At 61.9% G+C, this 242,307-nt stretch overlaps 15 protein-coding genes across 26 annotated transcripts; 6 read left to right on the top strand and 9 right to left on the bottom strand.

Moving 5' to 3' along the window:
• Nucleotides 1-16,189: 16,189 nt before the first annotated feature.
• Nucleotides 16,190-27,131, bottom strand: SCARF2 (scavenger receptor class F member 2). 2 transcript variants are annotated; one of them, XM_052654964.1, is made up of 11 exons: nucleotides 26,980-27,131; nucleotides 22,225-22,283; nucleotides 22,015-22,116; nucleotides 21,321-21,840; nucleotides 21,001-21,219; nucleotides 20,737-20,865; nucleotides 20,069-20,172; nucleotides 19,878-19,995; nucleotides 19,565-19,692; nucleotides 18,451-18,603; nucleotides 16,190-17,694 (listed from the first exon to the last, which is right to left on the bottom strand). In XM_052654964.1, exons 1-11 carry the CDS (start codon nucleotides 27,129-27,131, stop codon nucleotides 16,856-16,858), a joined length of 2,523 nt encoding a protein of 840 aa, XP_052510924.1. In that variant the 3' UTR covers nucleotides 16,190-16,855. The 2 variants fall into 2 exon arrangements, with proteins under 2 accessions (XP_052510924.1, XP_052510925.1); XM_052654965.1 differs by having other exon boundaries at nucleotides 19,565-19,677.
• A 2,909-nt stretch (nucleotides 27,132-30,040) lies between these two features.
• Nucleotides 30,041-46,908, bottom strand: KLHL22 (kelch like family member 22). 3 transcript variants are annotated; one of them, XM_052654973.1, is made up of 7 exons: nucleotides 46,887-46,908; nucleotides 44,017-44,282; nucleotides 38,856-39,021; nucleotides 37,904-38,622; nucleotides 36,137-36,329; nucleotides 32,656-32,889; nucleotides 30,041-30,805 (listed from the first exon to the last, which is right to left on the bottom strand). In XM_052654973.1, the coding sequence occupies exons 2-7, from the start codon at nucleotides 44,241-44,243 to the stop codon at nucleotides 30,440-30,442; spliced, it is 1,905 nt and encodes a 634-aa protein (XP_052510933.1). In that variant the 5' UTR covers nucleotides 44,244-44,282; nucleotides 46,887-46,908; the 3' UTR covers nucleotides 30,041-30,439. The 3 variants fall into 3 exon arrangements, with proteins under 3 accessions (XP_052510933.1, XP_052510934.1, XP_052510932.1); XM_052654974.1 differs by lacking the exon at nucleotides 46,887-46,908 and adding an exon at nucleotides 45,993-46,014; XM_052654972.1 differs by lacking the exon at nucleotides 46,887-46,908 and having other exon boundaries at nucleotides 44,017-44,294.
• Nucleotides 46,909-61,375: 14,467 nt separating this feature from the next.
• On the top strand, nucleotides 61,376-103,208 carry MED15 (mediator complex subunit 15). Of its 3 annotated transcripts, XM_052654969.1 has the most exons (17): nucleotides 61,376-61,494; nucleotides 75,793-75,880; nucleotides 86,264-86,315; nucleotides 87,559-87,588; nucleotides 88,687-88,878; nucleotides 93,890-94,098; nucleotides 94,801-95,082; nucleotides 96,275-96,382; nucleotides 99,451-99,587; nucleotides 99,662-99,789; nucleotides 99,864-99,998; nucleotides 100,076-100,139; nucleotides 100,852-100,918; nucleotides 101,233-101,393; nucleotides 101,473-101,639; nucleotides 101,953-102,051; nucleotides 102,469-103,208. In XM_052654969.1, the coding sequence occupies exons 1-17, from the start codon at nucleotides 61,427-61,429 to the stop codon at nucleotides 102,603-102,605; spliced, it is 2,124 nt and encodes a 707-aa protein (XP_052510929.1). In that variant the 5' UTR covers nucleotides 61,376-61,426; the 3' UTR covers nucleotides 102,606-103,208. The 3 variants fall into 3 exon arrangements, with proteins under 3 accessions (XP_052510929.1, XP_052510931.1, XP_052510930.1); XM_052654971.1 differs by lacking the exon at nucleotides 88,687-88,878; XM_052654970.1 differs by lacking the exon at nucleotides 96,275-96,382.
• Nucleotides 103,209-103,900: 692 nt separating this feature from the next.
• On the bottom strand, nucleotides 103,901-108,049 carry CCDC74B (coiled-coil domain containing 74B). The gene is made up of 8 exons (XM_052655004.1): nucleotides 107,761-108,049; nucleotides 107,242-107,286; nucleotides 106,468-106,527; nucleotides 105,500-105,659; nucleotides 104,662-104,851; nucleotides 104,337-104,416; nucleotides 104,190-104,261; nucleotides 103,901-104,098 (listed from the first exon to the last, which is right to left on the bottom strand). The coding sequence occupies exons 1-8, from the start codon at nucleotides 108,014-108,016 to the stop codon at nucleotides 103,960-103,962; spliced, it is 1,002 nt and encodes a 333-aa protein (XP_052510964.1). The 5' UTR covers nucleotides 108,017-108,049; the 3' UTR covers nucleotides 103,901-103,959.
• A 5,028-nt stretch (nucleotides 108,050-113,077) lies between these two features.
• On the bottom strand, nucleotides 113,078-129,230 carry SMPD4 (sphingomyelin phosphodiesterase 4). 5 transcript variants are annotated; one of them, XM_052654963.1, is made up of 20 exons: nucleotides 129,165-129,230; nucleotides 126,286-126,369; nucleotides 125,563-125,649; nucleotides 124,923-125,065; nucleotides 124,757-124,832; nucleotides 124,190-124,298; nucleotides 124,044-124,096; nucleotides 123,634-123,782; nucleotides 122,379-122,511; nucleotides 120,538-120,609; nucleotides 118,962-119,048; nucleotides 117,548-117,693; nucleotides 117,195-117,285; nucleotides 116,897-116,997; nucleotides 116,521-116,684; nucleotides 116,195-116,400; nucleotides 115,801-116,034; nucleotides 115,571-115,702; nucleotides 115,299-115,427; nucleotides 113,078-113,200 (listed from the first exon to the last, which is right to left on the bottom strand). In XM_052654963.1, the coding sequence occupies exons 1-20, from the start codon at nucleotides 129,228-129,230 to the stop codon at nucleotides 113,195-113,197; spliced, it is 2,268 nt and encodes a 755-aa protein (XP_052510923.1). In that variant the 3' UTR covers nucleotides 113,078-113,194. The 5 variants fall into 5 exon arrangements, with proteins under 5 accessions (XP_052510923.1, XP_052510919.1, XP_052510920.1 ...); XM_052654959.1 differs by lacking the exon at nucleotides 113,078-113,200 and adding an exon at nucleotides 114,042-115,029; XM_052654960.1 differs by lacking the exon at nucleotides 113,078-113,200 and adding an exon at nucleotides 114,042-115,029 and having other exon boundaries at nucleotides 116,207-116,400.
• A 406-nt stretch (nucleotides 129,231-129,636) lies between these two features.
• LOC128062508 (mitotic-spindle organizing protein 2) lies at nucleotides 129,637-133,559 on the top strand. Its single transcript, XM_052655001.1, has 3 exons — nucleotides 129,637-129,820; nucleotides 129,906-130,054; nucleotides 133,345-133,559. Exons 1-3 carry the CDS (start codon nucleotides 129,663-129,665, stop codon nucleotides 133,500-133,502), a joined length of 465 nt encoding a protein of 154 aa, XP_052510961.1. The 5' UTR covers nucleotides 129,637-129,662; the 3' UTR covers nucleotides 133,503-133,559.
• Nucleotides 133,560-134,105: 546 nt separating this feature from the next.
• LOC128062492 (tubulin alpha-3 chain) lies at nucleotides 134,106-137,876 on the bottom strand. The gene is made up of 4 exons (XM_052654985.1): nucleotides 137,621-137,876; nucleotides 136,995-137,143; nucleotides 136,223-136,903; nucleotides 134,106-134,402 (listed from the first exon to the last, which is right to left on the bottom strand). The coding sequence occupies exons 1-4, from the start codon at nucleotides 137,874-137,876 to the stop codon at nucleotides 134,106-134,108; spliced, it is 1,383 nt and encodes a 460-aa protein (XP_052510945.1).
• Nucleotides 137,877-156,307: 18,431 nt separating this feature from the next.
• Nucleotides 156,308-158,983, top strand: SLC7A4 (solute carrier family 7 member 4). Its single transcript, XM_052654976.1, has 4 exons — nucleotides 156,308-157,289; nucleotides 157,788-158,422; nucleotides 158,616-158,724; nucleotides 158,819-158,983. The coding sequence occupies exons 1-4, from the start codon at nucleotides 156,308-156,310 to the stop codon at nucleotides 158,980-158,982; spliced, it is 1,890 nt and encodes a 629-aa protein (XP_052510936.1). The 3' UTR covers nucleotide 158,983.
• Nucleotides 158,984-159,866: 883 nt separating this feature from the next.
• On the bottom strand, nucleotides 159,867-169,671 carry P2RX6 (purinergic receptor P2X 6). Of its 2 annotated transcripts, none has more exons than XM_052654986.1 (12): nucleotides 169,517-169,671; nucleotides 168,739-168,889; nucleotides 166,502-166,573; nucleotides 164,134-164,209; nucleotides 163,881-163,974; nucleotides 163,727-163,807; nucleotides 163,501-163,642; nucleotides 163,309-163,418; nucleotides 161,536-161,629; nucleotides 161,345-161,410; nucleotides 161,139-161,216; nucleotides 159,867-161,059 (listed from the first exon to the last, which is right to left on the bottom strand). In XM_052654986.1, exons 1-12 carry the CDS (start codon nucleotides 169,648-169,650, stop codon nucleotides 160,976-160,978), a joined length of 1,182 nt encoding a protein of 393 aa, XP_052510946.1. In that variant the 5' UTR covers nucleotides 169,651-169,671; the 3' UTR covers nucleotides 159,867-160,975. The 2 variants fall into 2 exon arrangements, with proteins under 2 accessions (XP_052510946.1, XP_052510947.1); XM_052654987.1 differs by having other exon boundaries at nucleotides 163,309-163,334.
• An 833-nt stretch (nucleotides 169,672-170,504) lies between these two features.
• LRRC74B (leucine rich repeat containing 74B) lies at nucleotides 170,505-181,914 on the top strand. Its single transcript, XM_052654990.1, has 9 exons — nucleotides 170,505-170,643; nucleotides 171,155-171,300; nucleotides 171,681-171,813; nucleotides 172,572-172,778; nucleotides 175,801-175,910; nucleotides 176,962-177,077; nucleotides 178,167-178,245; nucleotides 180,924-181,019; nucleotides 181,777-181,914. Exons 1-9 carry the CDS (start codon nucleotides 170,505-170,507, stop codon nucleotides 181,912-181,914), a joined length of 1,164 nt encoding a protein of 387 aa, XP_052510950.1.
• A 3,239-nt stretch (nucleotides 181,915-185,153) lies between these two features.
• On the top strand, nucleotides 185,154-188,805 carry LOC128062504 (tubulin alpha-3 chain-like). Its single transcript, XM_052654998.1, has 4 exons — nucleotides 185,154-185,289; nucleotides 185,767-185,915; nucleotides 186,007-186,687; nucleotides 188,509-188,805. The coding sequence occupies exons 1-4, from the start codon at nucleotides 185,169-185,171 to the stop codon at nucleotides 188,803-188,805; spliced, it is 1,248 nt and encodes a 415-aa protein (XP_052510958.1). The 5' UTR covers nucleotides 185,154-185,168.
• Nucleotides 188,806-189,281: 476 nt separating this feature from the next.
• Nucleotides 189,282-191,297, top strand: THAP7 (THAP domain containing 7). The gene is made up of 4 exons (XM_052654992.1): nucleotides 189,282-189,548; nucleotides 189,809-189,964; nucleotides 190,359-190,496; nucleotides 190,679-191,297. Exons 1-4 carry the CDS (start codon nucleotides 189,469-189,471, stop codon nucleotides 191,229-191,231), a joined length of 927 nt encoding a protein of 308 aa, XP_052510952.1. The 5' UTR covers nucleotides 189,282-189,468; the 3' UTR covers nucleotides 191,232-191,297.
• Nucleotides 191,298-191,939: 642 nt separating this feature from the next.
• On the bottom strand, nucleotides 191,940-204,277 carry LZTR1 (leucine zipper like transcription regulator 1). 2 transcript variants are annotated; one of them, XM_052654967.1, is made up of 21 exons: nucleotides 204,039-204,277; nucleotides 203,619-203,681; nucleotides 201,220-201,276; nucleotides 199,577-199,656; nucleotides 199,157-199,265; nucleotides 198,419-198,502; nucleotides 197,801-197,858; nucleotides 197,348-197,487; nucleotides 196,798-196,999; nucleotides 196,288-196,443; nucleotides 195,768-195,878; nucleotides 195,574-195,666; nucleotides 195,405-195,485; nucleotides 195,153-195,318; nucleotides 194,856-195,025; nucleotides 194,603-194,759; nucleotides 193,926-194,052; nucleotides 193,704-193,853; nucleotides 193,136-193,241; nucleotides 192,957-193,037; nucleotides 191,940-192,737 (listed from the first exon to the last, which is right to left on the bottom strand). In XM_052654967.1, the coding sequence occupies exons 1-21, from the start codon at nucleotides 204,236-204,238 to the stop codon at nucleotides 192,621-192,623; spliced, it is 2,508 nt and encodes an 835-aa protein (XP_052510927.1). In that variant the 5' UTR covers nucleotides 204,239-204,277; the 3' UTR covers nucleotides 191,940-192,620. The 2 variants fall into 2 exon arrangements, with proteins under 2 accessions (XP_052510927.1, XP_052510928.1); XM_052654968.1 differs by lacking the exon at nucleotides 204,039-204,277 and adding an exon at nucleotides 203,345-203,545 and having other exon boundaries at nucleotides 203,619-203,671.
• A 1,108-nt stretch (nucleotides 204,278-205,385) lies between these two features.
• Nucleotides 205,386-215,724, bottom strand: AIFM3 (apoptosis inducing factor mitochondria associated 3). Its single transcript, XM_052654980.1, has 20 exons — nucleotides 215,694-215,724; nucleotides 212,248-212,461; nucleotides 212,021-212,127; nucleotides 211,776-211,885; nucleotides 211,641-211,685; nucleotides 211,332-211,428; nucleotides 211,141-211,253; nucleotides 210,797-210,883; nucleotides 210,359-210,450; nucleotides 210,141-210,271; nucleotides 209,946-210,061; nucleotides 209,772-209,843; nucleotides 209,618-209,681; nucleotides 209,128-209,204; nucleotides 208,913-209,030; nucleotides 207,331-207,429; nucleotides 206,968-207,043; nucleotides 206,379-206,483; nucleotides 205,721-205,741; nucleotides 205,386-205,535 (listed from the first exon to the last, which is right to left on the bottom strand). Exons 1-20 carry the CDS (start codon nucleotides 215,722-215,724, stop codon nucleotides 205,496-205,498), a joined length of 1,815 nt encoding a protein of 604 aa, XP_052510940.1. The 3' UTR covers nucleotides 205,386-205,495.
• Nucleotides 215,725-222,498: 6,774 nt separating this feature from the next.
• On the bottom strand, nucleotides 222,499-240,729 carry CRKL (CRK like proto-oncogene, adaptor protein). Its single transcript, XM_052654995.1, has 3 exons — nucleotides 240,376-240,729; nucleotides 231,705-232,167; nucleotides 222,499-224,901 (listed from the first exon to the last, which is right to left on the bottom strand). Exons 1-3 carry the CDS (start codon nucleotides 240,684-240,686, stop codon nucleotides 224,767-224,769), a joined length of 909 nt encoding a protein of 302 aa, XP_052510955.1. The 5' UTR covers nucleotides 240,687-240,729; the 3' UTR covers nucleotides 222,499-224,766.
• Nucleotides 240,730-242,307: the final 1,578 nt, after the last annotated feature.

Genomic DNA, 242,307 nt, shown 5'->3' with positions numbered 1-242,307 from the left:
TGTAGAGTCTTCTCTTGTGTTGTTGGAAGAGGGTGTTTGCTATGACCAGTGCGTTCTCTTGGCAAAACTCTATTAGTCTTTGCCCTGCTTCATTCCGCATTCTAAGGCCAAATTTGCCTGTTACTCCGGGTGTTTCTTGACTTCCTACTTTTGCATTCCAGTCCCCTAGAATGAAAAGGACATCTTTTTTGGGTGTTAGTTCTACAAGGTCTTGTAGGTCTTCACAGAACTGTTCAACTTCAGCTTCTTCAGTGTTACTGGTTGAGGCATAGACGTGGATTACTGTGATATTGAATGGTTTGCCTTGGAGACGAACAGAGATCATTCTGTCGTTTTTGAGATTGCATCCAAGTACTGCGTTTCGGACTCTTTTGTTGACCATGATGGCTACTCCGTTTCTTCTGAGGGATTCCTGCCCGCAGTAGTAGATATAATGGTCATCTGAGTTAAATTCATCCAATCCAGTCCATTTTAGTTCTCTGATTCCTAGAATGTCGACGTTCACTCTTGCCATCTCTTGTTTGACCACTTCCAATTTGCCTTGATTCATGGACCTGACATTCCAGGTTCCTATGCAATATTACTCTTTACAGCATTGGACCTTGCTTCTATCACCAGTCACATCCACAGCTGGGTATTGTTTTTGCTTTGGCTCCATCCCTTCATTCTTTCTGGAGTTATCTCTCCACTGATCTCCAGTAGCATATTGGGCACCTACTGACCTGGGGAGTTCCTCTTTCAGTATCCTATCATTTTGCCTTTTCACACTGTTCATGGGGTTCTCAAGGCAAGAATACTAAAGTGGCTTGCCATTCCCTTCTCCAGTGGACCACATTCTGTCAGACCTCTCCACCATGACCCGCCTGTAAGATGGTAAGTGTTGCAAGAGGGCATCAGAGGGCAGACACACTGAAACCATACTCACAGAAAACTAGTCAATCTTATCACACTAGGACCACAGCCTTGTCTAACTCAATGAAACCAAGCCATGCCTGCAGTTACCCCTTTGTATATTTCACACCGAGCACATTTGCTGGGTCATTCCAGAAAGTCTCTAACGCGTTATTGGTTTATCCTGTTTTCTAGGTAAAGTCATTACTTGGAAATAAAAAGCTTGCCTATCCTTTTTAAAAAACCCACACTGGCCAGCACTTCAGGGCAACACGGAGCTGGTAGCAGTGGTCACCTGTGGCAGACTCTGTGGACTCAGGATGTGTCCCCCTCAACACTTCAGCCTCTAAAATGGGTGCAGCTGCGGCAGCCACGTGGCCCGGGTCTGACGACCACGTCTGCTGGAGGTTTGGGGAAAGTGCTGGCTTTCTTGATAGGAGACACTGTCCCTTCCTCTCCCCGGAACTCAGGTGCAATGCTTGGAGGCGTGGCACCCAGTTTGCAACCGAGAGACAATTGAGGACAAAAGCCACACATCGTGGAGACAAATGAGAGAATCCTGGGCCTTGGACGGAGTTTGAGCAGCTATTTTCACCGCCGACATTCAACTTGCTGAGTTCTTACTATGAGCTTTTAGCTGTTTTTCTCAGATCGGTCCTTCCCCACAGCTGTATTCCTCACCAGTACAGCATCTGGGTCTGTAACCAAACCAGGTGTGGTCTTGCCCCATGCACAGCAAACCAGAATCCTGAGACGCCCAGTCTTGTAGCCAAGCAAGGAGAGCTAGTCCCAGACGCGCCTTTCCCCCAGCTCAGCTCAAATGAGACACAGCGGACTCCAAGGTCCTAGAAAACAAGGTGGGCAAATCCCTCAAAGTCCACCTCCTGGGGGACAAGCATGTTCTGAAAGGCCCTGAGGGGCTTCCCAGGCGGCCCAGTGGCCAGCACTCCACGCTCCCGGCGCAGTGGCACGGGGTCAATCTCTGGTCAAGGAACTAAGGGCCCCCATTCCGTGAGGCCTGACCAAGAAGAATTTCTTTTCTCAAGCAAAAAAGAAACGAGAAGAGAAACGATTCTGTTCAGTGATGGCAGGGGAATGGCTCAGCCCCCCACCCCACCCCCTCTTCTCTGTTTCTCGAGCACGACACGTGATGGCTGCTCTATCTGCTTCCTCTGATAGGGGCATAGACTCAACAGGGGCTGAGAAACGGCTCGCTCAGCACTCACCTGAGGATTTCAGGTTAACATGTTGATCCCAATAAACGTACCACCCACAGCCAGCTGCTAAGGCATTCATAGGCCCCAGACCGTAGACAAAGTGTGCCACAGGGCACATGGTGAAAGCCAGACATATGGTTAAATTTTTTTTAAAAAATTATTTTTTTTAAATTAATTTTTACTGAACTTTAGTTAGACTCTTATACATAGGGGCTGGTCTTAATATCTTCTACTTGCGGCCGAAGATGGAGAAGCTCCGTGGAGTCAGCAAAAGCAAGACCCGGAGCTGACTGTGGCTCAGATCATCAGCTCCCTATTGCAATGTTCAGGCTCAACTTGAAGAAAGCAGGTTAAACCACTAGACCATTCAGGTCCGACCTAAATCAGACCCCTCGTGATTATACGGTGGAGTGGCAAATAGATTCAAGGGCCTAGGTCTGATAGACAGAGTGCCTGAAGAACTACGGACGGAGATTCGTGACATTGTTCAGGAGATGGTGACCAAAACCATGCCCAAGAGAAAGAAATCCAAGAAGGCGAAGTGGCTGAGGAGGCCTTGCAAACAGCTGAGAAAAGAAGACAGGCAAAGGCGAAAAGGGAAGACATACTCATGTGAGTGCAGAGTTCCAGAGAGCAGCAAGGAGAGATAAGAGAGCCTTCCTCAGCGATCAGTGCAAAGCAATAGAGGCAAGCAACAGAGTGGGGAAGACTGGAGATCTCTTCAAGAAAACTGGAGATGCCAAGGGAGCATTTCATGCAACGATAGGAACAGAAAGGACAGAAATGGTCTGGACCCGACAGAAGCAGAAGATATTAAGAAGAGGTGGCAGGAATACACAGAAGAACTGTACAGAAAAGCCCTGAATGACCCGGATAATCACGATGGTGTGGTCACTCACCTAGAGCCAGACATCCTGGAATGTGAAGTCAAGCGGGCCTTAGAAAGCATCACTACGAACAAAGCTAGTGGAGGTGATGGAATTCCAGTGGAGCTGTTTCAAATCCTGAAAGATGATGCTGTGAAAGTGCTGCACTCAATATGCCAGCAAATTTGGAAAACTCAGCAGTGGCCACAGGACTGGAAAAGGTAAGTTTTCATTCCAATCCCAAAGAAAGGCAATGCCAAAGAATGTTCAAATTACCATATAATTGCAATCATTTCCCATGTTAGCAAGATTATGCTGAAAATCCTTCAAGCCAGGCTTCAGTAGTAACTGAACCAAGAACTTTCAGATGGACAAGTTGGATTTAGAAAAGGCAGAGAAACCAGAGATCAAATTGCCAACATCTGCTGGATCACAGAAAAAGCAAGAGAGTTCCAGAAAAACATCTACATCTGCTCCACCAACATCGCTAAAGCCTTTGACTGTGTGGATCACAACAAACTGTGGAATACTCTTACAGAGATGGGAACACCAGACCACCTGACCTTCCTCCTGAGAAATCTGTATGCAGGCCAAGCAGCAGCAGTTCCAGCTGGACATGGAACAACAGACTGGTTCAAAATTGGGAAAACGGTATGAAAGGCTGTATACCGTGACCCTGCTTATTTAACTTACATGCAGAGTGCATCATGCGAAAAGTGTGCCGGGTGAAGCCCACGGTGGAGTCAAAACTGCCAGGAAAATTGTCGATAGTCTCAGATGATAGAGGCTGATGGCACGTTTTGCAGATGATAACTCTATTGGAAGAAAGCCAAGAGGAACTGAAGAGCCTCTTGATGAAGGTGAAAGAGGAGAGTGAAAACGCTGGCTTAAAACTCAACATTCAGAAACCGAAGATCATGGTATCTGGTCCCATCACTTCATGGCTAACAGATGGGGAAAAAGTGGGAACAGTGACTGATTTTATTTTCCTGGGCTCCGAAATCAATGCGGACAGTGACTGCAGCCATGAAATTAAAAGACACTTGGAAGAAAAGTTATGAGAAGCTTGACAGAATAAGAAAAAGCAGAGACGTCAACTTGCCAACAAAGGTCTGTTCAGTCAAAGCTGTGGTTTCCCATTCGTCATGTATGGATGTAAGAGCTAGATCCCATAGAGCCTTAACGGTGCTTTTAACTGAGGTGCTGGAGAAGATTCTTGAGAGTCCCTTGGACAGCAAGGAGATCAAACCAGTCCATCTGAAAGGAAATCAGTCCTGAATATTCATTGGAAGGACTGATGCTGAAGCTCCAGTACTTTGGCCACCTGATGCGAAGAACTGACTCATAGGATGCTTTCCCTGATGCTGGGAAAGATTGAAGGCAGGAGAAGCAGGGGATGTCAGAGGATGAGATGGCTGAATGACATCACCGACTCAGTGGACATGGGTTTGAGAAAACTCAGGGAGATAGTGAAGGACAAGGAAGCCTGGCGTGCTGCAGTCCATGGGGTCGCAAAGAGTCAGACAGGACTTAGTGACTGAATAACCCAAAGAAATCTTCAGATTTAGTTTGATCCCCATCAAATTTCCCATGAAAATTTCACGGAACAAGGATAACCGAAACTCCATATGAAACCATCTAAAACCAAGGATTGCCTAAGCAAGTCTCAGGGGGAAAAAAAACCAAAGCGGGGTCCATAACCCTTGAAAATCTCGGATAGCAGTATAAAGCCGATCCAAGCAGCGCGGCAGCCACACAAAGACAGACCTGCCCATCAGCAGAGCAGAGAGCCCAGATAAACCCACACATCCACGAGCAACTAACTTTCAGCAAAGGAGGCCAGAATATAGGACAGGAAAATGACTGTCCATTCAGCAAGTGATGCTGGGAAAGTTGGCAGCTGCGTGGAAATCAAACACACCCTTACACCAGGCAGAAAAATGAGCTCAAATAACTTAAAGACTTAACCGTAGCTATGACGCTATTAAACTCCTAGAAGAGAGCATGGGCAAAACATTCTCGGACATAAATCATAGCAATGTTCTCTTAGGTCAGGGTCTCCCAAGGCGACAGAGATAATTACAAAAGTAAAAATAAATAAACGGGACCTAATCAAACACACAAGCTTTTGCACAGCGAAGGAAATCATAAACAAGATGAAAAGAAAACATGCGGACTGGGAGAAAATAGTTGCAAACGATGTGACTGACAAGGGCTTAATCTCCAAAAGATATAAGTGGCTCATACAACTCAGGAACAACAACAGAAAACCAGACAACCCGATCGAAAAATGGGCAGAAGGCCTAAATAGACGTTTCTTCAAAGAAGACCTACAGATGGCCAACAGGCAGATGAACTATCAGAGAAATGCAAATCAAAACTGCGATGAAGCGTCGCCTCCCGCCAGTCAGAATGGCCATCGTTAAATAGTCCACAAATAACAAGTGCTGCGGAGCATGTAGAGAAAAGGGAACCCTCCTACATGGTTGGCGGGAAGCACATTGGTGCAGCCACCGTGGAAAATAGTATGGAGGGTCCTCAAAAAAAAAGAGTTGCCATATGATCTAGCAATCCCAACCTGGCATATACCCAGACAAAACCCTAACTCAAAAATACACACGCACCCCGAAAGACACATGCAGCACTGTTTACAACAGAAAGACACAGACGCAGCCGAAATGTTCCTCAGCAGAGGGCTGGGCAGGGAGGGCATGGCGCGCTCACCCGGCGGGATGTGCTGAGGCGCGCGAGACTGAAGGTCGTCAGTCGTGTCCAGCTCCCTGTGGCCCCCGTGGACTACACCGTCTGTGGGACTCTCCAGGCCCGAGTACTGCAGGGGGTAGCCGTTCCCTTCTCCAGGGGATCTTCCCAACCCAGGGATCTGACCCAGGTCTCCCGCATTTCAGGCGGATTGTTTACCAGCTGAGCCACAAGGAAAGCCCATGAGAAAGAATGAAATAATAGGGATTCTCCAGCGGCCCAGTGGTTAGGGCTTGACAGTCCCACAGCTCGGGGCCTGGGCTTCATCCTTGGTCAGGGAACTAAGCTCCTGCATGCCATGTGGCAAACCCAAAGGACAGAAAAAAAAAAAAGAAAGAACGGTATTTGCAGGAACATATGTGCAACTCACCTAGAGCCAGACATCCTGGAATGTGAAGTCGAGTGGGCCTTAGAAAGCATCCCTACAAACAAAGCTAGTGGAGGCGATGGAATTCCAATTGAGCTGCATCAAATCCTGGAAGATGATGCTGTGAAAGTACTGCACTCAATATGCCAGCAAGTTTGGAAAACTCAGCAGTGGCCACAGGACTGGAAAAGGTCAGTTTTTCATTCCAATCCCAAAGAAAGGCAATGCCAAAGAATGCTCAAACTACCACACAATTGCACTCATCTCACACACTAGTAAAGTAATGCTCAAAATTCTCCAAACCAGGCTTCAGCAACACGTGAACCGTGACCTTCCGGATGTTCAAGCTGGATTTAGAAAAGGCACAGGAACCATAGATCAAATTGCCAACATCCGCTGGATCACAGAAAAAGCAAGAGAACTGCAGAAAAACATCTATTTCTGCTTTATTGACTATGCCAAAGCCTTTGACTGTGTGGATCACAATAAACTGTGGAAAATTCTGAGAGACAGGAATACCAGACCACCTGACCTGCCTCTTGAGAAATCTGTATGCAGGCTCAGTGGCTGTGGCGGCCGGGCTTAGTTGTCCCGAGGCTGGTGGAGTCTTCCCACTCATGTCCCCTGCATTGGCAGGCACACTCTTGACCGCTGGACCACCAGGGAAGGCCAGCTGGTGTGGCCTAACTGTTGGATCCGGTTCTCCCCATTTGAAAGCAGACAATACTTGGGATTCAACCCTCATGTTATGCAAAAAAAAAAAGACCTCCTTCAGATCCAATACAGTAGCAAGTAGAGTGCCTGACTCAGGGATTGTTCATTGTTGCTGTTTCAGCGGCTAAGTCGTGTCTGAGTCTGCGACCCCATGGACGAAAGCCCGCCAGGCTCCCATAGGATTTCCCAGGCAGGAATACTGGAGTGGGTTGCCGTGCCCTCCTCAAGGGGATCTTTCCGACCCAGGGATCGAACCTGTATCATTGAGGCAGGTTCTTTACTGCTGAGCCACTAGGGAAGTCCAAATTCACCCAGAAGCGTCTTCCAAACCCCAATCCCCCAAACCAAGCCATCTCTTTGCTGCAAACAAAACTAAGCAAGCAAGGTCTCAGCACCCGCCGAGCAAGCCTGGGGCAGTCCCGGAGCAAAGGCGCCAGGCTGGCGCCCAGACTCGGCCACAGCCTCTCGGTACTGGCCTCGGACGAGCCTCAGCAGAAGGCCCATCTGGACTCACCTCTCCGCCGGCCGCTTTAGTTCCCTGGAAGCTGAGCTGCCGAGTTTTGCCTCAGCGAGGAGAACCAGCCACAGAGCTGCCTCCCCGAAGGCCGGGCCAGGGCGCCTGCAGGGCGAAGGCCGGGGCCAGGGCGCCTGCAGGGCGAAGGCCGGGGTCAGGGCGCCTGCAGGGTGAAGGCCGGGGTCAGGGCGCCTGCAGGGCGAAGGCCGGGGTCAGGGCGCCTGCAGGGCGAAGGCCAGGCCAGGGCGCCTGCAGGGCGAAGGCCGGGGTCAGGGCGCCTGCAGGGCGAAGGGGCGGCACAGTCTCGGCGTGGGGCACGGCGTGGGGCACGTGGGGCCGGCTGGGACGGGCAGGAGCAGCTGGAGGGCAGGGCGGGGGATCCCGGCTGGGCTCAACCAACTCAGCTCAAACTAGACGTGGCTGACTCCAGACACCTATAAAACAATCGGGCAAACTCCTTGTTCAGGAGTGGCACCTGGAGGACCCACACGTCTTAAGCCCACGTGGCTCTGCGTTGGCCGGTGGGACGAACTTGGCTGATTACCCGTGGGCTCAGGTCTCCATCCCGACTTGAGTGTGACAGCTGATACTTCAGCATCGGGCAAAATGCCGACCGTTGGCCAAGACCAACTTTCAGCCTGCTAATGAACTATCTCTGGGCGTCCCTGGTGGCTCGGTGGTAAAGAATTCACCTGCCACTGCAGAAGATGCCAATGCAGGGATCGCAGGTTCGATCCCGGATCCAGGAAGACCCACATGCTGTGGAGCAACTAAGCGCAGGCGCCGTAAGTGCCGAGCCTGCGCCCAGAGCCTGAGCTTCTCAGCAAGAGACGCCACCGTAGCAACAGGCAGTTGAAGAAGGGCCGGCGCAGCAGCCCACCACCGCCGGGAATAAGAAAGACACTTCTGAAAACGCACGAGAACCCACAACTGTCTCGATAGAATTTAAAAGATTAATAGGTCAATAAACGACCTGTATGAGCCTAGTTTGCTAAGTCTCTGGAAAATTGCTGCTGAGGGCCGAACTGAGCAAACCCCTCTGCAGCCCCAGAAATGGCTGCGGGTTTGTTTCCTCGTGGAGATGCAGCTGGACTGTGAATAGGTTTTCAGTCACCCCATCGTCTTTGTGTTTCTGGGATAAACCCCGTTCGGCAGCGGTGCACTAACGTTTAGGGTGTGTGGACTGGGGGTGCCGCCAGCCGGGCTGCCCAGCAGTGAGCCCCAGACGTCACTCTGGCTTTGCGGGGAAACAACCGCTGAGACGGGGCCTTGGTCCAGAGTCGGAGGGGCCTGAGCTCAGCTTCGCCTGCAGGGCCAGCCTCCTGCTCACTCAAAAACAGAACAAGAAATGAAGAATGAAGTGGGGTGGGGGCCGGGACGGAGCCCATGAGGCCCCCTAATATTTGCATCGGATTTCTAGGTGATGAGTCCCGTTCTGAATTATTAAAGTGACAGACACATTACTTCTGTAATTGGCACAAAAAGCAATTTCCACCTTGAATGATAAACCGCAGGGGCCGTAGGTTTTCCCATGGCGCTGCTCGGGAGTGACACTCTCCTTCCTTCGTATCCAGAGCCAGGAGTGACGGACAGTGGGTGGGGAGGGCAGCGGCCAGGGCGCCGTGTCGCGAGGTGGCTGTGGCCGACAGGTGTGTCCCCTCACTCCAGCGCCACGGCGCGGAAAGTGGCCTGCCCTCACTCAGTGGCTGCTTTGGGGCGGGATGGCAACTATGAGATAGCTGGCAGGGTCCAAGCGCTCTCCACTGTGCTGAGCTCCTGGCGTTGGGCGGCAGGGGTGGGCCAGTCAACCTTTGTTTATGAAAACGTGCCTCCAGCCAGATTTGGGCCCTGGGCTGCTGCTGGCCAATTCCTCCTGCGGATCGTAGAGAGGGAAAGGTATGGCGGGTGAATAGGATGGGGACCAGGCCCATGGCTCTCGGCAGACATGGAGGCTCTAGGTGACCAGGAATTACTGGGAAACAACTACGACCTGGTTCCCTCAGCCCAAAGCACCAAAGCCTCCCACCAAGGAAAGCCCCCAGGTCAGAATGTCCCTGGCTGCCCCCACCTGGTGTGGGCACATTGCGACCTGGGCTTCCCCAGTGCTCAGAGCTTGGAAGGAAAGAGGTCACCAGATTCTTCCAGGGTCTGGCTCCCTCTCCTCTGAGATTGCCCACTATCAAGACGGGTGCTCTGATTGGAATAAAATAAAGCTTTGCTCCTTAGTTCTGGCCTAAGACCCTGCAGAGTTCCTGAGCCATGCAAATTGTTACTATGGCCCCAAATTCATTCAAACAGGGACTTGAAGGCAGAGGTCCGCTACACCAGATGTGAAGAGAAGGGGTGATGATCCCCCCTCTTTCTCTAGTGAACAGTCCTCTGTGGCCTAGTTTTCAACTGAGAAAGGATGAATGGCATCTTGTGGTGAACTGCTGTGACCTGAGCCAGCGTCAGGCAAGGCCTGTCCCAACAGCCGTAGTGGCCCCAGCAGGCAGTGATCCACTGGCCAGAATTCTGTTGTTACTGTTGCCCTAATATATTCCACAGAGGCCTCATTCCTGCAGCCACCAGCCTCCACCCACAGTCACACTTGTTTCATACAGTAATTATAATAAAATACAAAAAGCTGTGACATCACTTTGCCGACAAAGCTCTGTATAGTCAAAGCTATGGTTTTGCTAGGAGTCATGTACGGATGTGAGAGTTGGACCACAAACGCTGACCGCTGAAGAATTGATGCTTTTGAACTGTGCTGTTGGAGAAGACTCTTGAGTCCCTTAGACTGCAAGGAGATCAGTCAATCCTAAAGAAAAATCAACTCTGAATATTCATTGGAAGGACTAATGCTGAAACTGAAGATCCAATATTTTGGCCATCTGATGCAAAGAGCCAACTCATTGGAAAAGACCCTGATGCTGGGAAAGATTGAGGGCAGGAGGAGAAGGGGACGAAAGGGGATGAAATGGTTGGATGGCATCACTGACTCGATGGACATGAGTTTGAGCAAGTACCGGGAGTTGGTAATGGACAGGGAGGCCTAGCGTGCTGCAGCCCATGGGATCACAAAGAGTCAGACACAACTGAGCGACTCAAACAGCAACAGATAACACCAATTTTACCGAGGTGTTTTTTTTTTTTCTTCTTCTATTTTTTTCTACATGGCTCGCAGGATCTTAGTTCCCTCACCAGGGATCAGGGTGGAATCTGCCTCCCCTGCATTGGCAGGCAGATTCTTAACCACTGGACCAACAGGGTTTTTTTAAGCTACAAAAATTCCGCAATTGGTTGCAAGGGGCAGCGCACTCCCTGCCTATGCCGGCGATACCTGGAGGGCAGAGTGGGTGGACGCCCAGGGCACGCGGCGGGCTGCCGCCTCCGCCTGTGCGGGTGGACACGGTCCCCATGAGCTCTCGGGGGATTTAACCAAAGCCGCGACTGTGCAGGCCCCGCCCCCGGTCCGGTCGGCCTCGGGCCCCGCCCCGCCCGCCTCGGGCCCCGCCCCCGCCTCGGGCCCCGCCCCCGCCTCGGGCCCCGCCCCGCCCGCCTCGGGCCCCGCCCCGCCCGCCTCGGGCCCCGCCCCCGCCTCGGGCCCCGCCCCCGCCTCGGGCCCCGCCCCCGCCTCGGGCCCCGCCCCGCCCGCCTCGGGCCCCGCCCCCGCCTCGGGCCCCGCCCCCGCCTCGGGCCCCGCCCCCGCCTCGGGCCCCGCCCCCGCCTCGGGCCCCGCCCCCGCCTCGGGCCCCGCCCGCTAGATGGCGCCACCGCCTCGCGGGCGCGCGTCCCGGCGCGGACCCCGCACTCGCGCGCGCGCCCACGGATCCGCGGGCCGCAGGGCGCCTCCTCCGAGACCCCCTACCCGGTCCCTGCCCCCAGCACCCCGTCCCCGGGAAGGCGCGTCAGACGAGGAGACGCCGCGCCCTCCTCCGGGAGGTGCGCGAGGGACACGCGAGCGAACGCGCGGGCAGGGGCGCAGCGAGCGCCCGGGGCCCGGAGCCGGTCTAGCTCGGCGACCTTCCGGCAAAGGCGCGACCGTGGGGGCAGAAAATGAGCGGTGGTCTCGCGGGGAGACAGGGAGGGCTGAAGAGCGGGAGAAGGAAGGGGTTTAGGGCAGAGAGACTGCTCCGGACCGCGTTACAGCGGTGGGCACGAGTCATCGCGCATTTGCCCATAGCGTGTACATCAGTGACCCCGCTGGGAACCATGGGCTCTGCGGGGTGCTGGCCCGTCACTGCAGGCCCACCAATTGTGACAAATGTCCCGCGTGGAGGGAAGATTTTGATAATCAGGGTCACGGGGGAGGAGGTATATGGGAACTCTCTGTCCCTTCTACTTAATTTTGCTGTGAACCTAAAACTGCTCTAAAAAAAAAAAAAAAAACCTATTTTTTTTAGAAAAGTAATTCAAGGTGAGGAGGACAAAAACTCTGAAAAATGGGTCAAGGGAATATGAAGTGGGTCCTGGCTTAATGAAAGCTGTAGGATGAAGGCCCAGCTTTGTCTTTCTGTTAAACCAGGTTCTACAAAGTAGCTTTGACTTTGCAACACACGCAGCGGGACTCTGGGGTCTAAGCCAGCGGGGGCACTCTGCCGCCCACTGCACCCCCACAGTCATTACCCAACCCAGTCGTGTGTTTCCAAGGCGCCCAGACCACCAGCTACGTCAGGCCCAGTATTCAGCCCGGTGTCACAGCTCACCCGGTGAGGCCCTGACCTCCTGACGTCTTTTTTTTGAAGTGGTAAAAGACACATAGCATCAACTTTACCACCTTAGCCCTTTTCAAGTGCATAGCTCAGAAATACTAAGTACACTGACATGGTTGTGTAGCCGTCACCACCAGCCATCCTGGTAACCCTTTTCATCTTGTAAAACTGAAACTCCGTCCCCACTAAACACTAACTGCCCACCCCCTCCCCCAGCCCTTGGCCCCCACTTTCTGTCCCTCTGCGAATCTATTGTAAACACTTCACGTAAGCGGAAGTATATAGTATGTGCTCTTCTGTGATGAGCTGATTTCATTTTCATTTAGCGTAATGCCTTCAGAGCTCACCCTTGTATTATGTGTCAGAGTTTCTTCCCTTTTTAAGGATGAGCAATATCCCATTGCATGAATGGACCTCCCTTTGCTAACCATTCATCTGTCGACGGACACGTGGGTCATTTCAGCATCTTCGCTAATGTGAAACTAACCTCTTGACTGACCCAGGTGACTCGGCCCTGTAGCTGGACTCATCCGCCAATGTCCTCACTCACCACGACTGTCCCCATGAGGACCCAGGGTACCTGCCCCACTGGACCCATCAATGTCTCTTCCACCCAGACTCCCTCTCGCGTGCTCACGCGCCCTCCTGCTTGTCCTCTGAGGGGGCCTCAACCTCTGCAGACAACCCTCACCTGTCTCTCAGACCTCCGCTCTCCTAACGCCACCCCTCAGCTTCACTGCCCTCTTGGGGGGGCCCTGCATTCCGTGAGCCTCCCCAAAGGGACCGATCGCTGGGTGTGTCAGGGGCGCCCCTGCCCTTGTCATAGCCTCTCTGTGGCCTTAAGGAAACCTTGGCATCCACATGGCTTTTTCCATCTGTGGCCACCTCACACTATCTGCCCTGCAGCTACTAGCTCAATCGATTTAAGCTCAAAACAGACACACAGACAAACAGACAAAATGGTCAGACCAGGAAACCAAAAGAAGCAGACGCCGGAAATCGAGTCCTCCAAAAAGGCCAGACTCTTTCTATGCTCCCAGCAGACTAGGCCCTGGCGCACAGGCCCCGGGGGCTCCCTGGGGCTAGCGTTAGCTCCCAGGTGCTACCCGGAGGAGTGGCCAGGACCCAAAGACAAGGGTTGGGCCTGCAGGACCTCACAGGGAGATGTACCAGACAGTCAGCGGGTAGTTTCATTCCCGCGATGGCGGCAGGAGGAACTTGGCTAACAAGGAACGTCGACCAGGAGAGGCGGCAGCAGCTGGGGTTTTCTAGAGCCGGACGATCGAGGGAGTCACAGGAGCGGACGAGGGGGTCTGGCACACGCCAGGATCCTCTCAGGATCGGGCTCTGGGCTCGCAGTGGGGTGCGACCTCCAACACAGATAAATTCAGCAGTATTGTCCCATGACCGCCTCCTGGTGTGTAGTGGCCGGAGCGCTCTGGGCACTCCTGTGAGCCTGCGGGGTGCATGTGCGTGTGTGTGCGTGCGTGTGTGTGCATGCGTATGCGTGTGTGTGCGTGCGTGCACGTGCGTGTGCGTGTGTTGAAGGATCTGTGTCTCTCCCAACACCTCTCGAGCTGGGGCTGTTGTGTGCCACATGCCGGTGCCGTCTCCATGTCCCGCACCTGGTGGCTTCGCTCGGTCTCTCTGCTGGTCTGGCTGTAGGTGCAGGTGTGTCAGTGCCTGTGTCTGTGCGCGTGTGTGCATGCGTGTGTGCACGCATGTTTGCTCGGTCTCTTTGCTGGTCTGGCTGTAGGTGCAGGTGTGTCAGTGCCTGTGTCTGTGTGTGCGTGCATGTGTGCACACGTGTGTACACGCGTGTTCGCTTGGTCTCTCTGCTGGTCTGGCTGTAGGTGCAGGTGTGTCAGTGCCTGTGTCTGTGCCTGTGTGTGTGTGCACGCGTGTTCGCTTGGTCTCTCTGCTGGTCTGGCTGTAGGTGCAGGTGTGTCAGTGCCTGTCTGTGCGCATGTGTGCATGTGTATGCACGTGTGTGCACGCGTGTGTGCACGCGTGTTCGCTCAGTCTCTCTGCTGGTCTGGCTGTAGGTGCAGGTGTGTTTCAGTGTCTGTGTGTGTGCGTGCGTGTGTGCATGCGTGTGTACACGCGTGTTTGCTCGGTCTCTTTGCTGGTCTGGCTGTAGGTGCAGGTGCACTTCAGTGCGTGTGTCTGTGCGTGCGCATCTGCGCGCGCGTGTGCACGTGTGCGCGCGTGTAGCTCGGCCTGTATGTGGCGTGTGCTCCGGCTCAGGCCTGCTCCAGTCCCACATTCCTCCCGCTCCTTTGTGCTCTGTGCTACAGAAAATATTTGCGTTTCCACGACTCATAATTTTTCCTCCTCAATCGCTACCAGATGTGGGTCCTGTGGTCCCCGTCCCCATGGCAACGGAGGTTCCAGCAGCCGCGGTTCCCTTTTGTGGCGCCTGCACTGGGAGCTGGCGCTGCTGCAGGCCCACGAGGCGGGGGGGAGTGGCTGTCGGGCGGGGGGTTCCCAGCAGCTCCCTCCCCAGGCTGCTACCTAGACGGTCCAAGGGGCTTCCTGGCCCGGGTGCCCCAGGCCACAGCATCTGCCCGCAGGGTGCCCAGTGGCAGGGCTGCTGCAGGAAGCTCTGGAGGCACCCCTGTTCCGTGAGGCGCCGACACAGAGGGGCTCCTGAAGTTCAGGGTCTCCAATGCCCAGAGGCTCTGGGGCAGGCCTGGTGGACGTGAGATGTGGGGCCCGAGCCCTCTGGTCGCCCCACACCGTGCTGATCCAGGCCAGGGAGTGTTTTGCTTGCTGGAGCAGGGGTTGGGGGTCGGGGAACAACAGGGTGGGCACGGTGAGTGGGGGTGCCCAGCCACTGTCACCCGGCCCACCGCCCTGCCCTCCACCACCCTCCTCCAGAGTGCCCTGCCCTCGCTGGCCTCTGCCCCTCCTGGCCGATGTTAAGGCTGTGTTCTCCGCCCGGCAGCCAGCATGGCCTGGTGCCGGAAGGAAGGGCTGAGGCTGTGGCTGGGCGCGGGGCCATGGCTGGGAGGGTGCCCGGCTGGCTCGAGGGAAGCCGCGTGCCCGGGGACTGGGAGCCTGCCTTCCACGTGCGGCCCGACCAGGCCAGAGACGGGGACCATGGGCACGGGAGCCGCACCAGCGTCTCCGCTCAGCTGGCTTGGCCCCTGCACGGGTCAGCGACGTGGACCTCCAGGCGGCGTCCAGCCAGAGCACCAGAGGCTCGCCGGGTGAGACGCCTGAGCCGCCAGAGCTGGGCACACTCAGGCCGCTCCAGGGTCCGCAGGACGGCTGTGGGGAGGTGATGGGAGTGTCTTGGCTGAGTCTCCTGATGGAAAGAGCTGGCAGCGGGGGGTAAAGAAGAGGCCCGCCAGGCAGAGGTGGGCGATGGAGGATCCCAGGTGGGCAGGGCCAGCGCACACCTAGAGAGGTGAGGTTCTGGAGCTCAGGAAGGTTACTTTCGAGGCCCTCCTGAGGGCCACAAGCCCTGAAGACATGGAACATGGGACCGCAGAAAGAAGGCCCGGCCAGAGGGGACCAGCTGGGGCCGGGCAGTGGGGGGATGCTTGCAGGCCCAGCCGGGGCTCGGGGGTCAGGCGTGCTCCCCCCTCCCCCCAGCTCCCACAGCTGGCAAGGCCTGCGCCTGAGCATTTCCGGCTGAGGACAGGGAGCCCATTGAGACAGACAGCGGGGCTCTGTGCACTGCCAGACGTGGCCCAGCTGGAGGCTGTGCCCCTGGCCTGCTGCCCCCTGGCCCCAGCCTCTGACCTGCCCCAGACACACCAAAGAGCTCAGGGCACCAAGCGCACAGCACTGGGCCAGTGGGGCAGGCGCAGGGCAGGGGTAGCCACACACCCGCTCCTTCCTCGTAACCACCCTATCTGTTCCTGCCCGCCTGCCCGGCACCACCAGCACGGGGGTGGGCCGAGTGGGTGCCCAGCACATTGGATAAAAAGACAAAGGCTGAGCAGATGGACAGGATGCATTTCTCACGTGGTCCTGGGGGACCAAACCTGGGCTCCCAGATGCCACTTGGGTCATGGGGTGCCAGGTCTCTTGGGGTGACGTCCTTGTCAGGGCCCAGCAGAGAGGAAGCAGGCAGACCATGGTGGCGGGGGGGAGGCACTTTATTCAGAAAGCTTTGGCCGAGCCCCTGCCAAGAGGAGCCCATCCTGGGGCCCCCGGGGGGGGGGGGTGGGAGCAGCCCTGCCGGGGGCCTATAAATACATCTCCTCAGGCCACTGGAGTCGCCCCTCGGATTCCCAGGCATGTGGGGTGCTGGGAGGCCATCAAAACCAGCTCGACAGCGGAGGGGGCTGGGAAGGACTGGTGGGGGACAGCCAAGCCCCCTGAGGAGCAGAGACCAGCCCTCCTCCCCAGGCTCCTGTCAACCAGAGGCCCTGGGGCTCAGCCAGTGGAAGGAGCTTCCAGCCAGAGGCACCAGGCCTTGACCAGAGAGGCATCCAGGGTGGAAGTGCTTCTGGCCCCAGCCAGTGAGAAGGCGGCCCAGCCAAGGCACTCTGGGCCAGTGGGAGGTGTTCTCCAGACAGAGCCCTCCTGCCCCTGGCCTGGGAGAGCCCGGCGGGCAGACGGGAGCCCTCCCCAGGGAGGCCGTGGGAAGGGAGGGGTCAGCGAAGCGCCTGTCAGGCCTCAGCCACCGGATGGGGCTTCCTGCCGCAGTGACCATGGTCCCGTCCAGGAGGGCCGCGGGGCCTGAATCAGCGAGACGCAGCCTCCCGCCCGGCGGCTCCAGACTGGGGCCCCCGCGGGAGACGCGGGGGCGCGGGGCACGGGGTGCCAAGCAGCGCTGCTAAGCGGGGAAGTTGCAGGCCCACGGGGCGCCCGTACTACAGCGTGGGTGCGCCCACCCGGCCCGGCTCGCCCGCCAGCTCCCGGCTCTTCTTGCGGGGCGGCTTCTGGATGGGGGTTTTCTTTCGAGGGGTGTCGGATCCGGACACGCCGGCTGCCGCCTTTTCGGGCCCCAGGGCCTCAGGCGCGGGGGACGCACGGGCGGGAGAAGAGGGAGGCGCGGAGCGCTTGGCCTTTTGCGGAGGCGCCGGCTTCTCTCGGGGGCCCTGCATGCCCGGGGGCCCCTCGGCACGGCCCAGGCTGCGAGTCTTGTCGCGCAGCTCGGCGGCCAGCATGGAGGCGGCCTCCGGCGCGCTGCGCGGGGGCCCGCCAGCGTCCGTGGGCTCTGGGAGGCCCGGGCCGCGGCCCCGAGCCCGAGCCCGAGGCGGGGAGGGTGCCGCGAGGCCCGGCCCCTCCTCTGCCAGCCCGGGGGGCCGCGCCGACGTGTCGCTGGGCGTCCGTTTCCTCTTGCTGGGGCTGGGAGCGGCCTCGGGGCCCGCGGGTGGAGGCGAGGGCGCGGGGGCGGCGGCGGCGGCGGCCCCAGCACCCTGCTTGCCATGGACCCAGGACACCTTGGGTTTGGTGGCGGGGTCGGGTGGCGGCGGCTTCCGGCGCTCGGGCGATGGCGAAAGCGACAGGCCTCGGGCCTCGTCTCGGACCCGGGCCGGCCGGGCCTCGCGCCGGGCCACGCGCGCATACAGCGCCCCTCCGGGCCCGTCGCCGCTCGACGCGGACCGCTCGCTGTCGGAGGACGCGGGGAGGGGCGCCGCCTCCTCCGCGGGCGTGGTCACCGGCGCCGCGGCGGGGGCCTCCGAATCCCGGCTCTCGGCGGCCGCCTCTGGCCAGGGAAGAGCGCGCCGGTCACCGCCCGCGGGAAAAGCTCGACCCTCCAGCCTCCAGGCGCAAGCCACCGCCAGCGCCCCCTCCGGTCCTCTGCCCGCCCCACTGGCGCTCAGGCGTCCTGGCATCCAGACGGGACTGGCATGCTCCCCGCCCTGACCGCAGACTTGGAGCCCCTGGGCAGGACGAGGGGCTCCTTCCTCGGCCACAGCTCCACCTTGGCCCCGAACCGCTTCCGCACCCCATTCCCGGCCTCGGGGCCACCATTGCCACATTTGACCCTCGATTCCTTATCCTTCCTTAAGAGCAATGCCTTCCAAGGCTCAGGGTCACCTGGCCACCTGCCCAGAGTCATTCACGGGGACGGTAGCAGGAGGAGAGGGGCCAGAAGCCCAGAAAGTGAGGCTGCTTCCTGACGTTTGTGAGCCAAGGCTTCCCCTCAAAGTGTGCCTCCAGACCCCGAAGACTCCCTTTCCTGTCTCCTCTTGCCAGCTCCTCCCCCAGCCCAGAAACATCTCTCTGCCTGGTCTCCCCAGATGTGAACCCAACTGTGGCTACCTCCCCAGACCCCCAGCCAAGTCTGGGGCTGGGCAGCACAGAAGCCTGACCTGCAGCCTCAGCTGTGTGTCCCCCACCCCTAGCTAACAGCATCACCAGCCCTTCCTCCCTGTTCCTCCGAGCCGAGATCTTTTCAGCGAGAACCCTTCGCTGGGTCAGAGCGAGAGGGGTCCTCACCCCAAGGAGGCGAACTCACCCTCGTGGGGTACGCAGTACACGGGGCCTTCATCCGTGGTATCAAAGGAGGAGAAGGAGGCCCGGGAGGACCATGATGGTGAGGGCTGCTCCAGCCCCGAGGGCGGCTCCAGGAAGCTGCAGCTGAGTGTGTGCTCCAGGTCGTGGCGGGCCACTGGGGAGGGGCGAGGCACAGCTGCCAGGGGCCCTGCCTTGCCCGAGCCAGGGCCCTCGCCAGCCCTCCCGCCGCAGTGAGGGAGGGACCCGACCAGCCATACCCCAAGACCCTGCGTAGGACAGGCAACTCAACAGGCCTCTCCCAGCAGCCAGGGAGCTGACCGAGGTCAAGCCGAAAGTCGTGAAAAGAGGGAGCACCTGGCTGGGAGACGCCATCAGACCCTCCAGGCCATGCTTCAGACCCTGCCCTGCGGCAGTTTCTGAGAGCAAATGCGCAGTGGAGAGGCCGCCCTTTGGCTCAGTCCACCTCAGCAGGCTGCCACCCCCAGGCACAGCCTCCACAGATGCAGACCCCACCAACAGAGAATCCCAGAGGCTGGCCAGCCTGTCCCCCTCGCACAAACAGGAGGTGGGCTCCAGCCCCTACACCTGTGTCCGTAGACCCCACCATACCTCCCAGGAGCCTTCATCACCTCGTCCCCTTCATCTTTGGAAACAAGTGGGAAAGACACAGAGAGCTTCCACCCCGGTGTGAATCAGTGCAGACAGAGAAGAGAAAACGGCATGCCCTGCAACCCGGCAGCTGACCCGTCCTGACAGCGGTGGGGGCCCAGGGGTCAGCCTGCCCTCTTTCCAGGGAAGACCCTGGCACTTCCAGAAGTCTGGGCCAGGGGCGGGGGCTTCGGCATTCCCACGCACAGGTCCCGCGTCCACCTGCGGCTCCGCACCAGGACAGACGGTGCGTTCACTCCCGCAGACTGCGGGGCGACGGGACGTCCAGGCCATCCCTGCCTTCCTCCCGGGCTCCCCCGTATCCGCGAGCCCTCTTTCCTCGCCCTGGGCGCACCTCCCCTCGCCCCTCTCATGGACAATCAAGGCCCCGCCGTTCCTATACTGACCCGGTCACGCCCACTTCCCGGCAGCCGCCTGCGTCGGGGGTGTTCCCCGGTCATCCTTACCTACGACCTTGGGCAGCTTCTGCCTGCGGAGCGGGATCCGGGGTAGCTTCATGCTGATACGACTGAAGCGTCCGCACAGGCGCTGCGGCGCCTTCCTCCCCAGCGAGAGCTCCCTGCGGGGGCGGGGCCTGAGCGAAGGGGGCGGGACCGTGCCTTGGCCGGAGGGGCGGGGCAAGCCAGCGGGTGCCCACCCACGGGGCGGGGCCTGAGTGAAGGGGCGGGGCCACCCGGGGCGGGGCCGGGGCTAGGTCTGTACCTAGCCGCAGACCGCGCACGACGCGCGCGGGGCTAAGGCCCGGCCGCGAAGCCTCACCCGCGCGCTGGGTCCTTGCCGCGGCAGGCGCAGCAGCAGCCGAGCAGCGAGAGCAGCAGGCCGAGGAGCAGGGCGAGCAGCGCCCCCGCGCCCATCACGCCCTTGCGCTGGTTGGTCTCTGTGGGGAGCGCCCGATCAGAGCGGGGGCCAGCGACCCCCGCGCCCCCGCTCGGTGGCCCCTACCCACTCACCCAGGCGGCAGGCACCGGTGACCGGGTCGCACGAGTCCTCGTGGCAGCTGCAGGCCTGGGCGCAGTCCACGCCGTGGAGCCCGGGCGGGCAGGTCAGGTTACAGCTAAGGCAGCGGGAGGTCAGGGAGGCGGGCGGGGTCTGGGGGCGCCGCCGAGCTACCCCACGAGACGCCTCCCGCGCTCGACCCCGCGGCCGGCCAGCCCCGCGTTCCCTGGCTCCACTCTCTAGGGACTGCGGCCACCCCCACCTCCAGCACGTCCTGGGCGATCAGTGTTTTGGAAATGCATAGGTGCACTCCAGCGCCGGGGAGTCTGAGGGCCCGGCGAGATCACTGTCCGCGGTGCCCACTTCGGGGGCTGACTCTTGTGTACAGGGAAGAGAGGCTGCCGGACCAGATCCGTGGGTGAACGTGGAGGTCCCTGCTCACTTCATATCATCAGCTCAGGGGAGCCCACTGAACACAGGCTGACCTGGCCGCCAGATCCGGCTCGAACGCCGGCTCCACACCAGGGCAGGAAACTGCCCCCCAAGAGCCCCTGGTTGCTCCCTAGCTGGCTGAGGGCCAAGCCTGGGTCCCGCCTGGTCGCCAATACAGCAGAACCTGAGGTCTGGCTGGAGCCCTGTGCCGGATACTGACTCCTCAGACCTCTCGTCCCCGGGCACTCACTGGGGCCCATGGACGCCCGGGCTGCAGAGGCATCGTCCGGACTGGAAGTCGCAGTGGCCGCTCCCGCAGTCGGCGCACACGAACGCGCAGTCCTCGCCGTACGTGCCATTGCTGCACTTGGTCTCACACCTCGGAACGCGGGGGAGGGGGCGTCAGAGGAAGCAGGGCCAACGACCCTGAAGCGCACAGAGCCCAACGCGGAGGGCGGTCGGGGAAGGGAGGGCGGCGGGGGCTGCGTGTCCGGGGCGCACGCGCTTCGCTCACCGGTCGCCGATCCAGCCCGCGTTGCAGCGCGCGCACTTGCCGGTCACGTGGTTGCAGGCGTGCCCGTCGCGACACGGCGGGCATCGGCGGCCGCAGCCCTCGCCGTAGAAGCCGGCGGCGCACGGCTGGTCGCACTTGGTGCCGTTCCAGCCGGGCTCGCACGTCAGGCAGCGGCCCTCGGCCACGGTGCACGGCTGCTGGCCCTTGCACTGGCCGCATCTGGGGAAGGGGCGGGAGGCTAGGCGGGGCCCGACCGCCGCACTCCCGCCCCCTCCGCTGCCTGTCCCTCCCTCCCTTCCCTGGGCGGGGGCCGCGCTTACCGGCGGCGGCAGCCCAGGCCGTAGAAGCCGGCGGGGCACGGCTCCCGGCAGTACTTGCCCCTGTAGCCGGGCTCGCACGCGCACGTGCCGTCCACCGGGTGGCAGCGGCCGCGGAAGCACTGGCAGTAGCGCTCGCAGCGCGCGCCGAACGTGCGCTCCCGGCACTGGCAGCGGCCGCTCTGCTGCTCGCACGGCGACGAGCTGCAGGCGCACTGGTTGTTGCAGCTGCGGCCCCACCAGCCCGCGCGGCACAGGCACGCGCCCGTCTGCGGGTCGCAGCGCGACGTGGCGCTGCAGTAGCACGCGCTGGCGCACTGCGGGCCCCACCAGCCGGGCTCGCAGCGACACACGCCGCTCCGCGGGTGGCACGCGCCGTGCTGGCACTGGCACGCATGCTCGCAGCGTGCGCCCCAGCGCCGCGCGTGACACGTACACTGGCCCGTCACGTCCTCGCACTGCCCGTGCGGGTGGCAGACGCAGAGCTCCTTGCAGTCGGGACCCCAGAACTGGCGCGGGCACTCTGCAGGGGCGGAGACGGGGGCAGGCCCGGGCGCTGGCGAGAGAGCCTGCGGGCTTCCCGCCGGCGCCCCGCCCCCGAGCCAGGCCCCGCCCACCCACCGCCCCGCCTCCCGCCCAGGCCCCGCCCCTCTGGGACCCTGCCCCCAGCGCCCCGCGCCCGCCCGGATCCGCTCACTGGTGTCGCAGTTGGCCCCGAAATAGCCGTGGCGGCAGCGGCACTCGCCGGGTCGCACGCACACCTCGTTCTCCGAGCACGTGGAGTTGCCTTCGCACACAGCTGCGGACGAGACCGGCCGAGGTGTCCCCAGTCCAGCCGCCGCACTTGTCTCCTCTCTGTGCACTCCCGCCCCAGCCCCCGGCCCCGATCCCAGGGTGACCCACTCACCGATCCCACACTCGTCCCCCTGCTGTCTCCAGCCGGCGCAGCACGTGAGCTCCTGGGAGCTGCAGGCAGAGACTGGCGCCTGAGTCTGAGCCCCTCGCGCTGGGACCCCCACCCCCACCCCCAGCAATCCCCACCTTGCCCCAGGGAGGTGGTTATCGGAAGCGCTGCAGTAGGTGCGGGGGACTCGAGTAAGTCACAAATTTCAGCCATCCAGACCAAACCCTGGGAGGCGGCAGAGAGCAGACCCCCTCCAAGAGCTCCCCAGCTCCCTCTACTTGCTCTCCTGATCTGTGCCCTCTTCCCCTATCTGCTGGGCCTGAAAAGAGACCCCAGGCGTCCGAGGAGGGGCAGTGGTGAGGTGGGGGTGGGGCAAAAGTCTCTGGGCCTCCAGGACCTGCTCCAGGCCAAGGCACCCCGGGGTGGGGTGGAGTCTGGCCCGATGGGTGTCATGGGTTCAGACCCAGACAGTGCCGGGACTGGCTGGGTCAGGCAGCACATCAGGGTGCCCTGTTGGGGCTAAGACAGGCAGCCTCTGAGCGAGGTGGGCTCGGCGAGGGGTCTGCTCGGGCAGGGGACACCCAGGGAGTCTGTCCAGGTGAGGAGAGTGCAAGCGAGGGCTGCAGAGCACCAGGGCGAGACTCGGGCTAGAGGAAGGCCACACTGGAACGTCCTCTCTGTGCAATTTCATGAAACCTCAATTTTATTTGGCTTTTCCAAGGTACAGTCGGAGATAAGAACTTCCTAAGTGTCCCATGTTGGGGTGGTGCAGCCTCCTGAGCCCTGGCCTGATGGGGTGGGCAGACACAGAGGTTCGGTGGCCCTGCCCAAGTGAAGCCATGGCCCCTGGCGAGGGTCATGAGGGCTGAGGTGGGGTGTGCCCACGCTGCGGGCAAAGGAGGTCGAGAAGGAACAGACACTCACACTGCAGGTCTGTGGGGTCTCAGATCCTAAAGGCACACGGCCTCCGTCCAACCTCAGAGCAAAGGAGAGGGTCTCTCGGGGAGGATGGGAACCCATAACTGGCAGGTGTTGGTGGAGGAGGTGGGAGGGGCTTGATGGCCCTGGTGGGTGGGGTTCAGGGAAAGGAAAGGCTGAGCTGCCCCTTAGCAGCCCCTCAGAAGATGCCCTCCATGTTCCCAGCTTGAGATGATCACTAAACCCCAGGTGGCACCCAGGACCCCAAGGGAGTCCCCTCTCCCAGAAAGGGCTGGATTCTCCTTTGGGCCAAAGATATGGGACCTGGGGAACAAGACCCATAAAGCCCCAAACTTCAAGGAATGGTCCAGCTTATTTTCCACAAATAAAACTGGAAACCAGAGACAGGAACATTCAACAGGCCTGGCTTTTCCTGACCCCCAGTGTCCCCACCCACCCAGCCCGGCACTGCCCTGAGGCTGCAAGGAGCACATCTGCGGGGAGACCCATCACCCCCTGCCTCTGCCTCTTCTGCCGGCTCTCTGGATGGAGAGCCTCTGGAACTGGTCCTTCTGCAGGCGACCCCACCAGAATGGCCTGCTGGGACGGCCTGGGAATACTGCCCGCTTTCCGTCCCGGATGGCCTGGCTTCCTCGCTCTGTGACCAGCTTGGGAGCTTGGCCTTAGGGCCACAGGAAGGTGCATTGGATGTCTGGGTCTGCCACTTGCTGTGTGGGCACAGAACTTAACCTCTCTGGGCGCCAGCCACTATATCTGTACAATGGGTACCCATAGGCTTAGCAGGAAGATTAAGAGAGTGAGACGTCTCCAGCTTTTGGCACCAAAAAAAAAAAAAAAAAAAGTCACCCAGGAAATTTCCTAATGACTCAGCCGGTAAAGAATTTGCCTGCCGTGAAGGAGACCCCGGCTCAATTCCTGGGTTGGAAGATCCCCTGAAGGAGGGCATAGCAACCCACTCTAGTATTCTTGCCCGGAGAATCCCAGGGACAGAGGAGCCTGGCGGGCTGCAGTCCATGGGGTCGCCAAGAGTCGGACACGACTGAGCAACTGAGCAGAGCTCAAGAACTCACCCAAGGCTGCTGTGCGCACTTCAGCCCATGCTGAATAGGCCCCAGAAAGCTCCCCCAGCGTGGCTGGCACCCAGGCCCCACCCAACAGAGCGAAGAACCCCACCCGCGGGCGGGCCACAGCCCGTGTAGAGGGCAAGCCTGTGGGGCCTCTCCTCCTAGACGGGAGGCGGGAAAGGCTGGGACGGGCTGGCAGCCTGGCTGTCTCAGATCTAATGAAAGTGAGAGGTCAAGAGAGGGGGCCGGGGACAGGGCAGCTCCGACACTCGGGCGGGACCCTGGGTGTCAGTCCAGGCCCCGCAGCAAGCAGGCGGTGCCCCGCCACGGAGCGCGGTCCCTGCAGCTGCAGCTGTGCTGATTTAGACCTTGATCTTGAACCTGCCCAAGCGCACTGCCCACTCACTGGGCCAGTGTCTGTCCTGCCCTCTGCCCCCACACCCCCCAGGACACCACAGTGGCCCTGCTCTCCTCCTGTCCCACCATGGGCACCCCCTCCTCTGTGCCCCCTGCTCTGCCCACGCTGGCTCCCTCACGAGGCTCCCCGAGTCCCAGCGAGACACTGGCAATGCCCTGGAGGCCTCCTCCGTGTGAGCCCCCACCCCAAGGTGACTCTATCTCAGGGTAAGGCCTGTCTTTCCAGGCTGAAAGGCTGGGACCCCGCGCCCTCCCAGAGACGATGCACAGAGAAAACCCCGGCTCGACCTTCCAAAGTGGACCCAGGAGGGACAGGCCACTTGTCCCCTGCCCCCTCAGCCCCGCCTCATCCTGCCTGCTTCTCTCCCACCTTCTGCTCTCCTGCCCCAGGGTTTCCAGGGCCTCAGTCTTCTCAGGAGTGGGCAAGAGCTCGGGTGGTCTCTCCTCCACCATCCCCGTCCCAGCCACCCGGGCCCCTTCCGCGGTTCCAACAGGCCCTCAGCACGCAGGGCCTGCCCTCCCCAGGCCCCTCTCACTCATCACCTCCGGTTGGGTCTCCCGGCTGAATACCTCCTCCCTAGCCCTTGCCAGATGGCAGATGACTTGTGGTAAGTCTCCCACCCTACACGCACACACACGCACACACATGCGCGCTCACACACACACACACACACACACACACACACACACACGGGACAGCTGTGCCCTGGCACTGCCGGGTCCGCACACACAGAGCCTCTGGGGTTTTACTGACAGAGATGGTCCCCTCCGTGGTCCTCCTGCCTGCAGGCGGAGGCAACAGCTAGTGGAGCTTTGAAAGGATGGTCCAGACCCTGGGGAGGGAGGCGGGGCCCCCAGTGGCGGTGGTTCCCATTAACCAGCTCCACAGAGGACCAGGGTCATCCCCCCTCCCTCCCCTCCACGAGTCGGGTGCCACCCCTGACCCCATTTGTCAGGAGCAGGGCCTAGCCTGAAGAGCTTAAGCGATGTGCCCGAGGCCACTCGGATGCGGAGGCCTGGGGATCTGAAACCCAGCCCAGGCTCCCGGCAACTGGAACGGGCCGCCCGATGGGGAGGTCCGGGGCGGGGGAGCGCGGCCGGCCGGCCGGCCCTCGCATCCCCCGGTAGGGACCCCCACGGGGAAGGAGAGCTGAGGCAAGGCACAGGCCGGCGGCGATCGCGCCCTCCCCCCCTCCAGGCAGCCCCGCCCGCCGCCGCCGCCACATTCCTGGGGCCGGGGAGGCCCGGGAGGCCCGGGAGGCGGCGGCGGCGTCGATGTGAAGCAGATGGCGGGCCAGGCCGGCCCCCGCCCCAGAGGCGGGGCTGGCAGCGGGGAGGGGTCTGCGCGCCTCGGGATGCGAGCTCGGAAACCCCGCGCGGCCCCTCGCAGCCCCTTGTCTGCGGCGACCGCCCTGCCCCCGGACGCAGCCTCCCTGGGCCCTGCGGCCCCGGGCGCCCCGACTGCCGGGGGCCCGTGGCCGCCTCTCCAGACGCCCGCCCGGCGCCTCCCGCCCGCGCCAGAGCACCCGCACACGCCGGCTCTCCGCCCCGCGCGGAGACGCCCTTGACCTCGCAGTGGCCGCTGACAGGCCAACCGGGCCCTCCGACCCCGGCGCACCCCCGGCTTCTGGCCCGCGCTCTTGGTCCTCCGTGCGCGGTCCTGGGCCCCGGTTCCCCGCCCCCTACAAGTCCTGTCCTCGCCCGGCCCACACGGGCTTCCCTAGCCGGCTCCTGGGGCACCCGCATCCCACCCGGGAGGGTCCGCATCCTCCCGAGGCCGGCGCCCGCCCTTGTCCTGTCCCGGCTCCCGGCCCACTCGGAGCGCAGGCTCCTCGACGCCCTGCTCCGTGACCACCCTCTTCCCACCCACGTCCGCTCTTGCTAAAACGCCAGTCTGTGCTTCCCACTCGCCTGGAGACCTCCCCGGCTCCCCCCGCGCAGGGAGGCGGCCGCCGCGGGCCTCTCGGCCTCCCTCCCTCCCGGCTCCGGCCACACTCGCCTGCCCGGGCCCTGGCACATGCCCCGCCACGGGCTCGGAATGCGCCTCCCGTCTTCTTACGGCCCTCCCAACCCGGCCCAAGGGTCTGAAATCTCGGGCCCCGTGTGTCTGCCCTCCCGGCGCCCGATGCCCTCCGCTCTCCTCTCGCCCGAGGTATCCTCGGACGCACCGTCGTGGCCCGGCGCCCGGGCTCGGGCTCGGCCTGGAGCGGAGCCGGCGTCGGGGAGGGCCGCCCGAGGGGCCCGCGCGTTCGGCGCAGGGCGGTCCCCGGCGCCCCCTCCCCTGTCCCGGCCCCGGGCGTCCCCTCCGGCCCCCTCCCCCAGCCCGGCCGGCTCCTACCCGGGTGCGCGGCACACGTTGCGGCCGCGCGGGCTCAGCTCCTGGGGCGCCGCGGGGCCGGGCAGCAGCCAGAGCAGCAGCAGCAGCAGCGACGGCCCCCCGGCTCCCCGGCGCCGCGCCGGCCCGGCCCCCCGGGGCCCTGCGCCCTCCATGCGGCGCGGGGCAGGCGCGGGGCGGGCGCGGGCGCGGGTGCGGCCGCTGCGAGAGCGGCCGGAAGCGGAGTGCACAGCCGGGCGGGGGGCGGCAGGAGGGGCGCCGGGCCGGGCAGGAAATTCCACATCGGCTCCCTGATCCCGGGCCAGCCGCGGCCGGCCAGGCGGCAGCGCCCGCCCCGCGCGCCAGACCCCACCCTCCGGCCGTGCCGCCGCCCCTCCGCGCGGCCCCCGCCCCCAGGCGGCCGCGCGCAAACTTGGGGCGAACTTGGAAGGGGCCCGCGGGCGGAATCCCCGCCCGCCGCGCCTTTCGCTCCCTCCCCAGACACCCACCCGAGAAGCGGCCCCTGCGCGCTCCCGACGAGGCCCGGCCCCGGGGCGGCGGGAGGCGGGTGGGCGCCAGGCGCGGCGCACCAAAGCTCCCTGGCCAGCGGCGCCTCGGGACCTCAGGTCAAGGCCGCAAGCCGGCCCCTGCTCCCGCGGCGAGGCCCTCCCGCGCCTGGCGGTGCGGTCAGCGCCTTCCGAACCGGGCGCAGTCAAAGCCTGCAGAGACGGCGGCGCCCGATGCTTGAGGCCTTGGGTAGGCTGGGTATGGACCAGAGGCCTGGGCGAAGGGGCCCTGTAGGGACAGACGGGAGCGCTGCCCGCAGTAGAACGGCCCCGCGCCGGCTCTGAGAGATCCTGGAGGTGAAGGCAGGCGGCAGAGGCTGCGGGGGCAGCGGTGGGGGCAGCCAGGGACGCAACCCCTGCCTACAAGCCCTTGTCGAGGTGAGAAGGTGCGCTAGCAGCCTGGGAGAGGGATTCTGCTTGAGAGGCCGTTGGTCCCAGAGGGTTTCCAGAAGGTGGAGCCACTCCCGGAGGCCCAAGGCTCCTAAATCCAGAGTGGGGCAGGGGCGGCAGAGAGAGGGGGTGCGTGGGGCCTGGGGACCTGGAGGAACAGGGCAGCAGAGGGGTCAGACCCAGCTCCCGGCCCGAGGAGCAGGGAGGGCAGGCAGGCCTGGGGAGGGGACGGCAGCGGGGCGGCCAGCTCCCAGCAGAGCTGAGCTGGGCCTCTGGGGACCTCAGAGCCGGAGGCAGGGCCAGGGTGGGGGGCGGGCTACGTGCGGGCTCCCCGAGGAGGGCTCCTGCCTGTCATGGGAGGGTCCATCAAGGAGGAGGGGGCCTGATCAGAGGCCCCGACAGGCCCAAGGCTGTGGGCACTGCTGGGCTGCCAACAGACTGGGTGCGAGGGAGCCCCCGGGGTTTGGGGCCCCCTCCGCCAGCCGCGCTGGTGCAGGATGGGGGCGGCCTCAGGCAGGGTGGCGGGGAAGTCGAACTCCTGCGGTCACGAAGCAAACACTTCTCTGGGGCAAGTCAACAGGCCAACCACTTCCGGGCAGCCCTGCAGGGCACGGCCAGATCTCCCAGGGCCCCGGCCCCTCCCACGGAACCCCCATTGGCTGCCCTCTAGGGTGGCCAGCAGAGGTCCGTGCGGCTGCTCTGTCCGCCCTGCTCCTGGCTCTAGAGGCGTCGCCCAGCTGGACTGGGTTCACGGACAGGAACCTCAGACTCCATCACCTCCCCGCCCCCCTCCAGCCCCAGAGCTCCTTTGGGCCCCAGCTCTGTGACAGGCACCTCAGGACTGTCTGAATGCAACTCTCTGCCCGGCCCTGGCCGTGTGCCACCTGTGTCTGCTGCCCGCAGGACAGGGCCATCCCCAGCCTTGTCTCAGGCCTACCTCGTGCCTGATGGCTAGTTTCCCGGCCCCACTCACGCCCCCGCCGGGAGCCTGGGTACAGGCGGAGTGGGGGGCCGTCTGTCTGCCTGGCCTGTGCCAGGTGGATACCAAAATGAGGGCGTGCCCACACGACTGGCCAGCACAGAGGCCAGTAGTGGAGGCCCAGAGCCTGGGCCTGGCGGGGGTGGCTCCCGGAGGAGGCCAACTTTGAAGGGAGAGAGTGGCCTGGAGGCTCGAGTGCAGCCGGAGAGCCTGCCCAGCTGGCAAGGGCTGCCTGGGCTCAGGGAGGAGGGGGCGGGCTGCTGGCTGTGGGCCAGTGCTGCACCGCTCCACGGCAGGGCAGGGCCCGGTACGGCCGGGTCTCAGGAACCCTTCCAGGCCTCAAGGCTACCCCGCCCCATGCCCTGGGGGCCTCACAGACCCCTCTCCATCCCCTGCAGACCAGAGGCCTCTCGCAGCCAGGCCTTGGTGCCCGGCTGGGGCGACAGCTGCGGCAGGCCCGGACACTCTGGGGCAGGACGGGCGTCTTGGCCCTTCTTCACAGAAACCTCCGAGGTCTGCAGGGTGGTGGCAGGCACAGAAACAGGGGCCCACTCCGAGCTCATGGCCCTGCACCTCACCCTTGGGAGTCGGAGGACGCCCCTGGACAAGTGGCCGTCCTGTCCCACGGGGAAGGACCACCAGGGTCAAGGCCGGGCCCGATGCCTGGCCTGAAGTGTTAAGCGCGTGGTGTCATGTGGGGTGAGGCGTGGGGACAAAGGCAAAGACCCAGAGCGGTGGGGGTCTGCAGGAGTGGTTAAGAGGACCCCACAGGAGCGGACAGTGTTCTGGTGCAGGTTGGGCAGTGCGGAAAATGGCGTTGGAACCCTCGCCCGCGGGTCCCACCCACTCAGGAGGGTCCTTGAAGCTCACCTGGAGGAAATGCAGAGGCCCCTCTGCAGGACGCACTCAGATTGATACAGGAGACAGGCGCCCCCCGAGGCTCTCACGCCCTCCCTCCCCAGGTGCTGAGCTTCCCTTGGCGCCAAGACGGGTACCGGAACCTTGGTTCACAGGAGAGGTCCACAGTGGGAGAGGTGCTCCAGCCGGGGTCAGCAGATAGGGACATGTCTTGGTGACACCCTCCAGCCGGGGGTGGGCTCCCCCCCAGAAGCCACTCAGCCCAGGCCAAAGGAGAGCAACGCGCCTCGCGGAAGGTGCTTTATTTCATTTATCAACAACACGGGGGCGGGAAGGCCCAGCTGCAAGACCCTGTTATCACAACCAGCCTCGGGCCCCTGGCTGGCTCTCTGCTCCCACTTCCGTCTCAGGAGCTGCTGGGCTGGCGATGGGCTCAGCCCGGCTCCCCCGCGGGGGCCCGTCCCCAACCCCCTTGGGAGAAGGCGCCCTCTCAGCCCAACAGTGACTAAGGCAGAGTGGTGCCGGCGCCCAGCCACGCCTGCCGAGGAGGAGAGGCCTGGGGGCTGTCTGGAGACCGGGCCCTTCCCAGAGGGTTCCTGCCACAGGTCTGCGAGCCCCCAAAACACCTGCCTACCTGCCGACGGGCAGGGTGGGGGACGCCTCGGATCTCCCACTCCCCCGCCCCGGGACCCTAGTCCTCGCTGGAGTTGTCGAACTCCTCCCAGTCAGACACACTCATCACCTCGGAGGCGAAGTCCGGGTCGGCCTGGCTGCGGTCAGGGGTCCCCCGGGGCGGCTCGAGCAGCAGGGACCGCGGCAGGGTGAGCACACAGGCGGCCAGGCCCGAGATGGAGTTGTCCAGCTGCGGCCCCTCCTCCCAGCTGTCCTTGCCCGCGTCGTAGATGTGCACGTAGCCCGTGCGGCTGCCTCGGTTGTGTGAGCGGCCGCCCAGCACATAGATCCTGCTGTCGAGCACAGCGATGCCCGGTTCCCCGTGCCCGGCCGGGAGCGGGCAGACGGACGACCACTGCCCGGATCTGCAGCTGTAGCAGGCAACCTGCAGGGCAAGGTGCGGGCTCTCAGGGGCTGGGGGCCCCCAGGGAGGGCTCTGACCGGCTGCCGCCCCGCGCCACCTCCCCAGCCCCTCAGCCGGCCGGTGGCCCCAGGCCCGCGGCTGTCTCCCCTTTGGCCTGGGGGTGCTGGCTCACTCCCCTCCACCGCTGAAGTCGAAACTCAGAAGCCAAGCGCACGGAGCACCGGGCAAGATGCAGATAAAATGGAGACAGGCTTGCCGAGTCGTGATGACTGTCAACATTCCTGGGAAGTACCCAGCGGCCCAGTGGTGAGGACTCACACTTTCCCTGCTGGGGCCCCAGGTTCAATCCCTGGTCAGGGAACTAAGACCCCACAAGACATGTAGTGTGGCCAAAAAAGAGAAAAAAAATCATCTTGCCTTCAAAGCTACCCCAAATAGTAAACGTGGGAACCGGGGGAAATGTTCAACCTACTAGCAATCCAAGAATTGCGAAACAGAACCTCAGGGACAAATCGTCAGCTGTTAACGAGCGGGCACTGGGGAAGAAAAGGCACCGGCCAGGCGCCCATCTGACCAGTCAGGGCGGCAACGTGCACAGCTGCACAGAGCCACATGGACGCCACCCCTGCCTCTCCCGCTGCGAGGAGGCCTGGCCGCCAGGGCCGGCCTCTGCAGGCGGTAAGCGCAGGGACGTGGACACAGGCGGACAGGCGACCCTGGATCTTCGGGGACCCCTAATTGCACAGCCCTTGGAAGCAGCAGGGGATGTGTGAAGACCCAAGATGGGAGCGGAGCTGCCGGCTCGGAAGAGGAAGGGGCCCGAGCGGCCGGCCCAGAGGCTTCCAGAAGCCAATAAGGGCTTCAGCTCACAGCGGCGAGGAGCAGGACCCGGCCCCACCGCGGGGGCTGAGCTCTGCTGACACCCCAGGTGAAAGGACGCCGACCCTCCCTGGGCTCCGCCGAGGACACACCCCTGGACTGTCCAGTGAGAGCCACAGGCTGTCAGCACAGGCTCCTGCGGGTTTAAGCGCCGCACCTGTGGCGGTCTGTCCCAGCTGCAACAGGAACTGAAACGCTGGAGCCTAGTGGCTCTGAGCGCTGGGGGCCCCATCTGGGAACACCCAGCCAGGTGGGCTGAGGGCCAGGGAACCTGCATTCCTGGTGAGTTCTCTCCTGATGTGGGTACTGCTGGCCCAGGAGCCACATTTCAAGGACCGTGGCTCTCGCCTCAGGAGATGACCCAAGATACCCAAAGAGCGCCACGGAGCAAACGCTGCTTCAAATGTTACCTGAAACGGCCACAACTTGACCAGCCCCAACGTCAGCGGTCTGATGAACTCTGCACAGCCACTGGGTGGCATGGGGCGGCCCTCAAACGAGAGGACACACCCACGGAGCCGGGGCAGGTGGGCGGGCGTTCAGGAGGGCTAACACTCCAGGCTGGGGGCCAGATTTCAGGAATTCTTGTCCCCTTTCTCCATTTTCCCAGAGTTCTGCAATGTGGTTATACTAACTTTATAATTATAGCTTTTATGAATAGTGGAGACAGGTGACACACTTCTCTGTGACACCCTAGTGGTGGACACGTGCCATTTGTCTCAACCCCGACTGTGCACCCCCAGGAGTGACCCCAGGCCAGCCGAGTTATCAGCTGTAAGGACGCCACCCTGAGGTGGGGGTGCCAAGTGCGGGGAGGTGGTGGGCGCGGGGGCGACGGGAAGCCTCGCTGCTCTGTTCGGCTTGGCTGCGAAGCTGAAGCCGCCCTAGGAAACGCAGCCTAGTAACCAGGAACGCGTCCCGTGTCCCCCCCGCAGCCTGCCTGCTGCGTGGCCGGCTCCTCACTGACACCCGCGGGAGGCGGCCCCGCTCACCTGGTGCACGTCTCTGCGGTAGCCCGCGTCGTTGTTGCTGCCCCCGATCACGTACAGCTTGTCCAGCAGCGTGGCCATGCCGTGCCAGGCCCGCCGCACCGGGCCGTCGGCCAGCGCGTGCCAGGTGTCGCTGCCCGGCTCGTAGCAGTGGGTCTCCTTCAGGTAGTCCTCCCCGCGGCGGCCGCAGGTGACGTACATCTTCCCGTCCAGCGCGGCGCCCGCGTGGGCGTAGACCTGCGGCCGGAGCACCGGAGCACCGGCGTGTGCGCGCGCGCCAGGCGGCCAGGGGCCGCGCGCGACCCCCGGCTCCTCCTAACCCCGCATCCTCCCTGGACGCCCCGTCCCGCCCCCCACCTTCCCCACGGAAGACGATTCCAGGGCCCAGAGGCGATGCTGCGCTTCCCCGAGGGGAGCCGCAACCCCTCTTTCCGCACCGCCCCCCCAAGCAGACATGTGCACAGGACCCAGAGGAAACCATCACAGCCCCATCTTCACAGAGGCCTCCTGACCCCCATGCCCGCCAACCCTCCAGGCCTGTTATCAGCTCCTTTTTCTGCTCCGATATGATCCTGCGATTTTAAATGTGAATCACACTGGTTAAATTTCAAGTATGGAACCGGTCTTTGTAATCGACTCTATTTGGTCATGAATTTCTTTTGGAGGGAGAGGGGAATTTGCTAATATGTAGTTACGAACATTCACATGTAATTGTAGGTATGACACACGTGCTCTATTTTGGGGGGAGAGGCTGCTGTCTTGTATGGTTTTTGTATCAATGTAATAATAACTTCCTAAGGTGAAATGAGAAGTATTCTCCCTCTTCCACTTTCTGGAAAAAAAGAATCGGTATTTTCTTTAAAAGTTCGGTAAATTCTCCAGTTAAACTATCTGGGCCTGGACGTCATTTCCATAACAGGTACAGGGCCATTCAAATCATCTGCTTAGTTTTCTGGGTGTCCTAGCACGGTGTTTCGGAGGAACTGGTGTGCTGACAGGGAGGTGTAATGCAGCCCCCTCCCGCCACCGTTCTTGACACTTTTAGCTAAGCTGTTTCCGCTCCCTTCCTCAGGCTTCCTAGACGTCTGTCCCTGCCATTGATCCTATGCAGACCCGGCCGTCTCACTGATTCTCCTCTAACAGTCCTCCTTCCGCTCTGTTGACTTCTGCTCTGGTGCCCATTCCTTCGCCTCCTCTGCTTGCTTTGGGCTCACTCTGCTCTCACTTTTCTAGATTCTTGAGGGATGAGCTCAGATCACTCAGTTGAGACTTTTTCCTTCCCTAATGAACGCTTTCAGTGCCACGAATGCCCCTCTCAGCACAGCTTCAGCGGGCACGCCACAAAACTTGACAAGCTATCTTTTCATTCTCACTCGGATCAAGGCCCCAGGTCCCTTGCTGGGCTGTCATCCTATCTCAACCTTTTGAGTTTTCCAAGTTTTACACACACATCCAGAGTTCCAGGTAGTGCTGAGCAGGAGGAAGTGGGAAGGACCCTGAGACAGGTGGGAGAGTGGGCCCGCCCTGCGGGAATCCTGAAGGCCCCTGTAGGGGCTGTACGCCCACGTCTGCAGACCCGGGGACTCCCTGGCCTAGCAATGCCCCCAAGCCGATCAGAGCTAACCCCCAGCCAGCACGGCCCTGCACTCACACATCTCCATCTCCGGTTTGACCTCCCAAAGCCTGGCTGCCAACCGGCTGTGCCCGGCAGCTCGCGTCTGTCATGTCCTTCCCACAACCCACGCCTGGACCACCCACGGGCCGGAGCCTGCTCCCTCTCTACACATGCACGCCCCTTGCTCCGCCGCCTCCTCCCAGCCTGGAAGGTTCTGTTTCTCCCAATGGCTGCCATCTTTCCTGGACATGGTCTCACTGACACCTCCCCGCCCCCACGAACAGTCCAGCGAGGCCCTCCTCGAGCACCGAGCACCACCGCTGGGCTCGGCCCCAAGTCCCTTTCCGGATCTGTGCAGTGACCGAGATCGCTCTCTGCCGCTAGGCTCAGCCACTGCCAGCACTGGATCCCCGGGGCTGCTGAAAGAGCAGACCAAAGCGAGGAGCCTGGCCGCCGGGGAGAAGCGCCGGCTGAAGGCCGAGGCTGCCCCTCCGTGGCCAGGCTGAGAAGCGCAGCCTCCCGTCCAGACAAAGAGCCCCTGGAGCCCCTCCCCCCTCCCCTCCGCGGGGGGTGGGGTCCGCCAGCGTCCGCGGCGTCTCAAGGACCCCGGTCTCTCCCCAGCACAATGCGCCCCCTTCTCCTGAACAGGCAGGGAATGCTCTCCAGAAGGGCTTCCTCCCCAAAGTGGCCGAGGAGCGGAGTGCTGGGGAAGGGGGGGGGCGCAGTAAAGAGGGGATGGGAGGGAGAAAGGGGGAGGGAAGGGGAAGGAGGGAGGGGAGGGGAGGGACAGGGTCAGGGAGGGACAGGGTCGGGGAGGGGGGACAGGGTCAGGGAGGGGAGGGGGGGACAGGGTCAGGGAGGGACAGGGTCGGGGAGGGGAGGGGGGACAGGGTCAGGGAGGGGAGGGGGGGACAGGGTCAGGGAGGGGAGGGGGGGACACAGTCAGGGAGGGACAGGGTCGGGGAGGGACAGGGTCGGGGAGGGGAGGGGGGACAGGGTCAGGGAGGGGAGGGGGGGACAGGGTCAGGGAGGGGAGGGGGGGACAGGCTCAGGGAGGGACAGGGTCGGGGAGGGGAGGGGAGGAGAAGGACAGGGTCAGGGAGGGGAGGGACAGGGTCAGGGAGGGGAGGGACAGGGTCGGGGAGGGGAGGGACAGGGTCAGGGAGGGGAGGGGAAGGGAGGGGGGGGAGCAGGAAGGGGCAGGGAGGCAGGAGACCCATCTGCCCAAGGCCTCGGGCAGGACACAGCCATCCTTGCTCTGCTCTGCCCAGTGCCGAGAGGTGCTCACAGATGCTGTGACCCCGGGTGCAGCACAGACCGGCAAGGACCCCTCTTGCCCTGAGGTCCTGTGTCTGGTTTGGGGGCCAGGGTCTCAGCACCCCAAGTCCTTAAGCTCAGAGAGCCACCCCCTTCAAGCATCACCTCTGCAAGATGAACAGGTTAACATGTTTAAGCTGTACTGTGCGGGACACAGGATTTACAGAAACAGACAGGAAAAACGGCACTTCTGAAACGTTTCTGGCTTCGTGAAGGGCCTGCCCTCTGGGGGTCTGAGGCTGTGGGGTCCTGCCTCTCCCGTCCCTCCCGTTCCCCTCTGGACATGGCCCGGGTCACCTCAGTGGAGCCAGGGGGCAGGCAAGGGGAAGGCTTCCGTCCACACTGAACTGCAGGGTTACAGCAGCTGCCAGGGTCCAAGGTGAGGAGACCCAGAAGGGGGTGGAACTCGGGAAGGGGCCTCTCCCAATGCAGCTGGGAGCCCCCCACTCAAGCTCAGGGCACAGCTCATGGAGGCAAGAGGGCTCTGGTCCTGGGCCTGGCCCGGCCTCCACTGTGTGAACCTGGGAGGGGTCCCTCGGGGGGCTTCCTTACCTCCCTCTTGAGCGGCGCCACGTAGGCCCAGGAATTGGTGGCGGGGTCGTAGCGCTCCACAGCGGTCAGATCGTTGTGGTAGTCGCGGCCCGCCACCGCGTAAATGTAGCCGCCCACAACGCACACGCACAGGTCCGCGTGCTCCTGCTGCAGCGGCTGGATCTGGAACCAGCGGTTGTGCCTCGGGTCGTACCTCGTGAGACAGGGGACAGTGCGTCAGCAGGCCCCTCCCCCAGCACGCCCCCACAGCCCGGAGGGCAGGGCCAGGAGCCTCCTGGTGTGACTCACAGCAGCTTCCAGACCCTCCGCTGACCACCCCGCGCTGCCCGATGGCTGTTCCTACATAGCACCTCCATCTCACAGTCTCACTCCCAGGTCCCCACGGCTCTGTGCTCACGGAGGCCCCCAATTATGGTCTCTCGACTGAACGCCTGGGCACAACAGCCTCCAGCCAGACATCCCATTTTTAGCCTTTGCCCCAAACACAAGTGAAATGCACTCGGCAGTTGCCTCTTCTCGCCGCGGCCCCTCCCTGCCAGCCAGGAGGACCACACAGAGCCGGGCGTGAGTGGATCTGGGCCTCAGCCTTGTTCGCTCGGCTCCGCGCCCGGTGGGGTGATGCTGCCTACCACGAGGGACCGAGGGGTCGACACGCGTGATGAGCCCCTTAAAGCGCTGTGGCCCACGTCTGTGGTCCTGCGCCCGGGGAGCCTGGCTCGGAGCAGATCGCACTCGGTCTGCTCAGGAGAGACCAGGCTGAGTGAGGCTGTCAGTGGTGGAGCCGGTCACTCACTGGGTGGACATCACGGCCCTCGGTGCTGGCACCCAGGGCCTCCTTCCACTGCAAGCCAGGAAACAGGCCAAAGAGGGCAGAGCCCGTCAGCCTGTTCCCGGGGAGGAGGGCGGGGCCGAGGCGGGGAGGGCGGGGCCGAGGCGGGGAGGAGGGCGGGGCCGAGGTTATGCAGGCGTGGTTTCCTCCTTTCTGAACCGAGTGCCCACTTCCCATCTAACCACAGAGAGCGCCAAGCTCTGGATCTCCCCTGCGTCTTGGGGCAGCGAGAGCAGGGGAGGCGGAGGGCTACTGTCGCTGTCCCCTCCTGGCCCAGGGTCCGTCTGCAGGCTGTGGCCGGCCAGACCCGCCCCTGAGCAAGGTTGGCACCAGCTCACAGCTGCCTGAGGCAGCCAGCAACCTGTGTCTGCTGTGCGCCTGTCCGCTTGTGCGGGGGGAAGTTTCCCAGAGGCCCCAGATGCGGAGACCAGCCTGGAAGCCTCCAGGAGCAGAGGCTGGGGGGCCTGCCCCACTTCCGCTGCTCTGGCCCAAAGGAACAGGCTCGGAAGACCCCAGACTCACAGACAGAAAGCACGGCCTGCTCCGTACCTCGTGCCCGGTACACGGCTGACAGCAGAGCTGGGGATGCAGGGATTTGGCCTGAGGTGAGGTGGGGCTTGTGGGCCTGCCCCGCCCCCGGGGTGAGGACTGCGTGCTGGGGGAGCAGGGTGACAGGCAGCCACCTTCCAAGGAGGCTGTGCAGCTAGGAGAGCGGAGCTAACGGCACAGGAGAGGGAAGCTGGGCCGGGCTGCGAGGGCAGAGGGTGCCAGGGTGGCCATGCCCCCAGGCCTGGACCCCCGCTTCCTGCCGCAGCACTCCCTGCAGCCCTGCACCCGCCAGAGGGCGGGGGGCTCCTCGGGGGGCGTGGGTCTCCCAGGAGAGGAGACGAGAGTGGGAGGGGCCAACGCCGCGGGCAGCCCCCAGCCGGGGCCCCTACCTCCAGCAGCGGGACTCCGCGCGGAAGCCCTGCACGTTGTTGTCCCCTCCGATCAGGTACACGAAGTTGTTGAGCACCGCGATGCCCTGGTTGGACATGCGGGGCGCCAGGGACGCAGTGAAGTGCTTCCACTCCCCCAGCAGCGGGTTCAGGTACTTGGCCTGGTCGCTGAGGACGGTGGACGGCGTGGAGTGGATGCCCCCGAAGCCCACCACGCACTGGAAGTCGGAGCGCAGCTCGGTCTGCGGGCCCTGCAGGCTGGGCTGCAGGCTCTCGTTCCGGTGGTACATGAGGGCTTCGGCCACGGTGTCCCTCAGCGGGCTGGGCTCCAGCTTGTCGTGCAGCCGCTGCAGGACCTCGGCCTCCATGAGGGGGAAGCGCACGGTCTCCAGGAGCTTGGGCGGCTCGTGCAGCGGGAGCCGGTCGGCCTGCACCTGCTCCAGTGGGTAGTGGTAGAGCAGGGCGCCCTCGTACACCTCCGTCTCGCAGGACACCTCCAGGCGGTTGCTGCTCAGGAGGGCGTAGACCTTCTCCAGGGGCAGCTGGCGGTACTTGTCAGTCCGCGAGAAGGCCACGAAGTTCTTGAGGATGTAGGCGTCCAGCTGCTCGGTCAGGCGGCTCAGGTCAAAGAGCTCAGCCAGCCGGTAGACGTCGAGGATGTTGTCCTCGTCCACCCAGGGCGTGAGGAAGTCGCAGCAGAAGTGAATGATCTCCGGGATCTGTGGGCAGAGCGGGCCGTCGAGCCCAGGCCGGTGTCCCTGGGGCACCTCGGAGGGCCAGCATGCGGGGGCAAGCCACCGGCAGCCACCGGCAACACCAACAAACAGGAGCCGGTGGGCCGCGCACTTGGAAGCGTCACACCCGGCAAGGCAGAAGCCCCGCGAGTTAAACCCAAGACGGAGCTGGGCAGCGGGGGTGAAGGGAGGGCTGCCCCCTCGGGCCGGAGCCTCACCTGGAGCTGGCAGGCAGCGACCAGCGTCTCCTGGACGTTGCTCAGGCTGAGCTCCAGCTCGGCCGTGTAGATGAAGTGCAGGATCTGGCGCATCGCGCTGTAGGACACGCCGTGGATCAGGACCTCCTCCTGCTCCATCTCCTTCAGGCCCCCAGCGAACATGCCCCTGCACAGGGAGGACAGGGCACGGCCGGTGACGCCCGCGGGGCCGCCAGAGGGGCGGGCCAAGGCCGGCTCGCACCCTGAGCCATCCCGCGGAGGCGCCCACAGCTCCTGACCAAGCTTGGGACTGTTCTAGAAACTCCATCTCACACGGCCCAGGCCCTGCACGTGCGCCCCCGGGCGCGGGGCCAGCGGGCTTTCTGCTGCGTCCGCCCGTGTGATTCCCGGGGCTCAGCGGGAGAGGATGAATGGGAGGCAAACAGTAAACGTCTCCGCTCAGCATCCCTGCCCCTGCAACCACTCAGCACCGGGAACCCGTCACGGGGCCGGCCCCACAGTGAAGCGAGTGGCAAGACCCCCGAGCATGGAGCCACAGCTGGAGGACAGACAGAAGGCAGGGCACTGCCGGGTGTGGAGTCGCCGTCAAGGACTGAGACGGGGCGTCTGACGGAGGAGCAGCCAGCCCGAGGGGCCCCTGCCCGAGGAGGCCATGGAGGCGGCGGGCGCCCAGGCCCAGGGCCAGGATGACCTTGCAGGCCGGCCGCCAGGGGGCAGGGAGCCTGGGCCACATGCTGCTAGGCAGGGTCGGGCCTGGATGGACACCAGGCAAAGGAGGTGCCGTCGGGGAACTGATCCCAGGTTTGACCGAGGGACCTCAGATTCCAGGCTCCATGGGGCAGGGTGGAGAGGCTGCAGTGGGGGCAGGACGCCCCGGCAGGCCTGGGGATTGGAAGGGAGACCCGATCTGGGGCTGTCCAAGGGTAGCCAGGACCCAGGGGCGAGGGGTCAGCGGGAGCCCGCCCCAGGCCCTACAGAGCAGGCACCTCTTAACATCCCGGCTGCGGGGTCAGTCAGGGGCTAGAGGCGGCGGCGGTGGTCAGGGAAGCCTTGGGGCTGAAACGGGTCAGCAGCACGCTGCCAGAGTGGCCGTGTTCCATTTCGACACACACACGCACACACGCACACTCACAAGACTGACAGGACGTGAAAGGGTGGAAGGCTCCGCCCGCCCTCAGCTCCGGCCCCCAGCTGCCCTCCCAGGGAGGCACCATCCCGAGGCAGGGGCCATGCCTGGATCCACACCCAGCTCTGCCTTCACAGGGCACCTTGCAAACGGCCTGGATTACCAGCACCCACAGGGCTGCCCCTGGGCAAAGGTGCCAAAGGACGCAGCCATGCACACTGGGGTCCCCCAGGGTTCCTTCTCGTCTCCCGTCGTTTCGCCCGATGGACGGTTCTGCCCCAGGAGCTGGTGGGAATGCCGGGATCAGTTCCGGGAAAGCCACTGCTGGGTCAAAGGGTCCACACACTCCCACCTGGATGCCTCCGCCACAGCCTGTCATGAAGCCCCACCTGGGGGCGGGGGGCCTGCCCTGGACACCCCTGGAAGCAGAGGGCGAGGACGCTGGCTCCAGCCGCCGGGGGGCGAGGGAGAAACCTGGCAGCGGACAGACCGGATGGGCAGAGGCTTGGGTCGCGGGTTCAGCAGCTGCTTTCACTTTCTCTTCCAAAGAGTGCAGGTGCTTTGCCCACTTCCTTTTAGACTCTTATTTCGTCAACTTACAGAAGCTGGAGCCTCTGTGCATCTCTGGTGTGAATGTAAATTAGTGCAGCTGCTGTGGAAGACAGTTTGGGGTTCCTCAAGACACGACACACAGAACTGCAGAATGTTCCAGCAATTCCGCGTCTGAGTACGTACTCCACAGAACTGAAAGCAGGGTCTCCAAGAGACATCTGCGCCCCACACTCACAGCAGCTTTCCTCACAAGAGCCAAGAGAGGGGAACAACCAGTGTCCGTCGACAAGGTGGGCAAGCTGCAGCGCAAGAAACGGGAGAGCGTTACTCGCCTCGCGAAGGACGGCCTGGCGCCCGCCGCGGCCCGGGTGAGCCTCGGGGACACGCCGCTCGGCCAAAGCAGCCGGTCCTCGAAGGACAGACATCGCCTGCTTCCACTCATACGAGGTCCCGGAGCAGTCACGGAGACAGAAGCACAAGGTGGCCGTACAAGGCGGCTGCCCGGGCCGGGAGGGGGGCCACGGGAACTGTTTCTCGGCTTCAGGCTCCGCTTCACAGCTTGGAACGGTTCCGGAGGCTGCACCACAGAGTGCATGTAAGGACTCTGACCTGCATGCTGAAATGGTCACAATGGCCAAGCTGTACGTTTTCTAGAAATCACAATAAAAAAAAGAGGAACGTGTGCACCGAGTGTCCAGCAGGCGGGGGATGACCACGTGAGTCCAGCAGGCGGGGATGACCACACGAGTGGAGGACACAGCACGCCTGCAGCTCCCGCGGACGCAAGGAGGCCCAAGGAGCCCAGCCTCAGGGAGACCAGCCTCAATATTCACTGCAAGGGCTGACGCTGAAGCTCCCATACTTTGGCCACCTGATGCGAAGAAGTGACTCATCAGAAAAGACCCTGATGCTGGGAAAGGCTGAAGGCAGGAGGAGAGGGGACGACAGGGAATAATATGGCATCACTGACTCGATGCACCTGAGTTTGAGCAAGCTCCGGGAGTTGGTGATGGACAGGAGGCCTGGCGTGCTGCTGTCCACAGGGTCACCAAGAGTCGGACACGCCTGACAACAGGCAGCACAGACCACAAAGAGGGCACTGGCAGGCCCCAACCAGACAGCGCCGGGCATCCCTGGCTGCCTTGGCCCTTGGCCCTGAGGAGATGGGCGTGTCTCCAGCCCGGACACCTCCTCCACACCCTTGAGACCAGGTGTGTCTCGGAATCCAAAAGTTTCAGCTGGAGAAAACACTTATCTGCCACACGTATGATGTCACAACCCTCCATGGGAGTCTAAAATCAACACCTCGAATCCAAACACCTCAGTGTTTCCCAACCAGAAGTATGATAAAAGTAAAGAAGTCTCATCTCAGTTCAGGACAGGCTGCATGGTTTAATGAATTTGTGCCAAACTTTACATTTAAAAACAAAAAAGCTGGTAAAGCAGAAGAATCCAACTCTCCCCTTCCTCTCAGAGACCAGCTGTCCAGACAGACTAGACAGCTGTCCACCAACAAAGCAGCTCTGGGGACCTCCGGAGGGCAGGGCCAAGGTTCAGCAACACACTGGAACCCAACAAAGCAAAACGGAGCAGCTCCGAGTTATCAGAGGTTCGGGGTTGAGAAGTATGAAACAGGCTTTGCAAGAGACACCCTGTGGAGGCTGAAGGCTGGGTGAGCGCGGGGGGTGGGGAGGGGCACAGCCATGCTCGCCACGCTTTCCTACCCGGACAGCGACTCAGCGGCGGGGATGGGCGCTGGACACGACTCCGTGCCCCTCGCCTGTCTGGAGAGGCCCACACGCCGGCTCAGGCTGGTAAGCGCCTTGTATCAGAAGAGAGGCTCCCTAACAGGGAGCAGCTGTCCCTCTGCAAGCAAGGCCCAGGGACGGGGGTCTGCTGCCCCATGAGCCCGGGCCTCACGGAAGGTTTCACACTCTGATTCATGAATAACTCAGCTTCCTCTGTTGGCTGACCCACAGAGCAGACCAGGGGGCTGTCAGCCCGAGCTGCACGTTGCCGAGAGCCTGGCAGACACCCCACAGGACATCCCCTGCGGGGCCCAGCTACGGGCCCACAGCTTCCAAAGGCCTTCGCTTCACTCTCGCTCGCGTCAGAGACCTTCCCAAGTCTCACTGCGTCATTTCAACCCGAGTCAATAAGCGAAATGAATAATAAAGAAAAAAACCTGCATAAGCTTGGGAATCATCATTTCACACGTGTTTATCAGAGATAAGTGTGGGCTCTCCCTGGTCCCAGGGGGAGAGGGTGTCAGCCTGCACAGTGACCAGGCCGGAGAAGAGAACGCCTCCCAGGAGAAGCCTGCCCAGGGCCAGCTGCCAAGGGCTGAGAACGGCTCCTGGAGGACGCGGGAGACACAGGAGGCCTCCCGCAGGTAGGAGAGGTGGCACCCGCCCCCGGCCCGCAGAAGAGGGCCGTGACTGGGACAGACAGCCGACGTGGGGAGAGAAGCTCCACGTGGAGGGCTTTCGAGGGTGCGGCCAGGAGGCCCTGAGCCGGGGGGACCCCAGTGCCGGACCTTCTGGGCTCTGAGGCCTCCCTGAGGGGGCTCCTGGCCACCCTGCCCCGCCCGCTGCCCAGGATTTCAAAGCTTGTGAAGAGTAAACGCCCATGAACCGAAGGGTCGCTGCCGTCCCTGGACACACCCAGCCACCACTGGGTCGCCCTCTCCATACCCTCCTTCCGGAGAACAGGCTGCGCTTACACCATGAAGAAACATTTTGCTCATTAGCTTCTAAAATCAAAAGACGAGAACTACAGCCGAGCCTTGAAGAGAAAAGGACCCAATGGAATGGAAAGGGTCTCCGGCCCAGAGCCCTGTCCACCGTGTCGGCAGGGGGGCCGCCCCTCGCCGGGCCAAGTCGGAGCAGAGGCATCCGATCTGCCCAACGTGCCCGGGGCTAGGCAAGCCTCACGCAGGAGACTTAGAAACTCGGGGGGTCACAGCACCCACAGGGAGGGTCGGGGGCCGAGGCCCGCGGGATGAGTTGGCGTGAGCGGGAGGCGGCCGGCCCGGTGAGCGTGTGAACGGGGCTGTGTGGACGACACGCGTGCAGTGCTGACCGCCCACGACGGTCCTCACGGGAGTCCCCAGAGGAGCCGGGGCGCGAGTGGGCTTCCTGACGGTGTCACAAGAACTCTGCATGGGGCTGAGATGAAGGCATAAAGCCTCGTAAGGTCTTGAAGAACGGCGGTGGTGAGAGAGGCAGAAAGGGCAAATGTGGCCCAGTGGAAACAGGCGTCCAGCTCTTTGCAATGCTCTTCTTCTCAACACTTCCACAGGCCTGAACGTTCTTTAAAATGAAATGGCGGGGAGCCAGAGTAAAGTAGAGAGAGAATCTGTGCCACACCAAGATACTGTAACTTACTGCTGGAAAAGTCATCCTGGAAAATACAGCATCGTACGCAGAGCCAAGGATACCACCTTTAAAACAAAACAAGAACAGAGAACACGCGCCTACTGACCGGAAGTAGTCGCAGGAGGCAGCCAGCAGGATGCGGTGGGCCTCGAGCTGCTTCCCCTCCACCACCAGGACCACATCGAAGAGGATGCCGCTGTCCCGCAGGGCCAGCAGCCCCCGGAGCAGCGCCTGGGAGTGCTGGGCGCTCCGGTAGGTGTTGCTGACGCAGTGTGGGTGGGAGGGCTGCGTGGGCAACTTGCAGAGCCGGGCGAGCTCCTGCTCTTCCGCCATTCTGACCACCGCTCCGGACCTCAGCTCCGCGGCTGTCAGCTGGCAAGACATGGGCGAGCGGTGAGCCCGGGGGGCCACGCAGGGCTGGCTGCACTGCTCTGGGGCCTCCCTCGCGCTCACCCGTGCTTTCCCCGGAGGTTCAAGCCTCTAGTCCCCTCTTCCCTCCCACCACAGTCCAGACGTGGGGCCTCCTTCCTCCCGACCTGTGTTCCTTCACAATTAAGACCCTCCTTCCCATTTCATCTCCTTTAGCGTCGCTGTGAGACAGAAGGTTCTAGAGATGGACGAACCCATGGGAACCCAGCCGGTAGACCCCCTGTGTGGTGAACCTCAGAGTGAGGCCCCTCAGCCAAGGAAAGTGAAAGTGAAGTTGCTCAGTCGTGTCCGACTCTTTTGCGGCCCCATGGACTGTAGACCACCAGGCTTCTCTGTCCATGGAAACTTCCAGGCAAGAATCCTGGAGTGGGTTGCCATTTCCTTCTCCAGGAGATCTTCCCGACCCAGGGATTGAACCCAGGTCTCCTGCATTGTAGGCAGACGCTTTACCGTCTGAGCCACCAGGAAGTCCCTCAGCCAAGGAAAGGGGACTAAAGACAGCCAGTCCCTCGGGGCATTCTAAAATCCCTAGAGGAGAAACAAGGACCAGCGCAGACCAGTTCTCAAGGGCTCTTCCTCTCTCCTATTGCGAAAGAACACTGGGTTCCCAACACAGGAACGGATGCAAAAGAAAAAAAAAAAAAAAGACACCAGGGGCCTCCTAGATCCCGTGATTAGAATTCCATGCTTCCACCGCAAGGAGGGTGGGACAGATCCCTGGTTGGGAAACTAAGATCCTGAAAGCTGAGCCAACCAGAAGTGACTAGGGACAGCTTGCTGCTTCAGTCAAGGGGCAGCCAGTCTGCCCTGCACCAAGCTGGGGGGCCAAGCTGTGCACCCTCCAGGCCACAGGACCGCCAGGCAGCGGGCCACGCGCCACAGGCCACGAACATCAGCCTTCCCCGCCCCACGCTCCTCCACGGTCCCCTCCCCTAATGTGCTGCTTTTCAAGCCCCTACTGGACCTCTGAAAGGGAAAATGAGAGATTCTACTATAAACAAAAAAAGCGTGTGATGAAATTTAAATTTCCTTCCCACTTACATCCCCAACCAGATCGTCTCTCAGAGGAGAGTATTCTACTTCCCCTCACCCTTCCAGGCAGCGTCGATGCATTTGCAGGCAAGGCTGTAAAACTAAATTCCCCCCTTTAAGTAGATGTTACACCTTTGCCTTGTATCCCTCCCACAGTCCATTGTGCAGTTAATCCTATTTTATTTAACCAATCCTTTTCAGAGAGACGTTTGGGTTTCCTCCAATTGTTTGCTGTTGCTAACAGCTTTGCACTGAAAATCAGAGACGTGCCGTGTATGCGGCAGCTAAATGAGGAACATTTACTGGATACCGAGCTGCTGGGTTATCTTGATTTGACTGTGCAGTGGACCTTTCAATAGATACTGCCAAAATGCCTTCCATAGAGGGTGTACCAATTCATTCTCCCACCAGCAAAGAGAGAGAACCAGATTCCAACCAGTGTGTAGGACACCAATAGCGTTTCTTTTTAATCTTTGCTGACTTAACAGATTAAAAAAACAGCATTTCACAGGGAACTTGGTTTTGGTAACTGACGAAACTTCAGAAACTGAGGACGGGAATGCTGCACACCCATTGGGACTGCCTGCCCATGCCTGTTTTTCTGAAATACAGTTCGTTTACCTTGGGAGCTCACTTTCTGGCACCTTCAGCGAGCCCTTCCTTAGGCTCTGTATACCCCTCAACCTGTAACGATCCCAGTCATCACAAGCAAGACCCTGCGTGCAGTCATGTGCGGTTCAGAGCTACTGAGGGAGGAGAAAGGAGGCTTCACGCCCCAAGCAGGTACAAACTCAAGGACGCTAAATGCACTTCCGTAAACTCGCGGATGACACGGTCGGAACATCTCTGAAGAAATGTCCGACGACACCCTTTACTGAGGGCGCACCCCAGTCCTCTGCGGGGCCCAGTCAGCGTCTGCACGAGGCAAGGTCTGCAACAAAGGGAAAGGGGCTCCTAGTCCCGGGAGGGGGGGACGCGCGGCGTGGACGGGTGAAGCGCTCCGGGGCGTCGCGGCCGCGGGGCAGGGAGGCGCCCGGGAAGCAGGCGCTGGGCCCGCGGGGGGCAGAGGGGCGGCCGGCCCTCCCGGCCGAGGCGTCGCGCTGACAGCATGGCCTCCAGGGCTGTCCGGTTCGGGCCGCGCCGCGCGTGCGGGCCGAGGCGGGCGGGCCGGGGTCCAAGGTCGCGTCGGAGGGGACGGCGTCCGATCGGCCGCCTGTTGCAGGGCAGCCAGCGAAGCGCCGGGAGGCGGCCCCGAAAGACGCGCGGGGGGCGCCAGGCCCGCCCGGGGCCCGCTCGCCGGCGCCCCCGGGGCCCGCCGCGCCCGGGGGGTCCCGCCCGCCGCCCCCGCCACGTCAGGCTGCGGCTCGCCTCGGGCCGCCGCCCCCCTCCGCCTCAGTGCGCTCCGGGCCGGCGCCCGCGCCTGCCCGCGACAGCGCCCGCGCGTCCGCTCCGGGCCCGGGGTCCGAACCCGGCCCCGCGCCCCGAGACGCCCGCCGGCCCGCGACCGCCGCTCACCTGGCGCCGCCGCAAGCCGAGGCCGCACTCGCGGGGGCGGGGCGCGCGGGGCGGGGCCTCGGGGCGTCACGTGGGCACGCCGCGCAGGCGCCGTGGGGACGCGGGGCGGGCCGGGGCGGGGCGGGGGCGGGGCCGGGGCCGGGGCGGGGCGGGGCCGCAGGCGCGTCGCGGGGCCCGGACGGAGGCGGAGGGCCCGGGCTGCCGAGTGTCTGCGCGGTTCTCCGTTCCCTACCCCCTCGCCCGGCGCGGCAGACCCAGCGAAGAATGAGGACGTGAAGGAATGCGTTCTGGCAAGGGGTGGCGCCCTGTAAATCCGTTTCCTCCTTCTTCCCCTCTGTCCCTCCCTCGAGGTCCCCTGAGTCGCGCGCCGCCTGCTGGATGCTGGCGGGGACATAATCACCGCCAGTGTGAACAGGTGTTTTCCTGTTTACCGAGATTCTAGAGTCAGTCTAGGAAGTCAAGAATTACCTGGCGTAACAGGCAAACTTGGCCTTGGAGTGCAGCCTGAAGCAGGGCAAACGCGAACAGCTTTGCCAAGACAACGCCCTGGTCACAGCAAACCCCCTCTTCCAGCAACACAAGAGAAAACCCTACACATGGACATCACCAGATGGTCAACACCGAAATCAGATGGATTATATTCTTTGCAGCCAAAGATGGAGAAGCTCTATACAGTCAGCAAAAACAAGACTGGGAGCTGACTGTGGCTCAGATCAGGAACTTCTTATTGCCAAATTCAGACTTAAATGGAAGAAAGTAGGGAAAACCGCTAGACCATTCAGGTATGACCTAAATCAAATCCCTTATGATTATACAGTGGAAGTGACAAATGGATACAAGGGAATAGATCTGACAGAGTGCCTGATGAACTATGGATGGAGGTTCGTGACATTGTACAGGAGACGGATCAAGACCATCCCCAAGAAAAAGAAGTGCAAAACCCCAAAATGGTTGTCTGAAGAAGCCTTACAAATAGCTATGAAAAGCAGAGACGTGAAAAGCGAAAGAGAAAAGAAGTATATAGTCAATGCAGAGTTTCAAAGACTAGCAGGGAGAAATGAGAAGGCCTTCCTCAGTGATCAATGCAAAGAAATAGAGGAAAACAGCAGAATGGGAAAGACTAGAGATCTCTTCAAGAAAATTAGAGATACCAAGGGAACATTTCATGCAGAGATGGGCTCAATAAAGGACAGAAATGGCAGGGACCTAACAGAAGCAGAAGATACTAAGAAGAGGTGGCAAGAATACACAGAAAAACTATACAAAAAAGATCTTCACGACCCAGATAATCACTATAATGTGATCATTCACTTAGAGCCAGACATCCTGGAATGTGAAGTCAAGGGGGCCTTAGAAAGCATCACTGTGAACAAAGCTAGTGGAGGTGATGGAATTCCAGTTGAGCTGTTTCAAATCCTGAAAGATGATGCTGTGAAAGTGCTGCACTCAATATGCCAGCAAGTTTGGAAAACTCAGCAGTGGCCACAGGACTGGAAAAGGTCAGTTTTCATTCCAATCCCAAAGAAGGGGAATGCCCAAGAACGCTCAAACTACCACACAATTGCACTCATCTCACACGCTAGCAAATTAATGCTCAAAATTCTTCAAGCCAGACTTCAACAGTACGAGAACCGTGAATTTCCAGATGTTCAAGCTAAATTTAGAGAAGGCAGAGAAACCAGGGATCAAATTGCCAACATCCGTTGGATCATTAAAAAAGCAAGAGACTTCCAGAAAAACATCTACTTCTGCTTTATTGACTATGCCAAACCCTTTGACTGTGTGCATCACAATAAACTGTGGAAAATCCTGAAAGAGATGGGAATACCAGACTACCTGACCTGCCTCTCGAGAAACCTGTATTCAGGTCAGGAAGCAACAGTTAGAACTGGACATGGAACAACAGACTGGTTCTAAATAGGAAAAGGAGTACGTCAAGGCTGTATATTTTCACCCTGCTTATTTAACTTATATGCAGAGTACATCATGAGAAATGCTGGGCTGGATGAACCCCAAGCTGGAATCAAGATTGCTGGGAGAAATATCAATAACCTCAGATATGCAGATGACACCACCCTTATGGCAGAAAGTGAAGAGGAACTTAAGAACTTCTTGATGAAAGTGAAAGAGGAGAGTGAAAAAGTTGGCTTAAAACTCAACACTCAGAAAACGAAGATCATGGCATCTGGTCCCATCACTTCATGGCAAACAGATGGGGAAACAGTGGAAACAGTGGCTGATTTTATTTTGGGGGGGCTCCAAAATCACTGCAGATGGTGATTGCAGCCATGGAATTAAAAGACGCTTACTCCTTGGAAGGAAAGTTATGACCAACCTAGACAGCATATTAAAAAGCAGAGACATTACTTTGCCAACAAAGGTCCATCTAGTCAAAGCTATGGTTTTTCCAGTAGTCATGTATGGATATGAGAGTTGGGAGTATAAAGAAAGCTGATCGCCAAAGAATTGATGCTTTTGAACTGTCGTGTTGGAGAAGAGTCTTGAGAGTCTCTTGGACTGCAAGGAGATCAAACCAGTCCATCTTAAGGGAAATCAGTCCTGAATATTCATTGGAAGGACTGATGCTGAAGCTGAAGCTCCAATACTTTGGCCACCCGATGCGAAGAAGTGACTCATTGGAAAAGACCCTAATGCTGGGAAAGATTGAAGGCGGGAAGAGAAGGGGGACGACAGAGGATAAGATGGTTGGATGGCATCACCGACTCAATGGACATGAGTTTGAGCAAGCTCTGGGATTTGGTGATGGACAGGGAGGCCTGGCGTGTTGCAGTCCATGCGGCTGCAAAGAGTTGGACACGACTGAGCGACTGAAGTGAACTGAGAGTAAATCTGCTTGCCAGCCTGCAGCTGGGTCCCTGCACTTCAACCAGAGGCTCCTGTGTTCATTTTTCTCCTCCGCCCCGCAGAGGACCCCATCCTGCGAGGCTCAAGCGCGAAGGCCGTGTCTGGAGGATGGAGAGCTCTGAGGGGAGGACAGAGCTGGGATAGCTCAAACTTGAAAAGATCGGGGCCAGGGCGGGGGGGGGGCGGGCAACTGTGGATGAAGGAGAAAGTAAGTGGAGATACACTGTCCTGGCCGCGCATCCCGCTGCGTGAGGCACCTAATGAGACGAGTAGACAGCGCCCGCCCAGGAGCCGACGTTCTCAGTGGGAGAGGCCATCCAGGAGGACTTCTGGGAGGTGGTGGCCACACAGCTGTGCACCAGATGAGGACTTCGGGGGGAGCAGAGACAGCATTCCAGTTTGAAGACTGTGTCTGCAGAGCCAGTCTAGCGAGCGGTCAGCCAGCCGCCAGGAATTTCTAAGCATGAAAGGAAACTTGGAGACCAGACCCAACCCTCCAGCCTGGGTCAGCCTGGGCAGGCAGATGCCAGCTCATGTTGCAGAGACTGGCCTGGAGGGGCAGAAGGGAAGCAGTGGCCCTCAGGGGGGAAAGAAGCAAGTTCGAAGAGCAGTGTTGGCCGGAGACCTGGGGAGGAGGCAGGTTCCCCAGTACCTGTAGAGGGGAGTGATGCGTGAGGAAGGGTCAGCCCAAGTCATGGTGGGGGACAGCCGAGCTCCCCTCATCACAAAGAGACCAGAGCAGGAGTGGGTTTAGGGAAAGACAAGGCCCTCCAGGGACCCAGGACGGTGAGGAGGCCGCAGATGTCCAGCTGAGGGCCTATCTGGGGGAGTCATGCGCTTCTGGAGGTGATACCCTGAGCCAGGACAGGGATGGGGAAGGGAAGGTGAGCCGAGTGCAGAGCACACTGGTTTTCCAAGGGCACCCAGAGGGGCAGGGAAGGGGTGACCGCAGAGGTCCAATGGGGCTGGGAGAGAGAGTCCTCTCCTGAGGGTGGCAGCAGCCAGCCTGCAGTGACCAAGCTGTGAAAGGAGGGGACGGGCCTCTGATGCTTCTTCAGATGAAGAGGGAGACTGGAGGAGGACACCTCCCGGGCGGGAGAGAGGAGCCGGCAGGCGGGGAGGACAGGAGGCCCGGAGCAAGACGGGGGCGCTGGCCGGGGACTGTGGGGAGCTGGAGGGACCCTTATCTCAAAATACAGCCGGCTCAAGTCAGTGGTCCCCGCCACGGGAACATCTGCAACAGAGGAGGGGCAGGGCGGGAGAGGCCTCAGGGAGGGACGGGCAAGATAACCTGGTGTCCTCCCAGGGACGTGTCAGCTTCCGAGCAAAGCCTCTGTTCCCCGAGGGTCCAAGCTCTGGCTGCTCCGCCGTGGCTGTGCTTCTGCACGGAGAACAGGGCTGGCGCTTAGGAGAGTAAGAACGAGAGGAGGGAGGTGAAGCAGAGAGAGGTCCGAAGCAGAGACACCAGGCAGCAGGCTGGAGTGGAGAACGGGAGGTCTGATGTCTCCGCCCCGCGGGAAGGGCCTTAAAGGAGAGCAGCACCCGTGTCTGTCTGCAGAGCAGTTTGATCACAGCCATCCTAAGCAAGCAAAAATCAGTCGAGACTGGCGAAGATATTGGCAGCAAGTGGCAAAGAGTCTGTGAAAAAATTCATCCAGGGAATCCCCTGGAGGCCCAGAGGTTAGGATGTGGTGATTTCACTGCTCAGGGAATTAAGAGCCCCACAAGCTGCATGACGCAGCCAAAAATGAAATTTCTTAAGTACAAAACAATAACAAATGATATTGAGTCCATTAAATAAGTGGAAATGAATGTGAGCAGTTAACACTCAAAAGAGGGCAAAAACCAGAGAATTCCCTGGAGGTCCAGTGGTTCCGAAGCCTGGCTTCCAATGCAGAGGGCACCGTCTTCATCCCTGACTATTAACAAGACCCCACATGCCGCAGGGCAACGAAGTCCTGGCGCCCTGCAGTCAGGGAAGCCCGTGCTCCGAGGGGGACCAGCCCATGTGCCACAACGAAGACCGGACCAAATAAATAAATAGAGACTTTTAAATATGTACGTCAGTGAGAGTAAACAACAAACCCGCGAGTGACGCCGTACATCAGTGAACGCGTTTGTCACGTCACTGACGATAATCGTTCAGAATGCGTCAGGGGGTTCCTCTCCCAGTGATGTCTGCCGGCCGGGGTCTCGCTCGCTGCACAGGCTTTTCTCCAGGTGCGTGAGCCGGGGCCGCCGTCCGGCGCTGCGGGGCCTTCTCCCTGCGCCGGCTGCTGTCCTCTAGGGGACACAGGCTTTAGCAGTGGTGGCACATGGGCGCAGCTGCCCCCCTGCACGTGGGATCTTCCCGGACCAAGGATCGCCTACGTTGCAGGTGGACCGTTAACCACTCCAGGGGCTTTTTTTTTTAATAAGAACTTTTAGAAGTTAATAATTAGAAAGTGAACCAACCTGAAAAATGATAAAGGATCTTTACCGGAAGCTCACAGAAGAGGAAGTCCCAGCCGGTATGAACAAAGGAAGTGAGTTCAATGACAGTAATACTCAGGAAATGCAAATGTCACACCTCACTTTCCCACGCTGGTAAAGAAAATACTATTCTGACACCTGTCTGTTCAGGAAGACTACTGCCGTCCTCGGGGGGTCTCTCAGTGGGGGAGGGCTCCGGTTCACCTCTGAGTACAGCAAAGACAGCTAGGGCCAGAATGAGGGGCTGCTGGATGCAAGATTACTAATGTGAGATGTGAAGGGTAGGGGCATTCTTGCTGCCCTGGCCTAACGGGATTATCCAGGGTGGGGAATGAGGCACTTGATCAAGTATCAAGGCTGGGTGTACCCCCAGAACCGATCAGGCAAGGAGCTTTGTCTAGGCTGGGCTAGGCAGTCAGGAACAGGACAGGGGCCAAATGTGCCAGTTAGAGAGGTTTACAAACACGCCTGCAGGCACTTCCCTGGAGGCCCAGTGACCAACCGTCCACTTCCCCGGGCAGGTGATGCCGCTGAGTGGAGAACTGAGCTCTCACGTGCACCAGCGCCCCACAGCTAGGACCCGAGGCAGCCAGATAAATAGATTTTAATTCGTTTCAAAAAAAAAGAAAGCCTGGAAGATCTTCGACTCTCCTCCCACCAAGGGCTGAATCCCAATTTTTCTTCTTGTCCTTGTACGTGGCCTGGGCTTCATGGCTGGGTCTAAGGGACAGAATGAGACACAGGGACGCGTGTGGCTGTAAAAGGCCTCACGCCTTGCGTCTGCCTCTGTCTGCGCTCCGCAAGCTCTCGCCCCCGACCCCATCGTAAAGACACTCAGGCAGCCCTGCAGGGGGGCCTGCGTGGACCCCAGACCTCTGTCAAAACCGGCCCCCACTTGCCTGCCAGGAGCCAGCTGTCTGGCAATCAGACCCTCCAGCCCAGCCAGGCCTTCTGAGCACGGTGATCCTCGGCGTCCCACAGCTGTCTGGAACCTCGCGAGACGCGGAGCCAGGGGCTTCCCTCTGGTCTAGTGGCTAAGACTCTGAGCTCCCAGCTCAGGGAGCCTAGGTTCGATCCCTGGCCAGAGGACTAGATCTTGCATGCCGCAACCAAGACCCAGCACAGCCACATGTAAGAAACGAGAGAGGGAGAAAGAAACAAGAAAAGAGAAAGACGGAGCCAGAACCCAGCGCGACTGCTCCTGAATTCCTGGCCCGTAGGAGAAGGCAACGGCACCCCACTCCAGTGCTCCTGCCTGGAAAATCCCACGGGCGGAGGAGCCGGGGGGGCTGCCGCCTATGGGATCACACGGAGTCGGACACGACTGAAGTGACTTAGCAGCAGCAGCAGCAGGAAGGATGGAAGACAATGGGTGTTCATCGTTGTCATTTTCAGCTATTTGGCTGTGGCGTAATTTGTTACATAGCGGTACATAACTGATACCTAGAACTATTGGTATTGGCTATCAACATTTAAATAAATGCACAGTGGCTCTCTGCAAAGCAGCAATGCCAGTTCTGGGTATCCGAGGAATACCCCAGATGAAAGCAAGACAGTGTATGGAGGGTATTCACTGCGGCAGGCATATCTTCAGTTGTGAAAAAGGAGAACCAAAGCGGAAGTGAGACAGGAGGGAAGGGAGCAGGGAAAAACCATGACAAGATGATACAGCCTTCAAGGATGTGACATGAACTGGTTAGACCCTAGCAGGCCCAAGCGGCAAAAGATTTGACTTCCAGTGGACCTTGGGTCTCACTGTACGCCTATTACAATCCATTAGCTAACTGACACAGCCGCTGAGGCCAGGACAGTTCCCAGGTCAATCATAAAAGGCCAGAAGGTAAACAGTAGTCTAACTCCTGGAAATCCCTACCCTCTCACCAAGGAGGCCTCGTGTGCCACAGTCCATGGGGTGGCGAAGAATCGGACACAACTGAGCTGCACTGAGCTGAACCCCTTCCCCAGACGAGCTGAAATGACGCTCCCACTCAGCCACCGAAATCGGGCGGTGGAGTTCCGTCGCTAGACTGTGTCCAACTCTTTGCCACTCAGCACGCCAGGCTTCCCCGTCCTTCGTCATTTCCTGGAGCTTGCTCAAACTCAAGTCCATTGAGTGGGTGACGCCATCCAACCATCTCGTCCTCTGTCGTCCCCTTCCGTTCCCGCCTTCAGTCCTTCCCAGCATCAGGGTCTTTTCCAGTGACTCAGCAATTTGCATCAGGTGGCCAAAGTATTGGAGCTTCAGCTTCAGCATCAGTCCTTCCAAGACTGTTCAGGGTTGATTTCCTTTAAGATGGACTGGTTGGATCTCCTTGCTGTCCAAGGGGCTCTCAAGAGTCCTCTCCAACGCCGCGGTTCAAAAGCATCAGTTCTTCTGGGCTCAGCCTTCTTTATGGTCCAACTCTCACATTCACACATGACCGCAGGAAACACCACAGCCTTGACTGGACGGACCAGCAAAGAGACGTCTCTGCTTTTCAATATGCTACTTACGTGTGTCACCCAAACTGTGAAAACGAAACACCCTGCAACCCAGGGCCGCCTCACTTTCTGAGAGAGACGCGTCCTGTCCGTGGAGCCTGTTTGTACGTAAACTGGCTTTCTCCCTCCTGCGGCTCACTCCTGGATTCTTGGCTGCGTGAGGCCGAGGCTCCTCACTTGGCAGCTGGTCCCAGGGACCCACCTGACTTCTGGGACATGACCATCCACTCACACTCCCTTCTCTGGCAACACGTGTCCATAAATAAACCGGTTAGGTACCTGACCTGAAGCAGGTAATTTAGAGGCTGTGATGTAGCAATGACTCTTTTTTTTTTTCCTTAAACCAAGTGACCAAGGATACAGCCCAGGCCCCAGCAGCGAAGGCACCAAGTCCCAACCAACGGGCCGCCAGGGAATTCCCAACAATAACGTCTCAGCTTCACCAAATAGCCAAGTATCCCATTTCCCAAGTGTTCTCTACATGTGCTTCCTCGCTGAAGGTTGAAATTTATTGGCATCAAGGTTCAGACAAGGTCGTGGCATTGCAGACGGGTGGGGTGCCTCTGGCTGGTCTTCCCAGGTGGTGCTGGTGGGAAAGAATCCTCCTCCTACTGCAGAAGAGCTGTGGGTGGGGAAGCCCCCTGCAGAAGGACCTGGCAGCCCGCTCCAGTGCTCTTGCCTGGAGAATCCCATGGACGGAGGAGCCTGGGGGCTACAGTCCACGGGGTCACAAAGAGCCGGATACGCCTGAAGCGACTTAGGATGGGGCACCTCTAAAGTGTATCTTTGTTTTTCTTTGGGTTCCCCTTCACTTGTGTTTTTCTTCTTCTTCTTCTTTCTCTTGTTTTTAGATAAGAAGTAGATTTATTCGGATTCAGAGAGACGCACACTCCACAGAGTGCAGTCTGAGGGAGAGTGTGGCAGCCTGCATTTTTCTTCCTGTTGAGGAACCTGGATCCTTTGTTTTGCAGCCTCACCCTACCTGGATTTGCAATTCGTGATGTGACAATCGCCGCTGGGTACGCGAAGTGCTACCTGCTTGGGGGAAAAGGTTAAAAAAAAAAACCTGTAAAGATTTTGTGATATACTCTGGGCATTGTCTAGACCACACTTTTCTGGGCTATCAGATTTCCTTGCCCTTGAACTAGTTTACAACTCTGTACATTACAGATAATCACAGTGCAGAATAATTCTTGTCCCTAGACAGTGCAAATTCTGCCAGGTGGGGGGGAATCTGTCACTCGCCAGGGGAGAGGTCAGTCTTGTCTATATTTGCAATTCATTTTGAAACGGAGCAGGAGCCTGTGGTCCTTGCTCCACCCCCCCCCCCCCCCAACCACACTCCATGTCCTACACCAGCCTTTTGTCTGTAGAGAACCTTAGTCAAAGAATAAGTTTAATCAGATAAATAAGAAATGCAGAAACAAAGGAGAACGGTCGGAAGAGACCAAATGATAATAACGTGGTCATTAAGCAGAGTCAGGGACCTCTAGCTCTGTCTCAAGGACTGTAGATAATATTCTGAGCCACATCCTGTGAGCTGTTAGATACTAAAACCCCAGGTGGAAGAAGCTAACTCCCTGATGACCAGACTGTACCCATGGCCCAAGCTGCCACAGTTCCGAGAAGTGTCTCAAAGAAACGGGAACAAACTGAGCCTGGAACTGAAGATTAACCGGACTTAAAACAATCAAGATGATGCCGGCCAGACCACCCGGTGTCCAGTTTGGAGATGACTGTCAGAGCTGACTCTGCTGCTTCCCGCCTGTGGTCCCGCATGAACCCCCTACACTCGTGTCTATAGAAGCTCTTGCCCCACTGGTTCGCCAGGGGGTGGGATTGGGGCTGGGGAGTCTGCCTTTGGACAGATGTCTCCTCCCTCCCCTGCCAGTTGCCAGCATTTAAAGTAAAGCAGTTTCCTCTCCATCAGCATGGCCTGCTTATTGGCTTTTGAGCAGTGAGCAGCTGGACCCACACACACCCCCACTAACAATTCCAATAGTCCTGAATATTAAAAAGCTGCTAAGAAGTTACAGTGTTAGACTTTATTTTGGGGGGCTCCAAAATCACTGCAGATGGTGACTGCAGCCACGAAATTAAAAGACGCTTACTCCTTGGAAGAAAAGTTATGACCAACCTAGATAGCATATTGAAAAGCAGAGACGTTACTTTGCTGACTAAGGTCCGTCTGGTCAAGGCTATGGATTTTCCTGTGGTCATGTATGGATGTGAGAGTTGGACTGTGAAGAAGGCTGAGCGCCGAAGAATTGATGCTTTTGAACTGTGGTGCTGGAGAAGACTCTTGAGAGTCCCTTGGACTGCAAGGAGATCCAACCAGTCCATTCTGAAGGAGATCAACCTGGGATTTCTTTGGAAGGAATGATGCTAAAGCTGAAACTCCAGTACTTTGGCCACCTCATGCGAAGAGTTGACTCATTGGAAAAGACTCTGATGCTGAGAGGAATTGGGGGCAGGAGGAGAAGGGGACGACCGAGGATGAGATGGCTGGATGGCATCACGGACTCGATGGACGCGAGTCTGAGTGAACTCCGGGAGCTGGTGATGGAGAGCCTGAGCTACTCCATCTTGAAAAAGAATCCCATTTTTGCAAAGGTGCCGGGCAAACAGACTTAGACTTTGGATATTGCCTAAACTTGCCCCGCCATGCACGAGCCAATCAGCCCTTAGGATGAACCTCCTGACTTTAAGTTCAAGGATTTGTGATTTACCTTGGAAGTGATGATTTACCTTTGTGAAATAGTGATTCACCGTGTAAGTGAAAAAAAACCAATCAGAGATCCACACACGACCCTATAGAAGAGGGGACCAATCAGTCGTCCTTCAGCCTGAACACCCCTTTTTGTTACCCTTTCATCTGAATATTCCCTATATAAGCAGTGTAACCCCAAACTTGGGGCTCCCTCCCTATAGCCGCTGTGTCGGTGCCGGTGGGAGCCCCAGCTCGAGCTTGACAATAAAAACTCTCTTGCTTTTGCATCGGATACTGGCTCCCTGCTGGTCACTGGGAGATTCCGCGACTTGGGCATAACAGTGATGGACAGGGAGGCCTGTCGTGCAGCGATTCATGGGGTCGCAAAGTGTCGGACACGACTGAGCGACTGAACTGAACTGAACTGAAGAAGTTACCAGCTTTCTCATCAATGAGTTAATGAGAGCTATGATTTTACCTTTTCAAAAAAATGTTTTAAATTAATGTAAAAAATGAAAAAAATTAATTACTGTGTTTTTGGCTGGATCTTCACTGCTGAGCGCAGGCTTTCTCCAGCTGCGGCACATGGCCTCCAGATCGCGTGGGCTCAGTAGTTGTGGCGCCTGGGTTTAATTGCCCTGTGGCATAGGGGGGATCTTAGTTCCCTGACCAGGGATCGAACCCACGTCGCCCGCATTGAAACTGGATCCTTAGCCACTGGACCACCGGGGAAGCCCCTGAAACCACCTTCTTTTCACCGAGATCACACACCTGCACTCAGGATGTAGTGAAGCCCAAGTTACTTATGTGTCATCACAGAAAGAATTCAGTGAAAGACAAAGTGATAGGTGAGAAGCGGCTTTATTCAGAGAGAAACAGTCCATGGAAAGCGTGCCGGCCATCTCAGAAGGCGAGTCTCCTGCACTGGTGGGTGGACTCTACCACTGAGCCAGCAAGGAAGCCAAGAAAAAAAGCGACTGTACTCCAATAAAAAATAAAGTTTCTAGTGTGTTGCTTTTAGAAGCAACAACTGCCCGCCACCTCCACACTCATAAATGATTGCAGGCTCGAAGACAAACACAGAAAAGGGGTTACATTTGGCAAGTGCTGGCGTGGAAGTGAGACAGGAGAGAAGGGCGCAGGGCACAAGCTTTAAAAGAACAGCATAGCCCTTGAGGACAGGACAAAAACGCGTTAGAATTGCCAACGTCCACGAAGGTGGAAGATTTGACTTCCAGCGGACCTGGAGCCTCATTACACATCCATTGTAATATAATAGTATCTGAATGCGTGCTCACAGGTGCTGTGATTGTTCTGAGGCTGACAGTTCAGTTCAGTTAAGTCGCTCAGTCATGTCCGACTCTTTGTGATCCTATGAACTGCAGCACACCAGGCTTCCCTGTCCATCACCAACTCCTGGAAGTTCCTCGAACTCATGTCCATTGAGTCTGTGATGCCATTCAACCATCCCATCCTCTGTCGTCCCCTTCTCCTCCTCCTCCTGAGGCTGACATCTAAGCCCAAAAAGTGGGTGGTGGCCTGGTTCCTGGAAATCCCCACCCAATCTCCAAAATAGTTGGAATAACCCTCCCATTCATTAGTCTATGAAATTACCCAGCCCTTAAGAACTAACCACCACGTATTTTGGGACTGCTCCCGCCCTTCGAGAGAAACTGTATTTTGTCTATGGAAAGTGTTTCTTTCTAAATAAATCCACTTCTTACCTGTCACTTTGCCTCTCGCTGAATCCCTCCTGCCCAGAGACGTGAAGAACCTTAGCTTCATTAAGTCCTGAGACCCGGTGTGCCATTCCAATTAAAAGACAGTGGGTTTGAGTCTCAGTCTGGATTTTGGCCGGGTCCAGCCCCCTATCCGAGGTGTGCGGTTTCAGGAGGGGCAGGTCAGCACCTTCCAGGATTGAGCACCAGAGTGAGGAGGGGGACCAGAGGGGGTCCCCGTGCAAAGCTGGAAGGGGAGGGCCAGAGCCCCCAGGAGGGTGTGCAAGGCTTTCTAGCGGGAAGCTTCCAGCTCCTGCCTGCCGCAGGGCCCAGCATGGTCTCCACCAAATGTGTGGCTGTGATAGGGTCCAGCTATGGCAAGGTGGTCTCGGGAACCAGCAGAGTAGAGGTCTGGCCCAGCACCTCGGTGGCTTGGGAAAGGATCCTGCCTCCAGTCAGCTTCAGCTTCCTTTGCCATTCCTCCCCTAGAGTCCATTCAGGACCTGCCTTCCTGCGTCTCCCCTCTCTCCCTGAGGCCAGGAGGTCTGTGGCCATCTCTGCCTCTCTTTGCCTAGTCACCATCCAGACTCTAACCAAGTTGTCATCACCTCTGGACCCCAGATAAAGGGATGAGTGAAAATAGAAGTCTGGAGCAAACGCCAAAGGGGATAGCACTTAAGTTTATCTTGATGATGAATTCTTGACAATGTTCTGAGCCTCTTTGTCACAAGGAGCGACAGTAAGGACAGGAAAAAAAATCACTGAACTGGAGACACACACATACATAAGTGAACATGAAGTCGCTCAGTCGTGTCCGACTCTTTGTGACCCCGTGGACTGTAACCCGCCAGGCTCCTCTGTCCATGGGATTCTCCAGGCAAGAGTACTGGAGTGGGTTGCCGTTTCCTTCTCCACAATATACATAACCAATATTTAATTCATGAATCACTTCGTTTATTGAACACAATTAGCACACAACAAGGGTTAGTTGAGGCACAGTTTAAAAGAGTGAGCTATATGATGAGTGTATTAGATCTCAGTTTTACTAAATGTGCAGGAGGGACAGAGACAGGGCAATGAACCATTCCAGTCAGCCTGAGGGCGGCCAAGACATGGGCTTTGGGAGCTAAAACTGGGAAGTCCTAGGCAAACCAGCACAAGCTGATCACCACGGGGACGGAATTTTTTTGTGGACCTGGACACTTGTGGGATCCTAGTTCCCCACCAGCAGTCAAACCTGCGCCCTGTCAAGTGAAAGCTTACAGTCCCAACAGCTGGCCTGGCAGGGAATTCCCAGGACATACTTTTTTAAAATTATTTTTGAAAGAATGAGAGCAAAAAAGTTTGAAGATGTGACCATCTGTCCATCACTGCAAGCAATGAAACCTGAAGACCAGAGGGGCCCCTCTGTGGAAACTGCTCACTGCCTCCTCTCGCAGTCCCGTCCCCTAGTCCTGCCTGGGGCTCAGGGACACAGAGTGGGCATAGCCCGTCCTGGGCCCGGCGCTTGGTAGGCATCGGCAGGTGTCAGTTCACGTTTTCCATGAGGCCCCTCTCGGTGACTGTACATTCATTCAATAGCCTTTGTGGACCACTTGGGCTCAGGACTTTTGTCACCTGCCGTCCCTCCCCACGGACACAGACAAAGCCCCATAGGATCAATCTGGCAGAGATTTCCTCCTCCTAAGTGTATCCTCAGGCTTCACCCCCGGGGGCCATTCCCGCCTGCTCCAGCTCCCCCTGCCTCCGCCACTCGGCACGTTCGTGTGCCTTTCCTGAGCGTCTGGACTATGCTCTCCACGGACAGGGCTGTTGGGCCAGACGGGAAAGCCTGTGCTGAAAAATGAGCAGTGTGGTTTGGGTTCCTCACATTCCCAAGCCCCAGAAAACAGAGCCAATGGTGGGAAATGAAATTCCAAAAGTCTCACGGAGAGAACCCGCGCGTGGTCCGTCTTGGGATGCGGCCGCAGGAAGGGCCGAGCAGGTGCTGAAGCCTTTGATAAACAGTGTCTCCAAGGCATCCGCTCAGATAGCGTGCGGCTTCGCGCCGCCTCCGCGAGCGGCGCGGATGCCCTGGGCTCACCGGCCCTGCACGCAGCAGGGCCACGCGCCAGGCAGGCGCGCCGCGGGGCGCCCGGGACTCCACTTCCCACAAGCGCGCGCGCCCGTGTCCCACAATCCCCGCTCCTCTTCCGGCGCGGCCGCGGCGCCGCCGACGGCTTCCGGGCTGGGCCTGGCTCCGCGGCCCAGGCGGCGGCGGCGCGGGGCGCGGGCGGTGGCCGCGGGGCGCCGGCATGGACGTCTCGGGGCAGGAGACCGACTGGCGGAGCGCCGCCTTCCGGCAGAAGCTGGTCAGCCAAATGTGAGCAGGGCCGGGGCGGCGCGCGACCCCCGCCTTCCCCGCAGCCCCCTCCTCGGCTCTCCGCGCGGCGGCGGCGGCGCGGCCCGGGGCGCGGCCCTCGCCGCCCAGCCCCCGCCGCCTCTGGGCCGCGGCTTCGCCTCCCCGGGCCGAGCTCTTGCCGCGGGCGAGCCCCGGCTTCTGAGTCATCGTCCTGCGCCTTCGCGCTCGTCCTCCGTGTGCTCCGGAGGCGGCGGCCTTTCCCCGCTCTGCGCCCCACCGCGGACGGAGGAGCCCGGGGCCTCCCGTGGCGGCGTCCGCAGCGCTGGGCGCCGCGCGGTTCCTCCTCGGAGACGCGCCTGCGGGCGGGCGGGAGGGCCGGCGGGGTCGGGAGTCTCGGGGGCGCCCCTCCCCGCCGCGGGCTTCGCCGGAGGGTGACGGGAAGAGGCGGTCGGGAAGCGCCCTTCGGTCGGGAGTGGGCGCGAAGAGCTGGGGTTGTTAGCCGCCTCCCCGGCCTCGGCTGCTGACCGCTCGAGGCTAGGGGCTGCCTGGCGCTCGGGGACTCGGCGCGCCGAGCTCGCGCTTCTCCGCGCTGGCCGCTTGCGGCTTTACTGCCTTCTGCTAGGGCTTGCGGGGCCGGCGGGGGTCAGCCCCTGCCGCGGGGGGCCGCGCCGCCGCCTCGGGGCGCAGTTACGGCGCCGGCTTTCTCCTACCGGAATTGACAGTTCGCTTGAGCAGGCCAGAAGCAGCCTTGGGGAGTAGGCGACGCAGAAATCGAGCCCCAGAAAGACGAGTAGGAGTGGGAAGGGCCGTCACCGCCAGCTGAGGCTTGGAGAGGGTGAGCCCCCACCGCGCAGCGGGGTGGCCCTCGTGCTAGGCTGAGTCGTGGGATTTCAGGAGACGGTCATGCAGCGAGGGCGAGCGGGGGCGGCCAGTTAGTGGTGGAAGTGCAGCGCTGGGGAGGTGAGCCTCTGTTTGGCATGGGGCTTGCCTGGACGTGCTGAGATGCCAGAGTTGGGAAGATCCCTCGATTTCCCCACCCTCCCACCCCAGGCGGATCAAGAACAGAGGAGAGAGGCCAGGAAGGCCATTGCGAGAGTTTTGAGCTCTTGGGGGTCTGGGGACCTGTCGTTTTTCATGCCTGAAATCCTCCTTGCTAGAGCCCTGTCTTTCTCATCGCTCCATAAAATCGCTGAGGAGTGACCTGGTCAGGCAAGCGCTTATAAAGGCCTGCATGAGACAGTGCTGGAAACTGGAAGAGGAAGACGATCCCAGGGAAAGAGGAGAGCGAGTGCAGTGGATGGTGCTTGCTGACTAACTGGATGGAGGGGGTGGGGTGCAACCGTGTGGAAGGAAGGAAGTGGGGGAAGGCAGGGAAGCCGGCAGTCCGGGGCAGGCAGTGGGGACAGGAGAGCTCAGCGGGGCCCTGCAGTGGAATTGGCTGGGACGCTTCTGCCCTTGTTGCAGACTCAGTGCAGTCTTGAGGCTTGGTCCACTTCTGGGCTCCTGTAAGAGAGGCCCCCAGGTCACAGATTTCTCTTGGAGGAAGCCTGGAGTTTAAAGACGGAAGGAATGGATTGTCCCCGAAGGAAGTGGGGCAGGTAGGGAGTGTCTGAGGGCTGGGGGCGCTAAGGAGGGCAGACTTAGTACTTCTTGATCCAGCCTTCTGCTTCCAGAGCACCTGGGTCTTTTTTTTTTTTTTTGCCAGATTGGTGCTTAGATATTACTTTTCTGTTGCTGCCTACGATTCATTTGGTTTAAAACAACTGAGGTGTATTATTACCCAGCAGTTTCTGTAGCTCAGAGGCCTCAGTGGGCTCAGCTGAGTCTTCTCCCCAGGGTCTCCCAGGGTTGAAATCAAGATGTTGGCAGGTGCTTTTCCTCCTGGAGGCTCTGGGGTGGAATTTGCTTTCAGGCTAGTTCAGGTTGTTGACAGTTCAGCTCCACACAGCTGGAGGCCTGAGGCGAAATCGGTCCTCAGCGGCTGTTAGCCTTGCCAGGGTCAGTCTGTCTTTGTTCCCTGGGGCTGGCTCCATTCCCTCCCACACCCACATGCCCAGCTCCAGCAAGGGTGGGCTCTTCTGCCTCATCCAGAAAAAAATAATTCTCTGCTAGTGGCTCAGAGTAGATTGAGCTCGCCAGGATAATCCGGGATGTTGTCCCCACTTTGAAGTCAATGCCTTGATTAGATCTGGAGAGGCCCTTCTGCCTCTCCTGTGGGTGTGTTCAGGGCTAGGGCCTGGGCACAGTGGGGAGCCCAGGATGAGCAGTTTCGGGAGCTGTCTGCCTCACTCATGTGGGCGTTCTCAGTTCTCAGAGCTTCTGTTTTCTCTCCAGGTTTCACTTTGAAAGCTGTGATTCTCAGTGCCTTGATTTACGGTGTTCACAGAGTTACAAAAGAAAGGTCAGGACACCTGGCAAGCTGTCACTCCTGACTTTCCCCAGTGTTCATGCTGGTGCTTAAAGCTGGCTGTCTTGGGAAATGGTTTGTTGTGTTTTTTTTTTTGGTCCCTGCCACAGAGCATGCAGGATCTTAGTTCCCCAACCAGGGACTGAGCCTGTGCTCCCTGCAGTGGGAACCCGGAGTCTTAGCACCTGGACCTCCAGGGTGGCCCCTTGGGAAATGTTTTGAGCCGAAGTAATCTATAGTTGAATGAGGAAAACCAAGTGGAGAACTGGGCTGTCGCAAAGGGAGGGGAGCATCTCAGAGCGGCGGCCTGCCCTCACCCAGCTCCGAGTCGCTCTGGAGAGAACGCGCTTGGAGCACGGGCTGAAGCAGCTCCCGACTCCACTGTGGGAGGCGGTGTTAGCGGGGCTTGTCCGGAGGCCCTGCAGGGACGCCGGGGCAGCCTCTCCTTAGCCTCCTGACTCCCGACTTCTGCCTCCCCTCGCTCCCCACTGCCCTGCTGACAACTCCTCAGTGACTGTCCTCAGCGTCCGGACAGGGCTCCGGATGGCCCGGCCTGGCCTCGCCACCTCTCTTGAACCCCCGCCCTTGTCCAGCCTCTCTGGTCTTTCAGCTTCTTGCACGTTCCAAATTCTTTCTTTGTTCTTTCCCTTTAAACAGTGTATCAGGGAGAATTTAAAGAATTCCACAAAGGGTAGACTGCCCCCCGCCTGCCCCGCCCCTGTATTCCTGACTAGCTCCTTCTCTTTATTGATAGGTCTGCTTCAGTATCAAACTCTGCAGGTCCTGCCCGCCCTGCCTAGAGTGGGTCACCCCCTGTAATAAATACACCTCTGGCCTTTGAGTTTCCCGGAGGACTCTAATCCTGTGAAACTGGCACCTGGCGTGTGAAACACTTGCTGAGGCGCGCAGGAGCAGGCGGCGTCCTGGGGGCTGTGTGGGCCTCTGTCTCAGCCGCTGGCCGGGCGACCGGCTCCAGCACGCACGCTGAAGCTTGGGAGCCCGTGCTTTGTCCACGTGTTAGCTGAGTGACCTCGGGCACATCACCTTTCTGGCCATCCCCTCTTGAAGGCAGGAGTCCAGTCGGTCTCACAGGGCTGGCAGGAGGGGAGCGGAGGGCTGGGGGCTCGCAGTGATGTCTCGCCTGCTGCCCCCACCCGGGCCCTGGCAGGAGGCGGGGCCAGGGAAGGTGGTGAGGAGCCCCACGCCGCTCACAGCAGCCTCTGGGGAGCGTCGCTGTGAAACCCCCGGTGGCTCAGATGCGCTCTTTGTGGAACACCTGCTTTCCCAGCAGGACCGCAAGAGCAGCCCCCTGAGGCCCCCCCCAGCTGCCCTCTGTGGGCCTTAGGCCCGCCTCCTGGGGTCGCCGGGTGAGTGCTGCGCTCGCGAGTCCGGTCTGTCGGCTTCTGGAGAACAAGCATGTGTGAGCAGCGAGCAGCACTGTGAACTCGAGAGGGGCTGCCTCGAGCTTTGTATTGGTGGCTCCGCCCTTGAGTACAGCAGGTTGTGCCTTCAGGTGTGGAGTGAACGACCGTCCGCTGGGCTGGCAGATCCCAAGGGGTGGGAGACGGGGCTGGGGGAGGGCAGCCCTGGTCAGGGCTGCAGTGGGGGGCCAGGGAGGGAGTGCGGAGGGGAGTCGCGGGTGGGGGGCAGCAACAGGTCAGCCCCCTCTTCTGCCACAGCCCCCAAGGGACGTGGGAGATCCAGGTCTGCAACCTGGGAGGTGCGGAGGTTTCAGCCCAGACCGGAAGGAGCATGCCAAGCGCTGTTACCCAGAGGCAAACGAAACAGGCACAGAAGCCGCGGAGAGCACCAGACCGCACTCGCAAGGGTCTGGAGAGGCCTTCAGAGGGAGGGGAGCCTCCTGGAGCTTGCGCGCCTGCAGCCTGCCTGTGGCCCCTCCCTCGGGCAGAAACCGCTGAGTCTTGGCCGATGCTTTTCCTGGCTTGGCCCGCAGGCCGCAGCAGCCCCGGGCCTCCGTGGTGTGACTCTGGCCTTGTTCTCCAGCGTGGAGGCTGCTGAGACCGTCACTTTCTTCCTCGCCAGGTGCCGTCCACATGGCTGGGCTGGTGTCTGGGCTCAGCCCACGAGAACGTCTGCGCCCCGAGGCCAGGGGCCCTGTCTGGTCACCATAAGTCCCAGTGAGACAGCCAGAAAGTGACTGGGGGGATGCTGACTTCAGGGTCCTGAGCTTGGCTCTGCTCCCCTAGACCGGGAGTGAGAGTGGCCTGAGGGCACGGGAGCCCTCCATCACCCAGGATTTCCTCAACGGCAGCTGAAACGTGGGGGCGTGCTCTTGCTCTGTGCCCTGCTGCGGGAGCTGGCCTGTTGGCTCAGCCACCGCCTCGAGGCACACTGCCTTTCCGTCCGAAAGGGTGGCCACGCCTCTGGGGACACTGAGGGTGGAGGTTAGCCCAAGCCAGATGCGCCGAGCGCGCTTCGGTGGGGCCACTGCCAGGGGCCTTCCTGTTGGCAGCTTTAGCCACTCCCCTTGGGCCACTGGGTCCCGCAGGGTGGCTGACAGCACCGCCAGCCCCGCTGACCTCTGGCCTCACGGGCTGCAGCTCTCACGCCGCTTCCTGGCTGGAAATCGTCTCGCTGTTGGTGCCATTCCTGACTCGGTGGCCGTGGCTGGTCCAGGACCCTGAGTGGGCATTCTAGGGTGGGGAGGACCGTGACCACTTCGTGAAGGGCAAGGGGTACTTGCCCCAGAAGAGTATCCCTGAGGGCAGTGATGTCGGTTATGAACCTAAAGGTCAGTTTTTAAAGGAATTCTGATGGCTTTTTAAAAATTCAAAATGGGTCATAGAACCGAGTAGTGTAAAGACCCCGCCACACCTGTGTGTTGAGCACTCGGCTTCAAGTTGTCAGCTCTCGCCTCAAGGACTCCACCCTCTGTCCCCAGTCACTCTGACACCCAGAATGTTTGGGTGGCAGCTGGTGGACTCAGCTCTGTGCTGGGATTCCTCCTCCAGAGTCTGTGCCGGCTGGCCCAGACCCTCAGAGGCGCCCAGCTCTGGGCCTGGCTGGCCTGCCTCCTGCTTGCTTCCCTGGCTCAGCACCAGGCCCCGAGCCCCGAGCCCTCCCAGCACACGCGGTCGGCCGCCGCCCCACCCCGGCGCTCTGGCCACCTCGTCCACTTTGCACCTGGATTGTTGGAGTGCTTGCCGCCCCCTGGTCTGGGCCCTCCAGACAGGAAAGTCACGAGCGTTCTCGAGTCACGGTTGCTTCCTGCCTCTCCAGGGATGACCGTGGGTCACCCTGATGGGTGCTCGTCTCAGAGTCTGAGAAAGGCACAGCACCACGCATGCGGGATGCAGGCAAGCTGGCGTCCCCACGAGCCGTGGATGTCGGGTGCAGGCTGCGCTTGAGTCGTTAGCTTTGGCTGGTTGTCTGGGTGATGTTAGTTTCTCTCTGATCTGTAGTGCACGTGGGTACTGTGTAGTTTAATAGTCACCGTGTACTTGTGTGCAATCAGAAATCTTTGGAAGGAGAGGTAGACCCCGTGTGCAGGGCGGAGGAGGAGGGCCGCGGTCTCCTCCAGCGGCTGTGAGCTGGCGAGTCGCCCTGTGCCCCGAGTCAGGGTGGGCAGCCTCCTCCGCCTGGCCCGGTGCCGGCACGGCCGCCTTCAGGCGGTTCTGCCCTCCCCACCCCTGCTGAGAGGCTTCTGCTTTCCATCTGAAGCTGCCTGTCCGGGTTCCCTGCCCGCCTCTGCCCCCATGCAGTGGGAGGGCTCCCGCCAGACCCCGCTGCCCCCTGCCTCCGGCTGCAGTCGTTTCTCCTCTTCCCTGTCGGGGGTCTGGCATCATCCCCACTCCTGACCCCTGATGGTTCCGCCCACCGTGGTCCTGCTTCCTCCTGAGTTTGTTGGATTCTGGGATGCATCCTGGCGTGAACGGAACAGGTGAACTCTTTTTCGCGGTTTTGCGACTCATGGTTGCTTACTTTGCTTCGCCAGCAGTGTTAGAAGTTTGTGGGGAGGAGGACCTGGTCACATCTCTGCGTCGTGCGCACCCATAGGTGCCTCATCTCAGGTGAGGGACGTCGGGCGGCTGCAGGGAGGGGTGTGGAGAGCAGCGTGGAGCCGTGCAGACGAGGGAGTCCAGGCTGTTCTGGATGGTTCTGCTCAGCAGATAAGCAAAGGAGCACCTGGTCCCGGAGACGGGGGAGGGGAGTTAGCAGCCCAGGTGTGATTACCTCGAAACCACAATCCAGAGGGCAGGGGGCACGCCCTCCACTTTCATAAGAAGCTCTGCCCGTGAGGACGCCCAGTGGTCTCGTTTGGCCCTGTCACTGCCGAGGGTGCGGTTCCACCCCTGGTGCGGGGGTCCCTCAAGCTGTGGGGTGTGGCCAAAGGCAAACAAAAGGAGGCGTGCCTTGTAACCCAGGCGGGGCCTGAATGAGTTGTGTATCCAGGTGCAGTGACCTGCTTGGCACAGTGAGTGCTTGGAGAAGACTCTTGAACTTGTCGTTTTTGAGGCTGTTTGTGACGACAGAGCGCTCGGGCGCGTCCTCTCTCCGCTCGCCAGTCCTCCCCGGGCTCTGCTCTGACTTGGTGGTGAGCAGCGGGTGCTCCTGACCTGGGGACCAGGGTAAGGACCAGGGCGGGGTGTGACCCGGTGGCCTCTGCTCAGCCCCTCGGCATCCAGGCCGGGCGGGGCAGGCAGAGGCAGAAGGTGCTGCCCGGGCGCGTGCTCTCCGAAGCCTGCCCCGGCTTTGGGGCTGGGGCAGTGCCCGCCTCGTCCCCGCTGACCCCGTCCTCTCCCTCTTTCCAGCGTCCCTTCCGTCCTCCTCAGAGGTGCGGTGTGAGGGAGTGATCTGGCCGCCGGGTGTGGAGAGAAGGCCCTGTGGGCCACCGGGGGGGCCCTTCACAGCCATCGGGTGCTGAGGGTCACCCCAGGGAGCACTTGGGGACCCCTGTCCAGGGCTGAGGTCAGTTTGGGCGCTAAAGCTGAGGGTGGGGCTGGGGCCCAGGGCCCTCCCCAGACTCCCATCGTGTGTCTCTGTGTTGAAGTAAAGCCCACCTGCCGCCCAGGCTGCGTCCTGAACGGACGGCACCCTGTGCTTCAGCCGGTGCAGAGCTGGCCCTGCTTTCCTGACTTCCTGGCCGCGGAGACATCTGCTCGCGCACGAGCCGTCCTCCGGATCCCACGCTGTTCACCCCGGGGTCTGGGCTCTGCTGAGTGCCACGCGCGGTACTCGTCCTCGTGGGCGGCGGCTCTTTCCGCCATTGCCCCGCGGCAGGGCGCCGTCCCCGGAGCTTTCCCGCGGTGCGCCTGACAGCCCCGGCGGCGTGGCCCCGTCCCCGGGGCTGCCGCGCTGGCTCTCGGGACTCTGCCTCAGGTCGGGCCTTCACGTGCTCAGCGCCAGCTGGGGGTTTCCGAGGAGCGGAGGGAGACGTGGGGGAGCGGGAAGCCCGTCCCCAGCGCTCCGGTCGGCGGGGGCTGGTGGGCACAGCCCTCCACTCTGTTCAGGTGACATTGCAGACGCTTTCAGAGCAGCAGGGCGCTTTCCATGCACTCCCTGCCCAGAGGTGGCTGCTGCTGACGTTTTGTTCCCGTTCCTTCAGCCCTGTTTCTTTGGGCACTTGACTTGATGTGTGTGCATTTTATTTATTTGTGTGTGTGTGTGTGTGCATTTTAAATAAGCCGGCACACACACAGACCCATGGTCTTGAAGTGGAATGATACTCTGAGTTCAGTTTGAGTGGTGGCCTTCTCATGACCACAGTCCATGCCCTGGGGGACTCTGGCTGGGACTTGTGTGTCCGTGGTTCCAGGTCTCACGAGGCTAGACACAGTGGTTCCAGATCAGAAAAGGAGTACGTCAAGGCTGTGTGTCGTCACCCTGCTTAGTTAACTTCTATGCAGAGCACGTCATGCAAAGTGCTGAACCGGATGAAGCACAAGCTGGAATCAAGATTGCTGGGAGAAATGTCAGTAACCTCAGATATGCAGATGACACCACCCTTACGGTAGAAAGTGAAGAGGAACTTAAGCACCTCTTGATGAAAGTGAAAGAGGAGAGTGGAAAGGCTTGTTTAAAACTCAACATTCAAAAAACTAAGATCATGGCGTCCGGTCCCATCACTTAATGGCAAATAGATGGGGAAACAATGGAAACATTGACAGACTATTTTCTTGGGCTCCAAAATCACTGCAGATGATGACTGCAGCCATGAAATTAAAATATGCTTTCTTCTTGGAAGAAAAGCTGTGACCAACCTAGACAGCATATTAAAAAGCAGAGACATTGCTGACAAAGGTCCATCTAGTGAAGGCTGTGGTCATGTATGGATGTGAGAGTTGGACCATAAAGAAAGCTGAACGCTGAAGAATTGATGCTTTTGAACTGTGGTGTTGAAGAAGATTCTTGAGAGTCCCTTGGACTGCAAGGAGATCTGACCAGTTCATCCTAAGGAAATGAGTCCTGAATATTCACTGGAAGGATTGATGCTGAAACTCCAGTACTTTGGCCACCTGATGGGAAGAACTGACTCATTGGAAAAGACCCTGATGCTGGGAAAGATTGAAGGCGGGAGGAGAAGGGGACGACAGAGGATGAGATGGCTGGAGGGCATCACCGACTCTGTGAACATGAGTTTGAGTGAACTCCGGGAGTTGGTGATGGACAGGGAGGCCTGGTGTGCTGCCGTCCATGGGGTCGCAGAGAGTTGGCAATGGCTGAGCCACTGAACTGAGCTGGGACTCGGCGAGCCTCTGGTCTGTCTGGGTGGGGAGGGACTGGACCGACTTCTGTTTACTAGAGCAGGTTTTCTGAGGCTTAGTGCTTGCCCCGTCCCAGAGGCCCAGGCTCTCTAGGCCACATAGTGCTCCCTGTGTGGGGGCCCCACTGCAGCACACTCGTGAACGGGAGCCTTCCTCATCTCCACGGTGTCTTCCTGTGTGCTGGAAACGCCCATTTGTCTGTCTGGATGAAGTAGAAAAGACACTTTATTACTTTGCCAGGCAGAGGGGCACAGTGTGCCCCTGCTGTAAAAACTCTGTGTCCCCGCCTCCCCCCGGGAGCATTTGCTGAGGGTTAGAACTGGCTGTAAGGGCGGGCTCTCCGACAGGATGAGGGTGTGAGCAGGCTTGCACCAGACGAGATGGCCCTTCTGCTTCCCATCTTGTTCAAAGTCCCATTAGGACTTCTCCAACCCCTCACAGAAGTGGGGATCGTGGGAGTGCGGCCCCCCCACTACCCGGAGAGCTCACATCCCGGGACCAGCGTTTCCCCTCCCTCCCCCGTCCCCCCTCCCCTGGGCCATCTTCAGTAACATCCGATACCGTGAGTCTCACCGCCCGAATCAAGTGCGGATCTCGCGGCTTTGCTCCTCCCGAACACTTCACAAGGCCTGTGAGATAAGCACTTTCGTAAGCTCTTGGCTTGACACAGACCATCCTCACCGGGTGGTTGCCCCGGGGTGGCTGGGACGCGCTCAGGGCTGGAACCTGGGGAGCCACCGTGGTCCCAGGCCTGGAGCCCCGGGGTCAGTGCCGGGATGAGTCAGACGTGCAGAGTGGAGAGGCTGACGAAGCTCGTGTGGCTCCTCTAGCCCAAATAAGACACACCCTCCCGAGAGCAGCGGCAGCTTCTCCAGGTCTCCTCCTTTCCCTGAGCCTCATCCGCCGTTGAGGAGTCTTTCCAGCGGAAACTGGAGGGCTCCGTCAGACCAACAGGGACGTGAGGAGAAAAGACGGAGTGGAGGTCTGGGATGTGGCTTGAGACAGGCTCCCGGCTGCTGTGAGGGCGGGCAGGCGTCCTCCTCTCAGGCCGGAGCATCTGCTTGCGGCTGGTGACTCAGCCAGCTGCGTCCCATCGTTTCCGGCCCTCAGCGCAGCCCCCTGGGTGCCGGGCCGCTGCGAGTGGTCTCTGCCGCAGGGGGTGCTGTGCGCCGGCCCTCTGTGGTCGGCCCCTCTGGGCCCACTGGCCGAGGGCTGCGGCCTCAGTGGCCTGGGTGCCACGGGGCCGCCTGTGCTCGCCCGCCTGGCTCTGGCGGCCTGGGGGCGGGGCCCTCTCAGGGCTGGTGTCTCAGGGCCCTGCTGTCGGGTTTGCTCCCTGGAGGCTCCCTCCTCTTTCTCTCAGTGTCTCGGTCCAGCAGCCTCCAGGAGGGGCTCCGGGGAGGCGCGTCCGTCCTGGTGCTCACGGCCTCCTCGGTGGAGGGGCTCCCCGGGGACTGAGCCGCCCGTCCCGCTGCTGCTTGGCCCCAGGCTGGGAGCCTCTCCTCTCCCCAGCTCAGGGCGGCGCTTCAAGGAGCGCCCCCCACTCGCTCCCCCCCCAACGGGGCTGTGCTCATCCCCAGGGCTCCGCAGCCTCGGCGCTCCTCCTGTCTCCATCTCCTGCCTCCTGGCTCTGCCCTGCGGGAGACGGCTTCAGGTTCACCCCTGACCTTTCCCTGCTAACATCTAATAAACTTTCATTTGTAAGAACTTCTTTTTTTGGCAGTCTGACTTTTCTGGTTTTACAGTGTCCTGTTCTTGCTAAATGGGTGCGGTGGCTTGTCTGTTGCACTTGGGCAATAAAGGTAGTTTCCTGACGGTTGCTGCCTCCTGCTGAGCGTCTCCAGGGGCTCTTGATCTGCCACGTTAGGTGTGTGGGAGCCCGTGGCCAGCTGCTCACTCTGACAGGGCTCCGTGATGGCAAGTGGAGATTATACCTGCGGTTCAGTCCCTCTTTCCAACCTGGGTTTTCAGCTCTTACTTAATTTTACTTTGATTCAGGTGAGGTTACGATAGGGAATGTGTTTGTTTGGATTATGACTTCAGTTAGCGCCTCACCCTTCACATGGCTCTGTTCTTCGGCAGGTGGGCTCCTCTCCCGAGAGCCACAGTGCACACTGGGACCTGTGTACATATATATTTACTTATTTTTCATTCTGGCTGACCCCTTACCATCCTCCTCTCAAAAAAAGTTCACGGTCTTTAAAGAATTCGCTGCGTAAGAGAGTATAATACTTGAAGGGACAAACCAAAGAAAGTTTAGGTCTTCTCCGACTCGACAGTGTGGACGCTGTGGACGTGCGAGCCGGACGCAGCTTGCCCCCTCGCGGGGCCGGCGTGGTGACTCCCTCCTCTGCAGGCAGGCTCCCGGGCTTCCTTGGTGCCCGGCGGCGTTTAAGGAGGGTGGGACAGTTCTCTCCTGTGCTGGCCCGAGCCGTGCTTCGCCGGTCAGCTCCCCGGGCTGTGCTGCAGGTGTGGGGAGCTCGCCTCGGGCCCTGGCACCCCTCCTTGGACCTCAGGGCAGGGCTTGAACTTCTCCTCTCTCTGATGGGTGGCGGATAAAGATGTGGGACGAACCTCTTTTCCGTTGAGGCAGTCTGCGTGCAGGTCGGAATAGAGTCTCCAGATGTAGAGCATTTCAGGAGGTGGTGAGTTTATTAAGAACAAAGAGCAGAAATAACGTGGGCACCGTGAGTGCAGTGGGCCGAAAACTCCCGACAGGAGTTGTCCTCTCAAGGGAGAGTCGACAGTTTTCCTGAGTTAATGCCAATTTTTTTAGCCTCAAGACAAAGAAAGTGCCTCCTGGAAGGCTGGTGTGAAGTGATCAGTTGGGGAGCCACAGGGTGTTCCCTGGAGTGGGCCTCTTTGCCTACTGGGGAGTCAGGAGGCTTGCTAGTGATGATAGGGAGGAGGGGGCTTTTGGCGATGGTGATGAAGGGGCTCAGTCAGCTTTGGAGTGACCTGGGTTCCGGGCTCCCCTTCCGTGGCCTTGGCGTAAGGCCTCGCCCCTGGGGTCTTGGGGGCAGGCCTCAGCGTCTCCCACCTGGCGAGCCCTTCCCGCTCTGTGCTGTGTGCGCTGGTGCTGTGCTTCAGAGGGCCTTGCCCCTTCCGCTGCGGGCCTGGCACGCGCCCTGCCGTCCTCCGCGCTGCTGCGATTCGGGTCTTACGCTGGGTGCAGGGTCAGCCGCCAGCTGCAGGCTTCTGTCCCGCAGTGGCTGAGAAAGAAGCCTGCACACGCGGGCAGCACCTGGCCAGGTGGCCTGAGAGTGGGGCAGGGCTGCAGAAACCTCCACCCCCGGGAGGCCCGTTGGCTGATGGTGTCGTGGTGCCCAGATCGGGCATGTTTCCTTCGGTGGCATGAAAGCCTTTGGGTGGGCGGAGGGCATCCGGTCCCCCTGAGGCCAGGAGCTTCGGCACGGGCCCGAGAGGGAGGGGCGGGGTACTGGGAACGTGGTCCGTCACACCTGGGGCGGCCGCCTTGAGGAGGGGGGTGTCAGGAGAGACGGGAGCGTGGGCGGGAGTTTCCAGCGAGACTGTTCCCCGACCGGCTCCCTTCACACCCTGTGCTTCCTGTGTCTGTGTGCCTGACAGGCTCCTCCTGTGACCTCAGCGTGACCCCGTGAGGTGGCACCGTCCCATCCACCCTCTGCAGGAGGGGTGCACGGGCTCCTGGAGGTGGCGCCCTGCACGGGGTCCCCGGTGGGGGTCTGGGTGGCCAGGGCCCGTGGCCTGAGCGCACGTCCGGCTCACGTGCAGGCACAGCCGCCCAGTGGCACGCCGCGTCGGGACGAGGTCTGGACGCTGCCTGAGCGGAGCTCCCCACTGTGCAGGCCTGGAGGCGGCGGCCACCACAGAGCGGCCCGGGTGTGGTGAGCCGCGGGGTGAGGATGAGCCGAGAAGGGGAGGCCCCCAGGTGTCTTCTGGGCTCCGGCTGGGGGACGCGGGGGCCCGGGTGGTGGGTCAGGTCTGGACCAGAGACCAGTGGAGCTCTGCCTGGGCAGAGGGGCGGGCCCCCGTCCCCCTGAGGATGGGTCTGCTCAGTCGCCTCTGTCTGAGGTGCTTGGGGTCTCAGAGCCCACTTCGTGTGGAGCCCCTGCTGTGCGCTGCCCCGGCCTGCCCGGCGCCTCTTTCTGAGCCTGGCTGCATGTGTGCTGGTGTGTGGGTCCCCTCCGCTCTGGCTGCCTCTCCAGCAGGAGCCTGTTGCTGCCTCTGGGCCCGGCGCAGGTGCAGGCTCGGGGAAGGAGGCAGGAGGTGGGAACTCTGACCTCACGTGGGGAATGAGTTACCTGGCACCGGGGTGGCTCCGTGGCATCTACTTTTCTTCACACGTTAGTGCAGATCTGTCTGTCTTAGCATGTAGCGTCCTTCCTGGGATTTCTTTTGGGATGACAGGTGTGGTCCTGCAGCCCCCTGCACACTCGTGGTGCCCGGGGTGTGGGTGTGTTTGGAACTGTCAGAAGCCCACGGTACCTGCTGGACCAGGCTTGTTGGATTCTCCTGTGGGGGTGCGGGGTTCTTTATCAGCGAGCCCAGCTCTGGGGAGAAAGGCGGGGAGACCCATCCTGCAGGGAAGAGGGTGGCCTGCGAGCAGGGGCCCGGCTGGGGGCCCCTCCTTCCTGACAGGTGCGCACTTGGCCTTACCTGTGTGGGGCTTCAGGGTGTGTCCTGCCACCCAGAGAGGCTCCAGCACAGCTGTGCGCACGGCTGTCGCCCTGCAGGCCGTCGTGTAATGGAGACCTGGCTCCGAATGGGTCTCTTGCTGTGTGTGTGTTGGCATCTGTGAGGTCAGCATCTGCCTTGAGCTGGAGGTTGATGAGGTCGGGCTCATCTCCTTGGTCCCCCTGGGAGGACCTGCATGTGGGAACTTTGCCTTGGGGGGGCTAAGGTGACTAAGTGCCGGAGTTGTGAAGGCAAGAATTGGAGGCAGCCGCCACTCTGCCGTCGACTGTGCTGCTGGTGAGCAGCCCTCGCCTGGCCCCACTGCCGGCCCGAGCCAGGTGGCTGCTTTCTTGCCAGGGTGACCGCCGTTCAGGGCCCGGCCGCCTTTCCTTGCTGTACTGAGGGCCCCTCCCTCCGTGGCTGCCCTGGGCCTCGGCCAGGCTGGCGGGCAGGCCGCCCGTGGGCCCCGGACAGCTGCTGCGAGGCCGCTGGCCAGGGAGCCTGTGCCAACGTCTCTCCCCCTTTGTATTCCAGCGAAGATGCTATGAGGAAGGCTGGAGTGGCCCACAGCAAGTCCAGCAAGGACATGGAGAGCCATGTGTTCCTGAAGGCCAAGACCCGGGTAAGCCTGGGGCGGTGCGGGGGGCAGGCGCCAGGCCGCGGGGGCGGGGCGGCCGCCCGCTGCTGGGTGCTGCTCTGCGTCTGTGGGACAGCTGTGGGAGGGCAGCGTGTGGGCACCCAGGCCGGCCTGTTGGCACCCTGTCCCGTGAGTCCTGTAGGGTGCTGTTGGGCCTTGGCGGCTCCTGTGGACAGTGCCCCGAGGCAGAAACCCTGTGTCCTCAGGCCCAGGCCTCCCCAGGGGTCGGGCCCTGGCAGGTGGGCCCAGAAGGGCTCCCGCCCCTTTCTACGAGATGCAGGTGATGGCTCGCGGAGGGTGGGGCCCTGGCGAGGACAGGCTGGGGGCGGCGGATCGAGTGTTTGGGGCGGGCCCTCTGTGAGTTCTCGCAGGAACTGGGGCCGCCTGGGCGCCCCGTGACCTCTCCTGTCATTGTGAACGCTCCCCAGGGGCAGAGCTGCTGGTGGCAGTGAAGCGGGGCAGACACACGGAAGGCGGCTTGTCTGGGCCACCTGGCTCCGCCGAGCGCCAGGCGCCCAAGCGCGGGGCTGCAGCTCTGGGGCCCTCTGTGTCGAGAGCGCAAAGCAGTACTCACGGTCGGGTTCTGGTGTGGGGGAGCCGGCTGTCGAGACGCACAGAGCTCCGTCGGGGAAGCTTGAGCCTGTCTGAGTGTTTAGATGAGGCAAATACTTTCTGAACCGGGAAGGTAGAGCTGGCTGGCCTGGGCTTGTAGACCAGCGCACACGTCAGTGAGCACGTGTGGGTGGAGGCTGAGCCGCCCGTGCACACAGAGGATGGTGAGCGTTTCTTCTTTTATAAAGCCTGTCGAGCTCTGACTCACACACCGTACGGTTCACCCAGTAGAGTCTGCGATTCGGTTGTCTTTAGGGCCTTCACAGAGTTGTGCAGCCATCCCCATGATGTGTTTCAGAGGATTTTCTTCTCTTTCTTTTCCTGTTTTTGATGGCACTGCTTGGCTTGTGGGATGGCAGTTCCCTGGCCAGGGACTGAACCCAGGCCCTGGCAGGGAGAGCCCGGAACCCTGACCGTGGGCCCGCAGAGGTCTCCCCAGAGCCTTTCCCCAGGAAGCTCTGCGCCCATTAGCCTCGCTCGCCGTCCTCCCCTGCCCTAGGCAGCACCTGCGTGCTGTCTGCTGCTGCCGGTGCGCCCGTCCTGTCCTTTTCTCAGAAGTGCAGTCGCAAGATACGTGTTTCCGTGACTGGCATCTTACAAAAGCATTTCCGGCGTTTATCCATGAGCCATGCTGTGGCGTGTATTTCGCCCCTCCCTATTGGCGGGTAATATTCCATTGCGTAGGTGTAGCACGTTTTATTTATCCATCCATCTAGTCAAGGCTATGGTTTCTCCAGTAGTCACGTATGGATGTGAGAATTGGACCGTAAAGAAGGCTGAGCACCAAAGAGTTGATGCTTTTAAACTGTGGTTTTGGGGAAGGCTCTTGAGAGTCCCTTGGACTGCAAGGAGATCCAACCAGTCAGTTGTAAAGGAAGTCAGTCCTGAATATTCATTGGAAGGACTGATGCTGAAGCTCCAATACTCTGGCCACCTGATGCGAAGAGCTGACTGATCAGGAAAGACCTTGATGCTGGGAAAGATTGAAGGTGGGAGGAGAAGGGGACGGCAGGAGGAGATGGTTGGATGGCATCACCGACTCAGTGGACGTGAGTTTGAGCTCCGGGAGACGACGAAGGACAGGGGAGCCTGGCGTGCTGCCGTCCCTGGGGTCGCACAGGGCGGGACACGGCTGAGCAGCGGTGAGCCCGTCAGTCGGGGCGCATCTGCTCCCGCTTCTGGCTGTTGCAGCGATGCTGCTCCGAACGTCTGTGTGCCGGCTTGCCTGGGCACGCATGGTTTCATTTCTCTTTGGTGTCTGCCTGGGTAAGAAGTTGCTGGATCAGATGGCAGTTCTGTTTAACCTTTTGAGGAGTCGCCAGATTGCTTTCGAAGCAGCTGCGCCATTTTCCGTTCTCACGGGGGGGGGCATTTTGTTCCAGCTGCTCCGTGCCTCAGCAGTGCTTGTCACTGGTTTACTGAGGCCTTCGTGGTCGTGCGAAGTGGTGCCTCATGTGGTTTCTAAAGCTGATTCATCCGTGGCCGCCCTGGGTCTCCATTGCCGTTGCAGCCTTTCCTGAGGCGCGGCGCGTCGGGGGCGCCCTCTGGTTGTCGTGCGCAGGCCCCTCGTGGCCGCGGCCTCTGGGTGTGGAGCGTGGGCGTGCGTGCGTGGGCGTCGGTGCCTGTGGCTCACGGTGCTGGAGCTCAGGCCCAGCAGCTGCGGGGGCAGGCTCCGTTGCCCTGGGACACCCGGGATCTCAGATCAGGGATGGAACCCGCGTTGCCTGCCCTGACAGGCCCATTCCTAACCACTGAGCCGCCAGGCAGCCCCTCGCTGTGGCTCTGACGTGCATCCCCAGCTGGCTTACTATGTTTATCGGTCATTTGTATGTTTTCCTTAGAGAAATGTTTGTTCAGACCCTTTGTCCGTTTTGAAATTGAGTCATTAGTGTTTCTGTTGAAGAGCTCTTTTCCAGGTTTAGAGACGAGTCTCACATTGAGTGTGTGATTTGCTGGTGTTTGGGGGATGAGATGAGCTGGGAGCCTTGGGCGCTTACTGGATGGTTTCCTCTGGAAACGCTCCCCGTGTTGTCTAGTACTGTTGGTTGCTGCTGTGTGAGGAGCTGCCCCGGAGAGCCGTGGCCTAGAGCGGTGATGGTGTCCTGACTCTGGGTTGGGCGGGGGGTGGAGTAAACACCCCTTGCAAGGCCCGGGAAGCAGGCACAGCGCTGGGGTGGCCCAGCCACACAGCTCCCAGGGGACTTGCCCGGGAGGTTCCCCCCCGCCCCGGGGCCTGCGGTCAGAGCCTGCCAACTTTCCTTCACTTCCTCCCATCTCGCAAAGCAAATCCAAACATCAGTTTAATTCTTAACACCTGAATTCCAGCAGGTGGTTCTGCTCTCTGTCTCAGAGAAACTGAGGGAAGCAGAAACCACGGTGCCTGGGGGTGTGTGATCACAGCTGGCGCACTCTGAAGACTCGGCGGAGGGGGCCAGAGAGCCAACCTCTGTGCCGCGTGTGTGAAGAGGCTCGCCACAGCTGTGTGCCTTGCTGGTGCTTGCTCACCATTTGGTTGGCTGGTCACTTATTTTTGTTCGTTTGAAGTTCAGTAACTTTATTGGACCCTCAACAGTTCTCATCCGCGGTAACCGCAGATTTTTGAAAGTGGTGACAGGCACATAGGGAGCCCGCCTGTCGAACTTGTTCGGTGGGTCTCCGCCGTGTTTTCTGGACAGCTGCACGCGGATCCGTGTGGGGCGCTCTGCAGCCCCTTGGCCCACAGCTCTGTTGGGGCTGGTGCTGATGCACACGTCAGGGGGGCCCCCCTTCACGGTGAATTTCCCGGTTTCTTGGCGTGCCCAAGGGGCACGCTTCTTGAAACCCACTCCATAGGTGCGCTTGTGAAAGTTGATGGTACTCTGTCTGGTCACCGCCTCGGTGATGGGGGACCACCCTGCTCTGTGGGAGCTTTTAGACGAGGCCTGTATGTTACGCGCGGCCCGGCTCCTGTGCGTGGTGTGCAGTCCTGTGCACGGGTAGCGCGTGTCTCTGGTTTGAAGCATGAGCTCCCGTGGCGGGGGCCAAGGTGAAACCCAGGCACCAGGGAGGCCAAGAGCATTGGACTTGGGAGGCAGCCTGGAGGCTTGTCAGAGGCAGGCCAGGGGTGCACAGACAGCCCGCTGGTGGGGACGCAGGGTGCGGCCTGGGAGAGGGGTGGCGCGCGCACAGCTGAGCAGGAGGCCCCGCCTTCTCCAGCCCTGCCTATGGACCTACAAGCCCGCGGTCGGCCTTTGACTGAACCTGAAGACACGTTCTGCTGTGCTTGTTTGATCAGGAACAGTTATCGGACGAGAAGAGCACAGCTGTGCACACTGAAGACTGCAGACGGCCTGACAAGGTCAGCATTCTCGCAGCAGCTGCGGACGCCTGCCGGAAGGGCCTGGGCGTGGCCGGGGTGGCAGGGCCAGAGCCGCCTCCCGCCCCCCGCCGTCGGGGGTGCCGCCCGGGCCTCCCGCTGCGCTACGCTGCGTCGGCAGGCTTCTTTGGTGCTCTCCGCGGTTTTCGGTGGCTCTGTTCCCATGCTGAGAGGGTGCTTTAGGAACGCTCCGTGCAGTCCCTGGGACCGTCTCCACTTCAGCCGTGAAGAACTGGGGCATGGGCCAAGCGGCATGGGGCACCAGCTTGCTGGCTTTCTTGGTTCGATCTTAGTATTCAGTTTAGACTGGGCAAGGAGCCCACTGTCGTTTGTCACGCTGATCGGTCTTTGTGTGTCTGGAACAGTTTGCGCTGTCTAAAGGTGAGATGCGAAGCTGTGTGGATGGCGACAGGGCGCTTGGCAGAGCTCCGGCCTGCCCTGCGGCTGACGCAGCTTCCCGCACAGGAGGGGGCTCGCAGGCAGACTCTGTGGAAGCTGACAGACTGCTCCCGTGGGAGCTCCAGGGCCTGTCCCCGCCGAGTCTTGGAAGAGAGCAGCTGCGTTACCACGCACGGAACACTGAAGTGGAACCCAGCCGCATACCATACACGGTGTGGTATGAGACAGTAACTCAGAATGGAGGAAAGGTCTAAGAGTTAAGCTGCAGGACCCCTAGAATAAACCTTCGTGACCTCAGATTAGGCAGTGGTTTCTTATGCGACACCAAAAGCACGAGCAGCAAGGCCTTCATCAGAACTGAAACGATTAAGTGGACACGTGTGTGTGTGTGCGCGCGCGCGCCTGAGCCCCTCTGAAACCACCACAGCATTGCTAATTGTCTGTACTCCAGTGCAAGATAAAAAAGTTTAAAGTTAAAAAAACTTAAAAGCTCTTGTGTATCAAAGGACATCAGGAAGAGGGTGAAGAGGCCTCTGAAGTCGGGGAGGCACTTGGGAACCGTGGACCCGGTGAGGGACTGGAGCCCACAGTGTAGAAAGAAGCACAGCTCCATGACAGAAGAGGCCAGGCCCCCAGCTCAGACTCAGGCAAGCAGCGTGAACAGGCGTCCCCCCGAGCAGACACTCGGATGGCTGAGCAGCACGTGAGATGCGCAGCGTCAGCAGTCATCGGGGAGAAGCGGATCCAGACCGCCGCGAAGTGCGGCTTCACGTCCACGATGGCGGCGATAAAGACAGTCGAACACGGCTCATTCACCTGAGGAGTGCTGGCGAGAAACTGGAAGTATCAGGCGTCGCTGGAAGGAGGGTCCAGTGGAGCGGCCGCTGTGGGAACGCTGGCGATTCCCTAGAAGTTAAGCAGGTGCCCTGTGTGCACAGAGCGTGTGCGCAGATACCAGTGGCATCACTCACTGCAGCCAGAAAATGGGGGCCCCACGCGCGCGCCACCCGGCTGTGGGGAGCCAGAATGCGGGCTGGCCACAGGATGGGCCGTGCGGCGGGATGAAGCACGGATGGCTGGCCCAACGCGGCTGGACCTGGAAAGCATCGGGCTGAGTGCAGGGACAAGGTCGCCAGAGGGCACGCGCTGTGCGAGGCGTCTGCGTAGCGTGCCCGGAGTGGGCCGGTCTAGAGAGACAGGGTGTTTGCTTCCTGTGGCTGCTGCGCAGGTTCCCACAGACCCGGGGAACTCCAGGCTCGTGACTTCGGCCTCAGGGCCCAAGGCTTTCCCCTGGCAGCCATGTTTGCAGCCGGGAGTTTATCGGTTTGACCTGTTTGCTGCTTGTACACTTTGGGAGCCTGATGCCCGTTTAAAATGTTACCCTGTCTCTCTCTTTTGGCCCAGGCTGACAATGGCTCTGCCGTGTGGCACAAACCCTGTGGGCCTTGTGTGTGTGACAGAGTCCCCGTCAGATCGGGGGTCCCCACAGACCTTTCACCCCTGTACTTTCATCCCCCGTCCTGGCGTCTGTGAGGTGACCCAGAGAATTCCTCACGTGCCTCGTTTCCTCGGCCCTGGCAGTCTGTCCAGCCACACCCTCAGCCTTCTCTCCAGAGCTCACATTCCTACAGTGAATCTCCTGGTTTTCATGTTGGTTTTTTGGTGACTCGGACAGCCTGGGAATTTTCCAGACAAGGCCCAGGTTCCTCTCCGCGCTGCGTTTCTTCCCTGGGCTTCCTTCTTCCTCTCGCATCTTCCTGCAGGCTGGCCGGCGGCCCCCCCCCCCCCCCCCCCGCCCCGCTCTGCTCATCACCCCGCGGCCCGCGGCCCATGCAGCTGGACGTTTGCCCAGGGCCACAGGGCTTCTCCCTGCTCTCGTTTCCGGTCACGCATTCTGCTTTCCCCGGAGCCCTCCCCAGAAGTACCTGGAACGTCTGCCTCTCTCCCAGCGTCCTGTTCCTGATGACATCTGTCTTGAAGACGACGTGAGCGTCCTCAGCAGCTCCTTCAGTTCCTCTGCGTCCTCAGTGACAGACTGCTCAGCACCATGTTCCCACCAACGACCTTCCCGAGGCCTGGCTCGGTCCTGCCTGTCCCGTATTTCCTGTGACCTGGGTGTTGGGTCAGGGGAGCGCAGTGTGCAGGGGTTGTGTTAGCAGGAGTGCGTGGGAGGTGGTGCCTCGTTGTTGTTTGTGGCGTATGTACGGTATTTCTGGGTGTCTTGGTGTTCCCACAAGGCCACAGTTGGTCAGGAGTTGGGACAGGGACAGCCTGGCTTTTTTATGAAGTATCCCGTCCACTTACCAGCTAATGATTCCATCATTTAACTGGGTGCCGCAAACTGGTAATTGTCCTGAATTCTGGCTTTTCTTCTACATTTATTAGGTGGAATTTTCTTGCCAAGAAAGGCTTTCTTTTGTCCACCAGGGCTTCTTGGTTGCCTGAACTGCAGTCTTTGGGGACCCTCAGGAACCCCTCTTTGTGGAACGGTGGCCGGGGCGGTGCAGTTCAGCCGCTCCTCTGCTGTGGTTATGTCGGGGCCCCACTGCCGCCCGCAGGCACGCTCCCGCTCCTGGGGCCTTGTTGCAGCCCCGGCCTTTGGCGGCTTGCTTGCCTCTTAGCTCAGGGTCAGCTCTTGCTCTGAGGAGCCCGCGTTCCTGCGGAGGGCGGAACGGCCCTGGCGGCTTGCAGTGTGGGCCTGAGGCTGCTCAGTGCTTCTGCGCCTGTTGGAGTCCTAAGGAGGCCTGTGGTTTTGAAATGACAGCGATCTCAAAACCCCATCATTTCACATTGATGTTTCCAACTACAGCGTTTTACTTTCATTTTAAGCATGTATCTGTTCTCCGAGGTGAATCTCTGGCCTTCTGATGTCGTCGGCATAATTGCTTCTTTAAAGGACTAGCAGGATGAACAGACCAGTGTCACCGCGAGTGCTGGCCGCAAAAGACGGAATGCGGGATGACCTTTAGGGACTCCTCACAGCTGTGTGGGCCCTTAAACATGTACCCCTTTCTCTGAGGACGTTTTTGCGTTTTGTGTTTCAAGATGGTCCGTCCGAAAACGCTTTTCCCTGCAATTCAACACCGTCTTGCGTCGACTCATACGCGGGGCCGATTCTGCGTTTTTAAGAATCGTGCTCGTTCTTTTGTTGGGCTTTCTCTTCGGTTTGGTGGAAGATTTGTATAGTCCAGCGTGAAAGCTGCGTGACAAGGCAGCAGGCCCCCTTCCCGGCCCACGTCCTGGCCTCTCTGGGGTCTCATTGTCAGTCTGCAGCCTTTCCTGTGCAGATGGGAAGCGGAGACGTGTTCAGACTCCCCGAGTCCCATCCGGAAGGTCTGGCAGTAGAGCCTCTGGTGTGTAGCCTGGGCCGCTTCAGCTGCAGCCTCAGTGTCCCGCTCCTGCCTCCACTTGGTGAGGGGAGGCGTCCTCCGCCCTGGCCGAGATGTGGACGGGCTGGACCCAGCGTGGGAGCCGCGGGAAGCCTGGCCGCGCGTCCCTGTCCTCTCTGCCCTGTGTCCCCGCCCCCCAGGTGTGAGGGGGCGCGGGTGCGTCTGTGGAGCGAGGGCTGCGCCGTGCCCGGCCACACCCAGAGCCAGGGTGGGGGGTGCGCGCCTTCTCGCCTTTTCGAGGCTGCCCTGGGAAGGGTGCCTTGGAGCAGGAGTGGGCCCGTAACCCACGCATCTGCTTGGGGGCCCGGAACTCGCCTGCCTAGGGAGGCCCGTCTGGACGGGAAGTCAGGCAGCCACCCTGGGGGCTGGAGGGGCGGACCGTCGGCCCACGAGGGCTTGGCCCACAGGAGCACCCTGTGCCGGCCGCCCCCTGCCCCCTTCTCCCATCAGGCGGCCGCTCCCCTCTCTGTTCCCTGAGGTCCCCAGAGCCTCTGCAGCCCCGGCCGTGGGCAGCCCCAGTGGGTGCGGACCGCGGCGCCCTCTGCCCACCTGGCTCCAAGCACTCCTGCTTCTGTGCCAGGGGCTTTGGGGACACACGCCTGGGCTTCCTACCCCGTGTCTTGTGTCAGAGGAACAGTGTCTGGCGCTTTGTTTTTGCCTGAAGCGTAGCTGGTCCACACTGTTCTTGTCTCTGCAGCAGGGTGGCTTAGCTGTGCACATGCATGTTCTTTCCTGTCGCAGGAGGTCCAGTGCAGCTGTCTGCGCTGTGTGCCTTGTCCATCCTGTAATCGCTTCCCCTGCTGGGCCCGGTCCCCCAGCCCACCCCTTCCCTGTCACCACCCCCGCGGCCACTGCAAGCCTGCCCTGGCACGTCTGCGAGGCTGTCTCTGCTTCACAGGTCGGGCGTTTGGCATATTTTGGATTCTGGACATGAACGATGGCACGTGGGATTCGTTTTCCTCTGGCTTGGCTCCGCGGGGTCGCCTCCGGGCCCCTCCGTGGTTGGCTGGCGCGGCTCCTTCCTCTTTGTGGCTGGCAGTCTGCCCCGCGTGCCGGTGGACACTCAGCCGCTTCCCCGCCCGGGCTGTGCGCGTGCTGCTGGGCGCGTGTCTGTCTGAGTCGCACCGTGGGCTCCGGGGTCGTGGGCCTGTTTTCAGTTTGTTTGAGGAGCCTGCATGCCGGTCTCCATGGTAGCTGCGCCGGTTTACATTCCCATCAGGGTAAGAGGGTTCCCTTTTCTCCACACCCTCTCCAGCATTTGTTCTTTGTGGATTTTTTAATAAACTGGTTGCTTTGTAACCGGCGTCCTCTTGATTTGGAAGTAGAAAAAGCTCAGCAGATCCTTTTGAGGTTTCTCTGACCCAGAAGTTGGCCTTACAGAGTCAGCTCTTGACCTGGCCGGCTCCCCATCCCCATCTCCTCGCCTCGGCCACCTCGTTTCTGAGCTTCCTTCAGCCCCCACTTTCCTTGCTCCCCACTTGCCACCCTGCTGCCCTTCAGGGGCCGGCCTGCTCAGGTAATTTGGGGGCTTCTTTCCTCCCAGAAATTGAGGGGAGTCAGGAGGGGGCGTGTTGAGCACCCCTTCCTCACATCCCCACTCCTTGCTGCCTGCCCTGCGGCCTCCTGGGCCTTTCCCCCGTTGCCCTCTGACTCCCCGGCTGAGGACGCGCTAGCGGCGGTTTGAGGTGGATGAGGGCTCGCAGGCTTAGGAAGTGAGCTCTGTGTCACGCTCTCGGAGGCTCCCTCGCTGCATCGCCTGGGAGCCGTCCCTGTGCCCCGCAGGCGGGTCCTGGTGAGGGCCGGCTGCGGCCCGGTGACTTAGGGGGGCTTGAGAGAGCGGGCGGGCCGAAGCTCTGCCCTCTCTCTGCCTCGCGGGGTGGTCCAGCTTCTCTGAAAGAAGAGTTTCATCACAAACATCCCTTCATTGCCCCCAGGACAAGCTCACAGTAGTGATTTCCCGGGAACGCCCGGCAGTGAGTGTCCTTGGTTACAAAGAGGACAATCCGTGGAAGGCAGGCCCTGCTGGGCGGGTCCAGCAGCACCGGGAACCGGGAGGGCCGTGGGCGGGGGCCTTCACCTGCCTCCCTGAGTGGCGCTGTGCCCTCTTGCCCTCTCCCCGACCTCGCAGTGAGTTCACCAGGGGTGGGGGTGGCCAGCCAGATTTGCATGGAAATACCACCTCAGTAGCGCAACAGCAGCAGGCCGTGGGAAAAGCGGAAGTGCTCCTCCAAACAGAGCCGAGACTGAAGCGGCCCGGGCCTGCTTCCGAGGTGCCCTGTGACGCTGGGCAGGCCCCGCTGTGGAAGGGGGGGCTGTCTGAGGCGCCCCCCACCCTTGCAGGGTTTACAGCGGGCTGGAGGAGCAGCGGCTTCCGCTGTCTGGGCACCTTCCTGGCTTCTCTCTCTGTCTGCCTTTCTCTGGCCTGTGGGAGCCAAGCTCTGCCGGCCTTTCCCGAGGGATGGATTCCAGAAGAGGCCGAGCTGGACCGACGGACAGACAGCGCAGTCGCCTTCTCTGCCCCCGGGAGGATCTCAGAGGGGCTGGGGCGGGAAGGGGCGTTGCTCCGCCTCACTTCTGCTCTGAGCTTCAACTGTTTCCTGTTCTTACTTTCAGGACGAATACCTTTCTCTGGTGGCCAGGCTCATTATTCATTTTCGAGACATCCGTAAGTAAAACGTCACATCTCTGGATGGTGCGGTCACCGCGGGAGGGCTGTTTGGACAATGCCAACTTTCTGGGAGCTTCTTCACGGCTTCAGGCTTGGTCCCGTGTTTCCCAGCCTCCCAGAGCTTCAGCCTGGACCCTGCTGGTGTGGCCAAAGGGAGGTGTTAGTGTGCGGGGGTCTGTGCTGGACAGGTCCCGCTGCCTGTCTGCTTGACCTCCCCTCTTCAAGGACGGCCGCTTTGCTCTCTAGGCGGTTCCTAAACGTGCAGAGTCCACCCTGGAACGCACACTTCCTTCCCTGATATCTGGGTTTTTTTCTTTGACCCACGGAGACTGGACCTAACCGTGTTCCAGTGTTCCTGACATGTTCTAACCGTCAGGCTGGACGTTCCTGGGGCCAGCTTCCTCAGCACATCCCGCGTCCTGCCCTGGTGAGGCCTGGCCTGCCTCCCGGCTCCCCTCGGGACCACTCCGGGCTTCCAGCCACAGCGCCTCCTGCCGGCCCGCGGTGTGCGCCCGCAGGAGGCGGCACCTCCCACACAGCCCGGTGGGGCGGCTGCGGCTCCACCGTCCCTCACCTCAGGCGCAGGGAGACGCCGGGGCCCCGGAGTCCCTGCAGGACTTCTTAGACTGGCCTCCCTCTCTCTGCCATGTTTGGGGCGGCCCCGTGGTGCTGGGAACAAGAGGAGCCACCACCAGGAGGCTGGGGCCTGAGCTGCCTGTCCTGGCAGGGGCTCAGCCTGACAGGCCGCAGGGCCCCTTGGGAGCTGGCCCTGGTACTTCCCTTGTCAGGGGTGCCCACGGCGGCCTCACCCCGGGAGAGGGTGGAACTGCTGTGGCCGCTCCCCGCCAGCACCAGGGAGGGCTGGGTCCAGCTTCTAAGCTGTCCTGGACAGACTCAGTTTCCTCATCCAGAAAACGTGGATGCCGCCCCGGAGCGGGCTGGAAGCAGGGCTCTCAGCCCCCGGCCACCCTCAGCCTCCCATGTGTCAGCACTGCCGAGGGTGGGACACACGCGTACACGTGTTTACACGCACAGATGCTGAAGCCCTCGAGTGTGTTTCGTCTAGTTTCTAGGCAGAGTCGGGTCAGGGTTAGTAAATGACCTCTGGGCAACTGCTTCCTGCGCTGACTTAGCATGGAAGTAGGTGATTATAACATATTAAACAGTTATACATTAAACATTATAAACAGTTTTAACTGTTTACTTTGGTTTCTCTTCTTTCTTCTTCTTTTTAACATAGATAACAAGAAGTCTCAAGCATCTGTCAGTGGTAAGAGTTTCTCCTTTCTGAAGTTCTTCCCCACCTCGGAGTGGGCGGCAGGGCCAGGGTGCTGGGAGCTGTGGGCGGGGTCACTCTGCTGGGAGGAGCAGGTTCCCAGAGGGACGCCACTCCCACCCCCAACCCCGACGCCAGGCCGCCCCGTCCCATTCCTCCCGGCAGACTCGCTGGCGGTGGAGGCTTGTCTAGAATGGTGAGCTCCCTGGGAGACCACCAGAACGCATAGCGGTGCCCTCAGTGTAGTCGTCCGTGGTAGCATTTCGTAGAGAGTAGCTGTGAATGCACCGTAAGTCACAGAGTTTCTTGGCAAGTTGAGTTATCATTAATTTTATTTTTTAATTGCAAGGTTTTATCACACAGGAGCCCTGTTGATTTAGCCCAGGTGTCGCTGAGCAAGCCACCAGTGAAGGGGTTTAGGTGACCCCAGCGCCCAAGCAGGAGTAGCCGGGGGGGCTGCTAGCCTTCCTGGGCTGCTCGTGCTGGGGGGGCAGGGCGGGGTCAGCACGCCCGGCCGGAGGGCGTCTAGGTTCCGGTGTTGGACTCAGCGCCCTGGGGCGCTGGGTTCTGTGGCAGGGTGCTGGCCGGGCTGCTCCGCCTGTGGGTGGCCGTGGGCCTGCTGTGACAGAGCCTCAGCTCCTCCCCGGGCCCTGGCTGCTGCCCAGCATCGCAGGCCTTCCCACACTGGTTCTCGGGGCTCTTTCCTGAGAGCTGCTCCTCTGTGGGGTCCTGCCCAGACTTAGCAGAGGTGGGCTTCTGGTGCGCACGGGACTTGTCACCTCTCTTGGGGGAGACCGGCCCCCAGGCTCTGCTGACTGGAGAAGGGCCCTCAACACTGTTTTCTCTGGGTGTGCCGCTGTGTCTCACCCCTGGAAGGGGCCTCCATCCAAGAGGGGTGGAGCCCCCACGGGCTGGCTCGCCCCAGCCCCAGGCCTGCTATGGGCTGGGCTTCTGCCTGGAGGGGCCCCAGCCTCTCCGCGTTTGGGGCACTGAGGGCATCAAGCCTGAGGTGGGAGGAAGCGTGGACTCAGTAAGGCTTCCTGGCCCAGGTCAGGGGGCACCACCCTGAGACACACACCCTGTGCCCTGCAGACCCCATGAACGCGCTGCAGAGCTTGACGGGCGGGCCCGCTGCGGGAGCCGCCGGCCTCGGCCTGCCTACTCGGGGCCCGGGCCAGGCCCTGGGCGGGATGGGCGGCCTGGGCGCCATGGGCCAGCCGCCTCCGGGCACCTCGGGGATGGCCCCCCACAGCATGGCCGTCGTGTCCACGGCCGCTCCGCAGAGTGAGTACATGGGTGGGGCAGGGGACGCGCAGCCTCTGCCTCCAGAGGGTGGGGCCGTGGGGGGCAGCCTGGGGCCCCAGCCCCGGGGCCGTACTCTGCCTCGGGGCTCCTCCGCCCCAGCCCCTCCAGGGGCAGCAGTCGGCTCCAGGACTGGCCTGGCCCCAGGCCTCGGAGGGCAGGGAGAGGGGCTGCACTGCGCTCCTGGGCCCCTGGAAGGTGCCGAGGAGCCGAGCCCCGCGTGCCCCTCCCCCAGCTCCCCACCGTAACATCCTAGTTGAGTCACCAGAGCCGCCACGGTGCCGTGCACGCAGGCCGTGTGCACGTGTGTGGCTCGGGGAGGTCTTGTCACGTGTGGAACGGAGTCAGCACGCGGAGCCTCCCCGCTAGCGCCCGTCCTGGCTTCGCCCTCCAGCCCTGAGCCAGGCAGTGTTCTCGGCCTCAGTGATCTCTGCAAGTGTTGTGTCAGTGGGGCCGTGCGATATTTATGGTTTTGAGACTGGCTTTTTCACTTGGCATGATGCCCTCAGAGCCTCCAGGTCGTGCCTGCCATCCTTCCCTGCTCACTGCTGAGGAACATTCTGGGGCCGCGGTCCTTTCATTCACTCAACCTTGGAGGACAGGCAGGTTGTTTCTGTTTGGGCTGTTAGGCTAAAGCCAGTGTGAGTGCTCACGGACAGGGTGTGGTGTGCCCATGTGTCCAGCCTCGTGGCCCTCACGGGACCCCGTGAGCAGGGCCGCTGTGGCCCCAGCACGGGTTCTCTGCCCGTGTCCTCGGTCCGGTCCCCTCGCTTGTCTGAGGCCGGCCGCACCGTCACGCCCCCGGCCACCCCCGCTCCCAGAGCGTCGTTTTTCCTCCTTACTGAGTCCTGCCTTGTGACACCTGGCTCCCTGCTTGGCTTTTCACCTTGAGCTCCGTGTCCCCGCTCAGCACAGGCGCACAGAGCGGCTTTCAGAAGGCTGCTCCGCCTCCTTTTCGTGTGATACTCTGGTACACGATTGAATTTCTCTTCATCACAAACTTAGGTTTTGTAATAAAGTACAGGTCTGAACTGGACGAGCTTAGTGTGAGTCGCAGCCTCACTCCCGAGACCCTTGGCCCAGCGGGGAGGTGCTGGTGCCAGCCTGCACCCTCCCTGGCCCGACCTTGGCCACATCCCGCTGTCAGCCCCGGAGGGGCCTGCGCTCCTGTGCGGCACGGAGGGCGTTGCTGTGGCCCCTGCCCTCATGACTCACTGCTGCCCCCAGAGAACCCCCTGTGACCTCTGGGGCCTGGTCTGCCTGAGGTAGGTGTGTGCCCAAGGGCGCTTGCAACCCTTTTTCACACCTCCGAACGCTGCCATGGAATTCAGGCTGCTCAGGCCCTAGTGCCACGTCCCAGAGGATAGGCCCTGGGTCCAAGGTTTGACCAGGGCACCCAAAGGCAGTCGAGAGCCCACTAGGCACCTCCAGGTGGCCTGGGTTAGTCACAGGAAGCACACTGCTGACTCTGGGTGAGGCTGGACTTTTAAACTCGGCATATTTTTGTTCCTTGAAGAGTTTTATGTTGTGTGTTTGAGACCAACTTTAAAAATCCGCCCTGTGTCTGGCTTTTGGGAAGATGGGTGCCTAGGGGCCCTGGCCCCAGATGGCTGGGTCCTGGGTGGCCTGTGTTTGGGCTGTGGGGTCCGTCCATGCAGGAAGGGTGTGGCGCCCTTGGCATCCCCAGCTGCGCCGGAGACAGGGCTGGACTGGAGGGGAGTCTCCAGGGCAGGCCTGTGGGGATTGCAGATCCAGGTCAGGCAGTGTGCGTGGTCAGCAGGCTTGGAGGGAAGCAGGCTCACCTCCCGGAGGAGCAGAGACAGGATCCACCTGTGGAGACCTTCAGGGCCTCAGCTTTGTTGGGTGTCACCGCGGGTGCGGGAGGAGGTGGGGTCTGGAGGGAACGAGCGCTGTGACACTGTGTCGGGACTGGCCGAGCAGAGGTGACCGGTAACCGCAGAGAGCCTGTAGGCGTGAGAGGAAAGCTACTAGGAGAGGAAAGTGGGTGAATAAGCAGGTCAGTTACAGCTGGAGAAGGAGCTTGTGGACTGGAAGCTGCCTTTGAAGGCGTTACCCAGCATGGAGCCTAGCGGAGAGGTCGTGGGAGCAGGAGGCTGAGAGGCGGAGGCTGAAGTCAGAAGTGCGGCTGGCATCACAGGGCGGCCCAGGGCAGAGGGGGTGAGGGGTGGCGGCCGGGGGGCCCAGGGCTCCACGCAGGTTCCACAGGCACCACACCCCAGCCAGCCCGTGTGCCGCAGGACACCAGAGCCCAGAAGGCGATCTCAACAGCCGTCTGTCAAGGCGGGGAGCATTCGGCAGACTCAGGCATGGAGTCAAAAGCCGCTTGTGATGTTAGCGCCCCAGGTGCAGAGCCGCCAGCAGAGCCGAGGAGGCCCTCCCTGAAAGGGAGGTGAGCACGACATGCTCTCTTTGCTCACCACCTTCTCTGACCTCTCAGACCATCCTTCCCAAGATACCAGGTCTAAACAGGCAGAGCAGCATTTTCCATACAAGGGCATCCACGGGCGTCAGGCCACGCCAGGGACTCTCAGCAGCTTTGCACCCTGGGGGCTGTCTGGCGGTGTGGGACGGTCGGGCTGTTGCAGCTCGTGCGGGCGGGCTCCTGGCCTCCGGCGGGCAGAGACCAGACATGGTGCTGGGTGTCTTCCGTGTCCGGGCGGCCCCTGGCACAGCGTGCTCTGGCCCGTGTCAGGAGGGGCACGGCTGGGAATCCTTTCTGTAAACAGATTATCTCCGTGCCACAGTCCTCGGAGCTGCCCTCCACAGGCCCCCGGTCTGTGATAGGTCGTTCCGTCCGGAGTCCAGTGTGGGGCGCCTCTTGCAGCCGAGGAGATAGATAGAGAGCAGCAATGGAGCCAGGGTCCCTGTGGGGCTCCCGAGGCTGCGCCCCAGGCGCTTTCTGTCCCGCCTCTTCCTGCAGGTGAGCGTGAGACAGACAGGTGCCAGGCCAGGCCGTGTCAGCAAGAGGGGGTAGCGTGGACCCAGGTCTGTCGTGTGCATAGAAAACCTACTTTAAAAAATATTTAGAGAGGAGTCTAAGGTCCTCATATTTAGGGAAGAGGTTTAAATATGGATAAACTTTATACTTTTTAAAGTTAGCCACGTATAATAATTGTAAGAGTCGTTGGTAAAACAATAGAAACAGTCTGTCAATCCCACATCGATAGGAGAGACTGGGATGGCGTGGACACTGCAGACAAAAACCCAGACAGCATGTAGAAATCGGCCCAAGCGTCCAACAAAGTAGAATTCAGGAGAGGAAGAGAAAACGTCAGTTATATGCCAGTGAAGCTGAAAGACTTAGAAGGGGAAAGACAGATACAGATAAGCTGAAAACTATAGGTAATCGCTGTGAATGTGAAGAGAGGCTTTCCTGCTGAGGCTGGATGGAAACGAGAGGGGAGGGTGCAGCTCCTTAATCCCGACGGGAGACCCCTGAGACAGCACCCTGCAGAAGACTTCAGACGAGGAGGCGGTGGGCCAGCCTCCTCCCAGAAAGTCAAGCAGACAGAAGTGATGCACTGGGAGAACCGAAGGATGTGGTGGGAAGCGTGCTCAGGAAGCGGTCTGCACACCGACGCTTTCAGCTGAAGGACAGAGCCGTGCCTGCTCTGTGCTTTATCCAGCGTTCACAGTGGCCGTGTCAGTAGAGACGGGGTCAGCTTGGCAGCTGCTGAGGGCTGGCACGAGGGCCTGTGGTGTTGGAGCTGCGCCAGGTCGTGACCACGGGGGTGGCTGAACGTCACCCGGTGAGAAAATGGTGTAGAGCTTAAACTGGACGCTCAGACGGGCGCACACCTCCCTGCGTTAGGATGTTGTAGCTTCACAAAGGGCCACCGTTGCGGGAAATCGGACAAAGGGCAGTGTCTGTGCTGCTCTCCGTCTCTGCTGAAGTGCCTAGAGCTCACGTTGGGCTTCCCGGGTCGCTTGGCGGTAAAGAACCTGCCTGTCAAGCAGGAGACGCAGGTTCCGTCCCCTGCAGCAGTAAGTGGCGACCCACTCCAGTATTCTTGCCTGGGGAATCCCACAGACAGAGGCGCCTGGAGGGCTATGGTCCACGGGGTCACAAGAGTCAGCTGGGACTTGGGAGTTCACGCACCCTTTTTTGCACACTGGGAGTGCAGAGTTCAGGAGTAGATGCGTGGCGTTGAATTGGAACATTTTCGTCACCTGAAAAGACAGCATCACTGAAGATCTTGTGAGTGATTATTTCTTCTTACTTTTTTGGCTGTGCCACACATAGCGGCGGATCTTAGTTCCCCAATCAGAGATCAAACCCACGTCCCTTGCAGGGGAAGTGCCAAGTCTTAACCACTGGACCACCAGGGATGTCTCTGACTGGTGGTTTTTATCAGCGTTATTTCTAACCACCATGAAGTGGACACAACCCAGATGTCCATCAGCTGATGGACAGGTAACACAAAATGTGGGGAATCTGTATGGTGGAGTACTGTGCGGCCCCAGAGAGGAAGGGAATCCGGATCTGAGGCACAGCGTGGGTGAGCCTCACGAATGCAGCGCTGAGGGAAAGGAGCCGGTCACCAAAGGCCCCAGCTGTGTCCAGAGCCGGGGGCTCCATGGAGGCAGGACGCAGACAGGTGGTGCCGTACTGGGCCTCCGGGTTGGCGTGTTCCTTCCTGCCCCTTCATTACGGCAGAGTTTGTCCCGTTCCTAAAGGGTGAATCCAGTTACTACAGAGTAGATTGGGCTCCTGTGGAGTGGGTCAGGTTTCTGTCGAGTGGATCACAGTTACTGTGGGGTGGATCGGGTCCCTGTGGGGTGGACCACAGGTACTGTGGGGTGGATCGGGTCCCTGTGGGGTGGATCGGGTCCCTGTGGAGTGGACCACAGTTACTGTAGAGTGGATGTTGGTGGTAAGTCCTGTCATTGGCACCCCATTCCTCCCATGCTGGCGGGGATGGCACCTCCCCCAGCTGCACCCGGGACAAGCACCCCACCCGTCTGTCTCCAGCCCAGCTGCAGCTCCAGCAGGTGGCGCTGCAGCAGCAGCAGCAGTTCCAGGCCCAGCAGCAGGTGGCGCTGCAGCAGCAGCAGCAGCAGCAGCAGTTCCAGGCCCAGCAGAGCGCCATGCAGCAGCAGTTCCAGGCAGCGGTGCAGCAGCAGCAGCAGCTCCAGCAGCAGCAGCACCTGATCAAGCTGCACCAGCAGAGCCAGCAACAGGTGCCAGCCTCATGCCCCGAGCCGGGGCGGGGGCAGCCGGGGCGGGGCGGGGGCTGCCGGATGCAGGCGGCCACAGCGAGGCGGCCCTCAACGGGAAGGCTGGCCAGGGCCGCCCGTCCTCCGAGCACGCGCAGGCCTCCTGTCCTCCCTGTCCCTGAGAGCTCTGGTGTCTGGACACCGTACTAATCGTCCCACACGGGTGGCCGTGTCACAGGAGAAGCTCTCCTCTCACACAGGGTCTTAGTCACTGTCCTGACGGGTTAAGCATCTCCTACTCCAGCCTGTTGTGGGTTAGGGGAGGGAAGCCCCAAAGGACCCACTCTTGGCCGCCTGCTCCCGGCCTGGGCTTGCGCCTCCTTTCCCACGCTCCTTCTCCCGGGCTGACAGGGCGTCTTCAGGCCCACCTCTTCTCCTCATCCTGAAGCTGGTCCTGTGCCCACTTTGGGGGCCACACAGGCACCCCTGGAAGGGGCTCCTGAGGTCTGTGGTCAGCCGAGCGTTGCCCAGCTTCTCTGGGGCTATACCTACACCTGACCCCTTACCACGCTCTCCGGACCCTTCCCTGGACCCTGCCTTTGTCCCCTCAGGCTTCGGATGGGCCAGCATCCGTGGCCAGGGCCCTGTGACGCTGGGCGTCCCTCTGCCCCCGGGAGCGCCGCTGGGCCAGGCCACGAGCTGACAGGCCTGCTTATTCTGCCCCAGCTGCAGCAGCAGCAGCTACAGCGCATGGCACAGCTGCAGCTGCAGCAGCAGCAGCAGCAGCAGCAGCAGGCTCTCCAGGCCCAGCCGCCCATCCAGCAGCCGCCGCTGCAGCAGCCGCCACCCCCGCCCTCGCAGGCCCTGCCTCAGCAGCTGCAGCCCCCGCAGCACCACCAGGCCCCGCCGCAGCCCCCGCCGCAGGCACAGCCTCAGCCTCAGCCTTTGGTGTCACAGGCTCCGGCCCTCCCCGGGCAGATGCTGTACACCCAGCCGCAGCTGAAACTGGTGAGTAGCCGGCGCCACGCGGCCGGGGCCCTTCTCCTGGCGTCCCCAGGGCTGTGGGTGGCAGGCCCTCTTCCCGCACCAGGACGCACCCTGGCACCCCCACCCCGGCCCCCACATGCCGCTCAGCAAAGGAGCGTGTGTCCCACCAGCCGCCGCACCCCGTGGCAGTGCCCTTCCTTCCAGGAGGCACCTTGTCTTCTAAGCAGCCTGGCTGATTTGGTGGAGGACAAGGGCATCACGAGGCTGTGGGTGAGAAGGTGGATGGCAGGCCCTGCATTCTCAGTGTGGTAGAGGGCATGCCACCTGCCCGGCCCACAGACCACTCGGAGTTCTGTTCTGAGCAGAGATCGTGACCATGTTTTTGAGGAAGGCATACAATATTATCTTGTCATGTGACGTGAAGTCGCTCAGTCGTCTCCGACTCTTTGCGACCCCATGGACTGTAGCCCACCAGGCTCCTCTGTCCATGGAGGTTTCCAGGCAGTGGTACTGGAGTGGATTGCCATTTCCTTCTCCAGCGGATCTTCCCGACCCAGGGATGGAACCCGGGTCTCCCGCGCTGTAGACAGGCGCTTTACCGTCCGAGCCCCCAGGGGAGTCCTTGTCTGGTCGCGCATCTGCACAGAAGCAGACCCATGTCTGTGAACGGGGGCATCACGTGGAAGGCAGCTTTGTGCCCAGCTGGGGGCGTCAGCTGCGTCAAGAGCCATTTTAACGTGTCTTGCGGCTCGCTTATTGCTTTTCGTCCTTTGCTCTTTGCCCTTCACTGGGTGAGGTCGGGCAGAGCTGCACTGGAACCACGTGGTGGGTGTCGAGACCCCAAGGTGCAGGCTGCAGCTCTGGGGGTCCTGAGCAGGCTCCCGTCAGCAGGAGCCCGCTGGCCTAGGTTCCCTCGAGGAGTCGGGGCTGCGGGCAGGGCTCTCGCGGGCCGTCAGCGCCCTGGGCTCACCGTGGCAGCTGGTGGTGGCTGTGTGGTGGTCCATCGGGGCAGACTTCTCACTGGAGTCGGAGGTAGGGCTCAGCTCTGCCGACTCAGAGCCAGGCTGGCGTGGAAACTGCCGATGAGCCACGGGTAAGGGTCGGCTGGTAGCAGACGTCAGCCAGGGAAGTGGCGGGAGCGCCTCCTCGGCTGGCCGCGAGGGTGCCCCACCCCTGGCCTGGCGGCTGCAGGTCGCTGCTCCTCCCTCTGCAGGTCCGGGCCCCGATGGTGGTGCAGCAGCCGCACGTGCAGCCCCAGGTCCCGCCGCAGACGGCAGTGCCCACGGCCCAGGCCTCGCAGGCAGTGGGTCCCGGAGTCCAGGTGAGGGCCCCGCGCCGAGGCTCTGGGGGCACCGCCAGTGCTCGCCACCCGTGGACGGCAAGCTTCTGGCTGGATCGGGCCAGTCCCGGGGTCCCCGGGGCAGCTCTGCCCGGCGTGTCTGGGTTTGAGCTGCACAGGGCACGTGCCACGCCCACTCCGCGCCGCCCCAGGTCTTCCCTCTTGCCTCCTTCCCCAGTGCATGATGGGGCCGGGGGTGGTGGGCGGCGTGCTCTCTTCCTGCCTCAGCTCTGAGCACGGAGCCGGGAGCCGTTGCTCCAGAGACCAGGAGGAGCCCGAGGATGGGGTGTCTGGCTCTGGCAGTCAGCCCTGACTTCCGGGACTCACCCCTGGGTGCCCACCCCCCGCACATCAATGTCGATGGATGGAAGGGCCTCCCGGCCTTGCCCAGTAGCAGCCAGTCTCTTTGTCTGGGGTGGGAGGCCAGGCCTTCTCCACAGGCCCCCTCGCCCCCCAGCCTGTGTCCAGTCCTGGCCTTGGTTCTTCCTGTCTCTGCCCACAGCGGCTCAGGAAGGCGTTGACTCAGCAGGTGTGCCGTGGTGAGACCCGTGGGCCCACGGGCTTCCACCCCCCTGTGGCTGTGTCAGCCGAGCACCGTGTCTGGGCGGGGATGCCGCGTGTCCCTTAGAGTCAAGCCTGGCCCTGTGGGTCGACTGAGGGGGAGCGTGCGGATGGGGTTCCCGCAGCCTTGGGAGGGCCTCTGTGGCCCCACGCCCCCTCCTCGGCTCACCCACACGTGGTCTCGTGAAGCAGGCCACCCGCATCACCTCTGCAGCCAGGGCAGGAATGTGGCCCTTGTGCCCGCGTCGGCCACCTTCTTGGCCACCACTCTATGCCGGCCTCGTCCGCAGGCCTCCTGGGGCTCTCTGCTCTGTTTCCGTTCCCAGCGGTCACGCTGCCTTTGCTTCTGCTGGAGTTTGGGGCAGCCTGCGTGGCGCTTGGTCGCGTCGAGGGTGGTGTGGATTTGTGACCTCTGTCCCAGCAGAGTGCAGAGCTGACAGCAGGGCTGAGGCGGGGACGCGGGGTGCAGCGGGGTCGCCCCTCCTCCCGCAGGGTTTGGAGTTCCGAGGACCGGCCTTCGGGACGGGGGGCGTGCCCATGGCCTGCGTGCGCTGGAGGCCAGCCTGGGTGGCCACGCCCCAGACGCCCCAGGCTCCCAGGTCTGCCCACGGGGTGGGGCGCTCGCGGGTCCCGGGACCTGGTGGGCTGGCCTCAGTGCACGCTCGAGTCTAGCAGCAGTGGGCGTGAGAAGACCCCTGGGGGAATGTCTGCTTCCTCAGCCCTTTGCAGCCTCTGTGGCTGCGGACAGGTCTGACCCAACACTAGGAAGTCAGCGTGGGTGGGGGAGTTGGGGCCGAGGGGGCAGACAGGAAGCGTGGGTGGAGAGCCCGGTTGGCGGCTTTTCTTTCCTCACGTTTCAGCAAGTCAGGCTCTCCTGGACTCAGTCCCCAGGGCCGCGTTGCCGGTCGAGCACCTGTCCTCTGGAGCGGGTCCTGCCGGCCTCAGTCCCCGTCTGGTCTGGAGGGTTTTGCTGTTAGCAGTGGTGGGTGGCGCTTCTCGGAGTGACTCCGGGGCACTTGGGCCTCGGTCCCGACTGGAGCCTGGGACCCGGGTGTCTGAGGACGACTGGGCACCCATCTGGACACCTGGCTCCGGCGGTAACTCCAGCGAGGAGAGTGTCTCGGGGGCGGACTAGGACACAGGCGCGAGCCCCGCCCCTCCGCCAGCCCCGCCCCCTCCGCCAGCCCCGCCCCTCCGCCAGCTCCGCCTGCGAGGCGGGTGTTTGGATTCCCAGGCATCAGTCGGCCTGGGCGGGCTTCGTTTCGTTTCATCCTAACGGTTTTGAGCATAGGCAGGCCCAGCTCTCCAGGGACCAGCCTAGGGCCTCAGACCCCAGACTGAGGGCTCTCATCAGGGCAAGCCAGGCCAGCCTTGATGCCTCCAGGGGTGCAGTTGACGAGGGGGGCGCTGTCAGCTCGTGCTGGGACACGGCGGGCAGCGGGAGGCTGCAGTCGTCCAGGGAAGGGTGGGCAGAGCCGGAGGGGCCTGGGCCAAGCCGTGCTGGGGGAGCGGGCGGAGAGGGTGGCCTCGGGCAGCCTGGTGGGATCCAGGCTCCTGTGAGCGTTCCTCCGTCTTCCCTGACTCAAGTGAAAACAGCCACCAGGCAGAGTGGCCCTCAGCCGGCATTTGCGGCACCGGGTGCAGAGTGCAGGCCAGGGCTGCAGAGTGCGGCGGGCGGGCTGGGGGGCAGCTGGGAACTGCCTCCAGGGAGACGCTTGGCACACAGGAGGTGGCCGCAGTGTGCCGGACACCCCGAGCGAAGCCAGCAGGGCCTGCGGAGGCGTCCCGTGCGGTAACGGGCCAGGCTTTGTGCACTCTCTGCAGGCTCTGCGCGAGGCAGCTCTGGGGGCCTATTCCAGGGCCTGGTGGGCCGCCGTCTGCCCGGCCAGGACTAGCACCTCTCGTGTCTGGGTAGAAAGCGGTTTCCACACGCTCGCATTCCTAGTTCTGGGCGTGTGACCGCCTCTCTCGGTGTTCACAGACAGACGTGGCGGCGTCCTAGTGGGAGAGTGGGGCGGGAACCCGCCGCGTTCACTCGACGAGGGCTGCAGGGACCGGGTGACCCTGGGCGCTCCGAGTGCTCCCCTCGCTACAGAGGTTGCTCGGCTGCCACACCGCAGCTCTGGCCTGGGCGCTGGCGAGGGAGACGCAGGGCAACCGCATGGCACAGCCTCCGCTATGCCCTGCTGCCCGGCTTGTCCTTGGGGCCCAAGGGGTCACGGAGGCTTTGAAAGGTCAGGCCACTCGTCACTGTGCGTGGTCCTCGCTGGCCTCCCCTGCCTGCAGGCTCCCACACGCACAAGGCAGGGGCCTGGCACGTCGTGTCCCCCACTCGAAAGTCTCTACTAGCCCAGGGCCAGCAGTCCAGCCCTGCCGCCAGCGTGCGGGCGGCGTGTGTGGAGGGGCGCACCGTGTGGGTGTTTGAGAGGCGGCGGCAGAGGGGCTGCCGGGGTACGCGGGGCGGCTCAGCAGGCGCGCCCTCCCCGCAGGTCAGCCAGAGCGGCCTCACCGTGCTGTCGTCACCGTCGCCGGGCCAGCAGGTGCACACCCCGCAGTCGATGCCGCCTCCCCCGCAGCCGTCCCCGCAGCCCGGCCCGCCCAGCTCGCAGCCCAACTCCAACGTCAGGTAGGCCCGGCCGGGGCCCACCCCTGCCTCTGGCCCCGGCCCCGCCCCCGGCTCACCCGCCTCCTCTCTGCCAGCTCCGGCCCCGCCCCGTCCCCCAGCAGCTTCCTGCCCAGCCCCTCGCCACAGCCTTCCCAGAGCCCAGTGACGGCGCGCACCCCGCAGAACTTCAGCGTCCCCTCCCCAGGACCGCTGAACACCCCCGGTAAGTGGGGCGAGGGTCGGGCACAGCCACGCCCCCCAGGGGCGGGGCCGCGCTCACCAGGCCGCGTCCTGCAGTGAACCCCAGCTCCGTCATGAGCCCCGCCGGCTCCAGTCAGGCCGAGGAGCAGCAGTACCTGGACAAGCTGAAGCAGCTGTCCAAGTACATAGAGCCTCTGCGCCGCATGATCAACAAGATCGACAAGAATGAAGGTGGGCCCGCGGGCCAGCAGGATGGGCGGGGCGGGGCAGGGACCTCGGCCCCGTCTGAGGGTCCGCTTCTTCCCCAGACAGGAAGAAGGACCTGAGTAAGATGAAGAGCCTGCTGGACATCCTGACAGACCCCTCCAAGCGGTGAGCCTTGGTGCCCAGCCTGTGGGGACAGGGCTGCTCCCATGCTCACAGGGGGTCCCACCCAGTGGCCCTCACGGCCTTCTTGCTGGCCTGGCCCCCGACGTGCGGGTAGCCTTGGGCTGGAGACGGTCCCAGTGCCCATGTGTGCAGAAGGGGCGCTGAGCTCACAGGCGCTGGCCGTGGGAGGGACCGGACTCTCTGAGAGGGGCTCGAAGGCAGGGCCACGCCCTCACGTCCCTTGCTTCTCCCACGGGCCACGGAGCTGTTGAGGCCAGAACTCGGCCGGCACCCCCTTGCAGGTGGTCTGGTCTGAGGACCCTGCTCTCTCCTGGGGCCTTTGGCTCAGGCCAGGCCCCCTTCTGGAATGTTCTCCCTGTTCGGCTCACCTGGGCAGAACGCTGGGCACTGAGGGGTCCTGTGAGAGATGGACAGCCCTCCGGCCTCTCAGCCGTCATCGGGTGGGCGCAGGGGCCTGGCCTGCATCCCCCCTTGGCCTGCCACGGCGTGCCATGTCCTGGGCGCAGGGCCGCCCTGCCTCAGACTCAGCCTGGGAGCAGCGCGGGGGCTGGCGGGCTCCTGGGAGTGGTGCCGGGGCCCAGGCCCCAGTCCGCTCCATCCAGAGGAGGCCAGACTGTCCGTGGCTGGGCAGAGACCTGGGAGCACTCGGCTCCCTGCCCCCACCCGGAGGGCCAGCCCTGTCTTCCTCCCTCAGGTGCCCTCTGAAGACGCTGCAGAAGTGTGAGATCGCCCTGGAAAAGCTCAAGAACGACATGGCGGTGGTGAGTGCACTGCTCTGCCTGCGCTGTCCCTGGGGCCGTGGGCATCCCTGCTGGTCAGGGCTCCCCACAGCCTGACCGCAAGCCGGAGCCTGCAGTCCGAGGGGGCGGGGGCCGTGCCCAGTGCCGTGGGTGAGGTGAGGACGCCGGGGAGCCTGTGGCTGCGGCCTCGTAGTGCACGGCTCTCGAGGCCCACGGGCCTGGCCTGGCTGCCCCGCCTGTGGTCTGGAGCTTGTGGGGAAGCCAGGAAGGCCGGCTGGGCGAGGACGAGGGCCAGGGCCCGCGAGTGGGCTGCTGACCCCGCCGTCCTGCCGCAGCCCACGCCCCCGCCGCCCCCAGTGCCCCCCACCAAGCAGCAGTATCTGTGCCAGCCGCTGCTGGACGCCGTCCTGGCCAACATCCGCTCGCCCGTCTTCAACCACTCCTTGTACCGCACGTTCGTGCCGGCTATGACTGCCATCCACGGCCCGCCCGTCACGTGCGTACCCGCGGGGCTTGGCGGGCGGCGGGCCAGACCGCGGCCTGGCCGGGGGGGTCAACACAGCTGCCTCCTGCAGGGCCCCGGTGGTGTCCACCCGGAAGCGGAAGTTTGAAGAGGATGAGCGCCAGAGTATCCCCAACGTGCTCCAGGGGGAGGTGGCGCGGCTGGACCCCAAGTTCCTGGTGAACCTAGACCCTTCGCACTGCAGCAACAATGGCGCCGTCCACCTGATATGCAAGCTGGGTGAGTGCTGGGCCGGGGCTGGCGGGACCGCCTGCTCGCCCAGCCCAGCCCTCCTGGAATCTGCCCGCTGTCCTCCTCGGCCCACACGCGAGAGCATGCGCACTTGCCTGGGGGCCGGCCCTGAGCCTGCACGTGCTCGTACCCCTCCCAGGCACGGAAGCCCCCCCACCCCCCGTCCAGCTACAGGTCCACGCCTGAGGCCCGGAGGGACGGGGAGCGCGGGAGCCGGTGCCTGGGCCCCGCACTGGCCTCTGCAGGGCCTCCAGGCCCGGTGGGCACTGCCGAGTCATAGGTGGCGCCTTGTGTTTCGCAGATGACAGGGACCTCCCCAGCGTGCCACCGCTGGAGCTCAGCGTGCCCGCCGACTACCCCGCCCAGAGCCCACTGTGGATCAACCGGCAGTGGCAGTACGGTGGGTGATGGGGGGCAGGCACCCGACGTTCCTCTGCAAGCCCCTGCCCTCCTGAGGCCCTCCTGCCCTCTTCCTCAGTGGACAGAGCAGGTGGCCGCGCAGGCCCACAGGGAGGGGAGGCTCCCTGCCCACCACACCCCTGCAGTCCTGAGCAGCCGGCTCAGGGCTGAGGCTGGCCCAGCAGCCCCTGTGGGCCTCTGTGAGGCTCCTGGGGACCCATCTAGGGGACAGGCCCTAAGAACACTCCATTGGTGCCGACGTTCCTCCCCAGGCTCAGGGGTGGCCTGTGGAGAAGCAGGCGCTGAGGGCACTCCCCAGCCCAGCTGTCCACTGGAGTATGGGAGCTGGCACCCAGGCCCCAGGCTGGGGAGGGCAGTGGCGGTCCTGGCAGAGGCTCACGGCCGCCCTTCTCTGCAGACGCCAACCCCTTCCTGCAGTCGGTGCACCGGTGCATGACCTCGCGGCTGCTGCAGCTCCCTGACAAGCACTCGGTCACGGCCCTGCTCAACACCTGGGCCCAGAGCATCCACCAGGCCTGCCTCTCAGCCGCTTAGCCACACGCCGCTGCACGCCCCGCTTCCGCCCTCCTCGGGCCACGGGGCAGCTGGCAGCCTCCTCGGCCCCGTGTCGGACGTTCCTCGATGCTGGCTTCCTTAGCCCGGACCTCGGTTAGCTCTTCTGCTTTCCCTCCGCCTCGGGACCAGCTACACGCTTCCACACGTGGAGAGGCCCCGGCCACACCCCGGCCCTGCGCACGCGGGCTGCTGTCCCCTGCAGGGCCCGTGTCTACTTGGCACTGTGGGGTCCTGCGTGAGCCTCGTTTGTGTGCTGGAAAGCCTTCTGCCGTTTCCCGGGGGGCGTGCAGGACATAGGAGACCCTGAAGACACACGCACAGCTCTCTGGCCGCAGTCCGGGGTCGGGCGCGCCGCGGGGTGCCCCAGGGTCGGGCGCTCGCTGCAGGGCCCCGCCACCCTCCTCCCGCCAGGCCTGGCGCCCGCTCGGGTCAGGATGCTGTCCTCAGAGCCGGCGTTCTGAGAGACTGAGGCTCCTGCTGGGGCGCTGGCCAGCTGGCCCCCTGCTGGTGAGAGGGTCCCCCTTTTTGTACGTGCATCCCCGTGTCTTCTGTGGTTCTTATAATAAATTTATTATTCCTGTGTCTGTCATGGGTCTGTCACTGTGTCCCCCTGCCTCCCTGCCGTGAGTCCGGGGCCCTCTGTCCAGTGAGGGGCGCTGTTGGGGCGGAGCGAGGTACCCCACTGTGGAGGGGGACGCCTAGACTCCGTGGGGCTGGGAGGACTGTCCTGCCAGACAGGGGTCCAAGCTGAAGCTGTCACTCTGGCAGATGAGGGTGTCCTGCGGCCATCGCCAGGCGGGCCAGCATCCCGGGGAGGACCTTGCCCTGCGGCCATGGCCCCGGCCCTCGGTGGAGGAAGGTGGGCCAGGCAGGGCCACTCACCAGCTGTGTGTGCTGGTGGACGCAGGACGGTGTCGCGCGGGTGCCTGGCAAGCAGCCCCCTGCGCTCGGGGAGGAGCGTGCGGGCCGTGCCTCCGCTTCTTTTCTTCCAGGGCAGCCGCCGGGTCCGGCAGGCAGGGTGACTCCTGGCAGGCCCCGCCCGCCACCAGGCGCAGAGCCACCTGCCGCCAGGTGCAGAGCCGGGGTGACGGACGAGGCTCGCGACTGGGAGAAACGAGCTTTATTTCCAGTCTTCAACAGGCTCATGTTTATTCCATAACACGTGCGTGAGAACGCAGGATAGCAAAATACTGAGGGAGAAAATAAACAGTTCCCAGCCCCGAGACCACGTGCGGTGTCCGCCGTGGGCCTGGTCGATTGGAAGCTGGCTTGGCTTACGCGCGCTGGGGGTCCGTGGGGCACAGTCCCGCAGGGTGGTGGCTGGGCCCGGCGCTCAGAGCACCGAGCGGTGCAGCCGCCGGCCTTGCACCGCCTGCAGCCGCCGCTGCCGCTCTGCGAAACTGGTTTTGAGGCTCTGCTTCAGTGCTGGCAGGATGGCATGCTCTGCCATGGGCGCCCGGCTCAGGATCAGGCTGGGGGCAACGGAGGTCACTGCAGGCACCCTCCCCACCCCGCAGCCCCCGGGTGCAGAGGCTGTCCGCCTCCCATCCCGGCAGGACTTACCATTTCTTAGAGATGCCCTTGGTGGTGACCTTGGGGAGCTGCGTGGCCCCCAAGTGCAGGGCCTCCTGGTCTCTGGAGAAGGGAGTTGGGCGTGAGCCCCAGATGAGTGGGCCCAACCATGCCCCTGCAGCCTCCCGGCGCACCTACCTGGGCGAGCTGGGCCCAGCCTCCTCTGCGCCGGCCCTGGGCCTCTGGCTCCCTTCCAGGAGCGACTTGAGGTGCTGCAGCTGAAGGTAGGGAGGAGAGGCGCCCTGGGTGGGGCGGTGGGGCCCTGGGGCGCCCGTCCCCCTCCCCTTCTCCCCCCTCCCCTTCCCCGTCTCCCCCCTCCCCCTCCCCATCTCCCCCCTCCCCCTCCCCGTCTCCCCCCTCCCCCTCCCCCTCCCCTTCTCCCCCCTCCCCCTCCCTGTCTCCCCCCTCCCCCTTCACCCCCTTCTCCCCACCTTCTCCCCCTCCCCTTCTCCCCCCTCCCCACCTCCTGTGCCTGCAGGAGGTTGGCGTTCCACAGCTGCCGGATGACGACCTCACACTGCTGCAGCGTGGCGGGCTTGCGCAGGTGCAGGGGCAGGCCCGCCGAGGGGGGTGCCCCTGGCACCTGCATGCCCTTGTGCTGGCTGCCCACCGCCCAGGGGGGCACTGCGTTAGCGCTATCTGCTTCTTCGTCCCTGAAACAGTCATGAGAGCTGCCGGGGCGGAGGCAGGGCCGGGGCAGCCTGCCGTGGGCGGTCTCACCAGCTCTCAGGGCAGCACTTGCTCCAGAGTGCGGAGGGGGCGTCTCCACAGCCTGGCTCCCTTCTGTGCCCGGCAGCAGGCCCACCCCTTCCTCCCCTCGCAGCACACACTGAGGGGTGGGTGTGGTCGAGCTGCCCGGGGTCCAGCGCGGGGTGCCCACAGGCTGCAGAGAAGCAGGGGCGGGCCCGCTGGCCCAGCAGACAGCAGGCGAGTCCCAGGGAGGCCCTGCCCTGGTGTGCCGACCCTGTGCCCTCCAGAGTCCAGCACGGTTCCTAGGGGAGCCCCAACCAGACTCGGGGTTTTCTGGGTGAAAAGCAAGCTACTGTGGAGGCCTGGACGCTTTGCTTCTGTGTTTGAAAGCATCCTTTAGGGGTTGCTGCCAGCCCCTCTTGCAGATTCAGGCCAGTTCAGGGGGCCTGCTGGATCCCGGGGAGGGGAAAAGGCAGTGCCCACCAGGTGGGTCAGCCCAGCCTTCAGGAGCCTGCTTCCCGCTGGAGACCGTTTGAAAAGGCTACGCCGTGAGCGGGTTCCAGGCTGCGAGCCTGCCGAGCACACCGTCCCGCGGGCGCAGGGAGCCTTACTTGACAGGCCCCTGCACCCCAAGGGCCTTGTCCACCATGCCGCCGTGAAGCAGGGAGGCGACCGAGGTCTCCTCCAGGTCTGGCTGCGGGGGGCCTTCAGCTTTCCAGTCTGGCTTTTTAGAGGACCCGGGCTGGGGCTTTGCCTTGCCCTGAGAGCCGGCTGCAGGTCAAACCCAGACAGGGCCTTGTCACCAGGCGTCAGTGGGCCACGTGCGCCCGCGGGGCCCCACCTGTCCCTCGTAAAGGGCACAGGGGAGCAGCCTCCTTCTGGGCGGGGTGCTGGGAGGCACAGAGGCAGGGTGGGGCAAAGCCCGTGGGGGTCTGAATGTCCTGAAGGGGCCACAGTGCTGAAGGCTGGCTGCCCCAGCAGCTGAAGCAGGGAGAGAGCCCCACACGCCCTGCAGAGTGGTCCTGTGGGCCTCGGCAGAGCTCAGGGCCAGGGGGGCGGGGTTGGCCGGCAGCCATTCCCTGACTCTGAACCCCATTTTGGGCAAAATGAAAGTGAAGGCAAGATCTGGGCCCAGCCTGCACGAAGCCTGGAGTGTCAGAGGCACCGTCGGGCAGGGCAGCTCTCGAGGCTCTCACTTGGCTCTGCGTTGGGGCCCCCACCTGCGTCCTGCCTGCTTTGAGGGCTGAGCTGAGCAGGCGGAGGACCCCGGGGCTCCTGGGTCACACGTTCTGCCGCCTTGCACCCCACACCGATGGTCTTCCCTCCAGCCAGCCCGCTGACCTGTCCCCTGGCCCCAGCTCCCTCCTGGGCCTTCAGCTCACAGGCCCCTGGGGACCCTCCTGGGTCCCTTCAGCGTCTCCTTGACCCCCAAGTCCATGGGGCCTGGCTGAGGCGCCCCCTGAGGACCACCGCGGGCGGTCAGCGTGCTGCTCAGCACCCCACGCCTGCATCAGGCCCGCAGCACCCGAGGGGCCCTGCTCTACCCCGACCCCAAGCACAGAGGCGCCGGCGCACTCACCCGACACTGTTGTGTTCGAGACGGACTTGTTGGACTGAAGGCTGCAGCTCGACGTGCTGCCTGTGGGGTGCGGGGGGTCAGTGCACGGTGGCAGGGCCACGCTCCCGTCCCACCCGTTCCTGTGGCCCCTCCACACACGAGCAAGGCTGCCCCAGACCCTGCCAGTCCCGGAGGGAGCCGTGGAAGGGGGCTGCGGCTGGAACCGGGGTCCTGAGTGGGAGCACGGCCTCTCCCCAGGTCCCCTCGGGGCCCCAGCACTGTGTGCCCACATCAGCGCCTGGCGGCTGTGGGGCCCCGCCAGAGAAGGGTCCCTGCCACCCCCCCCCCCGCATGCCTCCCAGGAAGAGCGCCCTGGGGGCCTTGGAGGCTGGCACCGCTCACCACTCAGACCGCCTCCCAGTGGAGGCCTGGCCTCAGCAGGAGGAGGGGAGGGGAGCCCTGGGCAAGGCTGCGGGACAGGCAGGGGCAGATGAGGCCGTGGGCGGTTGCCGTGGAGACAGTGGGGCGGCCGAGGCCTCAGGGACCGGAGCTGGGGCTGTGCTGGGCCGGCCTGTGTTTCGGGCCAAACGTCTGGGGCCGCAGTGCACGAGGACGAGCCTCCGGGAGAGTGAGGCTGGGGTCCGTGGGGACGCGAGGGCGCTTCTGTCCACGGCCCCTGCTGCGCTCTGGTGCGGTTGCCCAGGCTGCAGCTGGGAGCCGTCTCTCTGGGCTAATCCGGGGGCTGCTCTTGAGGGCAGTCACTTTGCACGAGGCACCTGTGGGCCTCAGCCTTACCTTTCTTCTGTGGCTTTTGGTTCATGATGAGCTTGTAGTGGAGATCTGAAAGCAAGCATGGGCTCTGCTCGGGGCCACTCTGAGAGACACGGCTTGGCTGCCCGCAGCCCAGGCCTCCCTGCTGTGGCCCTGAGGAGCCCTGCCGTGTGGACCCGGACACGGCACCCTCGGGTGGACTCGGGGTGCCCCTGGCTGCTGCCTGAGCCAGAGCCCCTCCCTGCATCCGTGACGTCGGCGGGGCGCCCTCTGCCGGGTGGGCCCAGGCTCCGGGCGGGGGACAGAGCGAGTCAGGATGACCCAGGGGGCCAGGGACCCATCTGGGTGGGCTCGGCTTGGGAAAATCCATCGCCCTGCCTGCGCGGACCCGGGGCGGGGGGTGGGGGGCGGTGTTTCACTTCGACAAAAGGTTTTCAAAGCGGGCGGCCGGGTTTCCGTTGCGGGCGGAGTGGCGGGCTCGGGGCCCGGGTGGCGGAGCCCCGCGAGGCCGCCTCCCGAGGCCCGGCCCGCCGCCCGCCTCACCCTTGTTCTCGCGCTTCAGGCGCTCGATCTCCTCGTGGAGCTTGACCAGCGTCTCCGCGTGCTGCCGCTGCAGGAACTGCAGGCTCTTCTCCAAGTCCAGCACCCGCTTCTGAGCCTCGTTGGGCCCGAGCGACGCGCCGAGCTGCCGGGGCTGGGGGACCGCCGGCGGGCGCGGGCGCGGGCGCGACGCGCCCCGGGAGCCCGCGGTGCCCGAGCTGCGCGGCCGCGGCCCCGCCGCCACCCCCGCCGCGCTCATGTCGCCGCCGCCGCCGCACGCCCACTCGGTGGCCCGGCTGCCGCGACCTGGCGCGGCGTCGCCATGGGAACGGGCGAGCCCGCTGGGCGCGCGCGCGGCGGGGCGGGCCCTGCCTGGGGGCGGGGCTTCGGCGGGGCGGGCTGGGGGCGGGGCCTGGGGCGACCCTTGACTTCGTGCGGGTGTCCCGGCCCCGCCCCAGCGGGGCAGCTCGCTTGGTCACAGGCCGCCCCTCATTTCAGAAAGTGAAGAGGAACTAAAGAGCCTCTTGATGAAGGTGAAAGAGGAGATTGAAAAAGTTGGCTTAATATTCAAAAGGCTAGAATCACGGCATCCAGTCCCGTCAAGATGAGGAAGAAGTGGAAACGGGGACAGATTTTATTTTCTGGGGCTCCAAAATCACTGCGGACTGTGACTCCAGCCATGAAATTAAAGGACTGCTGCTCCTGGAATCAAAGCTATGATAAAATCAAAGCTAGATAGCACGTGAAACAGCAGAGACATTATTCTGCTGACAATGGTGCATAGGGTCAAAGCTATGGTTTTTCCCGTAGTCAGGTATGGATATAGAGTTGGACCATGAAGAAAGCTGAGCACCAATGAATAGATGCTTTTGAACAGTGGTGCTAAAAAAGATTCTTGAGGGTCCCTTGGACTTCAAGGAGATCCAACCAGTCAATCCTAAAGGAAATCAACCTTGAATCTTCACTGGAAGTGCTGAAGCTGAAGCTGCAATACTCTGGCCACCTGATTCAAAGAGCCAGCTCATTGGCAAAGCCCCTGATGCTGGGAAAGATTGAAGGCAGGAGGAGAAGGGGGCCACGGAGAATGAGATGGTTGGATGGCATCACCGACTGGATAGACATGAGTTTGAGCGAGCTCTGGGAGTTGGTGATGGACAGGGAGGCCTGGCGTGCTGCAGTCCGTGGGGCCGCAACAAGTCGGACACAACTGAGCGCCTGAACAGCAACATTCCTCTGACAAACCGCAGAGGCCCATCCTCCATTACAGGTCTTAGTTTAGTTATGTTCACTGGCTGTGTTTCAATAGTTCGTGTTCTAAATAGCTGACATGGTTACAGATGATACTTTAGATGACACGATTTTGTCTCAAAACTCAAAAGGTAGAATTTCCACTTCCAGTCATCGCAGACCCCTGTGCTTTATGAAGTGTGAACAAAACACGAAACAGCTGTCTGCAGGCACCAGAGGAGAACAAAAAGCAAACAGAATTTGCAAGAAGGCAGTGCTTGAAGAGCCATTTTCTCCTGAGGGCTCCTGATCAGCGAGACCGGAGCGGAACGCCGCCGGCTTCCTGGCTGGAGAGGGTGATGGGTGAAAACTGAGGGGTGCTGGAAAGTTCGGAGCTATGAACTCCCTTCAAGTGTGTGGCTGGCCTGAAATGCAGAAGGTCCCAGAGCAGGACAGAGCCAGAGGCCAAAATGGCCAACTCCAGGGGAGACCACGTTTGGAAACTAACAGAGATGCTTTCAGAGAAGACAGAGAAGTTTTTCATTTAAGCTCCCAATGAGTCACAGCTTGGGAATAAAGGCCGTACTTTAGAAATAAGAGATTTGCACGAAGAGCAAGGACAAAGTCAAGCTTCATCTGCCCCTATAAAATGTAAAGCCCAGCCTCCACAGGTCCTCTTCCGGTAACTCAGCCGCCCAGAGAACCAAAGTCAGAACCCAGAGCCTCACTGCCAAGCGACCTGTGACGTCAGAACTGCAATAGTGAAGCCCAGACGCTGTGGGGTCAAGCGGAAGAATTCAGATTCCGCCGACAGAAACAGGTCACAAGTAACTCTAGACAAGAGTTTCCAGCAGAGCGATGGGGGCTTACTTGGCCAGTCGTGTCCGACTCTTTGGGGCCCAGTGGCTGTAGCCCACCAGGCTCCTCTGTCCATGGGATTTTCCAGGCAAGAATACTGGAGCGGGTTGCCATTTCTCTCTCCAGGAGATCCTCCCCACCCAGAGATCGAACCTGGGTCTGCTGTATTGCAGGCAGATTCTTTACTGACTGACCCACCAGGGAAACCCGACAGAAAAATGCTGTATAATACCTGTGTAAAGTCTGCAGAAAAAGACAGTTGTGGTGATTGAAACCATGGAGAAGTTTAAAAACAGTTGGGGGAAATATATACACATGTATTCTGGTTTTCTGGCCCTCATGAAGAGCTGAACACACTGAAAATCACCAACTGTTCTTAGACCCATCAGAGCCCTGAGGTCTCAGGGCAACACACTGCCCTGTTTTGGGGACAGATGGGTACAGAGAGCCACAGCCTAACCGCAGCAGCGGCCTGTACAAGAGTCAGTGCCAGGCGGGGGGCGGGCGGGACAGTCTAAAGTGCAATTGATGAATTGCTGACCTGGCTCGGTGTGAACAAGGCTGAGAGTTAAAAAATGGGAGGAGACGCCTCCTATCTTAAGGGGCTCCCAGCGCTCCTATTGGGCTCTCACAGGGAAAAGTGGGTACAGGTGGGCCAAGGGCACTCGGTCAGGCTTGCAGGCAGCTGCCCATCAGCCAGACAGAAGTACGTTCTCCTGGGTAGAAACGACTCAAACGACACAGACGCCCCCAAGTCCACCCCGCCCCTGTCCCAAGGTGTGGACGCCGCCCAAGCCGCCTCTGTGCTTACGTACTTCCACTGACACGCCTGTGGGTTGGGCTTATTTGTCTGCTATGACTTTCAGCTGTTTTCCTGTAACGGGGTCGTGGCAGACATCCTGCTTTGCAACTTGGTTTCTGTTTTCTCCGCGGGTCTTGGTGCTCAGGGAGCCGTCAGTTCCTTGCTTTGTTGTTCTGTAAACTCTGGCTGGCTGTGCTGGGGCTCAGGTGCGTCACTGGGAGTGCACAGTCTTGGCTCTGGACCACCGTCACATCCCTTTGGTGTTTTTTTTTTTTTTTTGCTACACAGCGGTCTCTGGGCTCTTCCTGCGTCCGCTCTCCTGGGCCATCCTAACCCTCCTGGGCAAAGTCAAGGACAAGCTGGCTGTGCCGGCGACCGTGCGGGCCAGGGCTGTGCAGCGCGGGAGGCGGCTCCTGCCGCTGCACCCGCTGCAGCCCTGCGAGGCCAGCTTCGGTTAAGAGGGAGGGAACGTGCTTGCTCGGGGCCGGCCAGGAAGACAGACTTGGCTTCTGTTCATCATCCTGGCGACTCTTGTGGGGAATAAGTCAACCGGGAAACGACCACTGTCTTTTCTAAGGGCAGTGACACGGAGGCCGCTTTCTTACTGTCCCCTCCTCCCCAGTCACGCGCGCCTAGAGGGCCTCTGTTGATCTCGCTTTGCCCTTCGTCAGGGCCAGTGGCCCCGCAGTTCCCGATCCTGGAACAGGGAGCGCGCTGCGCACGGCCGGCAATACTGCCAGCGATCTGAGGGGAGACGCGTGTGGTGAAGACGTTCAGGCCCCTGAAGTTGTCTCTTGCCACTTGTCCTTTTGTTGTCATACCTGAAAAACCAGTGAGCTCGCTTTTCAATATTTGCTCCTGTGTTTTCTTCTAACGGTCCTAGTTTTAGCTTTTTCTTTAAAAATAAGTAATTAGGCTGCACCAGGTGTTACTTGCGTCATGCGGGAACCGCGTTGACTGCAGTGTTCGGCTTGTGTAATCTGAGTCCCCCGACCAGGGATCGAACCCACGTCCCCAGCGTTATAAGGCGGATTCTTAAAGGGCCATCAGGGAGGTGCCTTTAGCTGAGTTCTTCTACGTCAGTCTGGGATCTGAGCCTTGGTCAGGTCCCTTCACTCGTTCAACATTAGATTACAGGACCCCGTCCTGGCCCTTTCCTCGTCATGGACAGGCTAATGTATCCGATAGCTCACATTTTGGTCCCTGGATATGTATATAACAGGTATAGCAAGGTATCTGTCAAACGAATGTACTTGTTGGGCAGCTCACTTGCTCAACACTGGAGAGAAAAAAGTACAACACTCGTCCACAGAGAGCAAACGTCCTCATTGGACGGATGGTCAGTCATGAGTATTTATTTATTTATTCAGCATCTCCAAGTGCCCAGCACCACACAGATGACAAGAAGTGCGTCTTTGCTTTTATCTGTGGACAGTGGTTAGTCCAGAGGGGGCCCTCAGTCTAGCCCGGGAGGCAGAGGCGGGGAGGATGGACTGGGGCCAGGGGCATGGGGCTCCCCGGGCGGGAGGGAGGGGGTGCAGACCCTCAGAGGCCTGCCGGCGGGCCGAGCAGCACCCCGGGCTCCCGGAGAGGAGGGTGGCGGTGGGGCCGGCCGGGCAGGGGGCTCTTGCTGATCAGGCTGCCCTGAGTGTGGGTCTCTCTTTGGAGGCTTCAGACGCACAGACTCTGAGCTTCCTGGGAACATTCTGTAGGACACGGAAGCTTGAAACAGACAGGAAGGCTTCTGGGAAACAGTTCAGGAAGGACAGTGAGTCCAGCATTGGCTGCGGGGCTGGGAGGCCGGGGGCTCTGAGAGGCGACTGGTGTGGCTAACTTGGGCAGCATTTGGGTGGCTGAAAGGTCGAAGTCAGGGCGTTGGGGCTTGAGGGGGTGGGCAGCTGGCATAAACCACCTGAGGCTCTGGGTGGGGCTGAGATGTGCAAAACCCCCACCTCCAGCTTGCCCCCCCACCCCCCCGGGCTCCAGGCCAGCAGCCCCTCCTCAGGGGTCTCCCCTCGCTGTGCCCGCCCCCTGCCCCCCTCTGCAGCTCAGGTGCGGGTGCGAAACCCCGGGCCCATCAGCTAGATCCGTGGCGCCTGTGAGCGGCCTCCCCCACCGGCTCGCTCCACTTGTTTCTACAGAAACCTGCCTGTCCTCCCGAGCGGCTCAGAGCCACGAAGTAGGACGCGTGCTCAGGTTGTTGCTCCGGGAGCTTGGTGGCACCAGCTGCGGTGCCCGCGGGCTGGAAGCCACCTGGGCAGGCGTTGGCAGCGAGTAAGGCTGTTATTTACAGGGTGCCATGCAAGGGAGGGGAGCCTCAGGCCCACTGCAGCATGGCCGCAGAGTTAAGTGTCCTTTCCAGCGATCTCTCCGTCTGCGCTGGTCTTCACTGTGTCTGTGGGCTCTTCTCCAGTAGTCGGGAGCAGGCTTCTCGTGCTGTGGAGCTCAGGCTCAGCAGTCGTGGCGCACGGGTTTAGCTGCTCCGCGGCAGGTGGGCTCTTCCCAGATCAGGGATGGAACCCGTGACTCCTGAAGCGGCAGGCGGGTTCTTCAGCACTGCGCCGCCAGGGAAGCCCAAGTGAGTGGCCTTTGAAGGGGAAGTGGAGGGCCGGTGCCCCCGGGTCTGGGGCTGTAGCCGGCTGCCCTGGAAAACGACTCAGGACGCCTGTCAGGAAGCTGCGGCTCCAGGCACCCGGCAGCCACTCCTCTCTGGTGAGGTGGCCGTGGCGGAGCAGGAGCAGGGCCGGGCAGCGTCAGGGGCTCAACTGCAAACTCACCCCGGCATTCGGTTCCCACCTGGGCCTCTTCAGAACCGGGGCCCCTGCCCACCTTCCCACACCTCCCCGCCTGGGACGGCAGCCTTTCTCCCCTGGGACCTGTCTCCTGGGCTCCGCTCCTTTCCGTCCCGTCTCCACTCTGTAGCCAGAGCCCCCACACCACCTCAGGGTCCGTGTGACGGCGGGGTCCCCAACACCCCATCCGCTGGGCCCCCTGGGCAAAGCTGCCAAGCACTGTGTGGGCCCTGGCTGCCCTCCACACCCCACGCTCCAGGCCTGAGCATCGGTGGCACCCAGCCCCTCAACCTCAGCGTCCGCTTTTACTTCTGAATCCTGCTCCGTGAAGACCCCCCGGGTCCTGGCACAGCTGCGGGTACCACAGTGGGTGGCTGCTCCACAGTTAATGGTGTGTGGGCAAAGGGGGGCGTGGTGGCGAGCAGAGCCCCGGAGATGGGGATCCCCACCCTTGCAGGGGTGTGGTCAGGAGCCAGTGCTGTGGACATGGGACCCCAGACATCATCTCAGAGGTTGGTCGCAGAGCTGGTGTCCACGGGAACCGGTGGAAACTGGAGCCCCCTGTGCCCACAGAAGCTGACCGACGGCACCACAGGATTCAAGACCAAGAACAGGTTTATTCAGGTCCAGGGTCAGTTATAAGTTTGGCTTTTGGTCACAGGCCCCAAAAGCCACTGTTCTGAGTTTACATTAAAACACAAAGCCCAACATTTACAGTTTGAAAACTTAAAAAGACAGACACCAAAGCCTTTTAAAAATCTGGGTTGGCAAGTGCCTCCGGTGTGTCATCTGCGGGACAAAGGGCACGGAGGCCATGAGGGTCTGTGAACGTGCAGCCTCGTGCACTTGGAATGTTTCAAGGTCACCAAACCCTGTCCAAGCACCTGCTCTGAGGAGGACACAAATGGTGCTTCTGACCGCCTCTGGCTGTGCCCCAGGGCGGGCAGCCCGCCGTCTGCAGGGACAAGGCCTGCACATGGGGCAGCCCCGGCCGGTGGCCGTCTGCGTGCCTCTCCTCAGATGCAGGTGTGCAGCCCGGACTTGGCAGCAAAACTAGCTTAAAATCATGGACCAGAGAACCCCCATCTGATAAGATTCCCATTTGGGGCCTGATTCTTCTTGGGAGCCAGAGGCTGGTCTCCTGTTCTGGGGTCTCACTGTCCCCCCCTCCAGGGCCATGAGGGCAGAGACTGCAGACCCCCCGGGGAGGCCTGACTCCTGAGCTTCACACAGTGAAGAGAAAGGCACCTCCCTGCGGGGCCTCCGGCTGAGGCAGGGAGCCCACTGCTCCACCCTCCCCCTCAGGGAGGCCCGGGCCCTGCCCAGCAGGCTCTCGTTCTGCCTGCCAGGCGGCGGGAAACCAGCTGAAGACGCGCGGAGGTGACGGGCGTGGGGCGCGGGGCGCGGGGCGGCCCGGGGGCGGCGGGCAGCCGCTCTCAGAGCTGGTGCAGCTTGCCACGCTCGGTCAGCAGCGTCATCGCCACGGCGTACAGGATGTAGCCCAGCACGAGGAGCAGGGCGCAGAGCAGAGGCCCCACGCAGAACAGTGAGGCCACCGAGAAGGCCAGCAGCAGCGACAGCAGCGTCCGGTAGCTGCCCAGGAAGCGCAGGCTGAGCCGCGGGCCCCGCGTGCGGCTGGCAGCGTGGCCCCGCCCCACCGGGCTCAGCAGGCGCCGGCCTGACAGCCCCGGCTCCAAGAGATGGTAGCGGCAAAAGCTGCCCAGGAAGTCAGCCCGCGAGCACAGCGCCGCCATCTGGCCTGCGAACTGGAGCGGACGCAGGCTCAGTGGGCGAGGGGCGGGCTGGCGGGGCCCTCCCCACTCACCCTGCGGCTGGGGGCTGGCGGGGCCCTCCCCACTCACCCTGCGGTTGATGGCGGACGACAGCTGGAAGAGCGCGCGGACCAGGCTGGCGATCTCGTAGCTCCGGATGGGCTGCAGCTCCCAGTCACCCTGGTACTCGACGTCGAAGCGCCGCAGCCCGCTGACGATCTGGGGACGCAGGGCGCTGAGCGCCGGGCCACCCCGCCCCTAGGACCCGCCCCCGCCCCGCCCCTACCCGGTAGCGACCCCGCCCGTGGTACCCGCCCACTCCTGGTAGCAGCCCCGCCCCGCCCCGCCCCGCCCCCCAGCACCTGGTAGCGGCCCAGGGGCGTGAGGATGAGCCCGTCCTCGCCCACGATGCAGTCCGGGAGCTGCTTCTTCCCGTTCTCGTCCTGCGTCGTCCCCAGGGCAAGCGTCAGCTGGGCGAGCTGGGCCTCGCTAAGCTGCGGGGCGGGACGGACAGAGGGTCTCGTTCAAGGCCCGGGGAGCCATCCCCACCCAGACTCATCGCCCCGAGGGCGGGGGCGGGCGGCCGGTGTACCCGGAAGGCTTGGCACAGGTACTCCAGCGCCTTCTCCAGGTACTCGTCCGTCTTGCGGACGCTGTCCTGCCCCATCTCGTCCAGGTCGTTGCCCGCGTAGGAGCCGTTGCTGTCCGCGGGATAGAAGCCCAGCCAGGACAGGAAGGGGCGGCCGGCCGCGCCCTCCCCGCTCTGGTCTGAGAGGGACTTGGCCGTCTGCTTGGCCTGTGTGATGAGCTGCGCCAGACGCAGGACCTGCGGGCGGGCGGGCGGGGGTCAGCGTGTTCAGCTGCCTCCTGGCGCCCGCACGGTGTTTCCGGCTGAGGCGCACCTTCCAACAGACGCTGAGGCTGTCACCCGCATAAACTAGGCGCCCCCAGCCAGACGGGGAGCGGCGTGGCCGCGGACCACTCACCAGTGCCCGCACCTCGGGTCCGAACATCGGCGTGTACTTGCAGTCCTGGCCCTCCAGGCTGTACACGTGGCTCTTCACCTTGAAGGAGGCGTCGGTGACGGCCGGCGGCCACGACGAAAGGAAGCTGCCGGTGAAGGAGGGCGCTGCGAAGAGCCGGTGCTGCCGCTGCGGGACGCCGAGCTCGGGCTCCAAGAACAGCTGCTCACCTGGAAGGCAGGACGCCAGCCTGGCTGTGGCCCCAGGCGCGGGCGGATCCCCGGGGTCCCCAGGGCCGCCAGCAGTGGGCGCGGCCCAGCGCTCCCGGTGCCCTCTGGGTGGGGCCTCACCCCGTTGGATCATCTCGGCCAGGTTGGGCTGCGCGAAGACCTTGGCCACGCGGAACACCATGAGCGCGTTCTTGGGGCTGACGAGGTCTGTGCGCAGCGCGCGGTTCAGGAAGCCCAGGAAGAGCTTGGTGTAGACAAGCAGGTTCTCCTGCACGAAGGGCGCCCTGTGGTGGGGTGAGTCAGGACTCCTCCGGGCTCTGTCTCTCGCGCCTCGAGCGGGGTGATGGCAGGGGGTAGTGCAGAGGGCTGAAGGCGGGGTCCTCATGAAGAGGCCCTTCTCTGGGCGCAGGCGTGGGGCAGGGCTGAGGGGCTCTGCCTCAGTGCGTGTGGCGGGGGATGACGGGGACCGCCCCCAGAGCACCCGGGGCGGGCTCACCATCTCTCCGACACGCCGCGGGCCTGGCAGCCGCTGCCCGGGGCCTGCCTCTCGGGCGCATATCTCCAGGGCTGCAGGTAGCTCAGCCACATCTCCAGCACCTGGCGAGACAGAGGGGCTGGCACTGGGGGAGGGGGGGGAGGGAGGGGGGACGGGGGCCTGGCGCTGGGGGAGGGGGCCCTCCCCGCAGAGGTGAGGCCGGGGGCCCACCCCCGCGGGCGGGTGGGTTCAGGTCAGGGCTGGCGGAGCGCGCCCTCCCTCGGCACGCGCGGGGCGCAGGCGGCGCGGCGGCACTCACGGCTCTGAAGGATGCGTCCAGGGGCCAGTGGCCAAAGCAGTGCTGCAGGAACAGGTACAGCTTCTGCTGGACGAGCCTCGGGACGGCGGCCCTGCGGGCACGGGGGTGTCACCCAGAGCCCAGGCTGCCTGGCGGGCCCGCAGCAAGGCCTCCTGTGTGCAGCCCCCTCCTCAGAGGACACCCCAGGGGCACAGCACCCGGGCCTGGCCCACACGCCGCCGCGCCGCCTGCCCCTGCTGGCCTGAGCGCCAGCCTTGGCTCTGCCCTGCTGCCATGGGGGGGAGCGAGACGGGTCTCCCTGCTGCCCCTTCCTTGCCAGGAGGGGTCCAGGGACCGCCCCCGCCCACACACACCTCTTGAACTCCTCCAGGGGGCTGGCAGCGTGGGAGTGAGCGGAAGGAGAGGCCTGCTCAGGCCGCAGGCTGTTGGAGAAGGCATGCAGGTGCTTCAGCAGCAGCCGCACGACCAGCACGTGCTCCTCCGTGGGCATGAAGGCCTCCTGGGGGCCGGGCAGGGCGTCAGCTGACCCAGCAGGGTGTGCCGCTGACGCCCAGGGGGCTCCCTGCACTTGGGAGCTCTAGCGCAGCCTGTGAGCTGGGCTTCGGTCCACAAGTGCGGGCGGGCCTGAGACCACTGTGGGCTGCTCCCCTGCCCACCCCCAGCCAGGGGCTTGCCCAGGATGAGCAGCGCCGAGAGGGCACAGAAGGCCGGGCCCAGGGCACGGTCCCACAGGCCGCCCCAGCACAGACTCGGCCACGCAGGCCCTGGCGACCCCCAGGGCGGTACCCCTTCTGCCTGGGCTGCCTCTGGGCCTCTACGTGCTAGGCCTGCAGCACACCGGAGGGAAAGGGATACCGAAACGGGACTGAAAAGAACAGGGCCCCCCGGGCCTGCCCCCCCACGCATCTCGACCCCCAGCATTTCTGGGCCCGCTCCCGCCCTCGGCCGGCACCCGCACCACAGCCCGCGGGTTGCCTCCTCACTGCCGCGTCAGGCAAACCGCCTTCTTCAGTGCCTCCTGGCCTGAGGCAGTGCCCACGGGAGCCTGTGGCTGTTGCCCACGCCCTCTGCTTTCAAGACACCCATGGGCCGGCCTCCTGTTGCAGATGACCCGGCTGCTACCTAGGAAGGCCCTCCCCTGTCCATGGCGGCCCTTCTGGAACCTTCTCTCCCTCCTCTGTGCGGCAGCCAGGCGGGAATCGAGCATGACGTCTCATCCGTGCTCAAATTTAAGTTCAGGGCTGCAAGGCCCCACCAAGGGCAATGCTCCCTGACCGTGAGCGAGGCCCAAACTCCCTGGAGATCACATCGGGGAGCAGCGAACCTCGGGAGCCCACTGGCCTCACACTCCCATCCCGCTGCCTGCACTCCGTCCCTGGCACTCCTGCCTGAGCAGACCGCAGCCTCCACAGTCGCCACCCACGAGCCCAGAGGCGTCCTGTCCTCGGTCAGCCCCGGCACCAGGCCTGTGCTCCAAAGGCCGCACGGCTTTCCCCACAAACCGGGGCCGAGCACGCAGCACCACGACCCCTGCGGGCTGGACACCTGGGGTGGCCTGGAGCTTTGGCCAGGCAGCGCCGGTGACCGCAGCACAGCCAGCGGGTCCTGGGTGTCACTCTCGGCCACCTGGCTGCACCCCAAATCCCAGCGGGAGGGCCTGGCTCTGCTGGGAAGGGGCCTCTGCGTCACCACAGGGTGGGGGGGGGCGGGTGGGGGGCTGGGGGGGTGGGGGGGGGGGCGGGCGGGCAGAACGCGCGCGGCCAGTACTTGGTGGGCGTGGAGAGCCTGGAGGCTGGGGTGGGCGGGGCTGTGGAGGGCGCTGCAGATGCTGAGCCGGTAGTGCAGGACCTCCAGCTGGGCACGGAGAAGCCGGCGGCGGGGAGGGAGAGAGAGAGACAGACAGTGAGAAGGAGCCCCGTAGCCACAACAGACAACAGCAAGAGCACGTCAGGGAGAGCCTGCACCACGCACCAGGCCCCGCGGCCCCGGGCCGGGCACCAGGCCCCACTCGGCCCCGGCGGCAGAGGCAGGCCCCAGGGTCCCTGGGGCTCCGCGGTCCACCCACCCCCCGCGCCGCGGCAGCTTGTATGTCTGTGGCCTGGACACGCCGCTGTCACCAGGGCCCACAGGGCCAGGCCCAAAACGTGAAGGTGAGAAGCCAGTTGTAGACAGGGGCCCCTCCGCCCAGAAGAGAAGAGTCAGCAGTTTACGGGACTTCCTGGGCTGTTCCAAAGAGGCTCATCAGCACAGAACGGGGTCAACTCCCGGTCAATTCCCAGGTGTCGTGACACCGATGGGAGCCCCAGCCTGGAAGCTGTCTGCACGGGCTGGTTCCCAGAGGGGCTCCAGGCAGCACACCGCCCACCAGGCCCATCCTGGACTCCCACCTGGAGACCAGCCCCGAACTCGCCAGGCCCGCAGACACACAGCCTCCCATCAGTCCTGCGGCCGTGGCCACACACACCCAGAGATCTGGATCCGAGCGAGGGGCAGTGAGGCTGGCCCACTGCCCCGGACCCTTGCCTAGCCCCCGCGGCAGCCAGAGCCGCCCGGCACACGGCCTGCCCGCGGGGGCCTGCCCCTTGGGTCCCATGCTTCACCCAGCGGACATGCCAGACGCCGGGAGACGACCCGGCTGCGCTCTCAGCAAGGAGCTGGGGAGCCTGGGGACCCCGCGGGCCCACAGCCTGCAGGAGCTCCAGAACAGCGACCCCAGGGCCTCTGCGGCTGGCTTTCCACACAGCCTGCCTCCTCCCGTGTTATTTTCCTGCCCCAACAGATGGCAAAGGGCAGAAAGTTTCTGGGCAACTGGCCGGGCCTTCCCACTGCCCCCAGCCCCAGTGCCCGGGTGGAGGGCTAGGCCCCCAGCTGACAGGCGGCCTGGAGCCACGGCTGAAGACTGATGTGGGAGGCTCCCGGGCTCCTGGGCCAGGTGCGCAGCACCCGGCAGAAGCAGGCGGGGCGGGCGGTGGATGGGAGGCCCAGGGTGGAGCCTGACCCACTCGGCCCTCCTGCTCCTGGGGCACCCTGTAGAGCAAACCCCCGGGGACGGCAGAGGCCGCAGGGCTGGGGGGCCGAGGACTGTGGCCTGCAGCAAGGGCAGGGCCTGTGGAGCGCCCTGAGGCCCGCCTGCCGCAGCAGAGCCCCCCCCCGTCCCTGACCCGCCTGGGGGCCGCAGGCCTCCGCACACACAGGCGGCCCGGCAAGGGAGGGGGCTGTCCCGGGAGAGCGGGATGCAAGCCCGGCACTCCGCACAAGCCGCCTGCCGCCCAGCGCCTGGGGAGGCGAGCCCACAGCCCGCCCGAAACCGGAGCGCAGCACGAGCAGGAGCAGCAGCAGAGACCTTGGCGTGAGGGGCCTGCATCTTCTGGTACATCTCCAGAGAGTAATGATGGAGCCACATCTCCACAAGCACCTGCAAGAGAGCACGGGCGGGTCAGCAGGCGCCCGGCGAGGGCTCCAGACCACTCGGCAAGGGAACGAACAAGCTTTCCACCAAGGCTGCCGGGAGAGCAGGACCCCACTGCACACGGCGCAGTCAGACCCTCACTCAACCCGTAAACGAGAAACAACGCACAGTGGATCAAAGACCCGAAATGGGGCGGAACCGCAGCGCTCCACGTCCCACAGCGCTGGGCTCGACGCTGACTTCCTACGTGTGACTCCAGCAGCTCAGGCAGCAGAGGTGGGAACTGGGCTGCACGGACACTGAAAGCTCTCCTGGGACTTCCTTGGGGCCCCGCGGTTAAGAATCCGCCTGCCAGCGCGAGGGACACAGGCCCAGTCCCTGGTCCGGGAGGATCCCACGTACTGTGGGGCACCTGAGCCACACGTGCCGAGCCCGCGCGCCGAGAGCCGGCTCCCCCGCGGCCCCCACAGCCGGGCAGCGGCCCCGCGGCCAGCAACGAGGGCCCAGCACGGCCAGTGAAGGAAACTTCAGTAAGCACTAATTAAAACCTATCTTCTGTGCATCAAAAGATACGACACGCAGACTAAAACAGCAGTTCACAGAACGGGGAAAAGGCTGGCCAGCCGTGTCTCAGGAAGGTTAACACTCTGCTTATACAGAAACCGCGGGGAAGCCAATAACAACAAAAACGCCACCTCAAAACCTGGCAAAGGCCTCGAGCAGACAGCCCTCCCAGGCTCACACATGGCCAACAAGGGCGAGAAAGGCCCGACAGGCCGGTCACCACCACTAGGACACGGCAGTCAGGACCCAGAGTGCCCGAGTGTCCCGAGGACGCGCGGCAAGTGGGGCCCGCGTGCCCCGCCGGGGGCGAGGACAGACGGCCCCGCCTCCGTGGAGAGCAGCGCGGCAGGCCTCAACAGCCCCGCAAAGGGCCAGGCTCAGGACAGCCACAGCAGCCAAGAGTGGGGGCAGCCCACGTGTCCGTCAGAGGGACAGACACGCGGCACGCGTGCAGCAGGACCGCGCTGGCTTCAGAGGGAGGGGCGCTCTCAGCCACTACGCAGACGAGCCTGCGGCACCTGCTAAGGGAACCGAGGCCAGCGAGCCAGAGGCGCTGCTGACGCCCAAGAGGCACCGGCGGGGGGCCCATCACGGAGCCAAGCGGGACGTGGGTGCGGGGCTGGCGGCGCGCGGAGGGACTGCTGTCTGATGACAGATGCTGGGTCTCATGGGTGGAAGGTTCTGGAAACTCGTTACGACACAGTAAACACCCTAACGCTCTGTGACTGTTGCCTTAAAACATTTCAGACTTACGCTCTATGTTACCTGTTTCACCATGTTCCAAAAAACCCCAGAACCCCATTGCGGCCACACTCCAGGTTCTGAACAAGCCGGCTGTGGTGACGCCCGCAGGCTCTCTGGGGCCGGCTCAGGGCACAGGCGTGGGGCTGTGTGACACCCACACAGGGGCCCTGCAGGGAGGGGCGGGCCTGCTGACCAGGGGCAGGCCCCGTGCCTCAGCGCCCGAGACACGCGGGGGGCCAGAGGCGGGGGGCCCAGCCACGGGAACGGAGGCCGGAGAGCCCCCGTGTCACCAGGAGAGGAGGCTGAAGCTCCACGGACGGAGCAGGGAAAACTGCCAGCGCCACAGGCGACAGTGGGCAGACGCCGTCCCGGCGGCAACGCTCCCCGCCAGGCGCAGCCTCCTGGCTCTGCCTGCGGGGTGGGCGGCGCCCGGCACCGGACCGGCTCCTGCAGACGGCTGTGCTCACCTGGAGCAGCGTCTCTGACCGCCAGATCTCGTGGGAGGCGGGGTCCGCGTTCACCGACGTCTGGTGGGAGACGTGCCGCTTCAGGAGGCTGGTGTGGTGCAAGCCGTAGGACGCGAAGGGCATGGCCGGCGTCCTGGGGACAGGCAGACAGAAAGCACATCTGGGGACAGGGGACGGGCCACCCGGGGGCAGGGGTAGGCCCAGCTGAGCTGCTGTGCATGAATACAGGGGAGGAGGCTGCCTTCAGGGCCGCAGCGAGGAGCGAGGCGGGAAGACGGGAGGAGCGTCAGCTGGCGCTGCCCACCCACAACGGGCCCGGCCGAGGACCGCAAGGGGCGCAGACGCCACCCACGAGGTCCCCCAGGTCCGTTACTTGAGACCCAGGCACTTATTCACCTTCCCCGGAGGAGGGCCGCGTCATCCCTCAGCCCGGCCAGCGTCTGACCGCAGGGGACACCCTGTCAGGGTCGGGACCCCCTGGACAACGGGGAGACAGCCACGAGCGGGAGGCAGGGGGCTGGTGAAGCCCGAGGGGGCTGTGGAGCCGGGCTGGAGGGCCCTGCTCTGCAGAAAGGCCGAGGAGACCACGGCTTTCAGAAAACACTCAAGAGTTAAGGCGTGACAGCCACGTGTCTTGTAACTTGTTCAAATAGCTCAGGAAAACACACACAGATTCACAGAATAAAACTTGGAAACCAGGCAGGTCGAGGGCCTATGAAAGTACACGTAGCAACTTGTAAAGCCCGGAATTACACCTTAGACGGAGCAAGCCAAATCCGGCCCAGCTGAAGCCTGTCTGGGGCTGTGAATGCCCCCCCAGCCCCCGCTCCACACTCCCCACCCGTCCTGTCCTGTCCTCGGGGCCCCTGCTGCTTGAGCGCGGGGTGACTCAGCACGTGCCAGCGGATGGGGGGGTGCGGGGGGGCTCCACAGGCGCGCCCCCCCGTTCTTCACAGCCAGGACCATCGGCCGTCCCCAGGTCCGAGTCCCTCGCCAGCTGCTCACCGCCTGGCCTGGGCTCGTGTGCCCCATGGGGAGAGGGCAGCCAAAGGCGGAACACAGCCTGGGCCCATTCCCAAGGCCAAAGAACCTGCCGCTTCAGAGAAGCCCGGGCCAGGGCGGCTGGGCCGTGGAGCCTCAGGCCGCAAGAACGTGGACAAGGCTGAGCACTGGGCACGCAGGGCAACACCACCATCCCAAGGGCAACGCACCGCCAGGAGGAAGGGGCACCTCGGGCACGGGCCGGAAGCCTCACCTGGGAGCCGGCGAGGGGCTGGGCCCCCCCGGGCTGGAGAGTGGGGGCAGCACGCTGCCTTCCGTGGGCAGGAACCACGCCAGGTACCTATCCACCAGGATGAAGTAGGCGCAGTCGGAGGTGCGGACGTGGAGGGCCCCGGGGGGCGGCTGCAAGCAGAGCCCCATGATCGCGGCCGCGGACTCCACCCCCGGCAGCTGCCCCTGCCTGGAAGGCACCCTTGCGGGAAGCCCCCTGGACCAGCACTCGGGGCGCCCACCTGCCCCAGCCCGTCACCCTCGCTCGGGGAGGGCAGCCTGAAGGGCAAAGGCTGCGGGCACAGGGCGGACGGAAGGTGGCCAGCTCAGCCTGCCTGGACAGGAGCCCTGGGCGCCCCCGCCCCGCCCCCAGGCGGCTTCAGCCCTCCTCACCTTCTGAGCGATTAGGCTCCAAGCAAAAAAGAACATGTAGTACTCGAAGGGGTCTGTGGGCTGCGTCAGGGGGCAAACGGCAGGGCGGCACCCCCCCGCCCGTGCCGGCTCCCCCCACCCCGCCTCCCACGGCTGACAAAGGATACTGAGCGCCAGGTACAGGCCGAGGCCCCCGGTGGGGGGCAGCTGTACCTTGTTGTGGTACAGGGGGCTGTCGGGAAGCACACGCTCCTGGATGGACGCCTTCACAGGCCCCTGCAGACACAGGGGCGGCCTGGGGAGGCTGCGGTGGAGCCCAGCCCTGACCCTGCCTGGGGAACCTCGCTGTCCCCTGCCCGTCGCGCGCTCCCCCCACGTCCCCACCAGGCCCGCTGCAGCAGGGCGCATCTTGGCCCAGCCAGGCACACGATGGATCCCATCTGTTGTGCTTCTGAGCCCCGTGAGCAAGCCCGCCTTTAACTCGCCCACAGAACTGCAGACTCAGTAAACAAAGCCTGTAGGCACAGGCCCTGGCACTCAGCTGGAGGCCACTGGGCCTTCCCACCGCGAGGTTCAGATCACCTCTGGGAAAACAGTAACTGGCAAAGTTCCAACGTGTGGTGCCTCCTGGGCCAGACCACGCCAGGGTGCTCTGGCCACCGTCCCACCCTGCGGGCCCGTCTGCTGCCGGCACCGTGACCACGAGCCCACCTCCACCACCGCGGCTTACTTACGGGCAGGTAGGAGACAGGAAAATCAAACTTATAGTCTTCGGCCTGAAGCTTATACACCAGTTTCATCATTGGGCCTCTGAACGCAAACGACAGAAGCTGGCAAGTGAACGGCGAGCCAGACGGGACTCCCAGAGCACTCTGGCCCCGCGTGGGCAAGGCGACCTACCCAGGGTCCAGGAACTCCACGGCCACACTGTGCTCCACGGGGCTCGCGCGGCCCTGCAGCCAGCGCAGGCCCCACCCGGGCAGGACGCCGTCCAGGCTGCCGAAGATGCTCTCAACCAGCCACGGGAAGACGCCCTGCAGCTCCTGCAGCGGCGGGCGCTCAGAGCAGACCCTCCAGGCGGCCCCGCCCGCCTCCCCGCCGGGCCTGTACCCAGGGCCTGCTCCCTGGCCCTGTACCCAGGGCCTGCTCCCTGGCCCTGTACCCAGGGCCTGCTCCCCGGCCCGGGGCAGCCATGGCGATGTGGCCGCTGCGTGTCTGGCTCTAGCCAGCACGGCACACCTCTGTGCTGGATGCGGCTCGGGCAGGCGCGGGGAGGGACGCCAGGCTTCCATCTGCCCCGCACTGGCAGCGCCGCCCATGGGACAACCATGACCGCCTCCAGACACGGCCAAAGGCGCCTGTGGGCCCGCAGCTGAGAAACCCCAACCTACGTGCCCTCGTGCTTACACATCACAGACCTGAGTTACACCTGGGGTCAGGCCTCCGCAGGGAGCGCTCAGAGGTGCGAGGGGGGCTTGCGGACCCTCCTCTGGGAGCATGTGGGACACGTCCCCATAAAACACAGACAGCGGAGCCTTACCTTTGCTGGAAAGTCCTCGATGACTTTAACCAAGTCTTGGCAGCGCTGCGCAAAGGGCTTGTTTATAGAGTCAGCTTTCAGGCTGGCCTAGGAGACGGATCCAACCAGAACACGGTGAGCACCCTGCTGGGAGTCAGCCCGGAAATCCAAGTGACAGGCAGGAGTCGGACACAGAAGACGCGCGCCATCCCGACCGGAGAAAAGACGGTCAGCGGGAAAGGCCAGGCTTCACCCGGGCAACGCAAGGCCCCGGCCGTCTCCACACAAGGGTGGGGTCCACAGCATGTTGGTCAGCGGCGAGACCCCGCTGTGCAGGCTGGGGCTGGATCTGCTGGCTTTCGAGCAGCACCAGGAAGACCCTGCTCCCAGGTCAACATCCACAGGAAAGCCGAGGCCTGGCACCCCAGCAGAGCAGGGGACTTCCGACTGTCACCAACAGCAGTAAGCGTATCAGAACACCTCGCCTTCATGTAAGGATTTACGAGACGTGAAGATGCAGGCGTCCATTCTTCACCCTTGCCCGCCCCAGCCAGGAACACCGGGGAACAGACATTTCTACGACCCCCTCTTGGAAATGCGAAAACTGGGGCTCAGTGGCTGCATAAACCAGCACACACCAGAAGAGGGCAGACTCGCCCCAAAAAGCAGGCGCTGCTGAGTTCTCCAGCCCCTCTGCTACAGAACCCCTGTCCTGTGGGCCCTCGGCGGGCAGCGGACACTTACCAACAGGAAGCTGGGCTGCTGCAGGTGGGGGAACGCCATGGCAGCCTGCCTCGCAGGGTCCGGAGCGGCCGTCTTAGGGGACCACTGCAGGGACAGAGACAGAACCTCAACGACGAGGTTATCGCAGCACTTCACAGAGCTCAAGCAAGGCCCAGTCCAGTGGCCAGCTCCAGAGCCAGGACCGTGGGGCGAGCCTGTGGTAAAGCAGGGCACCGGCCACGTGCCAGGCCTGGTTCTGGCGGCTCAGCATCCGTTCCTCATTTACTCCTCGGGCCAGGCAGGCAGGATTCTAAGGCCAGCCCTGCCAGAGTCCCGTCTCCGGTTGTTCAAATGCTCTTTGAAAGGGGTTTTACAGACAGGTTAAAGTCTCAAGTGTGAGAGCTGTAAGATTCAGAGTAGTCCTGGCTACCAGGCAGCAAGAAAATGGGGACCTTGGTTCCACCCTACAAAGAGCCGGACCCGCCGGCAACCTGCGTAACCCTGGAAGCAGGTTCTTCCTGCGCCTCCAGATGAGAGCAGAGCCGGCCAGCACCTTGAGGTCAGTCTTGAGACGCCCTCCGCTGAGCCAGCTGGGCTGTGTCCTCAAACACAGCCATGAGGTGCCAGCAGGTGCAGTTTTAAGCTGCGAAGCCTGCCAAGCAAGGACAGAAGGCACATCCTCACGGCGACCTGTGGGGCAAGGCGGACGCTGAGGGAAATGGAGGCACAGCCGGGACGGAGACCCACACGCCTCCTCAGGGCTCTCTAGAGAAGGGCGGGCGCACCTGCTCTATCCTACCTGCACCCTCTGCGAAGGGAGCGGGGAGGGGACGAGCACGCTTCGCCAGCAGAGCCTCTGACGCCACTAGAAACTCAGGGGCAGCTCTCCAGACTCCCCCTCCCTGTGCCTGCGGGGCAGAACCCAGAAACACGCTGACCCAGCAGAGCCGGAGGCTCCGCGCCCTCGACGGCACTCCGGGCACAGCTCTGCCCACGGCCGAGCAACAATGCTGAGGGGGCAGCTGGCGGGCAGACCTCTACGTGCATGGAGAAGCCGGGCGGGCATCTCTGCCACTGGGCATTACAAACACCTCCCCGAGACCAAGCGTGCTGGACCCCGCCCCTGGCACATGGCCCCCAGCCCTGTCTGTAGGAAAGCTGAAGTCTGCCCGGCACCCCTGTGTCACAGAACACCCGGCACAAGCAGCTGATGGTTGGGACAGTCTGATGCGCACTCCTGAGTTGTTTACAGACGCTCCAACTGCCAGCAGAAGGGAAGAGCCAGCTGTGCGATGACGGCACTGCAGCCATGACGAAAGGCGCTCCGTCCACAGGCAGCAGTTCTGAGAACCGGCCTCGAGACAACGGGTCAGACGCTGCTGTTCATGATAACCTACGTCTCTGTGGGCATCGAAATAACTGTAGCTTGCTCTGCCCGTATATGTCAACAGGCACAAACTGTCAGCAAGAAGATGCTCCAGACCCACGCCTGCATCTCCCACCCAAGGAACACACTGTCCTAGGTCCACAGAAGCAGTTTCGGAAGACAGGCTTTTGCCCCGAGTCCCGCAGAAACGGAGTGCTGCCCGGGGGATCTGTAAGCAGGCCCTTCGCCCTTTCCTGTATGCCCATTTCTGCCCTGCTCAGACCTTGTAGAAATGAGGTGATCTGGTGGCATGCAACCTAACTCCTGACTCAGGGTCTACTGAATGCCCACAAAACCCTGCCTAACTTGTTGACTCTTTTCCTAGACTAAAAAAGAGTAAAAATGAAAAAGAATGACCAGCTCTCTGCCCCCAGGTTCCCTCCTGGCAATCCTGCAGATTAGCAGGCAAGACAACAGCTGAAAAACGACCAGGAGGAGACCGCCAGCCTGCACGAGATGGAAAGTGACGCAGAGCCTGACGTCCTGCCAAAACGATTCTGAGATTCTTTCCCCTTATCCCTTTAAAAACTCACTGCGGAGCATAATCTTCAGAGTCGGCTCTGGAACACCAGTCTGCCTTCTCTAGCTTTCTGATTAAAACAACCTTTCTTTTCTCTTGACACTTGCCTTTGGAGTATCCGCTATCGAGCTGTGAGTAGCCAAATTTCGGTCCAGCAACACGGAGTCTGCTCAACTCCTAATTAAACTAAACATCGGCTTCAGTTTTAAGGATGACTTTAAACGCTCAATCCTGAACCAAGCGGTCCAGAGAACAGCGTGCACTATTCAGAAAAGATCAAAGCGGCATAAACCCTGCACTGCGGGCCCGGGGCAGAGCGTCAGAGACGATGAGGTGAAAGCTGCTCCTTCCTTGGAGAAAGCGGGCAGCGGCAGCGGCTGAGTGAGCCCGAGGCGCCCAACCGCGGAATTTCGGGGAGAGGGCAGCGTCCCGATTCTCCTGCCGCGCCGCCTGCTCTGGGACCCAGCCTCCGCTTCACCCCGCCACCTCCACACCCGCTGCCGTCAGGAGCGCCTTCCGACCCGGCTTCGAGGTCCCTCCTGGAGCCGCAGCCTCGGCGGCGCCCATCTCGTCGGGGCCTTCCTCCGGCCGCGCAGCGAGCAAGACGCCCTGCCGTCTGCGGCTCGCCACCTCCCGGCGACCCTCGGAAGCCGAGGCTCCGCACGGCCAGCACACCCGGGGCGGGGAAGGGCGTCGGGCCGAGACCCACCCCCGCCCCCCACAGCGTTCGCCGGGGAGCCCCAGGCTGTCGGTCCCCCACCGGGCGCAGGAACGTTAACCGGGCGCCCGCCTGGGCGAGGCCCGTGAGGCGCGCGGGAAGGCGGCGGGAGGGCGCGGCGCTCGACGCCCTGGTCCGATGCCCCGGGCTCGCCTGGGAACGGAGCCGACTTCTGTGGAGGTTTGAGGCGGCTGCCGGGACGCTGGTCCCGACCGCGCGCGACTCCCACCACTCACCCGAGGAACCCGCAGCTTCAGGGACGGAGGCCGCCATTCGGCGACTAGGCGCCGAAATGTCGTCATCAAGCTGCGCGCGTCGCGTCCCCGGGCGGGCGCGGTGAAAAGCGCGTGCGCAAAGCCAAGCCCCACCCCCGCCCCGCGGGTTTACGGGAGGCCCGCCTCCGAACGCGCGCGCGCAGCGGGACCTGGCGGCGAGGACCGCGCGTGCGCAAGAGGAGCGGCCTCGCGTTACGGTTAGGGCCTGGAGGCGCGCCCCCTGGCGGGGGCCCGGCGCGGGACAGCCGCGCGCCGGGCCTGGCGGGCATTTACTGGGCGAGCGCGGGGCTCTGCGTGCGGGCTTCCCGCTGAGCGCGCGCGGGAGCCCAGTCGCTAAGGCGCGGGTGCTCCGCACGTCCGCCGCCGCTCGGGCCCGAGCACCGGACGGCGGGGCCGCTGCGGCGGGCCGGTAGGGGGCGCGGCGGGGGCCGGGCGGCGCGCACCTCCGCGGTTCCTCAGATGGCGGCCGCGGGCGCGGGGCCGGGGGCGCCCCCGGGGCTGGAGGCGGCCCTGCAGAAGCTGGCGCTGCGGCGGAAGAAGGTGCTGAGCGCCGAGGAGATGGAGCTGTTCGAGCTGGCGCAGGCTGCGGGCGGCGCCATGGACCCCGACGTGTTCAAGTGAGCGCCGGGGGGAGCCGGGGGTCCCCCAGGGCGGCCGGCCGGGGCGAGGAGGGCTCACTGCCGCCGCGTGTGTTCTCGCCAGGATCCTGCTGGACCTGCTGAAGCTGAACGTGGCGCCCCTCGCCGTCTTTCAGATGCTCAAGTCCATGTGCGCCGGGCAGAGGGCGGCGAGCGACTCCCAGGACCCCGCGGCCGCGCCCCTGCCAACGCCCAGCGTGCCTGAGACCCGAGGTCAGAGCCGGGCCGGGGCGACGGGTGGGCAGCTCCTGGCACTGGGCGCGTTTGGTCCCGAGTGGCCAGGCCTTTCTGTTCGTGGGCACATCCGATGGCTGGCCCCTTGGGCTCCAATCCCCAGCTTGGACTTTGCTGTCTACCGCCCTGGAGCGTGCCCGTCCACATGGGGAGGGCGCAGGGTGGGAGACCCAAAGCCGGGCAGACCTCGTTGGGACTCTGCGATCCGTTTCTCCCCATCTCTGCACTCAGGTCTTTTCCCCACGAAGCTGGGAACAGGCGGCTTCGGTTCCTTCCTCCCTGGGGCTGTAAGCCTGTACTTCAGTCCTCAGGGAGCAGGGCGGGCAGAGGCTTTCCCGAGCTCGCTGGTTGGCCCCCCAACCCGGCCCAGGTCCTGCTCAGAGTCTGGACAGTGAAGCTTCCCTCTGTGGGCAGCTCCTGGCTGGCAGGGTGCAGAGAGCCTGGGGCGCTGCTCAGTCTGGAGGTCGTGGCTGGGATGAGCAGAGGCTGGTGACCAGGGTGGCACAGTGGAGCTCTAATCCACTTGGCGTGTCCCTTCTCCATATTCCAGACACACTTAAGATGCAGCTGAATCTCCGGGCCGGCTCCTTGGCCACAAACATTCTGAGAAGGGGCTTTCGGGGCAGAGGGCAGCTGGGCCCCTAGTTGGGAGCTCCAGGGCCCTGGGCGCCCACGTCCCTGTCCTGAGAGGCCCCCTCCTGGGCGCTGCGCTGCGGTGCAGGCCTCCCCACTGATGCTCCCTGTCTGCTCTCTCTGTCTCTCTCTGACCTCCAGAGGCCTCCTTTCTCTCTGCCTGGAGCTGTAGCCCCCCTGCAAGGCCCTCCTTTTCCTGCGCCCCGCAGCCTGCGGCCTCTCCGGTTCTGCTCCACGGCCCAGCTGCCGCGCACTCGCCTCTCTCTCCAGGGCCCCCCGGTTCCCTCCGGTTCTCTTGCTGCCTGTTCTCTCCTTTTGCAGGTTGCGTTTATTGGTTTATTTCTGGGGGTTGGTACTGTTTCCATGGAAACCGCCATGGCCTCCAGAAAGAGCAGCCCTGGGCTGCAAGGGTGCGTGCGGTACTGTCAGCCCCCAGAATGGCCGTGGAGCATCAGCCCCCGGGGTCCCCCTTGCCTGGTTCCTGAGCTGGGGATGTGGCCGCTCCGGCCCTCGCTCACTGCCAAGAGCACCGCGGGGCGGACGCACTCCTCTCCAGCTGCACCCGGCCGTGTGCCCAGCGGGTCCAGGCACGTCCGCGCGGGGACCATCCCCAGAGGTGTGGGCCAAGGGTTACGGGGCACGTGTGCAGCCCGCATTGCGCACCGGGCGTTCAATGGCTGGTCTGCAGCACCGGTCAAGCTCCTGTTGGGTGCTCCCCACGCCCCCACCACCCGCCAGTCCTGGCCACCAGACCCCGCCAGCCTGCTCAGCAGGCTGCCGTGGTCCCCCCACCTCCTCCCACAGCCTGGCCCATCCCACAGCCTGGCCTCGGCAGCTGGCCGACTCCACAAGGGGCACTCTCACCACCCAGGAGAAAGCTCTGGGCTTTTCTGTTTCTAGTCCCACTCAGCGCTGTGGCAGAGCCCGCAGCAGGGGTTAGGGGCTCCCCAGCTTCAGGGGCCCCCAAGTCACGACTGGCAATGGGCCGCTGTTTGGGGGGTTCACTTCGTTAGGAGAGTAAGCTGGCAGTGATCCGTTCAGTAAGGATGACTTGGTTCACTAGCATCACGGACTCCACGGACATAAGCTTCAGCAAACCCCAAGACGGTGAAGGACGGAGGCCTGGCGGTGTCCACGGGTCGCGACTTAGTGACTGAGCAGCGCCGATGACCACCGTCTGTCTCGACTCTTAAGAGGGCCCCACGGGAACTGGGCTTTCCCCTTGGCTCAGCCTCAATCCTCATTTAAGTCCGTTCCATCTGACCCAACGGCCACATCAGAGGAAGCTGAGCAGGCGTGATGAGCTCTGAGCTCCCAAACGTGCCTTGCTGGGTCCAGCGGGCTCGAGGCCTGAGTGGGTCTCCCCATGAGCCCCAGGGCTGTGCGGCTCCTTCAGGTGCTGAGAACCACCCTGAGCTGGATGAAGGGCCTGCTTCCGTCCTGCAGTGGTTTTCCTGATGCCTCTGATGGCTTAAGGGTGGCATCGGTTTCTTATTTCCAGGTTCATCATCCTCGCCAGATTTAAAGGTTAACCTTCCTTTACTGTCTCCTCACCCTTGAGTGTCTGGGGCCCTGGTCCTCCTCAGTGGGGGTCAGGAAGCGCACGTGTGCAGGCCCCGGAAGCAGACCTGCAGAGTGACGCCCGTGGCGGTGGCCTTCCTGCCACTGAGGGAGCTGCCCCTGCGCCACGCTTCTTTGGCACCCAGGCCCCAGGGTGAAGCCGCAGGCTCGAAGACCTGACTCGGCCTGGCCCAGCCTAGGTGGGGAGCATGGCCTCCCAACTGGGTGGCCCTGTGGGTGGGGGCGGTGCACTCACGGGAACAGAAGGCTGGCGTCTGTACTGGGCAGAAGGGCGGGCACAGCCCTCTTGGCTCATGTTGGTGGCTCCTGGGCAGAGCTGCCCCGCGTCACCCCACCACACACTCCAGTCTGCTCCCACTCAGTGCTGGGTGACCGTGGCTGCACCTTATTCAAATCGAGTTCACACGGGGAGACCAGCTGTCAGGCTTCCAAGCTGGGGCCACTGCAAACGCCCCCCAACACTGTGCCAGGTGGCTCAGACCTCCTGCTGTTTGACGGAGAACTTGCCAGAGACTCTGGGCAGGGCAGCCCTGTCTCTGCAGGCGTGCCGGTGGCAGGATCAGAGCTGGTGCCGTCCACGGCGCAGGCCCCTACTCCCCACTGCAGGCTGCGGGGCTAGGAACCAGCATGGAGCCCGGAGTCCCACCCCTGCACCAGCCGCGGCCAGGGGAGAACCCGGGCTGAGACGTGTCAGCGGGGCGAGCCGGGCCAGGCATGCCGGCCCCCAAGGTCCTCCCGTCTCGCCGATGCCACTGCTGGAACCAGCTCAGCCCAGCCACGGCTGCAGACCATGCCGGCCGATGGCCAGGGGAGTGGTCGGAGCCGTGCTCTGCAGCTGAGCGTGGCTGCCCCATGGAGCCTCAGGGAGTCCCGTCTCGGGACCGGCGGTCCTGGATGTCTGTGGGACAGAGGGGAGAGGGAGCCGACCCAGAGGAAGCGCTCCCAGGACCGGGTCCAGAAGTCGGCCTGGCGTGCTTCCCGCGCTAGCCGCCGCGCATGCCTGCACTGTCCTGGGCCCTGCCTGGCTGCTGACCCCTGCGCTCTGCGTCCCTCAGGGAGAAACAAAGGCGGCGGAGCCCTCGGCGGAGGCCCGGCGCTGGCAGAACGCGGCGGCCGGGACGGACCCAGCCAGAGGATGCCCCGCCAGCCCAGCGCCTCCAGGCTGCCCAAGGGGGGCGGGCCGGGGAGGAGCCCCCCGAGGAGCGGCAGCTGAGAGCCCCCCCAGCCGGCGCCTCCCGCTCCTGCGGCTAATAAACCTCTGAGACACCAAGGACCAGCTCCAGCAGTGTTCTGTCAGCCACGTTCCGCTCGAGCCTTTCGGCTTCGCTCTGGGCGCTGTCTTCGCTGCCCGCCTCCTGGGCCTCTGAGCCAGCGGGAGCCGTGCGTCTTGCCGGGCCTCTTGCACCTTCACCGAGGCCCTCCCCGGCAAACAGGTGCACCAGTGGTCTGAGCACAGAAGGACGGTGAGCGGCGGCTGTTAACCCCCCGAGGGTCACACACACCAGAGAAGCAGGTAAGACCCTGCCTCCCGGGGTCCTGAGCGGCCACATCACCCACAGGTCCAGACTGTGGGCCCTCTGCAGACCCGAGGTTTCTGCACTCCAACCCCAGGGCCTTATGCCTTAGGCCGCCTGTTCCAACAGAGAAGCCTGGGGAAATGGCAAATTCAACGGGAAAACCAGCGGGGGGTCCTCCACACTCCTGCAGACAGATGAGCTTGTCCCAAGCACAGGTTTAACTGAGAAACTTTAATAGGGAAACATCTGCGAAGGGGCAGTAGGCGGACCGGGTGCGGGGCTGCGGCCCTGCCCCCGCCTCAGTACTCCTCCCCTTCCTCGGCCTCCGCCTCCACCGAGTCCACGCCCACCTCCTCGTAATCCTTCTCCAGCGCCGCCAGGTCTTCCCGGGCCTCCGAGAACTCGCCCTCCTCCATGCCCTCCCCCACGTACCAGTGCACGAAGGCGCGCTTGGCGTACATGAGGTCGAACTTGTGGTCCAGGCGGGCCCAGGCCTCGGCGATGGCCGTCGTGTTGCTCAGCATGCACACGGCCCGCTGCACCTTGGCCAGGTCTCCCCCCGGGACCACCGTGGGGGGCTGGTAGTTGATGCCCACCTGCCGGAGAAGGAGAACATGCTCAACTTGGGAGTGAGGCCTCGGAAATGGTAGCTTGTTTCTAAAAATGGGGGCCATGGACCCACTTCAGATAATGCCCTGTAGGAACGGGTACTCTAGTTTTGGGCAGTATCTGCCAGTTTAATAGCCCACGTTTTCACTTTTAGAAGAGGACTTTAGCCTTTCAGCCTTCTGCATGACTAAAATATCTGGCCACATACACACTTTTATAATGTGAAAACCTAATACAAACGTGGGAAAAGATTCCAGGAAAATGGTGCACCCCTGACAGACGGTCGTTAACACATGACGCCACACCCAGACTGACAAGTGAGGATTCAACACCATCAGGGGTGAGCTGTCTTCCGTGGGGACAGCAGTGTGACCTCCTGTACCTCCCCACAGACTGGCCTCCCCTCTGGCTCACAGACCGGCCAGGAGGGGAAGCCTGGGCACAGTGCCAGGCACCCCACACAGCACTGCCCAGCTGACAATGGCTTGGGTGGCAGCCTTGCCTTCCAAAGGTCAAAGTAAGGGCACTGAAAGGAAACTTCCTCAAACCAAGAACGGAAGAAAAAAGACGTCCCCGGTGGTCCAGCCGTCCAGATGCCGCCGTTTACGGCAGGGGGCCAGGGGCTGGTATCTGGCCCAGGGACTAAGATCCCCCATGCCCTGTGGCATGGCAAAAAAAAAAGCTTTCAACCCCAACCTATCACCTAACCTTGGAGGCCTGCAAACATCTATGGGAGGTTTAATTTCGTGGGTATTTCCAGATTGGTGAAACCTGTTAACGTACACACTTTATCCCTGGGAGTCACTTTACATGTGTGAGTCGTCAACCCTCAGCTGGGCCGTGTCAAGGGGTCTTGAAGTGGGGCTGAGGCCAGGTGGGTGCAACAACGTGGGTGTGGTCAGAGGCAAGCTCTGATATTTAAAATGGGAAAACGCTGCTATTTATCCTCATTTTCAACCTGCAAAGACCCTGGAGATGACAACTCCCAGACACTGAAGGGACCCATCAGGGCTCAGACGCAGGATCCAGACTCTATCTAGTGCAGATCACTTGTGAAAAAGGACTCAACGAGGAAGAGGCCGCAGGGTTAACAAGCCCAGGCGTGGCCAGGCACTTAGCCTGGTGATCGCGGCTCTAAAGTGGGACACTCTGGGACTTGGCTTCAAATTCAGGACGCTCTCCTCTGGGCAGACGTTTCACTGTGACACCAGACACAGTCGGAGGAGCCGCTTAATTATTAGTGTGGTTTTGTGTGGAGGCGGCACCCCAGGTCTGGCTTGGAGGAGCAGCAGTGAGCCACCCTTGGCCCCACAGAAAGTGCTGCCTAATGAACAGAAGGCCCTCTCTGCAGCACGCGAATGCTGCCTAAGCTTCAGTGACCACTGGCGACTGAAGTGACGGGGAATCGGAACCCACTGTCTCTATCACAGAATGAAGCCACACGCTCTGACAAGGTTCTTGGGCGAGCAGCGGGGAAACGTGAGGACAGGCAGGCCTGCAGTCAGAGGTCTCTGAAAGCTCCCTCCTTCCGTCGCTGCCCCTGAGGCCCTTAGGTTCTAGAGGCTGTCTCAGCCTCTGTCTCTGAAGTGTAAGATATTAGGAACGTTGGCCCACGAGCCCACGGTTCTAAGAAGTAAAGGTACGTGGAGCACTGACCGAGATCAAGGCATCTGACACACTGATTACTAACCTTGCTGTCCCTGCAGCCCAGCTGCCCCGGAACAGGGGACCCTCCGCGGCAGGTTAGCACCCCGCCCCGGGGCCGGCCACGGGCACAAAGCCGCGCACACGCTCCCGCCCAGCCTACCTTGAACCCGGTCGGGCACCAGTCCACGAACTGGATGGTGCGCTTGGTCTTGATGGTGGCGATGGCCGCGTTGACGTCTTTGGGGACCACGTCCCCCCGGTACAGCATGCAACAGGCCATGTACTTGCCGTGGCGAGGGTCACACTTGACCATCTGGTTGGCCGGCTCGAAGCAGGCGTTGGTGATCTCGGCCACGGACAGCTGCTCGTGGTAGGCCTTCTCGGCCGAGATGACCGGGGCGTACGTGGCCAGGGGGAAGTGGATGCGGGGGTAGGGTACCAGGTTGGTCTGGAACTCGGTCAGGTCCACGTTGAGGGCGCCGTCGAAGCGCAGGGAGGCCGTGATGGAGGACACGATCTGCCCGATGAGCCGGTTGAGGTTGGTGTACGTGGGCCGCTCGATGTCCAGGTTGCGCCGGCAGATGTCGTAGATGGCCTCGTTGTCCACCATGAAGGCGCAGTCCGAGTGCTCCAGGGTCGTGTGCGTGGTCAGGATGGAGTTGTAGGGCTCCACCACGGCCGTGGAGACCTGGGGCGCCGGGTAGATGGCGAACTCCAGCTTGGACTTCTTGCCGTAGTCCACCGAGAGCCGCTCCATGAGCAGCGACGCGAAGCCCGAGCCGGTGCCGCCCCCGAAGCTGTGGAAGATGAGGAAGCCCTGCAGCCCCGTGCACAGGTCCGCCTGCAGGAGGGAGAGGCGTGAGCCGGGCCGCAGGCGCTGCCGAGAGCCCTGGCCTCCCCTCCTGGCCGGGAGGCCCCCGCGCCCCCCTCACCAGTTTGCGGATGCGGTCCAGGACCAGGTCGACGATCTCCTTGCCGATGGTGTAGTGGCCACGGGCGTAGTTGTTGGCCGCGTCTTCCTTCCCGGTGATCAGCTGCTCCGGGTGGAAGAGCTGCCTGTAGGTCCCCGTGCGCACCTCGTCTGCGGGGGGACAGCGGCCGGGCTTGGAGGACGCCGGCCTCACCCCTGTGGCCGGCTCCGGGACCCGCCTGTCTGCAGGCCCGCGCCGCTCCTCCCAGGCCGGGGGTCAGGTCTCCCAGGAGTCTCCCAGACACACACGCCCCACCTGCCGTTTTCGGCTCCGGGAGGGTCCATCAACCCGGAACAAGCCCCAGCGTGGCCGGTTCCCAAAGGCCAGGAGCACCCAGGCGGCTCTGTCTGCGCCTCTCGCCCACACCTGCCGCTCCACCCCGGGCGTCCCTGGGACGGTCCTGCCACCCTGGACGGATGCCGGCCTGACTGCCCCGGGCACCCCCTGTGGCCTGGGTCTCCCGGGCTCTGGGGCGACTGCCTGGCGTCTCCCGGGTGGCCGCTCCCCTCGGAAACTACGTCGGGCTTCTGACTGGAGGCACCTGATGAAGGTTCTGGGCTTCCCTTGCCAAGTGGGAGGGTACCTACCGACCACGGTGGGCTCCAGGTCCACGAACACGGCCCTGGGCACGTGCTTGCCGGCCCCGGTCTCGCTGAAGAACGTGTTGAAGGAGTCATCGCCGCCGCCGATGGTCTTGTCGCTGGGCATCTGGCCGTCGGGCTGAATGCCGTGCTCCAGGCAGTACAGCTCCCAGCAGGCGTTGCCGATCTGGACGCCCGCCTGCCCCACGTGGATGGAGATGCACTCACGCTGGAAGCAGAGCAGAGTGAGGCCCGGGGACATGGCAGTGCTCTCTGCGCGGCATGCAGACGTACCTGACTTCTTAAATTAATAGTTCTAATATATTTTGGTTTCTTAGGGTCTTGTCAAACTTTGTCCCACAAGCTTCCCAGGTTGACAGGAGCCCAACATGCTAGTGGAGAAGAGCGGAGAAATAGCTCCAGAGGGAATGAAAAGGCTGAGCCAAAGTGGAAACAACGCCCAGTTGTGGACGAGTCTGGTGGTGAAAGGAAAGTCTGACGATGTAAGAACAACATGGCCAAGGAACCTGGCGTGTTAGGTCCACGAATCAACGGGACTGGAAGTGGTCAAAACAGGATCAGCAAGAGTGAACATCGGCATTTTAGGAATCAGTGAACTAAAATGAATGGGAAAGGGCGAGTTTAATTCGGATGACTATTGTATCTACTACTGTGGGCAAAAATCCCTCAGAAGAAATGGAGCAGCCCTCGTAGTCAACAAGATTCTGAAATGCAGTACCTGGATGCAATCTCAAAAATGACAGAATGATCTCTGTTCGTTTCCAAGGCAAACCATTCAATATCCCGGTAATCCCAGTGTATGTCCTAATCACTAACGCCAGAGAAGCCGAAGTTGAACGGTTCTATGAGGACCTACAAGACCTTCTAGAACTAACACCCAAAAAAGATGTCCTTTTCATCACAGGGGACTGGAATGCAAAAGGAGGAAGTCATTTTCTGTCTGAGCACCTGCCTATCCAGCACGGAGACAGACCAGAACTGCGAAGAGGAATACAGTCGTTATAAACGTCGTCCCAACACTCAGTAAAAAGCAGCAAAAACCTACACAAAATCAGCATCGAGCCAGTCTGTTTCCACCCAAGGCTGGATTTAGCAACCTGATGTAAGCAGTGGCTCCAAAAGTCAGACACAGTGTATGACATGACACTTCTCAGTCATCAGACAACAGGCAGCGCAGAACAATGAGTGAGTCCTCTGAGCAGGGAACAGGGCAAGCCCGGCCGAGGTCCCAGCATGTCCAGGCTGCAGCTGAGAGAGGAGACCCAAGCAAAGCCCTGGGATCGCCCAGGGTTGAGTAGGGGAGTCCTGTGTTGAGAGGCCAAGGCAGCTGGAAACCTGGTGCTGGAGGAGAGACAGCTGTGCCGAGGGGCCCGGGGCAGCAGGGAGACCCCAGGCCCTCACTGTGGCTGCTCGGCACAGGGAGGGAGTGGCCGAGCCCACACCTGCTGTGGCAGGAAGACGTCCTAAGGCAGAGAGCTCCGGGGGCGGCGGGGGGGGGGGGGGGTGGTCCTCAGCAGTGGGGCTGAGTGAGGCCGCCCCTAAAGACTGCCCTGAACCCACCCAAGAAAGCTTAAGAGCAGGAGGCAGAAGGATCAAACTCTTCCCAGGTATATTTATAGCATCCCCACAGAAAGCCGAGAAACAGCTAAAAGAAAAGCCGAAACAATCCAACGTCCAATAATGTATAACTCCTAATGCCTGCTACCCACTGCTGCACTGAACACGGGTAACAAGGACTCAGAGAAGGCGATGGCAGCCCACTCCAGGACTCGTGCCTGGAAAATCCCAGGGACGGAGGAGCCTGGTGGGCTGCAGTCCATGGAGTCGCAAAGAGTCGGACACGACTGAGCGACTTCCCTTTCACTTTTCACTTCATGCACTGGAGAAGGAAATGGCAACCCACTCCCGTGTTCTTGCCTGGAGAATCCCAGGGACGGGGGAGCCTGGTGGGCTGCCGTCTATGGGGTCGCACAGTCAGACACGACTGAAGCGACTCAGCAGCAAGAAGGGACTCCTGCAGAGCAGAGGCCTCTGCTCAGTGTCAGGCGGCCGCCTGACAGGAGGGGAGGCTGGGGATGAATGGAGACACATACGTGAATGGCTGAACCCCTCTGCTGTCCACCTAAACTAGCACAACACTGTAAATCGGGTATACCCCAAAACAAAATAAAACCTTTAAAAAAAAGACCCAGAAATGACAGATGATTAGTAGATTAATGACAGAATTAGTAGAATTATATGCCTCAGGAAGGTACAGGAAAAATGAGCATAAGGAGAAAAACATTTGATATATAAAAAAACACCTAAATCAAATTGCCAATTATGAAAAAGTCTGAAATGAAAAACACTGGATGTGATTAATAACAGACTCTATATATTTTAAAAGCTATAAATGGAGAGTAACCTTTAAAGACTATATAAAAAATAAAACAAAAAAAGTTCCCAGCAGATCATGCACTAAGGAGGTCTGCGATGGTGACCAGCTCTGGGAGCAGTGGCTGTGCCGCGGGGGCCTGCGCTCAGCAGGTAGAATGGTAGAATGGTAGCTGCTGCACGCGCACTTCACATACACACGAAGAAATGCTCAGCAATAAAGGGAGCTCTGTTGCAACAACATGGGTAAGTCTCATAATAACGAGTGAAGGGATCCAAACAACAATAACAAATGAACTCAACAGACCAAAAATCGTTATATAAAATCCTAGAAAACACAGAGGCGTGGCTAAGCGGGGGAAGCAGAGGGTTGAGGATGTACAAAGGGGTATGAGGTAACTTCCCTGGTGGCTCAGAGGGTAAGGAGTCTGCATGCAATGCGGAGACCCAGGTTCGATCCCTGGGTTGGGAAGATCCCCTGGAGGCAGGCATAGCAACCCATTCCAGTATTTTTTGCCTGGAAAATGCCATGGATGGAGGATCCTGGTGAGCTACAGTCCACGGACAGGACTGAGCGACTTCACTTCTTTTTCACCAGGTAACTGGGGGGTGATGGATATGTTCATTATCTTGACTGAGGCGATGGTTTCACGGGTGATCAACATGTCGCTATTAAACCTTGCCAAGTTACACACTTGCAAATAAAGATCTTGCATGCCAAACTAAAAAAAAAAGAAGGTCCCACAAGCCCCAGGGAAGGTCAAAGGTCACGCACGCGGCACTGAGGCCCGATGCAGCTAAATCAGTGTGTGTGAAAGGAAAACAAGCTTGCAGTTTGGTGTTTTCAAAACCTCAACGCACTGCAAGCACCTTTTCGTTTTTGCCCGTGCCAGGGGCATGTGGGATCTTAGTTCCCTAAACAGGGGTCGAACTCATGCCTCCTGCATTGGAAGCACGGAGTCCTAATTACTGGACTGCCAAGGAAGTCCCCAAGCACTTCTTAGTAAAGGTCTTAATTTTAAAAAATTCAAGTAATACAAAATATATTTTCTGAAACTAGTATTAAATTACAAATCAAGTTAACACAAAAATGTCTGTGAAATCCCCAAATATTTGGCAATGGATAACAAGGAAAATGAGAAAGTATTTTGAAAGGAATAAAAATGAAAACATGACATGCAACATTTGTGGGCGGCACCTAGAGCAGCGCTCAAAGGGAAGCGCGCACCCATGTGTTGCATCTGTGTGCACGCACGCACGTGCTCAGCTGCGTCCAACTCTGCAACCCCATGGACTGCAGCCCACCAGGTGCCTCTGTCCATGGGATTCTCCGGGCAAGAATACTGGAGCGGGCTGCCATTCCCTTCTCCAGCGGATCTTCCCGACCCAGGAACTGAACCCACGTCTTCTGAACCTCCTGCACTGGCAGGCAGCTTCTTTACCACTGAGCACGGGGGGTGGGGGGGTGGTGTGTGTGTGTGTGCCGCACACCTGTAAAATCTGATGGAGGGATTTCCCTGGTGGCCCAGTGGGGGGTGGTGTGTGTGTGTGTGTGTGTGTGTGTGTGTGTGTGCCGCACACCTGTAAAATCTGATGGAGGGATTTCCCTGGTGGCCCAGTGGGGGGTGGTGTGTGTGTGTGTGTGTGTGTGTGTGTGTGTGCCGCACACCTGTAAAATCTGATGGAGGGATTTCCCTGGTGGCCCAGTGGCTACGACTCCGCCCTGCAAAAGCAGGGGTCCCAGGTTCAATCCCTGGTCAAGGCACTGGATCCCACATGCTGCACCTAAAGAGCCCAAGTGCCACGATGAAGGCCAGCGGCCAGCGCAGTCAGATAAATGAATATTTACAACAGAAACAGCTGGTGGAGCTCGGGGCAGGCCACCCCAAAACACGCTGGAGGCATGCTAATTACTTCTAATTAACATTCCTTGAGGACCAGACGGTAGAAGCAGCCAACTCTGACCCTCCTTTGTCCCCTGAAAGCAGGTGCAAAGCTCCTGTCGGGAGGACGGAGGGTGCTGTGGTCCCTGGAGACGGGAGTTACGGCTGAGAAAGCTGCAGAAGCAGACTCTGCTACTGCTTCACTACCCTGCGGCCCCCAGCAACAGCCCTGCTCTTTCTTCAAATCTTCATCAATAACTGGTGCTCTGTCTGAAAAGAGGTGTACAGAGGCTGCTTTCATCAGTCCTCAGGCCCAATGCTGACAGGACCTCCACATACATAAAGTGAGACTTGGTTTCCTCATGCTCATCGGTCTTCTGTTAACCTGATCGTTAGACCAACCAGAAGAACCCAGAGAGTAAAATTTTTCCTGCCTTACAAACTCTTCTGGGGCTTCCTAAGTGGTGCTAGTGGTAAAGAACCCGCCTGCCCAATGCAGGAGACACGAGACTCAGATTCCATCCCTGGCTTGTAAAGATGCCCTGGAGGAGGGCCTGGCAACCCACTCCAGTATTCCTGCCTGGAGAACCTCATGGACAGAGGAGCCTGGTAGGCTACAGTCTACGGGGTCACACAGAGTCAGACACATCTGAAGCAACTTAGCATGCACGCAAGCTTCTACTTTAATCAACTAGAACAACAGCAAATATCCAAGTTGTGAAGACAAAAAAAGCAAGTATAAGAAGCAATGTAAGATAAAAAGCCAAAAAAAAGAAAGAAAGAAAAGAAAAGCAACATAAGATAAAAAGCCAAAAAAAAAAAAGGGGGGGGGCAATAAAAAGCAAGTATAAGGAAAGAAACTGAACAGAAAAGAGGGGGAAAAAAACCAGAGAAGAGTCAATGAAACCAGCACTGGTTGGAGCTGAACAACCAAACTGATGAGCCCCTGACCAAGTTTATCCAGAAAAAGACAAGATTGATTACCAGTATCAGGAAGGAAAAAGAGGATTTCACTACTGATACAGATTGAGATGGACAAATTCCTTACACACACTACTAAAGCTCATTCAAAAGGAGATAATCTGGGGAATTCTGGCCATCCAGTGGTTAGGACTTCAGGTTTCCACTGCAAGGGGCACAGGTTCAATCCCTGGTTAGGAAACTAGGATCCTAAAAGCACTGCAGCAAGGTTGAAAAAAAAAAAGATAACCCGAGTGAAGAGAAAATGGGCCATCAAAATGGCCATATCATGAGACAGATAATTTCAAACACAGGTGTTATTTTCCCACCAATCATGATCATACCCCAGGTTTTTAAACTCCAAGCTCTTAAGAGTGAAGGTCTGGAAGGCTAGAAATTCAGCTTCTGGTCTTGTCCTTAGTAAGTGAAAGAAAAGGGGCCAAATCCTAGCTGATTTTCTAGTTCTTTCTGATTCCAATCAAACTGCAGTGCTGAACCAGAAACACATTACCCTCTGAGGCCAAGCCGGTTCTCCAGAAGGTACTCAACTTTGTGATGAGCCTCCAGGATGCAGAAAATAGGATTTTACAAACATTTCTGCTGCTGTAATTCCCATTAAATTCATCTTGAGACATAAACCCTTCTAACACGAAGGGAAGGCATCTGCAATGGCTGACGCTTTATTGGACTTCAGTGTAATTTATGTCAGGTTATGTCACACCGACTCACCACCACCTCCCCATCACCACATGTTTCCGAATTTTGTTGGTTAAACTAAGTACTGTGAACTTGACATTTCAACTTGAGAAAACCCTGTTACACCCACAATGGCTGAATAGCTCTTCTAAAAGTGTCAACCATTGAATTTTTCTTATTCAAGACACAGCCTTTGCTAAAAATAACCGCCCTTAATGCACAAACTCCTAATCCTGAAGCATCCTTTTACCCATCAGGTAACAGAGGATACCTTTCCTTTATACTTGGAATAATTCACTGCTAGAAAGAAATGTTTTTGAGCAGCTAGACGTTACAGTGCTCAATAACCAAGAAGAGAAACCTCAAAACCAAGTGTTGCAAAGGCACAGTGCGCAGGTTAGTGCGAGTTATTAGTCCAGTGACGAAGCTTGTTCAGTTTGAAAGCTACCACAGGGATGAGAAGAGGAGGATGACATCAATCTCAGTTAATCAGGAGCAAGGCAGACGTGAACTGGGCCAGGGAAAGCCCTGTCAGGGACCATCCCGGCCTCTCTCCACAGGTGACTGGTCCAGGACATGCAGTGACAGAGGTGCTGGTTGCCTTCCACGGGTGTGCAAATTATTAATGCCATTAATAACTCAACAATTAACTGGAAACCTGTGACTTGAGAACATAAAAATCAACAAATCCAAGGCAGAAGCCTAACCCTGCTTCGGGAAAACAAGAATTCTCATATATGTGTTGGTGATGAAAGGGAATCTGCAACTATGTCTCATTCACTTCTGGGGCCCCACATACACCAGTGAGAAACACGGCAGGCACAGGTTCCTCCCCGCAACTCCACGCGTAAAAGACTGGAGAATACCCAAACGTTCAGCGATTCAAAACAGGCTCAAGACACGCAGTCACCCCTAGAGTACTAGGCAACAACTGGTAAACAAGGACGCAGGTCTTTGCACACGAAGGGAGCCGGGCTGTTTGAACACTGATAAAACCAGACGTGAGAAAAGGGGAATATAAGCACTATTCCTGTTTGCTTGGTTTTGCTTTAAATGAACAAAACAGGAGAAGGAAATGGCAACCCACTCCAGTATTCTTGCCTGGAAAACCCCATAGGCAGCTGAGCCTGGTAGACGGCAGTCCATGGGTCACAGCTTAGCAACTGAACAACAACATCGCTGTTAATGGAGCAATTACACAGATGTACTGGAAGTTTAAAAACCGAAAGTTGTTCCGAAAGTGGCAAAAAAAATAAAATAAAATAAATGAACAAAACACCTCACAGCCCTATCTAACTGAGGGAGCCACTTCTTTTCAGCATACACGGTTTTCTGCCACTCAATATCTCAAGGCCTACTTCCGTAGCTGCCCTCTGAGCTCACACACAGACCAATAAGAGCGCTCGGGCACAGCCCCCCGGCTTTTGCTTCGAGACGCAAGAGTCTGGATGGGCGAGGCTGGGAGCCATTTATGCACCTGCGAAGTGAGCCGCGCGCCCGCCCCTGACCGGCACACTCCAGACACCATCCCGCCACCTGAGCCTGTCCCCCGGCCCCGCTGCCCATCCAGGCCCGCCCCTCCTGCCCCGCCGCCCGGCCCCCCGGCCCCTCAGCGGCCCAGGCCTGCCCCCGAGGCCCCTCCGGCCCCTACCATGGCGGTCACCCCCGGGCCACAAGCCTCTTCAACCTCTCCTCAGTCCGACGCCACGCGGCCAACTGCCGACGCGCTTCCCCGCACTGCGTGTCCTGATTGGCTCGCCGGCCGCCGGCCGCAGGATGGCCATTGGCTGCGACCGCTCTGGGGGCCAGACCCCGACCCCGGCCAGGACAGCAATGGTGATTGGCCAGTTCTCGCGGGCGAACTCGCTTTTCATTGGTCTTCACTTTGGGCGGGAAGCGGCTCTTGTTCTGCGTCGGCAGGAAGCTGCGCGCTGGCGCCTCCTGGGCCACCGCGGAGGGCGGAGACGGGCCGGCGGTAGAGACCCCTCTGCTTCATCTGTAAACAGCGGAGCTGCGCGGGGCGCGAGAAGAAGCAGGGCCGGTCCCTGCAGGGGGTTTGCGGGCCTGGCAGACACGTGGAAACGCTCTTCAGTTGGCAGCCTGTTGCTGGTGGCACGTGCTGCCGACCACGTGACAGGCTCCCGAAAGCGGTGCCGCTGAGCTGGTGAGGGCACTTCCGCCGTCAGGGACGGGACTGAGGCACGGGTCTCCAAGTATCCCGAGTTTCCCAAGGATCAAAGCAGGGCAGGTGGGTGGGAGGGCGAGGCTAGGCTGGGCAGGGGGACAGGGACGTTGGAAAGTTGCAGTGAAGAAGGGCTGACGGTGGCCAGGCCAGTGGGCCTGGGTACCTACCAGTGGGGGTGGGTATACACGGGCAGCCGAGGTGGGTTAGCTTGGCCATTTTTTACTGGGAAGATGGGACAGGAGACCTCACAGGTGGTGATTGCACGAGGCCAGAGAACTAACCCACCCACAGACCTTGGCCGAAGGACCCATGGAATTTCCCAGGTTCCTGGAAGGGGGGCTGGATAGCTTCAGTTCACTACTCTCCCAAATCCAGAGATCCTGCTGCTGGTGCGTGGGAGAATCTGTGTTTACCGGACAGAAGAGAAGAGCCCCTTCTCGGCTCTTTTAAGCACAACCGGAATGAGCTCTAATCTTTGAGAAGGCAGGTCCAAAAGGGAGCTAAGTTAAGCAAATATAAGTAAATATAAATTATATATATAATAATCTATAGGCATAAATTATAAGCCAGGTGTTGATTGCAGCCATGAAATTAAAAGATGCTTACTCCTTGGAAGGAAAGTTATGACCAACCTAGATAGCATATTCAAAAGCAGAGACATTACTTTGCCAAAAAAGGTCTGTCTAGTCAAGGCTATGGTTTTTCCAGTGGTCATGTATGAATGTGAGAGTTGGACTGTGAAGAAGGCTGAGTGCCAAAGAATTGATGCGTTTGAACTGTGGTGTTGGAGAAGACTCCTGAGAGTCCCTTGGACTGCAAGGAGATCCAACCAGTCCATTCTGAAGGAGATCAGCCCTGGGATTTCTTTGGAAGGAATGATGCGAAAGCTGAAACTCCAGTACTTTGGCCACCTCATGCGAAGAGTTGACTCATTGGAAAAGACTCTGATGCTGGGAGGGACTGGGGGCAGGAGGAGAAGGGGACAACAGAGGATGAGATGGCTGCATGGCATCACTGACTCGAGGGACATGAGTTTGAGTGAACTCCAGGAGTTGGTGATGGACAGGGAGGCCTGGCGTGCTGGGATTCACGGGGTCGCAAAGAGTCGCACACGACTGAGCGACTGAACTGAACTGAAGCCAGGTGTTGCAGTGGCAAAAAATCCACCTGCCAATGCAAGAGACGCAGGAGACGATTTGATCCCTGGGTGGGGAAGATCCTCTGGAGAAGGAAATGACAACCCATTCCAGTATTCTTGCCTGGGAAATCCCATGGACAGAGGAGCCCCGTGGTCTACAATCCAAAGGGTAGCAAAGAGTCAGACGGGACTGAGCGACTGAGCGCACAAAAAATAAACAAGGTTAAAAGCAGAGATGAGGGACTTCCTTGATGGTCCAGGGGTTATGAATCCACCTTCCGATGCAGGGGATCCGAGTTAGATCCCTGGTCAGGGAATTAAGATCCCATAGGCTGCAGGGCCACTACTGAGCCCTCTCGCCACAACTGAAGAGCCAGCGTGCTACAAGGAAGACCTGGTGGCTGAAATGTTTTCAAAGTAGGTGAAAAATGCAGATTTCTTACCCCGCCTACCACTGGTAGGCCAATAGAGGCTGGGGTAATGTTCACAGTGGCAGACCAAATGATCTGGGTTTGAGCCACACTCATCACCACCATGGATTCAGTGTGACTAATTTCAGCTCCATTTCTCCCTTGCTTTGAAAGATTTCAGAGACTGTGGCCTGGGGGTTAGAAGGGTGGGGCAGCTAGCCAGAGAAAACCAGAAGCCCTCCTCTTCTCAGGGAGGTCCAACAGGATTGGTGCAAGGAACTTGGGCCAGCTGTGGGCAGAGGGGCTGACCGGAAATGAGGGAGAGTGATCAGCCCTAGTAAGGGCTGGAACAGGTGCCAGTGCCAATGGCAGGGGACAGAAACAAGGAAGAGGGACTTCCCTGATGGAAAACTAAGATGGTGCAAGCCTCGAGGCTCAGCCCCAAAGGGAAAACAAAAAGGAAGAAGGAAGAGCTGGGAAACCAGTTCGTGGGGAGGAGTCATGAGGGTCAGTTTGGAGCGAGAACATGGTACAAGACGTTGATGGGCTTTGAATGGTGGACTCTGGGCCAGGGGAGAATAGCAGACTCAGGGTGGCCAGCATTAGAAAAGAGGGCAGAAGCTGCAGCAGACAGACAAAAGTGGAGAAAAAGAGAGCAATGACATGGGGAAATGTGAGATTTCTTTGGCTCCAACTCCTTTGTCCCACTGTTTACCAGGGGAACGTCTCTATTGAGCAGCCAGAGGCTTCGTCTGGTTCTCTGGCCACTCAGCCCTTCCTGTCCCTGGAGTTCTTTCTTACAAACAACTGATGCTTTATCTTTTATTTTTATAACAACTTTATTCACATACCATAATATATGCAGAGTCCACCATTCGAAATGCCGGGCTGGATAAATCACAAGCTGAAATTGAGACTGCCAAGAGAAATATCAACAACCTCAGATATGCGGATAACACCACTCTAATGGCAGAAAGCAAGGAGGAACTAAAGAGCCTCTTGATGAGGGTGAAGGAGGAGAGTGAAAAGGCTGGCTTAAAACTGACTGTAGCCATGAAGTTAAAAGATGCTTGCCCCTTGGAAGAAGAGCTATGACAAACCTAGACAGTATATTAAAATGCAGGCTCATCACTTTGCCGACAAAAGTCCATTTAGTCAAAACTATGGTTTTTCCAATAGGTATGTACAGATTCGAGAATTGGACCATAAAGAAGGTGGAGCACCGAAGAACTGAAGACTCTTGAGAGTCCCTTGGACTGCAAGATCAAACCAGTCAGTCCTAAAGGAAATCAACCCGGAATAACCACTGGAAGGGCTGATGCTAATAGCTGAAGCGCCAATATTTTGGCCACCTGACGTGAAGAGCCAACTCACTGGAAGAGACCCTGATGCTGGGAAAGACTGAAGGCAGGAGGAGAAGGGAGCAGCAGAGGATGGGATGGTCGGATGGCATCACCAACTCAATGGGCATGAGTCTGAGCAAAGTCTGGGAGACAGTGAAGGACAGGGAAGCCTGGCGTGCTGCAGTCCACGGGGTCGCAAAGAGTCGGACACGACTGAGTGAATGAACAAATAATACTCCCCAGCTGAAAATGTACAGCTCGTTTTTTTTTTAAAAATCCACGGAACTGTGCAACTGTCGCCACTATCTAATTTCAGAACATTTTAATCACCCCAAAAAGAAACGCTGTACCTGGGAAACAGTCACTTCCCACCCCCTACCCCCAAACCCCCATGGAAACCATTGATCTACTCACCGTCTCTATGGATTTGCCTGGTCATGTGAATAAAATGATACAATATGTGGTCTTCTTTAACTGGTTTTTTTCACTTAGCATAATGCTTTCAAGATTTATCTGTGTGATCTCACCACTTCTCTTTTTTTGGCCACACCTCACCGCACACATGATTCTGGTTTCCCAGCCAGGGACTGAAGATTGAACCCCCACCCCTGCCCTGGGAGCATGGAGTCTCAGCCACTGGGCCGCTACAGAAGCCCCACCAGTTACTTAATCCTCATAGAAAAGTCATATTCCATTGTAGGGATATTTCATATTTTGTTGATCCGTCGTCAGTTGGATGTTTGTACAGCTTCTGCTTTTGGGCACCTGTGAGTAACGCTGCTGCGAAAACTTACCTGCAAGTCTTGGCACGGATGCATGTTTTCGTTTCTTGGGTACACACGTAGGAGCAGGATGTCTCAGTGACAGAGCAAGTCGCGCAGTCGTGTCCCACTCTTCGCGACCCCGTGGACTGTGCAGTCCATATGACTCTCTAGGCCAGGATACTGGAGTGGGTAGCCTTTCGCTTCTCCAGGGGACCTTCCCACCCCGGGGATCACCCCCAGGTCTCCTGCATTGCTGGCGGGCTCTCTACCCGCTGAGCCACCAGGGAAGCCCAGGAATGCTGGCGTGGGTAGCCTAGCCCTTCTCCAGCGGATCTTCCCGACCCAGGGCTCAAACAGGGGTTGCACACACTGCAGGCAGGCTCTCTGCCAGCTGAGCTGTGCCTGGATCATACAATTGAAGGAGGAAGCAGAACAGGCTTCATTTTGAAAGCAGGACTCCATCTTGGGCCGGACTGTGGCCTTTCAACTATATGCCCAGAATCTATGGAAATAACATACCAACTGGAAAACCAGACACACACCCCAGAGTGAATAGCCCCAGGGCTCATACGTTGACTCTCCACCTAAAAGAATGCCCTAATCATCTGTGTAACTGAATAGAATCATACATTCTATTATGTTTATCGGGGCATGACCACAGGCCTATTGATAATGGTCCACTGTTAACTACCTAGGCTTAAGGCATTTGAATCATGGGTTAAGTTTGATTGTATCTTTTCCTTTGTTCAGACTAGTTTCAGGGAATTTGGGGAGGTGGGTTTGGGCACCTACACTTAGGGTGTATAAGGTTTTCACAAAACTGGTCGGGGCCCTTGGAGACTCCGCCCTGGGCCCGCCGGTGTGATAAACTGCACCCCACTCTCTGCGTTGTCTGTCTGAGTGAGCTTGTTTCCCAGAACACGTGGCTACAACACAGTAACATCATGTTTAGCATTTTAAGGAATCGCCCAGCGGTTTTCCAAAGCATCTGCCCCAGCTTACCGTTCCCACCAGCAGTGCCCGCGGGTCCCAGTCACCCTGCAGGATCTTCAACACTATCACCTGACTTTTGATGGCGGCCGTCCGAGGGGTACTGCGCACTGCGGTTTGCCTTTCCCTGATAACGAATGATGTTACGAGTGTTTCCACGTGCTTGTGGGACATCTGTATACCTTCTTTGAAGAAACGTTTGGGGGCTTTCCTGGCGGTCCAGTGGTTAAGACTCGGCGCTCCCGATGCAGGGGGCGCAGGTCGGACCCCTGATCAGGGAACTGGATCTCACAGGCTGCAACTAAGGGTTCACGTGCCCCCAAGTAAAGATCCTGCAAGCCGCCGTGCAAATCCCTCGGGTCACAACAAAGACCCAGAGCAGCCAAATAAATTTGAAATAAAAGAGAAGGAAATGTCTATTCAGATTCTTCACATGTTTTTTAATTGAGTTGTTGAGTTCTGAAAGTTCTTTACATATTCTGGATACAATCTTCTTATCGGATATAGGATTTGCAAAACTCTTTCCCATTTTGTGGATTTCTATCGTTTCACTTTCTGGGGGGACCGTGCCGCCCACTTGCAGGGTCTTAGTTCTCTAACCAGGGAGTGAGCCCCCACCACACAGTGAAAGCACCAGGTCCTAATGACCGGGCTGCCAAAGAATTCCCTCTCCACTTTCTTGATAGCATTTGTTTATTTATTTATCTTTTACTCTATTTAAATTTTTTTCTTTCTTTTTGATGATATCCTGTGAACACAAAAGGTTTTAACTCTGATGAATTTCAACTCGTCTACGTTTTTCTTAGATTGCTTGAACTTTTCGTGTCACACTGGGGAAACTGCTCTCTGGAGACTCCACTGGCCCCTTGTTACTGTTCAGTCACCAAGCTGTGTCTGACCCCGGGCCTGCAGCACGCCAGGCCTCCCTGCCCCTCACCAGGTCCTAGAGTTCGCCCAAGTTCATGTCCATTGAGTCGGTGATGCCATCCAACCAGCTCATTCCCTGTCACCCTCTTCTGCCTTCAGTCTTTCCCAGCATCAGAGTCTTTCCCAATGAGTCGGCTGTTCGCATCAGGTGGCCCCTTGGTGGGTGTCTAACCAAAAGATACGACCGAGTCAAAGAGCTAGGGAAGGGAGGCCCTGTTACTTGCAGCAAGTGGGGACAGCTCCAAGGCTGTCCCAGAGCGGTGTCTGTCCCACCAGCAAAATCGAGGCAGATGTAAGTGAAGGTGCACGAGTATTCACAAAGGGGCTTGAGCAGGAATTCAGCACAGCATGCTGGCAAAGGTGAGAAAGTCCAGACCCTGGTGGATTGGATCATGAGGGTCAACAGTGCGAACACCATCATTCCTCAGGTTCCAGTTAATCCGGTTATGTTAAGGAACTATATTGGGTTCTCTTCCTTCAGGGTCTTCTATACCTCCTGCAGGGACCAATCTGTACAAAATCACTGCCTTATCCACATTCATGAAGAGTTACTCATCTGTTTTCCTGTAAAAGCTCGTTGAGCGTTTATAACCCTGTCGTCTCGTGCCTCCGTTTTGTAGGGTCATGCAGCCTGCAGGGGTCTTGGACAGATATCAGCCCACCCCAAGAGGGCATGCCCCAGATAACAGACTCACAGCTGAGTAATCTGAATTTCTGATAAGAACTCCTCCTGATAAGCATTCTCTCCCACCTCCCAGGAACAGACCGCCCACCCCGTGCGATCCTCAGTTAAGCTTGCCAAAGCCCCACTCTTTCTGCTTTGGACCGAAAAATCCAGACCCAGCCTGGAAAGCCCCAAGCCCTCCACCTGCGTGCTAACTTACTTCAGTCGTGCACGACTCTGCGACCCCACGGACTGTAGCCCGCCAGGCTCCTCTGTCCATGGAACTCTCCAGGCAAGAATGCTGGAGTGGGTAGCCATTCCGTTCTCCAGGAGATCTTCGCAACCCAGGGATGGAACACGCGTCTCCTGCCTTGTGGGCAGATTCTTCATCATCTGAAGCATGACACGCTTCCTAGGACAGCCGAAATCCGAGGTGCTTACACCACTGCGTGCTGGTGGCGGTGTGGGGTCTAGGCGCTGTGCTGCCGGGGACGCAGAGAGAATGGCCATTCTGGAAGACAGTCTCGCGATTCTTCATAAAACTAAACGTACTCTTACCTCATGATTGAGCAATCACACTCCTTGATATTGACCCAAAAGAGCTGAAAACTTAACGTCCGCAGAAAAAGCTGCACACGGATGTTTACAGCAGCTTTAATCATACTTAGCAAAACTTGGAAGCAACCAAAATGTTCTTCAGCAGGTGAATGGATAAACTGTTGTACATCCAGACAAGAAATGCAACGCAGCACTGCAAAGGAATGGGCGATTAAGCCGCGAAGACATTAGGCACCCCCCCAAAAAAGATACCAGACCTTTAAACACATATTACCAAGTGAAACAAGCCAATCAGAAAAGGTTACATACTGTATGGTTACAACTACACGATGTTTTGGACACCGTCATGTGGAGCTAGTAAAAAGATCAGTGGATAACTTAAAAAGCGTGCCTATCCTGATTTCAGTAACACAGTCCTGATGATGTAGCGTTATACTTAGTTTAAAGGAAGCATGAGTCCTCAAACTCTGTTCTTTTCCAACACTGTGCTGGCTATTCTGGGCCCCTGCATCTCCACATGAATTTTAGGGTCAGTTTGATGATTTCTGCACAATAGGCAGCTGGGCTCTGACTAGGGCCCCCACTGCATCTACAGATGGGCAGTGCAGCCGTCTCGAGCACGTTAAGTCCGTGAACGCGGGCTGTCCTTCCACTTACTTAGGTCTTCTTCGTTTCAATGATGTTTAGCAGATTTCCATGTATAAGTCTTGCATTTCTTCTGTTAAATTTATTCTGAGCATGTTTAGACATAAATTTTGGTGCTATGTAAGTAGAATTGTTTTCTTAATTTCATTTCTGGATAGCTCATTCCTAGCGTGTGGTAAGGCAACGGATTTTTTTTAACAGACATCTTCTATCCTGTACTTTTGCTGAGCTTGCTTATTAGCTCTAATATTTATGTGAGTGTGTATTCTTTGGGATTTTCTAGTACACAAGTCATGTCATCTGTGACGACACAGTTTCCCTCCTTCCTATCTGGATTCCTTTTATGTCATTTTCTCACCGAACTGCCACGATTAGACCCTCCAGTAAGATGTTGAAAACGAGAGGCGGGAGTGGACATCTTTATGCTCCTGCCAGGAAGGGGAGGCTTTCAGTGTCTCACCACTGAACCCAGGAGCCCAGGGGTTTTCACAGATGGTCTTCATCAGGTTGAGGCCAGTCCTTCGATCCCTAGTTCCTTGAACACTGCTTTGGTTTTTGAGATGATCGTGTGGTTTCTGTCCTTTATTGGCGTAGTGTACTACACGGATTGATCTTCGCGTGTTAAATCAATCTTGCATTCCTGGGACAAATCTCACTCCTTTTTTATGCATTCCTGGATTTGATGTGCTAGTATTTTGTTGATCAATTTTGTGTCTATATTTTCTGCTCTTTGGCCACAGGACTGTAGCTCCCGGACCAGGGATTGAACCTGTGCCCCTGCAGTGGAAGCTCAGAGTCCTAGCCACCAGACGACCGGGGAAGTCCCGTCTGCATTCCTAAGCGATGCTGGGCCGCACTTTTCTCGCGATGTCTTTGTTGGGCTTGGCATCAGGGCAGTCCTGGCCTTGTACAGTGAGTTGGGAAGTGCTCCCTCCTCTTTGTTGGTTGGTGCTATATTCTTGCCGCATCTTCACGGTGTGCCTCTGTGCACAGGGGCCCTGCCATATCCTTGGCAGGCTACAGTTTACTGTGTCAGTCAAGCGTGGCCTTGACTGCCCACTGAGTGTTAGTGCCTACGGCAAGAGCACTTCTCTGGGCACAGAAACAGTCAGTGCCGTGAAGCACGTGCAGCAGCTCTCTCAGCGTCACCAGTGAAGCCTCTCGGGACCTCCTGTTAGAAACCTGCCCAGCCCTCTGGGCTTGAAATGCGTTTTTCTGCGTTTCTGTGGAGGCACTTCAGAACAAAGAATTCCTGCTCAGCTCTGGCCACACGGGAGCAAGTTCAGGCGGACATGTTTCCTGCAGGAAGTGGGAGCCATCTGAGAAGCTCCTGAAGACGTTGTCAGCCCGGGACTTCCCTGGGGGTCCAGTGGTTAAGACTTCGCTCCCAATGCAGGGGGTCTGGAGGTTTGATCTGTGGTTGGGAACTAAGATCTCCAGGCTGCAAGGCACAGCCAAAAGTAAATAAAAATAACAATTGCTACCATTATCATTAAAAAAAAAAAATGCAGCCAAATAACAGAAGGGAGCAAGGGGGCTGGCTGAGGCAGTGTCCCGAGTGGTATCAGGTTGCCGGGAGCCCACCATCCCGTCAGGAGCCCACTGAGCCAGACAGACTGCAGGGGCTCCCGAAACCGTAATTCCACAAGCCACAGGGGAGCCTGAAAATCAGTACCGGAGGAAGTGGCTCCCTGTTTTGGCTTGGCTTTGCTCGGAGGGATCGTCACCATTCTTCCATGAAAGAGTGAACACCGTCACACGCATGTTTTCACTTTCAAAGAAGTGGGAGGGGCAGGACAAAGCCCCCCTCCGTCCCAGGAACAAACACGCCTGTCACGGGACGGGACGTGGGCCTGGCCGTGGTGTGGGCACTCAGGACACTGCGCCTCTCACTGACATCACCAGTAGGGGGCTGCCCTGGGGTCCCCCAGGGTCCTCCTGGCCTGGCACAGGTGGCCCTCGGCTAGAAGTGGCAGCTGTTGGGATCTGAGGGGCCTGGGGGTGCCGGGTGCTGGCGGGCTGCAGGTGGTGCCCCGCAGACTGCTTGCTCCTTTGGGACACAGTCTGCAACCAGAGGCTCAGAACAGCCAGCAGGGCCTCTTGCCAATTTACAGGCCCTCCCGGCCGTGTATGCGGTGGCTTCCAGCCGCCCCACGCAGGCCACTCGGCCAGCCCTGCACCCTTGGCTCACCAGGGCCGGCCTGACTCTGGAGGTCCCAGAGCCCCAGCGTTGGGGGTGGCGGGATCAAAGAGGGAGTCTGCTCCAGCGGAATGCAGGTGGGCTGCAGACCGGTCCCCTGCCCCCAGAACTGCACCCGCTCAGGGGCACCCCGCTGGCCTTGGCCTGGGCTTCCTCGTCTGTGAACCAGGCCCCGGGATGGCGCGACCCTGGAGCCAGGGTGAGGAAGGGGTGGGCTGCCCGGCTGTGTGTCAGCAAGGTGCGGCGGGCTCGCTCAGGCGCCGGGGGTGGGGGCGGGCTCTGCGCGCGGAAGGACCGCACCGGCGGGCGGGGCGGGCGCAGCGCGCAGAGTGGCGGCGGCGGCGGCGGCAGGTGGGTGGCAGAGGGGACGGGTTCAGGGGAGGAGGTGAAGGCTCGGGTACCTGAGAACGGGGCGGCGTTCAAGGTGAGGCTGGCTCCAGGGGCGGCGGCGGCGAATCGGGGCCGGGGGGCAGCCAGGAGGCCTGGGATCCCCCGCTCGTTCGGGCCTGCGGGCGGACCAAGGGGATCCGGCGTCTGAGGCCGGGTGGCAGCCCGGGAGACGCCCAGCGCCTGTTCCGGGTGCTGGAGGCCTGGCCCAGCTCCCGGGAAGCCTCGGGTTTCCACCTGGCTCTGGGTTCCCAGGTCCAGAGGCTGGGCCCCCAGCCTCTCTGCGCCCTCGAGGCCACCCCCCCCCGGCCCCCCCCCCCCCCACACACACAACACGCCCAGATTCAGCTCCACTTGGTTCCCTGCCCTGCCCTGGAGGCAGACAGACCTCCCGCCCAGCCCAGCCCCAGCCCTCTGGCAGCCCGCTATTAAGGGCACTTGGGACCCGGGGTGCAATCACACAGCAGGCGGGGCAGCGGTCACTCCCCTCTGGCCCTGGCAGGTGCCTGCAGCTGGCTCCGGGCTCCGCTCGGCTCCTCTCGGCCCACGATGGCTCCTGGACGGCCCTGTGCTGCCGGCCTGGCGCGGTTCTGCCAGAAGCTGAAGCGGCAGAAGCCGCTGGAGGACAGCGCCATGGAGACGTCGCTGCAGCGCTGCCTGTCCACGCTGGACTTGACCCTGCTGGGGGTGGGCTCCATGGTGGGCTCTGGCCTCTACGTGCTCACGGGCACCGTGGCCAAGGAGATCACGGGCCCTGCCGTGATCGTGTCCTTCGTCGTGGCCGCCGTGGCCTCCCTGATGGCGGCCCTGTGCTACGCGGAGTTCGGGGCCCGTGTGCCCCGCACGGGCTCTGCCTACCTGTTCACCTACGTGTCCATGGGCGAGCTGTGGGCCTTCCTCATCGGCTGGAACCTCGTGCTTGAATATGTCATCGCCGGTGCCGCCGTGGCCCGCGCCTGGAGCGGCTACCTGGACGCCATGTTCGACCACCGTATCCACAACTTCACCGAGGCCCACCTGGGCGTCTGGCAGGTGCCCTTCCTGGCCAGAAGTCCAGACTGGCTGGCGGCCGGCATCGTCCTTCTGGCCTCCGCCTTCGTCTCCTGCGGGGCCCGCGTCTCTTCCTGGCTCAACCACACCCTGTCGGCCGTCAGCATGGTTGTCATCCTCTTCATCGTTGTCCTGGGCTTCATCCTCGCCCGGCCCAGCAACTGGGGCGAGGTGGAGGGTGGCTTTGTGCCCTTCGGCTTCTCCGGCATCATGTCTGGCACGGCGACCTGTTTCTACGCCTTTGTGGGCTTCGACGTCATTGCCGCCTCCAGCGAGGAGGCCCGGAACCCAAAGCGCGCCGTGCCCCTGGCCGTCGCCCTGTCGCTGGGGCTGGCGGCCTCCGCCTACATCCTGGTCTCTGCTGTCCTCACCCTCATGATCCCCTGGCACAGTCTGAACCCTAACTCCGCGCTCGCCGACGCCTTCTACCAGCGGGGCTACGGCTGGGCTGGCTACCTCGTGGCAACTGGCTCCATCTGTGGTGAGTGGGGTCCTGCCCTGGTCTCCCGGGGTGGGTGGCGGTGGGGGGGGGGCACACATCTCTGTCTGGGCTTCAGTTTTACGAGCTGTAGCCCAGTGCAGTCGCTCAGTCGTGTCTGACTCTTTGCGACCCCATGGACTGTAGCCCACCAGGCTCTGAGGAGCCTCTCAGTGCATGGGAGGTGCTAATTATTAGACTCCACCCAGACTTGTGGGCAGGGACCCGCTGGCCCCCTTATATGTGGGATGTCGGCCTGGGCACGTGCTTCCCGTTCACAGGGACTCAGCCATCACCAGATTGCCGGCCCCCAGCCCTCAGCCTAGCTGAGGCGTCCCATTCCTGGGCTGGAGGAGGGGCGACCACCCTGCACCTTGCAGGCACTCAGGCTCCCTCCGAGAACCCAGATAAACTCAGGCACAGGCTCCCAGGGGCCCCTGCCACGGCCTCTGGGGTGCCTGCCTGCTGGGCGCGCTGACCAGCCCTCGCCCTCTGCCACAGCCATGACCACCGTCCAGCTCAACGGCCTCTTCTGCCTGCCGCGGATCATCTACGCCATGGCCGTCGACGGGCTGTTCTTCGAGGCGTTTGCCTACGTGCACCCCCGGACGCAGGTGCCTCTGCTGGGCATCCTGGTGTTCGGGGCCCTCACGGCTGTGGTGACGCTGCTGCTGGACATCGAGGCCCTGGTGCAGTTCCTGTCCATCGGCACCCTGCTGGCCTACACCTTTGTGGCCATCAGCGTGCTTGTCCTGCGATTCCAGACGGCCTCTCAGTCCGGCTCGCCCAGCCTGGCTGGCTCCAGCCTGAAGGCCAAGGAGTACAACCCCTTCTCTGATCACTTGGAGCTGGTGGGCGCGGGGCACGGCCCTGAGCCAGGGCGGCTGCGGCCAGCCCTGAGGCCCTACCTGGGCTTCCTGGACAGGGGCAGCCCCGGCGCGGCCGTGCGCGGGGCCGTCTGCGGGCTGGTGGTCTCTGCCGTCGCCCTGGGCTGCGTGCTGATGCTTGGGCACTCCGCCCTGCACCTGCCACTCTGGGGCTTCCTCCTGCTGCTGCTGTGCAGCGGCGTCACGTTTCTGCTCAGTCTCCTCGTCCTGGGGGCCCACCAGCAGCAACGCCTGAAAGACACCTTCCAGGTAAACCCCCGCCGCCCCCCCTACCCGCCGTCAGCCTGCCACCCCGCGTCCTCCGCTCGGCACGTCCCCATGTCTGCGGGTGGGCCCCAGGCTCCAGAGCCTCCAGAGGCAGAAACAGGCTTGGAGGCCTGCAGAAGTGGGCCCTGGGCCTGTGGGCCCCTGCAGCTGGCCCAGCCCTGCCCTTGCCCCCCAGATGCCCCTGGTGCCCCTGATTCCAGCTCTGAGCATCGTCCTCAACTTCTGCCTGATGCTAAAGCTGAGCTACCTGACCTGGCTGCGCTTCACCGTCTGGCTGCTGATAGGTGAGTGAGGGGCTGGGCTGGGGCGCAGGCGCCGCTGCTGGGGGCGGAGCGGGGTGGCGGTGGCCTGCGGCTCACGCTCGCACCGCCCCGGCAGGACTCTCGGTGTATCTCGGCTACGGCGTCTGGCACAGCAAGGAGAACTGGCGGGAGCCACCGGGGCTGGTCACCGCCCGCCATGCGGCTTTCCCCGACGGCAGGCTGGAGGAGACGGCGCAGGATCCTGGCCAGGTGCCGGCCCAGGGGCCTGGCGGTCCATGAGAGCTGCCCGGCCTCCGTTCAGGGCAGCTCGGCGGGCTCGTGGGCCTGCCCACCCGAGGGGGCCCCGGGACCCGCGGACCCTAGTTTAGGGGCTGGTGCTGCACGTTACCCTTGGAGTGGGCACGGCCAGCGCTGGGGCGGTGGACTCTTTGCGACCCCGTCCAGCTGCTGGGGCGGGTGGGGAGGACACCCTGTCTCGGGGACCCACAATAGGAACCACTCAACCAGCCGTGTGGTCTTGTCACGTCCGTGGATCTTGAGGCATCGGGTCCTCGCCGGCCCCTGGAAAGGGCTTGCTCGATTGTCAGGGTGGAACAGGGTGGTGCAAGGTGGAGTGCTGGGGTTCCGGGCGGGGGAGGTGCCGGCCCGGGACAGCCCTGGGCTGAGGACACTCAGGCCAGTGCCCTCTGCCCCTCCGAGGGTGCCACAACCCCCAATGCGCCAGCACAGAGGAGCAGAGTCAGGCTCCCCTCCCCTGGGGGGCGGGCCCGGCACAGGCGCCCAGGCCCCAGGGAGGCCGCCTAGAAGGGCAGCGGAGTTCCGGGGTGCCCTGGTCTCCCTGGCTCCCGGAGAGCGTGGCGTGTGCCTGAGGCCCCCCTGGGGAGGCAGAGGCACGCCCACACGAGCACATGCACCTCCAGACACACACCCATGGGCTCAGCACGTGCAGACTGAGGCCCCAGGCCTCCAGGCTCAGACCCTGGTGCCTCCCCGGGCTGGGCGCCCGAGAGCCTGAATCCTTCCCAAGTGCCCTCCAGCTCTCCCCCCACCCCTGGTCCTTGGGAAGGGCCCAGGCCCAGCCGCATGGCCGCCGGTCTCCCGGGCAATGCTGTGCCCCCGCAGATACCACCAGCCCCGTCCCTGCCTGTAAGGAGCACGCGGGAAACTGTGGCTTTGGCAGGCTTTACTCCCCGACCTTGCAGCCGTCCGTCAGCGTTGTCTGGGCCCACACCCCTCGCCTGGGCCCGAGGGCCGCCCGCCCCCTTGGACACTGCTCTAGGGATCAAGAGCCAGCTTGGGCCCAGCCTGAGCCCGGCGCTTCTCTCCACAGCTGGCCCGCGTCATTGCCCTGGCCACGGCCAGCACGCCTGGTCTCTGGGCCCCGTGAGAAAGAGCCCCAGGCCTCCCACGCGAGCACCCCCAAAACTCTGCCATGAGGGGTCCAGCAGGTGGGACCCAGACCCAGGCCCTGTGACGACCGCATACCAGACCCTGGCCAGCCTGCCGTGGCCTCTGGGACTTGTCTGGGACATTCCTTCCAGCCTCAGGGCTCTGCTCCCGAAAAGGCAGGGCCTCCAGAGAGCCGCTGCTGCAGGCTGGCCCTGGGGGTGACCTTGGGCAGTGGCGAATTCCCCTCCCACCAGCCGTCCCCACCCACACGGCTCCAGGGGGCGGGCTGGGTGTCTCCAGGGGCTCCGCCCGCCACTGGAGCAGCTCGTCCCCGGCCTTCTGTCGGTCTCAGCACCCCCAGAGCCTGAGAGCTGCCACGGGGAAGGGCTGGGCCGTCTGCCCGCCCCAGTCTGAATTCCAGGAGTGGGTCCCAGCAGCAGAGACACTCTGCCTCAGACCCTGAGGCTCCGGGATGGGGGCTCGGGATGGGGGTGCTGACCGAGGAGAAGGCTGGGGTCTGTGCAGCCAGAGGAGGGGCTGTGCAGGCCACTGGTGCGGGGGCCACGCTGGGCATCCTGGGGAAGAGCTGCGAGAGGGTTTTCCACACACAGATGCAGCTGGAGCCCCGGGACGGCACCCTGACGCGTCCTGCTACAGGTCCCTGCACAGGCGGCTCTGGGGCGCTCCCTGCCCCAGGAGGAATCGTCCTCACACCCCATCCTAGTCCTGGGGGCTCCATCCACGGGGGGTGTCCCTCGGCGAGGTCCCTGCCTTCCCAGCCCCGACCCCCACCAGCAGGGAGCAGGCCGTCTCGTGGGGCCACAGCCTCCGTGTCCAGCTCCCGGTAGCGGCAGTGGCCGTCAGGACAGGCGCTGGGCCCCCTCTAAGGCCCCTGGATGGCCGGGCACGGGGGTGCGGGTGCCGGTTCTGTCTGCTCGGGCTGGGCGGTCCTCTTTGGAGCCTTTGCCTATGGGTGATGGCAGCAGGTTGGGGCTCGGGCCGAAGCCCCGGACAGGCGGCGCCCAGGCCCCGCGGGCACAGCGTACCTCCTCGTACTTGGTCCTCCAGTAGAAGTGTGCTTCTCCGTCCACGTACAGCAGCAGCAGGTCACAGAGGAAGGTGATCTGGGGGTGGCAGGGCTAAGCTGTGCCCAGACCCACCCCCCAGGCCTCCCCTGACCAGACCCGACATCGGGGGCCCAGCCGTGCCGGGGCAGGCCGGGCGCATGCTTGCCCATGCTCTCCGCACTCACCACGCCCAGCCAGGCTGCTCCTGTGCCCAGAGAGATAAGCGTGGGGATGAGCCCGAATTTCCCTGCCTGAGAGACGGGGTGAGTCCTGAGCCATGACCGTCCCTGCCCCCCAGCTCCCCACCAACCCTACCCGCCTACCCACCCAGTGGTGTGACCGTCACCCCCTGCCCCCACCAACCCTGCCTACCTACCCGCCCTGTGACCAGGATGTCGAAACGGATCCCATAGAGCTTGAGCAGGCTGCGGGCCTCCACGCCCGAGCTCTCCCACCAATGTGTGGCTGTCCTGGGGGCAGGAGAGAGGCTGGTGGCCTGTTCCGCCCGCTCACAGCCTCCATCCCCCTCACCCGCTGACCCCACAACTCCCCAGCCCCATCCAGCATTCCGGGAGGCTGCCGAGGACACGAGGGCAAAGCAAGCTGGGTCCCACCCCTCAGGAGCTCCCTGCCTCCCCAGGGGACAGGGCAGAAGGGGCCCTAGACAGACACCAGCAGCGGGGGAGCTGGGCGCAGGCCCAGGGCCGTGGGGTCCAGAGGGGGGACCGCACTCTCCCCTGGAAGCAGGGAAGGCTCTGCAGGGGCCCTCAGGTTGGCTTTCCAGAGGCCATGAAACAGTTCTACACAAAGCAGCGCGGGGGGGGGGGGGGGGGGGGGTGGAGGGCGGTCAGTGCAGCCAGGCCAGGTGAGGCCTAGGTAGCTGTTAAGGCCATCGCCTCCAGGCCTGGGGGCTATGTGAGCATGTGTGTGTGCATGTGTGTGTATGTACTCATGTGTGAGCATGTGTTCGTGTTTGTGTGTGCTCATGGGTGTGAGCATGTGCTCATGTGTGCTTGTGTGAGCATGTACATGTGTGCGTGCGTGTGTTCTCACATGTGAACATGTGTTCGTGTGTGCTCATATATGTGAGCAAGTACACATGTGTGCTCCTTGCGCGAGCATGTACGTGTGTGTACTCACGTGCGAGCATGTACACGTGTGTGTGCTTGTGTGTGCTCCTTGCGTGAGCATGTACATGTATGCGTGTGTGCGTTCTCACATGTGAGCATGTGTTCGTGTGTGCTCATACATGTGAGCATGTACGTGTGTGCTCCTTGCACGAGCATGTACATGTGTGTGTACTCACGTGTGAGCATGTACACGTGTGCATGTGCTCGTGTGTGCTCAGTGCGTGAGCATGTACATGTGTGTGTGTACTCACGTGTGAGCATGTGCTTGTGTGTGCTCATACATGTGAGCATGTACATGTGTGCTCATGCTTGTGCTCTGTGTGCGAGCATGTACATGTGTGCGTGCCTGTGTACTCACGTGTGAGCATGTACACGTGTGTGCATGTGCACTCTGTGCGTGAGCATGTACATGTGTGTGCATGTGTGTACTCGCGTGTGAGCACGTGCTCGTGTGCTCATGCATGTAAGCATGTGCACGCGTGTGCTCATGTGTAATCTGCGCGTGCATGTACATGTGTGCACGTGTGCTCATGTGTGAGCATGTGCTCGTGTGTGCTCATGCGTGTGAACATGTGTGTGTACACACGTGATGAGGTGACAAGAGGTGGCAGGACAGGGTCCCAGGGGGCTCTGCTTGGGAGACTCAGACATGACAATAAGTGCAGTGCAAGCTGCCTGGCCACACCTTGGATTCGAAAATAAAAAGATTTTGGACTATTATTGACAAAGTTCAGGAAACTCAGGCCATTAGATTCTTTCTCTCAAAGGTGACATGGGTGTTCATGGTACTAGTCTTTGAACTCTTCTATAGGCTTTGGAACTTTTAAAAATAAAACCTACAGGAAAAAGTAAAATAAGAAGGCCCCTGTGTGGTGGAGGGAATGCTGGAGGCAGGACTGGGGAGGAGGTGCAGAGTGGAGGCTGGACGGCGCCTGTGCTGGGGGCCCCGGTGCCCCCGCCCCCCGCAGCGGGCCTCCGGGGCTCTGGGGGCCGGCCGGGCGGGGGCTGTGGGACTGTACCTGAAGTTGTAGCTCCGCTCCTGCAGCTGAAAGGAGTACTGGGGCTGGCAGTCCGCGCCCCTGCTGTCCAGGTCGCAGTCCCAGTGGACGTGGACACCCACGGCCCCGCCCTGCATACAGCGCGCACTGGCCCAGCGGCTCTCGGGGCCTCCCCGGCCGCCAGGAGCCCCGCCCACCCCACCGGGGACCCACCAGCAGCGCCAGATCCTCAAAGACCCCTCCGGCTGCAGCCACGAGGTCCCCAATGCGGAACACGGGGCAGGTGGGGCTGGAGCGGGGGTCATAACGGCAGAGCTTGAAGTAGGTGGGGTCCTGGGTGTCCAGGGCGTTGGACCTGAGGGGTAGGAGGGGGTCAGACCAGGCAGGGGGCAGGAGGGTCTTCGGTCTGCTGCCCCCCCACGTCCAAACCCCCGCTTACTTGGAGAAGTTAAACTTGCTGAAGGTGACGGTGTTTTTGATGAACAGGGTGAAGTTCTCAGCCTGGAGAAGCAGGGGCTTCCTGCAGGGTAAAGGGGGGATGTGAGAGGCAGGCTCCGTGGTCAGGGGGCGGGCGTGGGGCCTGGGGGGCTTACACGGGTGCAGCACCGCTCTCCACTGGACACCAGCCCCGGATTTCGCAGGTCCTGTGGGTCGCATTGAACACCACGCACTGGCCCGTCTTTATGCCTTGGAAACACGGGACAAACCCCAGGCCCTCGAATCTCCATGGGGCCTGGGCAGGGGTTGGGGGAGGGAGGCTGACAGGAAGGAGAGACGCAGACCACCCAGGGTCCCCTGGGCCGGAGCCCCCAGCCTGGGGAGGCCCTGCAAGGTGGGCCCACTTACCATGACTGTGCGTCCCCGTCTCCCCCTCGGGACAGTCCTGGTCGGCCCAGCAGTTGGCCAGCGGGATGGACGGGTGCTGGGGGCAGAGAGCAGACCACCAAGGGCCTGGAGGGGCCTCCCTCGGAGACCCTGCCCCGCAGGGCAGGGGGACACGCCCCTTCCTGCCTTAGCCCCTCGGGAGTCTCTGAGTCTGGGGATACCCGAGAGCTGGAGGCTGCAGGTAATCACGCAGGTGGCAGCCCCAGTGGGAGATGGGTGCAGGCAGAGTTCCAAGGCTGAGGAAGACTCCTGACCCGCTCCTCCCGGGGCGGGGGCGGGAGTGATGTGGCCAGGCCCAGCAGCTCTGGTCCAGTTCAGAGGACGGAACAGGGGAGGTGGCGCGCGGTGGGAGGGTGAGGGCGTGCCGGGTGGGGCACTGGGCGGTGACTGAGGGCGAGCCCCGTGGGAGGGCCTGGGAGCACACAGGCTCACCGCATCCCTGCCTGTTCTCCTGTGAGGCTGGGCCGTGGCTGCCTGTACTCGGGGACCAAGTTTCAGGGGTCAGCCAGCGGGGAAGAGGGTGAGCTTTCTGGGGCTCCAGGCCCCAGAGGGAGGCACAGCCTCACAGATGCAGGTTTGCGGCTCTGTCCTGGCTGGTGCTGGACACCGTTGCCCAGGCATCCAGCTCAGGGCAGCGTGGGGAACACTGGTGGTCGGAGGGCAGTGTGGGGCCACCTGCCCGGCCTCGAGGTCCCCACCTGTGTCCCACGTCTGTCCCTCCTCTCCACCTGGCTGGGCCACCGTGGGCACCCCCCAGGCCCTGTCCTCCTCCATCCGGCTTCCCGAATGGCCCCTCTTGAGGCACCGCAGATGGAACGCCCCTCCTCTGAGCCCCCTGCACCGCCGTGCTCCTGTGATCAAGACCAGCTTCTCCACAGAGCTCTTGGGATACCCCCCTAATCCAGTCCAAATGGAGGCTCCAGCCCCACTGAGCAGCAGGTGACTCCTGAGATGCCTCACCCCACACGGGGGGCCTTTACCCACGCAGCCCCCTCTGCCTGCATAGCCTGAAGACCCTCGTTGAGCCTGGGGTCCAGGGGGAAGCCCTGCCCGAGCCCCCGGGGACTCCCAGCTGCAGCCTCTGCGCCACCCCAGGACCTGCCTTGGTGGCTGGCTGTTTGCCCCAGAGCCTTGGCGTGTGTGGGTGGGGCTCTGCAGCCCCCGGGGGAGGCTCTGCGGGTTTCTGAAGGCTGTTGCACTGCTGGGAGGGCCGGCCCACCAGGACCCCCGGAGGAGCGGCTCTGAGGAAGGCGGCCGGTCAGATCTGATGCGTTACAGCACGGCCCCCGCCGTTTCATGGGAAGAGCCAGAAGCTGGGACATGGAGCAAAGAGGAATCCCGTGGATTCCAGAAAAGACAGAACCACAGCCCCAGCAAAACTTCAGGACTGTCCACACGCTGAACCAAGACTAGACGTCCGCGAAAGTTTGCAAAGGGAAGGCATCGTGTGTTTGCCAAGGGAAGATGGGGCCCACCGGGCACATGGGACGCCCCAGCAACAGCGGTGGGGCCACCGAGCAGTACTCAGGGGCAGCTGACTGCACCCTTTCTCTCCAGCCAGTGAGTGAGTACATTTTAGCCTTGATGAAAGGAAAAGGGCATCACAGAGGTAAGTTTCCAAGGCGGTGTCCTGGGTCAGGACTCTTTAAGCAAAACCCACAGCCTGGAAACTGAACCCTTAAAAATGGTTAAGACGGTAATTTTGTTTTGAGCTGTTTTATTTTTTTAATATAAATTTATTTATTTTAATTGGAGGCTAATTACTTTACAATATTGTATTGGTTTTGCCACATATCAGCATGAATCTGCCGTGGTGTACACATGTTCCCCATTCTGAACCCCCCTCCCAAGATGGTAATTTTGATGTTATGTGTATGTTATCACAATTTGAAAAAAATCGGATTAAAAATCCACAGCTGGAGAGAAGGGTCAGTGGGCTCTGTGACAGAGGTCCACCCTGGGATGCCCTCAGGTGAGGAGGAAAGGTGAGGTTTCTAGGGACGGTGAGATTTTCTGGATGGCGGGGACCACAGCTGCAGGGCAAAGTACGCAGAGATAGTGAGCGGCCCTGAGCTCGGCCTGGGCAGCAGTGTGCTGTTTGCAGACAGGAACGGAAGCTGCTCCTGGGACACATTAATAGAAGCTGTGTCTAGAAAAGGGAGGTGATCTTCCAGCTTGCCTCTGGCTATCGGAGTCCACCTGAGTTCTGTGCCTTGTTCTGGGTGTTACCTGGACAACCTCCAGAGTGCCCAGAGGCAGGACCAGGATGTGGAAGGGCCCAGACACTTCTGGAACTAGGGACCCATGGGAAGCCCTCAGGCAGTCTTACCTCTGGGCACCTGCCCTGGACTTGTCCTGGCGTCACAAGGAAGTTGGTCACCAAGAAGAACACGTTCTCGCCCTGGAAGAGAAGTGTCAGGCTGGGTCTCTGCTCCCCGCCCCCCACCAGGAGAGGCCAGCAGCTGGCAGCTTGGCTCGTTCGGGGAGGGGCCCTGGCTCCGTCAAGTCACCAGCCCTGAGCCCCAGGAAAACACCCCTCCAGTGTGGCAAGGGTCAGAGACAGGAGCTCAGTGGGGCTTGCAGTCCTTCCTGAGCCCATGTCTGCCTCCCACATTCACTTAGTCGCTCAGGCAGGATTTTCCAAGAGCCCCCTGATTCCAGACACTGAAGATCCAGGTTAGAGGCGAGGTGGATCCCTCACTGCAGACAGGGCCAGGGGCCAGGGGGCCAGAGGGGAGCTCTGTCGGGGTCGACGATGCCTGGTGCCTGCATGTGGCACACGCAAGCTCAGCAGGCTTCCTGGGGTACGCACACCCAGGAAGAGGCATCAGGGGTGTCGGCGGTCAGGATCCAGAGGGGCCCGGTGGGGACATCCCTGCTGGTCCAGTGGAGAAGAATCTGCCTTGCAGTGCAGGGGACTCAGGTTCGATCCCTGGTCCAGGAACTAAGAAAGATTCCCGTACGCTGCAGAGCAGCTGAGCTCACATGCTGCCCACTAGAGGGTCCGTGCACCACAGCGAAAGGTCCCGCAGGACGTGACTGAGGCCCAACACGGTGAGATTAATTAATAAAGGGAACTTAGAGGGGCTTGGTGGACCCCCACGAGAAGGAGGCTCTGAGGGTGGCAGGCGGGGGCTGGGAGGGCCAGCCCGGTTGCTGCATGGGGGCCCAGCGGAAGGCCTCCGTCAGCCCAACCCAGGGATGACTCGGGCAGCCGTGAGAGCTGTTAGGAAGTGGAATGAACCAGAGGGAGGGGCAGGGAGGTGTCTAGTGGGCCCAACGTGGACACTGGGGGACGTCACTGGAGGACGAGAGGCCACGTGGAGGGCGGGAGGTGATTTCCCGTCGGATGAGGTGGGCCTGCCCCCGGGAGCCAGCTGTGCTCAGGGTGGGGGTCGCCAGGGTTAGAATCTGGGCGTCAGCAGGACGGGAGGAGACTGAGGCAGCGGACAATCTGGGTGACGGGAGGAGGGGCAGGAGACACAGCGTGGGAGGGGGCAGGGGAGGAGTGCCCCCACGGCCCTCCCAGCCCACCCTGCAGCGCACGCGTTGAGCTCCGAGACACTCCTCCCCTTTCCAGATGCAGACTTCTTGTTTTTTTCTTTTCCATTATGTTCTTTTAATTATTTTTTCACTTGCAGCCCATGGGATCTTCACTGCGGTGTGGGAATCTACAGTCGCGGCAGGCAGGACCTAGTTCTCCAACCAGGGATGACACCTGGGTCCCTGCTTCGGGAAGGCGGAGTCTTAACCTCCAGACCACCAGGGAGGCCCCTCCACTGTGGTTCAGTAGAGGGTGCTGAGTATAGTTTTCTGTGCTACGGGGCAGAACCTTATTGCTCACCCATTCTGTAATAGTTCACCTCTACTGATCCCAAACTGCCCCCCTTCCCTCCCTCCCTCACCAGCGCCCCCCAGGCTGGCAGCCACGAGTCTGGGGTCTACAGCTGTGAGTCCGTGTCGTAGATGTGTGGATTCGGTGTCACACTCTCGATTCCACATGTAAGTGATATGCTTGTCTTTGTCTGATCGTCTCTGCGTCCATCCGTGTAGCTGCAGATGGCGTTATTTCATCCTTTTTCTGGCTGAGTAGCACTCCCCTGTGGGCTTCCCGGGCGGCACTAGCCGTAAAGAACCCGTCTGCCAATGTACCAGATACAAGAGACAAGGGTTTGATCCCTGCGTCGGGACGATCCCCTGGAAGAGGAAATGGCAACCCACTGCAGTGTTCTTGCCTAGAGAATCCCATGGACAGAGGAGCCCGGTGGGCTACAGTCCATGGAGTCGCACAGAGCGGGACACGACGGAGCCTCCGAGCGTGCACAGGCGGCATTCGGCCATGCCCAGCGCGTCATCTCTACCAGCCCCGGATGCAGGCTTGCTGAATGCGTCTCCCCGGCCTGGCTTCCTGACCGTCTTCTCCGCTGGAAGGCCACGGCTCCGCGAGGCCCCGCCCCGAGCACAGCCCTGGGCCAGAGCTGGCGCCCCGTTCCCCCTACACACACTCACAGTGGGGGGGTGGGTGTCAGAGGGGCCAGCGCCCAGCAGCAGTGCCGCGTCACCCACCTGTGGCGGCTTCACGAAGTCAGCCACGTCCCACAGCCGGTTCCCCAGCTCCTCGATCCGGGTCACGGAGACCCCCTTGAGCTTGGTGATGACAGAGACCTGGGGGTCCAGGTCCTGCTCCTGGTAGCCTTTTTTGGTGAGGAGGGCCCACCTGGGGGCGACGGACAGGCAGTGTGGTGCGTCCCTGGGCCGCCTCTCCCCCACACCCTCCTGACTCCCAGCCCGGGGCTCAGGGGCCCTGCCTTCTCTCCACCTGGTCTCCCACACCGAACCCCTTGCCCAGGCCGGAGCTCCGGCCATGGGTCAGAGGGCCAGGGCCCTTGCCGGGCACCTGTGAGCTTGGGGACGCCCGCATCACCTCCTTCACCAGCCAACAGCCTCCCCGGCCCTGTCTAGATCCGCTTCCCCCTGAAAGACGCCCCCGACCCAGCTTGAACGAGTGGTCTCTACCGGGGTCCTTAGTGCTCCAGCTCTCACGAGTGTCAGGGACAACCTCCTGCCTGGCCAAGGGCCCCCGGTGCGGGGAGGGGGCCCATCCTGCTGGGCGCTGGAGTCCAGCACGGGGCTGGGAGAAGGCCCAGGGAAGGATGCAGGGAGGCACCTGAGCACAGGACCTGCTCTGACACTCCCCCAGCCTCTAGGCAGACGGAGAGCCTTCCTTCTCCCCACCTCCTGCCCTGCACGCTGACCACCAGCCCAGACCCTGAAGACTCAGCCTCTCGCCCCTTGGCCCAGCCGTGACCCCTCCAGCCAGCACACCCGGAAGCTGTTCTCTTACCCCACCACGTAGACCACGACCCCCAGCTGCAGCAGCCTCTGCAGGGCGCCCACCCGCCAGTTCCGGGTCATCACATACTTCTCCGTTTTGTAATCCAGAAGCCCCCAGCCCACCCCGGCGCCTGGGGAGCCCATGTTCCCAGCTCCTGCTGGCAACCAGGCTGCGTGAGTCAGCACAGCAGCTGCAGCCACAGCTGAACAGGGAGCTGAAGCAGGCGCCAAGCGGGTCCAAGCCAGCAGCTATTAAAGGGACACTCAGGCAGGACTCAGCCTCCACCTCCCAGCCCCTGGGCTCAGGCCCAGCCTCCCCGCTGCTCAGGGCCTCCCATCCACCACAGACTCCGCCAGCTGGGCCGTGGGCACTAAGGGAGGAGCAGTCTCCCGCCCCTGCCCTCTAACCCGTCACCTCCGAGAGATGACAGGCGGGACGCGCACTGTGAGAGGGCGGCCTGGGCCAGCTGGAGCCCAGACATCAAGGAAAGCCTCGGGAAGGGAGCTGTCCTGTGCAGACCTGAAGCTCGACAAGCAGCGCTGCGGAGGGCAGTCCTCGGAGGAGGGAGAAGCACAGGGGACTGCCAGCGGGCGAGTGAGCGCTGGACCCACAGGGTGGGAGTGGGATCCTGGCGGCAGAAAGCAGTCAGCCGAGCCCTGCCGGGCCCTGCCGGGTCCCCCAGCCCCCTGTGCGACGCCGCCGAGAAGCTGCCCCTTTCCCAGGCTCCCGATGAGGAGGCAAGCCCGCCGCGAGCGGATCAGTCCTGGCTGCGAGCGGGCCAAGGGCAGCGCGCGCTCTTGGCGGCGTCCGCGGCAACCAACAACTTGGGGTCACCTGGGCAACCGCTGCCGGGGAGGCGTCCCTATTGGCTGCAGCGGACAAGCGCCCCATCAGATTGGCCAATGCGCTGGAGGGCCCGCCCCCATCCCCGGGCCGCGCTCCGCGGCAGTCCCTCGCATCCCCGCTCTGTGGCCGCGACTGCAGAGTGGGCGTAACCATGAGGGGTCCCCTCCAGGAGCCTGGGGAGAAGCAAGGCCAGGAGCAAGGGGCAGCGGCGGCCTCTGGGCGTCCTGCTGGGGTCCCGGAGGCCGAGAAGTGTGCGGACGCGGATTCGGACTCCGACCAGGAGACAGAAGGTGCCTACTGGCAGTGGGTGGGGGGCAGGCTGGGGCCGTGTAGGCAGGGGACCCCGTCCGGCAGGAGCGCACCCCTCCGTGGGGCTGGGGGCGGCTCTCGCCCTGTGCTTTCCCTAACGTGCTCCTGGCGGCATCAGTCCCATCCTTAGAACAGGCTTCCAGAATGAGGTTAAGAGGCAACCCCCGCCCCCAACAGTGTAAGGAGGGCTGTCTCACGCCGGCCATCAGAAAAAGACTAAAGGAAAGGAAGTAGGGAACTTAGAATTGCTTCAGTTTCCTCCCCCATAAGAGGTCCCCACAGCCCTGTGGTCTGCAATCCGGTGGAAGAGACAGTATACTGCAGGGTCCCGGGGGTGGGCGGGGAGGGGAGGCCCAGGCCCAGCTACACAAGCGGCGGGACTGCACGTGGGGCCGTGATCCCCGCCAGCACAGGAGGAAACGTCTCCAGAGGGGAGAACAGGCTGGGCAGTGGGGCCGGCCGGGAGGGAGCCACGTGAACCCCGCCTCCCAGCAGGCGCCTGCAAGCCTGGCGAGCTGGGCAAGGACACCCTCTACCTGAGGTCCTGCCGGGCCCACAGCGTCGTGCCCGCCTCCTGCTTTCTGCGCCAAGGGAGCGCCCCAGAGCTCAGCCTGCGGCACCGAGGCCTGGGGCCCCAGGTACCCCAGGAGGGACCCTCGGGCAGGCTTGGAGGGCGAGGACCTGGGAGCCAGCAGCCTGGGGAGGGGTCCCTTCCTGAGCCCACCCCACCACACTCCCCTAGCCCTGCTCGGGCTCCCAGGCATGTCCCAGCCCCCACACTGAGTGGCAGGTGGGATCGGGGCTACGACAGAGTTCAGTACAAGGACTGCGGGGCCTGCAGGGCACCCCTGATTTGTTGGGTCAAGCTCCTGGGGAGACCGAGAGTGGGAAGCCGGCATCCCTGGGCCTGTGGGAATGAACCGAGCGGGCTGAGCCCCTCAGGCAGAGCCCAGGGAGTGCCCCGCCGTGTCTGCAGCCCCGGGAAGGACCAGGCTCCTCAGGTCCCTCTCTGTCCCAGGGGGCCCGGGCTCTGGCCCGTGCACTGACCTCCAATCCCTACATCAAGCGGCTGGACCTTCGGGACAACGGACTCTGCAGGGCCGGCGCAGAGGCCCTGGCGGGCGCTCTGAGCAGAAACTGCAGCACCTGTGGTAGGTTCTGAGCCTGGGGTGCGGCTGGACTACCCCACACGCGGCCTTTTCACTCCGCTCCCAGCTGCTGCTGCTGCTTGGGGGCGGCTTCATCACAGGGAGGGTGGGGTGGGGCACCCGGAGTTGTGGGGTCTCTTCCACTGTCTTCGGCCGGCCAGCACCCCGGGTATATGGTGGCCTCCCAGCGCCTCGATGCAGAGAGGCAGGGGGCAGACGGGCAGGGGCCAGGCAGGGCGAGAGGAGAAGGGCTGGATCCAGACGCCGCCTCTGCCACGGAAGGGCAGGGAGCCCCTGGGCAAGGAGGCAGCCTTGCTGAGCCTCAGTTTTCAGCACTCAGCCCTTGGAAACGTGGGGACATACACTCAGAAGAGCGTCTGCTCACGTAAGCACTCCATGCGCGGCCACCTGGGCGTCACTGCCAGTCCCCGGAAACGTGGCAGTGGGGCTTCCTCGGGCAGGCCACATGGCTGCCAGGCGTGAGTCACCCACTGAGGGGCTGGGTGCGTCTACATTACAGCCCCGCAGAGTAGGTGGCGTTAGCCCCCAGACAAAGCTTGTGGACACGTGGCCTGGGGACGGGGCTCTGGGGAGCTGCTTGGGGCCGCAGGGGACCCAGCCAATGGGGTCAGACTCACCACCCACCCCGGGACAGTCCGGCCACTAAGTCCCCCATGCTGGGACAGGCTGCGCAGCTGTGGGGGACGGAACGGGCAGGGCCTGCTCTGGAGCCCGTCCCTGAGGAGTGGTGCTGCCCCCAGATGTGGACCTGTCGGAGAACCACCTGGGAACGGAGGGAGCCCGGGCCGTCTGTGCCGCCCTGGCGGTGAGCCCGGCTGTGCAGAGGGTGCAGCTGGCAGGGAACGGCCTGGAAGAGCAGGCGGCCCAGTGCCTGGCTGAGCTCCTGCTGGCCCGCACGGGCCTGAAATCCCTGGATCTGAGCTACAACCAGCTGAATGACCAAGCAGGTACCATCCGGCCGCCGGCCCGGGTCACCACAGCGGTGCTCCTGACTGTCTTCCTGGGGCAGGGTGGGCGGAGGTAGGCAGGACCACCCCAAGCATCCGTGCCTGCTCCTGTCCCTGCACCCCCAGCCCTGGACTCTCAGCCCGTTCCCCAGACATCTCTCTGCCCAGCACTGCCTGTGGGCCCTGATGGCCACTAGGGATCCAACCAAGAACTCAACAAAGCCCTTGTCCTCCCGGAGGGCTTCCCAGATGGTGCTGATGGTAAAGGACCTGCTTGCCGACGCAGGAGGTGCAAGAGACTCGGGTTCAATCCTTGGGTCAGGGAGATCCCCTGGAGGAGGGTACGGCAATCCACTCCAGTGTTCTTGGCTGGAGAATCCCATGGACAGAGGAGCCTGGTGGGCTATAGTCCATGGGGTCACAGAGAGTCAAACACGACTGAAGCAAATTAGCAAGCACGCCCTCACTGGACACGTGGTAACAGGATTACCCTCCATAATTATTGGTGCTGCGAAAGAAAGAAGCAGGGCAGGATTCTGAAGAGTGGACTCCCCCCACTACTTTAGAGAGGTGACGTTTCAGCTGCAGCGTGCAAGAGGGAGAAAGTCAGTCATGGCAAGACCAGAGGGAGAACATTTCAAGCAGAGACACCAGGGTGGCTGGGCTAGTGAGCCAGGAGAGAGGGGCCCAGCGTGGGACGGGGTGGCAGAGGGGCCGCAGGGCCCCCATCAAGGCCGGACGTGAGGACATTGCTCCAAGCACTGTGGGAGACGTCAGTGGGACGCCCCCGCCTCAGCACCTTCTCCCCAGGGCCTCTGCATGGGCTGGCCGCCCTGCCAGGAGCACACACTTCCACCCGCCTGTCCTCAACCACCCAGTCAATTCTGAGAATCACCGGGGGGCCTTCCCTGAAGCTCCAGCGGCTAACATTCTGCTTTCCCAATGCAGGGGGCCTGGGTTCAATCCTTGGTCAGGGAACTGGATCGTATATGTTTCAGCTAAGACCTGGTGCAGCCAAACAGAATTTTTAAAAACATTTTTTTTTAATTAAAAAAAAAAAGTCCCCTGGGACCCTGGGTTAGGAATACAGATTCCGTGGCCTGGGATCTGCTGGGCCTCTGAATCCTCTTGGGGGGCATTGTAACAGCTGCCCCAGGAGATTCGCCTGATCCAGAAAGTTCAGGAATCACTGATCTGCCCACTGAGCCTGAGTGAATGGCGCTGGCCTCGCTGTGGGAGAATCAGTCCTAGAGTTCAACTGCAAGATAGACAGTCTGCCTTCTAAGAAAACTGCTGTGGGAACAGGCAAATTACAAGAGAAGCTATTTCAGGCTTTCAGCAAAGTAAGTCTAGGTGTCGCTCTGGGTCAGCACCAGACAGTCAGTGAGGTTGGAGGGGCTTGGGACTCGAGGCCCTTTGAAGGCTGCACGGCATGTGGGGGTCTGTGGGTGGGCCCGCCTCCCTGAGGGATCTCAGCCTCCCCACCTGACCCGAGGCCAGGGTAGCACCGACCTGGTGTCGTGGCTGCGGGGGTCGTGAAGAACATGCACAGGGAACACAGACGGCTGGTTCACGGCTGTAGGTCCCGCTCACCCTCCCGCTGCTCAGCAGAGAAGGGGCCTCCTGCCAAAGCGGGCGCCACTGCCGCCCGCCTCTCTCAGCCCTGGACGTGTCTGAGACCCCGTGGCTGTCAGACTTGGTGCCGGGCGCGAGGTGGGGGATCCGGATCTCAGGGAGGCGCCAGGAGTCCTCTCAGCCTTGCAGGGAGCTCTCCAAGGTGCTGTTGCGTCTGCGGACCCGGCCGCTGGGCCTTCTGCTCTGTGCTGGGTGCAGCACTATGGAGAGGGGCCAGGCAGGGCGGTCTAACGCTCAGAGCCCGGAAGGATGGACACAAGAGCAGACAAGGGGTCCGAGGTGGCCCGGCCCGGCCTGGCTGAGTAAGCAAGGCTTCCCGGGTGGGAATGAGGCGCTGTTCCCCAGGTAAAGAAGGGCATCAGCAGTTGCACACGGGGATGGGGGGGAGCAGGGGCAGCCGGAGCTGAGAACCAGGAGCAGGTCAGACCCACTGAGCCCGGACTCGGCAGAGAGGGTGGGCAGGGCTTCTGCCCATCTTACATGTGAAGTAGTTCTCGGGTTTTTTACCCACCCAGCCCTGCTCTTTCCTTTCATTTTTTCCCCCTCTTTTTACGATTTACTTACTTATTTGGAGAAGGGCATGGCAACCCACTCCAGCATTCTTGCCTGGAGAATCCCATGGGCAGAGGAGCCTGGTGGGCTGCAGTCCATGGGGTTGCAGAGAGTCGGACATGACTGAGCGACTTTCACGCCACTCCTTATTTGGCTGCACTGGCTCACAGCCGTGGCACGCAGGCCCTTCAGCTGCAGCATGGGCGATCCAGCTCCCTGGCCAGGGGTCCGACCTGGGCCCCCTGCCTTGGGAGCTCAGGAGTCTCAGCCACCACACCGCCAGGGAAGTCCTCTCCTTTTCTGCACCACCGCCTCCTCTCTACCGCAGCCTCGCTGACCTTGTCACCTCCTGCGTAGACGGCGGCACAAGGCACCCAACGGGTCCCCTGACCTCAGGTTCCCACCCCCACCCACCATAACCTTGTCTCTCCTTAAAGCGTCTCTCTAGTGCCCATCATTCCTACGTCCCCTCACAGCCTCACCCGGGGGACCCAGCACCTGGCCTGTGTGCGTTTCCACGAGCCCCGGGCTCCCTGTCCCCCCTTCTCCCCGCCACGTTCGGTCTCCACGGGTGCATGGGGTATCCTTTCACCTTCAAGGCTCTCTCTGCTTTCCTGACCCCCGCTCCAAGGCAGGGTTAGCCCCCACTCTGTCCCCAAGCCTCCCTGTTTGTGGTTGGATAGCTCACACCCCAGAATGCCTTGAGGGCAGGGCAGGCCCCTGAGCGGTTGGATGCCCTGAGGCTCATGCACAGCAGAGGCCCACAGTGGGCACCACTATCAGTTCTTGAAGGAATGATCAGAGTGAATAAAAGTCTGTCGTGGCGTTTCTGAAGGGGAGACGCTTGGACCAGCCCTGGCAGAAAACACAGGACTCACGGAGCTCAACGTGAGCTGGAATCACCTGCGAGGCCTCGGAGCCGCAGCCTTTGCCAGAGGACTGGAGGTACGAGGCCCTGCCTAGCAAGCCTCTCTGGCCTCCTTCTGGGGTGGGTCTCCCAGGCACCAGGCCCCCATCTCTTGCAGCTCTTCAGAAATGAGCTTTAGGGACTTCCCTGGCTGTCCAGTGGTTAAGACTATGTGCTTTCACTTCAGAGGGCACAGGTTCAATTCCTGGTTGGGGAACTAAGATCCCACATGCCTCATGGTACAGTCAAAAAAAGACAAAAAAAAGGAAGGAAGGAGGCTTGGCTGTTTCCAACAGTGCTCAGAGGATGCTTCTCCAGGTGACTTCAGTTTCCCTGGCTCTATTTAATGACGACAGTTTGGTCTCCCTGCACCGACTCTCAGGGCGCTGAGGGAGGAGTCCACAGCTGGAGACGCACGCCTCCAGAGACGCCACGGACGCTTGGGTGGGGGGGTGCACCGTGTGGTCCAGGGACGCACACTCACCGCTGGGCAGATGCTTGCCTGAGACAATGGCCCTGGGCCCCGGGCCCCCTGCACACCCTCTCACAGGCTCTGCCTGCTCCCTGGCCCCAACACCTGGGGAATGGGGGGCACAGGGCCCTGTGTGCCCCTGGGGGCAGCTGCCTCTGCGGGATCCTCCTTGGGGAATGGCAGGGTGGCCTTGCCCTCCACGACGTGCAGTGTCGAGGCTGACCGGGGTCCCGCCCCACAAGCTGGGCACCCACGGGCTCCCCACTTCTCCCCATCACAGTCCTCCAGGCACATTTCACCCAACAGTCCTTCACTGGCGTCCTCCTTGAGCCCTGGGATGCTCTGTGCCTTGGGGTCCCTGCCCGAGAGGGGTCCCTGTCACTGTGTCTCTGGGCCCTGTGGCCCCAGGGCAGACCGCTCACTCTGAGGCTCACTCACATCCATGCCCACCCTCTACTGGCCACCACTGCCCAAGCCCAGGGCTCTCCCCTGCAACCTCTGTGGTCTTCTACTTCCGGTCCACACTCTGCTCCTCAGCTCTCCTGGACTTGGGGGCTGGGGCCTGGCTTCCTCCACCGACACGTGTGGCCCTATGGGGTTGCTCCTTTGTGTCCCAGGCAAACATCTTCCTGAGGGTCCTGGACATCTCGTACAATGGCTGTGGGGATTCTGGAGCCTCTGCGGTGGGGGAGGCGCTCAAGACCAACAACGTGCTGGAGGAGCTCTACATGAGGTGAGAGCAGGGGCCTCCCCACCTGCAGGCCCCCTGCCACCCAGGGACCGGGGCTCCTCCTGCTGCTGCTCACCCTCAGGGCTGGAAGCTGCCACAGTCCCAGGGCACGCCGCTCTGTCCCTCTCACTCAGGTTCGTCCTTGCGACGTGAAAGTGTTCGTCTCTCAGTCGTGTCCGACTCTTTGTGACCCTATGGACTGTAGCCTGCCAGGCTCCTCTGTCTATGGGATTCTCCAGGCCAGAATACTGGAGTGGGTTGCCATGCCCTCCTCCAGGGGATCTTCCCAGGACTGAACCTGGGTCTCCTGCATTGCAGGCCGATTCTTTACCCTCTGAGCCACTAGGGAAGCCCGTCCTTTGTCCCTGGGGACTCGTAATTCCTACTGCGTGGCTGGGGGATGGGAGGTGCAAACACGTAAACCTCTCCAGCAGAGCCGGTGCGGGCGGGGGCGCTCCACGTGTGTGCTCCTCCCTTTCAGGAGGGGTTTGTGCCCTGTCCAGCACATGGCTGCTGGGGGCCTGCCACGGCTGGGCTGCGCCTCCAAGCCCAGGCAGGGTCCCAGGCCTCCCGGGAAAACCAGAGGGAAGGGAGGAGGTGGAGGTCAGACAGGTCATGGGCTGTCCGCCATCAGCACAGGCATCTGCTCCATCCTACCCATTTTCCCCTCCCGGTGGGGGAGAGCCGGGGTCTGAGAAGATAGAGGGAAGTGGGGCTGGCCTGGAGACAAAGTAGCCGAGACCGGGGAGGGTGCCTGGAGCAGAAGGTGGGGAGGGAGCTGGCGGCTGTCGCGCGGACAGAGGCAGGGTGCAGGACGCGTGGGAGCACGTGCTGAGCGCTGAGGGCCGGGAGCAGCAGCTGGTCTCCACTGGGGGTGGAGGTGGGGGAGCAACCCTCTAGGCACGTCTGCTGGACCCTGAACACGGAAGACTCCACTGAAGCATCTACACACTGACCTGCCCAGGGCCCCCGGGGAGTGCTTGGAGGCTGGACCTGGGGGTTGCACCAGCAGCTCCAGCCGCAGCCCTGGGGCAATGTGGCTCTGCACAGCTGCCTGCAAGGCAGCGCAAGGCACATGCCTTTCTGTTGCAGCAACAACCGCATCTCTGTGGCAGGAGCCCTGAGCCTGGGCCTGGGCCTGCGAGTCAACCAGACACTGAGGATTCTTGCTGTGAGTGCCAGCCTGATGGGGGAGGCCCCGGCACAGACTGCCTGTGCCTGTCCACACAGCCCCCTCCCCGCCACATCTCACCCTGGTGCCTGCGGGCACACGGGGGAGGGGGCGCCAGGCTTCCTCCTGCAACCTCGTCATCCACTCACCCATCTCTGGCCTGGCCCACAAATTCCTTCGGACTCCTCCCAGGCCCACCAGGCTTCCCCTCACCTCCCTACGGCCTTGCTGGAACCCAGGGGCCACGCAGGTGTTCCATCTCCCGTGGGGAGGATGTAGCCGGCCACTGGGAGCAGAAGGCAGTGAAGGGAGGCCGGAGCAGGCCCTCCAGGACCTCTCTGCCAGCTGCCTATGCCCCGAGGACAGTGCCAGCAGGTCTGGGGACCTCAGCCCCGCCTGGCCCTCAGGGAGCACAGGAGCCCCCAGCAGCACCCACTTCCCCAGCCCGAGGCTCACTCTTGCCCCCGAGCAGAACCCAGACCTCTCTCTAAGCTCTGAGTCTCCATTTCCAGCCTGCCTGACGGTCCCCTAGATGAGAACAGGCGCACGGGATTCTGGGAGTCAAACCTGACCTCACCGTCCCCCCCAAGGGCTGCCTCCAGGTGGGGGGCTCCTTCGCATCCTGTCAGCTGGGGCCCAGTGCTGACCCCCCCTCGTCCCACACCTTCCCTCTGGGGAGGGGGACGGGCTGCCCGCTGCTCCTCCTGCCTGTCGGCCATCAGGTCATCCTCCTGAACAGGAAACGGCCCCGGCTTTAAATCTCTGGAAAACGCCAAGCTTAGTCATCTGCTCATTCACAGCACGTGGGCTCTGCGCTCCGCCAGCCCCACGCTCCTCCCCACCTTGAGGCCCTTCACTCAGGCCCGGTTCAGTTCAGGCTCTCAGTCGTGTCCGACTCTTTGTGACCCCATGGATTGCAGCACACCAGGCCTCCCTGTCCATCACCAACTCCCAGAGCTTGCTCAAACTCATGTCCATCGAGTCAGTGATATACCATCCAACCATCTCATCCTCTGTCGTCCCCTTCTCCTCCTGCCTTCAATCTTTCCCAGGATCATGGTTTTTTCCAATGACTCAGTTCTTTGCATCAGGTCGTCAAAGTACTGAGGTTTCAGCTTCAGCATCAGTCCTTCCAATGAACACCCAGGACTGATCTCCTTTAGGATGGACTGCTTGGATCTCCTTGCAGTCCAAGGGACTCTCAAGAGTCTTCTCCAACACCACAGTTCCAAAGCATCAATTCTTTGGTGCTCAGCTTTCTTTATAGTCCAACTCTCACATCCATACATGACCACTGGAAAAATCATAGCTTTGACTAGACGGACCTTTGCTGGAAAAGTAATGTCTCTGCTTTTTAATATGCTGTCTAGGTTGGTCATAGCTTTCCTTCCAAGGAGCAAGCGTCTTTTAATTTCAGGACTGCAGTCACCATCTGCAGTGATTTTGGAGCCCAAGAAAAGAAAGTCTGACACTGTTTCCACTGTTTCCCCATCTATTTCCCATGAAGTGATGGGACCAGATGCCGCAATCTTCGTTTTTCGAATGTTGAGTTTTAAGCCACCTTTTCCACTCTCCTCTTTCACTTTCATCAAGAGGATCTTCAGTTCCTCTTCACTTTCTGCCATAAGGGTGGTGTCATCTGCATATCTGAGGTTATTGATATTTCTCCTGGCAATCTTGATTCCAGCTTATGCTTCATCCAGCCTAGCGTTTCTCATGATGTACTCTGCATATAAGTTAAATAAGCAGGGTGACAGTATACAGCCTTGATGTACTTCTTTCCCAATTTGGAACCAGTCTGTCGTCAAACAAGGAGGGAACACAGCCCCGCCCATCAACAGAAAATTGGATTGAAGATTTACTGAGCATGGCCTCACCCATCAGAACAAAAGAGTTTCCCCCACAGTCAGTCTCTCCCATCAGGAAGCTTCCATAAGCCTCTTATCCTTCTCCATCAGAGGGCAGACAGATGGAAAACCACAATCACAGAAAACGAATCAAACTGATCACATGGACCACAGCCTTGTCTAACTCAGTGAAACTGTGAGCCATGCCGTGTAGGGCCACCCAGGCGGGCATGGTAGATGGGCGGGCATGGTAGAGAGTTCTGACAAGACGCAGTCCGCTGGAGAAGGCAATGGCAACCACTTCAGTCTTCCTGCCTTGAGAGCCCCATGAACAGCATGAAAGGACTCTCGGCCCAAGCTGCTTGCAGTTTCCCAGCCATGAGGTACAACCTCTCCACCCTGCTCTGCTCCTGTGGCTCTTGTTGAAATGCCCAACGCAACCCACCGGGCCTGGAAAGCTCAGCTTGGGTGTTTTGTCCCATCCACCCCCCACTTCCCACGGAGCGTTGGCGCAGGGGTCTCTGAGCACTCTCCACACTGTCTTGTTCTGTTTGCTCCCCTCCCCTCCCTGCGACAGTGAGCTTGTAAGGGTGGGGTGTGTCTTGTGTGTCTGACTCCTGACACAGAGTGGGCACAGGGTGGGCGTGCAGCCAGTGTCCACTCCCTTCCACTATTCCTGGTTCCAGCACCACCAAAGGCATCATGTCGCAGGGAGGAGCCTTTTGAGCTGAGATAGTGAGGCTGCCCGGAGCCACATCCACAAAGATGGGGGAATCCCTCCTGCTGCCCTGGGCTCGGCGTCCCTCACTGAGGGACTTGTGTGCTTCTCAGGTGTCCAGGAATCCCATGCGAAGTGAAGGCTGCTGTAGTGTGCTCAAGTCTGTCCAGGCTAATCCACAGTCCGCACTGGAGCTTCTGGACTTTTCTGTGAGTTTCTCATAAACCTTGTCTCTGACCCTCCCAATAGCCCTGCGAGATATGACTTTCTCCATTTTAGAAAGAAAGAAGTGTGGATTGGAGAGAGTGCCTGGCTCAGGTATACGGTGTGGCCCATATCCGAGTTCCAACCGGGCCACTGTGACTCCGCTCCTGCCCCTGTGTGGGGTGTCATGGTGGTCTCACCTCGGACCCCTGCCTGGGTTCTTCATTGGCAGAGAGAGAACAGGTGGCTCAGACGCCCATGCTCACTGATGTTTGGATTTGCAGGTTCAACTCTTGCAAGGCAGCCCCTCCTCCCAGCCGGTAGTGCCTGCAAGTCGATCCCAGTGCTGGAGATTCACATGGGGGGCTGCACGAGAGATGATAACCATTTCACTCCATTTTGCCTTTAAAAAATTCTTTATCGGCAGTGTGGAGTCTTAGCCACTGGACCACCAGGGAAGTTCCGGTTTTGCCTTTTAATGTAGCAAAAATGTCACTCTTTTCTAAGGCAGTTAAACACAAATGAGAGAATCCCCAAATACAAATCACGAAGAGTCTAGTTACAAATCACTGCTCATTCTCCCTCTGATTTATTTCAACCCAGGCTTGAGTCAAAGCCTGTTCAGAGATGTGTCTACAGTTTCAATCGTTCAAACTTGGGACAAACTGATGCCCTGTGAGGCTTTTTGAGACCTTGTGTGTGTAAAATGGTCAAGTTCTCAGAAAGTGATAACATCCTGCCTGGTGATGGGTTTCTCCTCAGGATATCCAGGTGAACAGAGAGTTTGATGACCTCGCCAGTTCAGTGAAGGTCATTCTTCCAGGGCTTTGCATAAAGACGGGTGCCCGCAGAGTGGAGTACAAAAAAGAACTGCTGGCCGTCTTCACACCATCTGAGTGACTATGTTGTGTGACTTTCTTCTCTCTCCCATGGGCCACTTCAACTTCAAGGTGCCTTTCAACACATGAGTGCACTGAGGCCCCATGTCAACCAGGGGGAAGGCCTACAGAGCTGGCCTTCATAGTGACTGAGACTTCAGTGTTAACCAGGGTCTTCCGTCATTCTCATTCAGGTCCCAGATATGTACTCCTAGAGAAATGAAAACATGCCCACACAAAAACGTGAGCATCCATGTTTATGGCAGTGTTATCCGTGACGGCCACAAAATGCAAATACCCACCAACTGATGAGCGGATAAATAGAACGTAGTGTGCTTATACAATGGAATATTACTTGGCAATAAAAAAGGATGAAATTTGGCATGATGGAAATGTTCTAAAATTGATGATAGTAACGGTTTCACAATTTCAGTAACATACTAAAAGCATTTGAATCGTGTACTTTAAGTAGAGGAATTGTACGGAATGCGAACTGTGTCTTACACAGTTGCTTAGGAAAAAGAGGAATGCAGTAACGGCGCATGTGACATGGATGAGCCACTGCCCTGAGGGAAAGCAGTTGATCACAGAAGACCACTTACTGCGCCACTTGACTGGGTGACTTGCCCAGTATGTACATTATATCTCAGAAAACCGTTGCTGCTGCTGCTAAATCGCTTCAGTCCTGTCCGACTCCGTGCGACCCCCTAGACGGCAGCCCACCAGGCTCCCCCGTCCCCGGGATTCTCCAGGCAAGAACACGGGAGTGGGTTGCCATTTCCTCCTCCAATGCATGAAAGTGAAAAGTGAAAGTGAAGTCGCTCAGTCGTGTCCGACTCTGTGCGACCCCACAGACGGCAGCCTTCCAGGCTCCTCCGTCTCTGGGATTTTCCAGGCAAGAGTGCTGGAGTGGGGTGCCATTGCCTTCGCTTCCCTGTAGGGCCTGCAAATAAGCAAGCCAGTCATTGCACGAAGGCCCGGCGCCCTCCCCAATTAACAAGGAGGCCCCGGGCGGTGAGCCGCGGGGAGGTGGGGTGGGCCAGAGCAGGCCTGCGGCAGGGTGCGGGAGCGGCGTGGGCGGGACGAGCTTGAAGACCGAATGAGGAGACCGGCGCACTCCGCCTCCCGCTCGCAGCCTTCCCGCCAAACTCATGCCCAATCAGAACGCACCACAAACTGGGAGTCCCACGTGAGCCAATCAGAAGCGGGATTCTAGACTCCGCCCCACCCCACAGCGCTCTGCACCAATGGGCATCGGCGGCGGCGGCGTGGGGTACACGACGACGTGCGGGGGCTCGGCTGAGGAGCGCGAGGCTTGGCGTCGGCAGTTGCGCGCAGCGGCGGCGAGAGCGGTTGCGGTCGGTGTAGCGGCGCAGCGGTTGAGCTCAGCATGGTACGGATGGACGGAGCGGGAGGGCGCGCGGGCCAGGAGGCCTGGGGGCCGTGCTCCTGGTAGGGGGGCTCAGACCGAGGACGCCGGAGAAGCCCCGTGTGGCTTCTGCTGTGAGTCACGCGCGACCCGAACAGAGGCTGAGAAAGAGAAACTGCGAAGGCAGAGCCGTAGTTCCCGAGAGCACCGCCGTCCGAGGGCCTCGGCGGCCAGCGCGCCTTAGCATGTGGCCCCAGGGCTCAGAGGAGGCAGGCAGTCCCAGGTCCAGCCCCCGGGGCGCGGACAGTGGGCAGTGCCGGGCTCCAGAGGTTGGGGGGGCGCGTGCTCGGGAAGGAGGTCATCTACCGAGAACCGGGGGCACAGGTTTCGGTCTGCGGGAGCTTTGGGAGAGGAAATGGAGCCAGGGACAGGAATGTCATAAACCGCACTTCAGTGCTCCAGGCGAGGACGGCGGTGCGCTTGCCTTTCTGCGGAGGAGAATGATGTCCCCGAGCGACTCCTTTCATTGTTAGTCAGGTGGACATGGCCTCTACTGACCACGGAGCTCCCCAGCCGCACTTTGTAAATGAAGACATTGGGTCACAGAGCTGATCCCGAACACACTGGGTCTGGGCAGGCAAGAGTAACAGAGGCACGCTGTGAAAGACAGCCGTTGTGGATTCAAAGCGAACACTGAGCGGGTGAAAACCGTGTGGCTGGGTGGATTTCAGAAGCCTTCCAGGGCGCTGTTAGAGTCTCCCCTGCAAGAGTGAGCGCTCTGGCACTGGAGGAGGTCTTTCCAGAGCCCATTGCTTCCCTCCGGAATGAGGTGCAGGGACTGCTGACTCACGTTGATCTCTGACATGGTGCTTGTGTGATAGACAGATCTCACTTGATCTTCTCTATATATTTGTTCGGATGATGTGTCTAAAATCAGCCAAACAGTTAGGGAATATAGAGTTACATTCCCAGCAGGAAATAGAGGGTATATTCAAAATATTTAATAGGTACTGTGAGTGCAATCTGTTAGGAGATAGTACTCATAAAGATGGGGGCAGGGTTTACGGAAACCACCAAACGACAGCGCAGTGTCCCAGCACGTGGCGTTCTGGGAGCCATTAATCCTAGGCTGCAAGGAGTGAGCGGCAGCAGCGCGTAAAAGGAGCTGAGTGGGTGGGTTCCTGACGACCGCTGATTGCCCCCAGTCTGAGCCCTTGAAAAAGAACCCAAGACAGCCTAGCAGAGAGGGAATCAGGAGCAAACACCCTGGCCACACCTTCCTCTAACCTCCATCTCTTGCTGCTGACTGACACAGGCCAAAGCAACCAGAAGCTAGGGGGCACAGGTCAGCCTGGAACACAGAGCTGGACAGAGAACAGAGGGGAGACCTAGAGGGGCAGGTGGAACCGTGACTTAGGTCCTGTCCACTTTTCCTTTCCCAGCTACATTATAGCTTATCCTTTGGTCAGGACACGCTCAAAATGGGTCTGTTCTTCAGAGAAGTACTGGGACCAGCCATAACATGGAGTTTGTTACTGACATTAGATGGCTTGGAAGTTTTAAAGTCACTGAATTTACCTATGATAGCAAACACATAGGCTTTGGGGCTAATTCTGGCGTTATCAGCTCAGGTGCTTTGGAGCAAGCCAGTTTTCACAGGGTTAAAAGGGTCACATAAGGTTCCTTGAAAACAAGGCTTCAGAAAGCCTGAGACACTCTGAGGCACTTACAAACACTGAGTTAGGTCTGCATGCCGCGCAGAGAGCACTGCCGTGTCCCCGGGCCTCACTCTGCTCTGCTTCCAGCGTGAGTGCATCTCCATCCACGTGGGGCAGGCGGGCGTCCAGATCGGCAACGCCTGCTGGGAGCTGTACTGCCTGGAGCACGGCATTCAGCCCGACGGCCAGATGCCCAGCGACAAGACCATCGGCGGCGGCGATGACTCCTTCAACACGTTCTTCAGCGAGACCGGGGCCGGCAAGCACGTGCCCAGGGCCGTGTTCGTGGACCTGGAGCCCACCGTGGTCGGTAGGTACCCTCCCACTTGGCAAGGGAAGCCCAGAACCTTCATCAGGTGCCTCCAGTCAGAAGCCCGACGTAGTTTCCGAGGGGAGCGGCCACCCGGGAGACGCCAGGCAGTCGCCCCAGAGCCCGGGAGACCCAGGCCACAGGGGGTGCCCGGGGCAGTCAGGCCGGCATCCGTCCAGGGTGGCAGGACCGTCCCAGGGACGCCCGGGGTGGAGCGGCAGGTGTGGGCGAGAGGCGCAGACAGAGCCGCCTGGGTGCTCCTGGCCTTTGGGAACCGGCCACGCTGGGGCTTGTTCCGGGTTGATGGACCCTCCCGGAGCCGAAAACGGCAGGTGGGGCGTGTGTGTCTGGGAGACTCCTGGGAGACCTGACCCCCGGCCTGGGAGGAGCGGCGCGGGCCTGCAGACAGGCGGGTCCCGGAGCCGGCCACGGGGGTGAGGCCGGCGTCCTCCAAGCCCGGCCGCTGTCCCCCCGCAGACGAGGTGCGCACGGGGACCTACAGGCAGCTCTTCCACCCGGAGCAGCTGATCACCGGGAAGGAAGACGCGGCCAACAACTACGCCCGTGGCCACTACACCATCGGCAAGGAGATCGTCGACCTGGTCCTGGACCGCATCCGCAAACTGGTGAGGGGGGCGCGGGGGCCTCCCGGCCAGGAGGGGAGGCCAGGGCTCTCGGCGGCGCCTGCGGCCCGGCTCACGCCTCTCCCTCCTGCAGGCGGACCTGTGCACGGGGCTGCAGGGCTTCCTCATCTTCCACAGCTTCGGGGGCGGCACCGGCTCGGGCTTCGCGTCGCTGCTCATGGAGCGGCTCTCGGTGGACTACGGCAAGAAGTCCAAGCTGGAGTTCGCCATCTACCCGGCGCCCCAGGTCTCCACGGCCGTGGTGGAGCCCTACAACTCCATCCTGACCACGCACACGACCCTGGAGCACTCGGACTGCGCCTTCATGGTGGACAACGAGGCCATCTACGACATCTGCCGGCGCAACCTGGACATCGAGCGGCCCACGTACACCAACCTCAACCGGCTCATCGGGCAGATCGTGTCCTCCATCACGGCCTCCCTGCGCTTCGACGGCGCCCTCAACGTGGACCTGACCGAGTTCCAGACCAACCTGGTACCCTACCCCCGCATCCACTTCCCCCTGGCCACGTACGCCCCGGTCATCTCGGCCGAGAAGGCCTACCACGAGCAGCTGTCCGTGGCCGAGATCACCAACGCCTGCTTCGAGCCGGCCAACCAGATGGTCAAGTGTGACCCTCGCCACGGCAAGTACATGGCCTGTTGCATGCTGTACCGGGGGGACGTGGTCCCCAAAGACGTCAACGCGGCCATCGCCACCATCAAGACCAAGCGCACCATCCAGTTCGTGGACTGGTGCCCGACCGGGTTCAAGGTAGGCTGGGCGGGAGCGTGTGCGCGGCTTTGTGCCCGTGGCCGGCCCCGGGGCGGGGTGCTAACCTGCCGCGGAGGGTCCCCTGTTCCGGGGCAGCTGGGCTGCAGGGACAGCAAGGTTAGTAATCAGTGTGTCAGATGCCTTGATCTCGGTCAGTGCTCCACGTACCTTTACTTCTTAGAACCGTGGGCTCGTGGGCCAACGTTCCTAATATCTTACACTTCAGAGACAGAGGCTGAGACAGCCTCTAGAACCTAAGGGCCTCAGGGGCAGCGACGGAAGGAGGGAGCTTTCAGAGACCTCTGACTGCAGGCCTGCCTGTCCTCACGTTTCCCCGCTGCTCGCCCAAGAACCTTGTCAGAGCGTGTGGCTTCATTCTGTGATAGAGACAGTGGGTTCCGATTCCCCGTCACTTCAGTCGCCAGTGGTCACTGAAGCTTAGGCAGCATTCGCGTGCTGCAGAGAGGGCCTTCTGTTCATTAGGCAGCACTTTCTGTGGGGCCAAGGGTGGCTCACTGCTGCTCCTCCAAGCCAGACCTGGGGTGCCGCCTCCACACAAAACCACACTAATAATTAAGCGGCTCCTCCGACTGTGTCTGGTGTCACAGTGAAACGTCTGCCCAGAGGAGAGCGTCCTGAATTTGAAGCCAAGTCCCAGAGTGTCCCACTTTAGAGCCGCGATCACCAGGCTAAGTGCCTGGCCACGCCTGGGCTTGTTAACCCTGCGGCCTCTTCCTCGTTGAGTCCTTTTTCACAAGTGATCTGCGCTAGATAGAGTCTGGATCCTGCGTCTGAGCCCTGATGGGTCCCTTCAGTGTCTGGGAGTTGTCATCTCCAGGGTCTTTGCAGGTTGAAAATGAGGATAAATAGCAGCGTTTTCCCATTTTAAATATCAGAGCTTGCCTCTGACCACACCCACGTTGTTGCACCCACCTGGCCTCAGCCCCACTTCAAGACCCCTTGACACGGCCCAGCTGAGGGTTGACGACTCACACACGTAAAGTGACTCCCAGGGATAAAGTGTGTACGTTAACAGGTTTCACCAATCTGGAAATATCCACGAAATTAAACCTCCCATAGATGTTTGCAGGCCTCCAAGGTTAGGTGATAGGTTGGGGTTGAAAGCTTTTTTTTTTTGCCATGCCACAGGGCATGGGGGATCTTAGTCCCTGGGCCAGATACCAGCCCCTGGCCCCCTGCCGTAAACGACGGCATCTGGACGGCTGGACCACCGGGGACGTCTTTTTTCTTCCGTTTTTGGTTTGAGGAAGTTTCCTTTCAGTGCCCTTACTTTGACCTTTGGAAGGCAAGGCTGCCACCCAAGCCATTGTCAGCTGGGCAGTGCTGTGTGGGGTGCCTGGCACTGTGCCCAGGCTTCCCCTCCTGGCCGGTCTGTGAGCCAGAGGGGAGGCCAGTCTGTGGGGAGGTACAGGAGGTCACACTGCTGTCCCCACGGAAGACAGCTCACCCCTGATGGTGTTGAATCCTCACTTGTCAGTCTGGGTGTGGCGTCATGTGTTAACAACCGTCTGTCAGGGGTGCACCATTTTCCTGGAATCTTTTCCCACGTTTGTATTAGGTTTTCTCATTATAAAAGTGTGTATGTGGCCAGATATTTTAGTCATGCAGAAGGCTGAAAAGCTAAAGTCCTCTTCTAAAAGTGAAAACGTGGGCTACTAAACTGGCAGATACTGCCCAAAACTAGAGTACCCGTTCCTACAGGGCATTATCTGAAGTGGGTCCATGGCCCCCATTTTTAGAAACAAGCTACCATTTCCGAGGCCTCACTCCCAAGTTGAGCATGTTCTCCTTCTCCGGCAGGTGGGCATCAACTACCAGCCCCCCACGGTGGTCCCGGGGGGAGACCTGGCCAAGGTGCAGCGGGCCGTGTGCATGCTGAGCAACACGACGGCCATCGCCGAGGCCTGGGCCCGCCTGGACCACAAGTTCGACCTCATGTACGCCAAGCGCGCCTTCGTGCACTGGTACGTGGGGGAGGGCATGGAGGAGGGCGAGTTCTCGGAGGCCCGGGAAGACCTGGCGGCGCTGGAGAAGGATTACGAGGAGGTGGGCGTGGACTCGGTGGAGGCGGAGGCCGAGGAAGGGGAGGAGTACTGAGGCGGGGGCGCGGCCGCAGCCCCGCACCCGGTTCCCCGACGGCCCCTTCGCAGATGTTTCCCTATTAAAGTTTCTGTGTTGAGCATCATCTGTGTTTTGCTTTGGGGGAAACGGTGTTCCTCCCCACGGCAGTGTTGCGGCAGAGCCGCACGTCTGTCTGACTCTGCCGAGCGTCTCCTGGCGGGTTAACCCGGGAATGGGCGGGCGGCGGAACCGGGACGCGCGGTCCACCTACACACCTCGGGTCAGCGAGCTCCTCGGGGCGGGAAGCGGACCCGAGCGGGTCTGCGGGTCGGGGCCCGCCTCGTGCGCCCCGCGCGCCCCGGAGGAGCGCCGCTGGAACCACCCCCAGCCCAGGGCAATCCCCTCTCTGAGGGCGAGGCCCGCGGCCCCTCCCGCCGCTTCCGGGGCCCGCCCCTCAGCGAGCGCCGCGCGCTTCCGCGTCTCTATGGTCCCGACTTCCGGGCCTCGGCAAACCTCGCGAGACCTCGGCGGCGCCGCAATGGCGAGACCGTGAGTGCCGCAGACGGGAGTCGGAAGAGCGGGCTGGGGCGGGACTCGGCGAGGTCGGGCCGGGGAGACTCGCCAGGCTGCGGCCGCCGGAGCGGGGCGGCGGCCTGGACCCCGGCGGCCGCCGAGACCGAGCTCCCGCCTCTGCCCCAGATGCCGCGTCACTGCTCCGCCGCCGGCTGCTGCACACGGGACACGCGCGAGACGCGCAACCGCGGCATCTCCTTCCACAGGTCGGCGCGCCGGCGCGCGCAGGGCCCCTTGCGCATGCGCCCGCCCCGCCGCCGCGCACGCGCCTTCGCGCCGGGGGCGGGGCTCTGGGTGCGCCCGCAGCGGGCGGGGGCGGGCCTGGGGCGGCGCCCGGGCTGCGCGAGGATGCCGGGCGGGCCTGTGTCTCCCCGCGAGCGCGCGGGCTGGCTTCGCCGCAGGTCCGCGGGCGGTATGAGCCGGGCGCACCTTCCCGGCCGCGCTCACGGGCTCGCGGCCCCCGCAGGCTTCCCAAGAAGGACAACCCGAGGCGGGGTTTGTGGCTGGCCAACTGCCAGCGACTGGACCCCAGCGGGCAGGGCCTGTGGGACCCGGCGTCCGAGTACATCTACTTCTGCTCCAAGCACTTCGAGGAGAACTGCTTTGAGTTGGTGGGAATAAGGTGAGCCTCATGGCAGCCGGCGGTCGGGAGGCGTGAACACGGGGTGCGTGGCCGGTGGGGAGGCCGCCGGAGTAGCAGGTCTGGTGCTTCCCACCTCGTCACCTCAGCTTCCGCTCCAGACGGACCTGGGCAGCGAGACCCTAGCCCCACGCCTGCCGCACTGGCCACAGCCGGAGCGCGCTCCCGGCAGCCCCAGCCCTCCCAGCAAAGGCGCGGAAGAAACCTGTCCTGCCTGCTGCTGCGGTGGTGGTGGGGCCCTTAACTTGGGAAATTCCCTGAACTCATTGTCGGCACGCTGCCTCCCACTTCCCACGGAGCCAGGGTGGCAGGCTGCTCTGCCGCCTGCAGTGTGGCAGGACTGTATTCCGTCTCATCCAGACCACTCTCCCCGCAGTGGGTATCACAGGCTGAAGGAGGGAGCGGTTCCAACCATATTTGAGTCTTTCTCGAAGTTGCGCCGGACCAAGACCAAGCGGCACGGTTACCCGCCGGGCCCCCCAGAAGTCAGCCGCCTGCGGCGATGCAGGAAACGGTACGTGCTGTCCCGCTGTGCAGCCCCGGAGGGACCGGCCTGCAGGGTGCTGGCCAGCAGCCTTCCTGGGCGGGGCTGGGAGCCTGTGGAGTGGGTTCAGGGATGGGGGTGAGGGGGGCTGTGAAGTGGGTCAGGGCGCCCTGCGTCTGGCCCGGAGTGTCAGTCTGTCTGTCTCTTCCCAGCTGCTCTGAGGGCCCGGGGCCCACCGCTCCATTTTCCCCGCCTCCACCTGCTGACGTCGCCTGCTTTCCTGTGGAAGAGGCCTCGGCACCTGCGGCCTTGTCTGCCTCCCCAGCCGGGAGGCTGGAGCCTGGCCTCAGCAGCCCCTTCTCCGACCTCCTGGGGCCCCTGGGCGCCCAGGCAGATGAAGCGGGCTGCAGCGCCCAGCCCTCCCCGGAGCGCCAGCCGTCCCCCCTGGAGCCGCGGCCCATCTCGCCCTCGGCCTACATGCTGCGCCTCCCGCCGCCCGCCGGCGCCTACATCCAGAATGAGCACAGCTACCAGGTGGGCAGCGCCCTGCTCTGGAAGCGGCGGGCCGAGGCCGCCCTGGACGCCCTGGACAAGGCCCAGCGCCAGCTGCAGGCCTGCAAGCGGCGGGAGCAGCGGCTGCGGCTGCGGCTGACCAAGCTGCAGCAGGAGCGAGCGCGGGAGAAGCGGGCCCAGGCCGACGCCCGGCAGACGCTGAAGCAGCACGTGCAGGACTTTGCCCTGCAGCTGAGCAGCAGCGTGGCCTGAGGGGCCACCTGGAGAGGGAGCTGCCCTGAGCCGTGTCTGCCACAATAAAGGGGAGCCTCAAAAGCAGCCCTGCTCTCTGGCTCAGCTGAGCGTTGGGGCCCCGCCCCCTGGGTACCACGTCCATCGCCCCCGACTGGCTAGAGCCCTCGGCCCTGCAGTCGCGGTGATTCCCAAGCTCCCAGGCTGGCCGAGGTCCCCCTCACTCAGGCCGTTGCCAAACTTCCTGTGCCTCCAGGTGAGCACCCCTCGACTGAGGCTGTCCACCTATCCGCCACACCCAGGGCCCGTCAGTCAGGCCGGAGGTGTGGCAGGTCCTGTGTTTATCCTGGGGGCACAACCCGAGGCAGGAAACGAGCTTTAAGGCTCAGAAGACTGTTTCCCCCCAAGTGGCTTCCTGGCAGCCTGGGCACAAGAGCTGTTGTTCCCAGAAGGGGGGCAGAATGGTGCCTTACCCAGTGGGATGGACGCAGGACAGACGATGGGGCGGCCCGGCCCCGCCCAGGCAGGAACCTCCAGGCAGCCCAGGAGTAAGGCAGCCAGCAAGGGGCCGGGAGAGGCCGGAGGCCGGCCTTCGTTCCTCCCCGCAGCCTGCCCTGTGGGTTGGGGAGCAGCTGGAGTGAACAGAGAGCCCTGCAAGGCTGGCGTGTCCTGCGCCCTCGGGCTGCCTGGGCTCTCCGTGAGAGGACTGCGCGGCGAGCTGTGGGTACAGGTAGCGCTGCTGTGCCTTTAATGGAGGCAAGCCCATTGACAGTAGATGGTGGGAGCAGGTGGGGACCTGGGACGTCTCTGACTTCACTCTGGGACACCCAGGGCTCCGATGTGCGCCTGCGCCGGGGGGTGCCCGGCCGTCCGGAGGTGCTGACCCCTCCGGCTGGGAGCTGAGCTCAGAGCCCTTCACTCCTCACAGTTCATCTGGAGTTGGACTCCACCTGCCCAAGCTCTGGGTGGCAGGACAGGACCCTTACTTACACCGACCTTGACGAGGGTCGGGGGTTGCTGTGCGGCCCACATCAAGGTGCCTTGGCAACATGACCCAGTGTCGGGAGACACAAACCATGCTGGGCCCCTGCAAGATGGTAGGGGACCCAAAGCCAGCTCCCTGCTGGGCTCCTCTGCCCCTCTGGGCCCTGGCCAGGCCCTTCCCCCTGTGGTGTTCTCACCATTGAAGCCTGGCACTCCACCCTGGGAGCGGGCGCAAGTCAGAGGCCTGCTTCACTGTCCATTTGCCAGGGGATGTGTGTCCTCAGCAACGAGAGGGGTGTTTGGGACACCGCCGTGTCCGCTCAGCTCCCTTTGGGAAGCTCTGGGCACTGGGCCCCTCAGCTGGAGGCCCACGTGTGAGTGGCACGGGCTGCAGCGGGCAGGGCAGGGCAGCGCATCGCTCGGCCCTCATATGTCGGCCCCCAGCTCTGCACACTGCTTGTCTGAGATGTGGGAGGCCAGCGAGTCGATGATGTCCAGCAGCAGCTGCTGGCTCAGCAAGCGCAGCGTGGGCAGCTTGGAAACCTGCGGAGGCAACCAGAGGCCAGAGGTTGGAGCCAGGTGCTCCCTTCTGCCCCGGGCCAGGCGACCGCGGTCTTCGGGGGGAGGGTGAGGAGCAGCCAGCCAGGTGGACCTCTCCGTGTGGTTTTCCCCAGCGCCCACTGCTGCCAGGGCCAGGCTCCAGTCCCCTGCACCCGACCCGGGCCTGGCTGGCGACGAGGGGGCTGCGCCCTGAGCCCTGACCTTGGTGAACTGGTGCACGATGATGTGCAGGCAGTGCCGCTTCATGTCCAGGGCCTGCGTCTTGTCCGCCGCCTCCAGGATCTGCAACAGCGGGCTCCCTAAGCGGCGCTGCCCCGGCGCCCCGCCCCGCCCCGCCCCGCGCAGACTCGGAGGGCCAGGCCCAGACCCAGCGCGGCCACCTGTAGCACGTTCTGCACCGTCACGTTCATCTCCAGGTTCTGCTTGCAGTAGGCCTGCAGACGGTTGTTGTAGAAGCCGTAGTAGTAGGGCGCTGAGAACAGGTAGCTGGGGGCTGGTTAAGGAGCCGCCGGCCAAGCGAGCTTGCCTCCCCTCCCCGGGGAGGGCCTCAGGACATGGCGGCCCGCCCACCACCAGGACGCTGGGCTCCCATCCAGTCAGGGCAGACCTGTCCTCTGCCTGGGCTCTGAACCACTTGGGCGTCCAGGGCCCAATTCAGGATCCAAAGAACACCCCAGGCTCCTCTCCCAAGGAAAGTCCCCCACGCACCTGCAGACCCATCCTCGCCCTCCCTTGCTCCGACCAGCACAGAGCAGACGTGCCCGGGAGCCATGCGTCCTCAAAGCCCCCCGTCCCTCCTGGCTGCAGAACCCTCTGAGCCGGACTGGCTGCTCCAGAGAGCTCAGGGGAGATGGGGCCACCAGGAATCCTTGGGAAACCACCCGGCCAGGCAGGGCCGGCGGGGTCCAAGGCTGCCGGGCGTCGCCCGGAGCCCTGAGGCTAGGATGCAGAGAGTCCTCGGGCGGCATGTTGACCTCGCCGTAGTAGATGTACCGCAGCATGGACTCGAAGGCCTGCCTGCTGGGCACCATCTCCCCGATGGAGATGTTCACCTGGCCGTCCTCGGGCATGAAGGACCGGAACATGGCCTCGAAGTAGCTGCGGGCGGCAGGCAGCCTCAGCAAGGCAGCCGGCGCCCGACCCCGAGCCCACGAGCCACACCCCACCCACCTGGAGCGGGCGGCCAGGATGGCCTTGTGCGCTGGCCGCGGGTGACCGTCCAGCAGGAGGGTGATGTCGCAAAACTCCGCGCCCGCGCCCTCCAAGTATGCCTTCATGTCCTGGATGAGAGACGTGCCTGGGGGCGTGGAGGGAGCCTGCTAGAGGGCTGCCCCTGACTTAGGGCTTGAGACCCGCCCCCTGCGCGTCTGCCACGTGGCCGCGCCCCCCACAAGCCCCTCCCCCCGCTCTGGCCCTTGGGGCTCCGCCCCCCACTCCACAGCCCGGCCTCCTCTCTGATTTGGCCCCCGGAGCCCGCCCACCCCTGTGCTGTGTCACCTGGAGCCGGGGCCAGGTGGTGAAGGAGCCTAAGGTCCCTTCCCGGCTCGGTGGGGACAGGGCAGGGAGGCACCGAGCATCTGAGGGCCGCGCCCACCCGTCACCAGGCCCCAGACCTGGGCGCACCTGGAAGAGAAGCTGGCCCACTAAAGACAGACCCTCAGGCCTGGCGCCCCAGTCAGGGCAGCAGCTGCCAGCGAGGGCCCATGTGCCCCCAGGAACGCCCCCGGAGGTGCAGCCCTGGCGCCCAGCCCACTTGGCGGGGCGCCGCCTTGCCCGAGCATGAGTCGCCTGCGGTTGGACCCTGTGCCCAATGTGCCCTCCGCCCTCGGAAGAGGAGGGCTCCCTACCGATGTCCACCGGCTGGTCGCAGGGGGCGCGGGGCGGCGGCTGCTGCTTCCGCCGCACAATCTCCACGATCAGAGGGGAGGAGAGGCGCTCAAATTCCTTCATCATGATCACCTGGTTGAAGTGCGACTCCTTCACCACGAAGTTCAGGCAGTGCTCCTGCACACACAGGCGGTGGGCGCCGGGTCAGGCTCGCCGGGTCGGGCCGCAGCGGGAGGGGCGCGGGCGGGGGCCGCCGGGGGACCCCGCCGGCACCTTGAGCTGGCCCAGCTGCAGCCGGGCGGCACTCTCGCACACGACCAGCACGTTCTGCAGGTCCACCGAGGCCTCGATGTACTGGCGACACAGCTGCTCCAGGCGGCAGAGCTGGAAGCCCAGCGCCAGCTTGTACACGTCCATGATGAGCAGCACGTCCTCCACGTGACCTGCGCCCCCAGAGCCCCCTTGAGCCTCGGGCCGCGCGGGGGGAACGGGGCCCAGGAGCCGCAGGCCGCCCCCGCCTGCGCGCCTGGGGCCCACCCACCGGGGCCTGCCCCGTCGCGGCGCGCCGACCTTTCCGCGGGTACTGGATCTTGTCGGTGTAGAGGAACTGCATGAGAGCCTCGAACGGCCGCGCCTCCGCTTCGCGGATGGCCACGCGCAGCAGGGGCGGCCGGGCCGCTCCCGCAGCAGCCACAGGGCCCTCCCTGGGCGCCGGGGCCGCCTCCTCCTCCAGCTTCTGTGGGCAGAGGAAGAGGGCTCAGGGCGCCACGGAAGCGGCGGACGGGCCGGGGCAGGGGCGCCGTGGGGCGCACGCGGCCTCACCCGCGCCTGGGCGATCTTCCTGCGGAGCCAGCGGCTGCGCGCCGTGACGATGGCCACGTGGCCCTGCACGCACTCCTCCTTCTGCGGGGAGAGGCAGGGCTCAGCGGAGGGCGGGGGCCCGGGGCAGGGGCCGCTGGCGGGCACGGGGGGCGGGGGGGGGGGCACCCACCTCGCCCAGCACGAACTCCACGTCGCAGAACTGGCGGCCCTCCCACAGCCGCCCGTAGTCCTCGTGCAGCGTGCACTTGGGGTAGGAGGAGAACTGCAAGCAGAGAGCGCGCTGCCGGCCCGCGCGGCGCCGCCCAGGCTCCCCGGGCCCGCGGCGAGCCGCCCCCAGCCCGGCCTCGGCGGCCGCCGCCCCACCTGGAACCTGTACATCTCCCCGCTCCGGATGTTGTTGTCCACTGTGCCCCCGAAGATGTACATGGCGTCCGAGATGACGGCGGCCGCGTGGAAGAGTCTTCCGCTGGGCAGCTGGGTGGAAAGGGGTCAGTCGGCAGAGGGGACAAGGAAGGCGCGGGGGTGTCCGGCAGCGGAGCTGCCTGAGGCCCCACGCCGGCCTGGCTGTAAACAAGGACGGCACCAGTGGCCTGGAAGAGCGGGGGATCACAGGACAGGAGACCAGACGCCCCCCTCCCCAGAAAAACCACGTGTGGAGGGAGGGGGGGCCTGTGTGCGCAAAAGGGAAGGATAGACCCTGTGCCCCGGGAGGCGGCGCCAGGCGCCACGTGCTGCACTCCTGCGGCCCGGCCAGGGGGCGTGAGCTCTGGGCCTCCCCTCACGTGCTGGGTGACCCCCGAGCCTCCGTCTCCTGACCACACCACCGGCTCCAGGGCGTGAGTGGGGTGGGGGGGGCAGGGGCCAGGAGGGTGCCGGGCCTCACCTCTGAGGCAGGCAGGGAGGGCTGCCTGGAGGTGGTGCTGCCGAAGTCCAGGCCGAACACGTCCCGGGACTTCTTGCAGCCGGTCCGCTCCTCGGAGCCGGGAGCAGGCACCTCCTCGGAAGTGGACGCTCGCTCTGGCATCTCGGCCCCGCCAACCTGGGGGCAATAGGCGCGAGCAGGGCCCTCAGCAACGGCTGGGCGGGCGGCAGGAGGCCGCTGCTGGTCCCGCCCAGCTTGTGGCTGGGTGCTGGGGCCACAGTGTGGGCGTAGGAGGGGCTGGACGGGGGCTACCCCCGGCACGGCGGAGACGAGACGGGATCCAGGCCCCGTTCACGCGCACATCCCGGGAACGTGCCCGGCATGGCGCACGCACACCGCTGCTGCGCTTTACTGCGCGGGTGCTCAGTGGAGGGCAGAGGGCTGGGCCGCAGCGTCTGGCGCCAAGGGCCCTGGGCACCCCGGCCTCACTGCTGCCGGCCGCCGGGGGCACCGCGGGCCGGCCGCACTCACCTCGCTATCCGAGCTGGGCTGGATGACCTCCCAGGTCTGGAAGTCCACGTCATAGCAGTGCAGCTCGTTGGGGAGGGTGTTGTCGGCCGCGCCCCCAAACACATAGAGGTGGCGGTCAAAGGCCACCATGGTGTGCCCGTAGCGCCGCTGCGGGGGCGGCGGGGCGCCCCGCAGCAGGTGCTCGGTGGGGATGCGTGTCCACCTGCGAGCCGGGTTCACGCTGCATATGACCATCCATGGGGCGGCAGCTCCTGCTGCCCTGCAGCCTCCACCTGGGCGCTGAGCCCCCCACCCCAGTCCACCCTGGCACCAGCCCTGTCTGGCCGCTCAGGACCACTGTGGGGTCCGTCTCAGCCTCACTGCCCCCCACAGAGCAGGCAGCAGTGGACGGCCAGGGGGCGGCTGTCTTCAAGCTGGGACCCAGAGGGCGGCCATCCAGGCTGCAGTAGGGCCCTGCGCCAAGGCGGCCAGCTGTGTGTGGGGCCCACAGGGGCAGCCCCCAGGCACGGGTGTGGAGCGCTGACGGGGGCCCCGCCTGCAGGGCACTCACGTCTGGTCCTTGAACTCGAACTGAAAAAGGTTGTTGGTTATCTTGGCCCCACTCTGGCCCGAGAAGACGAACATCCTGTCCCTGCACACAGCGGCCGGGAAGTTGCAGCAGGAGGGCGGGATCTCGCCACTCTGGGCCACCTGCGGGGTGGGGAGGCCGCTCAGCCCGCGCCCGGCCCGGGCCGCTGAGCTGGGGCTATGCTCACCCCGAGGACTCACAGCCCGCGTCCGCACAACAGCTTAAAGCCCCACGTGGACGGGCCCAGGGTGAACAGCGGGGGTGCCTTACGACAGGGGCGGCAGGGCAGCGGGTGACAGGCCACCCAGGACCCCAACAGCAGTCGCCCCCATCGTGTCTGAGGAAGGATGCATCGTCCCCAACTATGGCAGTCACAGGCTCGGCCGTGGTCTCCCGGCCCGGAGCAAGGCGGCCTCCCCACCCCACGGCCCTCACCTCCTCCCAGCACGTGAGCTCCCGGTCCTGGAGGCCGATGGTCCACATGTCGTTCAACCTGCATCGGGACAGAGGGGGTGGGGCCCCGCAGCTGGGCTGGAGGTCAGGGTGGGCCTGGGCCCGGCCGGGACAGACGGCCCCAGGAGGGAATCTGATTGGGGACTACAGAGCAGCCTTGGGGTGGGGGCTTCGGCTGGGGGCTGCCCCGAGGCCCCAGGGGCCACCACGAAGCCTGTGGCACTCGGGGCTTCTGGAACTGGCTGGGGTCCTGGGGACTGAGTGCTTGGTGCTTTTGTAATCAGAACACAGCAACGTCAACGTTCCACAGCAGGAAGGCGCCTGCCTCCCCCGCTCTGAGCTCTGAGGACACCAGCTACGGTCCTGGGCGTCCTTGGCCAGCAGTCTAGATGTGTGGGGCCCACCACGCCTTCAGTCACCCCGGGAGCTTCAGGGGTGCCAGAGCGCCTGTCCCCGGTGGGGGTCCGGCGGGGGGCCTCCACTCAGTGGCCTTCCCCCAGCCGCATCCACACACCCAGCCTCCTGGGAAACCTGGCTCGTGCCTCCTCCCCGGGGCAGGCGGGCCGCTCTGGGCCCGGCGTGTCTCTGGCCACGGCCTACCTGGCGTTGCCATCATAGCCGGCAAAGATCCACAGCTTGTCACTATACACCGTGGCACCGTGGGCCGAGCGGGCGACTGGCAGCCTGGGGCAAGTGGAGGGCAGGGCTGGGGGCACCCTGGGCAGAGCTGAGCCACACAGCCCCACACAGCCCGGGTCCCAGCCCTGTGAGCCCCACCGCCCTGGGGCGAACATGCCCACACCCGCTGACCGGGGCTGCTGGGAATAAGGAACCTGGCAGAGTCTGAGCCCGCGTGGGCACTGGACGAGGAGTCACACGTCCAAGGGCACAGAACCCCCTCCAAGCCCCTGCCTGGTGTTGAGGGGGTGCCTGTGAAGCAGGGCCAGAGAAGGCCGTCCGAGGAACACTGGGTCTCCCTACCCTCTGGAGGGATCCAGGGGAGCTGAGAGCCAGGGATGGGCAAACAGGGCCAGCTGGCGGGTGCTGCGGGCTCCCAGCTCGGCCGCTGCGGGCCCCTCTTAGCTTTTAGAGTTAGGGTTAGGGTTAGGAACACTGCTTCCGTCTTGGGCTTTCGTCCTTTGGCCGAGGCAAGTGGGATCGTAGCTCCCTGACCAGGGTTCGAACCCACACCCCTTGCCTTGGAAGGCAGTCTTAACCCCTGGGCCGTCCCGGAAGGCCCCTCCATCTGTAACCCCACAGAGGCCAGTCCAGGCCCGCCGCCCCCCGAGACCCAGCATGGCAGCCCGTATAACCCCAAAGGCCTCAGCACAGTCTCACCGTCCTTCAATTTTCCACTCTGTCCACTGGCCAGTTGCAAACTTGTATTCAAAGAGGTCGTTTTTGTTCTTCAGGTTTGAGTTGGAGTAGATGTCGCCAGTGTAGCCCCCTGTAAAGAGAGCAAGAAGCCCCCACAGCCCGGGGCGCCAGCTCAGTCTGCAAACCCAGGGGGTGGTGGGCGCGGGCGGGGTCTGCCCTCGGTCAGCATGTCCCCCGGGACCCCTGCCGCCCATCAGCTCCTGCTCGAGGCTCTGGGGACAGCAGCCGGCCGCAGAGGCAGACGGTGCCCCCTGGAGATCAGGACGGTCGGGGAAGGGGACCCGAGAGGCCCCCGACCCAGCACAGGCGCTGGAGGACGGGGCATACAGAGGCTGGCCCAGCACAGCCCGGGGCCGAGGCTCGACGGGAGGCGGCACTCACCGAAGACGAACATGCTGCTCCCGTAGACCACGGCGGAGTGGTGGTAGCGGGGGGCCGGGGGGGTCCCGGTGGTGAAGGCCCTGAGGGGGGAAGGGGCATCAGGTGCAAGCGGTGGGCAGCCCCATCACCCCCAAACTGCCCTCTGCTTTCTCATTATAGAAGCCTTAAAAAAATTGCCAACTAAGGAAAAAACAAAACCTCACATATAATCCCTTTGCCAGAAACCACTGTCCACAGCTTGAGGGTACACCTCCCCACCTTCCCCACAGTTATGCCTCTGAGTAATTTTCTGTGATTTCTCTATGACCCACTCAGTGAGCACGAATCTGAGCAAACTCCCAGAGACACTGGGCTTCCTTGGCGGCTCAGGGTGAAGTATCGGCCTGCAATGCGGCCCCCAAGCCAGCTGCAGGAGACCCAGGTTCGATCCCAGGGTCAGGAAGATGCCCTGGAGGAGGAAAGGGCAACCCACTCCAGTCTTCTTGCCTGGAGAACCCCATGGACAGAGGAGCCTGGCTGCTACAGTCCACGGGGTCACAAAGAGTCGAACACGACTGAAGCGACGCAGCACAGACCCACAGCAGGAGACCGTGGAGGACAGGGAGGCCTGGAGCGCAGCCCGCGGGGCTGCCAAGAGTCAGACGGGACTGAGCGAACGGACGCCACTGCTCCGCAGTGGGATCCCGTGCTGGCCTCCTGGCCCCTCTGGAGCCATCCCCCCCGCGGCCCCAGGCTGAGCCGTGCTCTGCAGCGCAGGTGTCCGTGAGACTTAGCTGCTCCTTTTCAGACTTTTAACTGAGGCAATTTTTAACCATGAATTCAAAGTCTTGAGTGATTTTCCAGTTCACCCGTAACTCCCGCACACAGGTTGCAACGAAGTGCGAGAGAACCACCAAACGAACTGACCTGACCCCAGTGCCTCCCGGGGGTCTGGGCAGGGTGCCGCTGCGAGTCTCAGGCCCAGACATCCTCCTCTGTCAAAGGCGGGGCGGTGAGACCCCCCAACCCCGCGGAAGGCAGGGCCCAGAGCTGCTACAGAGGCTGGCAGTGGGCACAGCTCAGGAGGAAGCCCAACACTTCCTAGCCCCGGGATCTTTTCCTCCCCTCAGCTGGGAGCTGCCCCCAGCGGGGCTGGACTGGAGCAGAAGGGCACAGACATCCAGAGCTCAGAGAGGGCATGCGTCTTGCCCAAGACCACACAGCAGGGAAGGGCCTGGGACCTGCGGGCTGCCCGCTGCCTGTGCGGGGCCTCCCGGAATGGGATGGGCCTGGGGAAAGGCAGGGTGGGGGGCAGCTGCTGGGTGGCTCCTGTGGTGGCGGAGACCGCCCTGGAAGGACCCGTCAGCCCACGGCCCCCCAGTGGGCTCCCACAGCAGCCCCTGGCCTGGGAGATGGAAGTAGTGATGGAACAGCTCTCCTGAGGCGGAGCCTAAGGACCCGCAACTGGGTCCCCTAAAATCCCAGGATTCGGAAGATCCAATCTCAGCCACAGACCCGAAAAGAAAGTCAGGAAGCAGAAAGAAAAGAGGCCAGGGTCGCTAAGAGAGGGGCTGGATGCGGCCATCAGCTCCTTGGAGCATCTCTAGCCCTGCACGCACGGGGCCCGGCCAGGGGGCGCTTGTGTCTGGGCCGGGGGCACCCACCTGCACCAGGAGCAGTCCTTCACGTCGAAGCGCAGGAGGTCATTGAGCATCGTCTTCCTGAAAGACAGTGGGGACCGGCGGATGGACACGGGCAGCTGACTGAGAGGCGCAGCCAGGGCAGCTAGCTGATGCTCGAGGGTCCAGAGGCGATACCCCAAAGGGAGCTCCCCGCGGATGCGGGACCCGGGGCCGCCACAGAGGCGGGACCAACCCGCCCAGGGTCGGGACGCACGCCTGGCTCCAGGCACCTTGCGTCGCACCAGCCACCCCACTCTTGCTCCCAGGCCGCACCGGGTCAGGGAGGCCCCTTGCCTTCTCTCTCTTCCTGTCGCCTCTTTATCGCAGAGCCGAGGTAATAGCCACATTCAAGGTACAATAAAGCACAAGCGGAACCACGGGCCACCTAACAACAGCCACCCGTTACCCCCCAGCCCTCACAGGAAGGGCGAGAAGGGCGTCCACCCAGCAAGAGCCCAGCACCCCTGCCCGTGGGCCAGGCCTGCGCCTCTGCTCCCCCTTGAGGAAACAGCCTGGGCGACCACAGGGCCTGAGGCCACGCCCCACGGGCAGAGGAGACCGGCCCCTCCCTCGCCCCTGTGCACCCCTCTAAGCAGGAGGAGCCACTCTGTGCTGTTTACAAAGTTCCAACTCGAGTGAGACAAATCCTTCTCTGTTTCTTAGTGTCTCCTTGCAGAGAAAATGTTTCTGCTTCCGGCTACACAGCTGTCACGCAAAGGCTGTGGCCCCGGCACAGGGTGGGGGACTCATCACCCCCGGCCCGGCGCTGGCCACTAGGCCTTTTCTGGCTCGGGGGAGTCTCCTTCAGGCTGCAGTAAAGCCCTGGGGATGGACGCCTCGTCCGCATTTCATTCCCGCCAATGGCACACGTGTATGGAATTAGTGCTGGGACAGAGCTCCAGCCCCGGCCGAGGAGAGACACAGCGAACATCTGGCTGCTCTGAGGACCAGTGGAGCCGGAAGAGGTGCAGGAGCGGAGGGGAGGCCACCGGCTGGTCCAGCTGGTCTGAGGGGTGCGGGGGGGGCCTCAATCGCAGGGGATGTAGAGCAGGGGCAGGCAGGGTGGGAAGCAGGGAGGCAGCGGGAGGGTCCTCACGTGCAGCCAAGACACAGGGAGGCAGGGTGTCCAGTGCCACACAGGCAAGAGCAGTGGAGCTGTGGACACGCGCGCGGGGTCTCACACGCTGCCAGGAGGGCGCATGCCTTTCCCCAAAGAGGGGGCCGTGCCGGGTTACGAGCCAAGAAGGAACACGCTCCAGCTGGCTGCGCGTGGGCAGGGAGGCCGGAAGCCCCTTCTCCCCAGTGTGCAGGCCCCATGGAGGGATCCTGTGGGACTGCGGCCACAGCGCGTCAGAGGCCAGGCCTGCCTGAGCTACAGGCCAGTCTGTGGCGGAGAGGGGCGGACAGGCTCAAGGGCGGGATCGGTCTGTGCCCACAGCACCCCCGCCCCACGGGGACACCTGCGTCCTGGGCCCTGACAGCCCGGGGCTCACTGACCCTCAGGAGCACCTTTCAAAAGCAAGGCGGAAGCCCACCGCCTTCGACAGAGGAGACACAGGGGCAGTGGAGGGTTGAAGCCACGTTCTCAAAGCCACCAAGCTGACCTCAAGCAAGCCCCGTGTGTCCAGGAGCCCAACTTCAGCCTCATACCCAGCTGGCTCCCAACCCTCCAGAGCCCCGGGGGGCCATCCCTGGCCTCTCCTGTGTACATCCGGGGTGCATGCGGCAGGGAAGCCCAGCAGACTCCAGGCAGCACAGTCCTGCCACACGGATCCCTCTGCTCCAGACTCTTCCTCTCTCCTGGTGCAGAATAAGCCTGCCGGCCTGCTGTGGTAGCCTGGCCGGGCCCCGCCCTTGCTAAGACAGCTCGTCTCTCCGGGGAGATGCAGCTCCTGGAGGAACCCGGCCGCACAGACCAAGGGCCACCTTGGCAGCTGCTTCACAGAAGGAAGCCAGCCACCACTGAACCGGGAACCGTCGTGGGGTGGAGACGGGCCACCGGGAAAGGCTGTTTGCCAGGCATGTGCAGAGAAACGTAGGGAAACCCTCGTGCAAGTGAGCGACGCTGGAAGGGTTAGGGTTAGGGTTAGATTTGTGTTCTCCGAACCTTGTCAGCCCGCGTGGGGCGCGGGGAAGGAGCAGCGCCTGGCCGGGGCGCCGGCCGGGGCGACGGCCAGGGCAGATGCGTCTCCTTCAAGGTTGCGTCCACTCATGCAGGACAGGGCCGGCTCCCTGACTTCAGTGTGTGCTCCCCATCGCTGAGAGAGCCTCATGGATTCAGGAGCCGGGCCCAGGGCTTAGCTCTCATCTGGAAGAGTGGCGGTGGGGCTGCAGAGACTAAGTCCCCACCACCCCGCTCCTCCCTTGAGACCCAGACTCACCCGTTGTCTCCACCAAACACATAGATGGCGTCTTTATAGGCTACCACTGTGTGCTTGCTGCGCCTGCAGACAGAGAGGGGCGGGCGGCCGTCAAGCCAGGACGCCCCTGGGGGGCACCCGCCAACCAGACTCGGCGCGGGGGGCTGCCACCTAAGTCGGATAACAACCCTCCTCCCCAAGATCGGTGGAGACTCCCAAGCTCCACCAGCACCCTCAAAGGGCTCCGCGCGTGGAGACCCCGGACTCTCCCACCCCACTGCGGAGCCCCGGGGCTCCAGCTCACACATCCACAAACACAGCGCGGCCGTAGTCCTCAGCGCCGGGCACTCGGGGATCCCCCCGGAAGCCCCTTCCCCTAACCCTGATCACCAGCCCCCCAGCCCCCCAAATACTACCGCGTCGGGCCCCGCCCCGCCGTACCGAGCCCCCACGAACTCGTCGCAGGGCGGGAGGCGTCGCCAACGATGCACGGTCTCAGAGGGCCCGAAGTTGAGCGTCAGGTACTCGACGCTGTCCGAGCAGCTGTGGTCAAAGTCCACGCTCGGGGCCACCTTGGACCGCGCGCCGCCGGCCAGCGCCCCGGCCCCGATCGGGCCTCCCGAGCCGCCCGGCCCCGCCATGCCGAGTCCTCGGCTGATGGGACCCGGGGGCCGCGGGAAGCGCGGCCGCCGCCCCGAGCCGCCCCCGCGGAACTACAGTTCCCGGCGAGCCCTGCGCCGGCCGGCGCCCGCACTTCCGGGTTCCGCCGCGCACTTCCGGGTTCAACCGCGCACTTCCGGCCGGCGCCGTCGGCACTCCTGAGCGAGTCTCGGGTGGACTCTACCCACTGGCCTGCGCGGCGAGCTCATGGTGGTCTCCCCAGAAATGTTTTCCGCCGGGCGCGGTACCCCCTCACCCTCGGCTCCAGAGTACGTGGACCCGGCAGCAGCCCCGCACGGCCCGCATGTCCCCGGCGCGGCTCCCTGCATGCCCTGCGCGCGTGGCTCTGTCGCGATTGTCCGCCGCGCCCGGAATCCCGGACGGAAGGGTTCCGGGCTCGCAGCGGCCCCCGTGGTCCCCGCCGCCGTCCCCTTCCTGCTGAGTCCCCAGCCCGGCCCCCAGCATCTCCGCTCCCCTCGGCCTTCCTCCCACGTTGCGAAGCAGCGTGGTGCGGAGGCTCTGGGTTCTCGGTCCTACTCTAGGCAGAGCCTCAGCTGCTTCATCTGCGAAATGGGCATGCAGGAGGCTTAGGTTGCCACGAGGCCCAGTCCTCGGCCCTAATGTGGTCAGTGCCGCGGAACTGCCAAGCGCGGCCTCCTGTTTCAAACCCTTGGCACCCTCTACCTGCAGTGCCCTTCCTTCAAAATCCAGACCCAGGGCTTCGATCTGCGGGGGCGCCTTCCCCAGTCCCCGGGGGGTGCAGAATCAGCTGCTCCCTCCTCGGGGCGCTCCTAGACCAGGCTTCCTCCGTGTGACACTTCGCTGGCCTCTGGTCCTGCCTGTGTCCCCCGTGATCTGCTTTCTCCCCCGTGAGAGTTTGCCCAGGTATAGTGGAAGTCACACAGATCTGCAAACGTGTGCGTTTTAATGTTAAGATAATACCTACGTTGCAGGGTCCCACAGGGGACCAGTCCCAGTAGAGGAAGAGGCCAGCCCGCCCACCCCCACCCCACCACTGCCAGCAGTCCTAAGCACCGGAGGCCTTGAGTGGTGAGCATTTCCTGGAGGCGACCGAGGCCTTTCTGGGTGGGGGAAGCGGGGAGCCAGGCAGCCGAAAGCAAGCACTGAGGGCGCTCAGGGTCTGCCCCCCGGGGTCCTGGGAACTGTAGCTTGGCACTTGCCCCCCGGGGCTCAGCCTCTGTCCCTGGCGCCCCAGCAAGCCCGTGCTGTGTGCAAACTCAGGAGCCTTTCCCTGTGAGCCAGGACATGTCACCGGTCCTGTAGGAATGAGGGAGGAGGCGTGAGGGCAGAGGGCGGTAAGCTCCCCCTGGGCACCAGGAGCAGCGGGAGCTATGTGTGGCCCTGGTGCCCGGTGGGGAAGTGCCCTTGGGCAGAGGGGGAGACCACCAGGCGAAGGCTCCGGGCTGAGGTGGGAAAGGCCCAGAAGAAGAGGACGCACGTACTTGCTGAGCAGCACAGACAGCCTTCTCGAGGCAAGAGGGAGAGACAGAGAAGGCCAGGGAGAAGCGTGTCATTCCTGCCCCTCCCTTGGTTCCCGGTTTCCAGCGTGAGCCCCCCTGTCCCGTGGCCTCCAGGCTTTCCTTGACCCTGGGCAGCGGGATGGGTGTGGGGTGTGGGGGTCTCTGCAGGTCGGCTGAGCCCACAGGGTGAGTCCCAGTGGCACCGTGCCAGGATGAGGTTACAGCGGTAATGGCTGCTGCCCGGTGTCCCTCAGACGCCGAACAACCACCCCAGGACTCTGCCAGGGCGTCCCCAGGAGCAATGAGAGTCACGTTTTTCCATGGCTGTGTTCTGGGCAGCGGGGTGTCCCGGGCCCCGTGACTGTCCTGGCAGTGGGTCTTGACCCTTCCCTGCAGCACTGGCCGCGCCCTGGACACGGCCTCCTTCCCTTCTACCCACAAGAGCACAAATAAGCAGCCCGCTCCCAAACCACAACCCTTGTCCCACGTGACACCGTAGCCCTGGGAGCTTCAAGCTGGTTGATGGGGGGACGGGAAGAGCCCCGGGAGGCTGTGGGGGCAGCTCACTGCCGTGGGCAGCTTGAACCAAGGCCTCTGGAACGTCTGCCCCCTCCCCGGGGCCTCCAGCACCCACACTCACTCCACTTCCCGCTTCCGGATGGTGCGGCCGGAGGCCAGAACCTCAGCCACCTTAGACACGATGGGGTCGTAGTTCATGCTGGCCACAGAGATCACCTCGTCGCCCCTGCAGGGAGAGGTGGCCGAGCCTGAGGACTGCCAGCAGCAGCCCCTGTCCTTGGAGACCGGATGCAGCTGGGGCTCAGGGAGGCTCCCGCTTGGGACCGAGGGAATGCTATGACCACCTGGCATCCCCTTGGCCCAGCACAGCTTCTGGTCCCGCGGGACCCCATGAGGCTCCTGCCCAGTGGGGTTCACGGCTGACACCTGTCCTGGGACCCCGCCCTTTACCAGTGACCCTCTGTCCAGTGACCCCAGTGTCACTGTCCTCAGTGTAAAAGTAGGCCGTCAGCCCCCATCTCCAGGAGCTGACCTCAGATGAAGTGTCCGCTTCCCGCGGGGCGGCTGTGCCCCACTTCTGTGCCCCTCTCCTGGCCGGCCTCCTGCCTAGCTGGCCCCCCTTGCCCCTCGGCCCACCGCCCGGCGACGCTGGCTCCTCCAGAGCAGCGCTTCTCTCGGCCAAGTGGCCCCCTCACCCTCATGGCTCTCACTTGGTGTAAAAAGCCACGAACTTGAGCTCGTCCAGATCCCCTTGGATGATGACATCGTCGAAACCGTCTCCGTAACCTGCAGGACGGGCGGAGGGGACGTGGCTTCACCAGGTCCGCGTGCAGCGCCCTTCCCACGATGCCCTCGGCGGACCTGTAAGGGGGTCCTGGCCCCGCCGCCCGCGAGCTCCGGGCTTCCACCTGCAGCCGCCGTGGTCCCGCCCCCGGGATGCTCCTCACCCCGCCCCGAGATGTTCCTAGTACCACCCTCCGATGCTCCTGGCCGCCCGCCGCCGCGGGAGGCTCCTGGCCCCGCCCCGCACTCCGCCACACCTGGGCCCCGCCCTCAGCCGGGCCCCTTGGTACCTGCGTAGCGCAGGCTCTTGCCGAACATGGCTGTCCACAGGTAGGGCACCGTGCTGATCTCCGCCTCCTGCGCCAGCATGTTCTGGGCCGCCACGCGCCCTGTGGGGCCCGCGGTCGTGAGCGCTCCGCCCCAAGGCCTTGCCACCCCTCTACTGCCTGCCCGCCCCCTCTCGCTCTCCGGGGACCCCTGATACGTGGGACCGGGACCGGGAGTGCCCATCCCTGCTTGCCAATGATGGGTGCAGAGGTCACGCGGGGCCCAAAGCTGGCCATTGACATCCAGTGCCCGGACTCGGTCCGGAAGCGGCCGGCTTCCCGGGGCCACCACGTCAGGTGTGACTCAGACACCTCACCAGACAGGTCGGGTCTCAGGAGGGAGGCGGGACAACGGGGCACCAGTGTCCAGGGGAGCAAGGACGACAGGCCGAGTCAGGGTCTGAGACAGAAAGGGGGCGTGGCTCCCCTGTTTGATCGAGGGGTCCCGTCGGACCCCTGCAGTTGGATGTCTGTGACCGTCCCCTGGACCCTCCTGGTTAAACATCAATTATACAAGCAGTTCAAAAGCCTGACACTTTTGAACTGTGGTGTTGGAGAAGACTCTTGAGAGTCCCTTGGACTGCAAGGAGATCCAAGCAGTCCATCCTAAAGGAAATCAGTCCTGGGTGTTCATTGGAAGGACTGATGCTGAAGCTGAAGCTGAAGCTCCAATACTTTGGCCACCAGATGGGAAGAACTGACTCATTGGAAAAGACCCTGATGCTGGGAAAGATTGAAGACAGGAGGAGAAGGGGACGACAGAGGATGAGATGGCTGGATGGCGTCACCGACTCGATGGACATGAGTTTGAGCAAGCTCCGGGAGCTGGTGATGGACAGGGAGGCCATGGGGTCGCAAAGAGTCGGACACGACTGAATGAGTGAACTGAACTGATATGAGCAGTTTGTGTTCCTTCAAACCTAGCACCAACCGCAGACCTTAGGCCTGAACAGAGGCTGGCACCAAGAGAGGGGCTTCAGGCTCAGACGGCGCGAGAGTGACGAGAACGGAAGAGGGTGCAGGGCGGCTGGCCGTCCGGCCTCTGAGAAGCTGACTGGCTGTACCGGCAGCTGAGGGGCCTGGACCAGGTGTGTGCAATGACTGCCCACGGGGAGGGGGAGGTGGGTTTCCAGGCCCAGACGGCCACCTCCCAGGGGCCTGCAGGCGGCAGCCAGCTTCACAGTCTGTCGGGTGGCCCAAAGGGGATGCAGTGGGGAGCTGGACTGGGTCCTACTAACCTCCCCACCCCCGGTGACTGCATGGGTTGGTGAGGACTTCTGAGGAACGTGATGTTTGAGAACAGCGGGAAAGGAGAGGCTGGGGCAGGGGCAGTGGGCTGGGGCGCTGTGGCGGCGGAACTGGGCGCCCAGAGGATGCTGGAGGGGTCTAGGGAAGGAGGTGGCAGCAAGCCGGCTCCATCGCCTGTGTGAGGCTGGCCGGATGGGCCACTGCAGGGCCCTGAGTGGCAGACCCCAGGAGCAGGACCCAAGGGCAGCAGCTGAGGGGCGGGCCCGGGGAGAGGCTGCTGCCACCGGGCTGGCGGTACCCTGGGCGTGAGCCATCTGCCAGTGGGGGATGTTCACTCTGCGGTTGTTCCTCCAGGCCAGAGGGAAGGTGACAGCGTCGCCAGCTGCAAACACGCCGGGGATGCTGGTCTGCATCATCTGTGGGGGGGCGCGGGGCTCATGGGTGGGACAGGCACCCCCAGCGGGTCCTCCCCCACCCCACCGGCAGCTTGCCCACCTGCCCCAGTGGCCCCACCTTGTTGACGGGGATGAAGCCTCGGGAGTCCAGACTGATGCCACTCTGCCTCAGGAAACCCGTGGCAGGCACCGCGCCTGGCAGGACAGGGCCCCTGTGTCCACAGCAGTCCAGCGCAGCCCATGCCTTCGCAGCCCGTCCCCTCTGCGTGGACCCCCAGAGACCCTGTGTGTCTCCCATCGGGCCTCAGGTACCCCCTCCGAGAAGGTCAGGCATCTGCACCTTCCCCCAGCCCGTGCCACCTCCTCCCCCAGCTGGCACCTCAGCTGGAGCAGGGGCCAGCTAGAGCCTCACCTGTGTCCACGCAGTTACTGGGCAGGGGTCACTAGAAGCATGCCCCATGCCAGCCCAGGCCAAGTACCAACTCTCCAAGAGCCCTGACCGGTGGGTATGGTCAGACAGGCTGGGGGAGCGGAAGGGACTGGCCCGAGGTCAGCGTTGAGCAAGAGGGGGTGACCCTGCTCCCTGCCACTGCCCGCCCCCTACTCACCGATGCCCACCACACAGACGTCGGCCCGCACCACCTTGCTGCTCTTCAGCACGACCTCCTTCAGCTATGGAGAGCGGCGGGGCAAGTGAGCAGCTCCGGGGCACAGGAGAGGGGACAGAAGGGCCGGGATGGAGGGGAGTGGAGGAGGGCCCACCTTGCCCTCCTGGGCCCGCAGCTCTGACACCTCAGTCTGCATGTAGAACTTGACTCGGTTGTTCTCAAACATCTGTCAGGCGGTGGGGTGGGGCGGGGGTGCAGGGGTGAGAGCTGAATGGGAGGGACAGGACAGGCGGGGGCCCGGCTTGGTTGGGTCCCCAGGGGGGCTCACCTTCATGAGGGCGCGGCCGACACGCTCCCCCAGGAACCTCCTGAAGGGGGTCTCCTCCACCTCCACCACGGACACCGAGTGGGCCTTCTCAGTCAGGTAGGCAGCCACCTCCATCCCTGGGGCAGGGGGGGTGACGCGGGCTGGCACCCTGCACCGCCCCTGCCAGCGCCACCCCAGGCTCCCCCGGCTGCTCACCCAGGAAGCCGGCCCCCACGACCACGGCGTTGCGGCCCCGGGCCAGCCTCACCACGCGGTTGGCGTCCTCGGGCGTCCGGATGGTGAACACGTTCTCCACGTCTTTGCCTTTGCAGCTCAGGGTCTTGGGGCTGAGATGGGCCAGAATTGGGGAGAGGGGCGGCTCCCGGCCCCGCCCCCAGCCCTCTGCCTGGCGGGGGCTGCGGGGCCCCTCCCACCTGCTCCCAGGCGCCAGCAGCAGCTTGCTGTACTCCAGCTTGAAGCCATCCTTGAACACGGCCTTCTTGTTCCTCACGTCCACTGTGACCACCTGAGACCCCCGGGGGTAGAGCATGGCCTCCACCACGCGCCGCGCCCGCCAGGCCCTCCGGGCAGCTCCACCACCCGCTGAACCTTCCCGCACCAGGCAAGCCCTCTCACACTTCAGCCCCACCTCCTCCTCAAAGCCCTCCTGAAGCTCCAGGCCCTACTTAACCCTAACCCTAACCCTACCCTGGGGCCCTGTGTGTACTATGATTCCCCCAGGCCTCGGGCATCCCTGGGTGCCTGGGCCCCTGGGCAGAGGGGTGTGGAACACACCCACACCTCCAGGGGCCTCACACGCACCCTCCATGGCGCCCAGGAAGCCCTCCCAAGCCTGCTCCCCTCGTCCACACCTGGGCTTCGGTGAGCACCTCGATGCCGTGGGCTCGGAAGAACTCCTTGGGCCTCAGGGCCAGCTGCTCCGGCTGTGCGTCCAGAGACTGCCGGGGACACTGGCTTGAGATGGGGCCAGGCGGCCAGCATCCCCTTGGCAGCTGAGGACCGAGGCCTCGTGGATGCGGGGCAGCCCGGGCCACACAGAGGCTCCAGGGCGGAACTCTGCCAACCAGACCTCCTGGGCACCACAGACGGGCCTGGCACGGGCAGAGAGGGCAGCCGCCCGGTTCCCCGGGGGACCTAACTGTGGGCAGAGGGGCGAGGGTCTGGCCCTGCTCAGCGCCATTCACGCCCCGCCTACCTTGCTGAGCTTGGGCCGGTCGTAGGGAAGATGGCGGTCCAGCGTGCACAGCACGATCCGGTCTGAAAAGCCCTCCTGCCGCAGCGTCTCCGCGCACACCAGGCCGGCTGCCCCTGAGCGGAGGGGATGGGGGGGACGGGTGTCAGGAGCCCTCTCCCCAACCCGCCCTGCCCCGAGGACCCAGCACCAACCTGCGCCCACGATCAGCACGTTGGTGCTGCCGCTGTGGCCGGCGCTTGGTGAGATGCATGCGGCCATCACCTTTGTCCTTCGCTGCAGCTGCAAGGCCTGGGGGCGGCCAGCTCGCTGGGGGCAGCTGGGAGCGGGGCTCACCGCCACCCCCTGTGCCCACCCGGCGGGCCAGGCTCTCCTGCCCCAGTGGTGCCTCTTCCCCACCGGGGATGCCCTTGGCTGGCCTGCCAGGCTCCCTCCCACCCCAGGGACCCAGAGGCCCTCCGGCCGCATTTCGCTCTGCCTGGGCCCCCAGCCTGCGCCCTCACCTGCTTGCTGGCCCGGATGTACACCTTCTCTTTCTCGATCTTCACCTGCGAGGGCTGCGGAGCTCAGGCCCAGGCTTTGGGGTGCTCCGGCCCCTGCACCCCCAGGGGCTCACCCCACTGCACACCAGTCCCCACCTGGAACTTGTGCAGACTGTCCAGGCCCGGGAAGTCCTCCAGGTCCCCGGTGCTGATGTTGAAGCAGGCGCCGTGCCAGGGGCAGCGGACCCGGCCACGGGACAGCACTCCTGCAGGGGGCAGGGCTGGGCCACCAGCAGAGGCCGGGCTCCAAGGGCACCATGGGCCCGGCACCACGGGCCCGTCCCCACGGCCCCAGAGCCCCCCACCAGCAGATGGGGCCCCCACGGGCACCCACACCTCACCTTTCACCAGGGGCGCGCCGTAGTGCGGACATTTGTGGCCCAGGGCGTGGAGCTCTCCATCCTTCACCAGCAGCACCTTCCCCCAGCCCAGCTCCACCTCCCGCATCCTGGGGGGGGGGGGGTGGGCTGCCTTCAGAGGCCAGGGAGCGGCCCCCAGCCCCAGACCAGCAGCAGCCTCCGAGGCCGTGCCCCACCCCCTCCCATGCCCTCCCAGGCCCAGCACCCACTGGCCGTTCTCCAGGTCCTTGACGTGGCAGACAGCGGCCTCCACGCAGTCCTGGGCACCAGGGTGGGGGTGGGGGGCGGGCAGGCGCTCGTCCGCGTGGAAGTGGCGGGCGGCGCCGTTGCCTTGGTAGGCCCGGGGGCTGCCCTTGCCGCTGGTGGACAGCTCCTCCTTTCCCCGGTCCTTCTCGGGCAGCACCACCTCGATCTTGAGCTCCACTGGGGGTGGGCGGGGTGTGGGTGAGCCTCCAGCCCAGCCCATCCCTCACCCACCCCTCCAGTGGGAGGCCGAGCGGAGGTGCCGGGGGAGCCCTGGGCAAGCTCGACGTGATGTCTGTGCGTTTTTTTTCTCACTAACAAACTGAGCCAGGGGCACCAGCAGTGTGCGTTCGCCCGGAGCGGCCCCTTCTCCAGGAACCCACGTGCAGGCGAGAATCTGGGGCTGGAACCCTGACTCCGAGGGCACAGCCACCATGGAGGATGGGGGTGGCCTGAGAAACTTGGGACGCAGCCCGGGTCAAGGTCCCTGAGTGAACCTGGGTAACTGAGGCCTGCAGAGGTTTGAAATTTTTTCAAAATTTAAAGAAAAAAGTGTATATGTGACATAATTTCAACTGGAGATAGCTGCTCTTGCCAGCTGGAGAACCCTTCATTATTTGCCAGGTACTGAGTGCAGAGGGCGTTGGGGGTGGACCCCACCCGGGCAGTGCGTGCGGAGGACGCAGGCGTACCCCCCTCCCGTGGGGCCGACTAGGAGGGGCACTTAGCAAGATTATCACTTTCTTTATACTTCTCCACATTTTCCAAATTCCCGACTCGAGCCTCGGGTATTTTTCTAATTAGAAGGGAACAATAAACAGAATTTTCAGCAGCGATAATCCGGCCTCCCGGCCCGTGGCTGCAGGGAGCGGGGCTGAGCGCAGGGCACTGAGCTCTGGCGCAGCGTGGGCGCCCCCCGCCCCCAGCCCTGGGCCCCTGAGCCCCCAGGCCCCTCCCCCTAGACCTGACCTCCAGAAGCAAAGAGCCCAGGTGGCTCCTCAGGGCCTCAGCCTAAGCGGTGGTCCCCTTGGCCTGGGCCCTTGTCCGTGCCTGGCACAGCTCAGCCCTGCTGGTCCTCCTAGACACAGCCCAGGGGCCGCTGCCACTGGCCGCCCCCCGCCACGCTGCCCTAACCCCCCAGCCTGGCCCGGCCCCTCATCCGTCCATCCAGCGCCCCCACCTGCCCCACCCAAGCTGCAGTCAGGGCTGAGCGTGGTTCCCTGATTCCGGGGGCAGGAAGGGCCGGCCCACACATTGCGTTGAAGCTGCTGCGTCAAGTGGGGGCCTCCGGGTGGGCTGGGCTTTTGCCTTCATTTTCCACACTCGATGTAACAGCGATCGAATGTTTTCAGAAGAATTAAAAACAAAAATACTGTGGGCTCAGCTGGCACCAGTTACGTGAGCTGCACAGACCAGAGCTCACAGCAGCAGCCCGGCAGGGGCCCAGAGGACAGCCACGCCCAGGGGCTTTCACCCTCCATCCTCCAACAGAAGACCCGAGGCGCTCGATGATGCGGCCTAACAGGAAGGCGCTAAGGCAGGGGCTGTGCGGGACCCTTAGCCCCTTTCAGCAGATACCCTCATTGTAAAATGAAAGAGCAGAGCTCACCACTTTGGGGGCAGTGCAGCTGAAGGCAGTAATACATGCAGCTTAGGGCAGACGCCCAATGCGTTTCATTGCTCAGCTCTGAGCCTCCTGGTGGCCACGGCAAAGAGGGAAAGCCTTTGAGTACCAGAGTGCCCTAACGACCGGAAGGTGGCCGGGGCTGCCCTGGTTGCACAGTGGGTAAGGATCGGCCTGCCGGTGCAGGGGATTGTGGTCTGGGGAGATTCCACATAGCGCGGAGCGGCTCAGCCCTGCACCACAGCTGCCGAGCCCGTGGACCCAAACCACGGAAGCCCGCACGCCTAGGGCCTCTGCTCTGCGGCAAGAAACCTACTCACCGCGACGCAGGGCAGACCCTGCTGGCTGCAGCCAGGGAAAGCCCGGGCAGAGCGATGGAGACCCAGTGCAGCAGCAGCAACGGCAAAGGCAGGCGACCAGATGCCAAGAGGCCTGCACGTGCTCCCGAGCTCTGAGCTCAGGAAGGACGGGCGTGGAGCACTGCCTGAGAAACGCGGGGCTCCCGGGCCCGGGCTGCGCTGGGCGTGCCCTGGAGGCGGACAGGGAGGACTTCGCCCGAGCCTCTGTGCTCCTTTCGGTCTCCCTGTGGGCTGGGGACCCCCAGAGAACTCTCCTGGCCGGAAGGCTCTCACTCCCACGCGCTGAAACCCCAGACCTGCCCCGAGTGGGCCCTGGGGCCCTGAGTTCCTGCCCCCGCTGCCACAGCCCACAGGGAGCCCAGCCCCCCAGAGAGGAAAGAACAGCGTCCTGCGAGGGCCTCCCGGGTGCCGAGCCCTGTGCCAAGCGCACCAGCAAGCGCGGGGTCACAGTTACAAGGCCCGTCTCACGGTGAGAACACAGAGGCTCAGAGAGGCGACGTCGCCTGCCCAAGGCCACACAGTCTGGAGCAGGCACCGGATTTGAGCTCGAGAGCACTGCCCCTGGTGTGGTAAGAGTGACCCGCCCCTGTCCTGGGGGTCCTGGGGCCGGGGCTCCGAGAGCAGCAGGAGGCCCCCTGGGCCAGGGCATCCAGCCAGCCCAGCAGCCCTACAGGAGCCTGCTACAGGGCCAGCCAGCACCCTGGGGCCCACTGCCGACAGGCGGGAGTCGCGGTCAAGACAATTGCGTCTTTTGCCCAAGGGTTGGGTTTCTGCAGCTTGGGAGCGGGGACCAGACGCAGGGGGCCCTCTCCCGGCCTGGCAGCCCTTGCCCCCAGGTTCCTCCTCAGGCCCAGGGAGAGGAGAAAAGGCTCGCGGGCTTCAGGTTGTGGAGCCGCCGGGTATCAGGTAAGGGCAGCTGGGCGAGCGGGGAGGGGGCGTAAGTGCTTGGGCCTGGCAGGGTGGGGATGTCCTCCTCCAATGGGGAGTGTGTCCAGAGAGGCCTAGGAGGCGGCCCAAGGGCACACAGTGGTCAGAAGAGATGGCAGGGCTGGGCCTGTCCGCTCCACCTCTGAGTGGTCTAGAGAGCTCAGGCTTACATATGTTTTGGGGTGGGTGGGGCTCAGAGAGGTTGCTCGCATGCCGTGGGTCACATGGTGGCTGAGGTCTCTCCAGAGCCCCCTTCCTCAGCCCTGAGGGGGACAGACCTCCCCCCCGCCACCCGCCTGCCCCCAGCAGCAGGAGGAAGCCTCCCCTCCCCTCTCTGAGAAAGGCACTGCCGTTGTTCCCACCGCCAGCACCCTGAGCCCCAGATAAAGAGGGCTCCAGCTGCCCCCCCTGCCCACAGTGTTAGCATTCGTTGGCCTCCGGGTCTGACCTACTTCGGAGGCAGAGGGGGAGGGACGGAGGGAGGCAAGAAGGGAAGAAGTACCTGGCTTGGGCTTGGAGAAGCAGCCGCCCATGGCGTGGGGCCTGTGGGGCGGGAGGGCGCGCTGAGTGGCGGCTGTGGGAGGCCTAGGGTGCCCCCTGGGTTGCTGGGCCCCCTGCGGCTCTCAGAGATGCTGGCACTACCATCCCAGTGGGAGCTGCCTCCGGCAGCTTCGGAACCAGGGCTTCGATGAGGCTGCGGGTAGAGACGCAGAGAGATGGAGCCGGGGGACTTCGGAAAGGGGCCGCCCTGGGGCCGGGTCCCCGAGGAATCACGGACCGCACCTCCCTCCTGGCCCCCCAGGCTCAGCACCGTCACTCCCCTCCCCTCTGGCCTACCTCCCCCTTAGGGCAGCCTCCCTTAGGCCCAGGAAACCCCAAGATTTCTGGGAGCCCCGGGACCCTTCGGCCACCGTGCCTGGGGTCAGACTCGGGTCACCTTGACCGATCAGAGCTCCTGCTCCAGCGGGGGGCGGGGGCACACATGTAGCGCTCCCTGGCCCTGCCCCGACCTCGGTGGGCAGCCCTGGTACCCACCTCTTCCAAGGGCAGCTGCTGCCTCCCGTCCCGGCGCCAGAGTGGACGGAGGCCGCCCGTCCGGGAAGGCAGGGCCAGGGGCAGGGGTCCAGGAGGCGGCCCAGCGTCCACCCCTCCCCCAGCGCGCCGAGGCCAGGAGGGCCGGGGGCGGGGCCGGGGGCAGGCCACCGGTCCCCAGGGAAACCCAGCTCCGTGTGAACAGAATGGGCTGCCCGCCCGGCCCGACGGCGCACGCCCCGCTTCCGCTCCCCTCCCCTGCTCTTCCCCAAAGCCTCTGACGCTGGGGTTCTGCCCAAAAGCAGATGGAGACACGGGAGGCGGCCAAGGGCTTGCCAGGGCCAAGCAGCTGGTGGGGGCATCCAGGTGGCCTCCCACCTAGTGACTTCCAGACAGACAGGGACCCAGGGAGGCCCTGTACCGCCCTGCAAGCCGCGGGGCTGAGGAGGGGTCGCCCCATCCTCCAGGAGACGCGCGGCTGGAGTTCCCAGGAGCACAGGGGGGCCGCCTGGAGCACGCAGCTTACACGCTGGACTCGGAGGGCCCAGGAGGGGGCTGTGGCTGCCTCACTACTACACTGATCTCCCCACTCTTATCCCCCAGAAGTTCTTCCTGGACTTTAAGCAGCTGAAGTCCAGCTGGTCTGGTTCGGATCCCAGCGAGGACCCCAGAGGGTGCCTGAGAGCAAGGGGCCTGGGAACTGCAGGGAGTCTGGGGGGGACCGTCTACTGCCTGGCACCCGTCTCACCGCCCTGGCGGGCCGCCGCAGGAGAGGTAGTCCCTGAAGGCCACCGGGGCGCACCCTTGCTCTTTCCCCCACTCCCTGCCAAGGGCCTCCACCCGCCCCACCTGCCCTTCCCTGGGCACGCGGGTGCCTCTCCCAGGCCCTGGCTCAGCCCTGCCCACCTCCCTCCTGCCTGGCCTCTGGCCTCGCGTCAGGCCTGCTGGAGGCTGGCTCCTCAGTGTGCGTCTCACTCAGCGGCCGCTGCTCTGCCTTCTGTCCCAGCAGAAGCCAGGGTGGCTGGGCAGGTAGGCAGAACTCTGGGTCCAGCCCACGGGCACAGTGGGTGAGCTCTCAGGGACTGCTTCCGCCTGGGGGCCTGGGCGGGCAAGGGGCTGTAAGCTGTCAGACCTCAGAGTCCTCGGGGTTGCTGGGCCACCGACACCCCAGGAAAGGGGCGACCTCAGCTTGTCTCCAGGTGCCCAGATGTCCAGACCCCCGAGGTCTTGGGCCTGGAGAGAGATTTGCTGGGGACAGAAACCTCCCCAGAGCTACTATGTGCCGGGCTGGCGTGGAGCCCCCCGCTCCCGCGGGTCCAGACACCCCCACCAAGCAAAGTCCCTTGCCAGGACACACCAAGAGGGCACCCCGAGTCTTGGCAGGCTGCTGCCCATGCCCACAAGCTGCCCAAGCTGCAAACAGCCCTCTGGGACCCGCGTGTGTCCCCCGAACAGCCCCAGGGACCCGCTCCCCACTACTCCAGTCCGCCCGTCCTGGGGGCTCCCCTGAGCCCTTCCCGCACCCACCCCGAGGGGCACCCCCAGCAGCTGGCTTCGTTTTCTGGGACAGCGACTGAGCTGTCTGAGCTCCGCCGCCACCGGCCCTGGAGGTCGGGGGGCGCTGTCCGACCTCCCCCGATGTGAGCCGGTCCCCCCGGGGAAGCCCCTTCCAGCCTGCCTCCGGGACCCCTACCGGGGCCAGGAAGGGGATCAGCGCGCGGAGGGGCTCCCACGGCCGCGAGCAGGCGCCGAGTCACGGGAGAGGAGGCCCAGGAGAGAGGGGCGTCCCGCCGGGCCGCCCCTTCTGGGCGCCGCCCCCAGCCCCGCGCGGTCACCTGAGCTCCGCGCCGGCCTGCGCTCTGGAGCCTCCCGGGCCGCGGGCGGGCGCGCGGGGCTGGGCCGGCGCTGCGGCGACGCTGCGGCCGGAGCCGGGAGCCAGCGCCAGCCGCTGCCGCGGAAGTGGGGCGGCCCGGGGCAGGCCGCGGGGGCTGGGGCCCTGACATCCTGGCGACCCCCATGGGGCTCCAGGCTGGCGGCAGGCCGGTCCTTTTTCCTTTCCTGTCTTGGAACCAGGGGCTCCTGGCAGCGTGGGGGCAGTGAAACCTCCCGCAGAAAGCTCCCAAAGTGAGCCCAACGGACCCCGACACCTCGACGGCTTTGGGGGTTCAGCTCCGTCCCTCCCCGCCCTCCCCACACAACGTCTTCCACTTTGTACTTTATGACAGTGTCTCTTTCCCAACTGTCCTTGCATGTGGGGAACTGCCGGGGTCCCTGTAAATCATGGTGTAGCCTGGTTGCTTGTCATGTCCCGTCCTCCAGGAAGCCCTCTGGGGGCAGCCTTTCTCCCCTAGCCTGGAGGTGCTGTTCCTGCTCTGTGGCCTTCCCAGAGTTTCCAGGTACTGACCGTCCAGCCTGTGCTGTGATCGGGTAGGGCTGGGGCTCAGCGAACCTGTCACTCAGCCCAGCGGGCCTCCGACCGGCATCTCCTGTGCCGGCTGGCGTTGAGCCCTCTTACTTGCCATCTCCCCCGTTTCTGGGCCTCCGTCCCCGCCGGCAGGGGTGCCAGGATGACCAGCCTTCGAGGCAGTCTCTTTACGTCACAGGCAAACACCCAGGGGGCAGGCATATCTCCCCACGTCTTACAGATGGGGGAGCTCGGGGAGGCACCCGAGGGCAGGGGCAGGGCCTGCGGGGGTCACTTCTGCAGGCAGGTGTGGGGCCGGGGGCTGCAGGGGGTCACTTTGGTCCACCCCTCCCTGCTCCTGCCGCAGGAGGGGCCCCGACACGGGCAGATGGTGCTGCTTGGCGGGGTGCCCTGGGCCTCCACCCAGCCTGCCCTGACTGCGCCCTCTGCTGACCCTGTAGCCCTGTCCCTGTGCCCCCCGCTCCCCCAGCCGGGAAGACACTGTGCCCCCTGGGAGAGCCGTGGCTGTGGCGTCGGGCGTTGTGGCCGCTCTTGGCTCTTCCTGGCAGCCCGAGGAGGGAGGTTCTCTGGGTCGTCTCCATGTTACAGGTGTGAGAGCCAGGCCTCAGGGGACTTGGGGGCGCCCCCCCCCAGCCATGCTGCTGGTGAGGGGCGGGGCCTGGCCGGGCTGGCAACTCAGAGCAGGGGGATGGGGGCGTCTCCAGTGCAGGGCGCCCGTCCTGGTCTGTGAGCTCTTTGAGTCAGGGAGCCCTTTGTTGCCCGGGTCCCCAGGAATCGGGGGGCACATGCAGTGCCCTCCAGCGAGTCTCCTCCAGGACAGCAGACAGGTGCAGCCTGGGACACGGCGGTGCTCAGGGTGGGGCTGGGGGCTGCGAGGAGGCCGAGGACGGGGTGCACGGTGGGGGAATGCCCATTCACCTCACACCCTGGCCTCATTCTGAGCCCCTGGGGCAGCCACGACTATATCCTTGTGGAGCAAAAGCGGAGCCGGAAGGCAGGCGGCGGCCTCCGCGAGGGCCCCGGCTTAGAGGTGGTGCGCGTGGACATGGGGGTCCTCGGGCTGCCCGAGATCCTCACCTTGTCCCGAGAGGAGATCCGTCCCGGTGGCCTGGACGGCACCCGACCAGGCCCCAGCAGCGAGGGAGGGCCGCCTAGCAGACAGCTCAGAGTCCACAGCGAGCCGCGGGTGAGGGGGGAGCCGCGAGGGGCCTGTCCCCCTCCTCCCGGCCTGGCTTCGCCGAGCGGGCCGCGAAGTGAGGGCACGGCGCCCCCTGGAGGCCGACCCAAGCCCCGCGGCACCCTCCCTGGCCTTGGGTTCTTGCCGGGGCCTAAGGTGCCTTTTCCAGATGGGGAGACCTCCATGTGCCTTCCTGGCCCCCGGGGTTAATGTGGAGAGGGGGCTGTTACAGCACAGCCAACATCTGAGCTGCGGCCGGCCGTGAGAGGGACGAGATGCGGGCGGGCCTGGCGCCCTCGGCTACCTATTCTTAGGAGGTAGAGGCTGGGGGACCTGGGCTGAGTCCACCCCACGCCCCGGCCTCATTCTGAGCCCCTGGCTTGCTCGGGTCGCTGCAGCCCGGCCTCCCTGCCCGCATCGCTGGTGGGCTCACAGAGCCCTGTCCCAGAGCCCCCAGGGTCCTGGGGGCTCCCACCCCAGCCCCGGTGCTCCCGGAGATGCTGGTGTGCCGTGCGCCCTGTCCTGTCTCCAGGCTTTGTGATGACCAGTTCTGATTCCAGTCCCCATAGAATTTTATGTTTTTTCATTTTTGTCTTCAAAGATGTTTTCTATTTGTAAATTAAAATAATTTCAAAAGAGGAAAAAAAAAACCCTCCAACAAACAAAACAAGAACCCTGGCAGCAACTTCCGCATCTAAGACATTCAGATGGACTGGTGCCAGCTGCTCCAGCTCATTCAGGCGCTCAGTCGTGGCCGACTCCTCGAGACCCCGTGGACTGCAGCACACCAGGCCTCCCTGTCCATCACCAACTCCTGGAGCTCACTCAAACTCATGTTCATCGAGTCGGTGATGCCATCCAGCCATCTCATCCTCTGTCGTCCCCTTCTCCTCCTGCCTTCAATCTTTCCTAGCATCAGGGTCTTCCCCAAGGAGTCAGCTCTTCCCATCAGGTGGCCAAGTACTGGAGTTTCAGCTTTAGCATCAGTCCTTCCAATGAATATTCAGGACTGATTTCCTTTAGGATGGACCGGTTGGATCTCCTTGCAGTCCAAGAAAACTCTCGAGTCTTCTCCAACACCACAGTTCAAAAGCATCAATTCTTCGGCGCTCAGGTTTCTTTATTGTCCAACTCTCACATCCATACATGACTACTGGAAAAACCACAGCTTTGACTAGACGGACCTTTGTTGGCAAAGTAACGTCTCTGCTTTTTACCATGCTGTCTAGGTTGACCAAAACTTTTCTTCCAAGGAGCAACCATCTTTTAATCTCATGGCTGCAGTCACCATCTGCAGTTGAGTTTGGAGCCCAAAAAATAAAGTCTGTCACTGTTTCCCCATCTATTTGCCATGAAGTGATGGGACCAGATGCCATTATCTTAGTTTTCTGAATGTACAGAATATTTATTGTTCAGCGATAAGTCAGGTGTCTACAAAAGATTTGTAAAATGTATTCACATAGATTGCTGGATAAAGTGTAAATTGAGGCAATCCTTACACGCCGCTCAGAGGAACCCACTTCAGTGCGTCTGAGAGCTGGGGACTGGACAGGCCCTGCACACCCACCCGAGATGGTGGCTGCCCCAGTGCCAGCACGCCCACCTCGTGGGCCACGACACGGCGAAAGAACAGAGGCGCGCTCTGGCGCACGACCTGACAGAAGAGTCAGCGGCCCACGCCGTCTCTCTGCAGGGAAAACACGGAAAGTCTGCCTGTACGTCGTGCAACTCCAGAGAGATCCGCAGTTAACAGGCAACAGGGAGATGGCGTGTGCAGTCCCCGGGGCGGGGGCCCCCTGCTGACTTCAGTGCCTAAGCCCAGCTCCAACAGCTCCTCCCGGGCAGACCATCCCTCCACGCACCGGCCTCGGGCCCTGGGTAGCCCTGGGTGCCCAACCCCCTCGGACCTGAGCTTCAACAGTGGGTTCTCCACTGTTTCCGTGCCCGGAGGCAGGGGCAGAGGCTGCCTTGGGCTCCGAGACGGGGAGCCTGAGGTGCTGGTCTGAAGGTGTCCCCCGGACAGCAGGCGCGGGTGAGGATGCCCCAACTGCTGCAGCCCCCATTTGGACACGGGCCTCACCCTCCTGCCAGGGAGCCTCAAGCGGGGCCAGGATTTGGAGCCGCTGTGGGGTGGCAGGACCCAGGCCCTGGCGCCTGCCCAGCCTGCAGGGAGGCAGCCCCACTTGCCGAGGGCTTCCGCCACAGGGAAACCCAGCCCTGCGCCGCGTGCCCTCTCGCGCTTCAAGGACTCTTCACAGGCTTCTCTGAGACCTGCTGCCTTCTGGGACCAGAGCCGTGCCCAGAGCAGGGGTCCCAGAGGCAGAGCGGGAGACGCCCGGGCACCCCCGCTTCTAGAGACCCCTTTCTGGTGACACCGGGCCCTCCTGACACACAAGTAGGGGCAGGGATGGCACGGGCTGCGGGACCCCCGCAACCCCAGCTGGAGGCCAGACAGGGAGGCGCGGGAGTCGAGAAAGGCAGCCGGGTCCCTGCCCTGCCCTGGGATGCTCCGAGGCCAGCTTGAACATCAGACCTGCTCTGACGCTCTCAGCCCAGGCTCCCTGGGGGTGCCGGACTCGGAACCATCACGGGGCCCGGGGCCGCAGGGCCGGGCGCCAAGCGCAAGCAGCAGGTGGCCACTGCTCCGCAGGTGGGGGCGGGGGTGAGCAGACACCGACACAGAGCAGGGCCACCAGCGGCGGTGCACGTTTATTGAGACGATGTACAGACAGGCCATGGAAACAAGGGTCTGAGGCTGGGACCAGCAACGCAAACGGATACAAAAATAAAAAGGCACTGACCTGTTAAGAAAAGACACTCCATGTATTCTAAGAATATAAGTCATTTAATACTGTTAATTTTATAGCACAAAATAAAACAAGCTATGATCCCCAAAAATAATTTTAAAAGCTTACACAGAAAGTATTATTGCCTGAAGTTTACGATCTTTAAGTTACAGGTCAAAGAGTCTGTGTCGTGTGGCTGTTACTGTCAAACACACAGTGACGGCCGTTGAGAGGCAAGGCCGCTGCTCCTCCTGCAGAGCCCTGGCCTGGCTCGGGGGACCCTCCGCCGCGGGCGCATCCAGCCCCAGACGCCGTGGGGGAACCTGGGGTGTCTCGCGCGCGCTCCACGTGAGAGCACTCAGGACTCGTTCTAAGAGGTTAATGAACACGACATTAAAGGATTAAATTATAACCCCCTGGCTCGACAGCATCCCTTTTCCAAGTGAGATGTTCACGCCCTCTGAGCACACGGCCTGGCCGCGGGGGCCCCTCCTGGGCTGTGTCTCCGGGCGGAGCGGGCGGGCAGGGGTCCTGGGAGGGCCTGCCCCAGGGTGAGCCCAGGGCCACGTCCAGGTGAGCTGCTGAGACACCCACAGTCCGGAGGGACACACGCAGGGCAGGCTCCGGGGGTGGCGCCTCCGAGGACTCCGGTCTCCTGTGCAGTCTTCTCAGAGCCCCAGGGCACGGCGGGCAGCCGTCCCCCGTGTGCTTAGTGTTTCCCCGATTAAAAGCTAACAGGGTCGGAGTCACAGAGGCCCTGCCTTGGCCCACGTCCAGAGCGTGCAGCTCTCAGTCCGCTTGGGCTCCGAATCTCAGGGCAGCCCCGGAGACAGGCACCGGGTGAGGACACAGCGCCTGTCAGCCCCAGGAAGAGGGCAGGGGTCCTGGCACGGCCACCCCACCGGCCACGGGTGAGGCAGCGGCGATGGGCAGCCTGGGGCGGAGCGGCCACGGCACCCAGGATGAAGACGCGCCCAGCACAGCCTCTCAGGAAGCCACGGAGACGGAGACTGGAGGCACCGGCCAGCCCCGACCGCAGAGCTAAGAGCGAGCCCGAGAGCAGGGGCCGGCTGGTTCCGACCCCGGAGAAACTGCCCCCACCCTCATGACCCGACCCCGGGGTCGCGCCCCGGCCACAGCAGACTCGGGGGACAGGACTTCTCAGGCTGCGACCCCAGGCGGGGCTGGTTCTAGCAGAGGCCTGTCTTCACCGGGGCCCGCAGGCCACAGGGCCTGGGCGGGGGTCTACCCGGCTGGCCGTGCACTGTGGGATTGTGTGAATGGATCGTGTGAACAGACCTCGAGTATCCGACGGGGACACCGACCACAGGGTGGGCGCTGGCTCACCTCCTGGGCCCGGGGCCCGACACGGTCATGCTGGGGGCAGCCAGCATCAGCACCCGCGCCCTCAGGCAGCCGGGCGAGCGTGAGGCCAGGCAGAGCCGGGCTCGGTGAGTGGGCGACAGGCTCTGGAGTGAATCCAACTGCTGAGAAAACCCGGGCCATAGTTTCCAGAGGTGCCTTCACGGAAAGGCCACTCCTCTGCCAGCAGACAGGGTGAGCCCCCGGCTCTGATGCCTTTGCTGATGTCGTCCGGAAGGCTGTGCGCGCAGCGGGGAAACGCAGGGCCAGGAGGGCAGCTCCAGACAGGAGGACCTCTGCCTCGGGGCTCCATCCGTGCTGCCCCCAAGGGCACAGCGGCGCATCCCTGATATCACAGAACCCAACCTGCTACTTAAACACCTCTTCAGAACAAACAGGTCTAATTAACGAAGCCTTCCAAAACCAAACCAAACAGAGGCGGGAAAGAAAGGAAAACCAAAAGCCAGATGTGGAGAGTGTAGGGCAGCGTCCCTCTCCCGAAGAGTCCGCGCTCCGCTCGCCCCGGGCACAGCCCCGCCGCCGCGCGTCCAGGCCGGGGGCACCTTCTCGCCCCCGTGCGCCTCCACCAGTGTTTCCAGTCCACGGCCCAACGACTCTAAGATCAGCTACTCTGCGACAACACAACTATGATACACTGCGGGCAGCCCTGAGCACGCCCGGGCGGGGTGCCGCTGCAAAGCCGAGGCGGGCAGCGCGGGGCCTGCCCAGGGGGGCTGCCCCAGCGGGAGGAGACAGAGGGGCAGGACGAGCAGCAGGTGCGGGGCGGCGGCGGTCACTCGCTCTCGTCCGGGTTCTGGGGGTCGATGATCTTGACGTGCGTGAAGGGGAAGAGCCCTTTGCGCCCGTTCACCTCGCCCTCCCACTGGCCGTTGATGTTCATCCTCGTGACCTTCACGATGTCACCCACCTGCCGGGGAGAAGGGGGACAGAGTCAGTGCTTCCTCCGAAAGCCACACCCACAGACGGCGCCACTGAAGGGATGATTCTGTTCTCAGGACTTGCTGTCTCCCGGGCGCTACGGCGGGGACTTGCGAGCGTGTGCAGCCCCCAGAACGGGCTCTGACGCGGCCCCTGCCCGGTCTGGCTGCCGCCGCCAGGGGACACCCACCACCCGACTCTCAGAACAGCTCAGCTCACACAGGAAGCGCAAAGCCCTCTGGCAGCCTGCTCCGGGGAAAGGCACGGCCGCCAGCAGGAACCCCTCTGCCAGTGGCCAGGAGCCACGGGGCTGCTCTGCTGTCGGGGGCAGCAGCTCCCTGGTGGGCACCCCTGTCGGCCACAGGCCCACAGGCTGCGAGGAGGTTCAGGGGTCAGGCGGGGCCTCAGCCTCATGTATGAAGCCTCCTGAGGCAGGCGTGGGCGCTCCTGCTTGGCTGGCTGCTCACCGGATCCATCTGCCCCGTGCCTGACGGAAGGCCCCCGAAGAGCAGGACCAAGGGCGAGACACATCGCTCACCACTCGCCCCGAGGATACTCCGAAACAAGCTGGTGGTGGGGCGAGCGCGAGGCCGCATCGATTGCTCATGGTGTTTCCAATGTTCTCTGCCCCCTGTAATAGGCACCCCCCTCAACTGCCTTCTTCATTCCGGTGGTTCCCAGCTTCTTACGAAACCACCTTGTATGATTTCATTTGGGAAAAGGCACCTCCTGCTAAAGCTACTGGGCGAGCCAGCTGGCTGCTGGCCTCAAGTGACCAAGGGCCCAGGGCTGCCAGGTGGAGTGAGGAGCCCCTCCGCCACGGCGCCTGAGCACAGGGCCCCAGGAGGGCAGGTACTGGGCTCTGAGAAAGGCGGACCCACGGGTGGGAGGGCGCCTCTCAAACAGCCATCTGCGTTACTGCACATCGAAGGCTCACAATGCAGCAACCGTGTTCAAACAAACGCAGGGCGTCTCAGACGAGAAGCGCGCTGCGCAGGGTCGCTAACTGCAGACCCTCCCAATGTACGAAGAGCTCCTACAACCCAACCACAAAAGGCAAACAAACCGATTTAAAAATGAGCAAAGGTCCTGACCTCCATCTTCCCAGAGAAGACAGGAAAATCGCCAAGAGGCCCAGGGAAAGAGCCTTCCAGTGACAGAGTCGGAAAGTCACTGCCACGAGCTGCCACTTCATAGCCCTCCGGGCAGCTGTGGTGACTCTCAAAAGGGGGAGAGCAACAGGTGCTGCTGAGGCTGGACTGCAACCCCGGCCAACTGCTTGTGGGGCTGGAGGCCGCTGCGGGAAACAGTCTGGCTGACCTCAGCAACCCAGCAATGCCTGCTGGGCAGATTCCCTGGAGAACGGCCAGGCCTTCCCCGCAGGCTCAGGCGGTAAAGAATCTGCCTGCAACGCTGGAGACCCAGGTTCTATCCCTGGGTCAGGAAGATTCCCTGGAAGAGGGAACAGCAACCCAACGCAGTCTTCTTGCCTGGAGAATCCCACGGACAGAGGAGCCTGGAGGGCTACAGTCCATGGGGTCGCAAAGAGTTGGACAGGACTGAACGACTTTCACTGGAGAACTGGAAACAGGTATTCACAGAAAAAACCCTGCACAGAAATGTTCATCATGCCTTCCTCAGCAAGAGGAAGGCAGGACCGACGCTCATGACCGTGGTCTCGTGAATGGGCACACACCGCCTGCCATCTGCACAGAGCATCGTGCTGGGCCACAAAGAGAATGAACATACTCGCTGCAACACGAACCTCTGTGAAATGAGGCAGACGCAAAGACAGATGCCCCACTTTCATGAGGAACTGGCAGACCCACAGAACAGACGGTGGGCCGGAGGTTGCCAGGGCGAAGGACACGGGTGGGGCATTCCTCCCCGACGGTTACAGCTTCTGTCCGGGGCGATGAAAAGGTTTCGGGACAGACAGTGGTGAAGGCTGCACGGTCAATGCCGCTGAACTGCACCCTGAACACCGGCAATCTGTTACGCACAGTGTGTGTGTGTTCAGTCGTGTCCGACTCTTGCGACCCCCACGGACGGTAGCCCACCAGACTCCTCTGTCGGTGGGATTTTTCCAGGCAAGAATATGGGAGTGGGTTGCCATTTCCTTCTCCAGGGGATCTTTGCAACTCAGTAAAAAGATGAGCGATGTAACATGCCGAAGCCCAACGGGCTGTGCACGTTACGTGGGTAAACTAAGATGTGTGGGTTTCACCTCAGTAAATCTGCTGAGAGAAACACCGTGGGCTGAGTCCTGGCTCTGCCCCGTACCCACCACGAGACCGTCAAGCTCCAGCTCGAAGTGTGTGAAGCAGGGCGGCTGCAAGCACGACCTCGTGTGCCCCTGAAGCCCCTGCACAATAGCTGCGGCCACAGACGGAGACTGCGGCTCGCACGGTGAGCTGTCTGTGTGGCCTGCAGCAGGGCCCCGATTTCACAGCCTCTCACCCCGCTCACATGTGAAGAGAGGAACACTCTTCTGCAGTTCACAGCCCAGTGAGAAAACGCTATGCCAGGAGAGACTGCTGCCTCAGAGGTGGGTCCCTAAAGCCGGATGCTGGGAAGGACCACGACTCAACGTCAGTGAGAGGGTGCAGGTGGCACCCGGGGGCACCCCGCCAGGCCGCGGCGGCGGGGGGTGTGTTGAGACACCCGACGGGGCCTCCCGCCGCAGACCCGCGTCCCTGGGCGCACAGGAACGGCACCCGGGCCTTGGGCACAGAAAGGCCAACTCAGAAGGTTCTGAGACCAGACGCAGTCCAGCGTTGAGGGGTTTTCAAATGGGGGCAGACAACCCAAGAGATGCCAACACGGCAACTGAGAGGACCCGAGGGGAGCGAGAGCAGGCTTCCCGGGCACGCAGGTGAGCTCGCGGAGAGCGCCCGACGAAGGGCGCCCTCCTGCCGATAAGGACGGGCGGCCACGGGCTGACGGAACCCACTGGCAGGCAGGACAGGCCCGTGCAGGCCACCTGCCACAGAGAATTGCATCGCGGGACACTGGCGTCCTGACCAAGCGTCAACTCTCGGTCTTTGCTCCAACAGGGATGATGGCAAATTCTATAAAACATTCACAGTGAGCTTGAGACCACACCTGGACAAAGTTCTGGACACAATTAGCAAACAGGTGGTTTATGAGGATTTAGGGGAGATGGGTCTGGAAGGCTGCATGCGCTCAGCCAGGGCCAAGCTGCACCAGACAGAGCTCCCTGTCCTTTCCTAGAGACGGGCTCTGATCAGGAGGGGCGCAGAGGAGGCCGTGGGTCGCACGTCTGTGAAACCTGCAGTTAATATGAAGCCGCACGACGTCACCAGGACTCAAGACCACAGCCCTCAAGAGGGACAGCTGGAGGGGCACACTGAGGTCCGAACCCCTGGCGAGGCAGGGACAGAGTGAGCTGTTCTCCAGGTGGGGGCCTCCGGGCCGCCCACACGGGCAGAGCCGGTGCCTTGAGACTGTCCCGGGCCCCTCGAGGACCGGCCCCTGTGCCCCCCGAGCACCTGGTGAGCCCCTGCTGTCGGAAGGAGGTCCAGAGGAGCCCACGGTGAGGCCGAGGGCCGCTGTGGGGACCACAGCCCCAGGCAGACGGGCACGCGCCAAGCCCTCCTGGGGGCCCATCAGCGCCGTGGCCCCGCTCCGTCCGGGGGCCCCTGCGGACCGCAGCCCCTGCCCCTCCCACCACCGCTCCCTGAGGCCCGTTCAGACCCGGACACGCTGAGTGCACCCGAGCCAAGCACAGCTCTGAGGGGCTAACAGATTTCTTCCCTTTCGTTTCAGGTCAGGAAAGCTGGAATACGAGTGTGTGAGACTGGTATCTTTAGAGGGAGACTCGAGCGTCCGCCCCCAGTTACTTAAAATCAATCAGTAAAAAGGTAAGCTGCCTGTCGGCAGGCTTCCCAAGGTCTCCACCTCATCAGCCTGGCCCTGTGACACAGCGGCAGCCGCGTCCAGGCGTCTGTCTTTGGCCCAACACCCAGCACTCCCCCCAAGCTGCAGCCACGCAGGTGTGTCCTCCTGTTCCCACAAGCTCCTGCTCTGCCAGGAATGCCTCGTCCCACTTCACCCAGTCAGCTTCTAGTCACGCTTCAAAACTCAGCTCAAGGGTCACCTCCTGCAGGAAGCCCTCCCGGACCACACCCCTACCTTCCCAGCTGCTCCCTCCGTCTCCCGGGCCGACTCTGTATCATCAGCTCACTCACCCACAGCTGGCTCCTGCCTCCAAACTTCCGACAGGGGCAAGCTCCTTGGTGGCAGGACCCTACACTGTAAGGCACCCCTCAGAGCTTGGACGGATGACTGGATGAGTAAGGAACCACCGTGTACCATTCTGCTTGGAGGTGTAAGAAGCGTGCCCGAGACCACACCCGGGGCAGCCGCTGGGTCAGAGGACACAACTCGGGCTGCCGGTGAGCTTGTAGCGGCCCCGGGGCCCTTGTTCCACACACTCTCTTCCACCAAGAATCCTTCTTCGGAAAGGCCAACCCTGTTTCCCTGAGCCCTTCCAGCCCTGCTCCACCAGGCATGGGAGGTCCCGCTTCAGACTGAATCCCAAGGGGCAATAGAACCAAGGGTCTGATGAAAGCCTTCGCTTAAGACAGTGCTTTACGGGCAGGAATGTTCTTTCAAAGTCAAGTTTCACAGAAAAAGCGTGAACTAATTCCGGCAGTGAAGTTCACCCGCAGCCCCGCCACAGCGGCTCAAAGGGAGCAGCGCCGCTTCCAGCCCGGCACTCTCTGTCCTACTTGTCTCACCTTTCTTATTTTAATGTTAGCGTTTTTCCTGGCAGCCTAATTGTAAGTGCCTCAAGAGGGTCCAAGACAGGCACCAGCTTTAGAAGGTAAGGTAGCTCCCAGAACGCTTCTTTACGGCCCGGCCCAGAGCCCCGCGTAAACACACAGAGCAGTGGGATCTGGCCAAGGGCCCCTTCCTGGTCCACAACGCCCTCTGGGTGGATCCGCGAAGGCGGCCGACCGGCGTCACTGGGAGCCTGGGGCGTGCAGGCCTGTCTCTGGGGCCCGAGGCTGGAGGAGCGGCGACACGGCTGTGAACACAGGTGGTCTCACAACGAGCTTCCTTCTCCCCACCCTGGTCTCCCCAGGGCCCGTCTACGCGTCCACTCCTCCCGCTGCGAGCGGCCCCCTCTGCAACCCCCAACCCCACGGAACAGGGGCGATGGGGTTTCTACACTGCACGCCTTCCAGTCAGAGGCCAACAGGCAGACGCCCTCAAGGGAGTGTGGCTTTAAGCCCTGGCTCAGGTGAGAACCCAGCTCCTGACTTCCTTTAGTGGCCTGGCATTCTGACTGGGAGCCCGGACTCCCGCTCACCCATGTGTGCCAATGGCCCGCTGCACCACACAACCCTGAACCTAGCTCCCGGCTCCCCTGGGGGGCTGGGGGTGCTCCCAGAGCCTGAACCCTTATAGAAGCCAGCAGCCTGTCGGCCCGGCCCGGGCAGTGGGGGCCTCCCTGCCTCCTGTCCGGCCTTCCTGGGAAGCGTCAGAGGGCCCGGGGCTCCCCCGCCGCGGGACTCTTCCCTTCGGGCCAGCATGAGACAGAGAAGTCACCTCGGGCTCCGAACCAAGCCTCCAGGTGAAGTTCACTGGGTAACTCTTGGTCCAAAACACCTCAGGATAACCAGTGAGAAAAAGCAGGAAAACCAGGGCTCCCACCAAACCTGCGGGCAGGCTGCGAGGAAGCAGCAGGCCACCTGCCCCACGGTGGCCTTGGGGTGAGCGCACGGCTCCGCAGGAGCTGCGTCTCAGGGCCTCCACACGCGCACGCGACCACATGACGACTCTCACACTGCAGGGGTTCACGAGCTACCAGCAAACGAAGGCGCGAGGAGCCGCAGCTCCGAACCTCAATTCTAGGACAGGCGCCCGCAGGCCCGCCACGGGGTCCGTGCTCACACGGGGTTCCCTGGGCGCACCGACATCTCACCAAACTCCTTCCTCCTGCAGGTTAGCCCCCCCAACACACAGCTCTTTGTATTTTGACAAGCCACAGTCATACATTACGCCTTGCAAGAGCCTTTGTCCTCTTATGAAGCAGTTCACAATCAGAGGAACATGACTTGGTGATTAAAACATGAAAGTTCTCTTTCACGCTGTTATAGTTTACAAAATCTCAAGGAACTGAAGCCTGAGACACTGGAACGTCCTTCCCTTGCCCAGCTGAAGAGGAGTCCACGCTTATTCCCATTTCCCAGCTGCTCACAACGTTAGAAACGTGGAGCTGTGTATCCACCTGTGTGCTGATTTCATCTCTAGGGCGTGGGTCTTTCTTAACCACTGTCTTCCCTTACTGCCTGGAGAAGGAAATGGCAACCCACTCTGGTACTCTTGCCTGGAAAATTCCATGGACAGAGGAGCCTGACAGGGTACAGTCCAAGGTGTCAGAGTCAGACACGACTGAGCGATTTCACTTCCTTACTGCAAAGAAAACCAACTGGTCTGAGAGCACACCTGAGGCTCTGGAAGCAGAACCCAGCCAGGCAGCTACCGTGGGGGACGTGGAGCCGCCTGGGACCCTCATGCGGGTCTTCCCGGGCATCCAGCTCTCATCCCCGTCAGTTAACCTTAAATGAGCAGTCCTGGCCTTACAGAGACAAGATTACAGACAAAACTGAGGAAACTTCCTGGCGGTCCGGACTCCGCGCTGTCGTTGCTGAGGGCCTGGGTTCCATCCCCAGTGGGGGAGCTAACATCCCCCAGGGCCACGGCCAAACCCCAGAAAACCCAAGTGTCAAAGCCCCAAAGACCCAGCCGGGCAGCCTTTACCTCTAAGGCCAGGGCGGTCTTGTCGTAAGCACAGGGCACGCGTTTCTGAATTGCTTTTGCAAAGACAGGTCCATTCTGTGTGGACGGCAGGGGGCTGACGGCGGCCCCGGGGGCGCCGGCGGCAGGAGGGGGCGCCGTGGTCTGCGGCTGTGCGTAGGCGTGGGCGGGCTCGGGGACCCCGTAGCTGTTGGAATTCCTGTTCCCGGGCTTGCCCTGGGCCGAGGCCCGCACGAGCTTCTCCACGTAGGGCACGGGGATCATGCCCACCCGGCCGTCCTTGTTCCGGGCGCTCCACCACTGCTCCTCCGGCTTCTCAACGATCACCAGGATCTCGCCCTTCTTGAAGGGCAGGTCCTCAGCGTCGTTCCCAGGGAAGTCGTACAGAGTCCGCACGTACTCCAGGCTCTCCTCCGCGGTGGGCAGGCTGGGTGCGGACACGGAGCCCACCGGCGGGCTGGGGTACCTGCAGGGGGAGAGAAAACCGCTGAGAGGGGACTCGCTCCGCACCAGCGTCTGCCAAGCTTGTGAGAGACTGACGGCTCCCTCCCCTCCCCGCGTCTCACTGAGAAGGCCCTGTGCCTGGCTGACTCTCTGGAGTCCAGCAGCAGGGGCTCCTGACCATCCTGACCAGGGCGCCTCCGCGCGTCTCACAGGACCCTCCCATTCACACGCGCAGACGCCTGGCCTTTTAAAAACCCCCACTAAGTGCAGCTGCGCCTTCCTGAGGCCCGTCACGATCGCCACACACTCCTCTTGGTCCTCACCTAGGGCTGGCGTCCTGCACGCGTCCCCAGGCACCAGAGAGAAGACGACAGGGCCCTTCAGGCCCCTCAAAATACAAAAACGGGAAAAGGGAGTCTGCACTTGCGTTACAAAAAAAGGAAAACGAAGAAAAACCACTAGCCTACTGCATCTCGTATGGCAATCACCATCCGAGCCCCACGTTTTCACAGACAGGCTCAGAGGCGTATGCCCTGCGCTGAGCACCGCGGCCCTGGCCGGCTCAGAGCTCCTGGGAGCCAGCGCCGCAGGCAGGAAGCCCCTGGGGTGGGTCAGAAAAGCAGCCCCCTCCTTCTGCCCCCTCCTGGAGCGCCCCTTCCTCAGGAGAAACTCGGAGGTCTCCTTCCACCTAAAGAGTGTCTGGAAAGTTGCAAATACATGATGTTTGGGGAAGAACTATTTCGCCGTGAGCAACTGCCCCCCCCCCCCCCCCCCAGCTTTTCTGAAGCCCAAGCTACTTGAGAAACTTCCCTCAGCGTCTCCACCTCTCGGGGGCGCAGCCTGCACAGCTGTCTCTGAGCTGGGGCGAGTGCTAGGACAGGACACGCTGCTGGCCCACCGACTGGCTGTGTGTTCCCCGAAGGGGGCGGCCTTTCCCTTTCTCCCCAAGTCAATGACCTGAAAAGCTGTTTCGCAGGACAACATCACAACATGGCCTCCTACACTGAACCATTCTAATTTACAGAAACGTTTCCTTAAAAAAAAAAAAAAAAAAAGTGCCAACATGTTACAACAGCAAAAAAAAAAAAAAGGGAAAACGAAAGAGAACAAGTCCCCGGCCGCTGCCCTAAGGAGGCCAGTCGCCCCGCCCACGGCCCACTGTCTCCGCCCACGTCTGCTGGGGCGGCTTTCCTGCAGCGTGGCCCCTCCACGGCGCCTGCCCTCGGGTGCCTGCTGCGAGCGAGCCCCCTGCGTCCGGACGGTCCTGTCTGTCACCGTCTATGACACCATCACACACTCCCGCGTGTCATCTCCCTGGACTGTGTCCCCGCATTAAATGCACCAACACTCTCACGGGCCTCAGGACACTGCCACACCACCCTCCAGAGCGCAGGCATCTGGGAAAACGCAGGCCTTTCTCATGTAAACGGTGGGCTGCGCAGCAGTCAGGACACCTGGGCGGTGGCGGAGAGCAGCCTGATGGAACACCTCCAAGGCCTCATTCCTTGAGAGCCTGACAACTGAGGGGGAAACTGCTTAGCGCCGACACCTCCGAGAGCGCGGCAGGAGCAGCCTCGGTGAGGAGGCGCTGACACCCACGCTGCGGTGCGGGCTGAGGCCTCCTCACGGGGCCCTCGGGTGGGTGTGCCTGGCACGTGGCCCCGGAGCCCTCACTCCTGCCGGCCGCAGCGCCCGAATGAGCGCTGTGCCAAGCCCACGGCAGCCCCTGACCGGCCCCGAGCCCCCAATGCACACCCCTGCTCCTATCTCAAGGGCCAGAGGTTCTGTGCAAGTTTTCACCAAACCTCAGCGACTTTACCAAGAGTGCTCAGCTCCAGGGCAGACGCGCTGAGGTTTTCACTGTCTACACAGTTCAAAGTGAGAAGCAGGGAGTCCCGCAGCACAGGGCCTGAGGACGCCAGAGCAGCTTCAGCGAGGTCAGCATTAACGACATCCATCTACCCAGGGACCCGCTGGCTCTAGTAAGAGCTCAGGGGACAGACAATGAATTGAAACCAAGCTCCTGCTCCCAAGACTGCAAACGTCACCCTGGCAGACTGGAAGGGAAAGGGGAGCACATGCCATCCATGCCACAGCAGGGGCGGACGGGGTCAAGCTTCCCTAAGGGTCAGGGGACAGGCGAGCGGTGCCGCACAAACACTCGCCCCCGGGCGGCCGGCGGTGAAGCAGAAGGTGAAGAGCCCGCCCGCGCCGCAGGAGACGCACCAGACGTGCGCCGGGTCCCTGGGTCGGGGAGGCCCCCGGAGAAGGAGATGGCAGCCCACTCCAGCACTCCTGCCTGCAGAAGGCCATGGGCAGAGACGCCTGGCGGGCTGCAGTCCACGGGGTTGCGAAGAGTCAGACCCGACTGAGCGCGAAAAGGCCTTGTGGAAGACGGGCTTACAAAGGTCCTGGTTCTCCACCGGGAAGAGGCTGCAGACCGAGGGTCCAGAGGCGCCCCCTGCGGGCTCCCCACAGCTGCTGGCTGGCTGGTCCTGGGCCAGCCAGCCAGGCCCTCCCCGCACTGCTGCAAAGGGCCGGTGCCCCGTGAGTCCACCAGCTACCTGTGGTCTTGCCAGAGCTTTTCACAGAACCCTTAAGCAAGCGCACGAAGGCTCTTAGCGCCAATACACTACACAAAATCCATCAGCGTGGCAGAGGGCTCCGCAAACCACAGCCTGCAGGCCCACGGCTGGTCCGAGCGGGCGGGCCGGGACGGCTTCAGGGCCCACAAAGCTGACCAGCAGGCCCTTCCCCGAGGAGGTGTCGCCGCTCACAGCGGGCTCAGACACCGGGAACGCCACAGACCCCGAGAACCAGGAAACAGCAGCGGAACCAGCCCCTGCGCCCCGTCCTTTCGCAATCTGTCCCGTGACCAGGACCGTACGCGGTGCCCAGCACACACAGGGGCCCAGGCGCAGACCGCAGCTCCCTGCGAAGGCCGGAGCACGCGCCTCAAGCGACTGCAGGCCGGCCGCCGCCTCCAGGCAAAAGCCGCACGGCAAAAAAACCCACGCAGGCATCTTCAGCTTTAACAACATCCCTGGTGGCTCAGAGGTTAAAGCATCTGCCTCCAATGTGGGAGACCCGGGTTCGATCCCTGGGTGGGGAAGATCCCCTGGAGAAGGAAATAGCAACCCACTTCAGTATTCTTGCCTGGAGAATCCCATGGACGGAGAAACCTGGTAGGCTACAGTCCACGGGGTCGCAAAGAGTCGGACACGACTGAGCGGCTTCAAATTCAAAAAACAAAGCGAAACCATCAACTGGCAGGACAGATTTTCAAAGGCCCCGGGGGGACGGACACGAAGACCGAGACCCCTGCGGCCGTAGGAAAGATTCCACAGCAAAAAGGTGGGAACCAGAACAGTGCACAAGCACCCATCCCAGGGAGACCGGCGACACGGCCGTGCAGTCAGAGCGCTCCGGGCTGGGCCCCCACATCCGCTCCCGCACCCTCACTCCGCGCCCCCAGCTCTTCTTGCGGGCTCTGCCGCTTCCACCTGGGCTCAGACCCAAATCTGTCTAGCCGGAGCCCTGCCCGGCCCCCTGCCGCAGACCCGTGTCCCTCCCCAGCCCTGCCTCGCATCTCTCACCTGAGGCGCCGTCCAATCAGCCTGAGGCCACACCTCTCGCCTCACCTCCAGGAAACTGCCCAGAGCAGGGCGCCCCAGCGGCTTCCTCCCGGACTCCCCACGCAGGAGGCCTCAGTCCAGCTTCTCACGCTCCCTTCTCCCGTGACAGCCCTCAATCCATGCCGCACTCCAGACTCGCCCCACCCCGACCCACCTCGGAGCAGGCTGACCGCGACAACCCTCTTCTTAAAGACTCTGGAACGCTCCCGCCGCTGGACGCAGGTACCAAAGGCAGGAGGCCTGTCACAGCTGAGCGTGCTCCCTTCAAGCCTGCGGGGCGCCTCATTCGCAGCAGCCACAGCAGCCCTTCCGCCTCTCACAGCAGCCCTCACCCTTCAAGAGCCACTCCACAGAGCACCTTTTCCTCCAGGCCCTGCCTGACCCCGGGCCGGCCACCCGCGGCACTCTCAGGGAGCTGAGCCCGTCGGCAAGGTCACGGTCTACTTCCACGACGAGGCTGGAGTCCAGTCTCGCGCTCTGGGACGGAGGAGGCCTCAACACACTGAAATTCCTGCTGAAACTAAACCGCCACAGACGCAGGGAAGCCTCTCCCCCAGGCCCCAGACAAGGAACCCCCGTGTGCCACCTGGCTTGCTGCCGGGCCCCTTCGCCTCAGCGCGGCCATCGTCCCCGACGAGCGGCCCCACCTCGCTGGTGAGGCCCTATCTGGACCCCCACTAACAGGGCACTGCCTCCTTTTACTTATCGGAAGGAAAACGCTGTTGCCCGAGGGAACCTCAAACATAATCCGGTCCAACAGCTCAGAGCAAGGGCATCATTCCTGTATCAAACGTCCTCTGAACGCAAGTCTCCAACGAGAGAAAGGTCACAGGTCAGACGGCTGTCGGCACTCAGGCGCCACGGGGACAGAACTCCCGCCCGGCTGAGGTTCCACCCAGCGTCACAACAGTTCTGTTCCCGTCTAAACTGAACTTAGGGGATTCAAGCTACCGGTAAGAAGAGACTCAAAGGTTAGCCATCGTGCCGAATTCTGTGCCAACTGACATCAGCTACCGCTCCTCTCCCACCTGCTACTCCTAATTACGAGCCCAAATGCCCCCTTAAACACCCAGGTCGCGGCCGTGGGAGAAGGCGTGGCCTCTGCCGGGCGGCCGTGAGCGTCCCCTCCGGGCAGGCGCTCAGGTGAGGCTGGGCATCCTTTCTGGCCCTCGCACAGCTGCTGCCTGTATCAGAGGACGCGGTCTTTAAAGTCAGCATCCAGGAAGCTCCAGAAGAGCCTGACAGGGAGAGCTGAGCAACGTCAGATCTGTACTACCAGAGCGTGCTCTGAGCAATACCTATTGAGTAAAAAAACAGGGGGGTGGGGGTGGGGAGGTGCCTCTATGAGCCAACTCGCCTCTGTTTTTTCCATCTTTGCTCCTCACGATTCTCCTCCCAGTCATCACACAGCTACATGAGCTAGAATCGGAAACTTCATAAGAGAAGCGACCTACGCAAAGCACACTTCCAATTTTCTAGACCCGGGAAAATGTGCTGTCTCTAAACTGAACCCACTCAGAACCTGGACCCTGTTGTTAAACTGGAAACAGCCTCTATTAAAACAGAAAGAAAAACCCAGTAGCACTTACCTAACACTGAACAGAACTTAACAGAATCTTAGAAGTGTTGACACTCAGGTAAGATGGAGGTGAAAAGTGTCTGTTTGTCAAACAAGTTTTAACCTACAAGTTGCACCCATGTGTGGAAAAAGAACCCTTTAAAATCTGTCACTGGAAAAGCGAAGGCCACTGGCACACCTTTGGTGTCTAAATGTGCGGTCCAGGACAGGGTGGGCAGCACAACTCGGCAGCCGGTCAACTCGGTGGCCCGGAGGCCAGAGGCTGCGAACACACCAAGCCACCCGCCTCTCCCTCCCTCCTCTCCGTCCCTCCATCAGCGACCGTCTCCAAACCGCAGCCGCCCATCAGTCCTGCCAGTCCGCCTACGGAACGCCTCCACTACAGATGGACACACGGACGGACGGACAGCTCACCAATCGTCATCACCGTGGCCTGGGCTGCAGTAATGGCCCAGGTCACTTCCTGACTGCAAACTCCCCCCTGGCACCCCACTTCCTTCCTCTGAGCAGCCGATTCAAGCTGCCTCTGCAGAGCCACGGCCCTGGCGCGGCCGGCTCCCCACCCTGGGCGCCCTCTCAGCTTCAGCCCTGCTCTGACCCTCCTGCCTCAGGTCAGCCCGGCCTGCTAGACCCCCGGCCTACCTGGACTTTCTTCACAACACCAACCAATGCTGTCTTTTACTTAAATCTCTACTTTCCAGCCTGTCTCCTTACTGACATCTAAGGCCCACGATGGAGAAAGCATGTCACCCCTCTCTCCCAGGACGCATCCCTGGGATTAACTCTCCTGTAACGTCTGCATAAGAACGTACACTGTGAAGTTAAGGGGGCGTCCCTGTGGTGCAGAGGTTGAGACCCCAGCTGCCACTGCCAAGGGCTCAGTTTTGGTCCCTGGCCAGGGACTTTGGCTCCCACACGCCACACGGCCAAAAAAGAAAAAGCTACTCCCCCAACAAAAAAAAGAGAAGATCAGTCCTTAAATTCTGAGGAAGCCGTTAAGTCGTCACTTTTTACTGAGCAAAATGAACCCCAAAAAAGAACTATTAGCCAAAGCGCAGAAGCTCTGGCTTCAGGAGCTCAGTTCTGAGGCCTAAAAGAGCCTAACCACTTTATCCATCCTGCCTGGGGCGTGAAAGCACATGGCCCCGATTTCTGCCTTTGGCCAAAGCTGGCCCGGCCGTGTCTTCTACACTAGGTGAGTAATACACGCATCACACAGATCCGCGGATTTCCGGCTCAGGGACAGGCGATCCAGGCTCAGTGTGGCCGAGTAAATCCTGCCAGGGTCTAAGTCAACTGGGGCAGCGGCAGCCCTCGGACACAGCAGGGGAAGGAAACGGCGACGGCAGCGGGACGCCCGGGGCGGAGGGGCGGAGAACCGGCGAAGCTCAAGTCGAGGCGGGGGCAGCGTCAGGGAACGGCCCCAAGGGCGGGGAGGCGCGGCCCCGGCGAGCGGCGGGTGGGGCCCGAGCAAAGGTCCTCGGGCGTGAGCGGGCGTGCAGCGCGGGCTCCCTGGAGGCAGCGGGAGAGGGCGAGGACAGGCATCTGCGAAGCAGCACGGAGGGGAAGCTGGGGGTGGCGTGTGCGGGCACTGGGAAGCCAGGGCCGCGCCCCTCTCTCTCCACGCAGAAGGGGCTCGAGTCGCTCCCTCACGGCTGCGCTGAGGCGCGCGGCGAGGCCCAGTCAGTGGCTGAGAGCGCGCTCAGCCACCTTCACCAGCCAGGAGAGCCAGTTATGCGAGCGCGTCTGAAGCCTCCCCACTGCGGGCGCTGAGGGCCCCCAGCCCCCCACGCTGGGATCACGCTCTGCTGGACGCTGCCTCCAGGTCCCAGGCTCCTCGGGGGCCTGGAGGCCCCGCCAGTCACACTCGCCGCGTCTAGGCCTTTGTTCTGCAGTATCTGATTTATAGTCCCTGTCTCCCAGCTTTTAAAGTCCATGTAGTTCGGCAGCTACCCTCCTGGTCATTACACCAGGAGGGCTTTATTTCCTCTCTACCGCTAGTCCACAGCAGCATCCAGCGCGCACTCCCTTAATACGACAGCTTCTCATGTTCAGAGCTGAGACTACTATCTTGTCAGCAAATCTATCAAGTCAGAAACATCTCACCCTGAAAATCTCTGTATTAGCACCCTGTCCTTTCTAAGCAGACGCTTAAAAAGATCAAAAATAAACAACAAAAGTACCTTTTATTTTTAAACCCCTAGGCCATCTCTTTAGCTCAAGTTTCGCATTAATTTGCACAAAAGAAGCCTCGAGCAAAATATTAAGGCAAATAAGCAAATGAAAAGGGGATGCCTACTGCTCAGTGTCACTCTGGGTTATTTTAAAATAGATACTAAGTCATTCAACTCAATACAAAAAGTACATCTGAAATTCAACTAGGGTAGAATCTCAAGTGGAGTGAGTGTCATTCAAAATTTCCTCTTAGTGACACTCTAGACTCATTCCGCCTTGGAATTTAACCAAATGCATGTCCAGTCCATTAAAGGCCCAGCTTGGAGGAAATCTATTAAAAAAAAAAAATTCCTCGTTCAAGCCGACCGCTTTTACAGTAGTTTCAGTTAACGTATTATAAAATAGACGCCTGGCTTATTTCAACCTTGGCACCAGGCTATCAATACATGGCCCTGATATTTCACAGGTAAAGGCATTTCGTTTCTCCCTGCGAAGGCATTTCCATCTCTAGAGTTTCCAAAGGCTGCAGTCCGGGAGGTCCAACCCCGGAGCTCAGAGACCCTGAAAGGGGTGCAAACTCGGGAGGGCGGGGGGCAGGGAGGGGCCCGCGCGGCGGGGAGCCGAAGACTAGCTTCAGAGTCTCAATCCGTGGCCCAAAACCGGCTGCAAGACCGGTAGCAACGCCCTGCTTCAGCAGGTAATTCGCACCGAGGACGTGACGAAGGGCAAAAAGCGCCCCTTTTCTAACTGCGCGCCCGCAGCTCGAGCTGCCGGGCCGGACGCACCGCCCTCACCCGCGGCGCCCCCGGCCGGCGCCGCGGCCCCGCGCGCCCCCGCGCACCTGGGCGCCGGCTCGATGAGCGTGGTGGTGTCCAGGTAGTGGATCTTGTAGAACTCCAGCAGCGCCGGCAGGTGCTCGAACTCCTGGTCCCCGATCTTGAAGCGGCGGTTGGGCAGCGAGTTGATGATGTAGTGGGACACCCGCGAGTTCTCGGACACGGACAGCACGTAGTCCCCCGGGCAGGTGGACGAGTCGCGGACGAGGAACACGCCGTGGCGCTGGCCCTGGAGCCGGGTCTGCGCCTCCTGGCGAGACACGGGCCCCATGTACCAGGCCGAGCGGTCCGAGGAGTCGAACCTGGCGGAGGACATGGCGGGCCGGGCGCGGGGGCCGGGCGGGCCGCTCTCGCCTGCGCTGGGGACGCCCCGCCCGCGGCGGCTGCGCGCCGGCCGGGCCTCCGGCTCTCCGCGCGCCTACAGGCCCGCGCCCGCGCCTTCCTCGCGGCCGCGGGCCCGCAACATCCTCCGGGCCGCCTCGCGGGCCCAGCCGGCTCCGGGCGCGGGCCCGGCCGAGCGCGGCGAGCGCGGCTCGCGGAGCCTCCGCTCAGTCCCGGCCCGGCGCGCGCCGGCCCCGCGTCCCCGCGCGCCCCGCACCGAGCCCCGCGGCCGCGCCCAGCCCCAGACCGCCCGGGAGCGCCGCGCCGCCGGGGCCGCCGAGCCCTGCCCCGCTCGCGAGAGCCGCAGCAACAAAATGGCGGACGCGGCAGCAGCGGCCGGCCGCCTCCCCCGCCCCCCGGCGCCCTGCGACTGCGCGCGCGCGCGCGCCCGCTCCCGGCGGCCGCCGGCGCCGCCCCGTGACGTCGCGCCGCGCGGCCAATCGCGAGGGCGGGCGTGCGCCGCCCGTGCGCGGCGCCGCGCTCCCTCCCGGGCCCGCCGGGGGGCGCTGCGCGGGGGGGCGGCGCTTCTGGAGCCCGCTCCGGGAACAAAGCGCGCCGCGCGGGCCCGGCCCGGCCCCCGGGCGCGGCCCCGGGCTGTGCGCAGCCGGGCCGGCCAGGTTAGGGGGTGGCGGGGCCGACCGCCGCCGGTGCTCAGGTGGTGGCTGGCGACGCCCCCGGGCCCTTTCGGAGCCCTGCCGCCTTGGCCCCCCCGGGATCCGCACCCCAGAACCCCCGGCCCCCGGCCGCACCCCCGTCCGCACTGGGCCGTCCGTTTAATGGGAGCGGGCTTTGGTGCGCCTTGTGCAGCCTGGGCCTGGCGCTTCTTCGTCCCGCCCCACGCGGATCTCAGGCCTGGGTGCAAGGAGTGACTGTTGAGGACCCCCCACGCCCGCCCCCCGCAAGCCGGTGGAGGAGAGAGCGCCTGTCCAGAAAGGCATCGGAGCCCGGGTCTAGACTCCTGGTGAGCCGACTCTCATTGCTGGGTTGAGCCTGTCCTGCATTGTAGGCAGGGCAGGCGTCCCCAGCTTCTGCGACCCAGTGCCTGATGACGGGAGGTGGAGCTGATGTAATAATAACAGAAAGAACGTGCACCGTGAAAGGAATGCGCTTGAATCATCCCGAAACCATCTCCCCCCGCCCCAAGGAAAAACTGTCTTCCTCTGAAGGGTCCCTGGCGCCCAGAATGCTGGGGACCACTGGCGCAGGGTGATGGCTGATGTTCCTTCCGGGGTAAACTCAAGGGGAATCGTCACGGCCTAGGGCCTTTTGTGACTCAGCAAAGCAGGTTTTCAGCTTCCCTCCAAATACTTTCGCGTCGTGTTACTTTCGGGCACAATTTGAATAGCTCAGAATTGGAAGAGGAAGGCTTGAGTTCCAATCCTAGCCTGACTTACCAGTTGACTGTATCATTCCTTGTCATATTTTTTTCATTTTCTAATATTTATTTTCCTTTCAGTTTTATAGACAGATAATTGACATACAGCACTGTATAAGTTTAAGGTGCACAGCTTAATGGCTTGACTTGCTTACATCATAAACTGATTATCACCATAAGT

Source organism: Budorcas taxicolor, chromosome 17, assembly GCF_023091745.1.
Source record: "Budorcas taxicolor isolate Tak-1 chromosome 17, Takin1.1, whole genome shotgun sequence".
Lineage (NCBI taxonomy): Eukaryota > Metazoa > Chordata > Mammalia > Artiodactyla > Bovidae > Budorcas > Budorcas taxicolor.
This window is presented reverse-complemented; position numbering and strand designations above follow the sequence as displayed.

Bases quoted from the DNA above. Each gene is read 5' to 3' on its own strand.
- SCARF2 (XM_052654964.1), bottom strand. From the start codon at position 27,131: ATGGAGGGCGCAGGGCCCCGGGGGGCCGGGCCGGCGCGGCGCCGGGGA. The intron at 22,284-26,979 runs GTAGGAGCCGGC...CTCTGCCTGCAG, and splicing joins AACGTGTGCCGCGCACCCGG to CTCCCAGGAGCTCACGTGCT. The intron at 19,693-19,877 runs GTGAGGCTTCGC...CCCTTCGCTCAG, and splicing joins GGCAAGGACCCAGCGCGCGG to GCCCCGCCCCCGCAGGGAGC.
- MED15 (XM_052654969.1), top strand. From the start codon at position 61,427: ATGGACGTCTCGGGGCAGGAGACCGACTGGCGGAGCGCCGCCTTCCGG. The intron at 86,316-87,558 runs GTAAGTAAAACG...TTTTTAACATAG, and splicing joins TATTCATTTTCGAGACATCC to ATAACAAGAAGTCTCAAGCA. The intron at 100,919-101,232 runs GTGAGTGCACTG...GTCCTGCCGCAG, and splicing joins TCAAGAACGACATGGCGGTG to CCCACGCCCCCGCCGCCCCC.
- AIFM3 (XM_052654980.1), bottom strand. From the start codon at position 215,724: ATGGGCGGCTGCTTCTCCAAGCCCAAGCCAG. The intron at 212,128-212,247 runs GTGGGTGCTGGG...CCCCCCCCCCAG, and splicing joins AAGGACCTGGAGAACGGCCA to GATGCGGGAGGTGGAGCTGG. The intron at 205,536-205,720 runs GTACGTGCGTCC...TCATTCCTACAG, and splicing joins CTGTCTGTGCTGCTCAGCAA to GACCGGTGACATGTCCTGGC.
- CCDC74B (XM_052655004.1), bottom strand. From the start codon at position 108,016: ATGAGCGCGGCGGGGGTGGCGGCGGGGCCGCGGCCGCGCAGCTCGGGC. The intron at 107,287-107,760 runs GTGAGGCGGGCG...GCTTGCTTTCAG, and splicing joins CCTGAAGCGCGAGAACAAGG to ATCTCCACTACAAGCTCATC. The intron at 104,852-105,499 runs GTAAGGCTCCCT...TGACTGTTTCAG, and splicing joins GGGGTGCAGGGGCCTGTCAA to GGACGAAGAAGCAGATAGCG.
- LOC128062492 (XM_052654985.1), bottom strand. From the start codon at position 137,876: ATGTCCCCGGGCCTCACTCTGCTCTGCTTCCAGCGTGAGTGCATCTCC. The intron at 137,144-137,620 runs GTAGGTACCCTC...GTCCCCCCGCAG, and splicing joins CCTGGAGCCCACCGTGGTCG to ACGAGGTGCGCACGGGGACC. The intron at 134,403-136,222 runs GTAGGCTGGGCG...CTTCTCCGGCAG, and splicing joins GGTGCCCGACCGGGTTCAAG to GTGGGCATCAACTACCAGCC.
- CRKL (XM_052654995.1), bottom strand. From the start codon at position 240,686: ATGTCCTCCGCCAGGTTCGACTCCTCGGACCGCTCGGCCTGGTACATG. The intron at 232,168-240,375 runs GTGCGCGGGGGC...CTCCCCCTGCAG, and splicing joins CTCATCGAGCCGGCGCCCAG to GTACCCCAGCCCGCCGGTGG. The intron at 224,902-231,704 runs GTAAAGGCTGCC...TCTCCCCGGCAG, and splicing joins AGACCGCCCTGGCCTTAGAG to GTGGGTGACATCGTGAAGGT.
- THAP7 (XM_052654992.1), top strand. From the start codon at position 189,469: ATGCCGCGTCACTGCTCCGCCGCCGGCTGCTGCACACGGGACACGCGC. The intron at 189,549-189,808 runs GTCGGCGCGCCG...CGGCCCCCGCAG, and splicing joins CGCGGCATCTCCTTCCACAG to GCTTCCCAAGAAGGACAACC. The intron at 190,497-190,678 runs GTACGTGCTGTC...GTCTCTTCCCAG, and splicing joins CTGCGGCGATGCAGGAAACG to CTGCTCTGAGGGCCCGGGGC.
- SMPD4 (XM_052654959.1), bottom strand. From the start codon at position 129,230: ATGACGACATTTCGGCGCCTAGTCGCCGAATGGCGGCCTCCGTCCCTG. The intron at 123,783-124,043 runs GTGAGGAGGGCT...CTCTGCTTGCAG, and splicing joins GGAGCCTAATCGCTCAGAAG to CCGCCCCCCGGGGCCCTCCA. The intron at 117,694-118,961 runs GTACTGGCCGCG...CCCGGCCCCCAG, and splicing joins AGGCTCTCCACGCCCACCAA to GAGGCCTTCATGCCCACGGA.
- LZTR1 (XM_052654967.1), bottom strand. From the start codon at position 204,238: ATGGCGGGGCCGGGCGGCTCGGGAGGCCCGATCGGGGCCGGGGCGCTG. The intron at 195,486-195,573 runs GTGGGTGCCCCC...CTCTCCCCGCAG, and splicing joins TGGAGTTCGTGCTGGGCGAG to AAGGAGGAGTGCGTGCAGGG. The intron at 195,319-195,404 runs GTGAGGCCGCGT...CTCTGCCCACAG, and splicing joins GGAAGATCGCCCAGGCGCGG to AAGCTGGAGGAGGAGGCGGC.
- LOC128062504 (XM_052654998.1), top strand. From the start codon at position 185,169: ATGCCCAGCGACAAGACCATCGGCGGCGGCGATGACTCCTTCAACACG. The intron at 185,290-185,766 runs GTAGGTACCCTC...GTCCCCCCGCAG, and splicing joins CCTGGAGCCCACCGTGGTCG to ACGAGGTGCGCACGGGGACC. The intron at 185,916-186,006 runs GTGAGGGGGGCG...TCCCTCCTGCAG, and splicing joins TGGACCGCATCCGCAAACTG to GCGGACCTGTGCACGGGGCT.
- SLC7A4 (XM_052654976.1), top strand. From the start codon at position 156,308: ATGGCTCCTGGACGGCCCTGTGCTGCCGGCCTGGCGCGGTTCTGCCAG. The intron at 157,290-157,787 runs GTGAGTGGGGTC...CCTCTGCCACAG, and splicing joins GGCAACTGGCTCCATCTGTG to CCATGACCACCGTCCAGCTC. The intron at 158,423-158,615 runs GTAAACCCCCGC...CTTGCCCCCCAG, and splicing joins GCCTGAAAGACACCTTCCAG to ATGCCCCTGGTGCCCCTGAT.
- KLHL22 (XM_052654972.1), bottom strand. From the start codon at position 44,294: ATGTCTTGCCAGCTGACAGCCGCGGAGCTGAGGTCCGGAGCGGTGGTC. The intron at 32,890-36,136 runs GTAAGGAAGCCC...CTCCGGCCGCAG, and splicing joins TGGCGCCGCTCAAGAGGGAG to GTCTACGCCCACGCGGGCGC. The intron at 30,806-32,655 runs GTGAGCGGGGCC...CTTGCCCTGCAG, and splicing joins ACCGCAGAGACGTGCACCAG to GTTGCCTGCTACAGCTGCAG.
- LRRC74B (XM_052654990.1), top strand. From the start codon at position 170,505: ATGAGGGGTCCCCTCCAGGAGCCTGGGGAGAAGCAAGGCCAGGAGCAA. The intron at 171,814-172,571 runs GTAGGTTCTGAG...TGCTGCCCCCAG, and splicing joins CAGAAACTGCAGCACCTGTG to ATGTGGACCTGTCGGAGAAC. The intron at 177,078-178,166 runs GTGAGAGCAGGG...TTTCTGTTGCAG, and splicing joins CTGGAGGAGCTCTACATGAG to CAACAACCGCATCTCTGTGG.
- LOC128062508 (XM_052655001.1), top strand. From the start codon at position 129,663: ATGGCGGCCGCGGGCGCGGGGCCGGGGGCGCCCCCGGGGCTGGAGGCG. The intron at 129,821-129,905 runs GTGAGCGCCGGG...TGTTCTCGCCAG, and splicing joins ATGGACCCCGACGTGTTCAA to GATCCTGCTGGACCTGCTGA. The intron at 130,055-133,344 runs GTCAGAGCCGGG...TGCGTCCCTCAG, and splicing joins CAGCGTGCCTGAGACCCGAG to GGAGAAACAAAGGCGGCGGA.
- P2RX6 (XM_052654986.1), bottom strand. From the start codon at position 169,650: ATGGGCTCCCCAGGCGCCGGGGTGGGCTGGGGGCTTCTGGATTACAAA. The intron at 163,419-163,500 runs GTGGGTCCCCGG...CGCTGTATGCAG, and splicing joins TTGAGGATCTGGCGCTGCTG to GGCGGGGCCGTGGGTGTCCA. The intron at 161,411-161,535 runs GTAGGTAGGCAG...CCCGTCTCTCAG, and splicing joins ACATCCTGGTCACAGGGCGG to GCAGGGAAATTCGGGCTCAT.